The sequence below is a fragment of the Cydia amplana genome, chromosome 7 (assembly GCF_948474715.1).
Source record: "Cydia amplana chromosome 7, ilCydAmpl1.1, whole genome shotgun sequence".
In the NCBI taxonomy this organism is placed as follows: Eukaryota; Metazoa; Arthropoda; class Insecta; order Lepidoptera; family Tortricidae; genus Cydia; species Cydia amplana.
This window is the reverse complement of record NC_086075.1, coordinates 8717062-9005419: the sequence shown is the minus strand read 5'-3', so window position 1 is coordinate 9005419 and position 288358 is coordinate 8717062. Positions and strand designations below refer to the sequence as shown.

At 37.2% G+C, this 288358-nt stretch overlaps 5 protein-coding genes and 1 long non-coding RNA gene across 10 annotated transcripts; 5 read left to right on the top strand and 1 right to left on the bottom strand.

Annotated features, from left to right (window-relative positions):
* Positions 1–7164: 7164 nt before the first annotated feature.
* LOC134649642 (huntingtin-interacting protein K) lies at positions 7165–8416 on the top strand. The gene is made up of 3 exons (XM_063504481.1): positions 7165–7396; positions 7518–7625; positions 8227–8416. Exons 1-3 carry the CDS (start codon positions 7238–7240, stop codon positions 8320–8322), a joined length of 363 nt encoding a protein of 120 aa, XP_063360551.1. The 5' UTR covers positions 7165–7237; the 3' UTR covers positions 8323–8416.
* A 30339-nt stretch (positions 8417–38755) lies between these two features.
* On the top strand, positions 38756–76620 carry LOC134649671 (speckle-type POZ protein). Its single transcript, XM_063504509.1, has 8 exons — positions 38756–39126; positions 49698–49733; positions 59591–59762; positions 63577–63914; positions 69021–69262; positions 73025–73203; positions 75255–75397; positions 76458–76620. Exons 1-8 carry the CDS (start codon positions 39113–39115, stop codon positions 76609–76611), a joined length of 1278 nt encoding a protein of 425 aa, XP_063360579.1. The 5' UTR covers positions 38756–39112; the 3' UTR covers positions 76612–76620.
* A 4948-nt stretch (positions 76621–81568) lies between these two features.
* Positions 81569–87714, top strand: LOC134649449 (origin recognition complex subunit 2). Its single transcript, XM_063504202.1, has 7 exons — positions 81569–81795; positions 82199–82414; positions 82893–82981; positions 83759–83929; positions 84336–84870; positions 85998–86231; positions 87505–87714. The coding sequence occupies exons 1-7, from the start codon at positions 81630–81632 to the stop codon at positions 87699–87701; spliced, it is 1608 nt and encodes a 535-aa protein (XP_063360272.1). The 5' UTR covers positions 81569–81629; the 3' UTR covers positions 87702–87714.
* Positions 87715–90270: 2556 nt separating this feature from the next.
* LOC134649621 (acidic leucine-rich nuclear phosphoprotein 32 family member A) lies at positions 90271–100442 on the bottom strand. Its single transcript, XM_063504453.1, has 6 exons — positions 100265–100442; positions 98274–98650; positions 97331–97416; positions 95048–95128; positions 93459–93560; positions 90271–90432 (listed from the first exon to the last, which is right to left on the bottom strand). The coding sequence occupies exons 1-6, from the start codon at positions 100310–100312 to the stop codon at positions 90353–90355; spliced, it is 774 nt and encodes a 257-aa protein (XP_063360523.1). The 5' UTR covers positions 100313–100442; the 3' UTR covers positions 90271–90352.
* Positions 100443–116100: 15658 nt separating this feature from the next.
* On the top strand, positions 116101–287989 carry LOC134649619 (uncharacterized). Of its 5 annotated transcripts, none has more exons than XM_063504451.1 (7): positions 116101–116294; positions 180049–180140; positions 182604–182763; positions 183157–183259; positions 183736–183886; positions 192947–193076; positions 286823–287039. In XM_063504451.1, the coding sequence occupies exons 2-7, from the start codon at positions 180120–180122 to the stop codon at positions 286906–286908; spliced, it is 651 nt and encodes a 216-aa protein (XP_063360521.1). In that variant the 5' UTR covers positions 116101–116294; positions 180049–180119; the 3' UTR covers positions 286909–287039. The 5 variants fall into 5 exon arrangements, with proteins under 5 accessions (XP_063360521.1, XP_063360519.1, XP_063360520.1 ...); XM_063504449.1 differs by having other exon boundaries at positions 183721–183886; XM_063504450.1 differs by lacking the exon at positions 116101–116294 and adding an exon at positions 116631–116773 and having other exon boundaries at positions 183721–183886.
* LOC134649843 (uncharacterized) lies at positions 121486–124378 on the top strand. Its single transcript, XR_010096993.1, has 2 exons — positions 121486–122335; positions 124060–124378. It is a non-coding gene; the product is annotated as an uncharacterized LOC134649843 (long non-coding RNA).
* Positions 287990–288358: the final 369 nt, after the last annotated feature.

The window sequence follows — 288358 nt, the reverse complement described above, 5'->3', positions numbered from 1 at the left end:
CGACCTGCTTGCTGTTTGCCGACGATTTAAAGCTGGCACTACCAATTGATACCCCTCACAATTCCATTCAATTTCAATCGGATATCGACGCCGTACATATCTGGGCCCAAAATAATAGTCTCACCCTTAATGAGGATAAGTGCTCAGTGATGTCGTACACACGTGCTCGTGAGCCTGATACACATCTAAAATATACCATTGACGCTAAACCACTGAAACATGTAAATGAAGTAAAAGACCTCGGCACATGGTTTGACGTTCGACTTACATTTAACCCTTTAATGCTCAAAAAAAATTTTTATTTTTTTTCGGGTTTCGAGCTCTTAAATGAGTTCCAAGGGGTAATATAAACTACAGAAAAATAATAAAAAAAATATTTTGTATATGATGTTCTAGAAAACATATGCTAAGAATACTTGACATTGCCCAACTTTCAACATTTGACCATTGGCAACCAATGTCCAGTATTCTTGACATTGCGCATGGCTTAGAGAAAATAAATTAATAACAAATTTTTAGTTTTTATATAAAAAGTTATTATTGAGCAACGCCAAAAGAGTAGAAACATTTTATTATTGCTACTAGGCAAGGCATTCATCTCAATTTGCATTGATGAGCACTTCATGTTCATGTTTCCTTTTTTTGAAATACCTACATCGTTCGTATGAGGTGTACACTGGCAAGTGTCCTGTTATTATACTGAACTACAGGTGGAGGCCATGGAACTACTGTTGCTTTTCTGACCACCAACATATCAGCTAAATTAACACCTCCCAATATGAGCGTTGTATAATGTTTTACGGTCTGAGGGTAGTCGACGTTGATCCGGGCTCTTTCAACTACGCGAAGCCTTATAGCTTGTTCTACGAAAATCTGGATATCCAAAGAAGTTCGTAAACCTCATTCGTCAATTTCACGATTGTATGAAAGCGTAGGTTCAACATGAAAACGAACTCTCTGAGGTGATCCAGGTTACAAGCGGAGTGAAGCAGGAATGTGTCACTCTTTGCCATATACTTCTCAGTGGTGATGAGAGAAGCTTTAAAGTGTTGTGGAAATCAAAAAACCACTAAATGTGAGGACTGAGAAAGGTGTCTTTGACATATCAAGGTTCAAGGTAGGGTTGCCAACTATTTTTTGGTAGAATATAGTATTTTCCAGAATAGGGCATCAAAAATATAGTACATTTCAAAAAAATATGGTACTTTTAGATAAAATACTAAACATAAGTGTAACATACGTTTAATCGGAAATATAGTATTATAGCGTACTATATATTTTTCCAAAAGTATATAGTACAGAGAGCCAAAATATAGTACAATACTTAGTACGGTTGGCAACCCTAGTTCAAGGCGAAGTCTAAAGTGTGACAAGTCTCCATATTAGAGATACTCTACCTGCGCTGACGACGTATGCCTTATGTCTGATAGTATGCCAACAATTCGGCCTGGTAATAAGTGCTTCCAATACGCAAATCCTCAAACAAGCACCCCGGGGAGTTGAATCTGATTCAACACCACTTCAAAACCGCTGAATTTAGATGGGAAACCAATAGATGAAGTCTGTCATTTTAAATATCTTGGGAGCACCATACGACATGACAATACTCTGGCTTCAGAAATACCATCTCGCATTGCCAACGCTACTGCCAGTTTCGAGCGACTCACTGATCGTGTGTGGAGGTCCCATGATATCAATCTTGAGACTAAAGGGGCATAGATTACCAGTTCGCCGGACGATATCAGCCTGTCAGTTATACGCAAAAGGTGATAGTTCCGAACAACTGACAGGCTGATATCGTCCGACGAACTGGTAATCTGTGGGCTCCTTTGGATAAACGTCCATAAGGCCCTAATAATCCCAGTCCATCTGTATGGCGCAGAGATATGGTGCCTGATGTGCAAGCCAGATATCAAAAGACTAGACACCTGCCACCTAAGATGTATACTTAGGATTAAATGGCAGGATCGTATTCCAAACTCCGCGTTCCGCGGTTCTGCGTCGTTCCGGGATGTACGGCATGGAGGCACTATTGATGCAGCGTCTGCTCAGGTGGTGTGGGTATGTTCTCCGAATGGACGATCGCCGCTTGCCTAAAGCTATATTCTACTTAGAATTAGCAAAGGGTAAGCACGGCGGCCAATACCTCCGATATAAGGACGTACTCAAGCGTCACCTAAACGCGTGTGCTATCGATCCTGCACGTTTGGGAAGAGCTCGCTGCGAAACGGTCATCTTGGTGGTCTACCACCTTTGAATCCATCAAGTCGTGTATGTTGCATCTTTTCTCATATTATACTTTATCTTCGCAATGTTAAAAATACTTAACAGCCCAACAAGAATGTACTTTATTCAGAGTCGCGCAATGCTAAGAATGCTTAACATGCGTTACACTAAGTACATTTCTAAGAATCTCGCGAAGCTAAGCATTCTTAACACACATAATGGTAGCCCAGTCCTGTGTTAGTTAGGCTTCCATTTTATTCTCCCTCAAGAATACATTGTAATAGTATTTCAATAAATATTATAGGTATAAATATTTTTAAATATTTTACTATACATATAATAAAGCTGAAGAGGGTCGAAAGTCTGTACATAGAAGATATTCGAAAAAAAGTTGGTTGGGGATACTTAGAATCGATAACAGAACACGTTCCAACAGTTTTTATAATTTTTGTCTGTTTGTCTGTTTATCTGTTTGTCTGTTTATCTGTTTATTTGACCGCGCATCACGTGAAAACGGCTGAACGGATTTTGATGCAAACTTTACTAATCTGTCAAGAAAATCCCTGGCCTTATTTTAGGCTAGAAAAATTCAACCCCTAAAAGGGGGGGTGGCCAATACACTCAATTAAGTTATGTTAGCACCTGAATCTTATGGCGCTAACTTAAGAAAGTGGTGCAAACTTTTATTTTTTGTGTATGTACTTTGTAAAAAAAAACAAAAATTTTCTTAGTCAATGTCAAACGTCTTTGCAAATACATATTAAATCACATTTATTGACGGGTCTATCGCGGGTCTATTGACAATAATTAACATTATGTGAAGTGGGTGGTTTGAAAATATGATGTCTACCCTAAACTTTTTCATACACTTTTCGTCCCGACGAAACTACCCGTAGTTGCACAAATCTCTGTTTTGACATTTTGTTGGGACATCAGTTAGCCGCAACCACGACCAGTGAAACCTGTGTCGAAACGTCGGTAAATATAGGTAATAAAATAAATTTCGAGATAGGCCAGTCTATAAATGTGAGTTAATATGTGTTCAAAACGCGAAAGTTTTTAAATTTTAAATAGTAAATGTCAAACAATTTGGGACTTGCATTTTAAACGCGTTACCATACCTTTCCGAAAAAAACTAATTTTTCGCGAAATTCTCGCAACGTATTGAGGTTACAAGGTAGCACGGTCTCAGGAATCTGAGGAAGAATCGGAGACGTTCACGCAGTGCGAAGAACGGTTGACCGCTTAGCGGATTCACACGACAGACGCGCTCGACGGTAAGTACAGTGGTGCATCAGCGGGTACTGGAGAGAGTCGTACGTCTATACTTGCGCATACACATGCGCGGATATTGGCGGAAATCGAAAGTGAACAGGCAGTATATACCTAAATCCATTAACACTGTCTTGAATGAAGGCAACGTCACAACAGACCCTCTGGAGTTCCTAAACTCATTGAGTGCTTCAGGACTCCCAGCACACACATTAACCTACATTAATACTATTGTTCTGTGTTTAAGCACTGACAGCCTGGACGCTTCGGGCCTTCCGCCCTACGCGGAGCTCGGCCTTCGGCCTTCGCACTTAGACACTTATACTTTTGTTCTGTGATTAAGCACTAACATCCAGGACGCTTCGGGCCTTTGGCCCTACGCGGAGCTCGGCCTTCGGCTTTCGCATTAGATATCCACACCAAAATTCAACCATTGCGGCTGTGTCCCTGACAGCCTCTCTCAATTTATTCTATCAAAAAAATTCGCGCTCGCTGCGCTCGCGTTTTTAACTTTTAAGGTTAAGCCTACTTTGATAAAGGTGGCATTCTGGGCACCCTGCCGAGCGACTACTACTACAACTTAACCATTGACATCCTGGACGCTTCGGGCCTTCGACCCTACATGAAGCTCGGCCTTCGGCCTTCGAATTTAGACACTTATACTATTGTACTGTGTTTAAGCACTGACATCCTGGACGATTCCCTGACATAGCCTCTCTAATTTTTTTTCTATCAAAAAAATTCGCGCTCGCTACGCTCGCGTTTTTAATACGATTTTAAAGGTTAAGCCTCATTTGATAAAGGTGGCATTCTGATGGGAACCCTACCGAGCGACTAATACTACGACTTAAGCACTGACATCCTGGAAGCTTCGGGCCTTCGGCCCTACGCGGAGCTCGGCCTTCGGCCCTACGCGGAGCTCGGCCTTCGGCCTTCGCATTTAGACACTGATACAATTGTTCTGTGACTAAGCACTGACATCCAGGACGCTTCGGGCCTTCGACCCTATACGAAGCTCAGCCTTCGGCCTTCGTATTTAGACACTTATACTATTGTTCTGTGCTTAAGCACTGACAGCCTGGACGCTTCGGGCCTTCGGCCCTACATGGAGCTCGGCCTTCGGCTTTCGCATTATTTAGATATCCACACCAACGTTTCACGTAAACCACGATGCTATGTCAGGCTGTGTCCCTGACATAGCATCTCTCAATTTTTTTTCTATCATAAAAATTCCGCGCTCGCTACGCTCGCGTTTTTAATACGATTTTAAGGGTTAAGTCCTACTTTAATAAAGATGGCATTCTGGGCACCCTACCAAGCGACTACGACTTAGGCCAACTTTTTTTAATTTAAGTGTTATTTAATAAATAAGACTTAAATTAAAAACTTATAATTAAACATTTTTTTACACTGTTAAAAGTAATCCCCGGTACATACATATATGTAGATATTTAGTTGTGCATACATAAACATTGTAAATAAAGTGTAAATACTCGGCCTCAAGTTTTTGATATCTATAATATTCTCCTTTCCTCTAATCTTACTTCTAACTAATATAATATTAGACCTAAATTTGAAAGTTTGTTAGGAAGTATGGATTTCTATGTGTATAATTCTTAATTGTTCATGCTCAGAATGATTTGGAGGACAGAATTGGATGATAATTGCCATGGACATGATTTGGATAGGTACAGTCAAGAACGTAAAAATACAAAAGTACTGTACTGTATTGTCCGTTATACACCTACTACTCTGTGTCGTTTAAATCACGTCTAATATTGGAATAAGGGCGAAAAAAAACTATTGGTTTTGGAGTGTAGTTTTGTTTAGTGGTACCTATACCTAATTGTAAAATATTTTATCTGGACTTCAGTCCGCTAATCGTATCCATCTGTCAACTTTACTTCAAGTTCCGCCTCCAGGGGAGAGAAAGAGAAATTAGGGATGAATTAGCTTACTGACACAGACCGAATTCCACGCGGGCGGAGCCGCGGGCACAGCTAGTATTTTATAATTACCTTACGTCCTACGGTCGATTGCTGTCGCGGCACCATCTTGCCCCTAATGGTCAAAATACGTGCCCCTGAGCAATCGTCGAAGATAAGTTAGGCTTCAAACTATCATTATATTTAAAAAAGAATTGAGTTTAAGTGAAAATTACGTTACAATATTTTTTTGAACCTGGTGTATAGTATTCTTGGCATTGCGAATTAAAGGGTTAACCCACATATTACCAAGCTCTGCAATCAAGCTAGAAAGTGTTTAGGATTTGTCATTCGTCAAGCCAAACTGTTTACTAACCAGCACGCTATTAGCGTCCTATACAATGCATATGTGCGCAGCAAATTGGAAACAAATTCCGTTATTTGGAATCCCCATGAGCACCAATATACGCTCCAATTGGAAAAAGTACAAAAATCATTTGTACGCTTTTTGTACCACAAAATGTATGGACGCTACCCGTACCTCTTCCCAACTCTCTTCGTCCTCGGAATGGTAGAGTACACGTCCCTCGAATTTCGAAGACATATGTATTTAGTAAAATACTTTTTGAAACTAATCCGAGGACTAACAATTAATCCGGAGCTACTTGCACTGGTCCCATTTAGGGACCCGCGTACGTGTGGCATGCAGTTGCGCGCGAGGCAACGCGGCCCGTTAGCTGTCCCGCCGGCGCGCACTCTCCTCTCTCTTTCCTCCTCCCCCCTGCACCTAGCTCTGACGCTTATAAACAATATCCTGGTCAGAGATAGCTCCCTGGATGTATTTTTTACCCCAGAATCAAAACTTTTGATAGCATCAAGCCGTTACCTGGAGACACTAGTCACAAAAAGTTCTATTCCATATTAATGCAATTATACTGTGTTATCTACTAGTCTACCTACCAATATATATAACATACACAATATATTATACGATAAGTTTATTAAATTAAATACAGTAAACATCTTAAAACTAAATATGTAACTACGTAAATAAAATTATAATGAAATACATATTATATAATGCTAAGATAAGTTAAGAAGTAATAATATAAATGAAATCTATGTGTTAGCATGTAAGGTTTATCTGTTAATGCTAATATTACATTATAAATAAATGAAATGAAATGAAATGAAACATTTCCCATATAACATTTTAATTTCGCGCCTTTTTCTACTGACAGTGACAAATTAGTATTCCAATATAATTTTTCTAATTTTCTATTTGTTTTGTTATGCTTCATTTATCATTAAAAACGCGCTTAAAATTACTATAGCTGGTCAACCAAATCTTGTCAAGATTTGGTTGACCAGCTATATACGATATGTGGATCGACTGTTTTACTGGTAGCTGAAACACGCTAGCATGCGGGAGCGTTCAGATATCAAATAAACGTCATATTTTTGGATAATAAGATAATTATTTTCATAATGATAAAGCTTTTACTCTGTGATTAACTATATAAATTATTTACTTACTATATTTTATTTACTAACTGCATGATTACTCTACAAAAAAAGCGACAGTACAATTTTCTCTCATAATATATTAATATTTTGGATAGACTGAGTAAATTAATCAGGTTTCCTAACGTACTCTTCTCTAATGGTCATTTTCATTTCATTTTCGCGAGTGGTTCGTCATTTCGACCTGAATGTAATACTAATAAAAACAGAGACCACTTGCGATGATTTGATGTGTTAACCGTAAAAATATTCATAACTTTTCACATATTGTAATTTATCAGTAAAACACAATGGCTGACGAAGAAATAAACGGAGATACAGACGATATTCAACACGACAAAGACAAGACCCAAAAGAAGACTGCGAAACATGATAGTGGAGTTGCAGACCTAGAAAAAGTGACGGATTATGCTGAAGAAAAAGAAATTTCCTCACAGGATATATCTGGCGTGAGTAGAAATCAATATTTGAATATGAGTAAACATTTTTAGGTTATGTCAAGACCAACCTAAAGATTCAACATATTGGTTGCGAATAAGATTCTTAATCGGGTTTTCTTATGCTTTCCAGGCTCTTTCTTTAATCGGCGATAGGAGGAACAAGGAGGCAGCGGAACGTCTTGAAAAAGAGAAAGAACTACAAAAAGTGTCAGTTAAAAAGGATGACATAGAATTAATTGTAAGTGTAAACTGTTTATTATTTATATTACGCTAAAAGCAGGAGAGATGTATGATAAGGTTCAATTCTAAAAATAAATGTAGCAGGAGACTGTTAAGGCTGGCGTCCACTAGACTGCGTCCATTGACGAAGAGCGCGTCAATGGACGCAGTTGCATTAGAAAATATAGGAGGCGAATTATAGCGATTCGATTTGATTCGCCTCGGCGAGTCTAGTGGACGCCAGACTTTATTATTTCATTTGTACAAGTCTAACAAAAACAGCCTTACTGTACTATAGCATGGTAGTTTAGTCAGCCCATTTTCTAGTGAAGAGATTGTATGTAAGTATTTGTATTTTGCATGTGGTAGTGTATGCTTAAATACTGTGTTTAAATTATTAGTATGAACCTAAGTTTATGGTCAATCTCCAGATGTAACATGGTTCCTAAAGCATCTTACAGGGCTATCACATTGTGCCTGAGCAATTTGTTCCTTTAAAATACCTGTTCTTAATATGTAATACAAAAACTCCCGTACTCTGTAATTTGTTGGAGCTACTCGTAGGCCATGCCCTGAAGCCTTAACAAATTAGCTTATCTTACAGTGAATTCCTTTTGCAGGTAAAGGAAATGGAAATCTCCCGGACGCTAGCAGAAAGAACATTACGGGAGCATAGAGGTGATGTGGTGGCGGCTCTAACAACACTTACAAACTAGCACCAATATGGAGAAACTACTGAAAACCAAAACAAGTCATTTTACCATGTTCAATAACTGTTATTGAATGAAAATAGACTTTTCTATCATGCAATTTGATTTTTATTGTAATATAATATTTAGTTTCATGTATGTGGCAATAAACAATTCTTATTCTTACTCTAGAATCTGTAGTAGTATACCACCAGTGTGTGGCATTGAGCCGCACAAGCATTTTTGTACTGAATATGCTTTAATTTATGAACAGCCCCGACTATGTACAGCTGTATACATATACTGAATTGTACAGAAATTTTGTTTTTCTGTTCCTAAAAGTTTATAATGAAACGGAAGAGACAATATTTGTAGAGATTGAATGACCTCTCCATTTCCACCAAGAACAATAATTTATTATTAAAGTTTGTCAAAGGACTTGTCTCATTTCAAACAGGCAGAGAGAATCATACTATCTTTCTCATACACTAGTACTAGCATCCAAAAGAAAGGATGAGTATAGATTTCCTGGTTCTTACTGACAAATTGATTTAACCAACTATAAAATAGAAAGTTCCCCAAAGAGGAAACGCCACCAGCGTGCTAGGCACATTTAGCCGGGTACCTATGGCCTAATAGCATATAATACCCTTTATTTTTATATTTACCTAGTTATAAGTTTGTAAATTTCTGTACCTTTACTATCATCATAAATCATAATTATTATACTTGCCCCATAAATTGGATATTGTGAAAATAGCGCCATCTAGTCAATAGTCCAAAAAATATTTCTTTCCAATGATATCTATTTTTGCCACCTTACTAAAACAGAGGGCGTTACAATATACAAATGTGCATAGAAGGTAGCATCCTATAGAAGTGGTCTACGCGTGCCTCCGTGAGGGACAAAACATATAAATTCGACCAATCATAGCGTCGCACTGCGCCGCTATGATTGGTCGAATTTATTTGTTATGGTGGGCAACAAATGAATTCGACCAATCACGGTGGTCAATTTACGGTGGGGAATAAAACAAGATGTGAGACTGTGACAAGGACAAACAATAATAGCGCTTTCGCTGCTACTCCTACTGAAAGATACATAAGACTATCCCATTCTGTCAGTTATCCCCACCACTCATGCCCAATCCAGTTATACTAGATTCATGCAAATGTGGAAAACCATGGGAAAACCTCAATCTTATGGCCTCTTTAAACGTCACGATAATGTACGGCGACCCTTACCTTCTTCTTACCTTACACCATTTACGTGCGCCGCACCGCACCAAGGTTGCGGTGCGGTGCGATAGTCTATGAAGGCTTTAAAAAAGTATGTTGATGGAAAAAATAATAATAATAATAGATATAGTGTGTCAAAGGACTGTCTTATTTCAAACATACACAGAGAGAGTCATACTATCTTTGTCCTACACTAGTACTAGCACCCAAAAGAAAAGGATGAGTATAGTTTTTTTTGTTTCTATTTACTGACAAATTGGTTTGACCATCTATACTTACAATTCTACTTTGTCTATTACTCGATAAAATTAGTCAGTTCTATCTAGTCTATGCTCATCATAAAGGTGTGCTTGCGCTATTGTCGTAGCTTTTGTTTTTATTTTATAAATTTTGTTAAAAAAATATTGTTTTATCAATTTTTAGCTCTACGTGTTTAATTCATATTTGTGTTCATTTGAAATGTGTCCAGTGTCCGGAATCTAAAACACAGTGATCACAAGTCAAAATCGTAAGTACAATTTGCATATTTTTGAATGTCAATCTAGCGATTTTGTTACGATTATTGTCCTTGGCGTATTATATTTCAAACAGTTACACTTTTATCGTTGTTGTAAGAATGTAATGTGTGGGTTAAAGTACCTAGACAATGGGTCTCTGAAATATCACGGCACTAATCCAATGTGACTTGACAACTGTATCACTCGTCATTCTATTCAGGTCTCATTTTTGATCGCCTTTAACTCACATGATAATGCCACACAATTGATATAATATGTTTATTCTAGAGTGTTTAAATATTACACATATTCCTTCCCAAAAATTCACAATCTTTTGTTGTTCTAGATAGTAGACAGTCTTAAAATAGTTATAGTTTTGTCTTATTATTAGCCATTCAGAACACACTTTATTCAGTTATAAAAACAGCGCTCATGCAATATTCGTAGATAGCTGAATTTAATCTTTAAATGAATCTATAACACCCATATGGGAAGGTACCTTACTATGAAACCTACATATGAAATACCATTTCTTAATACAGATTATATAAACTCATGGGAATGAATAGATCAAATTGTTACTTACCTAGGCTATTGTTATTGTAAACCTTGAGCTTATTTGAAAGAACAGATATCATTGTTGTTGTTGTCTGTCCTAGGGCACCCTGGAGGTGCATAGGGCCTCCACAAGATATCATTATTACCCCATAAAAGTCCCGTAATTTAAAAGTTTGTGGTAATCCTGGTAACATTTAGGTTGTTAACTTTGCAATATTTTCTCCTCCGCTTCACAAAATTTTTGGCTTCCTCTTGCCTAGTTATTCTTGGTTTAGAACTTAAATTAATAGGGTATTTAAAATAAAATATTTTACACCACGGAGGTAATAAAGCACCACACGATTAATAGAGAAACATAGACAGCAGTTATTTTTAGAAACAATCTCTATTTTAAAACCCGTATAAAACTATAAAAAGTAGGTAATTTGATCATGACGTCACATGCTAGTGTTTCATATAAATTCCATAGTAGCAAATCGTTTTTACAGTTCGAAAAAAGAAACTGATTTGACTAGTAGTCAAATACCCTATTTTGATCTTCTGGTAACCTCCTCTACTGTTCACCCCCATATTAATTATCAGCCACCACTAAAAATGAGTGCCAAATATTAGGGAGAGTGCATGGCAGTATGGATAGATGGGAGCTTATCTAGGGTGGCATTTAGATTTTAATAATCTGCAAACAAATAATTATATATTTGTAACAAATTAAATTATATTATTACACATTTTAATGCCAGTTGGAATCATATTTTTAATTATATTTGCTATGTAAGATTTGATATCTGACAGAGTATGAAAATCTTGCCCTATAAAAATTCCCATTTTCCCATGCCAAGCATTGTCATCACAACAAATCATGTTATGTAGAGCACTCGAAATTCATAAATCGGCCCCCTGCTATATTACTTTCATGTTGACTCAAAACTCATCATTATGTAATTTCTGAAACAAAATGTTACCTATTATAATGTTTTGAAATTAAATGGGAATATGGGAAAATTTGACCGCATTCACAGCTCAGTAAGTTAGGAGAGCAGTTAAACCACTTTTCCAAACAGTAACAAGTTAGAGTCATGCCTGAAATTATTTTTTTAAATTTTCCTGTCATTTAAAAATTTGTAGTAACACTAGCAGCTACGAAATGCTCCTGGTACTGAGTTTGTATGGCGAGAACCAGGAATTCCTGGTTTCGGTACTGTATTTGTATAGAAAACCAGTACCGGGAGCACTCCCTATTAGCAGCTGTACCTGCTTAGTGAAATTAGTTCACTATTTGTGTTAATACTTATCACTGGAAATAACACACGTATTACTGGATTGACTGGTGCTGGCAAAAGTAACTCTGCCTGTCTGGTTGTTACCTCTTTACACTTAACTGCTGAACCAATTTAGATAAAATTTGTTATAGAGATCGGTAGTTTGAATCCTGGGCAGGGATATAGGGTTATTTATATCACATAAATCATCATTTTAATGTATGTATATAAACCAAGTTGCAGGCAGACGTAACTAATTTTTATTCCTCACATAATTTTACAATAATCCTAGCCCCAATAAGTCTACACTTTACATAATACACATTATTAACATTTTTTTTTATTATAGTTGCAAACTTTGCTGACATTTTCTTTAGTCTCACTGTTCTCACACAGATGGCGCCTACAGTTTCTAACCAACCATAACCAAAGGCCATCATGCCTGTAGAAGGTTTTTTACAAAAAGTTTACAGTTAGTGTCAAATAGTTAGAGTGACAGCCAAAGTGGCCAAATATATTGTAAACACACCTTTGTTAATATAGAAATAAAGATGTGTTCCCATATATTTCGTCACTTCGGCCATCATTATCTACCTATTTTATGCTGACTGTATATATGCATTTGATTTGATTTCTAAAATATGGCTGCGATGCTTAACGATATTCCACGGTAATTAGTATGACATGACCATGGGCTATGTAAAATAAAATAAAAAAGTTTTTACTTTCGTTCCTTAAAATATGCAATCCATTCCTTCAAAGGAACATACATACGTACAATACCTAGGTCCTTATCTAACAGGGATCGGAACCGGTTTTTTGCAAAAACTTAGAAGTAACCATATTTTTAGAATTATTTTATACTCGACATGTAGGACTCAGTTGTGTTTTTAGGTTACGACTTCGTATTATTAGATTGCCTAATTAGAAATGAAGTAATTAGCAAAGAACGAAAAAATACCGTTTCCGTTCCCATACAAAAAATACCGGTATCTGATCCCTGTTATCTAACATTTGTATTGTATTCCCTACTATTGCGACCGTTTAATAGTGTTGCTATAATAAATTTGGCATGTAACATATTAAAATAAATCCCTGCCAACTCCGCGCGAAACGACGACCTTCTGGATGTTCTTTCAAGGTCATCGGGAAGTGGAAAAACGCTACAGACTTCCAAACAAATAGGTATTGTAGGATTACACCGAACGCCGTGTTAACATTTACCTAACCAGTTTGGTTTTGGCATCGGATGTTATGTTATTTTACAAGGTCTGTTCAGAATACTCGCGATTTAGATACAATATCTAGCAGAGTTTATCAAACAAGTAAATTTTTGATGCATTTGTTTTGTAAATTGGCAAGGACTAACGCCGTTATTCATAAACGTCTGCTAAGTTAATCAGCTGATGATCGTCGTTTGTCCCTTTCTATGGCATAACGACAGATAGGGACAAATGACGATCATCAACTGATTAAGATAGCAGCCGTTTATGAATAACGCCATTAGTAGTTTTCCAAATCTAGGTATGATCAATTAATAGTAGTTTATGCAACAGTGATATAATAAGGGTTCTTAAAATTCAAGGGTCGAAGTTACAAAACGAGACGTAGTAGAGTTTTGTAAAAAAAGACCCGAGAATTTTAAGAACCAATTATGAGCTGTTGCATACATTACTTTTTCTATGACAGCTGCAGCAAAAAAAAAAAAAGAAAAAAAAAAAAAAAGAAAAAAAAAAAAGAGAGTTATTATTAAAAAAAAAGAGATTATTAAAAAAAAAGAGTTATTATTTAAAAAAAATTGAGTTATTATTTTAAAAAAAAGAGTTATTATTTAAAAAAAAAGAGTTATTATTGTAAATGAAAACATACCTCTTTCAATCAAGATGATCGGAACTTGTATCTTTAAAAAAAATAAAGCAGTTGTATTATACTCATAAGATGACTGCTAGCAGTCATCTTATGAGCCTATAGACAAAGCATTCAAATGACATTGCTTTAGATATCACTGTCATTCATTTAATTGACACATTTAAGTGCTGGAGTAGAAAAAAAATAATAAAAACACGCGTAATAGATAAGATGTTTAAAACTGTACCGTCTGTACCTAATTTGAAGAATCAATCAAGGTTGTTACTTACTTCAATTACGAGTAAATTGCAAATGGTTCTGTCCTACCTGTGTTCGCATACTAGTAGGAAGTACTTGTACCGTACCTGACTATGAATAAAATACTTTATTGATTGTAAAATATGTAGTAGGTACGTAAACCCGGATTAGAGTTGCCGTTTTGTTAATAGTGTTTATTGTCAGGTTTCCATATTAAACAAATGTTTCTTCAAAATATTTTTATTTTATTACATGTTGTAAAACAAAATATACAAATAGTTCCACTACTTGATTGTAGGGACGGAAGTAAACAAAAGAATGGAAATAAGGAATAGGAAATAACAAAATTTCAAGTAAACCATCTAAACTCGGAAAGTACAAAAAACCCGGACACTGGTATTTTTTCGGTGGATAACAGTTAAAATTTCTCACGAAATTAAAATACACAAGGTGAATTAATTTTGAAGTGTTTAACATAAAAATGTGTCTTCGAAGAAATATTACTAGTCCCCTAAGACTATGTGTATGTGACAAGACGCCTGGACTGAACCGGAGATCAGTTATTATTCGCCCTATATTTCTGATGAATGCGTAATCCCTAGCCCTATAGGGTAATTTAAATAATTTTGTTACTTTCTCTCATTTAATGGATTTTCATTGACAACTTCTACTACAAAGGATCATTGTAAATTTAAAGCTCGTCCGTCGTTATAATGAAGTACCTACCTGCCTACAATTATTGCCGTAACAATGAAAGTCCTTTTACCTAACTGTTCAAGTTAGAAGTAAGTAGGTACAGTCAGCAGCAATAGTTACTAAGCGGGCGAGGTGTTCAAAATTACCTTGATGCGCTCTTTAAAAATCTCTCCTCTCTCTCTCTCTCTTAACAATAAAGCTCTTATAAAGCTCTTATAATAAGGCTCTTATTCTCTTAACAATAAAGTCGCGTCAAGATCATTTTGAACAACTCGCGCGCTTAGCAACTATTGCTGCTGACTGTACATTTACAAGCCTACGATGTAACCTCGAAAAAGTTAAGTCAATCATCGGATCGATTGTGGGGTCCGTTTAGCATTGAGGTCGATCCGACCTTGGAGGGCTTGAAGGATACTCCTGGGGACTCTCGGAACCTTGAATAATTTCGCCTCAAGGACATAGGGTCCATGATAAATGGAGATCTTCAGTTTCTAGGCCGCGTCGTCTTCCATTACAGTTGCCCTGAATACGCAATTTTCGGGGCATAAGTAATTCGTAAAGTTATTTTCGTTACTGTGTGCGAGAGCTTTCTTGTTAAATATCCGCTTCTTTTTAGGCCGAGAAAAAGCCATTTGCGGTCGCTTTTAAAACTTTATCGACCGAACTTGTTAACATCATTATTCCGCGGCTTTATGCTATCAAAAATATCCCACGCATAATTAAGTTGGATAAGTAGGAACTTGGCGTTTTCCATCTACTTAACTCGAAAATGTGTAGTATACTAGAAAGTTAAATATTTATTTATTTATTATTATTTATTTAAACTTTATTGCACAATACAAGACAGTACAAATGGCGGACTTAATGCCATAAGGAATTCTCTACCAGTCAACCATTGGGCCAAACAGAAACTTACAATTGGTGCGGAAGAGAAAATCAGTACAGAGATATAAAAGTCACTATCTAAATACTAGGTACCTACTTGCTATTATCAATATATACATACATATATACATAGTATAATACACACACGTATATATACTTATATATATTTACATATATACAAATACATACATACGTTCGTTATTGCATTAATTAAATTAAGGCACCTAATTAATGTGTCCATGACCAATGGAAAGTATAGATAAAGTATAGGAAAAACCTGAGCCAGCAATCCCAAGAGCCCTAGGATTTTCTTCAGTGACAGTGACAATTGATCCGCATTTTACTATGGCTGTAGCAGATATGAATATGTTAAATGTTATGGACACGAAAAAAAGTGGTATGAGGGGTGATTTTTCGATAAAATTTATCGTACTGTACTTGGTTAACAACTCCACCATCGCTGTCCAAACACATTGTATATATAATATTATGCACAAGCTCCATGTATTTTTTACACTCCCCGAAATGAAGTTGCGATATGCGATTTGTCTTCCGATAGTTTGTCTTCTACTGATGTATTGACACTTTTAAATAACAAACATACTATTATGTTGAGTGCTAAAAAATACCGTTGATAAAAAAAAAACTTGTATGACGCGTGCCCGGTCATTCATAAGTCCAAATGTACTTGACGCGCCCGCTTTTAAGTACGACATATAAAATGAAATACGTCACATCATTAGCATCGACATGTGAAATTCAATTAAAAGTTACGGTTTATATTAGGCAACGTTAGTGAGTTTGTAACGTACGGACGGGTCAGTATCCCGCGCCAGCGAGGCCGTCGACCTCGGATTGCACTCGCCTGGACGCCTTGCATTGTCGCGCACCCGGTGCATGCTCCCGAATTCACCTCTTTTCACACTTATTTCAATAATAAATTAAAAAATCCAACGTGCGGTAAGGTTAACAAAGTGTCTTTATATGCTGAATATTTTTTTTAAAGAGGTTGCCGGGGGAAAGGGTTTATGAGTTCATAGATACAGCCCATCGAAAAAGTGGCATTTTAACGAAACAAACTTTTTCTACACAGCTGAGTAAAGTATAGGAACTACTGATAAATATGTAAATAAATAACTTCTATCATTTGTTGATTGGAGTAACCTGTCGCACCATAAATAATGTAATGTGTTCAGGAATGCAGAAGTGCCGTTTTGGTAAAATAGTTTGCGAAAACTTCAAAAATAATATACCTATAGGTACCAATGTAGTATCCAGAAATTTTCACATGTCAATTTAATTCTCGCGTGTATGCTTCCATTAATTCATTCTATCAATTCATAGCAGCTTCGTAAATTAAATGGAACTGACTCTTATAAAAATTTAAATCCTTCCTAAGAAGAGCCATCAATACCGTAGCGTTAACTGTTTAATAGGTACCATAAGCCCTGACCGTTAATTAAAATGTCCACTTTTTAGAAGCCCGCTTTTATGCAACTAGGTTGAAGTTAATTGTGAGCTTACATACTTTCATTAAATGCTGATGTTTATTCAACTTTGTTGTACTGTCGACCTTTTATTAGCTTTTATTTATGCTACCTTCACGACTTTTATGTATGTGCCCTTCCAAGTTGATTCTCAATTCTCAATATCTAATCAACTGATCCACTTAACTTGATATTTTTCTTGTTAAGGAAAGTATGTCGACGTATATCCTATTTTCTTAAATTACGGCAAAACGTGACTAATTTAAGATTATTCTAACTTGAATAAACGTGAAAACGTCGTGTAGCAAATCCTTAGGATTTACTCGTAATTGTTTTGTTGATAATATGTACATCCACTGAAGTGCTTTAAAAATAATCACTTTAAAAGAAGACCTAGTTAGCCTAATACGGTAAAAGGCAATTATATTTTCTATTCATTGAATATGTAATGATGACAAAGCGGCTGTCTACACAATTTGGCAGCACGCAATTTTTAAATTTAATTGCGCTTTCACAATAATCGTTAAGCTGCAATTAGCATTCTAGCTAGAAAAGGGCAGTTGTTAATTTGCGTATTACGACAACATTTTGGTACAGTGAAGAAAATTAGCGATATAAATTTAGCCACTACATATTCATTAAGACGAAACAGGAGCTGAGATTTAAATATTTTAGGTAAATATACCCGTCTCCCTAACGGAAGCGGCTCCTAAAACTAGTGCGATAAGGACAAGGCGAAAAATCCTGCGTAAAAATCTCAAAAATCGAGGTTTCGTACTCGATTGTTTCCTCCTCCAAAACTTAACCAATCGTAACCAAATTTGAAATCTAAATGAATATGACATTATCTGTGTTGGACCGTTTTGCTTTTTTGGCTAATTGATATCAGTTTTGAATACCACGCCTCTCATTGCGGCATAGTCAATTAGGCCATTTTTGCCATTTTTGAAGGGCTCTAGCGCCTTAAAAAACAAAAATATCAAAAAAAGCAAAACGGTCTGACACAGATATTGACAATATTAATCTATGTTGAAAAAATCATTGCTCTAGCTTCAAAACCCACGGAGGAAACAGTCGAGTACGTTTGTATGGAGAAATGACCACTCCTGTTGGCTCTTAAAGCTAAACCACGCATATAACTTTGACTGAAATTAGACACTTTAAGTCTTGGATGATTTATTGAATGTTCGTCAACAATGGAATGTTCTAACAAGTACCATAAGCAAGCGAACTCTGTTCAAATTTGTTGGTTACTGTTTAGGTACTGGTTAGGCAACAAACTGTTTAGGTATTTGTATGGTTTCATAACCGAAAGGTAACAAAAGAACAGTAAAGTCAGTAAGTTGAATTCCTAACACATAACAAAAAATAATAATTAAAACAAAAGTAGGCTTATGTATATACAGTAATCTTGAATTTTCCGCCGTTTTTATTTTCAAACCGCACTACCAAATATATGCACTAAAAAAATGCAACAGGTATTAGGTACATATATGGTTACTATTTGAAATCTTTTCAGAATTACATGTTATATTTACTTATATAATGAAACAACCACATGATGAATTATACACAAGATATTTTAAATAGGAGGTCGGTTGGTTAAGCCGATTAATTATAGGTATATACAAGCTCCTGATCAGAGGATCACTGTCAAATATTTTTCGCCTTACCACAAATTTTAATAATGTAACGTTAACATATCTTTGACGTCGACTGTACAAACATATTTAATTTCATAAAATATCTAATCTATGTACATATCTCTGTTTAGCGCGTTATACCATTCCCGTTATTTTGATTGTTTGATAAAAGTATGTCCTCTTGTTGTGTTTAATAATTTAGCGTTAAAAAGGGCTGGGTACTAGACTGGGTGTGTGATATCGCATGATTCATGACGATGACAAGTGTGCAAATCAGGTTATCGATTGGTGGTAGTGTAACAGCAGCGGGCCGGGCGTCGACCCTGCGGCCCGGGCGCACCACTCGCTGGACCATGCGGCAGGATTGCCATAAAAATCATGTATCATGTAATCGCCATTAACTCGCCGCTTAAGCTCTCGTATGTTGCCGGCGTGGCTTGGCGTACTTAATGTACTAGATAACCGTTTTGCGTAGAATGTTGTATGGGTCTCTATTGTTTCCCAAATAGTTTTAAGCCATAATGTATTGTTTGCCCGCATTTTCGTTAGTCATAATTCATTTGGTTCAGAAATGCGTCACTTTTCAGGATTGCCATAAAACAAACCTAACCTAACCTAACCTATCTATAGGATAACCTAACGAAAATCCTGAAATGTTAACGGTTTCAGTTTTATGAAATTATGACTAATGATAATATGACTAATGATAATATGACAAACAATACATTATGACTTAAAACTTTATGGGAAACAACGGGAATGTTGTATATGCGAAGTGTTATTGGTAAGAGTATCGCCGTCGACGGATACGTCTGGGAGGACATAATTAAACCACCTTGATATGAGTTTATATAATATCAAGTTTGGCGTGTAAGTTCAATTGGAACAATTTCCCACATTAATGTATTACATTTAATCTGTCAAAACCTTTGTGACAGAACTTTTGACTAAGTTTGATATTCTATTTAACTAGATTTCTAAGCGCCACTTGCACCATTCCACTAACCCGGGGTTACCCGTTTAAACCTGGAGTTACCATGGTTACCAGTACAATTTGACACTGAGTTAACGGTTTAACCGCTTAACCTCGGGTTAGTGGGATGGTGCAAGTGGGCCTAATGATCTAATGTTAACCTCACACAGTTAACCTCCAATCTAATGTGACAGATTTGGTCCTCAATTTGGTTGTTCCTCATACAAAATAATTTTGAACCAAGTTTATAACAAACCTTTAAAACGATGAACGGTCTGATAGGCTCGAACATAGAAGAGGGGGGGCCAGGTCACGAAATTTAATGTGTGCTACGGTAGCTCTCCGCTCGACCCCGCTCTGTTGCTGCATATCGACGTAAACCTTCACCTAAACCGTATTGCTTCACATCATCTACTCTCCAATATGTACCTTGTGCTAAACGAAATAAAGCTTAAATTCCGAGTGAGTATAAGGGCATTATAGGAGGTTGCGTGAATTATTTGCCCATGTGCCACAGATGTAGGTTAACATCGGACGCGCTCGATACCGGCGATGTCGATGTCGACCTGATCTAGGTTACCTAACCTACATCAGGGAGAGAACGCTATGAAATGTAGCGCATACCAACTAATTCAGTTAAATCCATTTTGTGTTACTATTATAGAAAATTAAATTACACTGAATCTAAAAAATATGGCAGTACACCATATCAGAATCTGGAAGTCATTACCGTTGACTGTCGAGTGTCTTTAGATATTTCTAAGATTAATAATTAAATATTAATGAACTTTTTCATAAAAGTTCACTAAACTACCTATAAGGTACAGTACACTTATATTATGTTTTATGTTTGTATTGTTTGATTTATTGTGCTGTTTAAGATTTTAAATAACAATATACTTAGCTACCTATATAATATACATACATATGTATATGTTAATCCTTCGGCGTGCAAATAGTTATTAGTCCACAGACTTAATGTTAAGTCTACATGCAATAAATGTAAATATAATAAAATCAATAACATGGCATGTGGCATTAGTATAGTAAATATACCTACGTAATCTGTAACAGATAAACATTCCTACGCCTGATAAGGTTTCACCCATTAAGATTAGAAATTCTAGTTTCGAGATTCTTAGAAAATTTTAGCCTATGAATGATCGAGTAGGTACCAATTATCTGCATCAAAGTGTGCAGATCTTTATCGCACCACCAATAGATGATAAATAAACTAGAAACAAATTTGCGGGTCTGGACATCGGATGATGGTAGCATGACGTAGGAAGAAACGGGGTCATTCGAAGCATGATTTTTGGATGATATTAGGGAGGGGGTCAAAAATTATGAACAGGTAGTTTTAGTTTTAACATAAAAAGTTCCCAAATTCACTTAAGGTGATGTTCATAGTGATGAATATTATGATACAATGGGGCTAACGCAGCGTGCATACTGATGAGATCGCTATGTAGATACATACTTACCATCGTGCCAGTGAAATTTGTGAAATCGTTGCGCTCATCTCTGATGCTCGATAAGTATTGTTAGGCAAGCCAACTTTTAATGTCACGATATTTAAAATCCAATTAGCAGAATGCATAATGTTGTCCGACTTTCAATCCGGAGGTGGCGGGTTCAAATCCTGGCTCGTACCAATGAGTTTTTCGTAACTTATGTATGGAATATCATCTGACATTTACCACTAGCTTTTCGGTGAAGAAAAACATCACGCATGAGGTAAGGCCTATGGCTTGCAGTGGGACGTGTAGTCGTGTATAGGGTGAGATATTATTATTATCAGTGATCGTTAATTTTCCAGCAATTTTGGTGCAGCATAGTAAAAATAAAGGATTTTCTTTAATTTTTTTCTAGGGAGAGGATTCGTTAAGGTTAATATATTACTGTTATTAACCCTAATTATCTATTCCACCTAGAGTAGGGCATACAGATGCTTTTAACCAACAATGCTGCACCAAAATTGCTGGTTAATTAACGATCACTGATTATTATTTTATATGTTTCTTCAATTTTTTAATCATTCCGTAGAATATTAGTGTAATGGAATGCACGGGCCAAAGCCAAGTGCATCTCATATTATATTATATTAATTTCCGAGTATATATTTAAAATCCACGAGCGAAACTCCTCGAACATTAATCTTGAAACCTTTCTAATCTATAAGCTTACTGTAACGTCATTCAATTCAAGCTCGCGTGTCACATTATGTCACATACTCTATGTGACTGTTTTGCAAATTGCAACAGAAGCGGCTCACTTTCGTGCGCAGGCAAATGAGAACATGTATGGGTACGAGTATTATTCAATCGCTTGCTAAAATTTGCCGAGTAAAAACAATTTGAGTTTATGAATTGTCAATATAACAGCGACTCGAATTGTCAATATACAATATTGCAAATTCTGAAGACGATCAGTTCCTAAAATAATTCTACTGCAGTTTTAGCGCCACTTTCTTTTTCACTTATGTTCTTTTTTTTTTTACAAAATACAAAGTACAGTGTACTTATAACTAAAGTTTCGCCAAACTGTAAAACAGTTTGTTGGCGATGCGCTCAAATAAACTCAAACTAAAATAATTACAGTACTTAGGTAGGTAGTTACCAGGCAGGTAGGCAGTAGGTAGTTTTAGAAGATCTATTTAGGACACTTGCCTACTTATTACCTACGGTCTGCTCTGCCTGCCTGCCTAAAGAGCTTTAGAAATTTTCATTGGTCGAACAAATATTCAACCGTTTCGTTTCTATAAAAAAACCTTGAAAGATGCAGTTTAATATTTATAGCTTTCGTAAATGTATAAGTCGTAAGAATCTCGCATTAAAACCACTTTATTGTGCTACTCAAGTCGTCGTCAACTCAGGATTTCGCTTCCACACAATTCTCTCCAGGAAACTGCATAAGGCAGTTTTGGCATACATATTAGGGCACCTATATGGAATGCGTTCCGCCACCGTACAAACCCCCAATGCTTACAGAGTGCAGGGGAATCACATGTTCAGACGAACCAATATGACTGTGACCTCAGTACCCACTGCATTTTTTTTGTGGCTTTCCCCTCTTGTGTGTATTGGCAGGAGGGATTTTGTCAATGACGACGTTTTAAGACGTACCACGCACGATAAGAATGTTCGGTGAATAATTTTAATTTGGTGATAGGAATTGTGCTGGGAACCTAAATTAAAAACATTTATTGTTATGGACATACCCCAGTGGGTACAGTCAATTGTCAACCAAAAAGAGCACGTTCGCTTAGCCCACACTCTCCAAGTGACACCAATAAAACCCCTCGCTTCTGTCTCACTACGGCCAATTGTACGCGCCGATTTCAAAACGAAAGTACCGCGCATCTAGGACGGTGAACGTATTTCTCGCAGCGATCTCTTGCAATTTACCAGCCAGTACTTTGTTAGAGAACGCGGCATGGCCAGATTGCTTCTTAGATATTCATAACTTGCAACAGCTAGTTTTGCAAGTTTCTAATGCCGCGGATTTGTTTATATCTCTTTCTTGACTCGCGTGGTGGACGCCCCTAACGCTCGCAGGTCAAAGTGATTGCATTTTTGCAAGGAAAGCTATTTCTCATGGAAACCTCAATTGCTTTTGGCCTTAGATTTCATCATAGGAATTCCTATGATGCCCAGCAGACAATGCAATCCTGACAGTTGTCGTCTTAGAACAATTATAGTTTGACCACATTCGTTTGTTAGTATAGAGTATAGGCAGAGAGATACCACCAAAAATAGGGATGGCTAGAGTGTTTTTATGCTACTGTTAGTTTTACTGACATTACTTGTTTCCCAGACTATAAATTAAAAAAATCTAAAGTAGATAACGCGCCTTTCTGTATTTGCAATTAACTCCTCTAACCAAAACGCAAAATCAATCAATGTAACGTAACGTACCTAAAGATAATTTTAATCGTAATAAAGTGATTTGTGGTTATGAGAAGATTGAGAAGAGTTGGGATTCCTGAGCTCTCGATTATGCTGGTCAAATGGGGCGTGAAATCGTTGAGCAATTTCTCAGCTGCATCTCTACTTCCGAGGCACCATCGCGACTACCGCGAGACTGTGGTGCACTGTTGGGACTTGGAACATACATTAAAATATACTACAACTATTATACTATATAATTCAGATGTACAATTTTAAATGAAAAATAAATAACATCGTTAATTGTTTTTATTTTACCTCTTCGCAGAAATTAGCAGCCTATTTGAGCTTATAGAGTACCTATAGACAATTTCAAGTAAGTAAGGTGCTTTGAGATATATAAACGTTATTAATTATACATATCATATTAAATTGGCTATTCGTTTCACTCAACTACGTTTCTATTCATGTATCTATCTTACATGCAAGCATGCAAATATTTGTTATAGTGAAAAAGGGTACAAGTCTCGGTCAGCGCAGGTGTAAAAGGGTGTAAGCTCCACGTAACACTAATATTATGCCCTTTTACACCTAAGCTGCGCGAGTCTTGAACCCGTTTTCACTAGAGGGCCACAGATATATAGTCACTAAAATATCATAAAAATAAATTAACATACATAAAATGTCAAGGTGCCTATGGTTAACGGTACATCCCTGCTGCTGGTGATATTCGTATTAGCACATGACACTGAAGAAACGTTTGTTCACCGCACGCAATGGCGATTCGGGAACGGGTATGTTTTTAGAGTGACATTTCAGCCGCTTATTATGTAATCTATGTAGGCACCGGGAGCGCCGCAAGTTGGTTATATCATAAGACATCGTAACTTTTGCACACTATCTGTTCTAATAGAAAGTTGCAATCCGCTCGCTTTTCCGATTCTGTTTATTACCCAGGAAACTATCTAACACCGCGATAAATTCTAACTTTCATTCGAAACCTTTCGGTGCACGCTTTTCTATTACTTAAGGTTCTTTGTTATTTAATATGCCTGTACAACGTATATTTATAGCCGCTTGTAAATTTCATCATGATGCATTCGAATTTAGAATTCTGGCCCATAGTTACTACTGACTGTCTTGCGGAAACCATCTACTAGGACATGTCTTTCGATTTGTGTGCTGTTTCCGATGAAAAAATCATTTTGTATGTAAAGTCCTTAATTTGTAAAAAATGGGCCACTTTAAATGATCCAAAACAATATGGGCTGATCATTCTGATACATGGTTGTTTACAGCATTTTCAGGTAGACACAGTAAATGGATTTCATCAGAAGCTTATCCTGGCCTATTTGTGAGCTCGCTCTCATTCTAAATATAACTAATATTAATTACATTTATAGAGTTAATTATATACGTTACCCAAATTACATCAAAAATATCTAGTGAGTCTTTGCACATGGTGATTGTGTGTAACACACAACTTGTGCCACTTTCTACGGAATGGCACATTTTAATAAGAATGGACTGGATTGCCTAATCTATTCTCTACATTGTTCTCACTTCAGCTCGGGTCAGCACGTACTGGGGTGTTATTATAAACACTTTCCGTGCGTTTGACTCTAGCTGACCAGTAAGATGTGTTTGTCAATGGCCTACGTTATTGTGGACCTCGAGGTCAGAATTACACTAGTTCTTCTGAGTAATCGACTCGCCAACGCCCAGCAAGTTATGGGAAACTGTTCGGCCTGAGCTAAACCGTGTGTCCTACGCTTTATGTAACGTGCGTAACACCATTTATTAACATGAGATATCGCCATTCCTGTCAACAATATTATAGATCTAAAGCTTTGTACAAATATGATTCAATATCGTAAATCAACCTCTCGTCACGAGGAGTTAATGAATCTTGGTGATGTACGGGTATTTGTGCGTTCTCTTCAGCCTACTTCGCAAACGACGTTGCGTTATACAGAAATATCGACTCTATAAATATTTGTGTAGAGATTAAATCGTTTTAATTAAACATGTCAAAACTTTTCGACTATGCTGTATTGTATTGTACACTCTACAGCCATCCGATAAAGTATATTGAAGTGCGAACGATGTCAAAATGTAGGATACTCCCGCCTCAAAACCTCATTTTTTCACACACTTATTGGTCAATCGTAATCGCTGCCACTGAATATTCACGACTTCGGCATATTGCTAAAAATACCTTTTGTCACAGACAGTCATCCAACGGACTAACTAATCTGACCATTGTATCCACTGCAATATTATGGTTGAGTAATAAATATTACTCTTCTAGTATAAGCAGTCAGTTTTTGTCATTACATACTTATAGATTTTAGTACATCCAGACACAGCCTTCAAAATCAACAAATTATGATTATTAATATTATTGTGCCTTTTGTACATTTTATTTATTTAAATAAATAAATCAACTGAAGCGCTGGTGGCCTAGCGGTAAGAGCGTGCGACTTGCAATTCGGAGGTCGCGGGTTCGAACCCCGGCTCGTACCAATGAGTTTTTCGGAACTTATGTACGAAATATCATTTGATATTTACCAGTCGCTTTTCGGTGAAGGAAAACATCGTGAGGAAACCGGACTAATCCCAATACGGGCCTAGTTTCCCCTTTGGGTTGGAAGGTCAGATGGCAGTCGCTTTCGTAAAAACTAGTGCCCACGCCAATTACTGGGATTAGTTGCCAAGCGGACCCCAGATTCCCATGAGCCGTGGCAAAATGCCGGGACAACGCGAGGAAGATGATGAAATAAATAAATCAACTACAACTTTTGCGTATTCAGTGACGCTTGTGATACTGCAAAAGTATATTGAAAGAACTGTACTGAAAAAGTAAGTAAAAGGCGAAAGTCGCGTAGAGCTCAATTACGAGTAGAATTACCGCCGTATTCGAACTTCAAGATATTCACAAGAGACGACACGTACTAGATCCATTCTAGATACGTTATAGTTTAGATTTCAACTAGTTCGCTTTTGCAGCGCAATTCGGGCAACCAATGTCACTTTTACTATAGATCGTGTTAGATATCTATTAGATGTGAATTAGATCTCTAAGGCCCATTTGCACCATCCCCCTAACTCGGGGTTAACCGTTTAAGCCGTTAACCCAGTGTCAAATTATACTGGTAACCTTAGTAACTCTAGGTTTAACCGGTTAACCCCGGGTTAGTAAAATGGTGCAAGTGGGCCTAAGTAATATCTTGTGGAAATCGTTCAAGAGTATCTCCAGAATCGCGGAAATGTCAAATTTGACAGGTTAGATCTTAAACATATCGTTATTGTACCTTGGCGATGTCTAAAAGATATCTAATAGATGTCTATTACAAAATCCGAATCGGGCCCTTAGAACGCCACGACGCGCGTTCGCACACAAGAAAGCAAGCATTTGTCGTCTAGTTCTAGTGTTGTTATTGTTCCTGGTTTCTCCATCCTCACGGCACACTATCTCAAATCTTAATCTGTACCTATCTGAGGAAATCATTATTTATAGTGTTTTTTAAACAGCCTGGCTGATGGCTATCTATACAATGGAATGAAATTGACGGTTGGTTAAAATCACATTTTATTTAAATACTACGGGCCAGTTGCACCAACCACATTTGATGATCAACGTCAGCCGGCGCGCCCCGGCGCTTTACGAAGAAACTTATATACATAAAAATTTTGCGAACTCTTTAACGATACTAACAGTTTGGTGCAACCGACACTAAGTATCATTATAAAAATATACCAATGTTATATAATTATAATTCTATTATAATTTATTATAATTATAGATATCAGTTAATAAAACAATGTGCTGTTGGAATAACGATTGGTAGGAATGGTAGATATCTACTCCTGATGCCTGTGTACAGTAGCAATCAGTCATATCGTAGCGGTCACATTGCTAAAAATACCTGAACACTTTAATATCTTGATAATGAAGGCTTTGTTTAGATATTTCTGAACACCTTGGCCGCTCCGATATATCTGATGGCAGACACACATACACACAATTATACCTAAAGGTACCAAAGTCAGCGTCCAATATGTTGTACCAGCCAAATGTCCAAATAGTTCCGTCACACCGTACTTAAATATATGGTGTAACGAACTATTGACCACTTTTGCAGCAATAATATTGATGCTGATTGTACATAACACATTTTTTATTTCGGTCAGGTTCTATCGACAGATAACTGCTGTTTAATTTCTACCCTAGAATGTTATGACTGTAACACATTGTAGTTGACACACGCATCCGTCGGCCTGTAAAAGCAAATAATGTCAAGGCGGCTTATATTGATTCCAAGCTGGTAATGAGCACAAACTCTACCTATTATCGTGACATCAATTTTATAATTACTGATACCTCGACAGATTTTGTTAGCATTTAAACGTATTGTCATTATTGTGTTAAGGTCATTTAGATATGTGTATTGAATGCATCTCGGATATTTTTATCGTAATCGATTAGATATTCGCCGCGTTTATTCAAGTTTGGGTGCAAGAATTAGCAGATTTCCTATCCACATCGATAAGTGATTAACTTTACCGTATCGTAACAGGCCTTCAGCTTTATAATGGCCGTTCATATTGCAACGTAACACTCGAAAATTCTTCAGCGAGAGATTTTTAGAAACCGACGGAGAACACAACAAGAAGACAGCTTGCTAATGAATTGGAACTTGGCCTTTCTAAAGTTTCACTGTTAATGCATCGCCTGGTTGATCACATTCGTTTTGGCAGTTTTAACTGACACAAAATAGCATCGGTTTAACCTTTTTGTCCACAAAAATGTATTTTACAACTACTACTTATGTCAAATCCGGGTAGGTATAACTACTATACTAAACATAGAACGGGCCTAATAGTTTTAGTTATTAATGTAAACGTTCATGTTCGTTATTGTCTAATCTTCGGGAATCTATGTGTTATAGTTTAAATATTATTTTAGACCCGTCCCTTTCAATGTTATATGAGCATTTACATTACAGTACGGTAGCCGGTAGTGACCCTCCCTTCGAAGCAGGAGGTCCCGGGTTCGATCCTGGTAAGGGCATTTATTTGTGTTTATCACAAATATTTGTTACTTAGTAATGGATTTTTTCTACGTATATACTTATATATTACTTATAGATGTCCTTGTAATAATTTATTTACAGTAATACATTTGTGATTGTTTCAGAACATTGACGAACCAGCCGAGAGCGGTAGTGCTGTGTAAGTATTAAACACCATGTTCACTTCACTATTATCTTTGTGAAGTCACCTGAACGGACACGGGATGCAAGCCGCCATGGTGTACTTAGTGCTGTTACGCAAGCCCATGGCACTGTAATGTTGGCTGCGTCATTGCTCAATCAGATGCATCTCGTTTCGTGTTGCGTCGCGTGAGAGTCGAATTTCCCAACCGGCGGTGGAGAGTCGGGTTGCCAGGCTGGTGCAAGTGGATTATCGTACGGAAGATTTAAAATTATCGTTGCAGATGAAAAACCTTTACCAAAAAAATTCTTTCAAAGTCAGCTCAGATGTCACATTGACACAAGAATTTACAATTATACGCATAATTGCGGATTTACTAAGTCGATGTTTACCGTTTTGAAGAAACATTACAATTTTGTGCCGGTGCCAAACGACTTGTTGAAGTTTGTTTTGGAGGGAATTTTAAACATTTTACGCATGAAAATTAACAAAAAAATAAGACTTATTTTGTATTTCTACGTTACTTAGCTAAAAGAATTTTGAGTAGGTATGTATTTCTGAGAAAAAATTGAATACTAGAACTAGACGTCTACGTCGACGACATCACGTAATGTTTGAAAACTATCGTACATCGTACCTTATTCAAAGTTATGATACAGTATGCGATACGCTTCACCTGGCAACCCTGCTGGAGAGCGCGGCGGTTTCCCAATAGAAAGTCCTCCGATGCAGGAAGCAGTGCAGCGCACGTGTAGCGCGCCGGGAGGGGCGCGTGGCCGATGCACTTTCGTGCCGGTGACGTCACACCAGTACCTTTCGACAGCGTCACGCCGCCCGTAAGAGCTCTTATGCAATCGACGCGCTCAACTTTCCAATTTCGACAACGCGCTATTGTGTAGCGCTTTCAAATTTTACTATACCTTCGCCCGTTTGTTGGCGCTTTCTTACGTTTCTCTCCCTCTCTCCGCGCGGCTGAAAAATGCTCTGAATGCGATTCGCAAGCGCAACAACCGCGATGCACTTTCACTGGAGCGTTCCGCCTTTTGTCTTCACTCTTTATGCTACACAACTATTAAAAAAAAACTATTAGCGTATTTATATGCATAACTTTGCATGTATGAATATAGTACTTGTTTAGGTTAGTTAATTTTTACGTTTTCTACTCGCATTGATTGGTTTAGCGGTGAATATTTTGATCAGCCGGTGCAAGTACTTTCACTGCGGTGCAGGTTACTTGTAGGGAGTTTTTGAAAGTTTGTGCTATCTTGTAAAAGCGTGCGTGACGCTCACAGATCACGAACTCTCTAGATGAAGTATGTGAGTTCTCGTGTTCACGATTTATGAAGCACTAACATAGTATTAATGAATAGTATCTAACGATAACAACACAGCGGGTATTTTAATTGCATCCACGTTTACAACTTACGCGCACATAGATCTAAAATTACATTTGGTAATACAGAATAGTGTATGATGCGACCGAGTTGTGCGCGCTTCTGCGGTGACCCCTTGTATCATAAATATCATAACGCAGAGTCTAAATAAGGTAATCTACGTTTTAGCGCTGTTTCACCGGCGCCGGCGCACGCTGGGCCGGGAGCTTTCTCACCCGCGAGAGCGGCGAGAGCCGCCGAGCCGGTACCGAAAAACCTACCGAAATTGATATCCATTACACGATAATTAAACGGTTGGTGTCGCGGCGTCAATAATTGATAGTGCATGAGGTAAAAATATATTTTTTGCAGTGATGCCAGTGTTTGTACAGATTTTTTTATACTGGACATAGTCGATGTATGGTGAATATAGTGATACAGATCCCGTTATTTATTTTGGTCTAACCGTACATCCGTAACCAATGTCCTATGTTTGACACACCGGATCCCTTTGTTTGATAATGATTGAAAGTCATAATGTAATGATACTAATGATTGTCAGATTATCAATAGTCATAATTCTGAAACCGTTAACTTTTCAGAAAATTCCTAAGGTGACCTTAGGACTTTTATATAGAGGTTAGGTTAGGTTTGTTTTATGGCAATTCTGAGAAGTGCCTGATAGAAGCCTGATCATAGGGAAATAAAAAAGATAGATAAATAATAAAATAAAACGACTGTAAGTAGAGTTGTGCCATGGTCAGTCTACGTGGCATTTGCAATAGCAAAGTGCGGAAATGTAAAATTTCTATGAAAATATGACGTTTGTAATGAGTTACTAATCAGTAATGACGCTACACTTTGGTGTCTCCAAATCGGTGCAGAGTTAGCTTAGACGGACTAAATATTTTTGGCATCGCATGTACTATTACATAACAATATGTACACCGTCTTAAGCACACTTAACACAGTTCTTAAATCGGTCTATAGAGGCCCGGCCCTTGTTAAACATGTCCTAAATCATAACGAGGAAATGCTGGTTTGTTTGAATAGCTCGATCCACTTTCATCAACGACCAGAATCCAGCACGCCTAAAGGGTGCTCCACACTCGGCGATCCGTACCAGATTGGCACACGAACAATTGTCGTCATTACACGTCATTCTGGGATCGGAGCTGCGGTTGTAATCGGGGGACGTTGATCAGGGAATGGGAAAATTGATTGGAACTTTTTGCTGGGAAACGTGAAAGGCAGCAGCTTTTTACAGGGCTCAGAAACCGTTTTATTTTTCAAACCGGTTACGTTCATTCACCCGGGAACGAAAAGGATTTCGTTTCCGTTTGCGGTTACCGGTTAAAGAACTGTTCTATTGAGATACTGAATTATGTCAAATTCGTTCGCCTTCCGTTTTTGTGGAACGAAATTAACCGGTTAAATTGAAAATATCGAAGCGAGATAGAAAGCATAAGTATTCCTATCTCTTTCACGTCTGTCAACGAGTTTAACTGAGAGTCTCCGAAAGCCAAGGGTAACCGGACCGGTATTATATCGTTCCTACGAACCATAAAATTCCGTTCCCTCTTCTTACCGGTTAGGAGAGAGAACGTATTTTTTTTAGTTCGCGTACCATCAATTAACCGGTTTTTTAATGAACGAAATAATATAACGGTTTTGGAACGATATTAACAGGTTTTTCAATGTTCCGAGCCCTGGCTTTTTAACATGTTTTTTTCTTAGTCTTATGGCACCTGAAACCTTATGACATTGAATGAACAACCGATTAGATAATATAAACCACAATAACCACAGCAAACATAGTCCAAGTATCGGTAAATCGAATCGGCCAATTAGTTCATGGTCACTGGTCAGAAAGTACTTTGTTTGAATAGTTCGATCCTTTTTTATCAACGATTATCTAAAATCCGCACGTCTAAAGGGCGCTACACACTCCCTAATTGGTGGCACAATAACAGTTGCTCGAAGCCGAATGGTACCTACTGAACAACGATAAGTTTTTGACAAGAATTCCATTTTACATACAAAAATTCGAAATTCAATTTGATAATCCCTATTAGGCCTTGTTGGGATCCAACTTTATTGTGTGTAAACTTGTATGTTAGAAGATATATGCCACCTTCGCAAAAACGTTTAACTATTTACTCCAGTTGTAGTCTACAACGGTTATCTACTATTTAATCTGTCTGTAAATAAAAAAACCAGGATGCATTATTTCTGTAACCACTTCGTATGGTGCCTGGAATACGGCCACATGGCCTGTAACTTTTTTAAAGAGAATGTAACTTTATTCTTTTTAATTAAGATTTAATTTCCAATACGACTACATACGACTTAATGCTCTAATCCGCTTATTTAGTTGGCTTGCCTTTCGTTGGTTGCATAGCCTGCATTCTGCAAACACGGGTAAAGCTTTCCATTAGGCTGGTAACCAGAAATTTGAATGGCAATAAAAATAACAGTAACTTAAGAAAAAATATTGTGTAAGACTACGGCTTCAAAATCTCGCAATGCTGACGAAATGAATCCTTTCTTATAAAAGATTTCAAAATTTCGTAATCATATTGAAATGAAAACAGTTGCCAACAAAAAAAACTGTTTTATTTTATATCACATGCTTTACAAAAGTAACTTATTATTTTATTTGTTTGTTTTGTCAATGAGCATGAATACTCATGATTATAATATGTAAAAAGTTACGCGTCGGTATTATAACACTTATAATACCTAATAAAAATTGCATGCTTTGTTACGTTATCATGGCAAAAGCTAATTTTCCTAAAAAGAAACTACTTACGCAGTTTCTCGCATTTTTAAGATTATTTTAAATTTATTCAATCATTTACACACCGTGACGTGACATACCTATAGATAGATAGACTCATCCTAGTTTGGCACTCAACGCAACGCATCCTGCAATTGTTGATGTTAACATAATACTTCTTGCCTTATAAATTTGTTCTTATTTGCTGATGAGTTAGTTTACAAATAACTATAAGTATTAGTTGGTATTAGGTATGCTTGTTTAAAAGCGTGGGATATTGTCATATTGACATCACATATGTATGTCTTGCATAAAATTGTGTTTGAAATCGTACAGCCATACCATACCTGTTTGAAAGCATTGCTAACAATCGGCCGTCTAATAGATACAATCAATGCTTTACATTGAAATTTCAATTGACCCTTATTTAAAGTAAGTGCTATGGAAAGGAAAGGTCAAATCGCATTGTGAATGAGAAAGTTAATCGTGGAAAGTGGGCGCGAGCGGATCTCGGCGTGCATGTGGCCGTTTCTAAAAACTATCACTGGGCCGTTTTTATGCAGGCCTGGTCATAGTTCATATTTTATATCGCTTGCATGAACATCTTAAAAGTAAGTCATAGGTTGAAGTTGGACTGGATTGGACTACCAAGCCTCCGGTGGCTGAAGAAGTGATAGTATAGCGCTTCATAATGTCGTTGGCTGAATAAGGTGATAGCGTAGCATTTCATCGTGACTCTACATTTCTTGCACAGTAACGAGATTCCCCACATTTTACCTTCCTCCTTTGACACTTTGAATACTGGCAACTAGTGGCCGTTTGTGAAAATTACTTCAGGATCATTTATATTCAGTTAATTATATAAAGACCATATCAGGAACTGCATAAAATACCCTTGATATACGAAAAGTCAATTAAACATATTTTTTATCAATGATTCCGCTGCTCATCTCATAAATGATTATATAGCAATTTTTTACCTGACTTTTAGCGAATAACGATAATATTTCAGGTACCTATTTCATTTACTTATCTATGGCGATGGCGCGGTCAAGCTTGTGCAATGCCAATATAAGTCGGTACAACTTGGAATAGTTAAGACGGACTGTAATTGCTATCACATTGGAATTATATTGTATAATCACAAAAAGAGATTTCTCAAGTTTTTCTATTCACCCTACAAGTAGAGGAGATTCAAAGGTGTTTCCTACAGGGCAATGCTATAACGACATGACAAAGCACAGATGGCTGATTGGTATGACACAGCGTTTCGCATCTCTATACCTGATATTCATTGTATATCGACGACTTTTTTTAAAATACATACCTTTAGAATTGGCAATATTACGGTTTCTTCTTCTTCCTCGCGTTGTCCCGGCATTTTGGCCACGGCTCATGGGAGCCTGGGGTCCGCTTGGCAACTAATCCCAGGAATTGGCGTAGGAACTAGTTTTTACGAAAGCGACTGCCATCTAACCTTCCAACCCAGAGGGTAAACTAGGCCTTATTGGGATTAGTCCGGTTTCCTCACGATGTTTTCCTTCACCGAAAAGCGACTGGTAAATATCAAATGATATTTCGTACATAAGTTCCGAAAAACTCATTGGTACGAGCCGCGGTTTGAACCCGCGACCTCCGGATTGCAAGTCGCACGCTCTTACCGCTAGGCTACCAGCGCTTTCAATATTACGGTTTATGGTTTTAAAATCAATTTCTAATTTAGTTGGAGCCTATTACTCATTAGTATATTATGTATTTGCATTTGTATTTGTATTGTGTGTTCAGAGCTCCATCTGCCTGAAAAGCTGATGCAGCTATCACAATGAAAAGTAGCCTACCTAGCGCACTAATCATTCAATTTCTCTAAACCACAACTACATTCTGCAACACTTAACAAAATACGCCAATTCAACTCATCCATAGAGATTGTAACCTCGCCTGTTGTAAAAGGTGGTTGCATAAAGTCGATTGTCAGACTCTCACTTAAAGACGGACGTTGCTGCAATAACTCTTCTTCGTGCACTTAACAAACTTCAGACTTACAAACTCTAATTCCGATACAGCGATATACCTTCGGCCTCGGATGATATTAAACATGTTAAATGATCTTTGGACCGGGACGGGTTCCTGAATATTTAATGTTAGATGTCAGTTGTTTATGATTCACCCTCAGTCGTTTAAGTGCGCATTTACATATTTTACAAAATTATGTAAAATGGACGTACGGAAAATTGTAACTGAATAAATCATCATTATTTATGAAAAGGGCGTACTTCTGAAAACTGACTGAATATGAAAGGTTAAATCTCATTCGCCCCAAGTCAGAATAATGGCTATGACCAATGACCGTGGGGGTGTATTATTTTAATTTTGTTATGATAAAATTTGCGATTGTTGTGCTGACCCTACAACCCTCCCAAGTTTAAAAAAGTATTTTTATTCCTTCATATAAGGACTTCTTATACAGCCAGAATGTTGCTCCAATCGTTTCATATTCATATCAATTAAAAAATTAGGGACAGAGGTGCAGAGGGTTCGCGGGGGCCTACGCCCCACTGCCCTTGCCGCTGCGACCTGGGTCACATGCGCTTGTGACGCCCGCCGCACCCTAAATGTACCACAATAAACTCTTTGTACTATATAAAGTACCTACCTACTTGTGAGTTCACGCGAAGATGTCCAATAAAACGGCCAAGTGGTTGTTATTTATAATGGTTTTAACGCTGGAATTGCTGTTGAATTATGAAATTAAAATAGTAGTTTATGCAACAGTGATATAATAAGGGTTCTTAAAATTCAAGGGTCGAAGTTACAAAACGAGACGTAGTCGAGTTTTGTAAAAAAAGACCCGAGAATTTTAAGAACCAATTATGAGCTGTTGCATACATTACTTTTTCTATGACAGCTGCAGCAAAAAAAAAAAAAAAAAGTTATTATTAAAAAAAAAGAGTTATTATTAAAAAAAAGAGTTATTATTTAAAAAAATTGAGTTATTATTTAAAAAATAAAAGAGTTATTATTGTGAATGAAAACATACCTCTTTCAATCAAGATGATCGGAACTTGTATCTTTAAAAAAAATAAAGCAGTTGTATTATACTCATAAGATGACTGCTAGCAGTCATCTTATGAGCCTATAGACAAAGCATTCAAATGACATTGCTTTAGATATCACTGTCAGTCATTTAATTGACACATTTAAGTGCTGGAGTAGAAAAAATACTAAAAAGGTCTTTTGAACAAGAAAAGTATTTATTTTATAACAATAAATAATGCTCCGAAAAAAGACCTAATTACACATGCACTTTCTGAAAGTTTTTAAATTAAAGTATGGCATAGTGCTGTGACATGTTTCATTTGAATTCAAACTAAATGTGATCCAATTAAGGTTTAATATATAATAATTCTGCTGAAGCATTCCAACCTTAGGAAAACCCCTTACCTTACCTCCTCAAGCTCCTTCCAGCCCAGACCAGTTGATGCTTTTTCGGTTAAACTTCTAGGAAGAACAGGCTAATTTTAACGTATACTGAAATCTAAACGATGACATTCAGATATCATTCTGATTAACAGTGTACGTTCGATTGGCCTGGAAGGATGTAAAAATATTATTAATTCTTCATCAACAAAGAGGTTGCATATTTATTTTAATTTTCAATTGGGGCAAGAGTATTTATTTTCCGAGTTTATAAACTACATAATACACTAAGTAGAAAACGTAATCTTAAAAATTGTTAGCATTCTCTGGTGAATCATACATAGCTTAATTTGCGAGTTTGGTCAGGCTGGATTTATTTTGCGTACAACCAGCGGTCGCATGCTTTGTCATTGGGCACATATATGCATGAGTAATAGGTGCTCTACAATGCGTCCTATTTTTTGAAGTGACTTATTTTTCAGAATGGAAACAAGGATTAAATTAATATTTTTAATATTACATTTCTTCGGCTAATATTATACCTACATTTAACGCCTTGAAATTTTTATGAAACCATTTTATGTTTATTTAAAAATTGAGTTAATTGACATTAAAACGCGTTTTATTTACCCAGACTACAGTCGTGAATTACTATGATTTCACTGTAATTACATCACGCGGTAGTGGTGCGCACATAAATTTTACTGTGCTTACACTAGGATGCCCAGCACAAGAGAAACCAGAATAGATCTAACGTTGTGTCATTCAATGTTCTCGTAAATTACCAGTTAAATCCCGTGCCAAGTCGCGACTCCAGGTACCAAAACCAGGCTTATCTAACTCCAAATTTAATTTGTACCGGTATAAGTACGAGTAGGTACATGTGCTACCTTAAGGAGTGATAACTAGTTAGGTCTATCTTCTCGCCCAGAAATTACATACTCCGCAACGAATTCAAAGTTATGAATATTTCAGTTAGAGTAGGTATATAAAATATCATGACAAGTAGATAAATTTTAACTACTAATTTCAATTAATATTCTTATTTCAATCCACTCATTGTGTTACCAAATATTTTAAGTATTATTTTAAGTTTGTTTTTTTGTCCGAAGCATGTTGATAGTTTTAGTGTAAGTGCATTTGGAGCGCAATAGCGTCTACATCAAGCAAGAAAATTTTACTAAACTGGATCAAAACGCACAATTCGGTTACATTCTTAAATAGAATAGAGCAGATAAAGCGGGAGGACTCCAAGGCCGAAGGGCGTTTTCTCCTCGCGAGGTTAACCCTGAAGGCTCGGAACAAGGTCGACTGCCTGAGACGTCACATAGGGAGACTCGGTGACTTTGATGTACCCTCGTGGCGCAGCCAATGCACGCGTTATGGGCTGCATGTTTACTTATATCGACCCATTGTTTACTAAAATATATGTAGCTAAAAGTTTATGACACCAATTGTAGGTACCTAAAGATCTCAAAAGGACAGGCTACATAAAGGCCCTCGTTTTTATTCGCTTTTGCTTATTATATCGTATTATGTTTAAAAAGCCTTTGCTGCACATGCGAATGTCATTATTGTTTGTTTACTTATTGAGATCTTTGCGTATTGCTATGTTCATGTATTGTACCTATGTTTATTTTGCAAACATACCTGCTTCAAACCTATATGTGTAATTTGTACCTATTGTGTAGTGTTTACTATCCACACATTAGATGCGTATGTAAGCCGGCATCGGCAACAGCGTGGTAAGCGGGTTTCGCGAGTGGGGTGGCTCAAGGCTCTGCACGGGGGCAACAACTTCTCCCTTCGTGCACTGAACCAACTTGCAACTGAATGCGATGCGCGGTGTCTAACCGAAAATTATATTCAATTTTACTACATACTTGAATTGAGTCAATAAGTTCGCTTCGCGTTTCGCTTTATCACCATTGTATTTATTACCTACATAATTATATACAGGGTGGTCCAAACCTTGACGTCCGCTTTTTTAGCCACCCTGTATGGGAACCCCGGAATTTCATAACAAAAGTTAAAAGTTTAAAAAATCATAACTCGAAAACTACGAAAAATCGGCTAACATACATGGGGTATATTCTGATAGCCCACGACGTGAGGAATCTAAAAAAATTTTTTGAACGTCAAAGTTTGGACCACCCTGTATAATAACCACTTAATTTAGCACAAAACTTAGATCAAAAACATCTACACTTTTCTGTAAAAACTTTACACAGAGTCGTAATCTTATTCAGAGTCTATTTTTATCGGAAAGTATGGATGATTTTGATCCTTCTAAATCCCCATAAATTAGACGGAAACGGGGTCAAGAACGTTTGGTAGTAAAACAGCACCTAATGGTTTGTTGATCATAAACTTTGGAAAAGCTCTACAAGGAGAATTGACGACTGTCGCTCTACATTATCTTCCTATAAACGCGGGGGACGAAATTATGAAAATCGGTGACAATGAAGATGGGAACGGAAAAAGGGTCGGTGTTGCGCAGCTGTCCCGCGGGCGCCGGTCGTCGGGTGCTCCGCCCTCGCTAGAGCGCCTCCACTCTCCGCGCCAGAGGAGTCGCCTCCCCAGTCGCTCGCCACCGCCAGTCGCCCGTCAGTCGTCGAGCTCAACGCACATCTGTCATGCTGTCGCGCGCGACCTCCCAACCATGTGGTGAAGTGTAACTGTCAAACGTGATACAAGTCGTAACTATTACATTTTATAACCAATTTTTAACCATTGCCGTGGTGAATTGTGATCTCGAAGTGGTGCCACCGTTTTGGAAAATTGGATTATACGAACGAATAATGGCCTTAGCCAGGTGAGCTATTTTGGTTGGTGGAGTCAACGCGGAACTAGTTTTATTTGACCATGTTCGTCGAAGGACTTCGTCTTTTCGGTTGGCATAAAGTTTGATTCTGAACATTTCGCAAATAGGTACGAATATATCATACAAAACTATGTGTATTTTCGTTGTTTAGATTTGTTGTCTATTTGAGGTGTGTTTATAATTCTGTTATCGAATGAGTACTTTTTGTGAATGATGGTGTGTTGATTTCATTTATAACATTACAATGGGCGAAAGTTAGTGTGCCCCCGCACACGTATTTAACTTTCCTTGTTGTGTAAGCTGAACTAGCGGTAGAGGGAGCAGCTTAGAAATCGACTCACTTTTACAAACAATTACCATTATCATCAGTTAATGACTGACGTGATTAACATTTTAATTCGTTTTTAACTTGCCTGACATTACTTAACTTGTTATTATTTTGATACGGCGTTGGTACTGGTAGACGCTTATCTCTCCCCTGACATTCGCCCTCGTGTAACGACATCGACGTTTTCTCTTTATTCTTTAGCACCCTCGTTCGTCAAGGTAGGTAACCCTAAATAGTTTACCCCACTGTTACTTCGCCCACTTACATCTGATGTCGATATTGTGTTCATGTTGAATGTTTATTTATTACTTTAAAGTCGTCCTTATCCAGCATATTCACCAACATGTGGAGTTTCTTATTTGTACGTACGTAGTAACTGTTTCGATCTCAATGTCTGATATGAATGATATGATATATTATTAAGATTAAACCAAAACATTTTAACGCTCTTGCCTCTGATGATAATATAAAAAGTAAGGACTCGCATATCCCTGAGCAGGTAGCTCCGGCCGGAAAGCGCTCGTGCCCATGAGGCTTTTTTTAAGTTTTGTACCTTTTGCTTAAGGTTATTTCCTTTGTTGTTATTCACAACCTTCTGAATATCAATCTCAATGACTGACGATTTTGAGAGGAGGCTATTCTTTGTATAAGCTACAGAAACACATTACAAATGCAGTTATGGCCGTATCCCTAAAGGAAAATTTTGCAAGCTTTCTTACCCGCGGTTGGGGATTCGCCTTCCAGGGGTCGTTAGCCTCACACAACACAACGGAAAGTGCAAGAAATATCGTTAAGTCGCGGGGGCTTCCGGCTCGATGCCCCAACGTCTGCAGTCCTATACATATACCACGAAAGTACTTATTCGCTCTTAGAGTCGATACAAATGGACGACGTACACACATAGTTCCATCGAACTCTTGCGGATCGAATGTGTGTAAACAAGAGAAACGCTGCAATTTTATGATCTCTCCGCCTTGCAACTCTCGCCAAGATGAGCTCTAGCGACAGCTACTGACTTACACCGCATTCTTTACAGATATCGCTTGTTTCACTTATCGACCTGTAACGCTTTTCTTTATTTACTTACCTCATTAATTACGAGTTACGATCAAACAAGCCTACTTACTCTCTAAATAATAAAAACTGATAAGTGTGAACTCATTTCACTGGAGTCTCTTCATGCAAATAAGCATCACGGGGCGCCGTCCATTTGCTTCCTATCTTGCTAGAATAAATATGTACAATGAGAGCACCATCACTATTGGAGCCGTTCCTGTAAGTACTTATACTTACTAACTAGGTTAAGCGAGCAACCCCAAGCGCAGGCGGATTATAAAGCAGCATATTTTACGAGAACATTTCGCAAGAGTATTGAATTTATCTGAGGGCAGTGCGAGTTTACAGAGCGAGAGATTGCGGCCAGTCCCGACCGCGTTTTCTGCTCCTGGCTGATCGTTCCCTTTGCTTATCGAGTGGAACGCTGAGGCGAACCAGTGTAACATTCAACTGCAAAACTAAAGAGCGTACTTATACCGGTGAGACTGAACGTTCCACTCGGTATGCGACTGGAATAACACGTACCCCTGTTCACTGACAGCGGAATGCGATAACTAAACTGGGCTTTGGCGCCGTGGCATTTTGTCTAAGATAACTCTCGGTTAAACTGAACTGTCCATTACATAGAACATTTACTGAAATAATGAAAGGCAAATCGTAAAGAATGTAGTCAATGAATTATAAGCTTGTTCTGCCCCTGGCCATAATCCAAGTTCTAATTGTGTCATGAATGTGCTAATGCTTTCAAATAGTTCAAAGGGGACACGTTATAATAATTTATCAATATAAGTTGGTTGATGTTTACTTGACGCATTTCACTGTATTCATAATATTGAGCCCACAGACGTGTAAAGCGAAAAAAACAACGCTACCGATGTGTAAGTTTATTTATATCGCGGTTGCGTTTTTATTTTACAAAACGCTTGTCGCGTGTCCAATCGAAATACTCCCACACTCGCTCCGACGAGAGTTCAATATTAACTTGGAAAATAGAACAAGCCGATGCGACCAACGCAGCTTCGCCGAATACCACCTTAAGCCACTTTCATAAGGTACAGTTTACACTGCATCTATCTATGAAAACAATTCGAAAGTACTCCGTATAACTTAACGTCCTTAAGATTATACCCAATTGTAAATAACTGCATTGTTATTTCTTAGTGTCAATGCAAGATATCTAAGGCGCGCCGAAATGTGCTAGCGTGATTAAGTAGTACATGTTTACTCCCAGCAGTGGCTTTATTATATCGTTTTATATGCCTATTCTTGCAAGGCCAAGGCTATTTAAAACCTCGTCGCTTCTTGTATGTTTAAGCCGGCGATACACTACCGGTACTGATTAAATAATGACGCAAGCGTATTTTTCATGGCAAGCGGTTATCGCGCATTCTCTGAAACGTGCGTACCTTAGTAGGTATGCACGTTTCAGAGAATGCGCGATAACCGCTTGCCATGAAAAATACGCTTCAATCAGCTAGTGCTGATTATCGTGAATCGCTATAAGCTTCTCAAATAACCATTTGCGCATTGCCTTATCGCACAACGTATGTACATATATACGTATCTGCGAAAATAGATAAGGACCCAGGAACTAACCCAGTTTATCTGAATAAAAATCTATAGAAACAATCGTTTGTTTTCCTTGAGAGTAGCAAAGATTATCAGCACAATGTCACGTCCTAAATTACAAATTATTTAACATGATTACATAATTGATTCACGGCCACCGGTCCATCTTACTAATAAATATATTATTCACGTGCGAACACACGTAGGGTTTGCAATCCGGATCCGAAATGTATGCAATTATCCGGATCTGGATCCGGATCCGCGGATCTTCCCATACATTTCGGATCCGTCGTGCAAACCCTAAACACACGGAAAGACTCTCCTATTTCTGCTCGATGCAAAGCTCGTGATCGTTCTCTCTGCTGATCTCGATTATTGTTTCACCAACATCTATGCGTCTTGGTACGGCTCGTTACGCTCGGTCTCGACACCGTTTAGTCTATTCAGTAAATGCCATGGCTGTTTCGAGACACTTATTGTCATTCGAAAGAACTTCGTCGATGCACAAAGGCCAAGGCGATAGGTAATCAAGCATTTTGTTCTAAATATGCGAAAATCCATAAAACGAACCGCTATGTAACAACTATTAGTGGTATGGTTCTGAAAATGCTAGAGTCCTTCTAGTCTAGACTACGTCATTATACATTACGTAGCATCTCGTCAGGGATGTTATTTACAACGCTTACACAACTGATCGTTGCGTGCCAACCAGTGTAGTGTAATCTCCGTTTACGCACAGTTGTTACAGATCTATGAGATCAAGTTGTACTATAGACGAGCTCTCAGTTAAGACAATAGGTTTAGCAGTTTTAGCACATTAGTTAGCGAGCGAGATAGCGGTCAAATCCTTGCTTGAATGATGTGCGCAAGGTTTCTCTATGCAAAGAAAATTTGTACGCCGACACGCTTCTTTAACCATCTAGGAATGTCTTTTGTACAAGGTATTTGGTGGAATAATGCATTTATCTTAATGCCATTTACGCATATTGCAGCGTACGAATCGAGAGAACGTACGTGACCCGGTCTCGTCAGTTTCACCGGGCACTTTCAGCTTGGTAACGACGGCCGGGCCGCGGCGTTGCGACACTCCACCTCCTTTCCACTGAGGATCGTCGGTGTTAAGCCATCAAATTAGTCGCTACGTGCGCCATTCAAAATTTTTAACAACATGGCAAACAATAATTTTTATTATTGGTGGTCGGTAATTTAGTAACACTGAGATGAATATTTTAAAACTAGTACATGCTGTTTTTAAATTAACTAACAACGGTTTTCTTCTATTATTTTGGGAGCTTAAGTGTACAATTCAATTCATAACAACTAGCGGAGAGTTCATTGTGGGTACCTATTATATTATGAATCTCAATATTTTCATAAGACGTTCAAAGCCAGCTCTTGATGACAAATATCAGCGGAAGACCTCATAAATAGACATATAATTCGAAATGATTCCATCGATAACAATAACCATTACAATTGATTCTAATTCGGTCTCTTAGATAGTTTGTACATGAATTCAACCTTTTAAAACACCATCCGCGAGGATTATGTATGTCATTATGTAAACTAATAGTTTTGTTAGCCTTTAGCGTCAATCTTGGATTGATAAGTAGGTAAAGTTATCCGTGGCCGAGTTGTATCGTGGTCGTTACAATAGCGTGAGGCGTTAATTTGCCGAGGGAGCAATTCGGAACGGGGACATTGCGCGTACTCAACGCTTCGCCGCCGGAGAGCGGTTGACCCATTTTGTGCGTAACACGGTATGGTACGAGGAATCGATGTTATAGCAGCCGAATCTCGAGGCTTCCACGGCGCTTCGCTGATTTGTGTCAGGGTCCTCCCCCGCGCGGTCCCTACGCCCTTTGCGCGCCCTCTTTACCTCCCGCCGGTAGCCACCGAGGGCCGACTGACTCGTAAAACTCCAGTACTTATACTTCCACCTTCCCTGATCTCATTTAATCATTCAATGTTATCTCGGTTTACTGTACCGGCTATACATATTAGTTTTTATAGTTTTGTTGTTTACGAGAAAATTATTACAAACGCTCCCTCTGTTGCTACTGAACAGAACTAATGACTGAACTTGATGATAGTTTCTATAACCGTAAGTAGATCACCCAGTTAAACCTGTTACAGCATTTTGTAACTTTTTAATTTATTGCTGTTATTATTGTAATACCTACTAAATTTAATGGGTTTTGACTATCGAGACTGGCCCCCACTACAAACAAAAGTTGTCCACGCTTAAGGTCGATTCATTCACATTCAGAAGTTACTTTCAAGGGTTTTTATTTAGGCCAATCTAATGGGTGACCGATTTTATATTTATTGTTTTTCCGGCTTTTAATTTATTTCATCACAACGCAGGGAAATTAGCTCAATTAATATGGTTATCTAGTCATCCGAACGGAAACTAACCGATGTGTAAAGTCGTTGGATTACAATTCATTACATCGATGAAAAGCAATTTCGTAACTTTGGTTTCACACGGCTAGTCTGTCTAAACAATCCAATACTTCCGCTGCATAATCCGATTTTCACCTAACATTAGAAGGGTGGCGCGGTGGTCGAGCGAAGACCGACCTCCGCTTCGTCACCTTCGCGGCAGCCGGAGCCGGTGGCATTGTCGCCTCGACGCCAATAGGAAGCAACGCGGCCACAGATCGCTATTGGGCTTAGGCCACTTTCAATGCACCATCTTTTACCTTGTGCCCCTTACCGCGCCGCATGACCCGAAACTGAGCGGCCGTAATGCTAAGACGAACGCACGTGTGGCTTCACGACTCACGAGTTCACGCCCACCGAAACTAAACGCCCAAACTTTAATCAAGCTTCATTCCACATCATTTCAAACACTTAAGCCCAGTTTACATGACGGCTAATGAAAACTCTTATTTGTGACATAATTCCTAATTTGCCCTAGCATTCAAGGCACGATTAATAAAGAAATCAGCGTGCCCCAATTTCTTGAAATTATTTCAAACTATGAATCAACGCGTATGAATAACCTACTACTTATTTATGATCGCTCCCTGACAAACAATGATTAACGTATTGTTAAGATTTTGAAAAGTAGAACGGGGGCGTCAAATCCAAGGTCGCGGACGTACATAGCTGAACAAATTTATATTATACCAATTTAACGCTAACTTCAAATATTGAACTCCACCTTGAATATACGAGTACATCATAAATAAACAACCTCGTATATGACATATGTTTGCTTCATCCGACTACAGCAGCCTGCAAAGCTAAATCAATATCAGACCTTTGTCTTACAAAGTTAGGTTCACGCTGGCAAAAATACAGTAAGATGTCTTATTAGAGAGAATTGGATAATGATGTCATATTAGTTAAAACAAAAACATATACAGGTGTCCCAAGAAGTAGTGATATACTGAAGCTGGGAGGTAGAGGACCTAGAGGGCTATCTGAATCATCCCCATGTATGTTCCGCGATTTTTCGTATTTTCGGAGTTATGATTTTTTTTAATTTTTCACCTATCGCCGAGTACGATGAGATTTTTATTTATGGTGACGTGAATTATTGCGGTAGATGCTTGATTTTTTTTGTGTGCTAAGCTGATAGATAGGCCAATTCAGTATGGTAACATTTACTATCGTTAGATCTCTGAATGTTCTTAAAAAAAAATTTAATGCCAAGAAAGATAAAATTACCCAGTATGTTTTATTTTTCTAAGCGCCCTTGAAGTTATGGGTAATTTTATCTTTCTTGGCATTAATTTTTTTTTAAATTCCATTCAAAGATCTAACGATAGTAAATGTTACCACTGAATTGGCCTATCTATCAGCGTAGCACACAAAAAAAATCAAGCATCTACCGCAATAATTCACGTCACCATAAATAAAAATCTCATCGTACTCGGCGATAGGTGAAAAATTAAAAAAAATCATAACTCCGAAAATACGAAAAATCGCGGAACATACATGGGGGTGATTCAGATAGCCCTCTAGGTCCTCTACCTCCCAGCTTCAGTATATCACTACTTCTTGGGACACCCTGTATAGGCCGGGTGGCCGACTTAGAGGTATACAACTTTTTTTTGCCGCCATTTTAATTTGGCGGTAAATATGACAGTTATTGCATGAAAATTAGTTTGTGTAGATACGGCAAATTTATTATGGAGCGTTTTACGACGGAACAACGTGTTTTAATCATTAAAACATTAAAAATAACGTTTCCCGGTCGACTAATTTCGAGAAACGGTGACATTGACTGGCCCCCAAGATCGCCTGATTTAACAGCTCCTGACTTTTTTCTGTGGGGCTATCTAAAGGGACGTGTCTATGCTAGTAGGCCAACGAACCTTCAGCAATTAAAACAAAATATTCGAAACACTGTCGCTGAGATAACGCCAGAAATGTGTGAAAAAGTGATGAAAAACGCGATGAAAAGGGTTCGCATCTGCCATGCTGCTAGAGGTGGACATTTGTCTGACATTATTTTCCATGTGTAATTGCTACATATTATATTTAACAAGCAATACTTAATATTTTTTATGTTTTATAGAATAAAATTTCAAAAATAAAGTATATACCTCTTATTTGGCCACCCGCCACCCTGTATAATTGCATGTTCTAATACATATAACTTATTAGTGTTAGATTAGTACATTACAATATATTAACACAGTTCACATGCGAAGACCGAAAGTGTGCGTTCGCCTCGTTGTGTGCGGCCTCAACCGAGTTTTGTCGATGCTTTCCCGAGTGGCGAACCGGGTCGCGTGCTCGATGTCGCTGCTGGCTCCGCTGCTGCGCTTGCATTGCGTCCTTAGGCTTGCTACACACTTAGCGATACATTTGGCGACCTAGCCCTCTATTTAATTAAGGCTATACTGTACACCACTTAAGTCCGAATCAATCCCTATACGCCGGCCGGACGCCGGCGCCGTCAGACATGCACGACATTCGCGAGCATATTAAGATGTACAGTCGACTACAAAGAGATGTATCCACTTTTTCACGTTACTGCCTTGTAATAAGGTGAAAAAGTGGATACATCTCTTTGTAGTCGACCCTACCAGGTCAACGAAAAATCTAAATGAAATAAGATACACCTACAATAAATCATCATAATTAAGCATCATGTTGCCTTTGAACAAATTGCATGTAGGTAAAGCTCTCATTGATATAGTGAATAAAAGCGACCTTAAACATGGGAATTACAATTACACGATTATTTACCGAGAATTTACGTTTTTAATTCAACAATATCAAAAGGGCACGTTTGTAAGGAAACAGACATTTAAGCGATACGGAACTCGGCAAGCGTTGAAGAATTCAGTCAATAATTCTGGGAGTCTGGGACATACATTACAACATGACAAGTACTACTGTAATTGTAAAATTAAGACGAAACAGGAGCTGAGATTTAAATATTTTAGGTAAATATACCCGTCTCGCTAACGAAAGCGGCTTCTAAAACTAGTGCGATAAGGACAAGGCGAAAAATCTTGCGTAAAAATCTCAAAAATCGAGGAGGAAAAAGTCGAGTACGAATACTCGACTTTTTCCTCCTCCAAAACTTAACCAATCGTAACAAAATTTGGAAATCTAAATGATTATGAAATTATTTGTGTCGGACCGTTTTGCTTTTTTGGCTAATTGATATCAGTTTTGAATACCACGCCTCTTATTGCGGCATAATCAATTAGGTCATTTTGGCCATTTTTGAATGGCTCTAGCGCCTTAAAAAACAAAAATATAAAAAAAAGCAAAACGGTCCGACACAGATATTGACAATATTAATCTGTGTTGAAAAAATCATTGCTCTAGCTTCAAAACCCACGGAGGAAACAGTCGAGTACGTTTGTATGGAGAAATGACCACTCCTGTTGGCTCTTAAGGACTGTATAAATACGAACTACTGTAGTGATATACTACTACGACTGTAGCACATTATAATAGCTATTTCTTTTGTCTCAACTGCAAATGGGTATGACCTTTAGACAATGTGACATAGAATTAAATATAATCGACAGTAACGACCCTCGCCAGTACTCCAGGAAGTAGGGTCATGCAAATTTATATTAGGCTGAAGTCAAGGTCTTGCCAATCGTTTTGGTCGTCACTAGTTAAATATTCATAGGGTAATAAAACTTGAGGCCGAAATGATTTGGCCTTATTCATTAACGGATGACGCTAACATTGAGGATCACAAGCAGAAGAAGTGTGCGTAGACTAGCGCACCTCGCCTACATGAATTTGCAGCAGTTGATATCTGTTTGCATATTAATAGTGAAACAATGTGGAATGCGTTGCAGGGCCTCGGCGGCACAGTTTCTTGTTTGAGTTATAAATCAATCTGTCCCAGTTAGATTAGCGTTTCCACGAGCTGCTTCGATCGCTGTCTTTGCTTTCGAATAGGCGATTGCTTAATGTGATGCCGTTTGATGCAGTGTGGTGTGGTGTATCCATAGATCACTTAACTACTACACTCCGTGTATGAGTTAATACGCGGACACGTATATTGGGCGCTTCGTTCATTTCAATTGCATCTACGTTTACGATTTGAATATTACATATATTAGCAGAAGTACCTATCAGCTACCTATTTATGTTTATTACACGAGCGAAGGGTACAGCTGAGTGGTGTAACTCGCGGCATAGAATTTCACAAATAAAATAGCATATACCTACAGTTTCATGATGCGGAGTCTTGACAGGCAGTCTATGAGTCGGTTTCGGTGCGCCCACCTTGCCGTCACGTGCGTTTGGCCCACTATTGCATAATCGTCTCGCAGTCGCTGACGCTGCTCTTTGTATTTAAAACACGTTAAATAGAGACAGTACCGTTTCCAATTTGTATCAGACATGAGGACATGACTAATCGTACTAGTTAATCATAGTTATGCCTTATGTAGTCATTTCCTAATTAAACTTGAGCAATGTAAATCAGTAATACAATTTGGACAGCCCTAAGTTACGTTAGCATGGTTTATATCTATATTAATATATGTCAGTCAGCAACACATCAGCAGGTGCGTTGTATTTTTTCATGAAATAGTTTTTTTGCCGAGACACCTTGTTCGTGATGTTAGCCAGATGTTATAGTGATTTATGTCAAGCTCTACTACTTCCGACCTTACTCAAAAGATAACATTCGAATTCAAATTTGCTTTGTAGTTAACCTGTTTTGCTTTACAATCAGTATATTCAGTATTATGTAAATAGTACATCCTATTAGTATCATACTTCCGCGTAAGAAAATAATAACCCATATAGGTAGAAGCCAAAATATTCACAAAATATTTTACAATATCTACTCTAGCATAAGAAGATATTTTACACCTTTTACTATTCTTACATTCCAACGCTCGCACTTATTGCACAAATAATGTGTGGGTGTAACATTTTTAACGGGCTAGCGGATCGTATTCAGTTAGTGAATTGGTCCGTCCGTCCTCGGCCTCGCGTTTGCTTCCGCGTAGCAGCTTATCCTCGCTCCGAAGTGCCCATGATACACGAGTAGCTCGCTCCAACCTTGATCCTAGGCCTCCCCGCAACCTTCCCAGCCAGTCGTGTGCCGTCCTTTAATTTGTAGTTACTTATTAACACTTTATCAACCTTTTCGTTTCCTTTCTAGGTATAACCAACAAACTGGACGCTCAGCTTGGTTGAAGTACGTAAACGATTTCAGTTCTTTATTAATTTAATTACAACCTTATCGATTGCGAATTTGATGTCGAAGCCGGCGGTCACTGCAGCTGCAGCGGTCGGGACGCGAGATCTCAGCGCTACACTTCAGCCACAACACTAGTATAACTTATCCTCGCTATACGTAACAACTAATTGTAACCAAGGGTCTCAATCGTACTGGTTTTATCTGACGCGATAGTCCGGTAAGCAATAACGGCCCAGAACACATCAATTCTTTTATACGCCATGATTTTCAGCGCTATACGTCGCTCGATACTGACATTGAGAGCCCCACTCCCTCTATGATTATAAAGTGAAAGATACCAATTTATAGCGCGTCACAGTGGTATGCACAATAAGCCAGGTGTCGCAAACAGCTTTACAACAAAGATCGACTACATATCACTGTTTTAATTCCGCCGCAGTCACAGTGGGATTTCCGTTTACATGTTTGTCGTATTTAGGTAACAAAATTTACCTTATTAAATTATCATCCCTGTTTTAATCGCGATTATTCATATATCGATTAGCTATCAAATACGTATTTGTAATTCATTATTGAATTGGCCCTGTGATATAAAACTTGCCCTAAAGTGGAAAACAATGGAGAATCCATTTGCACGTTCCATTTTTTGCATTACCGCCTGTGTGTGGGTACGATTTTGGATCCATGCCAAGGGTTCAGTGGATCTGGGAGTGATATCCGGTGTCTATTCGAACCCCAGACGGTAAATAAGTACCTACACTACAGTCAAGCTACGAAAATAATTTGGTTTCCATTTACATCTCTACGTAATAGCTAATAGAGCAGTCTGCAAATGCGCAAAATGGGTAATTAGAAAGAAATAATATGAACAAACAGTATTTTCTCCAATATGCTCGGAAATGTTCACCTTATTGTAGCAAAAATAGTACGGGAAGTTCTACGTTACGAACTCTAATTTAAAAAAATAAAACTATCGCTGTAGTGATGGGTAGGACATCAATTTAAAATGAGTTTGTATGAGTACCTCATTTTCTAAAATGAGGTGTTACAATGTCTTACTTCAAATGAGGTGAGGTACTAGCATATTTTCAGCGTCGACTATTCCATTAATTCCAACGGCGACAAAAATATTTCATGTATATAAATATTTATGTATTCATCACTTCCTTTATAAATAAATAAATAGTAACATTTAATTGGAGTGCAATTCTGGAGGTTAAGAATAGAACTTTTAGTAGAAAGATAATTTTAGAATCAAGTAAAATGAATAGAGGAGTGAAGTAAGACATTTTAGCGGTACGAAGTACTGCGACAAATTAACAAAATGAGTGGTACAAATGAGGTGCCTCACGAGTGAGCGACTCAACACTATATCGCTGTCCTGTTCTAGCGGACGGGAATGAAAAAAACACTACAGTAATAACTTATTACTGTAGTGTTTTTTACACTACAGTAATAACTTATTACTGTAGTGTTTTTTACTTTTTAAAAATAAAAAACGCAAACAGCCAATTATTATAGCCGCGAGCCACGTCTACACGACCCGATCAGCTATCATTTCAAGCTATAGGATAGAGTGAGATAGTAAGATAAACGACCTTACTTGTCTCGTTCTTACAAGACCGTTGTGCTAGTGTATGATCGTGAGAATACTGCTTAATAAAATCAAAGATTATTTTTATATTTTTTTAAGGATCTCATCCGTGTATACATAAAGTTTATATAGTTTGTCAAAGGACTTCCTCATTTCAAACATAGACAGAGAGAATCATACTATCTTTGTCTTACACTAGTACTAGCACCCAAAAGAAAAGGATGGATATAGTTTTCCTGGTTCTTACTGACTTACAAATTGGTTTGACCAACTATATTGCACATTTATATTGAATGAACGAATATTGAATGGTACTGAATGGCAGAATAAGTTTGTGCGCTAAACTTTTAAAAATTAATTTTAGAGAGAATTGTTTTTGAAATTTTTGATGTGAAGGTTCGATTTGAGTGATGCTTGATGCTTAAATAATTATTATTTTACCTTATTTCCTCGCATGTTTGGAGAAAAGCACTATATATGCCTCGGCAGGAATAGCAATTCGTGGATTCGTCTTCTTTGTCGGACTCCGCTTCGCGTCGTCCGACAAAATCGAAACTCATCCACGAATTGCCCTTTCCCGGCCTCTGCAATAATGTACTATTACTGACATATTCTCTGTACCACACATTGATTATTTTATCTCTCAATGTCAAACCGATAACGACAATATAGTATCACATTGTTTTCACCTCGCGACTGCCGTATGATTTTTAATCTGTTATATTTATTAACTAAGCGCTTGGTTTATTAAATTATTTCCTATTGACAATAAATTTACCAGATGTATTTATGTGATGGGCATATATTTCCTGTTTTCGCTAAATATATAATTTTCCTATAGTCACCTTGACGCCGATAAATGGTCTCGTAACATATAACTCCAATGGCATTTTTTTCCTATGACGGATGGCCATTGCTTGCATGTCACATTTACAATTGTTCCTCTATTTATTCAGTTTTGTACTTCACTTAATCGTTTCCTCGTTCCATCTTTATCAACTAGCCGTTTATCTCTCTCTTATCGTGATAATTATCGCGTCAACTAGAATTACTTGTGAATACATTATTTGTATGGGCCTTTATGTACCGATGGAATTAATTACAATAAGTTATACACGTGAATGGTAATGATTGTTGTGGCGCGGGTCACCTTGCGCGTCCCCGCGCATCTCGGACGAATAGAGGTGGTTTTTAGTTCCGCGTTCGCTTGCACGTGTTTGCGGGCTATGCGGACTAACACGCCGACACGGACATACCGAGGCAATAGAGTAGGCCTAATAGGCATCTACGTCTGCTTCAATAAATATCATATAAGATTATAAAACTGCAAGTGTTTATGACTCAAGCGTTTAAAATTCATGAATACCGGCAGCATGTTAATTCAACTGTCATTTTCAGGCATTTGGTAGTATTATGTACAGACGTAGACGGTAGACTTTTGGTAGTGCGCATGTTATCGTCAAAATTGTGCACTCTTCATATAGATTTATAACATTATAACTGCCACGGAATGAAACGTCCCAAGTGTCCCAACCAAACCTCATAAAAATGTAAACGTTCAGAAAGGTTTATGATGCCTTTTCCGAGGGTAAACTAAGAGAAATGAGATCGTATTTTGTTTCGAGCTGATCCCCCAACATCGTGGCCATCGTGGGTGTATATCGTTTGCGGCAGGCTGCTCTCTTCTACGTAGCTGTCCCTCTCTGTGCCCGACATTAACATAGAGAGAGGTAGCTATTATAGGAACATAAACTCTCAGCTTTACCTTCCCAACTCGTTTGCATATCTTGCTAAAGGGCGAATCCTGCGTAGTAGCCTCCGTACACTGTTTTGTTAAGCTTTAGTCTTACCATTTAATGGTCTTTATATCAATATCACACAGTATAAATAATAATTATAATAAGGCTTAAGGGGTCTTATCGATGAAGAGCTATTTATTCCGGGCATTTCTGAGTAAATTTGATTGTTTAGGTGATATTGCAAAATATTAATCAAAAACTAAGTACATAGGTGTTAAACCAACATAGTACATATATTATAAAATAAACATACTTGAATGGATTTCTGCAAACATGTAGGTATAAGTGGTTAGTCGATATAAATGACTCTGTAAAATAAACATGTGTCCGTCACGTATTCAAATTAAACAGTTCATAAGAAGAAGGTATCATGACTATCATGAGAGAGACAAATGTTCATTGGTGTTTTAACCTCTTCGCTGCCACGCCAATGAAGTAATAAAGTGTCATCAACGCCATGTCAAAAATTGCACGTAAACCATGAATCTAGTATAACTGGATTGGGCACGAGTGGTGGGGATAACTGACAGAATGGGATAGTCTTATGTATCTTTCAGTAGGAGTAGCAGAGAAAGCACTATTATTGTTTGTCCTTGTCACAGTCTCACATCTTGTTTTGTTCCCCACCATAAATTAGTATGGATGATTGGTCGAATTTATTTGTTGCCCACCATAACAAATACGACACGAGTGGTGGGGATAACTGACAGAACGGGATAGTCTTATGTATCTTTCAGTAGGAGTAGCAGAGAAAGCGCTATTATTGTTTGTCCTTGTCACAGTCTCACATCTTGTTTTGTTCCCTACCATAAATTAGTATGGATGATTGGTCGAATTTATTTGTTGCCCACCATAACAAATAAATTTGACCAATCATAGCATCGCATGCGACGCCATGATTGGTCGAATTTATATGTTTTGTCCCTCACGGAGGCACGTGTAGACCACTTCTATAGGATGCTACCTTCTATGACGTAAACAAATCTAACCAAAACCACGACTTGATATGAAGTCGTGGCGTGTGGGGCACGAAATGTGCATTGTACTGACTTAATATCAAGTCAATGGCGGCGAAAAGGTTAATCCGCGGGAATGTTTGTTTCTCTTAGTCTTACATGAAAACGTGATATTGTTGGTTTTGACATTGAGTGCTTATTGTTACACATTACGAACTTCGAGACGGTGACGATCGCGGCAGCCTTGGTGTATAGTAGGTATGTTTGATTATTCTGCACGTCACACCTACAATTTGCGCTGTTATTAACAACATACCTATATGGAGAGCTCGCCAAAGCCGAACTGCGCCCGCTTATCAGTACGGTATACGACGTATTATTTATGGCTTCAGAATATTTTGTCATGTAAGTACTTAAATTATACAATCTTAAGAATATACTAGAGAATATACGGCTTAAAGTAGGTACAGTGGTGTGCAATGCAATAAAATAGCAGTCAATGAGGAAATGAACAATTAAGGGAAATCTTTGCGAGTAGCTTTAATAAACTGCAAGTATCTAGTGTAAGTGTTAAGGTTAATAACAGATATTTTAATATGATCTATTTAAATAAGGTACTATTCAACTTTTTGAGAATAACACGTTTCATGTTAATGATAAGTGCAAAATTGTTATTTTCATGGATGTGATTTAAAATTAGCAAATCACGATGATCATTATCATTTGTTTTTGTGTCTAAACAGTCACCTCCACTCGGAGTTGAAGGGCCCTAACCGGGTCGTCCGCAGGGCGTCTGAGTCATGCGAGTCGTTGCCGTTAAGAGGGCATTGCTCAGCTGCGCTCCCCTTGGTTCGCCCGCCGCCGCCGCCGGTGCACTCTTTAAAAAACTAACTCACTTCAATGCGGCCAGGACGCTCATTGTTCTACGTCCTTACGAATCGATTGTGTTTCGCGGCCGCCATTATATTATTGATTGCAAATTAATAGCGATGGCCATCGTGTACGAACCTTTTCAGTCAAAGCACACTATAATCTATTGACGACGTGACAAAATACTCATTACATACTCCATCGGCTAAGTTTCAATGCTACAACTAAAGTGGTTAGAATTTTCTGCTTATTCAAACGAATATGTAGTTAGTAGTGAGTGGGTTTAAATTTAGAAGAGGATGGGCGCAGGTCGGATGACATCTATAATAAGATCACGAGAGACCGATGATACGTACCTACCTTCGGCTGAGATTGCCCAAGCTTCCACGGGTTGTTGACTTTACCAAACGCACTCTAAGAATCAGACGCGACTGGAACAATTATAATACTGAAAATACTTCACTAACAGGGTGTGTCTGTAGAAGTATATTTGAAAACAGGAATCCGTTTGTAGTCGAATTTATTGATTAGTTTATAGGCACCTGATGTGTGGAACACTTTTTGAGAATATTGTAAATCTTCCTACATGGAATATAAAAAAATCATCCATCTTCCGAATCAATTCGTTAGCTCAAAATATAACCTAATTGGAAATAATCGTTTTCGTCACTGGTATCGTTTTCATCCATTTTTTGCTCCCGTCGGGGTGGTCCCGCTAGTGGGTGGTCGGCCACAAGAACGGCTACTTTCATCAATTGATTTTTTATACTTACGGATTTACGAATTTGTTACAGCAATTTACAAATCATAATAGTCATTTTATGGTCTCTGGTAACCCGCTATTTATGCGTATAACCGCAGTATTGAGGGCACCTATTTCCTTGATCAACATCTTGCGCAATATCTTATTTCGCAATCATCGCTGAAAGGCAAACAAGACTTATTCTATTCTAGTACATTCAGATAACCGAGTCCAGATAACATCATTTGAAAACGTTTTGCAGTCAGTTGGACACAATGGCGCTATCTAGTGTAGCAGGCTAACAAAGCCAAAGATGATATTGTTAATCACATAATCGCCATAGGTGCGGTTAGCCTGAAACGAATGTAGGTCGGGCCGCTCCATTTGCCACAGTGGCAAACTGTTGATCGTCCTCGGAATGTGCGTGCAATATCTTATCTATCTCTGTGTAATCCGGCGCTGTGCTCCATCCATGCGATATTGTCATCGAGGCAATTTGGGCGGCCTCGCGGGCGTTACGATCTAGTTGCGCGAGGCACCGTAAGCCTCGTTTAACTCTGAACTCAACACTTTTTCGGGGTTAATGGGCCTCACGAAAGGACTGAACATTTGACAGGTCACGCGTTAGCGATTCCGTGGATTTTTAATTGCGCTTCTGCGCATTTATAATCTAGCAATTTGTAAAACATAGCAAAAGTAGTTTATGAAATTTGTTATTCACAAAAATACATCATTCTATTATGTTCTTTATGAAATGCCACTTATATAACATTATACATTAACATTTGCTCTTCAGATCAGCCTTGTTCTGGTTCTGCTTTGTGCATTTGCGTTAAGGTACCGGACGAGATTATGTATGTATATGAATTGAATAGGTATATTTAATATTTTTGAAATGGTACATGCAGCGAACGCATCAATTTGCAGATCTCGCAATACCGCCGCCGCCGCCGCCGCTCAAGACTCGTCTCTCCATCGGCGCTGTCTGTTTCTGGGTCGCAGCGATTAATTCGCTTACCCTACTTTTGTTCACTGCTGTAACACTTTTATATGTTTGACATAATTTTACCGCTCGAACGTGTTACGGAGTAATTGCATTTACTTCATACCTATGATAGGTATATCAACGCTTTTTAGGGTTCCGTAGCCAAATGGCAAAAAACGGAACCCTTATGGATTCGTCATGTCTGTCTGTCTGTCCGTCCGTCCGTATGTCACAGCCACTTTTTTCCGAAACCATAAGAACTATACTGTTGAAACTTGGTAAGTAGATGTATTCTGTGAACCGCATTAAGATTTGCACACAAAAATAGAAAAAAAAAACAATAAATTTTGGGGGTTCCCCATACTTTAGAACTGAAATTCAAAAATTTTTTTCATCAAACCCATACGTGTGGGGTATCTATGGATAGGTCTTCAAAAATGGTATTGAGGTTTCTAATATCATTTTTTTTCTAAACTGAATAGTTTGCGCGAGAGATACTTCCAAAGTGGTAAAATGTGTCCCCCCCCCTGTAACTTCTAAAATAAGAGAATGATAAAACAAAAAAAAATATATGATATACATTACCATGCAAACTTCCACCAAAAATTGGTTTGAACGAGATCTAGTAAGTAGTTTTTTTTAATACGTCATAAATCGTAAACCGCAATTTACCTTTCTTTCAGTGCGGAACCCTTCATGGGCGCCCACTTGGCCGCTTTTTAAATACAAGGTGCAAACAGTGCCAACATCGCAATCAAAAAGGCGTCTTGTCAAAAATCAAAAATTAGACCGCATCAAAGACTATACGTAAATTGAGTATCTTATAAATTCATTGTGGGCACGTTGTGCACATGCACACATTAAACGACAATTCATATTCTCTTATGCAAATTAGCTCATATATTCTTGTTGCACCAATTTTAGGTATGTATGTAGTAATTTTAGATGCGATGGACACTAATTAATTATACTTAGGTGTATTTTAAACAATACAATGATTTGCAGTTTTCCTGTAGGAACATAATTTCTATCGACACCATCCTCAATGTCAGTTTTCAACTGCAATGACGGTTTTTTTTGACAACTCGCCGCTGTCGTGAATATGTAATATAAAGCCACAAATTAGGTAGGTAACTGTACCACATATTTTTATTAGAAACTTGTTATCATGGGGCGGTGATGAAAAATTTATATACCATCCAATATCTACCTAAATTATAAACTCGTTGCAATTCGTTAACCTGTACTCGTTTCAAATACACGTATCCTGATTATTTAACCGGTATAAAATAACTTATTTATATAAATTGCATATTGTTTTGCTTTTCATATCAGTAAAACTAAATTTACTTTCATTATAACTGGAATAGGGCAATCAACAGTCATGTAGATAGAAGCTACTTTCCTTTGCTGCTTGACAAAGAGTGATCGCTTTGTTAAGATGAATGTAAGACGGGCGCAGGATGTGGTCGCCGGTCGAGGTTCCTCGGAACGCATTGTGCCTCCTCGCATCACACACAACAGCGACAGTGGTGCGGCCTGCCACCACGAGCGGATGCGGCGCTGGTCGCGCGGTGATGAAACTGACACAGATTCTAAAACGCGTATTTGGTAATCGAACTCCAACGTGAAAGTCGCACAGGGCAGACTGGCGTACAATACACGTCCCACTTCATACATATCGCTACATTTTTTGACGACACCAAAACCCAAAAGCTTTTTCTCTGTACAGTCATTGTTAACGCACGTATAGGTACCTATCTCGTACCTAAATGTGTTCGCGTCCCAGTTTTGGGGAGCAGACTCGATCGTTGATTGGCTTATATCAAACGTTGCTACATTTTCGCCTTGCATTCAATTCCATGAGAAGTTGCAGATATTGCCTTTCGGCCGCTAGGTCATTCGTTAACTAATAGTTATGTATTACCTTTATATTTATATCGAACACTAAGGTAATTTAATTTCCTTTGTGCGTAAGCGGGTCGTGGTTTGCGGAAAATGACTTTATTTTGCATCACACAATGTATTGCTATCTAAGTAATGTTGTATGTTTCTAATATATTTGAAACATTTTACACCAACATACCTGTAACGTAACACATACCATTTCTGCGTTTCTTGAAGTATTTTTTTATTTCGCATTTTCCAATGAAATCAGTTTCCTCATATATGTAAAAATTTCACAAATCAACCCTAAAATATAAGTACACGTTATCAAATTCAAATATCTTAGATACCGTTGCTGTACGAAATCGTAGGTCAATAGTTATTTGTTTTACAAGGGGGCAAAGTTGTTGTTTAACCGCTCGTGCTTGTCTGGTCCGGGACCTAAAGAAATATTAATAATTGTATAACACAAAACCAATTAGGAACGAAAATTTCATGAATAAAAGCGATTTTCGTACCAAAAACTCTTGAACTGTACAGGAAATGAAAATTTATATATACATTTTTGGTTACTGATGAAGTTAAAGTAACATCACAACGTTTGTGACTCTCCGACAAATATTGATACCCGAGCAAGCGAAAGATACCAAAATTGAACCACAAGCGTAGCGAGTTTTCACCACACCAACCCGAAGTAAATATTAAATGTAAAATATCAAACAAAATCAAACCAAATCAAATCCAAATGAATGTTATTAAATATTTATCATCCAAAATCATCATTTTAAAAGTCAATTCTACCAGCAAATATAAGAAAACAACTCAAAATTTGCCTTTGATTACTTTGCCTCACATGTGAATAAAATGCAACTTTGCTATCAGTTTTTGAAGTGCAAAGTAAGCCTTTCCGAGCTGGTATTGGACATCCTTAGTACCCCATATGTCCTGAATAGTCCCAATGAGGACATTGAATTTGATAACATAATATCAATAAATAATGTGTTATGTATTGTTGTTGCAGGCTCGGCGCGGGCAGCGAGTGCGGCGGTGGAGGGTCGGGCGGCGGCGGCGCGCCCGCTCCGCAGTCGGCGCGCGTGTCCTCGAACGTCGCCGGCGGCATGGCGGTCAGCCGCGTGCCCAGCCCGCTGCACGACGGGAACACGCCCGTCGCCGAGAACTGGTGCTTCACACAGGTAATGTGCTAACATTATAATATAATAATATCATAAAACCTTCACCGTATTCACTTATGTATTTACGATAGGTGTCGTTATTAGGAACCGGCCTTAGCTTGATCCGCGTTCGTAAAAGATAACAAAAACGTTGTTAAACTAAGGTGCATACAAGCCGAGGCCCTAAAATGCGTGGATCTTTAAATGGATACTTATACCCACCGCTCATGATTGTACACCAGACATAGGTAGTAGCAACGTGAACTTCGGGTAAAAACAAAGGCAAAGGCAAACACATTACGTAGATTGTGGCCGAGCCCTTGTTGATTTTTACGTCAGTCCTGTTGTCAGAAAACCGCACTGCGTTCGATTGTATGCAAATGCATGTATGTTAGCAGTTTAGCACTTCATCAGCGACACATTGCCGTTGCGTTGACCATCCAAATTAAGTACTAAATCGATGTCCATATTTTTAATGTTTAACTATTTGATACATTTGATAAGTAATATAAGTATTTATTCAAAGTTACTAGCGTTAACAACAGCTTAGTTTATTTTACCTAATTACTTCGCGGAAACTGTTGTTTTGTAATTACTAAAGCACAGGTATACATAGGTTACCTATGCCACTACATAACTAACATAAAAGCAAACTCGATTACCCATTTACAACACATGCAAGGGTAAAGTTAAAACTAATTAAGCACTTATGTCATAAGCTGAGTGAACCTCGAACGACTATCGAAATAGACTCCCGGTGGGCACATCAAGCGGAGTGATCGTAAAACTTGCTCTACACCCAACGCCGTAAACATACCCGCTGCCGCCGCCGCGCGAACACGACACGGCGATAATATTGTTTGTTGCCCATTATCTTTGAACTTGAAATGTTACCGTACCAACGATGATGTGTAAATCAACAAGGAAATATTATAATAACACTTCCTCCTTCTCGCAAGTAGGTACGTTACGTGTTCAATAATGGAATCTTTATGATGGCTCGCTTACGTTGCGAAAAGACGCAGCGGCTCAACGTGACGATCGACACGAACTTGCAAAATTAAAGCCTTACAATATTACGAAATTCAAGTATTAATAGAGTACTCCAAACGTGATTACTTATAAGTCGTACGACTTTTACGACACGTAAATCAACAATATGCTTGAGTGGAATAACTGCGGAGGACTCAAACGTGCCGACAGAGGCATTTGACGCAAATGTTTGTTCCGGCACACATTCTAGATGCGCGCGGTTCGGCGGTTACGTCGCGCGAACTTAGCGCGTCACTAATGCGTAGGATGAACTAATTTGATTTTCCTGTGAATAGAACTTGCAGTCGATGCAGTGAAACCCGTGCAAGGTATATGTAGCTCTTTGTAATGTTCGGGTCGATGGTTTCAGTTCTCTGGCTAGACGGTGACAACTCTCGAAACAATTGGGACGACCGTTTACTTCCGACGACATAGTTACCGACCTAGTATTACCTTTTTGATGCTTTTTACCCAAAAATCTATTTGATTCGCGAACGATAACGGTGTTCTCCGCATTATGCTCGACGAGGCGGCACGTACACTTATTAAGGTCTTCGCTCTAGCTTGGTTCAATTTCGGCTTCTTGATCATCATTTTGTGGACCGTTATTAACGGAGTTATGTTTTATATATTTTGTACAATGTTTGAACAATAAATGTAACTATCTGATCGTGTGTATTAAAAGTAAGAAACAGTGAAGTTCTTGAGCCACATTTCCAAGTACATTTCATTGTTTCCGTACACATAGTTACGGTAGTCGAGGTTGGATCATCTATGGCTGACCGTTGAGACAATTGCTAGACGCTAGGCTCAATTCATCTCTTTATATCATTTTAATGGTTATCAATTTACGCGTTGTTATCCGAGTGGGTGGCTATTATTGATCGCAAGAAACAATAAGCGCTTCAGTGTATGGCCCTGAAACTCAACCTTAGACCTGGTACACGTTATGTCGGAAGGTTTTATATAACCACAGACACATGTACAGATAATGGCTATTGACTGATGTCAGAACGAATCACCTTGGTACCTGCAGACAGCTCACCACCGATGTAAATATATATATACTTAACGGCTAGCTGAAGCCCTGAAACGTGGTTCGCGGAAGTGACGCGTTGCACACGTGACGCGCTCAAGGAGAAAACTTTTAGCTGGGAAAAGATAACATGTGCTATCTATATACTAATAAATCATATCGACAAGCATAAACTATTATATTTCACGGCCAAATTTTATGATAAATAATAAAATGTTTTCCTTCAAGTTGCGTAACAATTAACGTGTACAAACATTTTCATCGTGTAGTTTTAAAATCTTATGCTTAGGTATACCTATAATATTTATAGCCAAAAAATCTCCGCACTAGGCACTAAGTACATCGAGGGTTCCAAAAAATGATTAAATTAGTGCAAATATAAAAGTACCTATACTATTATGTTAAGTATCCATCAGTAATTTTAGTAATTTTACGGACACTGCTCGGTGTTATCGCCATGCGTTTTTTAAGCAAGTTTCTCATCCAGCTCGATCCCCAGGTATATTTAAGAATAACCTCGAATTTACCTACTAATTATTACATCAGCAACATTACGTAACTTATTAATCTTATTATGACACTTATTCGCCACCATCGCAATGAGATAAGCGTCAGTCAGTAATCGATTAACTTGCTAGGTAGAGGAGAGAAAGCCGGAGACAAAATTTCTAATTTAGACGCCCGTAATTGTTGTCTAAGTTGGAAAGTTACCCGTCGGCATAGGAATTTGGGGCTCGCGTTTTCCAAATGAAACTTACCTATAAAGATAGTTCTACTTTGCCGATGAAAGCGTCTTAGAGAAAAAAGTAGGCAGGTACGTTTAAATGACAGTACGCTAGTTAGGCATGGATACAGATAAAAAGTACGAGACGTCCCTGTTCTCATGTTAGAATAGTAATCTGGCGATAAATCTGTCCACGTCTGCCGTATAAGGCGGCCGGACGAGTTGGAATCTGCAAATGGGCGTTATCTGCGAGTCCGCAAACGCGGGGATGATGCGGGCGGCCTTGGAGCGGGTCGGCGACCGGGCGAAGACCCCAACAGCACCGCAAGCCCGCAAGCAGCCAACGGTCGAGGGCAACGACCACCGCCGGAGCCCGCGACCAATTCTCACCTATTCCTCCTGACCTTCACCTTGCTCCAAGCCTCCGCCCGGATCCGACTGGGCCCCAAGCCACCTTACGAAACGCTCCAAATACCTTTATAAAAGTTTCTGCTCGAGATGTTTTCTGTTAGGTACGCGCCCGATCTTAAAACGAATGACAAGCCTTTATACAGCGAATTTAAGAAGCATTTGACATCTGTATGTGACGTATGTCACACAAATAGTAATAACCTATCTATAACATGATATCAATATCGCTCAAACTCACGGAAAAGCCATCGCATCGCTTGGCTATACTACCGATTTAACCATGTAGTTATGACCGCACGCGCCCGGCATACAAAAGCGATACCGAGTATTCGACGAGACTCGCGAACAAAGGACAATATCCAGCAAATAGTTTTACGATCCATTTTAAATAATTTATTATGTTGATATAGACGGTGAATCTCACTTGGAGGCGTGTTCGATACGTCGACATTGAATCTACCCACCCACATGCTTTTTGTGTGTTTATCAATTGAAAGAGACCTAAATGTTACCAAGCCTCAAAATGCCTATTTTTTCAACTTTTGCAAGTGTAAATAATGAAACACACCTTATATTCGTTTTGATCATATTTGCATAAAGCATACTAATCGTTGCCTTTGTTCTTGTTACAGGTCAAAGTGGTGAAATTCAGTTACATGTGGACAATAAACAATTTCAGTTTTTGTAGAGAAGAGATGGGTGAAGTGTTAAAATCATCGACATTCTCAGCCGGTGCTAGTGATAAGTTAAAGTGGTGTCTCCGTGTTAACCCTAAAGGACTCGACGAAGAGAGCAAAGACTACTTATCGTTATATCTATTATTAGTGTCGTGTAATAAATCAGAAGTCCGAGCAAAGTTCAAGTTTTCAATATTAAACGCGAAACGGGAAGAGACGAAGGCGATGGAGTCACAGCGCGCATACAGATTTGTTCAAGGCAAAGACTGGGGGTTCAAAAAGTTCATTAGAAGGTGAGTCATATCTTAAACTTTTATATGAACACTCTTTTATTCGAGTATTTTCATTTAATTATACTTGTTTTTTTTTAACATTAGAAATAATTCCGTTGAGTAAACATGAGGATTATTATATCAATTATATGGCACTTTATGCAGAATATTAATAATGATTTAATTTCTACTAGCTTGATTATTATTAATTATTTTGGGTACTAGAACATTTTACCTGATTTAGAACTGCATATTTACTTCTGCGGCCTTCATTCTAATCCTAAAAACTTAGGTTACTGTATTTAAATCACGCTTAAATGGAAAAAATGCATGTTATATTTGTCTGTGAGATTTTCATCGGCCCATGAAATGAATAGGTAAATGTCAATCTAGAATCAAAATGCCTATTTATTTTTCATGTGTCTTTTTCACGGGTGCCACGTTTATATTAAACAAATCTCTACCGTTTTAACAACCACTTCAGATTTGATCTCGAAGCATTTTGTGAGATAATCATAATAATGTATGTGATTTAAAAATGTTACCAGATTTTATCAAATCCCACGACCTGACCGCGGAGTAGTGGTACCACGCCAGTTTATATTATTAGACTAAAACTGTTCATATTTATATTGCCTGAGGGGCTACCGCGAAAACCGAAATTCGCAAATTGCGGGGATCTTTCTCTTTTACTCCAATGAAGGCGTAATTAGAGTGACAGAGAAAAATGCCCGCAATTTGCTAACTTCGTTTTTTGCGGTTATGCTCTGAAGAGCGCGGGCGAGTTAAATTGTGTGTCCGCTTGTCCAGTGTAACTGTGATCTCAGACTTCTCCGATATTTGTAGTAACATTAAGGGCCAGTTGCACCAACCACATTTGACAGATTAATCAACGTCAGCCGGCGCGCCCCGGCGCTTTAGAGCGGTTTCGCACTACGTCCGATTCTAATCCGATCCGAACCCGTGAAAATATGGGTCTAGAAAACTCGGACCGAATTCGGATATTCGCTTACGCACTAGTCCTATCCGAACCCGTGAAAATATAATTCGGACCGAATTCGGATATTCGCTTACGCACTATTCCTATCCGAACACGTGAAAATATGTCTAACTCGGACCGAATTCGTATATTGGCTTACGCACTAGTCCTATCCGAATACCCCGCCCGCCCCGCTGCCTCTCTGCTCGTACGCAGCTCGGCTTTAACTCGGACACAGTGCGCGAGCGTTCATACAAATAATACATAGGCTACTTCGGTCCGTCAAACATCTTCTCCGGAATGGAGATTCTAGAATGACGGAAAGAAATCGGACGACGGAGATCGGATGTAGTGCGTAACTTACCATAGAAATAGTTCTACGGCTACAACGGACCATATTTTCACGGGTTCGGATCTGATTCGGATCGGACGTAGTGCGAAACCGCCCTTACTATGAAACTTTCCATACATAAAAATTTAGCGAACTCTTTAACGATACGAACAGTTTGGTGCAACCGACCCTAAGAGGACAGGGGGACGACCGGCTCTCCATATAAAGGTAGTCCCCATTTTCGTCTTTGTATACTGACATTATGGAAAATCTGGGGGCACGGCAGTGCCCCCGCCAAGTCGAGCGCGAAGCAAACACTGCCGTACCATCCTTTACTGGAACCATTTCGCCGCATTTTCAGGCCCCTATTTAAGAACCTCTGGATAAGACCAGAACGCAGAAATTTTTGTCATCCAGTAAGCTGATTTCACATACTTAAAATCCAAAATTTCAAGTCTGTAGGTCATTTAGTTCCGAAGTTAAGCGAAAGCAAAATTTCGCATTTATGACATTCATTCACTCATGATCATCAGAATACTGAAATTTGGTACAGAGTTAGGGTTTAATGGCCTCATAAAGGGTAAACCTAAAAATATTGCAATATCAGTCACGTTTTAAAGATCTAAGAACTGCATAAGTAAGTTTGTAATCCCATATAAATATATGATATTACAAAGTTACTGTTGCAGTTCCTACAAATAGGTAAAGTAAGGTACACTACGATGCACGATGTGAGTATGAATGAAGATATGTTTAGTTATGATATGTGTATACATAGTATGGGTATGAGTACCCGAAAAGAAGGACTGCCTACAAAAAGAGATGAGATCCCATCAAAAATATTACATGTAAAAAGGTGCAAGTCTCGCAACGCTTTTACTACAAAAAAGTTTTGAGATGTAATGTGAAACCAAGTCGGTTATTTTAATCAGTGCCAGGGGGTGTTAAAACCGTATCAATAAGATATCTTTAATTTGTAATACATATAATGACTTGGCAATCGCACATAATGCTTTACTCGTACCGTACTCGTAAATATGTGTAATGCTCAAACTGTAATTAGCGCTGGCGTTATGTTCAATTAGAATTATTTTTAATAGGTGCCGATGATCCTTTTGTCATTATGCAGCCGTGCGATGGCCAAGTCATTATACATATTACAAATTAAAGATATCTTATTGATACGGTTTTAACACCCCCTGGCACTGATTAAAATAACCGACTTGGTTTCACATTACATCTCAAAACTTTTTTGTAGTAAAAGCGTTGCGAGACTTGCACCTTTTTACATGTAATGTTTTTGATGGGATATTTTTATACAATTAAGATAGAGGAGGAGAGTTAGGAGTGAAAAAAATTTTCATACAAAATTTTAAAAGCTTCTAACTTTTAATACTATAAAAATTGAAATAATCAAACGAAGGGACTAGCCAGATTGCAGCTACGAGTATGGTCATACCTACATTAAATTGTGTAATAGTTATTTGTACAACAAGAGATCAAAGTTTGATATTTCTTCGAGTGCTTATTTTGAGTCCCGTGCAAGCGAAAGATTCTATAAATATAATGAATCTAATTTAGAATCTTGAGCGTAGTAAGGGACTCAAAAGCGCACGAGATGTAAATAACTTTGATCTCGTGTAGTACACAACATTTTTCACCTCAGCAGTGAGAACATATTAGAGAACCCGAAAAATGTATTCCTTCTTCATCACTTACATCTATTCACTCATGTTTTCTTAAGATATACCAACAATTAAATTTTCACCTCAGCAGCTCGAACAAGGGTACTTTGCTACTTAAAAACAGTGAGCAAAATCGCATTTTGCTCACTGAGTGAGCAAAATCGCATTTTGCTCATTTTGTCTCACTCAGTGAGCAAAATGCGATTTTGCTCACTGTTTTTAAGTAGCAAAGTACCCTTGTTCGAGCTGCTGAGGTGAAAAAATATTTTCTATTACATATATCAATATGAGGAAAATGGTCGGTCGTCCATTATTGTCTTAATAAACAGGCTTAACCGCATAATATGATTTTATTGAGAGGCGATTTTAGACGTGCATGCAAAATTAAAATGCAAAAATTGTGATTGTGCTAATATTTTCGACCGCTCTTATTTAACTTCGAGCGACCACAATAAAAACGCCATCTGGTTCCGCTTGCTGCGCTCTGTATTAAAGTTCTGTAAACACATCGATGCATGACAAAAGCGTTCATAGATTTGCTGCAAGTGCGAGTAGGAAATGTATGTACTAGGTACTTATCAGTAATCAATGTGTAAACAGGCCAGCGATGGGAATGAATGCTGTGAAACGTGCGTGGAGTGCATCGACGTTGGCACTCGACAGACCATAGCCGGCGCACATTAAACACTCACAGATACCACTTATCTGGCTAGCCCAGTCCGTTTATTAGATGTTGTGACTGTTAAGTACACAAACACTATATTTATTTTGATTATTCCAATAATATTTTTAATGCGCAAATGGTCGTGTTCACTTTTAAAGTTGTTCTAAAGCAACGTATTTCTTGTTGAATACTATTAAAGATAATTCAGACAGAGTATTCAGACGATGCCAGTCACTGACCAGAGTATGGGTATTGGCACCATGTAAATGTAAACAATCGTTGGCGCGAACGAAAAACTGTTCTCATATATCGTGGTCAGTGGAAACTGCCAATGACGTAAACAAACCACTATACCGCCACACTAATAGTACCTACTCAATAACCATATGCCATCTCGTAATCGAGTGTTATTATATTAGTACCTACATATTAATAATGATTAACTAACCATTTGTGTCAAAAAGTACAAGTACAGCGAGATTGGCGCCCTCTTCTAAAGCAGCTTTTATTCGTACATAATATAATATTAAAGTCGATCGTTATATTATTGCGACAAAGCCCACGTGCAGCGGCATGTTTACCGATATGTTCTTTATTACTTGTTAGTTCATTATTATCAGGACTTTATCCAGCCATAAACATCACGATAATAATCATACATTAGAGTACAGATATATATTAAGTATATGACTATATGAGTAAACTAAATGTTTACAAATACATTAATACTACTTTATTGTAAGACATTGTTCTATATGTTACCGATATTTTTGATGTTATATACAGACATACGTACGTAATCAAATAAAAGTGCGATAGCGCTTAACAATTGTGAACTAACTTGGTCTTAGTCACAGTCCTTAAAACCGGACAGCTGAGGGCGTTGACTTCGTAAGTCTTCCGGTTTCACCTATCACTCGAACAAAAACATGGCAATTCAATAGCGATTCACTCCCGCTGCGATACTTTAGTATTTCTTCCATAGAAGGCAGATTAACGAGCAACATAGTCGCGAGTATGTTTAATTCATAACTACCTACTCGTGACGACCATTTCAGTTTTTGCAACTAGCCTGTGAATACTCTCGCTCAGAATTTGACCAATCTATCTTCAATAAGTTTCCATGTCTTACTGGCCTTTCAGGGATATAAAATCTTATTGAGACAAGCCTCGCATACTAGAGTTTCCCGCCAGCGATCCAATACAAAATTGCTTATCGCACAATGCCGCGATCGATTTTGCATACAACCTCTTGAACCGCTGCGCCGCGTGTGAGACATGTCAATATGAGCTTAGTTTCTGTCTCCATGCTGACCTAGTACATAATGGTTATCATTAGATCATTACAGAACTGTCAGAAATTTTTCGATTGTAAATCTATAACATCCTCATTGCCCAATCTTATTCGTACATAAACCTGGGCTAATAACCTAAATTCAAGCCTAACATTTAAAATTCTCAATTCCAGAGATTTCCTACTAGATGAAGCAAATGGACTCCTACCTGAAGACAAGTTAACAATATTCTGCGAAGTGTCAGTAGTCGCGGACAGCATAAACATCAGCGGGCAGAGCAACGTGGTGCAGTTTAAAGTGCCCGAGTGCCGGCTGTCGGACGACCTGGGCGCGCTGTTCGACAACGAGCGGTTCTCTGACGTCACGCTAGCGGTCGGCGGCAGGGAGTTCCAGGCGCATAAAGCGATATTAGCAGGTAATACTCTTACATTAAATATTAAATAATATATTTTAAGTACTAACACACTTCACTTACCATATATGAAATGAATTGACCGTTAACAGCATTAACGATGGTACTGAAATCCTATTCAACTTCTCATTTGTGCTTTATCACTTATCAAAATCAATTTTGTCACGGCCGCGGTACGCAACGCACTTATGTGTACGCTCTAGTGGTTACAATGGCTACATTAAGTTACCTAATTGCATAAAAAGTTGCTCCGGGACTGTAATGTTAAAAATAATTAACCTAAGGTTAAGGTATATTTATCTATCCTCTCGTATATCTTACACACAATTTTCTATAGATAGCAATGCACTGAAAAGAAAAATGAGTTGGACAATTGCTTGGGAATTTGATAAACATCCTAGTAATAGGTACCTATGTTTGTTCATATTGCTCAGTGAGCACTAATAACTCGCAGCGGGTCTATACGATAACAATAATGTCACAAACGCGGTTAGGAGCTCAGAATTTCCGCTCAGTTTTTCCTCTCCTAATATAAATATAGCGCAATTCTGGTTTTGTTGTTTTGAACTATGACGCATTCGGCAATATCCCGAAGGACTCGTACCACATTCTTATCGTTATTTCGTTATTTTCTTTTAATGCTATTGTTTCCTAATTCGGCGATAGTCGAAAAAATGTTTTGCCCGGTTTACAGAATGTATACTATATTTTTAACATTAAGCTTTATTAGAATAAATGTAAAAGTGGAATAATTATTGTCTTCGGTGAGACTTGAACTCACGGCCTCTGGATCGATAATGGATAATGGTAATTTGCCCACTTTTAAATTTATTCTAAGCTTAATAGCATCGTTCGCAGACGTTTCTGCTTGTTAAAAATTAAAATTAGGTTACATTACACATAAATATCTTCTATTCTTATGGTAGTTATGATGTAATGCGGTTTTAGTTATATGTTTACCTTGTGAGTCTTATGACATGAAGGTATACAAATGACTAAGTCTATCTAATAGTTTTCAAACAATAGTAGTTTATGCAACAGTGATATAATAAGGGTTATGAGCTGTTGCATACATTACTTTTTCTATGACAGCTGCAGCAAAAAAAAAAGAGTTATTATTAAAAAAAAAGAGTTATTATTTAAAAAAAATTGAGTTATTATTTAAAAAAAAAAGAGTTATTATTGTAAATGAAAACATACCTCTTTCAATCAAGATGATCGGAACTTGTATCATTAAAAAAAATAAAGCAGTTGTATTATACTCATAAGATGACTGCTAGCAGTCATCTTATGAGCCTATAGACAAATCATTCAAATGACATTGCTTTAGATATCACTGTCAGTCATTTAATTGACACATTTAAGTGCTGGAGTAGAAAAAGTAATTTGAAAGACAGTTTAAACAATAGGTATCTATAGTGTCATTCTATGGAACCTGCTAATTATGTAAACAAAAGTCACTAGTAAATTGACATTAATATGGCGGTTTGTTTACATAGTTACCAAGTTCCATAGAATGACACTTTACAACTCTTTACTTTATCTCGCAAAGTGAAACCGATCAATCAGGGCATCCAGCCTACATTCCAGTCACTAGGGAAAGTTCGAAACGAGAGCAGATTACAGCTGCACCCAAATTAGTAGAAAAAAGTAGGGCGGTACTCACTGCCTGCACTTTTCTAGCCCGCTTCGTCATAAAAGATACTTTTAGATAACAATCACTGTTTTTAAGTGGCACATTCGTCAGTTGTGGACCGCCGGACAATGCGAGAAATATAACAGTACCTGTATATCTAATAACCCCTATTGTAAACATCGGTGGAAAGGGACACCAGAATACAGAATACAGATCTTTATTGATCAGATGTTTCTAAAAAAGCAGATTTTACAGGTCACATTTTATACACTATTTACACAAAATATATGTTGGTAGGTACTTACATATGTTCTTTAAATTACTTATTTACTTTTTACATTGTAAACATTAGGTAATACAATTTTATTTATGATGCAGTAGTCAACGACCTCATCGAGTATTTATAAATTCGTCAATGCTATAGCATGCTTTTTCTATAAGCAGCAGTTTAAGTTTAGCTTTAAATACTTGGTCACTATTTAAGTTATGTATATCTGAGGGTATAGAATTGTAAAAAGTTGGTCCTATGACGCTGAGTGACCGTCGTGATTTGGCGAGTCGGCGCCTCGGGGCAAGTAGCCGGGGACGTCGCTCACTACTAGAACGTTTATAGTTCTGTATGTTTTGCCTAACGTACATACACGCGGCCAGTATACTGTATACACAGGGTAGGGTAAGGATTTTATGTTTCTTAAACAACCGCTTCACGTAAGCCGAAAAGGGTGCGCAAAATACGTATTTTTCATCAAAAATGTACCAATTTTGTTTGGTTAGCAATAAGCGTTACCGACACAAAGTAGGATGATTATTAGAGATGCCCCGAATAGTGGTTTTGGCCGAATACCGAATACCTAATATTCGGCGACCGAATATTCGGCATTAGATGCGAACATTGTGAGTCACAATTATTATAAAAACTGTTCGCCAACAAAGCACAACGTTTGCTAAGATATATTTTTTGTAAAACAGAACGAATGAATGTAGTTAGAGTCAATCAAATCGGACCCATGGTAAAAATAAAATATTTCATAATCAACAAATGCTTAAAAAGGGTCTTCCTATTTAACAACTTTCCAATGATACATTTTAAATATAAATATACCTAATTTTTGATATTTTTTTGTGTAATTTTTCTTTGTAGATAGGGGCAACAGATATTCGGTATTCGGCCGAATAGTAGGCAACATTCGGCCGAATACCGAATATTCGGCAAAGTGGCCGAATACCGAATAGTTGCCGAATATTCGTGGCATCTCTAATGATTATTGATGATTTTCAGCTAAAAAAATTACTTGCTTTACAATCGCCACATAAACAAGCCTATGCATGTGTAATTTACATTTTGCGTTTTCGTTTTAATGGCAAGTTAGGTGTTTAGTTTTTTTTTTACTGCATATTATGTACATTGTGAAATGTATATGGACCAATAAACCAATAAAGAGTGCTCACCTGTATAACTCAATCTAAATTACTGATTGAAAATCTATTTGCCAATTAGTTAGCCGTCGTTACAAATTAGTTAGTTAATTAATAACGTTGTACATGCCGATAGAGCGGAAAAGTTACGTCAGGTATCAGAGAGCTGTAACAGATTAGGAAGAATGTTTATGGCAAACGATTTCTAATGGAAAATTATGTTCTGCAAAGTGCTAAACATTTTTAATTTTCTAAAAAATTTCTAGCTGATTCGTTTTGATAGAATTTCTACACCTAAAAACTATCTAAAGAATCTGTTCGACTTGCATGTCAGCCTTAACCCAAATGTTTTTGCGTTTTCAATTTTATATCCCAAAGTTTACTCTGCACAGATTTTGACGTGAAAAAGTATATTATAAAAGTCCTATTTTAATAGTAATTTGGCGTTAATTATGATCCACACTCTGCCACTACAAATTCTTAGCAGGGTTAAAGTCTATTTTTTTATTCGGTAGACTGAAATGACAGTTCATAGTATGAACATAAAATGTCATTTCATACTATGAAATGTCATTTTAGTCTACCGAATAAAAAAATAGACTTTAGCTTGGTTCTATTACTCTAGTAGAAGTCTGAAGCCCAGAAGTAGGTAGATCGTAAGCCTGACCCATGATTATGTTCCCCTATTAACATACGTTGTCGTACAATTCCAGCGCGGAGTCCTGTGTTCGCGGCCATGTTCGAGCACGAGATGGAAGAGCGCAAGCGCAACCGCGTGGACATCACGGACGTGGACCACGAGGTGCTGCGCGAGATGCTGCGCTTCATCTACACCGGCCGCGCGCCCAACCTGGACAAGATGGCCGACGACCTGCTCGCCGCCGCCGACAAGGTAACATGAGACGTACAACCGCGTGGACATCACGGACGTGGACCACGAGGTGCTGCGCGAGATGCTGCGCTTCATCTACACCGGCCGCGCGCCCAACCTGGACAAGATGGCCGACGACCTGCTCGCCGCCGCCGACAAGGTAACATGAGACGTACAACCGCGTGGACATCACGGACGTGGACCACGAGGTGCTGCGCGAGATGCTGCGCTTCATCTACACCGGCCGCGCGCCCAACCTGGACAAGATGGCCGACGACCTGCTCGCCGCCGCCGACAAGGTAACATGAGACGTACAACCGCGTGGACATCACGGACGTGGACCACGAGGTGCTGCGCGAGATGCTGCGCTTCATCTACACCGGCCGCGCGCCCAACCTGGACAAGATGGCCGACGACCTGCTCGCCGCCGCCGACAAGGTAACATGAGACGTACAACCGCGTGGACATCACGGACGTGGACCACGAGGTGCTGCGCGAGATGCTGCGCTTCATCTACACCGGCCGCGCGCCCAACCTGGACAAGATGGCCGACGACCTGCTCGCCGCCGCCGACAAGGTAACATGAGACGTACAACCGCGTGGACATCACGGACGTGGACCACGAGGTGCTGCGCGAGATGCTGCGCTTCATCTACACCGGCCGCGCGCCCAACCTGGACAAGATGGCCGACGACCTGCTCGCCGCCGCCGACAAGGTAACATGAGACGTACAACCGCGTGGACATCACGGACGTGGACCACGAGGTGCTGCGCGAGATGCTGCGCTTCATCTACACCGGCCGCGCGCCCAACCTGGACAAGATGGCCGACGACCTGCTCGCCGCCGCCGACAAGGTAACATGAGACGTACAACCGCGTGGACATCACGGACGTGGACCACGAGGTGCTGCGCGAGATGCTGCGCTTCATCTACACCGGCCGCGCGCCCAACCTGGACAAGATGGCCGACGACCTGCTCGCCGCCGCCGACAAGGTAACATGAGACGTACAACCGCGTGGACATCACGGACGTGGACCACGAGGTGCTGCGCGAGATGCTGCGCTTCATCTACACCGGCCGCGCGCCCAACCTGGACAAGATGGCCGACGACCTGCTCGCCGCCGCCGACAAGGTAACATGAGACGTACAACCGCGTGGACATCACGGACGTGGACCACGAGGTGCTGCGCGAGATGCTGTTCTGCAGTTTGGAAGATAAGTGCAATAATTACACTGTAATTTTGTTTGGATTAAATAAATAAAAAAAATAAAAAATAACCCCTTAGCTGTGGAAAGGTCACTCGGGCCCGAGCATTTTGAAAGTACAGCAATACAAGGTTAAGGGTGAAATTCTGATGTCAACTATTTACTTTCCACAGCTGAGGGGTTATTTTTTATTTTTTTTATTTATTTAATCCAAACAAAATTACAGTGTAATTATTGCACTTATCTTCCAAACTGCAGAACAGTTTGTCGGCAGAAAAACTAAGTCTACCCTCCACCATATGCGTAATCCACCATATTGTAGAATGCTATAATATGGTGGATTACGCATATGGTGGAGGATAGACTTAGTTTTTCACTCAATGGAGTTTGAAATCTCGTCTGATTAAAAACGTACCTCTGGGGGATTCTATATTTCCTAATCTTAAAGTATGGCTTTGTTAGGGTTCCGTACCCAAAGGGTAAAAACGGGACCCTATTTCTAAGACTCCGCTGTCCGTCCGTCCGTCCGTCTGTCACCAGGCTGTATCTCACGAACCGTGACAGCTAGACAGTTGAAATTTTCACAGATGATGTATTTCTGTTGCCGCTATAACAACAAATACTAAAAACAGAATATAATAAAGATTTAAGTGGGGCTCCCATACAACAAACGTGATTTTTGACCGAAGTTAAGCAACGTCGGGCGGGGTCAGTACTTGGATGGGTGGCCGTTTTTTTGCTTGTTTTGCTCTATTTTTTGTTGATGGTGCGGAACCCTCCGTGCGCGAGTCCGACTCGCACGAGGCCGGTTTTTTTTATTGAACTGGTCCCCGTATCATAATTAACAGATACGTGTCTGTTCCAGTACGCGCTGGAGCGGCTAAAAGTGATGTGCGAGGAAGCGCTGTGCCTCAACCTGTCCGTGGAGACGGCGGCCGACACGCTCATCCTGGCCGACCTGCACTCGGCTGACCAGCTCAAGGCGCAGACCATAGACTTCATCAATACGTTAGTATACTTGATTTATTATTTTATTTGTGTGTGTGTGTGTTTTTTGACGACCGGTCTGGCCTAGTGGGTAGTGACCCTGCCTGTGAAGCCGCGGTCCTGGGTTCGAATCCCAGTAAGGGCATTTATTTGTGTGATGAGCACAGATATTTGTTCCTGAGTCATGGTTGTTTTCTATGTATTTAAGTATTTGTATATTATATTTATCGTTGTCTGAGTACCCACAACACAAGCCTTCTTGAGCTTACTGTGGGGCTTAGTCAATTTGTGTAAAAATGTCCTATAATATTTATTTATTTATTTATTTGTATGTTAGTTATAACATACATACATTTCGTTATAGTATTTTAATTCAAAAGTAGTAAAAATGGAGGGTACGGGCGGGAAAAGAATGAATGAATGAATGAATGAAATAAAAAACAACATGTCTATGGTTCACTTATTTGTAAGAGATGACATTTAAAATAAGTAGTGATTACACGAAGTATCGTAAAAGTGCCGAAAAGATACTGCGTGTATGCACAAATACTTTTTTGGGGAATAGACTAAAGACTTGTCTTGACGACTATAACGTAGGGGTTTAAAGGTGTGTGTACGACCTTTTAAATGACAAATAAAAGTACGGGAGTAGAAAAAAATATTTTTGTGTTATCCTAATGCTCGGATATGGCTTTCGAAGTGCATGTTTGCCATCCAACTTCTGAAACCATAGACTAGGAATCCTCTAGACTGAGCATAGTAACGCTACCCCCTCTGCCACTTATACGGTAGTTTTACTCCATCTTCGAGTCAATCCCGTGCCGTGATTGGTCCGTGTCTTTGAATGGACCAATCACGGTACGGGATTCGCTCACCTCGTCCCCCCGCACCCCCGTATTTTTGGCAACATTGATTTCATGAAATAATTGCTCTAAACTCAGTCTAGAGGATTCCTAGTCTATGTCTGAAACAAACTTCTACCATCCGTAAAAGAATATGTAGTTATGTAAAATCATTACGTACCTAATGAATTCGATACCGTAAAGATACGGCGATGTAACGTGACAATATGATATTGCAGGTCGCACGCGACGGACGTGATGGACACGGCGGGCTGGAAGAACATGATCTCGTCGCACCCGCACCTCATCGCCGAGGCGTTCCGCGCGCTCGCCACGCAGCAGCAGCAGATCCCGCCTATCGGGCCCCCGCGCAAGCGCGTCAAGCAGGCCTAGGCCCGCCTTGCGAGCCCTGCTGCTCGACACCCGTCGGCTCAAGATATCCCTCGGTTGAAAATACGCTCGACGGTTCCCTACGTGCCAATGTTCGGTTCGGCCGGACTGTCCGTTTCGCCTTGAAACTTCTATGCTTGAGAGTTTCACTTTGGGGACGGAGATTTTATGTTAAAATTACATCTTTTGACGACTAGATCTGTCCCTCCTTGTGTGAGAAAACTTTAAAGTATAGAAGCGAAATAAGGCGAGTAGGTCGGTGCGTGGCTTGTTGCGAGCCCTGCTGCTAAACACCCGTCGGCTGAAGATATCCGTCGGTTGAAAATACGCTCGACGGTTCCCTACGTGCCAATGTTCGGTTCGGCCGGACTGTCCGTTTCGCCCTCTTGAAACTTCTACGCTTGAGCATAGAGAAATATATTAAGACAAGAGTGCTCACTCCATACATCAGTTCAGACTATTAATTTCAGTGTCAACATCTAGCATCGAGTAGCGGAACTATCAGTACTGCTGCAGTCTATAGATGTAGCAGTACTGATAGTTCCGCTACTCGATGCTAGATGCTAATAGTCTTTTTGGTACTAAAACTGATGTATGGAGTGAGCACTCTATGTATTTTTTTCTCTATGGCTTGAGTTTCACTTTGGGGTGGGGACGGAGATTTTATGTTAAAATTACATCTTTTGACGACTAGATCTGTCCCTCCTTGTGTGAGAAAACTTTAAAGTATAGAAGCGAAATAAGGCGAGTAGGTCGGTGCGTGGCTGGAAAAAATACGCTGATACGCTTTTGCCCGAGAAAGACTGGCGTCGTCCATTTATCTACGAATATTGAGTTGAGGACGCGTCGTATGGCATTCGACGGACCGTGATCCTGCGTCGAGGCTGTAATATAGTGGCGAGTGCGGTGGACTAGTTGGTGTAGTGGATCCTCGGATCCAGCCTTTTGTTTACTATGATTGATCTCAAGACGATATTCGATCCTAATGTTTTTGTCTCTCGCGGTCGGTTAGTGGCGCCGCTTCATTAATTATTACTTTTAATGTGTAGATTTACGGAGTTTGGACGCTTTTTGCGCGTTGCCGTAGTTCGGATGTAGCGGAGGTTATCGATATGTGTTAAGGCTTCGAGTTATCTTTTTTATGCATGTCGTTTATGTGGAAATTCTCTTGCACTGTTGCGGTTATGTTTTTGTGTAAATTATTGCTATTGTATAACGAATACTAAGCTCATGTCTAGAAAGTATCCAATATCCATGTCATGTAAAGTTAATCATATGATTACGCGAAATTATCGGCTAACAATTATTATTATTTAATGTATTGAATCAAATATTTAATTAAAAGTAGCGACTTTTCAGTTCGGATAATCATAATCAAATTGAATTTATTCAACAAAATAATCTCATTCCCGTGCAAAATATCCTTTACATAAGATTTCTCGGTAGATGTTTAAAAGTAGGAACTTTTGAACGTACCTAATGGTTGCAGTAGAATGGTATTTGAATGCAATAAATCTGTGAAAAGCTCGCGTTGCGTAGGGTTGCCTACAGCGGTGTTTCGGACGGCTTTAATGAACTAGGAATTGTCCGCCTCGGACACCGCTGCGGTAACCCTGCGGGTAGCATTTGTAGAAGCTTAGGTGACTCGAGTGATTGTAAGAAGTCTATTGAAATCGTTGGTATTGTATATAGATGAGCTACGATCCCACCATTAAAGTAAAAATATTTCTAAGTACTAAATTGTAAGTGGTATCACAGGTGAAGCCGTCATTTTTTATTGCATCATAAGAATATTCCAAGCAAATGTTGTGATGTTTCTTAAATTTTCCATAGGTATTACAAACACACACATACACAGGTTTTTTTGTTTTGATTATTTATATATACGGATAATTTAATTTGAGTGAAGTATGTATTAAAAGTATTGTGTAGTTGGTTGCGCTTCGTATCGCGAGTCACCACTGTCGGCGGTACGTCGACTTATCTTGCTCACTTGATTCATCAATATTTGTTGATCCGAAATTACAATCATTCATTAATAACCCCGACCACGTTGTTGTTTAAACATCATCCAAGATTGCTGTGTCAACAGAAGTTATGATACTATATCGCTTCAATCAGTAGTAGTCGCAAACGAAGCAAATGTTACTATAATAATATCTGTTGATACATAGCAATATTTGTGACGTCCCACGGATAAAGGTACCTTATGGCCGTTGGCGCTTACGCTATTATTAACTCCGCTCCGCAGCCGCGCGCTATTATTATTGCGGCGCTATGCGACGTAAGCGCCAAGTGCCATAAGGTACCTTTTGCCGTGGAACGTCACATTTTAACAAGACATTTGTAAGACTTGTGTGAGTTTGATCTACCCAAGTTAGGTAACTTTGTATTGTTAAACATTGTGGCCAATAAATAGTAATACTTAAACATTTTATACCCATGTCCGGAGTTGTTCGTGTAATTAAACTTACCTTTTACATAACAACGGTCAGAATATTAACTGTGATTTTCGACATTGTCAATAAGTTGAGCAAATAAATTAAAAATGATGTAAACATTGTTATTTTCTTCACTTCCCTTGAAATTACATCTCAGACAAAAAACGGCACACTACCCCAGAAACCGGTCGTCTATAGCTGCGTATAAAAATGGTATAAAACAACCCGCCCAGCGGGTTGTCCGGCATCTGAGCAAAGTTCACGAACGCCCACCAGGTGGGTTCCTGGCAGTGATTGTGTTAATATGTTAATATCAACTCGACCGCCCAGTGGCGCCCTCATTTAATTACTATTGTCCAACTCCAGCATGCAGGGGACCTGGGGACCGATTTTTGAAATTCGACGGCTCGATTTCGTGTATTTCGTTCAGTAATATCTCCACTACTAGGCCTGTAAATTCTACTAATAGAATTGAAAACGAATGGTCAATACCAATAGATTCCCAATTTCTATCACTCGTATTTCAAAAATCAGCATTTCGCCGTTTTCCACCGATTTTCGAGTGACGAAATCGAGCGATCGAAATTCAAAAATCGGCCCCCTGGTCTCTGTCCATCTGTTTGGGCTGCGGCCCCTTGGTCGTTTGCCGTCACCCATGCCAGCTACGATGAGCTGTTCCAGATTGTGGCTCTTTTTCCTGGCCGTTTATAACGACGCTCAACGCGCCGTATTTGTGATAAATAAATCTAATACCTTTAAACGAGCAATTCTTGTTTATTTATATATATATTTCGGGGATCTCGGAAACGGCTCTAACGATTTCGATGAAATTTGCTATATAATGGGGGTTTTCGGGGGCGAAAAATCGATCTAGCTAGGTCTTATCTCTGGGAAAACGAGCATTTTGGAGTTTTTATATGTTTTCCGAGCGAAGCTCGGTCACCCAGATATTAAAATATATGATAGGACAATCTTATACAAATCGACCTAGTCCTGCAGTAAGCTGAATAAGGCTTATGTTGTGGCTACTAGACGACGATGACCGATGAGTTAAGGTATGTATAATATATACATATTTATAAATCAATATTTAAATACATACATAACATAAATCAGTAATAAATGTCTGTGATGACCTTGGAGGATATAATCAAACGGAGACGCCATGTCTGTAATTTTCTGTACAAAACAGTCTGCCGATTTTTGCGGGGGAGGGGAACATCAAATGTATGCGTAACGTAAAAATAGCCATGTCAGATAAACGTCAGTCCATACATTGTGTATGACCGTTGGCCGCCTATTTTCGACAGAGGGGAAAGCCTGTTAATGGCTACTCCGTTTAGTTGTATCCTCCAAGGTGATGACTGATGAACACACAAATAAATGCCCTTAACATGATTTGAACCCGGGACCTCCTGCTTCGTCGGGTTTCCAATTCTCTCTCCAATTTCAATCAATCAAATGTAGTGAGATTTATATTCTTTGATCAAATGCCGCATTGTATAAAAAATCGCATGCGAATTGTTGCAACATGTGTAGATGCCTTGACGTTCGAGATTTTATCTTAAAGTATATGTAAAGCATTCTTAAAGCCATAAATGCCATAATAGACTACCGCCCCGCGGAGACAAAATTTCTCGCGCGCACCTTGCCGGCTACACACGTATACTTGGTTAAGCCGATCTTGTCAGTAGAAAAAGGCGGCAAATTTGAAAAACGTAGGAACGAAGGAATATCGTCCCATAGAAAATTTAAATTTCGCGCCTTTTTTACTGACAAGATTTGCTTGACCAGCTATAACTATAAATCGTAGCGATTAATCTGTGCAGTCCGATTTGCGCAGTTTGATCTACCGTGTGTATGACAAATCGTTACGATAATCGACAACGTGTAGCCGGGGTTATTCATAACCATAATTATAGACGGTCAAGCAAATCTTGTCAGTAGAAAAAGGGGCGAAATTCAAATTTTCTATGGGACGATATCCCTTCGCGCCTACATTTTTCCAATTTGCCGCCTTTTTCTACTGACAAGATCGGCTTGACCATCTATATAATGGTCGTTGTTTTTCAAGTGTAGAAGGAATTCTAGTGAGGAACATTTTTCGTTGTAGAATTTAAAATAAAGTCTGTCAAACCATTTCCGTATGTAGAAAAAAGTGACTAACATAAAAAAAAATAGGTGCAAATGTTTATCGTCCCATAGAACATTTTAATTTCGCGCCTCTTTCTTTTGACAAAGTTGTTTCACAGACTATAGTTTCTTTGTGAAAAGAACGAAAGTAACTAAACGCCGCAGCTGTCATAATGCCACGAGAATTTTGACAGTTAAGACATTTGGCTCGGAAGCGCGGTACTTCGTTTGTCTGTACATTTTTGCAAAATAAACTTAATACATATTAATAGTAAAAGGCGTCTGCTGCTTTTCGTTTGCCGATATTTATGCAACGAAGGTATCAGATTTACCAATAGAATCCGATCTTCTACCATATACTTAGTTTAAGAAGTGTTTCTTTTAATTATATTTTTGTTCAGGACGTAAGCATCTACCTTTCTGAATATTCTGCATAAATTAGAACAAATGAGCGATACTCCTGAGACACCTCGAAGGACCGTGAGAAGAAGGAATAAGCCCCAAAAATATGGGGATTTTTTGGAGTTATCTCCACTGAAACGCCAAGTACAAGAATACACTAGTTCGGATGATGACAACGATTTTGAAGATGTGCCCTCGCAAAAACCTACAGGTTGGTGGTCTTATATGATTTGGAATCTGCTCTTCTGTTGATATTTCTAATCATTATTTGAATATTATACTTTATTAATTAATAAAAATATCAAGTGTGTAAAGTATATCTATTTCATATCAGTTTAACTGTGACATTGATTTTTATGTAAAGATTTTGCAGAGCAGTGCTTGGCTGTCGCTTAAAAGCTAAAGCCATCAGGGCTCATATGTTTTGATCTACTATAGACTAGGAAACCCCACCGGAAAATATTTAGTATGGGAAATACTGTAATATACCGGTTTACTGGCAATTTCTATAAAGAAAACCCCGATAATGCATTCCCTACTATAGAGGCTTTTGCGACGGCACCTTGGTTTTGAAATAGGAAAACTTTTAAGGTGTCATAATTTTAATTTTTCAGCTTTATTCACCAATGATGATGTGGAAGGGCAAGATATGTTCAAGTTTAAGTCGCGGCGCACAAAGCACGACTTACAGAATAAAGTCAGAGATCTCCAGAATAATTCCCCTAGATTAGAGTCTCCTTTGAAGACTCCTCGGAAGAATATGCACTTGGACTCTATTAAAAAAGTTACTGAGGCTACACCTAAAGTTGTTAAGGATATTATAAAGAAGAGTAAGTTGAACTTATTGTGCATGTAACCTGTCTCTGTTTTATCTCATACTACTACTAAACTTTAAAAGAGTTAGCTACATGATGCTGGTTACCACATTCACTTTACTTAACATTCTATTGAACTTTCCCATTAAAGGTAAGCTGAGACTTTTCTTCTGTAAATGCAGATCAAAAGAGCAGATAAATTTAATTTGAGGTTTTTAATAGTTCTACATAACCAATTTAAAACCGATCATATGTTTTTTTTTAAGTTACTTTGATGTGTAAATCTGACATATAATAAAGTTATCTCCTAATTTTAAACTATTCTTATTTCCCGGCGGATTTGGCAATAAACTCAAAACATACTATTGGTCAACAAACTCTAATTCCTAAAACACCCTTTTGCATAAAATACAAAACACTAATAACCATATCCATACAGAAAAATATGATAGTCACTAAAAATTTCATCACAAATATTTACTGCATTTTCTAGGGATTGTGAAAGAAGTAGACAGTGGAAGTGATGAAGATGATTTCTCAGGCAGCAGTAGTGATTTTGTACCTGACGAGAGTGAGAATGAGGTAAGCATTTTATCATTTGAAAAAAAAAAAAGATATTCTATAGAATAATTACCTTACACATCCTTATCATCTTTCAAGCAGATATGTCTGCGAGCGAATTTTAATTTTAAAGGAAAATTCGAGAGATTTACTGCTTCAGGCAAGACGTGAACTTGTGACTTTTCAACTTCATCTGAGTTAAGGCGTGTAAACAAAAAGGAAGGAATGGAAATATTCGCACGCTTTTGGTAAGCTTTGGTACCTAAAGGCCTGTAGCAATGAATTTTTCCATTTTTACTTTAATATAAAAATTCATAATCCTTATTCCAATGGAAAGTTAAAAGTGTTAATGCGTTTTTCTGCTCTTGATGGCTTTCTGTAATTTTCTGTTAAAATTTTCTATTTTTAGGGTTCCGTACCCAAAGGGTAAAAACGGGACCCTATTACTAAGACTCCGCTGTCCGTCCGTCCGTCTGTCTGTCACCAGGCTGTATCTCACGAACCGTGATAGCTAGACAGTTGAAATTTTCACAGATGATGTATTTCTGTTGCCACTATAACATCAAACACTAAAAACAGAATAAAATAAAGATTTAAGTGGGGCTCCCATACAACAAACGTGATTTTTGACCGAAGTTAAGCAACGTCGGGCGGGGTCAGTACTTGGATGGGTGACCGTTTTTTGCTTGTTTTGCTCTATTTTTTGTTGATGGTGCGAAACCCTCCGTGCGCGAGTCCGACTCGCACTTGGCCGGTTTTTGTTTATAACTGAATATTTTTTTAATTAAAACTATTCAGGCTTCATCCGCATCATCATCAAGTGCTTCTGAAGAAGAGGAAAACGATGCCCCGGTGGAAACCAAGCCAGCAAGCAAAGTCCAGGGACGGGGCAGGGGCAAGCTGCGGCCCAAAGATTCAGAGTATATCGTCACTCCAGACAATTACTTCCTGATGAATTCAAGCAAAAAGGTAAGGTTTTTTTATAATAAAAATACATCATGCCTTCAATTAAAATAGGTATCTCCAAACGAGGAGGCAGTTAGTTGGCTGATGGAATGACTAGGTATCCTACACGGCTCAATTTGGCCAAATATTTATGTTGCATAATGAAAGAGCAGCGCAGCCATAAAATAAAACGCTAAAACCAACCACAAAACGTAAACACTGACACTTTTAGGAGAAATTTATCAATTTCGGTTGGTACAGCCATGCCTAAAACTTGTAAGCATCCATATTGTCTTGTAAGTGATTCAAAAAAATATTTCAAAAAAAATAGACAAGTCAAAATTGTTTACCCTTTTTCCAAAGCTAAAAATACCCAATTACCCCATGATGCAGAGCTGTCGTGATTTCATTTGTATTTTGTTGCTTTCAGATAGCAACATCAGACCACACTCTGGCAAGATTAAAGAATTTAAATCTAGACGACGACATGGAAAAAGACAATGACTACATTTCTGAAGAACACAAATCTAGAATAACAGAACTCAATCAGTCATACGAACACCTCTTTGATAAATGGATGTATATTTTAAGTGAAGACTTTAACATAGTCCTTTATGGGATCGGGTCAAAGAGATCAGTACTCCACCAGTTTCAAAAAGAAAAACTGTCGGACTATCCATGTATAGTTGTTAACGGATTCTTCCCAAGTCTTACGATTAAAAGCATTTTAGAAACAATTGTAATGGACCTTCTGAAATGTAGCCATGTTCCGTCAAACGTAGGGGATGTAGTTAAATTGATTGAAACACGGTTATCGGATGAGGATATGGAGTTGTTTCTTATAATACATAACATAGACGGGGCAATGCTGCGGAATGCTAAGGCTCAAACTACACTGGCCAGCTTGTGTCAGATCAAAAATGTTCACACTATAACAACTATTGATCATATCAATGCACCACTATGTAAGTAAACGCCGTCCTCTTTACATGCAGTAATCATTAAAAAAAAATACAGTGGGAAAATCTTACACTAATCGACCTATGCCCTGTTTATGAAAAGCTTGTAACTTGTAATAGGTACAAGTGGAAGTTGGGGATTCTAACAAAAGCTGTCAAAAAGTGACATCCGCTTGTATTACAAGTTACAAGCTTTTGATAAACAAGGGCACTAGTCACAGCAAGCTCAATAAGGCCTCTGTGTTGTAAGTAATAAACGAAGCTCAACGTGTAGTTTTGCTGTCTCTTAAGCTTTGGTTTCCTCCGAAAGCGGTGCCGTCATATAGCGGCCGTCTTCATACAAATACTACGACATCCATATTTAGCCGTATTATTTAGTATGGAGACGGCCGCTATATGACGGCACCGCTATCCTAGGAAAACCGATCTTTAGGCCATTTCCTGTCTCCATAGTCCATGATTGGACTGAAACTACTCAAACCCAGTAGATTCCGAAAATAATCTCAGAACTCCATTTTTAGGGTTCCGTACCCAAAGGGTAAAAACGGGACCCTATTACTAAGACTCCGCTGTCCGTCCGTCCGTCCGTCCGTCTGTCACCAGGCTGTATCTCACGAACCGTGATAGCTAGACAGTTGAAATTTTCACAGATGATGTATTTCTGTTGCCGCTATAGCAACAAATACTAAAAACAGAATAAAATAAAGATTTCAGTGGGGCTCCCATACAATAAACATGATTTTTGACCGAAGTTAAGCAACGTCGGGCGGGGTCAGTACTTGGATGGGTGACCGTTTTTTTGCTTGTTTTGCTCTATTTTTTGTTGATGGTGCGGAACCCTCCGTGCGCGAGTCCGACTCGCACTTGGCCGGTTTTTTTTCTACAAGCTCGCTCACAACGCCGGGGTACTCTAAAAGAAAGAGAGTGTATTAACGAAGGGGCATCGATGATGTTATTAATAATTTTATAGAGGATCAAGACATCAATACGTTCGCGCTATATGACGGCACCGCTATCCTAGGAAAACCGATCTTTAGGCCATTTCCTGTCTCCATAGTCCATGATTGGACTGAAACTACTCAAACCCAGTACCAGTAGATTCCTAAAATAATCTCAGAACTCCATTTTTTCAGTATGGGACCACACCAAGCTAAGCAAGTTCCGTTTCACATGGTGGGACGTGACCACTTTCCTCCCGTATTCGGAAGAAACGTCCTATGAAAACTCGCTGATGACGCATCGAAGCGGCGCGCTACAGCTCTCGTCGCTCAAGAGCGTGCACCAATCACTCACCACCAATGCCAAGGGCATCTTCAACATCATCATACAGTATCAGCTGGATAACCATAAGCAGTCGCATTATCAAGGTAATACATTAAATAGTTTCGAGCGAGCGAGGGTTTCAAAGCACGAGGGTTAAACAAAATCACAACAAATTTCACCACACCAACCCGAAGGAAATAAATATGAACTGTAAGATATCAAACATTTTTTTTTCATTATTTTAGTTATTTATTACACAAAAGTTACACCTTTTTTGTTAAGGACACAGCTCCACAAAACTACATTTGTTTGACTAAATGAAGGTCATTAAATCATTTAAAAGTCAATTCTACCAGCAAACATAAGAAAACAACTCATAATGTGCATTTCATTACTTTGCCTCACATGTGAATAAAATGCAACTTTGCTATCAGTTTTTGATCAATCAAGAGAGCCTTTACCAGGTGTGGTGAAAATAAATGAATATTATAGGACAATTTTAAACAGATAGACCTAGTCCAACAGTAAGCTCAATATGGGTTGTGTTGTGGGTACTATAACTCAGGAACAAATATTTGTTTGTGATAAACAATACATTGTATACGTTTTGTTTTATATCTGAAGACCCATATTTAACCTTTTGGACGCCAATGACCGATATATACGCACCGCAGGTCCAACACCAAAGACGTATTAATCGGTCATACACCACAGAGCAACATAGACCTACACGGAGAGAAAAAATATTGTTCGAATTAAAAACCTGATTACTAAAAGACGGGATTATCAAATTCTATTAATTATTACATTTTTTTTCTAGGCGATAGAAAATAGTATAATTTCAAGGAATATAGGTGCATATTCATAAAGTTCAATTTCAGTTTTGACACTTCGGTGACGTGGCGTCTGAGACAGCTTTTGTGTTTGACACGGCGTCGAAATAGTACATTATTGTCGAGGTTCGGAAGTAGCTACTTGCAGGCTGAGGATTCGTTTTAAACGGACGACCTTGGGAGTCCGTTTAATTGAATCCGAAGCCAGCAAGTAGCCTTCCAACCGAGTCATATATAGTGCTTTTCTCAAAAATGGTGCAAGAAATAGAAATATTTTACAGAACTTACAGAAGCAACGTTCTAATTTTCACAGAAAAAAATACAACCATTAAAAAAATTTGCTTGCCGCCTTTAAAAAAAAAAGTAGTGTAACATTGCAGTCCCGAAATCGAGACTGCAATGTTTTTAACTTTTTAATTTTTTGAATGACCATAAACTACGCACTTCGCGACCTATTTTTTAACCGGCAACGTCGACTTTGCCGTCCATTTTTGAGAAAAGGTTAATTTCCAACAGTAAAATTGACTATAATACGTTTTTGCAGGTTTGCCTTTCAGGGAGCTGTATTCGAAATCGCGCGAACAGTTCCTGGTGAGCTCGGACATAGCCCTCCGAGCACAGCTCACGGAGTTCCTGGACCACAAACTCGTGAAAATGAAGCGCACGTGCGACGGCAGCGAAAACTTGCTGATACCTATCGATAATTCCTTGCTTCAGCAGTTTTTGGAGCAGAACAGCTGACGAGAGAGTTTTTGTATGCCTGTTGAAAAGCATGCCATTGTTTTTTGTATTTATTAAATTATTTTTGAATAGTACGTGTTTTATTTACCTAACCCTCAAATACCTACCGGGGAATAAATATCAGTTGTGCACTTTGCTAGTTTAGTAATATGCTTACGAACCGAAATAGTTATTTTCGATACAAGTGCGAAAAAGAGGAAATTCGAAACGAGTGGCGATAAATTAAAACACGACCGAAGGGAGTGTATCGTACGTTTTACAGTACATATGGCCCTTTAAACTTTTGACATACACACGAAAAGTGCTATTTTACGCACTCGTGCGGGCAAATAGGGCCATATGTACTGCAAAATGTTTTACAGTACATATGGTGCTACTTTCCTGCACTAGTGCGTAAATAAGCACTTTTCGTTGTTTCCCTCTCGGTCCCCTCCCTGCGGTCTTAATTTATCGCTACTCGTTTCGAATTTCCTCTTTTCCGCACATGTATCGTAAATAACTATTTTGAATTTACGTTTAAGCAACTATTTACTTTCTTTTCCGGAATCGGAAAGTAAACTAATTTATTTAAAAGAATTAAGTATTTTTTGCCAGTTGAAAATAAAATAGCGATTATCGCTCGGTAAACCTACATCTACGAGTAAAATTGCCGATAGTGAAGTGCACATATGGCGAGACTGCTTTTGAGGAGGCTCTATTACTACTGTAATAGATAATTATTGACATTAATCTTCGAAATAAATTAAAAGTGGAAAAATTCACTGTCTTGGGTGGGACTTGAACCCACGACCACTAGTGATCCAGTGGTCGTGGGTTCAAGTCCCACCCAAGACAGTGAATTTTTCCACTTTTAATTTATTTTGAAGCTTAATAGCATCGTTCGCAGACGTTTCTTCTGCTTAATACAAAAAATTATTGACATTATTGTATAAGAAAAACACGTAATTAAAGTTTAAGTTTTTATTTTACAATCCCAGAAATAAAAATCTTAATAGGATTATACAATATATATCAACAGGCCAAGTTGTAAATTACTTAAACTTAATGACTTACATAATACAATAAAATTATTAACTAAAATTCTCTTCAACATATCTGGCACGTTTATTACGTTGCATCAACCAAACATTTCATATTATCATTGATATTCTAGAGTGCATTAATTGCAATATTAAGATTAAAATGATTGTAGAAAAATACTCTCTGAACTCATTTGGGTGTCAAAGATTTGATTGAATAAATTTACTACGCCCATTGGAATTTTGTGATACTGATAAACGTTTCAGTAATCATTAGTGAGATTGCTACACATTAAAAATCCACATATACAAAGTAACAAAACTTAATATTAAATCATTACAATATAAAGCTACTGAAGAATGCTTCAGCGTCAAAATTTAGGTATCGACGAGACGTTTTGTCAAACATATGGATTTGTTAGAAAAGAAAATCATGTTTATAATGAACTTTAAGGGTGGTCCGTGTCAATGTTGTATGTATGCCAAGGCGATAATCATAAGTGTTGTCATTTGCAACTAGTTTGCCTTTACTGTGTATATTTATTAATTTCATCACTCATTGGCTGCCATAACTCTCAATATCTAGCTTGCGGCTTGTTTCCAACAGCAACTTTGGTCTAAATTATCTTAGTCACAAGAATACGGAAAGAAGCCGCAAGGCTCTAACATTAAATTTAACACTACAATGGATTCCAAGGGCACTAATAATTTACTGTCTTGTTCCTTTACCTTAAATCTAATTTTAATATAATTGATACCAAAACTTTTGAGAGCTATTTTAATTTAATTCTAGTTTCTTGCACTTTCATTTCAATGATTAGACTAAAATTAAGTATGTCAATAGAATAAAAAAATATTACTACATAAACAATTTTATTGAAACATTAACTTGTCAGACAACAAACTACAGATTACACGCAAAAGACATCAACATCGTAATGATAGAAAACATGTTGGTGGCGCTGAGGCGCTTTAACGCACTCACTGCCATGGGGCGTGGCCTAGGAATAAACTTGTATGACGGTGAACGCATATGTGCGTTGGTGGCAGTGGACGTGTTAACACTAAGAAAAGAAGCGAGTGAGCTAGCCAGAGGGTGCTGCTAGAACAGGGGTTCTCAACTTTTTTTGCAAAAATATTTTCATGTCTATTTTTATATTAAGGGTCTCGCTAAGCCGTCTTAAACGCGCTACCGGGTTGGGAACTCCTGCGATATAGTCTCACAACTGCCTAGTCTATGGGGATGACTGTATCTCTGTTGTGACATAGAGAAAAAAATACATAGAGTGCTCACAGTCATCAGTTTTAGTATCAAAAAGACTATTAGCATCTAGCATCGAGTAGCGGAACTATCAGTACTGCTACTTGACAATAGATGTCGCCACCGACCGGAAAGTCTTATGCTGTTGAGATAAGACTTTCCGGTCGGTGCTACATCTATTGTCAAGTAGCAGTACTGATAGTTCCGCTACTCGATGCTAGATGTAGACACTGAAATTAATAGTCTGAACTGATGTATGGAGTGAGCACTCTATGTATTTTTTTCTCTATGGTTGTGATCAAGTTTATTGTCCGATGCATCGGAGGCTGTACACTTACGAACTAGTAAGATAACTCCGCTTAAGGCAACCCTCAATTCTCTTCGTCGTCGTCGTGTTTCCGCTTTTTACCCCGAGTGCTCTCCTCAGGCTCGCCGTCTGCATCCTCCCCGTCTGTACAACATACAACAGCATATTAAGAGCCAACAGGAGCTAAGATTAAAATATTTTAGGTAAATATACCCGTCTCGCTAACGGAAGCGGCTCCTAAAACTAGTGCGATAAGGACAAGGCGAAAAATCCTGCGTAAAAATATCAAAAATCGAGGTTTCGTACTCGACTGTTTCCTCCTCCAAAACTTAACCAAATTTGGAAATCTAAATGATTATGACATTATCTGTGTCGGACCGTTTTGCTTTTTTGACTAATTGATGTCAGTTTTGAATAGCACGCCTCTCATTGCGGCATAGTCAATTAGGCCATTTTGGCCATTTTTGAAGGGCTCTAGCGCCTTAAAAAACAAAAATATCAAAAAAAGCAAAACGGTCCGACACAGATATTGACAATATTAATCTGTGTTGAAAAAATCATTGCTCTAGCTTCAAAACCCACGGAGGAAACAGTCGAGTACGTTTGTATGGAGAAATGACCACTCCTGTTGGCTCTTAACACTACTTTTGTATTAGAAGAGTTAGGGCTCATTTAGACGGCGCGCGAACTCGCATGCGATTTTAGTTACATTGCGGACCATTGAAGTTACAACAATTCAGCCGACCGACCAAATGACGCAATGTAATCAAACTCGCATACGAGTTCTCGCGCCGTCTAAATGAGCCCTTAAGATTAAGATTACTTGTCGCTTAGACATTTTATGTGGTGCTGAAAGTATCAGTCATTCTTGGTTTACAGTCAGCAATTCATATCGTGGTTTGATAATATGGCTGTGTCAAGTGTGTCACTCATGTTTTGACACAGAATAAATAATAGTACTAGGTACAGAAGATTCACTTTCTAAGAGCTGTCTGCCCACTTGGCTAACGTAGTGCTACATACCTAGCTTTGACTTGTGATCCGCGTCAATCTTCTCATCGTTACTATCCTACTCATTTTCCCAGCCCTCGTTCACGCAGCTGTCTGACTACTCGGCCACCTACATACATACCTACTTTCTCCTTTAGCAAGTAGATGTTGATATCAACTTTAGCCAGTCTTCGAGACCACATCAACTCCCAACAATGCAATGCCGTCCTGGAAACGTCGGAGATAATTTTCGAAGCTTGTCCCGCTACATACCTATCTCTGACTTGTGATCCGCGTCAGTATCCTCCTCAGTCTTCTAGCCCTCGTACACGCAGCTGTCCGACTACTCGGCCACCTACATACTCTTTTAGCAAGTAGATGTTGATATCAACTTTAGCCAGTCTTCGAGACCACATCAACTCCCAACAATGCAATGCCGTCCTGGAAACGTCGGAGATAATTTTCGAAGCTTGTCCCGCTACATACCTATCTCTGACTTGTGATCCGCGTCAGTATCCTCCTCAGTCTTCTAGCCCTCGTACACGCAGCTGTCCGACTACTCGGCCACCTACATACTCTTTTAGCAAGTAGATGTTGATATCAACTTTAGCCAGTCTTCGAGACCACATCAACTCCCAACAATGCAATGCCGTCCTGGAAACGTCGGAGATAATTTTCGAAGCTTGTCCCGCTACATACCTATCTCTGACTTGTGATCCGCGTCAGTATCCTCCTCAGTCTTCTAGCCCTCGTACACGCAGCTGTCTGACTACTCGGCCACACTTATTCTTTTAGCAAGTAGATTTTGATATCAACTTTAGCCAGTCTTCGAGACCACATCAACTCCCAACAATGCAATGCCGTCCTGGAAACGTCGGAGATAATTTTCGAAGCTTGTCCCGCTACATACCTATCTCTGACTTGTGATCCGCGTCAGTATCCTCCTCAGTCTTCTAGCCCTCGTACACGCAGCTGTCCGACTACTCGGCCACACTTATTCTTTTAGCAAGTAGATTTTGATATCAACTTTAGCCAGTCTTCGAGACCACATCAACTCCCAACAATGCAATGCCGTCCTGGAAACGTCGGAGATAATTTTCGAAGCTTGTCCCGCTACATACCTATCTCTGACTTGTGATCCGCGTCAGTATCCTCCTCAGTCTTCTAGCCCTCGTACACGCAGCTGTCTGACTACTCGGCCACACTTATTCTTTTAGCAAGTAGATGTTGATATCAACTTTAGCCAGTCTTCGAGACCACATCAACTCCCAACAATGCAATGCCGTCCTGGAAACGTCGGAGGTAATTTTCGAAGCTTGTCCCGCTACATACCTATCTCTGACTTGTGATCCGCGTCAGTATCCTCCTCAGTCTTCTAGCCCTCGTACACGCAGCTGTCTGACTACTCGGCCACACTTATTCTTTTAGCAAGTAGATGTTGATATCAACTTTAGCCAGTCTTCGAGACCACATCAACTCCCAACAATGCAATGCCGTCCTGGAAACGTCGGAGGTAATTTTCGAAGCTTGTCTCGCTACATACCTATCTATGACTTGTGATCCGCGTCAGTATCCTCCTCAGTCTTCTAGCCCTCGTACACGCAGCTGTCTGACTACTCGGCCACACTTATTCTTTTAGCAAGTAGATTTTGATATCAACTTTAGCCAGTCTTCGAGACCACATCAACTCCCAACAATGCAATGCCGTCCTGGAAACGTCGGAGGTAATTTTCGAAGCTTGTCTCGCTACATACCTATCTATGACTTGTGATCCGCGTCAGTATCCTCCTCAGTCTTCTAGCCCTCGTACACGCAGCTGTCCGACTACTCGGCCACCTACTTACTCTTTTAGCAAGTAGATGTTGATATCAACTTTAGCCAGTCTTCGAGACCACAACAACTACCAACAATGCAATGCCGTCCTGGAAACGTCGGAGGTAATTTTCGAAGCTTGTCTCGCTACATACCTATCTATGACTTGTGATCCGCGTCAGTATCCTCCTCAGTCTTCTAGCCCTCGTACACGCAGCTGTCCGACTACTCGGCCACCTACTTACTCTTTTAGCAAGTAGATGTTGATATCAACTTTAGCCGGTCTTCGAGACCACATCAACTCCCAACAATGCAATGCCGTCCTGGAAACGTCGGAGGTAATTTTCGAAGTTTGTCTCGCTACATACCTATCTTTGACTTGTGATCCGCGTCAATCTCCTCGTCATCGTCGTCGTCTTCCTCCTCGTCCTCGGAGCCCTCGTACACGGAGCTGTCAGAGCTCTCCTCCTCTGTAATAGTTACAATTTCAAATAAGTTATACCATAGAGAAAAAAATACATAGAGTGCTCACTCCATACATCAGTTTTCGTACCAAAAAGACTATTAGCATCTAGCATCGAGTAGCGGAACTATCAGTACTGCTACTTGACAATAGATGTAGCCACCAACCGGAAAGTCTTATGCTGTTGAGATAAGACTTTCCAGTCGGTGCTACATCTATTGTCAAGTAGCAGTACTGATAGTTCCGCTACTCGATGCTAGATGTAGACACTGAAATTAATAGTCTGAACTGATGTATGGAGTGAGCACTCTTATGTATTTTTTTCTCTATGGTTTATACAGTCAAAACTAATTTAAATTTTTAACAAGCAGAAACGTCTGCGAACGATCCTATTAAGCTTAGAATAAATTTAAAAGTGAAAAAATTGTCTTGGGTGTTGGTGGAAAGATTTGCTGGCTATGGATGAGGTCTTGATGGCTCAGATGGCAGAGCGCTGGAGTATCGATCCAGAGGCCGTGAGTTCAAGTCTCACCTAACCCAAGACAATAATGTTTCCACTTTTAAAAATAAATTCAGTCAAAACTAGTTTCTGAATAGTTGGTCACATTATTATGAGCCCATATAAATTATGGATTCGATTTAAATAAATAATTAATTAATTAAAAAGTCAGCTTTCTACAATTGATGAATTTTATTATGTCCTTATGTCTGAACTGAACATACTCTAAGGGGCGAATATGAACAACTTTTACTATGAAACCAACCCCAAAAACAGCACAGCAGTTTCTTTTCCGCGAAATTGTTCAGTATGACCTACATATTCACCCCTCAGAGTTGGGTTAGACATAACAAAATCGCCTGTATGCTCATAGCATATGCACTTATGTACACAACCACAGAATAAGTAATAGTATTATCATACAGAACGGACACGCACCGCCCCGCCCCGATTCGGATTACCTCGCCCGCGACATGAATGTGTGCGTAAGTCGCTCTACTGAGAGCATGTCAGGATTCCGTTAGAAACTCAATGACGCGTGTACAGACGTGCCGCGCACACATATAAACGCAAATCATTTTTAGGGTTCCGTACCCAAAGGGTAAAAACGGGACCCTATTACTAAGACTCCGCTGTCCGTCCGTCCGTCTGTCACCAGGCTGTATCTCACGAACCGTGATAGCTAGTCCGTTGAAATTTTCACAGATGATGTATTTCTGTTGCCGCTATAACAACAAATACTAAAAACAGAATAAAATAAAGATTTAAGTGGGGCTCCCATACAACAAACGTGATTTTTGACCGAAGTTAAGCAACGTCGGGCGGGGTCAGTACTTGGATGGGTGACCGTTTTTTTGCTTGTTTTTTGTTGATGGTGCGGAACCCTCCGTGCGCGAGTCCGACTCGCACTTGGCCGGTTTTTTGATGTATGGCGTGTCCGCCCTGTGACACAACGCTCAAGACAGTACAGTATTCAAGGTAGTTACATTACTAACCAAGGTTTTCATTGTAGACTGCGCTTAGTGAGATCTCACCGTCGTCTTCGTCATCATCCTCTTCCTCTTCCACTTCAGACCCTAGAACAAGGACAACCCGTGTTACAGCGTCACTGGATATACAGGGTGGCTCATTTAGATCGGTCAGTATGAAAAAATCTGAAACTATAAGACATACGACGATCTCTTCTTAGGAACCACCATGTCATCGATTATAGTAACAAGAAAAACTGCATTCATACATTACAAAAAATGTATGTAAAATGTATTGAAAAAAATGGTGGTAATTTCGAAAACTTACTAAAATAAATTAAAGGATATGAAAACAATGCATTTTATTCATTTCATACATCATGTTTCATAGTAACATTTACTGCTTAAGACCTATACAATCGATATCTAAATAGAAATAGTGTTACTTTTATTTTTCAAAATGTCCGGGTTCGATTCCCGAGCTGAGTACCCATTTTTTTTTCAATTGTATGAATGCAGTTTTTCTTGTTACTGAAATCGATGACATGGTTCCTAAGAAGAGATCGTCGTATGTCTTTTAGTTTCAGATTTTCCCATACTGACCGATCTGAATGGGCCACCCTGTATACAGAACAAATGTTATAGATTTTTTTATATTCATTTTAGTAATTTGACAACTCTTTGAAGATTGTTATTTGTAATTTTTTACGTAAATATATAATTCCATAGCAGGCAAGCCACGACAATCTAAGATATATAAATATTTATGTCCATAGGTCCTTGTGAGAACCAACATGGCGGTAACTTTTAGCAACTACATTATTTATACTCGTATATTATGCTGGCTATTCACATCACTCTATTAGTTTATTTGCATCTCTTTCCTTGCCTACTAAAGAAAAACGCTAATAATGCGAATAAATCGCAAGCTTTAGAAAAACCATCTGGTAATTGTGACCATGAGAAAACTCACTATTGTACCGTTGCCATAAAATATATCAGATCGGCCAAGGTGCTCACAAACATCTGAGCACGCCTCTATTGTCAAGTGGTTAGAGTGCATTTTCAGATACTTTTGAACACCTCGGCCGCTGCAATATATAGGTACCTACTACAGTTAAAATGTTGTCAGTTACTGTTTAACATAAAGGGCCACTTAATGAACCGCTAAAAAGAAGCATCACCAACATATACATGACATGATGCTTACTTTTGTTAAGATACCCCATGTGAAATAGTAGGCCGTAAATTGTGTACAATACAACAGGAAGAGAGGATCTGCTCTCTGGTGGCCTATCTGAGGGCTCATCGTGAATCACCAGCGGACCCAAATCTATGTCCACATCTGGAAGTCAGTACATTATTGAGATTTGTGTCTTATTGAATACTGAAGTTTGATAATGAGCAAAGCAAATACATGATTAATTTAGCAATTACCTTACAATCACAATGCTACAGATCTAATGGTGGTGAGTATTAGGATGTTTGGTATATTTGATACACTATATTTCAGTTAAGGCTCGAGTTGTGACATATACATAGTAAAGGGTCAAATCACCATGGCTATAATGGTGAGTATTAGGTACCTACATAGTTGAGTCGCTTAGCTTCAAACTGGGGTAAATCAATCAGTCAGATTATGCGATTGTGGTATTAAGAAAAAGTAACAGGGTTAGATATTTGCTGAGTGGGTTGAATAGATTTATCAGTTTGAAGTTAAGCAACAAAGTTGTAACTTCTGAGAGCATGTGTGGAACCAATACATTCCACGACTCTTCTCTTTCCAAACAGACTCTATTAATTTACAGCTACTCACCATAACTATGACAAAGTTATGATTAAGCCTTAAAGTTTGCCAAGCCATGACTTAGCTGGTTTTGATTGGGATTTACCTGGCTGGGATTGCGATCCCTAAATACACAATACTACTTATACTTGTGATAATAATGTTTTAATTACACATGTACAGTCAAGGTTAATACCAACATGGACAGCATGCCAAATATATTATTATTATTATATTATTATATGTGAATGCACAGGCAGCTTAAAGCTGATACGTGCACATCAATGTCCATTTGTGTTTTGTAGTCTACGAAAGTGTTCATCGAGTTTGTTTTTAAAACAAACTTCAAACAATTGTTTTTAAAACAATCTTATTTATATGTACACACTACCTTAATGTAAAGGCATTCTGGCAATAAGGTTGTGTATTATTTAGGCACTTTGTATTGATGTTTGATACCGTGACTGTACTTAGTTGTATTATATAAATATCAAAAATAATATTAATGTAAAAAGTTAACATACCATCCTCCTCACTGTCATTATTCCCATTCATTTCATCCTCTTCCTCTGCATCGCTGTCTTCAGCCTCCCGATCTTCCTTGTCCAGCCTGTAAAAAAAGCTCAATAAACTATCCACATCAAGTTAAACAGAGCTCTTAGGGCCACCCCACATCTAGCGTCTTCCGAGCGTCGGCGTCTCGTCGGCGTCTACAACTCTATGGCCCTGCTCGACGCAACGTCGACGCAACTGCGCACCGACGTCATTTTCCATAGCGCTGACCGACGCCGACGCTCGGAAGACGTTAGATGTGGGGTGGCCCTTAAGGGTGGTGGTATTCCACCTATCATTTTGATTAATGAGCGAGTTTTGAACAAAGAAATTGGACAGGAGGAATACAATACCACCCTTAGTTTGAGGTTTGTGATTGAATCATTGATATCCTCCTATTTTTTTTTTACTGTAACTGATGAATATTGTATTAATGAATTGTAATTGACTAATTATAAGTAATAATTTTTGACATGTAAATTTTCTAATTTTATGAATAAAGAAATATCAATATGCTTTATTACCATCTTCAATAAGTCTCAAACAAATATTATTTATCCGTATTTCGTACTTAGCTTTTTGAAAACTCTCGCTGCGGCAATTTGTCACATACTACCTAAAGATTAAGTAGGTGCAGTGTCTTTTAAAGTAAATTAATTTGAAAACAAGACTATATAATTATGATTATAAACTATATTCATAAACTTACACATATACAAATAAACCTACATAGATGATGCTGCAAATGAGTTGCGAGGAATCATTGCTATCGATATATGCGGGAACATTACAATAAGTAAAATTTTATGAGGAGAAAATTATCTAATAATAAGGTATTTATATGTAGAGGTATTGGAATATGCACTGAATTACTATGTTTATAATACGAAATAATTGTGTGTAATGGAAACTTACCCATCTAAATATTTTAGAGCTGGATGTAAGGCGAAAACCTTGTTCCTGTAGTCCTCAATATTATTAACATCATTGTTAAAGAGGTCTAGGTTCTTAAGATTTTTAAATTCCTCCAAAGGTTTCAGTGTTTCCAAATCCTTGATTTTGTTACCCGAGAAGTTCAGATGTGTAAGTTTTTTGCAGCCGCTGAGGAAATTTAGTCCACTTGATATTCTGTTATCAGAGAGTTCTAACTTCCTCAGTTTGGGAAGTGTGGGGAATCCTTTGAGTGTTGTAAGCCCAACATTGTTAAGGCTTAAAATTTCGAGGTTTGTGTATTCATCTGTGAGACCAACAACATTGGTGCTCCTGCAGTTATCGAGGTTTAATTCCTTGACCTGAAATACATGAAAACTTTTATATTTGAAACGTTCTTTTATTTAAGCGCCATCTAGGAATGTTTAGTTTAAACTAAATAGCTATGTTGGTCAACACTTGCTCCTTCTATTTTGTTAAATGAACATTGAACACTGTATGTAGATATTTTGGGTAATCTAAGATGTCATTTGGATGAATGACAATAGTGATTAGGTCTCATTGTGTAGTAAAAAAAAACCAACAATATAAATTACTAGGCCGTCGGAGACTGCGATTTAATAGCAAGGTTAAAATAAGCAAGCTTGTATGTTGACATTTTCATAATGTGACATATTTACAAGGGCTAACGATTGGAAATAATGTTATGTCTCTAAAATTTAACTATAATTTTACAAAGCTGTCTTCAATTCGTTTAAATTTATACGCAAAGAGATTAGATTACAAGTACTGTTGCTGGCTTTCAACAGTATTGGCAAAGTCAAGTCGAGCCAACCAAACGTCAAAATGGTGTGAGTTGTCAACGCAAATCCACTTGCGTAGTTTGTAAAATTGAACAAACTAGTGATTAAACTACGGAAATGTTGCATCAAATATGAAAGGAATGTGTTTTTAAATTAGTTTCTACAACAATAAGTAAACGGCGTGTTATTACCGCGTGTAAAATCGTTATCGTTTTCTCTTGAAATGGCGGATGACACGAATCATCGCGACGCAATAAAAATGGCCGCTATATTGGTAAGGCGTGCGTCAATATAGAATTGCAGATGTAAAGTATTTAAACGAAATGCATTTTAGAAACACATTACAACAGGCTCTACGTATTTAAAAAAATGTTGTGCCAACATCTCCCATTTGCTTGTCACTGCGGATATAGAATTTTAATAGGTGAAAGGGCGCGAAATTGAGCAGACTAAGTAAATTCAGCTGAACTAGTTCACAGAAAACTTTAATTACACACTACAACGACTCGCGAGGTCGAAAGAAACCGGTGTATCGCAAAATATTATATCATTGTTATCGGATGCTAAAACTCTGGAAATATTACATTGAATGTTGAATGGGATAAAGGTTCATAATTATTGACAGGTCGTAATACTGTAGTATTTTACGGGTTTCATAGTAAATACCAATCTATTTATACTTTATATTATAGTAAGTAAGTAAGTTATAAACGTGGTAATAAGCTCAAGTACATATTTGTAATCTCATAACAAAAAGCTATATCTTTTGCAAGTTTTTCCCAAACTTAACCTCAATATGGAATATTTACATCATGACCGTTTCTAGTGCTTGTGTGCAAACAGAATCGGTGAAATAGACGAACGTCTGATACAAATAAGAAAATCCTGAGATTACAGTCACCGATAAATCGCGAGAATACAGTAATATCAGCAGTATGTTTGATATGTGCACATGAAACGTAACAATCGGTAATGGCTAATTCCTGTATACAATATCGCCATATCCATTATTACGTTATGGATTTACATTATTGAATAGTGAGATTACAATAAAAACCGATAATTTAGTAAATTTACAGACAAAAACGTAATTTACACGCCTTACACATAAAGTATAGACGAAATACGTATCGACAAAACATTCCAATTGATTGAAAAAATGACTTTATTTACCTGTGAAGGGTTTCTTCCTCGTAATTCCAAGGCGACTCTCTTTTCCATCGTAGCTATATTTTAATCAACAATTAGAGCACTTTAAAACCACCTTAACAATTATTTTCAAGATCTAATTCACTAGGCTTGGGTTTCAAAACAGAAGGAAACTATAGATACACGAGTGAGTGACGTTGTGCGCCGCCTGTCGGCGAAATACGGCGTTAGCAACCGGAAACGCAGTCAATGCCGCAGACTTTAAACTATTTTGGATAAAAAATTAAAGTATGATTTAGTTGTAGCGTATGTAAAAAATAATAACTATTTATTTATTCTAGACCTACCACAGTCTGAAATGCAAAAGATGCATATTATGATACAGGAACAGTACGTTTACTTTCTTAGGTTGGCACTAATAGTAGGTTGTATGTCTGATGCACAAATAGCGGGAGTTTTTGAAATGTAGGTGTAGTGTAAGAAAGCCGGTATTGTTTTCCAATGAGAATGATCGATGTAATTAAGGTAAATGTAGACATAGTTATGTATTTTATTGTGTACCTAATATTATTTTTAAGCACGTAAAGGCACGCTTTTAATAATGGAACGAAAATTTAAAGTGGAAATGGAATTAAAATATTTAAGCATGGAGAGTGCTTAAATATTTTAATTACATTTTCCACTTTAAATTTAAACAACAAAAAATGTCCTCATTGATGCTCCCCATTCCTGTATTCCGGTTTTGGAATGAAGAGTCTTTCCTATCCTATACTTATATTCGTCATATCAATTTGTAAGTCCGTCGTAGTAGCTAGTTAAGTACTTATGTCTTTACTCAGAAACCATAATTCTAGGTGTATAATGAAATTTGGCGTAGGTAATAGTTATACAGAGTGATTAGTAATTAAACCTTTAAATGTATTAATTTCAGCAAGTGCTTTTCATAATTCTCTAAATTGATCTTTGATTGAAACGTCATTAAACTTTTGTTATAATTACATTGTATTTCTTAGGTTTATATTTGACACATTTTTAGGGTTCCGTACCTCAAAAGGAAAAAACGGAACCCTTATAGGATCACTCGTGCGTCTGTCTGTCCGTCCGTCTGTCCGTCTGTCACAGCCTATTTGCTCCGGAACTACTGGACCAATTAAGTTGAAATTTGGCACACATATGTAAGTTAGTGACCCAAAGACGGACATGTAACGTAAACAAATGAATTTTAAATATGGAGGCCACTTTTGGGGGGTAAATGAGCAAATTAAAAAATAAAGTTTTTCAAACTATATCGTGTTACATATCAAATTAAAGAGCTCCTTGTAAGAATCTGATTTTTTTTGATAATTTTAAGATAAATAGTTTAGTAGTTATTCAAAAAAATAGGCAAAAAATGACCACCAAAGGGGGGGGGGCTTTATCTCTGAAACTACTGGGTCTAACATTTTGAAAAAAAATAAATACACAAAATAGTTCTTTACCTATAGATGACAGGAAAACCTATTAGAAATGTGCAGTCAAGCGTGAGTCGGACTTAAGTAGGTACTTAGTTTTTGATCCGACTCCTACGGGTTTTTTAAAAACATTTTACTCACTTTTCATTAAAAAAACATATTGTTAAAAATTGTGTAATGTACGGAACCCTTGGAACGCGAGTTCGACTCGCACTTGGCCGGTTTTATTTTTAACCTAAATAATGCCTTGTTCAATGTATGTGATCATTTTTAGGGTTCCGTAGCCAAATGGCAAAAAACGGAACCCTTATGGATTCGTCATGTCTGTCTGTCTGTCTGTTTGTCCGTCTGTCTGTCCGTCCGTATGTCACAGCCACTTTTTTCCGAAACTATAACCTACTGTTGAAACTTGGTAAGTAGATGTATTCTGTGAACCGCATTAAGATTTTTCACACATAAATAGAAAAAAAAAACCATTACATTTTGGGGGTTCCCCATACTTAGAATTAGAACTGAAACTCAAAAAATGTTTTTTCATTAAACCCATACGTGTCGGGTATATGGATAGGTCTTCAAAATGCTATTGAGGTTTCTATTATAATTTTTTTCTAAACTGAATAGTTTGCGCGAGAGACACTTCCAAAGTGGTAAAATGTGTCCCTCCCTGTAACTTCTAAAATAAGAGAATGATAAAACTAAAAAAAATATATGATGTAGGTACATTACCATGCAAACTTCCACCGAAAATTGGTTTGAACGAGATCTAGTAAGTAGTTTTTTTTAATACGTCATAAATCCCCTAAATACGGAACCCTTCATGGGCGAGTCCGACTCGCACTTGGCCGCTTTTTATATCACGTCGGTGGAAACCAAACATACGGTCCGCCTAAAGCGCCCTCCAGACTATGTGCGTGAATCGCGGTGCGAAGCCGCGAACGCGAGTGTGGAGTCGATTTCGTTGTCTGAAAATCGGACTCCACACTCGCGTTCGCGCTTCGCACCGCGATTCACGCACGAGTGTGGGGGGCCCTTAATGGTGAGCGATCACTGCAGCCTGTAACTCCAGGTAAGGGGAGTTACATGCGCTTTGCGACCCTACATGCGCTTTGCGACCCTACGGGAGTATATTTTTACAATTACCTACATTTTTACCAATACCAATGAATGCTGACTCCGGGTTCACGGCGATAAAATAACTGTAGCCTTTTCACGCCTGTAGGTGCTTATCAAAACTACTGGATTAAAATGATGAATACTGGCCACTTATAAAATAAAAATTAAAAAAAGTATAACTGCGGATATCGCATATCTTTTGACGAGCGGGTATAGAAAATGTATAGTGATGTATTCAATTAAAAAAACACCTTGTTCTACCACAGATAAAATTAAGTAAATGCATGTATTTTGTAACTTATTAAAGAGGCTAGCTTTGGTGAAAAATTTAGAGGTATCGCTGACGTGAAAGTAATATTTTTTTTAAAGTAATTGTATTTTTTTTTCTTTTTTGTATGGCAATATATCCTATAATTAATGTCATATAATTGTCTTTACTATATGCACATTATACGTGACGCACGTCAAAATCGGCTGGCTAGAAAAAAATATATTGCAAAACATCATATTTCGTTTTTTTTTTTAACTATAAACTTTTGGGGGCTTAAATTTTGCACTTTACCTACCAATACAAAGCCACATCATCGAAAAAAATTACAAGCCAAAACTCGCTGGGGGCAGATTCACTTAGCTTATCCTGCCATGGCCTTTACAGTGGGCTATAAAAAAATGTTAGTCTGATGTGACATGGACAAACAATAATAGCGCTTACGCTGCTACTCAGGACTACTGAAAGTACATAAGACTATCCCGTTCGGTCATTTCCCCCACCCCTCATGCCAGATCCAGTTAAAATACTAGATTAATGTTCATTTTCACATTAATCCTATAATATTTTTCACATAGCTTGGGTAGGGTGACAGCTGTCAACTCAATACAATTTTGCGTTTTAATTTTATAAATTGTATGAAGAGGATATCTAGCTGTCACCGACTCACCGTACCTTAGCTATGCGAAAAATAATCTGATAACAGGCCGTGAGTCACTATTATCTAATGGATACTGACCTAATGGTACCTTGACATGACTAAATTAAGCGCATAAAATGTCAGTTTACAGTACATATGGGGCTACTTTTCTGCACTAGTGCGGCGCGTAAAATAGCACTTTTCGTGCGTATGTCGAAACTTTAAAGTGCCATATGTACTGTGAAACGTTGTTCGATACACGTGCGAATAGGTAATTCGCAACTCGTGTCGATTTAAAACACTCCCTTCGGTCGTGTTTTAATTTATCGCCACTCGTTTCGAATTTCCTCTTTTTCGCACTTGTATCGAAAATAACTATTTCGTATTAATTATACTCGTATAATGACGGTCAAAGTGGCCAAATATATGGGAACACAAATTTCAATTTACTTATAACAAAGGTTACGATATATTTTGTCACTTTGGCCGTTACTATCATAGATTAGTACCTATAAGTACATGTTATTTATTAGTGTTATTACGTTAATTACTATCTATTTGAAATTCATACTAGATTATAATGATTAGGTATGGATGGCGTCGTGTTTGTAAGTTTGATATACATATCTATATGTATAAAAATATGAATACCTATTTAAATATCTCGATTTATCTTCGTATTCAATAGTACTTATTGAATTAGAATTTATTAGTCGGTAGGCTTTGAATCCGGAGGAATCGGATTCAAACCCCGGCTCGTACCAATGAGCTTTTCGGAACTTATGTACGAATTACTACTTATTTGATATTTACCAGTGTCGCTTTTCGGTGAAGGAAAATATCGTGAGGAAACCGGACTAATCCCAATAAGGCCTAGTTTCCCCTCTGGGTTGGAATTCTTAGCATTAAACGGACTCCAGGCTCTCACGAGACATATGAGCCGTGGCAAAATGCCGGGATAACGCGAGGAAGTTGATGATGATGACTATGATGAGATGATGAGTATCAATTTAATCAAATTTCAAACATTGAAATAGGCGTAGGTACCCTATCGATATAATCTATATATATAAATGCAAGTGTCCTGACTGACTGACTGACTGACTGATTCATCAACGCAGAGCCGAAACTACAAAAGCTAGAAAGTTGAAATTTGCACACTAGGTTGAATTTATAAAGTGTACAAGAGATAAGAAGCGATTTTGAAAAATTCAACCCCTAAGGGGGTTAAAAAGGGGATGAAAGGTTGTATGGGGTGCAAGTTTTATTTTAAGTTAGGAATTTGAATCTTTGTAAAAATGTACTATATTAAAAAACAAGAAAACTAATTTCTGCGTTTTCGAAAATTCATCCCCCAAGGTGGTGAAAAAAGGGTTGAAAGTTTGTATGGAGATCAAATATTTTTGTGAGTGTTGGACTTGAAACTTTGTATATGGGGATATTATTATAAGATGGGAAAAGTAATTTCAGCGTTTTTGAAAATTCATCCCCTAACAGGGTTAAAAAGGGGTTGAAAGTTTGAATCCATTACAAATGCTTTGAAACTTCTTAGAAAGGCATAATAGCCGATTACAAAAAAAGTAATTGCAACGTTTTTGGAAATTCAACCCCTAAGGGGGTTAAAAAGGGGATGAAAGTTCGTCTTGGGATGCAAATTTTATTTTAAGCTAGGAACTTGAAACTTTGCAAAAAGGTATTAAATTAAAATACAAGAAAAGTAATTTTTGAGTTTTTGAAAATTCATCCCCTAAGGTGGTGAAAAAGGGGTTTAAAATTTGTATGGATATCAAACATTTTTTCGAGCGCGGGACTTGATTCTTTGTATTTGGGGATATTATTAGAAGACGGGAAAAGTAATTTCAGCGTTTTTGAAAATTCATCCCCTAACAGGGTTAAAAAGGGGTTGAAAGTTTGAATCCATTACAAATGCTTTGAAACTTCTTAGAAAGGCATAATAGCCGATTACAAAAAAAAAGTAATTGCAACGTTTTTGGAAATTCAACCCCTAAGGGGGTTAAAAATGGAATGAAAGTTCGTCTTGGGGTGCAAATTTTATTTTGATCTAGGAACTTGAAACTTTGCAAAAAGGTGTTAAATTAAAATACAAGAAAACTGATTTCAGCGTTTTTGAAAATTCATCCCCTAAGGTGGTGAAAAAGGGGTTGAAAGTTTGTATGGATATCAAATATTTTTTCGAGCGCGGGACTTAAATCTTTGCATTTGGGGATATTATTAGAAGACAGGAAAAGTAATTTCAGCGTTTTGTAAAATTCATCCCCTAATAGGGTTAAAAAGGGGTTGAAAGTTCGTATAGGGTTCAAATTTTATTTTAAGCTAGGAACTTGAAACTTCGTAAAAAGGTATTAAATTAAAATACAAGAAAACTAATTTCAGCGTTTTTGAAAATTCATCCTGTAAGGTGGTGAAAAAGGGGTTGAAAGTTTGTATTGATATCAAACATTTTTTCGAGCGCGGGACTTGAGTCTTTGTATTTGGGGATATTATTAGAAGACAGGAAAAGTAATTTCAGCGTTTTGTAAAATTCATCCCCTAACAGGGTTGTATTGTATTGTATTGTAGTTCGGGCGATTTTCCGCAACTCGACGTCTTGCGCCTATTTTGCGTGATGGGGATGTGGGCTAGTCCTGCCAGCCCAGCTCCTCGAGGAATCCTATCAAACCTTTGATGTTGAGTAGGACCTCGGGGAGGTCTCTCGGGGATCCGAGATGTTTTGCCCTGTATGGGGCCACTCCGCTGCATTCCAGCACCACGTGAGAGGCTGTTTCTTCTGTCTCCATGCATCCACGGCATAGGGGACTGTCTGTGACACCTGTTGTAAAAAGATGTTTGTTAAAGAGTCCATGACCTGTTATGACACTGGTTACCATACTCAGTCGAACCTTTCCTAGTTGAAGGAGCGCCCTTGTGAGCTTACCGTTGATGCCAGGCATGGCTTGTTTGGCCTGTCTGCATCCAGTCTGGTTTAGCCAGTGTTCTGTGTGTAGTTTCCCCGTACGTGCCAGCAGCATTGAGCGTACCTTACTGAACGGTATCGGGAGAATCGGTTCCGGGCCAATCGCCCCCGCACCCGATCCTAGTCTGGCGAGCTCGTCCGCAGCATCGTTACCTCGGGATCCGCTGTGTCCCTTGATCCATTGTAAGGTGATCTTATTGTTCTGACATACCTCCATTAGTCGTTCGTGGCATTCGTGTATAAGTTTGGATGTGATTATATGGCTTTTTAGGGCCATTAAGACTGCTCTACTGTCGGAGAGTATGCGGATGGAGGATCCTACTACCTTCCTTGCAGCGATGGCAGCCGCCGCGTTTATGATGCCCATGCACTCAGCTTGGAATACCGAGTTATGGGCTCCTAGCGGAGTGGTGATTGACATGTTCAGGTCTTCTGAAAAGGTTCCAGAGCCCGATCCGCTGTCTGTTTTGGACCCATCTGTGAAGATTCTCAGCTCCCGGGGATTGAGTCCTTCGTAGTTGTCGTCCTCATATAATTGTATTTTGTACCTTTTGTCAAAGATGGCTTGTTTGTGAATTCTATCCGTGCCCGCCCTGAGCACTGGAAATTCGTTGTATACCCTATCCAGGCATATTGTGTGAAGTGCTCCTGTGATGTTAGACCATATGTTGAGGGTTCGCAACCTTACCGCTGAGAGACTGGCCTCTTGCTGTATGTGTAGGTGCAGCGGTGGAAGGTTTAGCATGACCTCCATGGCTGCAGTCGGAGTAGACCTCGTGCAGCCAGTGGTGGCCGCACATGCGAGCCTCTGGAGTCTTTGTAGCTTGTCTCGTACGTTGCCTAGGTTTGTTCTCTCTAACAGGGTTAAAAAGGGGTTGAAAATTTGTACGGGTATCAAATTTTATTTTAAGCTAGGAACTTGAAACTTCGTAAAAAGGTATTAAATTAAAATACAAGAAAACTAATTTCAGCGTTTTTGAAAATTCATCCTGTAAGGTGGTGAAAAAGGGGTTGAAAGTTTGTATTGATATCAAACATTTTGTCGAGCGCGGGACTTGAATCTTTGGATTTGGGGATATTATTAGAAGACAGGAAAAGTAGTTTTAGCGTTTTGTAAAATTCATCCCCTTACAGGGTTAAAAAGGGGTTGAAAATTTGTACGGGTTTCAAATCTTATTTTAAGCTATGAACTTGAAACTTCGTAAAAAGGTATTAAATTAAAACTGAAAAAAATAAATTTCAGCGTTTTTGAAAATTCATATCTGAAGGTGGTGAAAAAGTGGTTGAAAGTTTGTATGGAGATCAGATATTTTTGTGAGTGCGGGGCTTGAATTTTTGTACAGAGGCATTTATTAGAATACAAGAAAAGTAATTTCAGCGTTTTTAAAAGTACATCCCTTAAAAGGGTTAAAAAGGGGTTGAAAGTTTTTATGGGGTTCACATTTTATTTTAAGCTAGGAACTCGAGACTTCTTAAAAAGGTATTTTATTAAAAGAGAAGAAAACTTATTTCAGCGTTTTTGAAAATTCATCTCTCAAAGTGGTGAAAAAGGGTAAAAAGTTTGTATGGTGATCAAACATTTTTGTGAGTGCGGGGCTTGAATCTTTGTAAAATGGCATTTTATTAAAATACGAGAAAAGTAAATTCAGCGTTTTTAAAATTCATCTCTTAAAGGGTCGAAAGGGGGTTGAAAGTTTGTAAAGTTGCAAACAAACTTGAAACTTCGTAAAAAGGTATTTCATCAAAAGAGAAGAAAACTAATTTCAGAGTTTTTGATAATTCATCCCCATGGTGGTGAAAAAGGGGTTGAAGATTTGTATGGAGGTCAAACATTCATTTGAGTGCGGGACTTGAATCGTTGTAAACTTTGTATATGGGCATATTATTAAAATACAAGAAAAGTAATTTCAGCGTTTTTAAAAATTCATCCCCTATAATGGTTAAAAAGGGGTTGAAAGTTTGTATAGGGTTCAAATTTTTTTTAAAGCTAGGAACTTCAAACTTCGTAAATAGGTAGTTAAGTAGTAGGTTTTATTAAATAGAGGACATGAAAATCTTCTGGTTGAGAGGGATTATATCGAGAACAATTTTATTCAGTTAGGGGCTTGAAGCTTCGTAGGTTGTGAAAGACAAGTATCATGCGTTGTAATATTAATAATTAACAAATGATTAACCGTCCTACTGCGATCTTTTGCTGCATAATGTTCTAAGCTAATGTAGAATATATAACCACCAATATACAAATCCACGCGTACGAAGTCGCGGGCAACAGCTAGTAAAGTAATAAACTTACAAACCAAATCTATGTTAAAAGAATTGAAATCTACAACTTTTGGTCCTGGTTATATTTGCTTTGTCAACTAAACGGCAAATGGTGGCCACATTTCTCCGTTTAGTTAGGTGATAAAGTAGGTAATATAAAACTATATAACATAGATAAAAATTTGGGAATTAGTAGGACAGCAATATGAATACACCTACTGATTTATACAGAAATTAATTGGTTTATTAGAAAATACAATTCCTCTAATGCGGGCGCCACTGGACGGTCGTCCCAGTCTTATGACTAACTGATGAACATACTACCGCACCTCACCAAGGTCGCGGCGCGGTGCGGTAATCTGTTACGACTATAAAGTCAGTAAGCGGTAGTATGTGGCTTTTAGCATCACCAGCACCACAAACTACTAAGAAGATACTACGAGCGTCACGGTTTGTATTGAAATATGTACGAGGGGCGTTCAAAATATTCTCGGTATTGATATCTTACGACCTCTTCCAAAATTTCTTTCGTTACTGGCCGCTAAGGTTTATTCATTGACATTAAAAAAAAGTATAATTCGAACCGAGATGGTCTTTTGTTTTTCTGCAATTGCTGAACAAACATGAACATCATGTGCGAATTGACAATGTTAACTAAATTAGAACATCGATGCGTGATAAAATTCTTGACAAAACAGGGTAAAAATCAAAAAACCATAAAAGAGGAAATGGATTGTGTTTACCGTGAGTCTGCTCCTTCTTTATCTACCATTCAAAAGTGGTCAAGCGAGTTTAAACGCGGAAGGAAGAGTATTGAAGATGACCCTAGACCTGGCCGGCCTGTAGTAGCTACTTCACAAGAAAATATTGATAAAGTGGAAAAACTTATATTGGAAGATGGTCGAGTGAAGGTAAAATCTATAGCACAAGTAACCAATCTCTCTATTGGTACCGTACATGATATTATACATGACCATCTTAATATGTCAAAAGTAAGTGCAAGATGGGTTCCGCGAATGCTGACTCGGCTTCAAAAAGACATGCGTGTAGCTTGTTGTTCCGATTTTATTGACCTGTGCGGTGAAAATCCTGATGAGGTGCTGCAAAGAATAGTTACTGGATATGAAACCTGGGTTCATGAGAGTCCATGCAGTGGCACATTAAGGGTTCAGCTCATCCCAAGAAGTTCAAGGTCATCCCTTCAGCTGGCAAGGTCATGGCCACGATATTTTGGGATTGTGAAGGAGTGTGACTAATCGATTATAAAGAAAAAGGTGTAAATATCACAGGACAGTACTACGCTAACATTCTACGTCAATTAAAGGATGTAATTAAAGAAAAGAGGCGAGGAAAGTTAACCAAAGGTATTCTGCTTCTGCATGACAACGCCCCCGTCCATACTGCTCATATTGCCAAGGCAGCTATTGTTGAATGTGGGTTTAAAACTGTTACTCACCCACCGTATAGTCCGGACTTAGCCCTCAGCGACTTCTTTTTGCTCCCCAATCTTAAAAAGGATCTGCGTGGAAATAAATTTTCTGACGATGAAGCATTGAAGGCGGCAGTGGAGGAGCATTTTTACACGAAAGATAAAAAATATTTTTACGAGGGATTAAAAAAAATAATTGATCGATCTTTTAAGTGTATGAACATAGGGGGGGAGTATATTGAAAAATAAAAATATCAAACTTTTCGTACTTGTTTGTTTTCATTCTCATACCGAGAATATTTTGAACACCCCTCGTATAACCAAAATTTAACTGGTACCAAACTTGCCTCTTTTTGATTTAATTTAATATAACAAAAATTAAAATGGGTTAATCGCGTATTTTATATTTTAAGTCAAAAAACGCTCTAAACTCGGCGCGGAGAGCGGCGGCCCGCGTATTCTCGGTACGGAGTGATATGAAATATATCGAGCGTTTTTCGACTTACGTGATACGTGATACGTGAGTGACCCGTTTTAATAAATACATACCTACATACATACATGGGGTAAGTAGAGACCACGGATTTCCATTTGCTAATGATTTGCTACGATCCTGACATACCTACCTCTTTCGCTTCCGTTACTTTCATAACATTCCTCATACACGCTCGCCGGTTTAGGGTGGTCTTGACCTGGCCTTTCTTCAGGATTTCCCCGATCTGATCAGAGAAAGTCCGCCGAGGTCTGCCCCTTCCAACTTCCGTTTTAATATATATTTAATTTACCTATGTATGTGTCTCACGGAAGTTTTGTTGTTAAAATTGAATATTAAAATATTAAAAAGAATAGTGAATGGCCCTGAAATTAATTTTACGTCACCCTAGGCCCGTAAGTGGGACTTACTCCCCGCGCGGGGAGAAAATCTCACTTCCTGGCCAAAGCAAGACGTAAAACTTTAGACAAACCACGGGCGGTAATTCGTAAAGCCCCAGATCGCATATTTATGGCCCTCACTTTCGGTTCGGGCCACAAACACCTGCGATCTGGAGCATTCACGAATTCACCTCCCTAGGTATGTAATGTACTATTGTCTATCAGTGGTAACTAGGTACTGATAAATATAATTCCCTTTAGAGCAATGTGTAGAGTCTGTGCGGAAAGAGAAGAGTGTATTGGATTATGATTGAATGTATTGGATTCCATACATTTCACGAGTCTTCTCTTTCCTCACAGACTCTATTGTGTAGGTAGGTACTTAATGTGTACAGTGAGCTTTATGCAGCATAGTAGAGTCAGACCGAGAAAAGTCTGCAGCGATTTTGATAGCCCACGCAGTGCAAGTGTCATTTTAAACGTCAAACTTCTATAAATTTATGACGTGTAAATAACACTTGCACTGCGTGGGCTATCAAAATCGCTGCAGACTTACATACTACATACTAGAACAAATTAAATTATTTTTAGAAAATATTTTAATTTGTTATTATTTCGAGTAGTCACACTACTATATAAATTATAAACTGAAATAAATGTCATATAGGTACTAAGAAAAAATGACCCAAGCCTCTAGTGCCCCAGGCTGGAATCGAACCAACGTCCTCTACTCCTCTGCTATCGCGGCAGGTGCCTGTTCGCTGCAGACCAGTGCCGGATTTAGACATTTGCCGCCCGTAGGCTAATGCAGATTGGCCGCCCCTATCCACCTCGCTTATAGCTTTTTAAAGTGCTTTCCAATCAGAGGCCTTTAATTTTATAGTACAACACACCATATAGCCATATTAAAATGCATATAAGGTGACGTCACTATTCTGGATACAGATTTATATAGGCCGTTTTTGTCATTCAATGTCGATGCGACCTCGTTATACCTATTTGCCTGATCTGATCGGCCATCGGTGGGTACCGCTGGGTTTTGGCCACCGAGTGTCAAGGTGCGGCATTGGCAGTCATGCTGGATATAGCTAAGGCGTTCGGTCGGGTCTGGCATCGAGGTCTGCTCGAAGGACTATGCTATACAAATGGATCGCTAGCTTTTTTGTCCGGTAGACGCATATGAGCCGTAGGAGACGGAAGCTGCTCCGATAGTGTGGACATTACCGCTGACGTTCCGCTACGTTCTGTGCTAGCCCCAACGCTGTTACTTATTGCTGCATATCAATGATATATACTCATTGCTATGCAGACGACAGTACTAGGGATGCGTATTACACTGGCCGTGCTAATATCCCTGGTTTTGTGGTGCTAAAAAGTCATGAAAAGCTTGAGAGCACTCGATCCTGAGTTTCGGCATGGGATCGGAAAAATTTAGTGAGATTCAACACCACGAAGACACAAGAATCGCTGACCATCCCAAACTCACAAGCGATAAGCACGTAAGTAGATATAAAAAGTGTAAAGAGGGGGATGGGTCACAAAGAATATACCAAAATGAAAACGCGAGCGTAGCGAGCGCGAAATTTTTTCGGTAAAAATAACGCTATTTGATAGAAAATACATTTTAGGATTCCGTACTTCAAAAGGAAAAAAACTGAACCCATATAGGATCACTTTGTTGTCCGTCCGGCCGTCTGTCTGTCTCAATATAAAGGGTCTTGACATGATAGAGGGCGGCAAAATCGACAAATAATGCTTGTTATTTAAATTATAAAAAAAAATAGGGGACCGGCATATTTCTGGTAGACCCTATCTGGAAAGCAAATAAAATACTTTTTTTTTACCCAAAATAGCCGCCCCCTAAAATCGGCCTACTCAGCCTAGTGGTAAATCCGGCACTGCTGCAGACTTTTCTTGGTTTAACTCTAATATCTGGGAGACCGATCTTTGCTCGGAAAACATACAAAATCTCAATAATTAGCGTTTTCCCAGAGATAACACCTAGCTAGATCGATTTTTCGCCCCCGAAAACCCCCATATACCAAATTTCATCGAAATCGTTAGAGCCGTTTCCGAGATCCCCGAAATATATATACATATAAATAAATAAATATGCAAGAATTGCTCGTTCAAAGGTATTAGATAGATATCTGGGAGACCGAGCTTTGCTCGGAAAACATATAAAATCTCAAAAATTTGCGTTTTCCCAAAGATAAGACCTAGCTAGATCGATTTTTCGCCCCCGAAAACCCCCATATACCAAATTTCATCGAAATCGTTAGAGCTGTTTCCGAGATCCCCGAAATATATATATAATATAATATATACATATATATATATATATATAAATAAATAAATACAAGAATTGCTCGTTTAAAGGTATAAGATAGATAGATAGATATATTATTAGATTAGATAGATAGATTGAAGTTTCATTCATAGACAAATTATTTTTTGTCTTTTAAAAGAAGATAATCATTACGTCATTACGTTGTTTCGTGATTCAGATTATTGTAGTGACTGAAGAGATTTTTTATAAATGTTATAAAATTCTAATTTTTAGTGATGACCGAGACCGAGTCATGTAAGTTTTAATGGGCGGAATTTTTATGAATACTCTTTATTTACTGTGATAATCAAATGTTCAAGGCGAAAAGTAAAATATCTGCCTTCTTAGCTAATTTTAATTTTTGGTGGACATTCAAAACAATGGGAAGAAAAGATTTTCGGCGATGCTTTGTGTGTATCCGTAATGTTCTGGTGTTGCTGATAGTTCTTGCATTGATAGCCGTGTATGAAATAAAATCTCATGGACATAAGGAGCTATCAAACATTATTCGATCAAGCAAAATGGAGTACCTATTTATTCCCGATAAGGTATCAACCAGAATATTGAATATATCCGAAATAAAAGCAATCGTTCTAGATCGTAATAAAAAGGAAACTATAATTAATGAAGATATGTACGGTACGGTTAAACAAGACACCGTCATTCTAGTGATTTTTGTGCAAAAATCTACGATAAATTTGAAGTTTATGATCATGTCGCTATCACAAGTAAGAGGAATACAGGAAACACTTATAGTATTCTCTCATTCACGTTACGATGAAAATGTTGACAATTTAATTCAGGCAATCGACTTTTGCCGCGTCATGCAAATCTATTTTCCATATTCGTTGCAACTATATCCGAACGAATTCCCTGGTTATACGCCAGGTGATTGCGCTCATGACCAGAGCTTGAGCAAAGCAGAACGTTTGAATTGCACTGGAGTTTGGAGCCCGGATATGCACGGTCGGTTCCGCAACCCAGACTTCGCTGAGAAAAAACACTACTGGTGGTGGACTGCCAACCACGTATTTGAGGACTTAAAGACTATTGGCAACCATGACGGTGTTGTCGTATTTATAGAAAATGATTACATTTTCATAGATGATTTTCTCTACATGACTCTCCTTATGAAAAAGATTGCAAGCACAATACCTGGATGTGAATTCTTGTCACTGGCGGCTACTGAACCATCTAATGATGATCAGACCACGGTAGAAGTAATGGCTTGGGATCCTAACCTTCATTCGGGTGTCTTAGCGTTCGATCTCTCCGCGTGGAATAGCATTGTATCCCATTATGACTTATTTTGTGATATAGACGATTATTCGTGGGCCGAATCTTTGTCCTACTTGTCTTTGAATCGCATAGACGGCGACAAGTACAGAGTGATGTCGAGTAAGTTTCCCCGAGCGTATAAATCCGACAAGTGCATAGTCTTTGGAGCATTCATAGAGTGTGACGTCCAGACAGGCGTTCATCAGATTTATAATTTGCAAGACCGGGTCAGCAGCCATTTGTTCCCGACGTATCTCGAGATGTTCGTGGATATTGAGTTTGAGGATCTGTTCACGAGCTTCGATTACGCGGACGTAAACGGTGGTTGGAGCGATCCGAGAGACAAAGAGTTTTGCAGAAATCTGACCGTTTTTAAGATCAAGAAGGAGATAATGCGAATGCATCACCAGTTTGACGGTGTTCTGGAATAAATTTTTATTTTTGATTGGGCAGTTTTATTGATTGTCCGTTAATGAGCTCGGCCACGGTGAGAGCGGTGTTGAAGTGCTAAGCTAAGCATGACAAAGTATGACGAGGGTTAAAGAGACGCGGCTTCATTAAAATCTGATGAATGTACGAGTGCCTTTGAAAGATGCGACATAAGTAATAAGTAGTAGATAGAACATATTAGTGAATTCAGCTTGATGCTAACGAAACTTCAAAGTGATTAACGATTACTTTGATTGCAGGTTTTTTTATAAGAACGTCATGCTTAGGTAGGTTGCGTCAGTTGAATACCTAAATAGTAAGTACTATTCATAAATTAACCCTCCTTGGACAGTCGGGTAAAAGCTATGAGTTAGGTAGGTAGTTTTTGAAGTATAAAAAGAGATGACACATTTCAAATGTATAAATATGGTTAAGTCTATCTAGAGATAGGTACCTATGCCTCCTTTATCTCCAAGTCCTCATTTATAAATACAACCAACTTTATTTGTGGACTTAATTTAAACTTAGTTTTATCTTACACTTACTCCTGTCAGAACAGAACCACAAAAAACTCAACTATATTTTTAAACCATGAAACTGTTCAACTTTATTTTTCCTAGGTTTTATTCTGAAGGAAAGTACAACAGCAAGTTTATTTTAAACTTAGAGTGGCATTTGCTATTTATAAAACAGAGAAAAATGCGGGGAAAGCTTTTCCCCTCGAAGGCACACTGCTATTGAGGTGTTTAAGCCATGTATAAAAGACGTTGCGTGTGCATAGGTCGGGAGATGGACATGGTTTCAACAGTCAGCCTAGGAGCTGATTAGTTGACAATGCACAATTATTAAAGTCTGAGACAAAGAGGATGACAGTGTGGGAAGGCGCGTGGCGGCCGGCGCGGGGGGCGACTTGCGCGCGCACCCTCGCCCGGCCGCGAGCAACGAGCAACAGTCTGCTCGCGTGAAGCTCGCGGCACGCCAGACGACCACGCGTAACCATGACCCATGGTAAGCACTATACCATCATAAACCTCACGATAACCCCGCGAACGCCTAAACGCGCTCAGACCCACCCGTATTGTTGACATAAACGCGGTGCCATCGCACTTTTCTGTGATGATTCCGAACTTATTTTCATTATTTATTTACGCTGCGCTAGAGATACGGAAAGGACTAATTCGATGTTAATACATGATTTAAATTCTCCATGTCGGATGATAATTAATTTATGAAAAAAAAAAATTTCAATGACGTCAATTAGGTACAATTTCGGTACTAAATGATACTTTTCATTGGTGTGTAAGTTTATCATAAGTTTTCACTATATGAATGAGAATAGATCATTTAAAAATAATGTTACTTATAAATCTAAATATTCGGAATCAATGTGAATTTTAACTTAAGGCTAAAATCATCGGCTACGGATTTGAAATCGCTGCATGAGCATCTGCGTGGCGAAATAATTATCAGTTGCAATACAATGTTTGGTGAGTACTTAATTAATTAATTTAATTAGTATAATACTTAATTGTTAGAAGAGGTCAGATGTACGGTTTGATGGTCTGATTTCTTACGTCACTTATAGATTGTAGGTTTAAGTAGAATTAATGTATTAAAATATTTTAAAGATTTCAGGTTTGGCAGCGTTAATTAATAAAGCCTTATTAAGTTAGTCTTTGATATTATATTTCAGTTAGGACGAGTCATAGGTACCGCTTTACCCACGCTTGCCTAGGAATAATGATTAATGTCTGGGTAGAGCTAATGAAAACGTAGCGTTGAATCCGAAAACCTCAGTATATCCCGAACAAGCTTGTTGGGATCAATCTCTGTTACGTTAGGGCAGCTAAAATGATAATTATGATACATTAGCATTAGTTCAGTACAGATTGGCGATACATGGCTTTTTAGAAATTATGGGGCTACTAGGAACTATACGAATTACGAGTTGTAGGTATAGTCAGGATCAAAAGTAAGGGATCTGGCGCGTGAAAAGTATTAATTACTCTTAAATAGCTGAACAAAAAGTAAGTCTCTGAATGTAGAATAATTAGACGGTGGTGTGAAAGATACTGATATCTCTATTTGGAAAATAATTCCAGGGTGGTACATACTATTGGAACGTTGCTTCATAATTAAATACCTACTTAAAAATTTAAGATGTTTACCTCCCATGTAGGTATTTTTAAACGAACATTGTCCCAAAATCACGCAGTTCTTCTCAACTATTAACCTATCAATATGCTCCCACAGAGTTGCTATATCCTTTGTCTACGAGAGTAAAACAGAGCATTGTGTTTTGATTGCCGCAGTACTTTTATTCCACAGCCTGATAGGGTGCGATGGTTATTCAAACAGAATCACTCTACCGCAGCACACCCGCACCTGTATCTCACTAGTGATGTGCCAGGTCTAAAATTTATCCTGACAATTTTATTACGTCAGACTGCTCTCACCAGTCTCACACAATGACAAAGTGTCATAAATGTATTTTTTTATGAAAACATGACGTTTTAATGCAATTTTCACAGTTTGTTCTGAAGGTGCAGAGGTGGTCGCTATTCGCCGACTTTCGCTCTTTGCCGACTATTAAATTTTTTATACTTTTAACTATCGCTTTGCCGACGTTTTGATTTTTCATATTGTTACTTCGCATTTAGTCGACCTTCTTGCTAGAGTGTGTTCAGATATTTTTGCACTTTGGCCGCTTCGATGTATCTGATAGTGTAGGTATTCATTTCCTGTCGCCATCAGATAATTATATATTATGCTCAAAAATAAGTTCTTGCCCTATGACGGACTTTTTGCAATGGATTTTATATGCCAGTTTTCACCACATTGCCTTTAAGTACTTAAATACTCTATTTATATCCTTGGAGGATATAATCAAACGGAGACGCCATGTCTGTAATTTTCTGTACAAAACAGTCTGCCGATTTTTGCGGGGGAGGGGAACGTCAAATGTATGCGTAACGTAAAAATAGCCATGTCAGATAAACGTCAGTCCATACATTGTGTATGACCGTTGGCCGCCTATTTTCGACAGAGGGGAAAGCCTGTTAATGGCTACTCCGTTTAGTTGTATCCTCCAAGTTTATATCAAATATCAGTTAAAATATTATGATAATTTTAATATTCCAGTAAAAAACAACCTTAGCACAGATTATATTATAATCGGTACCTTAGTAAAAATTTTAGGTTACCTATGTGTAAAATGCTAACAAATCTGTCATGTTTGTAACAATATTTGCCATTTTTATTGAAATATTTACATACGAATATTGGAAGACAAATAAAAGCTGAGTGTCTCTAAGGCACCACATCACTATACTGAACGACAATTTTAGCGCATTGCGTTTATTTTGCGACGAAATTGCTATTTGCTTTTACTGAAATAAAAATAAATTGTTACCTTTCCATCGAAACATAAAAGAAAAGTCGAGTCTCGCAATACTCGCACCTGAACATTGTTTTGACGTGGAAGTAGCCATTGTAACTCTAGTTTTAAATAAGGATCCATAGAGTCGTTAAAGCATTAACACAGACTTAGCTCTAGCTCTAGACATAGCATAGTCGCGTTACCCCCTCTGCCACACATACGGTAGCGTTACTTCATCTTCGAGTCAATCCCGTGCCGTGATCGGTCCGTGTCTTTGAACGGACCAATCACGGCACGGAATTCGCTCACCTCGTCCCCCCGCACCCCCGTATTTTTGGCAGCATCGGTTTCATGAAAGAATTGGCCTAAGCTCAGTCTAGAGGTTGGATTGTCAGTGAGCATTAATGACGATTATATTTTATGGCAAGCACTGAATGAATGTAGGCATTACTCATATATTTTCCTCACACCAGCTCGTAAAGGTTCTCTTTATTCTTCAAAAACTGATAAGAATGTTGTTATTCACAACAGTGGCAAAGTAATTTGAAGCAAGTTTAAAGATAAAGATAAAGATAAAAGATAGTTTATTCAAGTAGGCATAATTACAATGCGCTTATGAACGTCAAATAAAGCTAGGTAGACCGGCTCCAACCCTACACCTCTGCCCCGAGAAGATTTAAATCCCCCCTCAATTGGAGGAGGGTATCCCATTATGGGACCGGCAACAAACTCGGCGGGACACATCTTTTCAAAAATAATTACATCTTATAATTAACATGCATTACGAGAAAATAAGGAAAAAAAAATACAATTTAAATTACTATAGAATTCATGCAATTATACACATAAGGTGTAATAGAAATTGAGATGATTGATTGATTGTTTTTTGAGTTGTTTACGCATGGCTGGTGGAATGGACTTTTAAGTTATGATTTTGAATGATAGATCTTTTGATTTGTAATATTAAATAAATACATTTTAACAGTTATGAATTGAAACCCTCGCAATGCTCAAGAGTCACGAATTGAAATAGAATTGAACCACGAGCGTAGCGAGCGAGCGTTGCTACGCTCGTGGTTCAATTTTAGAATCTATCGCTTTCTCAGGAGTTAAACAACAACTTTGCCCCCTTGTAAAATAAATATTTAGCTATTGTCTGAGGCATATTGTTACTTACTAACTAGATATCTGGTGAGATTAGAGCCAGTTGCTGATTAGTTTATTTAAGTAAATAAGAAATAATATATTATTACATTGATTTGAAAAGCATACCATTTCAGCTTTGAAGTAAACTAATCACCTAACAAAAACGGCGTGGTCTGACAGAAGCCCAAAAGTTTCTACTGTCCCTCAAAATGTTTAACAAAGCGGCCGTATCGATTTCCGTTAATCAAGCGAAATTCATGGCCGTAACTTACGGATTCATATCCAACTGATAAAAGCCAACACACTTTGATGTCAGTCTATTGTAACCTCAATTTGTTTTGTAAATATCTTCTCTATTTTACGCCAAGCGTTTTCGGGTATTACTTAGAACGTAATGGAATTTATTGACTAAATAAACACTAGGTACTCTTTTAGCTTATTTACTTAAGCGATCAAAGCTATATATTTGTAATTCAGCACAGGTAAAAGATACGATTAAAGCTTACAAAGCATCTTACTGGCCCTTGCTAATAATAGCTTCTTATCTTCTGTCTTTTATCGCATAAATTCGATTTGATCTTTAGCTGTGATCAGCTAAATAAACCCTGACTAAAGAGTTTTGTAAATATGTACAAAGAAATTTTTAGTAGGTAGCCATACACCAATGTCTTTATTTTTAATCCTTTAAGTGAATTTTAAAATTATCATCTACATCTATGATTGTTATCTGTGTATCTCGCCTGCAGTTATATAATAATGATATTGATATCAAAAACAGATTAAAATGTGATTTTAAGGCTTGAATAGACCCCTAGAGCTATGTAATCAATAGTATTGCTCTGCACCCTATCTAAAATCCTGCTAATTTATTGTAGATTTAAATAACGATCACTGAGCGAAGCCGCGGATGGACAGACAGACGGACGGACTTGGCGAAACTATAAAAGTTCCTAGTCAATTACGGAACCCTAAAAAAACTTTGCAGGGTTTCGTCGGAAACGGCTACGCACTTACCGTTGCTTGATAAACAAAGTGTTACAAGATAATGAAGAGGTACGGAGGTCCATTCTAAAATTATTTACATGTGTAGGTAATAACAAACCTATATGCCTCTCATAACTTGTCGCTTATACTTTTACGTTGGCGCGACCGAGAGTTATGTTCTAAAAGATGAATAAAAAAGTCTTAAAGCCAAATCTCATAACAAAATTGATGGCGCCACCTATGCAAACCTTTGACAGTGGCTACCTCTTTGAGGCCCAAAGCGTGTTTATGAATTTATTTACCATGACTGTATTTGCGTGTAAACAAAACAGATGATGTAATACTACTTTAAACAAATCTACTCTGATATTACCGGGAACAGCGCGAAATTCCCGAAATGGAGCTAATTCCCGCAGTACATCACTAATGAGAGCATTCACCCGTTGAGACGTTATAATTAACTACTATTGCTGGGATTAGCTCGCTTTGAAATCTGACCGGGCCTCTTAGATTAAGTACGTGCCTTTAGCCAAGAGTTTCCTACATTGTAGACACTTTCTTTTGTTTTCAGCGTACTCTACTTATGCATTTTGATATTGATATTGATATTGATATTGATATTTATTGAAAACAAATTTTACAGCATTACAGCTAACACCAATGCACTGTAAAATTAAGTATTAAAATTAAGTAAGTAATAATAAAGCGATTAATAAGCTACCTATTGCATGTTTAATTCGCAAAAACGTAAAATATCTTTAAAAAGTTTACGACTTTGGTCGGCAAACAAGTCGCAGTCAGGTGCAAAAGATAAAAGATTATTAAGGAGTGTCCGGGAACGGACAATTGGAGAGTACTGGTGTGCAGTCGTGTGAAAGGTTCCATTATCTAGGAGGCGATGGCCACGACAACGTAGGTAGTTGTCGGGAACAAACAAGGTAGTCGTTTTCGCCACCAAGTCTAAGCAGTCTGACTCTCCCCTTAATATTTTAGATATAGCAGACATTAGATTAACATTACGCCTTATCTCGAGGGAGTTAAAGCGTAGCATACCGAGTAAAAATTTGGTTGGGTATAAAAAGGGGTAATACCCGTAAGTTTTTTTATACAAGAAGCGGAGAAAAGCTTTCTGTACCTTTTCTAAAAGCAAGGTGTAGGATTTTTCATGCGGGTTCCAGATTAAAGAGCCCGATTCAATTTTAGTTCTAACTAATGTAATGTATAATAGCTGAACTACTTTGGGATCATTAAAGTTTTTTGAATTACGGATGATGAAGCCCAGTTTTTTATAACAATCTTTAGCGAGAGATGTTATATGCTCGTTAAAAGTAAGTTTAGAGTCAAACATTATGCCAAGATCTTTAACTGTGTTAACCCGAGTGAGTGGAATATGGTCTAGCAAATAATCATTATGAAATGGAGAGTGAGCACGGCTAAAAGTCATTACGCTGCACTTAGATAGATTAAAGAGTAATTTGTTTTTCTTACTCCAGTGGAGCAGTGCATCAATATCTTGCTGTAGTAGGTCACAGTCGGTGGAGTTATTTATGCAACGAATTAGCTTCAGATCGTCAGCGTAGAGTAATGTGCATTTTATTTGATTGATTAAACTAACTTAGTAGAAGTACAGGTGGGTTAATCAACTTTTTCTTGTCACACGTTGCTATGGTTACGGTCACCTGAGTCACTCTTAAAATTCTAGGTTTTTCGTATTTAAATGAACCAAACTTGCATTTTATGGTAGTTATAAGACCTTTCCATAATGGGACATCTACTGAGCATGTTAGTAGAACATGGTACAGCAGTTCTTCTAACAATCTATGTTACAATTGTCTCCTCGCTGATGGGACAGAACAACAACAAGAAATAGTTGATACAAATACACCAATGTCTTTATTTTTAATCCTTTAAGTGAATTTTAAAATTATCATCTACATCTATGATTGTTATCTGTGTATCTCGCCTGCAGTTATATAATAATGATATTGATATCAAAAACAGATTAAAATGTGATTTTAAGGCTTGAATAGACCCCTAGAGCTATGTAATCAATAGTATTGCTCTGCACCCTATCTAAAATCCTGCTAATTTATTGTAGATTTAAATAACGATCACTGAGCGAAGCCGCGGATGGACAGACAGACGGACGGACTTGGCGAAACTATAAAAGTTCCTAGTCAATTACGGAACCCTAAAAAAACTTTGCAGGGTTTCGTCGGAAACGGCTACGCACTTACCGTTGCTTGATAAACAAAGTGTTACAAGATAATGAAGAGGTACGGAGGTCCATTCTAAAATTATTTACATGTGTAGGTAATAACATACCTATATGCCTCTCATAACTTGTCGCTTATACTTTTACGTTGGCGCGACCGAGAGTTATGTTCTAAAAGATGAATAAAAAAGTCTTAAAGCCAAATCTCATAACAAAATTGATGGCGCCACCTATGCAAACCTTTGACAGTGGCTACCTCTTTGAGGCCCAAAGCGTGTTTATGAATTTATTTACCATGACTGTATTTGCGTGTAAACAAAACAGATGATGTAATACTACTTTAAACAAATCTACTCTGATATTACCGGGAACAGCGCGAAATTCCCGAAATGGAGCTAATTCCCGCAGTACATCACTAATGAGAGCATTCACCCGTTGAGACGTTATAATTAACTACTATTGCTGGGATTAGCTCGCTTTGAAATCTGACCGGGCCTCTTAGATTAAGTACGTGCCTTTAGCCAAGAGTTTCCTACATTGTAGACACTTTCTTTTGTTTTCAGCGTACTCTACTTATGCATTTTGATATTGATATTGATATTGATATTGATATTTATTGAAAACAAATTTTACAGCATTACAGCTAACACCAATGCACTGTAAAATTAAGTATTAAAATTAAGTAAGTAATAATAAAGCGATTAATAAGCTACCTATTGCATGTTTAATTCGCAAAAACGTAAAATATCTTTAAAAAGTTTACGACTTTGGTCGGCAAACAAGTCGCAGTCAGGTGCAAAAGATAAAAGATTATTAAGGAGTGTCCGGGAACGGACAATTGGAGAGTACTGGTGTGCAGTCGTGTGAAAGGTTCCATTATCTAGGAGGCGATGGCCACGACAACGTAGGTAGTTGTCGGGAACAAACAAGGTAGTCGTTTTCGCCACCAAGTCTAAGCAGTCTGACTCTCCCCTTAATATTTTAGATATAGCAGACATTAGATTAACATTACGCCTTATCTCGAGGGAGTTAAAGCGTAGCATACCGAGTAAAAATTTGGTTGGGTATAAAAAGGGGTAATACCCGTAAGTTTTTTTATACAAGAAGCGGAGAAAAGCTTTCTGTACCTTTTCTAAAAGCAAGGTGTAGGATTTTTCATGCGGGTTCCAGATTAAAGAGCCCGATTCAATTTTAGTTCTAACTAATGTAATGTATAATAGCTGAACTACTTTGGGATCATTAAAGTTTTTTGAATTACGGATGATGAAGCCCAGTTTTTTATAACAATCTTTAGCGAGAGATGTTATATGCTCGTTAAAAGTAAGTTTAGAGTCAAACATTATGCCAAGATCTTTAACTGTGTTAACCCGAGTGAGTGGAATATGGTCTAGCAAATAATCATTATGAAATGGAGAGTGAGCACGGCTAAAAGTCATTACGCTGCACTTAGATAGATTAAAGAGTAATTTGTTTTTCTTACTCCAGTGGAGCAGTGCATCAATATCTTGCTGTAGTAGGTCACAGTCGGTGGAGTTATTTATGCAACGAATTAGCTTCAGATCGTCAGCGTAGAGTAATGTGCATTTTATTTGATTGATTAAACTAACTTAGTAGAAGTACAGGTGGGTTAATCAACTTTTTCTTGTCACACGTTGCTATGGTTACGGTCACCTGAGTCACTCTTAAAATTCTAGGTTTTTCGTATTTAAATGAACCAAACTTGCATTTTATGGTAGTTATAAGACCTTTCCATAATGGGACATCTACTGAGCATGTTAGTAGAACATGGTACAGCAGTTCTTCTAACAATCTATGTTACAATTGTCTCCTCGCTGATGGGACAGAACAACAACAAGAAATAGTTGATACAAACATAACTAATTACATTAATTTAGATTTGTTTTCGAGGCCATTTAGTTTTAAACTTAAATTGATTTAATACCTTTAAGTTTAAATTTAAACTGTCCCGAAAGAGTTATATCTCTTTTTCTAAAATATGGTATCGGCGTATCGCAATCTGTACGATGTCGCTACCATGGTATTAAAAAAGGTAGATATATTGTACTAAGTTCGCACAAAGTGGATTATCCGAGCTTATGGTGAGATCGCCGTTATCAACGGCTATCGCATAGGTATCATCAAGCGGGGCCGGGCGTTGTACTTAGTTCTACCAGTATTACTGGAGCCTTGAGATCTGCATGGTTGTCATAGTAAGTCTGCATGGTTGTCATTATCATAGTAGGTAAGTTTTTTGTCAAAAATTTCATAATTGATAAAAGCATTTATCGTTGATTGTACTTTTCTTTCAACAGGCAACAATACCTGCTAATAGAAATAATTGTAACAAGCCCAAACACAATTAAGTTGCGTTGTTACATATACATACGTAGCTAAAAGATCATATATTACAAGGTAAATAAAAGCTTGTACTTAATATATGATGTAGTTATATTTCGTACATAGAGTTATACTGGTATTAGGTAAATCTTACGTCACATTCGGCAGAAAACACGAGCCTTGGCACAACTGTAGCTTTTTCATATAGCGGGCTGGTGTGACTCTTAAGAGTGTTGCTGTTAGTACTACTACGGTTATTAAGGTCACTTGTACAGTAGTTTGCTTGTAAATGCTCGTCTCCGCCCGATAGGTAACTGGAGTATTGTTCCCAGTGTTTGCGCCTGCCGATGATTCAGTTTCGCTTTATCTAATAAACGCTTCGGGCGTGAGCGGACACTCTTTTTTGGGATAGATTGTTCATTTAAATTAAACTGGTTAGCTTTTTGCAAATGCTCGTCTCCGCTCGATAGGAATGGGAACGTAACGTTCTGAGAGTTTGCAGAACTGCTGATGGAACCATTTCGCCTTATCTAACGCGTCGCCGAGTCTGTGGCCGAGTCGCTGGCACGCGTCGGGCGTGAGAGTGACTCGGCCATAGTTTTGTCAAAAATAAGGCAATATTCGGTTTTGCTGTAGCTTCAGGATTTTAAAAGGCTAAGACTGAACGCATCGAAGACATTGTAAATAATGCTGCCGATGTCTACAATAATATTATTGCTCCCACGTTCGAGAATTTCTGTTTTTCCCTAATGAGGAGGACATTTACTAAAAATTTCGAGCACGACACCGAATCAGTCTCTTTATGTTTTAACCCATACGATAAACCCAAAATGAAGAATGAGGTATTAGCAGTTTATAGTCAAGAGCGATAGAAACTTTCTTTTGGATTCTCGTAATTTCGATCAATAAAAATGATTAAGTATTTCAAGAATAATTTAAGAAGTACTTTGACTGCTTCCTTTTGATTGCCATATTTATGTTGTTTTTTTTTGGTTTATTAGTTAACCAGGGAGGAAAAAAACGCAGGTTTGTATAGAGAAAAGACTATCCATTTTCCTTTTTTCGTGATGTAGTTGACGTTTTGCAGTTTATTAATTTTATTCCTTTAATTGTTATACACCGCGGGATTTAATAACCCAAAAAATTTAAACCGTTATTTTTGACGACAGTACGAGTATGAAGTAATAATTTACTGATTGTCACGCAAGATAAAATCTTAAAAATTTGATTGACTCATTTTGTCATTAGTAAATGACAAATGTCATTTAAGTGACATCAATTTCAAACTATCAGCCAGTTATCGTGAAGGTAAATAGTTTGCACTCTCGCGATTGAGAAAAGAACAAAATTTCGGTAGCGAAACCTTTTAGTAGGATAGATACCAAACTGGCTAATAAGAGTAATAAGTAATAACCATGCAGTGCGTCTGCGTGTAAAATTAGTTGGTGGCTACGTCACGCATTAGGGTGTGTTAGAATTGAGATTTTTTAACTTGTGATTTGTTTTAAATAATTAATATCTCTTAAATTATGGGTTTTTGGACTATATGCTATATAACTTTATATACTCTAATTAGGCTCTAAAATCGTTGGTTTAAATCTTTCGGGTTATTAACGCCCACGGTGTATGACAAAAGATGTAAGCAACTCCGATCATAGATTGTCTATTAAAAACATGTCTGTGGACGGAGTGATCCGGTGGAAGGCAAACGCAATTCCATTAAAGTAATGCGGAAATAACGTTTTCACCTCAGCAGCTCGAACAAGGGTACTTTGCTACTTAAAAACAGTGAGCAAAATCGCATTTTGCTCACTGAGTGAGACAAAATGAGCAAAATGCGATTTTGCTCACTGTTTTTAAGTAGCAAAGTACCCTTGTTCGAGCTGCTGAGGTGAAAATTTAATTGTTGGTATATCTTAAGAAAACATGAGTGAATAGAGGTAAGTGATGAAGAAGGAATACATTTTTCGGGTTCTCTAATATGTTCTCACTGCTGAGGTGAAAAATGTTGTGTACTACACGAGATCATGGTTTAAACTTACATTATCCGGGAACAACCTCTGCTCTTGTTAATAAAAATATAGTATTTATGTGCACAAAAATTTATAACTATCTCCCTAACGAATTGAAGGAATTGGACTTACCACAATTCAAATCAAAATTATTTAGATGGTGTTTAGAAAAAATGTACTACAGCAATTCGGAACACTTTGCCATTTCGCAATGAAGCAATAATGTAAATATAGATATAATAAGTTCTGTAAATATAGTTGTAAGGTTATTTAATTTGTATGTCTGTAATAGGCTGAAAATGGAGACACTAACTATAGAATAAGATCATTTATGTATACCCATTTCTTTACAAATAAATATATTTCATTTCATTTCATTTCATCAAAGTTATTTACATCTCGTGCGCTTTTGAGTTCCTTACTACGCTCAAGATTCTAAATTAGATTCACTCGCTACGCTCGTGAATCTATTATAGAATCTTTCGCTTGCACGGGACTCAAAATAAGCACTCGAAGAAATATCAAACTTTGATCACTTGTTGTACAAATAACTATTGTACAACAAGAGATCAAAGTTTGATATTTCTTCGAGTGCTTATTTTGAGTCCCGTGCAAGCGAAAGATTCTATAATAGATTCACGAGCGTAGCGAGTGAATCTAATTTAGAATCTTGAGCGTAGTAAGGGACTCAAAAGCGCACGAGATGTAAATAACTTTGATCTCGTGTAGTACACAACATTTTTCACCTGAGCACAGTGAGAACATACCTATTAGACAACTTGAAAAATGTAATCCTTGTTCATCACTTAATATCTGCACTCATGTTTTCTTAAGATATACAAACAATTAAGTTTAATTACCGCAATGGAACACAAAAACAAAACGTAATAATAAATTCCATTAAAATAATATAGAAATAACAAACATTAACTGACACTTCAAACTTTTTTTTGTAAAAAAAATCTTTGTAAGATACGGTCCGAATTGCGGATACGTACTATTTGTCAACTATGGTAGAAATTCTTAAAAGTAAAATAATTAATTTTGCGTGATGATCTGCGTATTTTTTGAGTTCGTTATTTTAATTGTACAATAAAATACCTAAAATATAGTATTTTATCAGTTTTTATCAAATCTTAAACTTTATTTTTATTTATTAATTATTAAGAATTCATACTCGTACGTGGTTTGGAACGATGCGGTCTGAAGTTTTTCGGGGGTCTATTATAAACCGTGAATATACTGTTGAATGTCGTTTTAACTTTTTTTTGTCTGTTTCTTTTTGCTAACAGTGTGAAAGGGACAGAGATAATAGAACCCAAGTATTTCGAAGTTTTATTAGACCCCGCATGTTGAAATGACATTTGACTATAAAGGTCACTTGAATGTCATTTTGTCTCACTCAGTGAGCAAAATCGCATTTTGCTCACTGTTTTTAAGAATCAAAGTACCCTTGTTCGAGCTGCTGAGGTGAAAATAACTATTGTTTCCGCTGTCGCTGATTACACGATGCGCCGTAAGATGCTGGGAGTCTTAAGAAAAGGCAATATACTGGGTGTAAAAGCTTTTTAAACGTAATCACAGTTTGTTGTAGTAGCTAAGTGGCCTAGTTTTCCGTCTTGATATATTTTTATAAGCTTATTTAGTCTCTCCTCTGTAAGTAATAAGCCTAGTTTTCCTTCAGTCAAATGATGTCCTTTATATACATTATAACCAGAGTAACTAGATCAGTCATGTTTGGGGTTCCGAAGAATCCGAAGTCAACAAGGAACCCTTATAGTTTCTCCATTTCCGTCGGTCCGTCTATCCGTCCGTAGAAAACTGCTTTTTGGCATTGGTATATACACAGAACAAACGGGCCAACAAAGTGGTAAAACAAATTATATGCAAAATGCGACTGGAAAAATAAACTATACTGTTATGGAAAATCCATAACACCACAACTTGTACCTAACGATCGCGTCAGCTGAAGAAAAAAATGTATATTTTTAAAGGACAAAGTGTGTATATGGGTAGGTACTAAACATACTACTGCTATATTTCGCTGCTGTTGTATTTCGCGTTAGACCCGTCTATAAATGTGAGTTAATATACTACTGCTTAAATTACAATATTTACATTTGGCTTTGCCGCGAGCAACTGAGGAATCGTACCGCACATACGAGTAGGAATGAAGTATGTACCTAAGCTGATACACGTAATACATATGTACTACTGTAATGAACACCGTACTAAATGTATGGTACAATTCAAAGTATCAGGTACTTACAATTCAGTTCAGTTTAAATTATTTTAATCGGATTTATATTGGTATTAAGGCGGGAAATGCGGGTTGATATAATTTGAAGCTTAACACATGGGAATCTGTTATTTTCGCAATTGGTATAAATATGCGAAAGTTTTTATAGAGCGCTTTTAGGTCCGTATTCTGCTGCGCGGGTAAAGCCCGATTTAATTTAATAAGGTCTCATAAGACATGAGCGTTGAGTCTTTGACGCGCTTAATGGGCCATTTTATTTAAAGTTGTCCGTTACACTTTTTTTTTTCAAAATTGGGATTTTTTATGTTATTTTTACTCAGAATCATGAGCTCTTTTGATCCTAATAGGAGAAAAAAAGTGTCCCAAGATTTCCATACATTTTTCGATTTTTACATTCAGAAACCGCCGTACAAAGTCTATGAAAAATGGTACCTAACGGAATGGGAAAAAAACCTTGGGGCACTTTTTTTTCTCCTATTAGGATAGAAAAAGAACTCGTGATTCTGAGTAGAAATAACACAGAAATTCACAAATTAAAAAAAAAATAAGTGTAGGGGACAACTTTAAATAAAATGGCCCTTATAATCCTGTAGCGCCAGATGTGAAATGTGAATGGCGCCTGGACAACTTTCACACCGTGCAAAAAAATATAGTAAAGTCTATTTCTATAGGTACCTATCATTTCTGTATGCTCCCCTTCCACAGATTTGAGCGAACACACAGAAAGAATAATATAAGGCCATAAGTGTGATGAAAAGTAGCAAGCATGTGAGCTTATTCCAAAACGAGTTTGTAGCGCTCCTTCTTCATTCTTATTTCCTGTTACCACAAATGTTGATATAAATTGAATTGCCGTCTATTATATTACACGGATAGGCAGGAAATTGTTTGACTCATAAAAAGAGACATTTTAATAAATTACGCGGCGATAAATTAAGCCTTTGGCCTCCCAAAGTCATTACTGAAAGGGGAAACAATTGATTTTAAGGATGTCTCCGGTGACGAAGAAAAAATTAAGTAGTGAGAGACCCGGGGCTTCATATTCGAGGAAAGTGTTTTCTTTATTTATAAATCGTATGCCTATACGGCGCTTTTATAATGTTGTCGGGTTTTTTTTTAATTTGTCACACAGCTCTGCTTTGAATATGACAACGAACTTCATTACGTTTAATTAGTAAGGAATCGGGATGTTTAAAAATACCTGTGATACGTCTGTTAACCTTATATACGTTCATAAATAGGTATCATATAAAGCATAACTTCAACCTCATGATTGCGGCTGCTACAAACGCTCTGTTAATTTTACATTAATTTCCACAGCTGTTTGCTAAAGCAATGTACAAAGTTAACTGTAGGTAGATAGTTAAGCTGCTCGCGGGAACGTTTATTGAAAATGTATTGCACATTAAAATTAAGTACCTACCTACTCAAGGGACAAAAACTATCCAAGTAATTGTAGTAATCGTAATTGGGCCATTTTATTTATAATTTGTACACTAAACTTTTTTCAGAATTTTGAAATTTTTATGTTATTTCTATTCAGAATCTCGAGCTTTTTCGATCTTAATTAATAGGAAAATAAAGTGTCCCAAAATGTCCATACATTTTTCGATCTTTCCATTCCGTTACCGCCATACAAAGCCTATGAAAAGTGGTAACGGAATGGAAAAAAACTTGGGACACTTTTTTCTCCTATAATGATCGAAATAGCTTGTGATTCTCAATAGAAATAACATACTTGAATTCTAAAATCTGAAAAAAAAAAGTGCATTGTACAACTTAAATAAAATGGACCCAACTACTACTAACCGAAACTAATTTCTTTCATGATAAAAAAGCTCTCGAATCCCTGTACTTACGCAATTAATAATAGATCAGTGTATCGTAATCTACATAATTTTCATCTCATAAATAAATAATAAGACAGGCTTGTTTGGAATAGCTATGAAATGAATAGCCTTCGCGTGGAAGCTAAACTGTCGGCAATATTCCATTCAGCGGGTAATTAGGCATGTTAGGCCAAGTAGAATATTTCTTTCTACATATAGCTGTATCCATACGAGCTGGGAAACGGAAAACCGACCGATTGATCAGGAAAATAATTGGCATCATCTCGCGTCTAGCGTCCAACTCCACACGTACACAATTCATATCACCAATTTGCATTCCATAGATACTAGCTTCGAAAATAGGCATTTTTGTGTCCGCACCTGCTGATTTGATCGGGGAACCAAATTGGCGTTTGCGTCCGCACAGCCTGATTCGATCGGACAATTTCATCAGATTGGCGAAAAATTGTCTCGTCTGGACTCCACTTATTTTAACATTTCTTTGATATTGTTTTAACTAACTGTATGTCATCATCAAATTTGTCAAATATGCATGCGCTACGATGAAGTTGAGGTAGCTTGATTTGGAAGATCTCTATCGCTATGTATGTAGGTATAACATTTAATTACTTATTTATTTATAAGGTACAGAGCAAGCTCTATGCTATTAGCTATTAATATATTAAATCGAAAATGTATTGTTAGCGCTAAATACGGGCTGAGATAAACGCAAATGATATCAAGTATTTCATCCCTTTTGTTCCATTCTACCACAAACAGAATTTCACATTTGCGGGCGGGGAATATGTGGCTAGAGCTTAGTTAACTTTTCCCATACGAACAAAAGAAATAAAGAATGTTATTTCAAACCAAGTATAACTCCGCTCGCTACCTTTTCACGAGTATTTATCTACGTTCCGTTAAAATATAAGCACCTGAAAAATATTCGGAAAGAAGCTATAAAAATCCCAACATCGCAGTTTATTCGGTAGTAAAACGGGTTTGCTCCTTAGGGAAAGTCGCAGCTAAGATTCAGAATCCTGAAAATACTTGTTATCTTTTATTTCTCTCGGGCAAAGATAAGTTAGTAAAAAAGACAGTAATTTGCAATAAATAGCTGTGTTATGGTTGTTGTAAATGGCACCTCGAAATAACAAGAGTGATAAAACAGATAGTGTGCAGGTCTTCTTACTAGCTCCGTGACAAAACAAATACCTAGGTATAATTGAAAATGAATGTGGTACTTCAACATTATAGCCAAGTACTAACCAACTGATCATAAACCGCTCTTTCACCACGTTAGTTCCACTCACATGGTGGCAAGTCTACCGGAGTAGGTAAACCTACACTTAGCAGAAAAAACCGGCCTAGTGCGAGTCGGACTCGCGCACGGAGGGTTCCGCACCATCAACAAAAAATAGACCAACAAGCAAAAAACAAGCAAAAAAACGGTCACCCATCCAAGTACTGACCCCGCCCGACGTTGCTTAACTTCGGTCAAAAATCACGTTTGTTGTATGGGAGTCCCACTTAAATCTTTATTTTATTCTGTTTTTAGTATTTGTTGTTATCGCGGCAACAGAAATACATCATCTGTGAAAATTTCAACTGTCTAGCTATCACGGTTCGCGAGATACAGCCTGGTGACAGACGGACGGACGGACGGACGGACAGCGGAGTCTTAGTAATAGGGTCCCGTTTTTACTCTTTGGGTACGGAACACTAAAAACTTCGTCTAAAGACTTTAAAGTTTTGACGACGGTGATGATTTTTATATGAGTTTGACCATTTAACTGGTCTTTTTCTAAGATGAAACGAAAATAAAGCGTTATTAACGCTTCGGATTCTCAAATAGAATAACTGTCAGAGCCCGAGCGTTCCATTTCTCGTTAGACAGGATGATTTATTGTTCGGATGACCATTTTCTATTTGACGTTGTATGAGTGGATCCACTACTTTATCCATTCACTGCAAAGGAAATGAAATTTCTATAAAAAATAACATTTTAGGAGATACATAAGCTTTATTATCGGCTGTATTGCACTTTTATTTATACAGAATTTTAGATACTTATTAACACACCAAGATGATTTTTACGAACCTACACTTGTTCTGTATAAAATTGTACACTTAAGGACTGTAATTTTCTGTTTTACCCGGAAAACAAACATGCTCGACTTGGCGGGGGCACTGCCGTGCCCCCAGATAATCATTAGTGGACCTCGGACACTGACAACACATTTGGGTGAAATGAATTCCGAATGAACTATCTAACGTTGAACTATGTTGAATAGGGATGATGACACATGTTGAATTTTATTATAGAATCTATTAAAATAGATAGCAAACGAGCAATTTATCACAATAATGTGGATATTAAAATAAAATATTGAAAAATTACAAAAATACAGGACTTGAAAGTTTCAAAATTTAAGTTTTTTTTAACTTCCTAAAACGATAAAAGGTACCCCATTCGATTCCTTAAATTTCATCCAAACAAATATTGTATAGCAACTATATACATAAACGCAATATTTCACCGACAAACATTTTCTTGTTTTGCCCATACTACAAGATGGGCTCCCAGAGACCTTGACGTCACGTTCCCTTCTCGTTTTGTATAGGACGTTTCGCGAGTGAAGTGCGACTGTCGGACTTTGACTACAATTTCTGACTTTTGTGTTACTTTAATGCAATGCCATAAATGAAAATTAGTCATGTAGCCTATTCATAGAGGTACGCTAAACAGACCTGAAACTCAGGTTATAAATTATAATCGAATCATCAGACCAAATAGCGAGCTAGCCAAGTAAATATGCTCACATAATCAAGTTTGTGGGTGAAGTAAATGAATCCGTTTAATTGTGAGCCCAAGGCCTCGCGACCCTTCTTAGGCTAATTTAGTTAATTAACTCTGTAAACGGCTGCTTAGTCTTTATTACATCTGCCATCACACTTTCACAGGTAAATTGTGGGCAAATATTATTATGTTAGTTTTACTATCTATGTATCCAAAATGTTACCTATTTTATTTTATTGTAACTATTAAGTGTACTTCAAACACAATCTTGTATTGTTGATGAATAAATATGATATGATATAACATGTATTTGGTTACTGGATGTCAGATCATTAGACACGAGTCGAATTGATTTTTTCTTATTATTTATTTTGGAAGTATTTAAATCATGTTACAAAAAGATAGTAAAACTGTAAAAATGTTTCAGTTACGAAGTGTATCAATCGTCATCTCTCTTTTTAATAATACACTGAAAAATAATAAATACATTAATAATAATACACTTAATATTGAATTTACTTGCAAGATGCAACTGACTACAATGCTACAATGTAATTTTCATCTATTTTAACGTACTTAATTAATTACAATTGTACCCACCCAATTCAGAAATATTTAAGTGTGTATTTAAAATTGTTTTTTCTCGTTTCAGAAGAAAGTTAATTTTTATTGTTATTTACATAAAGAACCGGCAATATATACCTGCCGAGTAAATTTTAAAAAATGTCACGTGATTCTGTAGATTCATGCTTGATGTCCTTCGGTTTTTTCTTGTCCGTTCGACGTAAACTTGATTAATGGGGAACTTTCATGTCATTTTTCCCTTCCGTAATACCCGATACAAGATTATTTGCTTTAGCTGCATGCGGCCATTTATATATGGTAACGAGGTTGTTGAAAAAAAAATTTTTATCTACAGGGTGCTTCCTGTAACAGGAGCAATAAATTAAACTAAAGGCTGTACTCCTCAAACTGACCAACATTCGTTCAGCAACTTTTAAAAATTATGAATCCTTTAGACTTCCTCTTTTTCATACAAAATAAATATTGCCTTCATTGTACGCTGACATTAGTGTGTTTGACGTTGCTTGTCATGCTTTAAACATAACAAAATTTGCAATGCATTGCGTCTTAGAATAAACTTTAAAGTGTAATAAAAATCAAAACATGAGTTATGTTCAAAAGTTGCTGAACAAATTTTGGTCAGTTTGAGGAGTACAGCCTACAGTTTAATTTATTGTTCCTGTTACCGGAAGCATCCTGTATATGATGTGACTTGTGAGTGATCGTCAAGATTGTATAATAACAAAATTAAATTCAGAATCGGCCTCTTGTTTCAATATACATATGTCACTGTCAATAGGCTACTTATGCTACACATCGTCGTAGTAACTTTTTCTGCATCTAATGTATCATCAAAAAACACAACTTATTCTACCAGTCTTGTTTTAAATAGACCCTGACCTGCTACGAATTGAAAAATGCCCGATTTATATTTTATTTCAAACGCTATTTACCCAATTCCATTCGTATCTATCTGGTGTTAATTTTGACCTATTTTTTGTTTTATTGATTCAAGCAGTGATTGGAATCGCCAATGAAAGGGATCATATTCGTATTGTAGCATTCATAACCTAGTTAACCTGGAAAATTTTAATGTGAAATGTAAATTGTGGTGTGGATATACATAATAGATTTGATAAGAATGACAAGTAGGTTTCATTCTGGTGGAATAAACAATGTGACGTGAAAGGGAAACATATAACATGACTTATCCCAATCAGGCCTTATTTCCCATTTGTTTTGGAGGGCTTAAGCAAGCGTAAAAATGTGTCCCTGCGCCAATAGGTATTTATTATAGCTAATCCGAGCAAACCTTGAGTTTCTTTAGAGTGCAACCGGGAAAGACTCGCGGCAGATGACGAGGAGAGGAGTACTTATGTGTAGTATTTTTATGAGCAATCTAAATATTAGCTGGGAAACTCCACAAACTCGTATTATGTAAACATCGTAAACAGAGGAGCCGTTATTTTTCCTTGTAGACAAACACGAGATACTGTCTTGAGTAATGACTACTTTGTTTATAGCATTCATTGGCGAAATTCCTTGCTAGGTGATATATATGTCTGCGCAGTGTATAGTTAGATAAAGTAACAGTAATCTTTCTCCAAAGATTAAGTGGAGTAAAGTGTTTACTATAAGAAACTATAGTGGAATTCAATCTAGTAAGTATTTATTTTATTTTTGGCACAAAACAAATCCGTCACACAGAACCACACTTTGTAACAATCCACACCATGGCCAACTATAATTAGCTACTTTCTCATCAAGAGTTGTAGAGGCAGACAGAGGTTTTCTTTTTTATATAATATAGAATACTGTTTGTTAATCTACTTAGTGTGGTTCAAGGAAGAAAGGTTTTTATTATACTTACCATCATAGATATAGGTATGTACATAGGATAGACGTTTACAACATTAATGATGCTCCGTAATCGCCTGCTCTAAGGTCCCACGCTTTTCTCAGAGCGGGAGACATGCCCTCGATCAGTAGATATCGAATAACAAGGTTATTTTTCAAAGGATAACAGAAACATTTAAACAAAAGAAAATCGAATTACGGATATGTATACGTGACTGTTATCATAACCTCAATAGAGTTTTAGGTGCCAGCACCAATAGAACTTCGTAATGGTATTAAGAAATTATGAGTACCTACACTCTAAAAAATGAAGACCAACTAAGAGCAGTTTTCTCTTAGTTGACGTTAAGTTAATTATAACAATAACGATCTTATATAAATCAAAGAAAGCTGATTACTTAAAACAATAAGTGTATCTGTGATTGAACTAATAAAGTAGGTATGTTATTAATCCTAACAATTGTATACTTTGCATCTATCATTAACTTGTTGGCATAATTATGTAACGTAGGTTGATTCAATCCTTAACAAATTAATTAAAACAGATAAATGTGTTAATAGTTATGAACATTTTAATAGTTTATGTGATAATTTTCTCTTTGTTGATTTACATAAGACTTGGTATTTTAATCAACTAAACATATAATATTTAGAACAACGAAGATAAAACATTCAATCCCATTATGGTCAAGTTATCGTATTAATTACGAAACTAATATTCCATTCTATTAAGAATTATTTGTTAAATAGATTTTCTTCATAATTAAATTAAATAATCAGTTAATCCGTTCAATCAAGAGATAAGTAGGGGGGCGCCGGTGCACCCGCGTTCCTCCCCGCCCGCGCCCCTGCGGCGTCTGAGAACGTGCAAGCCGGACTAGTCTCAACCTCAACGTTCAACATTCAACTACTTAGTCATTCAAGTACGCGTCAACGAAATAAACTTTACTTGTGCCTTTATTTCACGGCAAGCCTGGAACAGTGAACGTGTTACCTTTGCTTTGTGTACCTAATGTATAATAGTGTATGTGCAACATGGAGCAAGTGCTAATCTAACCTAACCCCTTAACTGACAGCAGTTCAAATGCGTTACGCATACCACCCGGCGCGGGGACGGGCCGGGATGGTTATGTGGGAATCCCTGTTGTGGACTAATGAGACCCCAGGTCTACCCAGTAAAACCCCTGTTGGCCGCCTCAAGGCTTTAAGGCGAGGTACGGGAAATGATCGGGACCATGCTTCCGAAACCCCGTCAGCGGCTGTCCGAACTGCGGACTCGACTTCGGAGGAACTGTTTCCCTTTACTTCTCTAAGAGTGCGCCATTTTTTGCGCATTGGCCATCCCAGGGACCCTCGTGTAGGCGATAGACGTCCCCGAGCCTGCCGCCAACGGGTACCCATAAGGGGAAAATCGACGGTTGTACGCCAAACGGTCATTATATTTGTAGCCCGTTTTAAATGTTAATTATAATATATATGTAAAGTATGTAAAAGAAAGTTCGATTTTTAAATGTAAAACGTTTAGTTTTCTAAATGTTTAGATGAATAAATAACATCTTATTATATATATTTTTTGTTTTATTCATTTACCCCCTTTTCATAAAACTTTACTTTGTTAAATTTGAATCTCAATTGTTTAATCAGTTCAACTATGAAGCTTGTTGTTTGTTGTTGTGTTTTATTGTACTAGTACAATTGATGAAGAATGGTATATTGTACTAGACAAGCTTCATAGTTGAACTGATTAAACAATTGAGATTCAAATTTAACAATTTCTTAGTTCTGGCTAATAAGATGCATAAGTCGATGCAATCATGTTCTTAGTTGAACTTATTAGGGTCAAATAGTTGATACAGTAATTCTTCATGTTAACATTGATTTACATCTTAGTTGAAATGATTAAACAATTGAGATTCAAATTTAACAATATCTTAGTTCAGGCTAATAAGGTGCATTAGTCGATGTAATCATGTTCTTAGTTGAACTTATTTGGGTCAAATAGTTAATACAGTAATTCTTCATGTTAATATTGACCTACATCTTAGTTAAACTGACTTGTTTGTATTAGTTAGTACAGTAACTTATCATGATAATAATTATCAAGCCCTTAGTAATTGATCTTGCTAGGATCAATTAGTTAGCATAGTTATTTTTCGTGTAAATATTGAACAAGATCTTAATTGGTTCAGTTACATAGATATAGTAATAGCAATCAGAATTACCTTATTTGATGTGTCTAAGTTCTTGTTAGGCTCGTATGGAATCAAGATGCTTGATTACGACTGTCAAGATATTGATAGGGCCAACCAAATTTTTTTTAGAGTGTATGTTACAACAACATTCACAATGTAAGATAATTATAATATTATCAAAAGTATCTTCAACGATATCTCTGGTTTCGAAAACATTGATCACGTGAATCACGTTCCACTATTACGCACGTGTAGATCTCGCATTGTATAAACCGATCGTAAAAAATCTCGCCTTTAAAAACATCTTTATTCTGCGTTAATTCCAATTTAAACCCTGAAATAAAACCATTAAGTACGGCTAATATAATTCAGTTGCCCAGTTAATGACCAGAGAACCATTTAAGTTGCGAACGGACATAAAATTATTGAGTGAGAAAATCGAAAAGTCGTTCCAATCGCGTTCGGGGCGGGAAGATTTTTTTAATTAAAAGTTGTAAAGTAGGTACTTAAGTTGTGTCGATTGCTTTTAAAACCAAGTGTCCTGTGAGTAGGCACGTGCCTGAACTTTTCGTGTGCCTACATTGTAAACAACCTTTGTTCGTATTTTTTGCGAGAAGCTATAAGAAATGTTTTTTAAAATCGTAGGTATATCATAATCATAATGAATCGTCGCAAATTTAAGCCGCTGACTTTATTTGACCTAATAGTTTCTATACCAATGTGTTAGTCCTTCCTCATTCGAGTAAAATAAATATTGCTCGAATAAGAAAGAATTGAAGAAGAAAGGATCGTTTTCGAGTTCATAATGTCCTCCTAATCTTATCGCTTTCCCGGTTGCATTCTAAATGGACCTGTATTTTATTTATTTTTGCTAGCATTAGTTTTTATGCAAGCGATTATTTGTTTTAATGTTTATTTGGGCACAAACGGACTTAGTATTTTGACTTTGTTTCGAGTATGTATGTATATACGAAGTATGGTTGTTTTATGGCTATTTCTTCCTTGTAGCTAGCTGGTTTTTAAGCTTTTCCTTTAAATGTATAAATGTTAAGATAAAACTGCAACTAGGATTAAGGAGCTTTGCAGCCTCGGGCTACGCAGATTAAACCTATTTTCTACGGTATACCGTTATAACGTTATCGTTATGGTCCCGGTACTGTAACTTCTGGTTACCGCACGCTGCGCGCTGGGTAACCTTTATCGGGAAGGTTTATTTGTGTAGGCGAGTTCATTGTTATGAGCTTAAGCAAATAATTGTTGTAATATGTACCTACTAATGTTCCTCGCAACTGAACGTTATGACCTTAATACTTTTTTGTCTACCATTTGAGTTAGGTGGTAAGTATACGTATAAGTACTCGTACTTATGGAACATTGTTTTTTCGTATTCAAATCTTTGCCTTTGCAATTACTTATTATTGAGAGGTATTGTAATTCACGATGAAAAAGCACTACTTAATGACTTACGTAACTAACAATCTGTACGCCAGTGGTCCCTACGTACCGTACTTACCTACTAGTCCTTTTTTTTTCAAAGGGTGAATATAAATATTTTGATAAATGATGCTCAACCAAACTGCTTGTATTACTGAAAATAGATATACATATAACTATTATAGGTATGGCTAGTGTGAACCCTAGATTTATCTTTCCACTGAAATGGAGCCATTTAGTAGTGTAGCCGGAAAATCCCAAGTTTTTGAGTTCGACCATTTGGTACAGCGTGGGTGATGATGCAGATAAGCTAATAATGGCAAAAAAGGGTATTGTCATTTAGGCCCCGTTTTATCTTCCGTCTTTGCTAGGTTTATATTAGTATACCCATGGTAAACTAACAATCTTGGACCGAAATCTGACACTCATCAACTATAGCTATAATTCATTTTTAAGCAGCCATCCAGATTGGATGAGACGTTTACAACTCTAGTATATTTTTGATCGATCTTAAAAAATTGAAGTCGTTAGTCATTATTCTTTTAAATTTTTCATCAATATTGTTCGGAAAAATATTTTCCCTCCCTAAGATGGAACAAGTACCAAATTTTTTATTTAATTTTAATACTCGTAAGTAAGTCCGATGTTGTAATTATACATGGATGTAAAGTTTTTCTTAAGTAGATGGTAACTTGGAATCCATTTTATAAAGCAAGAAATGATAATTCTACATAGGTAGTCTAATTGATCAAATGCACCGTGTCAATCGCATTGATATTGTCATTTTAAATCTGTAAAATTGGCGTTTATAGCCTTATAAAGTAGATAGTCCCTGGTTAACACATTATGTCCGTACGTATCTCATATGAGCCGAATTAAGTCGAGCATGAAAGTTACAGATGTCCCGGGAGTACGTAAGGGCATTGGTCCGATTTTCTTTTCTTATTCGTCTTGATTTAGCTGCTTTCATCTTTCCGTATTTCATCTTCATGAACGAAATAAACAAACGTAATACACTGGCAATTAACATTACTTTTGAATTGGGATTATAAAAGCTTTCGTGTGAATGTAATGCATTTGTTATTGTATCTTTTTATGAACAAATTAATTTGGTAAACAAACGATGTTATGATGTACCTAATGGGTTTATATACGTATGTCTCGTATGAATTATGATGCCATGCAAATCTTTTTTTGCAACATGACTTGTATGTTGATCTACAGGCAGTCACCTATTGACATTCTTCACCATGCATAGTCCATGAATGATGACTAAGTCCAGCATTGGAATCTACGTCCACCATAGTACATATTCAAAAGATATGAAAATGTCTTCTAAAGATAATAAAAAGATTTAAAACTTAGTATTTTTTGCCAGTCTGTTTAACTTGTAATTTTACCCATCAGTTTGTTAGTTCCTCTTTGATTTCAGTGCACGAGCTGCACAGTTTTAGTAGCTACGAGAATGTAATAGACATAACACATCGCTTTGTGAGTCTGTGGGCATCCAGGGGCTAGTTCAAAGAGCTCGCAATATCGCCTCGAACTATCTCATCTGCCCGGGTATTCTGTGCTCGGAAGCATGTAGGTTATTTGCATCTTTGTCGTGTATCTTTGTAAAATTTGCGTATCAACAATTTTATTGCACAAAATTATTTATTTCAGATTTTTTACCTAAGTAAGTATATGCTCATGGGCGTAATTCTCAACTGTATGGACAGTATGGACTGTATGGACTGTGGGACAGTAGAAAGTTCTACTTTGTTTTTCAGTCTCATAGGTACATGATATTTTCAATTTTAAAGTTACTAGCCCAGATGCTAAGACGGTAGATGCATTATTTAATACATAGGTACTTTCTACATGAAAGATAGTTCTGTTTCGTTCTTAAGTTTTGAGCAAGCATTAAAAGTTTACTTTTCAAGCTAAACTAACTATGTTACTTTTAGCTTGTACTAACATTTGTGACAAGTTTCAACACAGCACATTTTGTTCCAAACCTTTTGCATTAATTCATTCCAGTATGTACCTACCTGAATATTTCCCGCGCATTTATCTTGTAGATAATAAATGCCATCGGCGACAGCGGGTGAAATGAAACGTGCCGCCTAAATTCCATAACAGACGGTCGAATTGCGATCGGACCGGACAACGTATTTATTATATAAAAAACTGTTGCTATAAATAATTGTTTTTAGTGTCAGCTCGGTTGGATGCCAAGCTCAATAAACATTGGCTCCAAACTATTTCTCTACGATACACTATCTGTCTGAACATATTAATATGCCTTATTTTTTGCTAAGATACCGCTAATAGCAAGTCAATTTTAAGTATGGTTTTTAATTATTTCTTGTTTGCCTATGCTCTTATCTTCACCAGGATTAAGAAGCAGACGAGAAAAGCTTCACAAAGCAGATGTTGTTATATGAACCACGGCGGTCCAGCCAGATCTTACCGTCTGTTACGGGTTTAAATACAGACAAGCCGGGATAATCCAACCCTGTTTAACTTGCAGTGCCACTCGTTGCTATTAAACATGAATCTAACACTGATTTAAACTTTCATGATTTTTACACATTATTAAATTATACAACGGGACTTAATAGCGTATCTAAGTTTTAAGATTTACCTCCGACGTTTCGAGGACGGCGTTGTCCCCGTGGTCTCGGAGAAGACTGGCTTAAGTTGACATCAGCATCGTCTAACCGCGCGAGTTTTTCGAACTACCCGCACTTGGTCTTGTTTATCCGCTTGAACGTTTTGTGCACTAGGGATGTCACTCTGTCGACACACAACACTAACGATATTCGATTTATCGACTGTTGATATTCGTTTACGCTTACATTTACTAATGACTGGATTCCATGTGGATGAGATCTTGAAACCCTCGTCCCGATTGAAATTACTATGTTTTTTGATTTCAATGGCTTCCCGTATTTTCCTGCTGTAAACAAGACCAAGTGCGGGTAGTTCGAAAAACTCGCGCGGTTAGACGATGCTGATGTCAACTTAAGCCAGTCTTCTCCGAGACCACGGGGACAACGCCGTCCTCGAAACGTCGGAGGTAAATCTTAAAACTTAGATACGTGATTAAGTCCCGTTGTATAATTTAATAACATGAATCTAGTATTAAACTGGATTGGGCATGAGTGGTGGGGATAACTGACAGAACGGGATAGTCTTATGTATCTTTCAGTAGGAGTAGCAGCGAAAGCGCTATTATTGTTTGTCCTTGTCACAGTCTCACATTTTTTTTTATTCCCCACCATAAATTAGTATGGATTATGGTGGGCAACAAATAAATTCGACCAATCATAGCGTCGCATTGCGTATGTTTTGTCCCTCACGGAGGCACGCGTAGACCACTTCTATAGGATGCTACCTTCTATGGTATTAAATAATAATGGGATAATTTACCAGGAGTTTGTGATGGGTTTTCAATTGTGACAACCTTTAATTGCATTAATATTGAGATATGTACCTAATCATTAAAGTTACCATTGACAATCAGTATAATCTGTACATCTGATATTTTCTTAGTAAGCATAGACGTTTATAGATCGCATAATATGCATTAAACGTAGGTAGGTATGTATGTATTTGACACGTTAACATGATTGAGCAGCCCCTAAAACCCTCTCAGAAACAAGAAAAACAACGCAATCGCAAGAAAGGCAATCGCAATTCTTTCTCGCTAAATAATGATTCGGATCTTTCGTGAAAGTTCCGACAAAGCGAACGATATTATACGGTTTCTGTCAAGGTAGGGGCTCCTAATAGGCTATAAAAGTAAAAGAGCAGATGGTATAAAAGTTCAGCGATAACGCAACGTTTAAGATTATTGAATGAATCCAAACCTGCGTTAGGTTGCCGTCGCTCTCACTGCCTCGTAAAGTACAGACTGCTCAATATTGGCTAGACGACGACGTTCTACGTATGAACATAGCTCAGGTAAAGCAGAAGCTTAAAAGTGCTTACATTACTGCCGACCGCATTGTTAATCAACGACGATGAGCAGGATAATTGACATTTCCTGCAGCAATGCATTCAGCAGCAATGCTGCGCACAAAATGATGTTGTTATTTACGTACCTACCGTTACGTACTCCATTGCTTTTGTTGATCTTACGCGTTACATGTAGATATGTGTAGGTACGTATAACTCGCCTGGCTGTAAAAATTATCCTAGCTTCGGATTTTTTGTTGTATTCTGAAGCTAAATTATAGAATGTGACGTAACCACGTCGAAATATTTTCATAATCAAAATCATTTATTCAATGCGTACCTATGGTATTTTACAAAGGTGTTTGAAGTCTAATCACAACAAAACATGGACCCTACCTAGGGTATAGTGTAGCCGTTTACATATTACAGCCAACAAGACGAGATAAATTTGGTAAATAATAATAGACTTAAAAATAATCTTCCGGAAGGGCCTCCTGTTAACTGCTTACATACATTTGTAAAATAAACCTCTGTCAGTACAGTATTTCCAACGAGTATGTCTCGATGTCCTGTTCTTCAATGTAGGTACCAAGTATACGTAGGTAGATACGACCCATGAAGGTTTTGAATTTCTTTACCTAGTCCATAAACAAAGTACCGTCTATTCTTCAATTTTCAATTTTGCTGACTAGCAGCAGGTAGATAGGTACTTATCTTATCTTCATTTTGCAACCTTCTTGTTTTTCGCTTACGCTCGTTAGTTGAATTTACGACCGCTGTTGACCGCGAGCTTGCATAAGCAGGTACAGTCGACGTCAAAAAAATATATATACACTTTGCCCCTTTGTAAATTATCAGTTTGTTAAGTTGATATTGTGAATGATACAACTTGACGATCGTTAACGCTGATTGAAGCCATTTTGATGTCATGTCATTAGGTATTTGGCTCGCACTTATTATGTGCACGAAATGCACTGTGAGTCGTTACAAAGTCGTATCATAACAACATCGAAATTTTAACAAATAGTTAAAACAGAATCGCCCTTTTTGACGTCGACTGTACCTATTCAGCTTCGATCTTCTTACAAAAAACGTTATACAAACCTGTTTTTTTAGATATTTGAAGGAGGTATTCTCGACACTCAAGATTAATTTCGTGATAGCGGGATTCTTAGCTTGTTATAGAATCTTAATTCAATTCTCACGTACCGTTGGAAATTCTCTTCGGTGTATTAGAATGTCTATGTAAATTAAATTTGTGTTCTTATAAATATTTTAACTGAACTAATCAGTTAATTTTCAATAATTTATAATACTAAGTATACTAATTAACTCACTATACTCGGACTAACTACACGAGTTTTATATTGATAAACTACAGAGTTGGAAGGGGCAGACCTCGGACTTTCTCTGATCAGATCGGGGAAATCCTGAAGAAAGGCCAGGTCAAGAGTCCCTAAACCGGCGATCGTGTATGAGGAATTTTACGAAAGTAACGGAAGCGAAAGAGGTATGTCAGGATCGTAGCAAATAGAAATCCGTGCCTACCCCTCCAGGAAATAGGCGTGATTATATGTATGTATGTAAACTACAGAGCTATTCAGTAACCTGTAAAGTACATATATCAAAAATATGTAGCATTTAATCATCGTACAAATAGCAAATAAAATTTCATCCTCACTACAGAGCCATGCAACGTACAGTATATTTACAGGGTGTATTTACCCCGCACGTATCGTGTTCGGCCGGCGGGTTCCGGCGCGGCGCGGCCGAGTTAGCGACAGGAAGAGATCTCCGGGAATCCAGCACATTGTCACGCGTTGCTAGCTACTACCATTTATCTACGTACACGTGTGACTCGACTCGTTGTTTCATCTTAGAGCTGGAACAAACTAGAATAGCCATGGAAGTCTAACTTGAAACCAAATATGATCCCACGGGAATATAATAATTTACAGTGTCTTTTACCGCTTTTTTCAAAATATTTTAGTAGACAAGTTTTGAAACATTAAACCTATATAATAAAAAATCGCAGAGGACAGTATGGATGTTTAGCTCCTCGCCCAACGAATCCGCATAGCGATCCAATAAGGGAAACCCAGCCAGCCTTATGGGAACGGAAGGGTTCCCATAAGGGTGGCTGGGCTGCTGCATGGGTTCCCCTAGCTAGGCAGGTCGGACCTGGGTGATCTAGCTGCTTAATATAAACATATTGGGCTGAATCACTCATGTTTATTGACATAAACTGCTTTTTAGTCACATAAAAAAATTACGGATTTAAACTTCAAAATGGTGATACATACCTACTTTCAAAATTTGTGATTATGGCTAATCGTTAAAGACTGGTATATTATGTATTTTAAAGTACATAATCCATCATAGGTACTATTACAAATATGTATTACAATATCATTTCCTTTTATTGATCTTGGCTACGAGCTGCGTAGTACTTGCTACGAATGTAGAAGTAGAATTTACGACTCGCAGCGCGTAGTTATCTTTTTTACTCGGAGCGTATTTTATATTCAGTTGTATTTATATGTAGATGATGTAGTTCTATAACTCCTAGTAGATTGGTATTAATTACTGTTCTATACAATTTAGTTGGGGTAAATTAATTGTGATGACTGTATCATACAGGACCAAGATAACTCTGCATGGCATTTGCAATGAAAAAGTGTGGCTATGTCATCATCAAATTTATATGAAAATATGACGTTTATAAAGACACCTCCTCACTTTGTTCAGTTCAAATCGGCGCATAGACTAAAACTATATTAATCCACACTATTTTATTCTACTTAAGTAGTATCATCTAGACGGAGTTTAGAGCAATTATTTCATGAAACCGTTGCTGCCAAACATACGGGGGTGCGGGGGGACGAGGTGAGCGAATCCCGTGCCGTGATTGGTCCGTTCAAAGACACGGACCAATCACGGCACGGGATTGACTCGAAGATGGAGTAAAACTATCGTATAAGTGGCAGAGGGGGTAGCGTTACTATGCTCAGTCTAGAGGATGTCTTGTCTGTGAGTATCAGTATATTAAGTAACTCATGTCATTAAGGGCCCGATTCGGATTTTGAAATAGACATCTAATAGATATCTTTTAGACATGCGATAACGATATTTTTAAGATCTAACCTGTCAAATTTGACATTTCCGCGATTCTGGAGATAAGTACTCTTGAACGATTTCCACAAGATATGACTTAGAGATCCAATTCACATCTAATAGATATCTAACACTATCTAACGTAAAAGTGACATTGGTTGTCCGAATTGCGCTGCAAAAGAGAACTAGTTGAAATCTAAACTATAACGTATCTAGAATGCATCTAGTACGTGTCGTCTCTTGTGAATATCTTGAAGTTCGAATACGGCAGAATGTCTCGTAGTTCGGGCAGCGCGGATACGATGTGCGGATAATGGCTTTTACTCGGGCCGAGACGTACCTTCTGTGTGTGATCTGCGAGACATTCAGATTTCAGAAACCTGTTATTGTGTTATTCTCACATTGCCTCTCGCTCGCACCAATATAAGATGCACACACGAATGATGATAAAAAGAGATCATGTTGATATGAATGTATAAGTTCGAATCGGCGTCTAAGCTTTGATACATCTGAAGAGTTTCTCGCTCTATTCATGCTTGTATTGATACGAAACTGTAGCTGTATTTACTTACTCTACGCTACTTGCTATAGGTATAGATTCATTCTATATTATTATTATTATTTTGGAAAGGAACATCGGTACTTATAGGTTTGTTAACTTGATGGCAGTGAACTTATGAATACTCGAGCAATGTTGAATAATATTCTGTAAACTACAATGTATAGGTACCTATCGTTGGAGTCAGGGACTCACAATAAAAATCAATCTAAAACCTTACAATTAGAATTTTAACTAAAACTACTTTTGGGGACATAATAACACCTATCTTATCCTATAATGTTCATTAAGTTTTCTGTTGTTGACTTGTAAACACTTCCATTTTTACCCTACTAGTAGACGGAACGGAACCGTTATTATGCCTTTAGGGTTAGGCAGTTGTTTGTCTTAGTTTGAATACGGTTTATTTTCAACTTAATCTGATATTTCGTGTTGTTTGATCTTAGAAAATCTAAGGGGTAAGATACGAATACTTAATATATATTTTTTATATTTACTAATTTTTTTTTCTGTTCTGTTCTGACATTGATTAACCTAATCAAGTAGCCCTCAATGTGGGTTGATAACTACTTCAGACGTAAGGGCTACTAAGGTTATTGATTGTACCTATAAATAGGTAAGTAATTGGTATTTTCGTAAGGAATTGAGTAGATTTAGATCTAGAAAATAGAATAGAATGAGGCCTAGAGTCTATTTTAAATGACCTATTACTTAATTGCGTACTGTCAAAAACAATGCAACGTCGTTTTGTTGTGTCTCTAAACATTTCTTGCAAAAGAAAAATTAAATCTCGGGTCCGTAAACATTATCGTTTTTAATTACTTAATGAACTAAATGGTAAAATATAGCTCTTTTAATTGATTATGAATAAAACGCTATTAATTGTAACGCGAAATTTATGAAATGAATCAAATAAAAATGCTACGTGAAACATATACGTCTATCTATATTTTCTTTTAGTAAAATTATGTATATCGATATCTATTTGTATTACAAATTACAAAAGTTTAGGTACAATGCTAATTGTTTGCGTTTCCGAAGTTGTGACTTTTTAAACTTTTAATTAGAAACAAAACACCCGAGTCCCATTTTACAACGTGTAGATAACACGTATACACGTGTTGTATTAAAAGTAACTCATATGAATGAATTATACTATCCTTATTTTGCAAGAAATACTATGGCTACGTGTCGTTATAGAAATGCCTATATTTTAGTGACCGTATTCCCCAAAAAATACAGTCATTATACCACTTTGCTGTGCAAAATAAAATATAAAACAGACGATAAGTGTTATGCTTTTTTATTTTTATGCCTGTTCAATGTTTGAACAATTATATTATGCCAAATCTGTTATGCGAAATTGCGAATTCATATTATGACAATGAATGTTAGGCGTATTGCCGCGTCAAACACAAAAGCTGTCTCGCAGACGCCTCGTCACCGAAGTGTCAAAACTGAAATTGAACTTTATGCATATGCACCTAGGTCTATGTTGCTCTGTGGTCTGTGACCGATTAATACGCCTTTGGCGTTGGACCTGCGGTGCGTATATATCGGTCATTGGCGTCCAAGAGGTTAAGGGGCACCCGTCTGAATAGGTACCTACTAACAAGTGTTATTTGGTTAGTAACCAAGTTGGACGGGGTTGTTTACGTAACTAGAAGCGGGTTCAGCGAAGTTTTATATTATAGGCCAGGCGGTGCCATGATTCTCATTCGACTTGTTTTTTGTTTCGTAAATGTGCTAATATTTCTCCGTTTGTCAATAGGAATCCATTACCTATGGTTATTTATTTTGGGAACACCCAAATACTCCGAAATATGTTTTTCCGACTTTCATAACCTCGATTTTCATAATCCTGATTTTTTATATGTCCGAAATATCGAAATTACGACTTTGAAAACCACGAAAGAAGAAAATCTTATTACCTTTATCTTATTATCTTTATTACCGAAAACTTAAAAAAAAACGGAAATATTTTTTCCGAATTTGTCTATTCCGAAAAAATGATTGACCGATCGGAAAAAAGTAATTCGGTATTCAGAAATTCGATCTTTTGAAAACTCGGAATAATGAAATTCGTGATTTGCAAAATAAGATTTAAACGCACTTACACTTAAAAGTCTATATGTATAAATAACGAAAATCCGATTCGGAGCACCCCACTATCCACGTGGTCTTGTCTGTCCTACCCCTAGAGTGTATGTAAAAAGCCGGAGGCGCGGAGGGGAAACAGCCCGCGCCCGCCGTGGCAAAGCGCAGAGCACAACGCGAGCTGTAGCGGCTGAGGCTGGCCGAAGCTGCGGAGGCGAGCAGTTGTGCCTGCGCTTTGCTACGCAAGGGCGAAGGGGCTGCTTTGCCCGTAGCGCCGGAGCAGATGCGGAACACGACTCGATAAATTCGGAATTTTAAAAATGGGGATAGTTAAAATAGGAATCACGTCAAATCGGAATCAAAAATTTCGGAATAATGACAATTCGGAATTCGTGATTTCAAATATCGAAAATGTTAAATTCGGTGTTTATCACTATCGGAAATTTTATATTCGGAATTATGTGGTTCGGAATTTAAAAAAATCGGCTTTTTTGCTATTCGGAAATATACACCTTCGTGATTTTCATCCTTCGTAATTACGATAGTCGGAATTTTGATGGATCGAGCATTTAAAAATCGGAATAATAAAGTTCGATATTCTAAAATTCGGCATTAAATATTTCGGAATTATGTAGTGTACCCATTTATTTTATGTGAATCGAATTAGGAAAAATATGTTGAGTGATGCGGAGAAAATTACTATTTTTTTTTATAATGTAGAAGGCAAACGAGCGTAAGTGTTGTCTACAACCGTTCTACATTATTTAATACGTCAAGGTTTAGCATGCTCCTCGTTATGTACCCATGATAAATTGGACGTAGTTGACGAAAAAGCGTTGGAGTACTAGGAATACCAAATTAAATAGTATTAAACCTATAACAATTATTAGGCCTATAACAAGGTAATAATCCTATTCTATGTAACAAGTTATAGTACTAAGCGAAGGAGGATGTCGTCTCAGTGACAGTGGCCGTGGGCGTTTGTTTCCGTCCAATTTATTTTGGAGCGCTTTCCATTCTTCACCCTTATTAGGGACAAATGAAAAGTTATGAATCTTTAAGTTACGTATATCTAATGTGATTGATATGAGGAATATACAAAACAATAAGGTACGGTGAACAAATGCCAGTACAGCATTTATTTTTGTTTTCACTGAGAGATTAACTTTTTCGATTCGTTTGCGATAACTTAAATGTATTTTTCTACTCCCGTACCTTTATTTATCATTTAATAGGTCGTACACACGCCTTTAAACCCCTATGTTATAGTTGTCAAGACAAGTCTTTAGTCTATTCCCCAAAAAAGTATTTGTGCATACACGCAGTATCTTTTTGGTACTTTTACGATACTTCGTGTAATCACCACTTAAAAAATATTGTATGAAATACATGCAGCATGTTCAGCCCTGTTTCAGAGCTTTATGTGTTTGTAAAGTGGGTTGGACAAATTAACGCTGCTTTGGACGTTACGTTGAACGATGGGAGCCCGATTCTCATTTACCAATTTGTTATGGTTTCGATGTTGTTAATAACATTGTTATGATACGAACTTGACACGACTCACATTACAGTGTATCTCATGCACACTAGCATATTTAAGCGCGAGTGAGATGTCTAATCACACGATTTCCAGTGCATTCCACTCGCACCAATCTGAGCTATCGTCAAAGTCGTATCAAAACAAATTGTTTAATCACAATCGGCGCCCGGCTGCTTTACGTACCGTGTTTTATGTACCGTGAGTTGTAATGAGAGTGAAGATGTTACACTTGTTTCTATCCGAATGATTTTCATTTTAACATCAAACATGAAACATCAACATTTATTCAGCAAATAGGCCACAAGGGCACTTTTACACGTCAACATGGAATTTACATACAGCAAAAAAAAACACATCAACAATTATAAAATACAACTAAGCCGCAAATATCAAATCAAACTAAAGTATTACATTGAGATGTATAAAGTCTCTAAGTGTCATCATAACTAAAAGATTACAATATAAGTAATCAAATTATCCTTAGAGATGTTATAGGTCTCCAAGAGTCAAAATCCTGTATAATACCTAATTAAAACATTCATTAAGAAAGAAAATGATAATAAAAATAAAATAGCATACGAGAACCGAAAGAGGTGTGTCCATTTAATGTTGTTTAACGTAATTATATGTAATTATGAATGTAACTGTTATTGTAAATATGAATTCCAACTTCAATAAGTACCTATGGTTATCTTAGGTATTTACTTATAATTTGTTATATAGGTATATAAAAAAAAACAATAATCATTATTGCACACTTCAATAAAACAAAACGTTTGATGCGAATAATAAACTTAGAAGCTTATCGATTTTTATACCTAAGTTATAAAATTGTTTTTATTGACAACCGACTCAGTTAAGCTTCAATTTAACTGTGATTTGATTATCAGTGCTTTTAGATATTTTTTTACCAGAAAGCGTGTGCTTTTCATGTTCAAATACATTTTCATCCAATTCCAATCCTTCATTTGCTTTTTTGAAAATATACCCTCGAAACAACAGTAAGTACCTATTTTTAACATTTTTCGTCTCAATCTGAATTGTTCTCCAAATGTGTTGTAAATGAAGGCAAGGCATCACCCTGAGCCCAAGGGGCCTCTTAAGGCGGCCCTCAGCCTGGTTCTGTATTCCTCTCTTATAGCAAGCGCGAGTGATTGTTCGTCTTTAGAACCAGTGTAAATAGAACCACGATAACTGTATCAAATACATAATTATAATATGTATATTTAATGAGAAACACACGAGCGTTTATACTGCACTGGGTACATGGAGACAATCAGGCTACAATATTATCAGAATAGATCCGATAGGACGCGCTAAAAGTATCTGCTTCTCATATACTCAGTATCTGTAATACACTGTGTGGCCCAAAAATACGCTGAGTTTATTTTTATTTTTCTTAAACACATTTACAAAATCTTATACAAAATGTCATTTAAAAATTAAAATTACAATCAATTAACTAAAATAAAATGTTATTTTTAAAACATAGTACTCTAGTTTACTTACGATAAATTGAAACAGGTCCAAAGGGAGTGTTTTAAATCGACACGAGTTGCGCATTACCTTTTGGCACGTGTATTGTACTCGTACAACGTTTTACAGTAAATGTGGCCCTTTAAATGTTTGACATAGGCACGTCAATACGTGAAGACGTTACACAAGGACAATTCCTTAAAGGATAACTCACGTTAGACCGGGCCGTGTCCGGGCCGGACTTCCGGCGCTTACTTTTCTATGACAATGACAGGTGATCACGTGATGCTTTCTATAGAAAACGAAGCTCCGGAAGCTTCGGCCCGGACACGGCCCGGTCTAACGTGAGCCATCCTTAATCCCGCCCTAGGGCGGTAAAGCGGCACTTTTTTACTGTAAAATATTTTTTTCGTAACTTTGGATAATTTTAAGGTGTCATTAAGAACTTATTAAAGAATTTGTAAGGAACCCTCTCTAAGTTACTCCAACATTCATGAGGGGTGCTCGGCAGCAACTTTGTAACTTGAAAGTTTGACACCAAACAAGCTAAATTGAAGACTTTATAGGTCCTATTTTTATCATACTTCTCTGACCTGCGTTTAAGGCGAAATATGTGTAGGTCGATCTGTGGCATTCTTTATTTTATTTTCTATCAAGCGAACTTTATGTAAATACTAACTTTTGCCTGCGACTTCGTCTGCGTTGTGTTAGTAATTTGGGTAGCTTATTTTTGATCCTATCTGCTTTTTATCGATTCCTCGTACAAACTTCAACCCCCCTTTTCATCCCCTTAAAGGATGATTTCTGGGATAAAAACTACCCTATGTCCTTCCCCGGGACCCAAACTATCTCTATACCAAATTTCAACTAAATCGGTTCAGCGGTGTAAGCGTGAAGAGGTAACAGACAGACAGACATACTTTCGCATTTATAGTATTAGTATTGATAAATGTAGTTATTCATAATCAATTACTTAATAATTTCAATAGAAAAAAACTGAAATTGCGACATTACTAAATATTTAAATTTAAACGATTCTTGCCTTCAGATCATCCTAATCGTGTAAGAATTTATGTTGCCGAAAAAATAAGAATATTCTTTCCATCACTTCATCAAAGTCGGTATTTGAGGCAATAATTTGATGTATCTAAAACAAACTAAATTTGTTGGATTTTAGCACCATTTTTGACTTGTTTATTTGATACATAACATAATCAATTATGGTTCAAATCTGACAAGTATTCCATCATTCTTCGCGCGCATAAATTAGAATATATTTTAGCACGCATTAATATTCAGTTTTACAAAAGAATACTATACATATAAAAATGCTAATTTTGTAATGCCTTTGTTACGTAAAAGTCAATACCTATAATGACATAATGACTACATTCTATTTCTAGGTGACTTTAAAAGGTCAGTTGTCAGTTATGATGACTTTAATTGTAATAGCGCGATTAGGCAGGGTAGGTTGGTGTAACAATACCCACGCGTGCTATAAGAGTACGTATTGAAAGCTACGAGTGAAATGGTTATCTATTTGAAGCTGACTGTAGTTCACGGCGTCGGAATTTGCGAGGAAAATATTCAAAATGTGGCAAAACTTAAAAGCTCGGGGAGGTTAGTTTTGATAGCCATTGCTTTTATTTTTTGATATTTTTAAAGTATAATCATATACATACTAAATAATTTATCTATCTTGACCCCAAAGGCTGCCTGTTTTGGTAAAGATACAACTGTTTGTACGACCAGCGGAAATCGCTTAATTTACAAAATTTACAAGTACGTAGCCAGCAATTCGCATTTGAAACCACCATGACGAGGAGTATTCAGATTTTGTAAATGTGACATTTATAAATATGATATAAGTAATTCTCACCCTTTACACATAGAGTCTTATTCTATTAACGCTTAGCTTACTTGTTTTATTCATGCCGGTCCGGATGACGCAAGCAGAGTCCCTCTTATAGTTAGGGAAGGCGGATAATCTGCCATACTACGTCTGGCGATAACTTAATGGACACTTATGTGCCCTTTATTTGCAAATTATTACGGATACGGCATTCGCAATAGTTAATTATATTCTTACGCTCGTAAGGTGTAAATAAGTGCCAACCTAATAAAATCTTGTGATTCTCATCCATTTTGAGTGGTTAGGTTGACTTAGCACTTGTTTTTAGTATGCGTCGGAATGGGTTGTTTCATGCTCTTGTTGATTTTAGAGCGTATTTTTTATATCTAAACTTTAATAAGCACTTATACTCGGGCGAGTCAGCTTTGTCAGTAAAAAAGCCGGAAAATTTAAAAAATGTAGGCGCGATGGTTCGATTTCCCATACAAATTTTTGCTTTACTACTGATGATGTTGGCATGCCTGAGTAATACTATCAATACAATTTGTCCCGATTTTCCTCACATTTTGTATATCTTGTAGCGCTACATTCATCTTGTAGCGCTACGCCGTAGTTCGTATAGTGGGCTCGGGGAACCTTGAGTCCTATGACAGTTCATGTTAGTGACGGGTCGTGTCGATATATCGTAACTTTTTTTATAGGCAAAGGCGGGACTTGCGTTCAGCCACATCGGTAAACATGTTTTTAAAAATATAATCTGCATTTCTAATGCTTGGCATGTTGTTGTTTTTGTAATGATTTAAGTTTTTTGGCATAAATTAAGTAAAAAAACGAAAGTTTGCGAAAAATAAAAATGCAAACATTTCATTTTCTTGTCATAATTTATTATCGCAGACAACTTAAATGATTATAAATCTGACACTAAGAGCGTAGGTACTATGTTAATGTATTTTGTACACTCGTTTCTATTTTCGACATTTGTTTATCGATATTTTCCGCACTAGTCGATATCTTCCAAACGAAGTATGTTTTGCAGGACGTAAACGTAAAGTCTGATTGAGATAATTTCTTGTAAATGTTAATAATTATTATAATTCCAACGGAATATTATTGTAATGGCATATATCTACCTAAAATTAATAAATGTCATTTTTAGACACCGCCAATTCGATTTTAATATAACGGTGACGCCAGTACAAGGTTGTGTTGTGGGAATAACTGTCAGTGTCATAGGACTCAAGGTTCCCCGAGCCCATTATAGTGCGGCAAAGACCACATGAAGCGGACATACTTCCTAAAGGCTGGACGACCATAATATTTACGACATTATGTCGTGATTGCTAAATGGGTTAATGGGTCATGGATGCCATTCGGTGACAATGATCTAAGCATGACTAATGGTTTATTTAATCGGTTTTATGGCATTGTACAGTACAATGTACATAACATTTGCCTTAATGACTATGTATGTACTCGTATAGTAAAAAATCCTATAAACATTCAGTGAAATATTTATGTATAAGTGCATAGGATTTGTGGGTGTATTGTATCAAACCAGGAATGGTAATTATGTAATGGCCTTTAACACCTTATAAAACAAAGTCCCCCGCCGCGTCTGTATGTCTGTATGTTCGCGACAAACTCAAAAACATACGGTTTTCACCTATCAATAGAGTGATTTTTGAAGAAGGTTTAGTTGTATAATTTGAGAACCCGAGCGAAGGCGGGGCGGGTGTGCCTTTAATTTCATATGCAGCGATTTAGATTTGAATACGTAAGTTAAACCGTATGATTTAAGGACTGATTGCTTACAGAAGACAGTCTTACTATAAATATTTATAAAGTTTCTAAAATAGAAATAGAAAATATTTATTGGGCGTAAAAACATACATTAGGTACAACAGCAAATTAAATAAAGAAACGTACCCCAAATACACAGAGCGGATCCTATAGCAATATTTAAAATTAGAGAATATTATTCCTACTTACATATTCTGTTATTTGGAAATCTCTTCTCAAACAAGCCCACAAAATAAAATGCCTTCTAAATTCCGTGGCATGGAGATATTTGTTCGTATAACGCAACGCGAAAGGCTCTGATATTACACGTCGATACATTAAATGCCACTTATGTTACGCAGGCGGGATCTGAAAGCTTTTCCCATCTGTTACGTCTTTGTTTCATGACAAAGGACGTTATCCTCTTATATGCATTTTAGCTCAAGGAACTTATATGGCATTGGCCATGACCCTTATTAATTTTTGAGGACAGCTAAATGTGCGAGTTTGTGGCGCAATCACATTAAAACTAAATTAGAATTGAATTTGTGTTGTTAAATTCGATCCCAAAATGCATACAGGATGAAATTGTTATGTTTGACCATACGCTGAGGGTCATACTGAACAACTTTTACTATGGGGCCAACCCTACCTAAAATATTGTTCAGAGGGGCGACTTCTGAATTTCGAGCGTTCGATTTCGCCACTCAAAAATCAGTGGAAAACGGTGAAATGATATTATTAAAATACGAGCGATAGAAATTGGAAATCTAATGGTCACACTCGTTTTCAATTCCATTAGTAGAATTGAAATGCCTAGTAGTGGAGATATTATTAAAGGGAAAACACGAAATCGAGTGCTCGAAATTCAGAAAGCAGCCCCCAGTTCATCCCTGAATTCATATTCACCCCTCAGCGTATGGTCAAACATAACAATTTCATCCCGTATATGCCCACAAATCGCTGCCCACAAATTGCGACGTTGTTTTTAAATGTGTTACTTAATACTTTACGGGCAGAAAGGGGAAAAGGATAATGATGTTTTTGTTGACTTTGCACAAACGGGTCTTGCGGAAAATAAAAGTATATAAAGGATAACTGACACGTGTCTGTTATCCTTTATATATTTTAATATATGTATGTATGTATGTATGTATGTATATACTTTATTGCACATGGAAATAAAAACACGAGAAACATAGTTACAGAGTAAATTAAATACAACAAAGGCGAACTTATCCCTGTATGGGATCTCTTCCAGTTAACCTTTGAGGAAGGATTTTTTAATTGTTATATGAATCCGACAATGGCGAAATATCTGGGCTTGCGTTGTGGTTAATACTGAAATTAAAATATTGATCTGCAACATTAAAATGCTAGTGCGTCGCGCTTGCTGGTTTTGTGTCGGTATACGCCATACGTCAAATTTCCATTTGGAAAGTGACCTTCCGGCCTAAATCACCAGAGACCGCCGCTCCAGTTTCTGACACATTTTGACCTGTCATGTACGAACATCTGATGAAACTGCCTGTGCTAAGCTATGTGGTACATATTTGTTTGTAAAATTAGAAAAGTCATCAAAAGCTTTGCATCGAAAGTTATGAAATGTACTTACTTACTCGTATATATATAAATGAGGCATTCTGACCGAATAATTTGTCATCAGTAGGTAGATATACAAACCACGCAGTGACAATAAGGCAATATGTCAGATAATTATGCCTTTTGATATTCAAGCGATCAATTTGCGTCTCATTTTCACGGCTAATAACCTATCGTCAGTATAATGCTCTCAATAAAATATACCTACTTATCATCTCGTCTCTCGTTCCACGCAAAATAGTTATTTCGTGAAAGGCCATCAATCAAAGCCTCCACAACGCCGGATATTGACAATCGGCATACGTAAACAGAGTTTTTGTGCCATCAGCCATCAGTGCATCAATAATTCAAGGGCTATCAATTTTATTGATGTGTTTCACATAATAGGTTTGACAAACAATAGTACGCCTAAGATACCTTATACTTTTGAACTAATTTATATGCCTGTATGTATATCGCGGGCTTGTATGTATATAAGGTACAAATAGCGGACTTAATGCCTCATGGCAATAACAAATAACAACTTCATGCAATAACTTTTAAGTAAATATTAATTTATCAATCTGTAGGTAGTAGTACATACTATCGTTTCGTTACCCCGCATGATGAGAATCTCGTGAAAGCCGAATAGGACAAGTCAAAAGGGGCCCACTGATTACCAGTCCGCCGTTCAGCTGGCCTGTCAGTTGTTCGGAACTGTCAAATTTTTGTTCTAACTGATAGGCCGATATCGTCCGGCGGACTGTTAATCAGTGGGCTCCTTTATAGAGTATCTAGACTTGGCTCACGAGATAACCATGTTGGATGTTGATTCGACGATCATTGTCCAGATAGTCGTTTCAGCGAATGCGAAGGTCTCATGCCCCATCTACAATTCTACATCCAACCTTTCCATATAATCTTGACGTGATCTTGACCGCTGATTAACCTTTTGGACGCCAATGACCGATATATACGCACCGCAGGTCCAACGCCAAAGACGTAAATCGGTCATAGACCACAGAGCAACATAGACCCAGGTGCATATGCATAAAGTTCAATTTCAGTTTTGACACTTCGATGACGTGGCGTCTGAGAGTCAGCTTTTGTGTTTGACATGGCTTCGAAAAGGTTAACGGTCTAACATACACTCGAATTTCGAAGATTTTTCTTAAACAGACATCTCACATTTTAGCACAGAATTTATTATGATAAGAATAGCGTATACACCATAATTAACTGAACATTAACTTCGTACATTGAAAAATCACTAACCCATCCGGGCTTCCATTTGTACATCTTACCCACATCTCGAAAGTAAATCTACACAAGACAGATATAGGAGACTCGAAGGGATCTTCCATGTTAATATTAAATGTAAATAGTAGAGTGGACGAGTTTTGCTTGCAGAAAACGGCCGTTCGTGCTTACATTTGGTTTGTCTGAGATTTAATTTATTGTTTACTGATGTAAATCCACAGGGATTTAGAAAAGCTTGAAATTCGCTTTTTGTTCACAATTATCGTAGATTTATCAAGGAAAGTTCAATAAAAAATACCTTAAAAACAATCATTTTTGTATGAATTGTTTGATAGACATGTTTCGAACCGTACCGCACCGTAATAATAAAATAAACAGTTTCCCATATATCTATGACTGAAGAGAAGAGAAAGGCTAGGTACCTACGTCTATTAGGTACAGGTATTATACGAATGCCTTCGTCAATCGTTGGACGTATGCTGAGCCCATATGGCCAGTAGTGGGACTTAGCATTACCACTGAAAAGTGCGTACTACCCGTGACATTCAACATAGAAAGGACACGATAAAAACAGAAATATCTTACATCATATCTACATTCGGCAGTAAAAAAGTCTGGGAGTTTTTATGCCTGGACTAAATCTGAATCGTAACGAGCCGATGAGACGGCTGTAAAGTGGATTATATGGATCATTTCCGTTGGCCATTACCCCAGCTTGTTAAACTATAGGCACATAATAACTAATAGTAATCGAATTTCAGTCACGAACTCAAACAAACTTGGTGTTACACTAACGTTCTAGAGCTACTTTGGGAACGATAGACTGATATTGTGTTTTGTTTTGTTAAGGCTCCCTTGTTAACTACTACTACATAATATATGTAGTATGCAGAGTACGGTGTCAAACTTTAAGCTTATAATTTATTGTAATTTTTATGGCTGCACGAGCTATTCTGTAATTGAATTAATTAAACAAACAAACAAGGTAATAACGCTAATGTTAAAACGAAAATAAAGAGCAACAGAAAAATTAAAAGACATATGCTATGATGTAAGTTATTATGCAAAGCAAAGTAAACACTACACGGTTAATGTGTATGCTTAAATGTTTTTTGACCATCATTCGTTAAAAAGTTTCTAGCAACTACGTCGAGCAAATAACCCCAACTTAACATTTTTAAGTCTCAGTCAGTGCTAAGTTCGGCAGCGTAAACCCGCATAGTTTGCCTACTGCCGCCTGTTTCTACTTTAAATACCAACTTGTGGCATGAATGTTGGATGCGAAACAAATCTTGTCAGAGAAAAGTAAACAGTAAAGGTGTTCAATTGACATATTACTCGTAGTGGTGTGTCTCCTATCTTTGATGTTTGCCACTTATCTTAGGATGCTCTCACACCTAAAAATAAAACCATATCGTTATACATACCTATATATGCGGCACACATGTATTTCGTATGCCATGTTGTCAGTAGCTACAATGATAACGATGAGGTAAGTCGTATGCAACTTTGTATAATCTCACTGATACGGTTGCTGGTTTTATATTTTACATAGGAGTTACATAGGAAAATTTCTCAGCCTTTATTTTGCCCTCAACTTCCCTCCAGAGATTGAGAATCTTACTACATATATTCAGTCTACAATCGCATACATGAGCGCTTCTGTACGTTGCCTATTATTTATTTGATCATCCTCCGAATGCGTATTAGATGATGATTACTGATCAAAAGTTTTGCATATGAAGTCCTATGACGAGACTTTGTGTGTATAGAAATGGTCGTGATACACATTGTTGGTATCTGACCTCGGTCCCCTTGACTTAGAGGCCGCCTTAGAAATGCATAACAATTTAATTGAACTTTGACATTCTTTATTCTGTATTTGTCTCTGAATCTTACCAAGTTTTCCCTATCGACTAATTAGGCGACTCTAGCTCACGAAACTGGTCTCGAAAAGCGAAACTTACTACATTTATTATTTAACGCCTATCCTGGAGAATGTTATTGCCTGGGCGATTGATTCCTGAGCCGTTGTTTGAACATTTAGATTGGTTCGTTAAATTATAAGGGTTTTCACTGTTTACTGTGGGAGGTTTGTTTAAAATATAGGTAAAACTGACAGAATTATTTTGGGTGATCGAAGTTTAATATAAAACGAAGAGCAAAGGAAAAGGGATTAATGCTATAGCAAAAATTGAGCAGAATTTATAATTACGCAGTGTTTATTTTTTCAAATATTGAAATAAAAAAATGTTTTATTATAATTTAAAACGAACGGACATAAGGATAACAGATTATATTTTTGGCAAAATGTTGATGAATTTAAAACGCGCGTGCGATTCAAACTTTAAAAACTTCTTGATTTGATATATTCGATATTTATTATTCGTTATTATCGGTACGCTCTAGATGGTCTGCGACTTCTGCGAGCAATTAATAAATTATTATCATATTAGGTTGGATTTTTGAAGCTTTGGCGGTTCAAACAGATGTATGCATGGTACACACGTAGGTATATATCGCCGGGTAGAGCAAATGGTTGTTTTTCGGAAAACGCCCGCTTCCAATCTGGTCTAAAACAAACGAAGGCATGTGACGTGTGTGCGCTAAAACAATTGAACGACATGTGACACGTCTGACAGAGCTGGGTTGCTACTCTGCTATTGCTACCTATATATTGCTTGTCGATTGTAGGTGATCAACAATTTTCTCTATTATAGTTTAGATATTTAAATTTTTAATTGTTGTAAATTATAACAATACAATTTAGTCCGACTTAACCCATCTTTCTCGTTTACTGGTAAATAAACTCCATGCATTGTGACATCACATTTTCAGCTCCAGGTGTGTCATATGCGCGTTGCCAACCCATTTCAAATCTGCATAAAATAATGTCATGAGATTAACCAGTTCTGTAGACTGTTGCTTTTTCTACGTAGGCAATCGAAATATAACTTTCCGCGGCAGCCACCTAACCTCTATCTCCGCGGTTAAAACGTCGTATGTCACGTTATTTGGTTACATAGAAATGTTGCTGCCTTCCTATACCTATAAAACTATAGTCAATTTAACCGTATAAAGATGTTTTAGGCGTTCGTGTGTCCCAAACGTTGTCAAGTACAGACAACACCAAAATGTTGAAAACGTTTTGTGAAATAATTTTCTGTCACCACAATTCGGTTTAGAGCCACGAAATATTAAATTATAAAATGTTACCTCAGTATATAATACTAAATGATAGAAATAATGGACCGTGAGGTATATCTTCGCCCTTTAATATTAACAAAGCAAAGCCACATTGTGACATCGAAAGAAAAAGTCATGTGTGGAAATGTATCGAACATCAAACGTTAACGCGGATAACATGGAAAGCTCTTGTACAGGAATGTGGTATTTATTTCAAATCGGGAGATCATTGTATAGTAACAAAACTAAAAAATACTTTTTAGTGACAAACAATCATAATTTTAAAATAAAGAACATTTAATAATCTAGATAAGTAGGTATTCTAAATGCGCCACTTCTGAACATCTACATCTGCCGCATGTAGATTATTCGAGTACTATGAGTAATGGTGCATCCATCTTACCTGCCAACGCTCTCAGGATACTGCCATTACCACTCAGTCTCCGCATTAGTGACGGCTGGTCTGATAAATATAATTGCGAAAAAGTAACCTGGCCGAGCGCTGCAAACATTTTGACAATGATGTGATACTTACTCGTAGGTAGGATGTTTTCATTTGTAATATTTTCCATCTATTGTAAAACATTAAAGTGGTACTTGTGGACGTAGAGATCCAGTAGTGAGAGACAAAAAAAAATTAAGTAAGTAGCTACATTACTTTCATTAATATACATAATTGTCATTAAATCGTCTATTGAGTCGTTGATTATCGGATGCCGTGTGTACAGTAAAAACAAATGATTATGGGTACCACGAAAATATTCCTGTCTTGTATTGTTTTTGACCAATCAGTCACAATTTTATTTAACACCTTCTATACAAACCAAATGCAAAAAAAAAGTAGAGCCGTTTTAACTATGTCTCTTATTTTGATTGTGTGATATTTATATAATATACCTACGTGAAATTAAATACACCACTCGTTTAGCACAAAAAAATCCACTGCATAATATTTGGGGATAAGAATCAAGATGACGAAAAATAGAAATATAACTTAAGCCACGACGCCATTAATACGTATTCGTATAAATTTAAGAGCTTCATCCACTAAAAGCGGCTCCTAGATACCTTGCATCGCATTTTGTGCAATGTAAATTTGGCGAGCCCATTTACTCCGTGTACGCCATGTGTCACCTGTTACAGCGCTCTCATTTCGCTGCAAGTAGTCATTTCCATGCAAATTACATTTCACAATTACTTTTCCGGCTACAGTTTTGTTGTTTCTCAGTACAGTTTCGAAGGTATGAAAAGCAGTTTTAGGGCATATTCTTATGTTATCCATTTTCAAAATACCTACTCAAGATTTTGTAGTTAATATGTACCTACTTAGCTAGAATTAAATAAAAATTAATAAAAGACTTTTACTTTAATCTGTGCTCCTTAACATTTATTATTAACTTAAAGATCAGGAACTTACCCATTGACTTTGAAAAGTGCTATCTATTGCCAACATTTTTGTAGGAAATTAATATCTGCCTAAAATAACATTGAAGCCATTGAAGGTTTCATCTATTGGTGAACTTATGTTTATGCTTGTAATGGCGATACTTTTTGGAAGATAAAACATAATATATTTAAGTAGTTGACATTGTAATCATTAGGTAATTGTTTTTCTTATTTCTCAGAATTTCGGTAACCTGTTCCTTCATACATGTAAAAGCAATTTAACCATAATACGTATTATGCTCCAAACGCTCCTCGAAAGTGAGCTGAAAGCACGCTGCGCTGTAACACATGATGCACACCAGGGATGTAACGGATGTGGTTTTATCGGAACCGAAAACGGAAACAGATGTTTTCAATTTAGTTTATCGGTAACGGAACCAGAATCGAACCTGAGTGATAGAGTCCGTGGTGTAGGTCGTTTTAATTTCAATGACACGAATAATACAAACAACAAATTAGTGCAGTACGTGGCAAGCGGGCCGATGAGCGAATGACAGGTATAAACCTGTTTGTTTTTGATGTACGCCACTCATGTCCCGCCGCCGCGCTAAGCATTGACATCCGATATACTTCCGTCAAAAGTAACGGAACCAGAACAGAAACGGATGTGTAATACCAAACGGAAGTTCCGACTTAATGGAAACAGAAACGGAGCTCCGTAACATCCCTGATGCACACGCGGCGCTCATTCCGCTGCAAGCGCAGAGCGCAGCCATTCCCCATGCAAATGAAACCTCGCGAAATAACTTTCGCAGCGAGAAACACTAGTGTTTGTAAATTGGATGAGACCACACAAACATAAACGGATACCTGCAATGCAGCAAATTTTACAGACCTACGCATCCTGTTGAAATATTTCATAAGCCGGCTCGAGCGAGCAGCCTGCGTTTCAGGTTTTTACAGCATTCCCGCTTAGTAACTCGTTACTGTGTGGGATCACGGGTTCTGTACCTACATTAACATCGCCTTTGCGTGGTTATTCGTGACATTGTTAAACAGCATTTTGTCAAATAACGTTACATTATAAAACGAAATTATGTGTTATACCTATGCTTAAATGAACAGGTGGGTTAAGTAAATGCAAGAAAATAGAGTAGCTGTTATTTAAATACAGTTTTAAGTTCAAATGTTAGTTAGAGTCTGTGCGGAAAGAGAAGAGTCGTTGGAATGTAAAGGAGCCCATACATTCCACGACTCTTCTCTTTCCGCAAAAACTACCAGCTATATGTTTTAACACAACATTTTATGTGTGGAGAACATAAACAGAAAGAAAACACCCTTTCATTACTTTACTGAAAACATTTATCTCGGAAATACCTACGGAGGAAAAATGGTTACTACAAACAATTATGGCAACATATATTTTCAAAGACACCTTGTTTGTTTTCAACATACCTATTCAGATTTATATATTATCATCCTCGTCTTTATATATAATAGAATACAACATCATGAGTGGTTTAAAGCTGTATCATGCATGATACAGCTTTAAACCACTCTTTATTTCTTTTTGCCCTTATTGTTGTGCACAAAATGGCCGGATAATCTTGCTCTCCGTCGTAATGCGAGTGGGTGGAATTAAAAATTCAGCTCGTTTTCAGACAAACAACGTGCCAGTTTTAAAGAAAAAAAAAATGGTTTACATATTTTATGCCTTAAAGATCGGGCGTGGCCTTAAAGATTAAAAGTTCATTCTAATTTACGAAGAGCGCTAGTCGTTTGAAAAACCTGCGTTGAATCTTTCAGACTGATCCTTTGTAAGTATGTAATTTCGTCCGCTTTTAAGGCAGGAAAGCGAAGGAAGTATTCGAAAGTAGGTTGCAATAAAAGCGACGTCGATGTCTCGACGGGAGCGTCGCTCTCTTGTAACCATCGTGCTGAAATTTAGAATTCGTAAAGTTGGGATAGGATATAGTGTCGATGTAGCCTAGATAGCTCTGCGACTTAGGATAATATTACATATTTTAGAAAAAGATATTCAACATATGGATGTGGCTCCATCAGCCTGTACCTATTCTTGAACGCACTGACGTTACTCAGTATCGGTTGATGCGTTTAGTTTTTGCTTACGATCTCATTTTAACATTCATATAGGTACCTATATTATATTGGGATTACTTTTAGATCCTTATACTATGTAACGAGACACATATAAAAGATCTTGTAAAAACATTTTTGTGTAAGTAGGTAAATAAACTACCCATTAAGAGTCACCTGTTTTTAATGATTACCAATAGGTGTCCCGGTTTTTTCACAAAGCCCGTAATTTTCGATAAATAATGTCATAGAAACACTTTAACATAAATAAAGAAGTGACTTGTAAACGAATTTAGAAACTTACATAAAACCGGTTTATACCAACGTAACAGCTTGGTAACTTGTGTTTATCTACAACCGTATTTAGTCATATTATTCAGTCCATGTTAAATTATTCAAATCTTATCAAGTCCGTAGTTGTACACTTGCAATTATAACTAGACATCTACTATGAGTAGCTAATTAATTAAAGCATGTATTCGTTGTTAGCATTTTCAATTAGAATACATACCCGAAATTTAAAGTAACGTGCGTTATACTGACACTCGCGCGACAAGTTTCAGAGAGCCTAGGTCTCCATTTTTAAGCACTAATAGTATTATGTAGTCAGCACGCAAGTTGAAATGTAAATTTACTATAACGATTATACCCGTATAGGTAGTTAACTAAACTGTATAAAATATGCGATGGATCAGGTTGGACCTTTTCAGTACCTACTTTTCAGGACCTATTAGAAAAACTGACCTCAACTCTCCTAAATTTATAAATATGGAAGCATTTCAATGCAACCAATACAAGCAATGTAATTGCTGTTTTGATCCTATACAGACAATTACACCCAGTTTGTAAACCTAGGAAGGTTTACAAACTCAACAAACTGAGTGTAATTGTCTCTAGTAATAGGTGACAGTTTTGAATGATTCACGGTGAACAAGATGCATGTAACTGCGTCGAAATATCGGGAGCTCGAAAACAATACAAAAGGTAATCACGGTATCCCGGTCGATAAGTCTTCCTATAGGTGCGTGCCTATAGAGGCAATTACCTACACCCAGTTTCGTAATTTACCTTCCTATAGGTGCTTAGAATCTATTGGAAGTCTATAGAACGTTGTGGGTAGTCACAAATTCGAACCACCCACCACACTTTATATTAACTATCCGCACTATGAACGATCACCTACTGATATTGAATCTGTTATCGCGGGCCGGATCCGTGAAATCACGTCGGATTGCGCAAGTTAGTTGTTTCCAATCTCTCCGGAAAGTTCGGAACACATGCTGCCGATCAATGGCGTTCGTGTCGCCGATATACCGATATGTGCTTGTAAGTAATACGGGTGTATCGAATATTCCGTATATTGCTTACAGATTTTTGAATAGTATAAATATACTTATAAAAACATATAAATACATACTTATAAAAATTAAACATTTGTACTTTTTGTTGTCTAGTTACTTTTATTAAGACACAAGTGTCTATTTTTGTTTGTTCTTCTCTTTAATAATTATTATGAACTTGCAGTTATGTGTATGGTATCTACCAGCAAACATGGACTCGTACTCGTTGCACATATATACGTTTAATTAAACAGACACACACAAAATAGGGTTCTTACATTACTGATATAAGTCTAATGTAAATGGCGCTTTTTATTTTTTGTGAACAAACCCATAAAGGTAGAATTTCGGAACGTTCGGAACAGAGAGACCGCCGAACATGTCAATCAATGTGTATTTGATATGTTCTGCCACGTCGCATACGGGCGCGAGCGGTGGGACATGGGTGGAAGTGGAACTCGGTTGTTACACGTTTTTAACCGATTCCGATATCAAAATAGACGAGGATCGAAACAAGTAAAGATGGCCAAGCAAATCTTGTCAGTAAAACCAGGCGCGAAATTCCAATTTTCTGTGGGACGATATTCCTTTCGCACCTAAATTTTTCAAATTTGCCGCCTTTTTCTACTGACAAGATCTGCTTGACCAGCTATACCTATTGGGAATGGCTATTTTTGTATGTGCTTATATGTTCATTGACAGGTCAGTAATAAAAATTAAATTATGAAAGTATGTTATTTAAGTTTACAGTTTTTACCATGAGAAATACGAGTTTAATACTATTTCTTTATAAAAACAAGATATAAATTTAAAAGTGGAAAAATTACTGTCTTGGGTGAGACTTGAACTCACGGTCTCTGGATCGATACTCCAGCGCTCTGCCATCTGAGCCACCAAGACCTCATCCATAGCCAGCAAATCTTTCCACCATGTTGCGTTTTATTCATATTATGTTTCACTGTCGGATCTTAATGATGTTTATCTATACTTTAAGGATGTTTATACTGAAGCAAGTTGAATTTGAAAGTTATATTTTTGTCGATATTTCAAATTTGGTATTTGAGGTCAAATGATCCCTTTTCGTAGGCGTAAAATGATCCCTGGAATCATTTTACCCCCTAAGTAATTTACTATGAGCATTTCCTGTACAGGCCATAACATATCATGTCGCGAATTTATGTGCGCAAAGCCACTTACTTCCGAAAAAATGACCTTAGGAAGAAATGCTAAGGGCTCTTAATGCGATTAAATTATGGATTGCCTTTTAAAATAGCAAGCAAAATCTGTGCCCCTGACGGCGTTAAAGATAAGGCCAAAATAGAACAAAAAAATAGTACTCATCTTCTGAAAATAAAGAAACGCTGGAATCGACTGACTTAAATGATTAAGACGAAAAAATCTTGATATTACAAAGGAATCATCTGTGATCATTTTAACTCTACCCTAGGGATCGTTTTATACATACCTATGTATAAAATGATCCTTTACTAAACCTTTAGAAAACATAACATAATTATTTTTATAAATATATAAAAAACACGAGAAATAAGTATGCAGTTACTTAGTTAAGTAAATGGACTATTCATAAAGACCTAAATCTTGTGTTTTTGTCTCCAACTGTGAACACAGTAAAGTTTCTCCCTTAAGGGGATCGTTATACCCACATCTCCCCTACTCACAAGGTCACAAAAATCCTTTTTGGCGCGAACATTCATCGTTTAAATTTTAAATATTTTTTCTCAGCGTTGCATTTCACGAAAATAACATAGCTATGCTATTTTCATGAAATAAAAATACAAGTTGGATATCAAAGCCATACGAACATAATTACGATATTTTTTTTATCGAATCCCATTGATATTTTATCAATACGCCGGCTGAGAATACGTTTGTGCCATATCCATTTTTGAGCAAAATCGTTTTTTAATGATTTCTAAAATAACAAAAAATATGGTATAATTGACCCTAATCGATTTTTGGATTTTTCAAAAATGTTGTGCCATATCCGCATTTTATTATAGGATAATTACACTCTGTTAACAGAAAATAATCACAAAAGTGTGACATATCCAAAACTTTCGTGTCATATCATACATTGTACGTTTAACATTTACTCACCAAAACGGATATGGCAATAATAAAAGTGCTTTTATTTCATGATTACCACTATATTCACAATATTTGTATTGTATATAAATATAAATAGTAAACATATGTGCCTAAATGATAAATAATTTCAATATTTCCTACATGTAAAACTTTTCGAGAAAAAATTTCTTTTGCTTCTTTTCGCTCTCCTGTAAACCAATGTAAGTGGCGTATGGCACAAACGTATTCTCACCCAGCGAATAGCGCATATTTTTCTAGTTATGCACTAAATTTGAGCGAGTTACCGAGTCTCCCTAAGTAGAGACTGCTATCTGCCCGCGCTCGAGTGCTGGATAATGAAGTGGCTCGGACGCCGGACGGTTCGGTTCCGATGCGGTCGCAATGGGACCTGACGAGAATGATCAGTGGTCTCGGATTGACCAGTGGGATTTGACCTCGGTCTGAAATTAGAGATGCCCCGAATAGTGGTTTTGGCCGAATACCGAATACCGAATATTCGGCCACTCTCTCGGCTGAATACCGAATATTCGGCGACCGAATATTCGGCATGAGATGCGAACATTGTGAGTTACAATTATTATGAAAACTGGCCACCAAAGCACAACGTTTGCTAAGATATATTTTTTGTAAGACAGAACTAATGAATGTAGTTAGAGTCAATCAAATCAGACCCATGATAAAAATAAAATATTTCATAATCAACAAATGCTTAAAAAAGGGTCTTCCTATTTAACAACTTTCCAATAATAGATTTTAAATATTAAATGTACCTCATTATTGGTAGTTTTTTTTGTGTAAATTTTCTTTTAAGGTAGGGGCAACAGATATTCGGTATTCGGCCGAATAGTAGGCAACATTCTGCCGAATAACGAATATTCGGCAAAGTGGCCGAATAGGCCGAATACCGAAAAGTTGCCGAATATTCGTGGCATCTCTAGAAATCACTATTAAGAGTAGAGTTGATAAAATCTTGAGTCATATAAATAAGTAAGTAAGAAGAGAGCTGAGGTCCTCTCGCCAATATCGAAAAAATCGGAAAACGTTACTTCCTCTCTATCGCTCTTGCATATTAGAGCGATAGGGAGGCAGATACCTAAAGTAATTTCGAATTGATTTTATCGCGGCAGGGTTCTTTGAACCAGAACGCTGTTTTTGAGATTTTGTGCGTAAAAATCTACAAGTCTAAGTATTGAGTTGTAAGTCTTGCTCTTTTTCAAGTTATTTTGACGCGGGAACAATAGGCATTGCTCAAAGTGTGACGCTGGCCGACCGCCATACATTTGTTGTTAACAGAAGGATACGGGTTGACGATAACTACGAATAAGCATTTTCACCGTGTCCGATCGATATCAGACACGACTACAAAGAATCAAACAGTAAAACGCGCCTTTTTACATTTTTTAGCTTTATAAGTTACATTTTAAAAGAAAGCTTTAAATGCAAAAATAAAAATACTTAATGCCATAGGGCATTTTCTAGCAGCTGTTTTTCAACAAAGGCCGCCCAAAATCCGACATCAGACAGAACACGCGATCAGTTGGACAGTGTGAAAACGCTTTAACTCGTCGAGCGATATCCAATGCTCGGTAACTTTAAACGTTTAAAATTGTTATGGACCAGTCATACTTTTACATATAAGCCTGAATAAAAATAATATTTTCCAAACTGCTATCACATCACGTTACTTTTCCGTATAGACCCACCCGTGCTCGGCAAACAATAGGAATGACAGTTCGGTTTACCACTCGCCAGCTTGGAGGATACAACTAAACGGAGTAGCCATTAACAGGCTTTCCCCTCTGTCGAAAATAGGCGGCCAACGGTCATACACAATGTATGGACTGACGTTTATCTGACATGGCTATTTTTACGTTACGCATACATTTGACGTTCCCCTCCCCCGCAAAAATCGGCAGACTGTTTTGTACAGAAAATTACAGACATGGCGTCTCCGTTTGATTATATCCTCCAAGCTCGCCAGTCACTCTGTGCGTGCCGATATTCGGCCGATACCGTTGTGTCATATCTACCCCATAAACCCCAAAATCAAAGGCTATTTGCTATTTGTATGTGGTTTTATGTGTACGTTTTTGGACAGCCAGTATTTATTGTTTCTGTTTGTGGCGAGATGTTATGATATTGGCCAAGGCAATAAATGTTATTTTTCACACCACCTATTCGGAAAAGAGCTTTTTCTTTCCTGCTAGGAGGGATCAAAGCGACACTTTTCCTCCCTGCTATTTTTACAATTTTTAGCTTAAATAATCTGTTTAAGCATCAGATTGTGGCAACACTAAGATTTTTTTATTTTCCTCATAGTTGATGTGAAAAGCAGTATGTGTCACACGGTATCAAAATTATTTCGACTTGGGCGTTAACACTTGAATCCCTCATTACGCTCAGGATTCAATGTACGCCCTTGACGGAAATATATCATTTTGATCCCTTGTAACACAAACTACTGTTGTGGAAATGTTTCAAATGTTATTGATTACTCAGGTCTCTGATTTAGCTAGGAAACATCTTAAAGAATTCTTGGTTTATTTTAGATCTCGTTAACTTTATCAACATCATTATCAGGGGTCGGACAAAAAGTGCGGATGACGTAAAAATGACGTAATCTTGCACACAGGATGATGTTTGAGTTTGTATTTAAACTTCCGTGTGACATGTAGTAACAAAGTAGTATTAATGAAGTAACAAAGTAATCGTAAATAAATCCATGGAATTAATAATACAGGTGGTAGGGTGATGTAGTGAATAAAATAAATTTCACGAAACTTGCCACAATATTCGAGTAAAGATGACATTTTAGAGCGTTTTCTTATACATTAGTAAATATAAATTTTAGCTAAATATAATCGTGAAGATACAATAGCTAAACAATAACGAAGTCAATTTATTGTTCATCTGATTGACAATGTGTCAGTCAAAAACGTACTTACTCATTTCAAGTGGCGATATCGTTTAATAAAGAGGTTGATAAATGATAAGTGATAATTGTTTATGAAAATCAAAAATACTATTTGAAATCATCCTATAAGTGGTTTGACGTCATCCGCACTTTTTGTCCGACCCCTGATCATTATGAATGAAGTGTCTAGATTTGACGCGGCGTGTATTGAAAGATTTACTTTTAAAAAGTAATTCAATTAGGTAACACGTTAAAAATAAAATTTATTCAAATGAAAACCTCGTGTCGGAAACTCGAGGGAACAAAGAAACTTTGTAACTGACAAAAAAAGTAGGCGGGTATTATTCTGAAACGTATAAAAATAGCCTATTCCTAACAATCAATCGACGTTCTACTGAATAAATCACTTTGGCATTTTGTTCTTGACATGCAAAGTATTACGAAGTGAAAACCGACCTAAAACTGAAAGGCTGGTCCGTATTTCGTAGATTACCTCCGCAAGATTGATTCTCATTGCAGCACGTTCACCTTGTCAGGAGACCGACCATTATCATCCTACACGATTTTATAATTGTGACGTCCAGGCGCCGTTGTGTACTGGGTGACCAAATGAAACAACTGTTATCGCTTGTGCACTCCGCAGCCACGCGCACGCCATGACACTTCCCTATGGAGTGAAGCTAGCGGGTAGTTGCGTCGTACTGTTTATTGTGTAACCGTCACATCTCTCCCTTTTTATAACAATTTATTTATTTTACTTTATATATTAACCATGCATGACCATGCAACAATAAATCAGTTTATCTTATTATCTTATACTCGCTACGTTGATTTATTTTTCCAATCTAGGTATACTACCACCGGTTCGGAAAAGTTAACCTCAGACCCGAGAAGAACCGGCGTAAGAAACTCGGCGAAGTGTGGATCCATTTTACAACTGTTAAATAATAAATATTTTCCAACACTAGCAAGCTTTTAAACCTGTAAAACTATTATTTGATTATTCCTAATTGTTACCGACTTTTAATTTACTTTAAGTCATGTTATGCTTGCCACATAAAACTTATAATTTGATTTGTTACAAATATTTCTTGCGATACCCTACCAGGGTCCATGTGCCTGTATGTTACTATGTAGTTTACTCGTATGTAATATAAATATGTACATTGGATGCAAAATAAAGATCTCTATCTCTATTTTACTTTTACAATTTCTTATGTGTCAGTCCCTCTCCTTCTCCTATTTGCAGTTTTGAGTCTAAGTCCTTTTATTAACTTGAATATAATTCAAAGAATTATTTTAAAAGCCTTAATTACTACATTTTCCTTTTGATGCTTACACATTTACAGGTATTAACATTAGCATACAATATAATATTTTACTAAATTAATACCTATTTCATGATTTAGGTACAATAAAATTGTAAACTTGCCAAGCGTCTTGGACATTAGTTACTTACTGGCAATAACTGATTGACTCAGTTTTACTTGTCTTGTATGATGTTAATATATATGATGCAATTTATAATACTTATAGATAATCCAATGTCAAATAAAGTAGCAATGTTACTCTATTCATAGTAGAGGTACCACGTCAAGTATATTTAGTTTTACTTGTGAATAGGTTAAGCAAACAATAATCTATATAAATATATTTATATATAATTAATTTGTTAGGTACCTACTAAGATTTACCTGCCTATTTGACCATTGTTATTATCTAATCATAATCATATCTAATTATCGTACTTTAATTATATGTAATACTTGGATAATATAATATTGACATCAATTAATCCAAATATTTATTTTATTCATTCTATTACTCAAAAAGTAACACAGCAAATATAATATCGAATGTAATATTAATCTAGCAACTTTTGCGAAGAATCATAATTACAATTTATGTTATGAAAATAACGTAATTCCTTCTTACTAATCGGAAGCTGATTTTTCAACTAGTAAGCCGGTAAGTATTATTTCCACAACAATTACTGTCAGACCATCACATAAATATTAATATTTGTATACACTTTTTCTTCGGTTTATTTCAATTACTTGCAACAGTTGCAACATATTTTATAAACCTGAAACATACACACCTTGTATGTCTGTTTCGTATGTCCTGTCATTGGTAAGTATGTCATTTAACTTCAATAAACATCTTACAACGAACCAATGGAACTCCATTATCTTAACCATGATCCCATGAAATACAGAGTAAGTAGGTACACAAGAATACACTGTTCGAATGTTTACTTTACCATTTTAGCGTTACGTTTAACGGTTCTGTTTGATATGACCTAGGGTTTTGGTCTTTTGGGTCTTAGTGTAGATTAGTACCATATATGTGTGCTCTTGGGTAGATCCATGAAGTGGCTCTAGATGCAACTTTAATCTACTAGTTTTACTAAATTAGTTAGTCTCAACTAATTAAACATCAATCAGGCACTGTCATTGAGGGCGATCAAGATCACGGTTAATTCGAATACTTATTGTTTTTATTTTCTAATGTATACCTACTCAGACACACTATTTACTTATTTGATTGTTTCTGTTTTGTTTTAATGTATCGGTTCTGAGACTATGTATAATTTTCAATGTATGTATTGTCTCTACCGCATACCTAAGCGTTTTGGCATCCTTAATTATTGTAGTTTTATGCATGTGACTGAAATAGGGAAATATATGTTCCAGTAAATTGCCTTTTTAATTACACCTAATTATAATTAGTCATCACATCACACATATCACTCATCTTAATCTGAGTAGGTGTACCTACTACCTAGGTACTTAAAAGGTACTTCGTCATCTACCTGTCAACCGACAAAAGTCGTATGTCTATTTACAAGGCATTAGGTTAACCGCTGTTCACTAGAGTTTTGCTGTTAGTACCTAAGTCATGTTTGCCTTGGGTATAGTTTCGTAGTATAGTTAGTAAGCTGTGCTTCCTCACTGTGCAAGGCTCCACGCATCGCCACTCCCGTTTTTACAGCATTGACTTTAGGTACTACATGACATGATGTATTATGACAGGGCCAGCGCATCTATTTACGTACCTTTTGTACTTGGGTTTGTGATTGAGCTTTGTCCTGATTATTATTCAATAGAATCATGTATTCCGGCTTTAAAATAGATTGGGATTGGAATTTATAATATGAAATCTGGGTCATATACGATTTTGAAGGAATTGTATATCCTCATCTATTTATAGATTTTATTTGGGCAGTTTAGGCATGCCTCTGTGTTCCACAGTTTCCACGGCTGCGCAAAATGCATTATTATCCTGGTCACCTGCTTGTTTCTCTTAAACTATAATTTAACGCGTCCTCTAACTGTTCCAACAGAATGGCTACAACAATCTTTAATCGGAATACCGTCTATTAAGTCGTCGTATACTTTATATACTTGCTTTGTTCGTTTTTATTTAAGCTGATACATTGAGTACTTACCTATACGAACATCTGCAAAATGCCGTAAATTTATGATACGGGTACAAGTTAGAGGAAGGTTAAATTGTAGTACTTTACAGGAAATATTTTTTCACATATATTTGTAAAATTGAAAATCTACCTGAATCTATATTAGTAGGTATGCCTATTCCCGAGGCCATCCATCTATACCTACGCCTTAAGTGAACTGGAACAGTAGGCAGAGGCACCAATTATATAATTTTCGCTACTTATTATATAATTTTGAATTAAATAAATACATAGCAGGTTACTCTACTAACATTATGTCAGTTTATTACTATTTTGCCTCCCTATTAAGTCTAATGGTGGTATCTGGGACATTTTGGATGACCTATGACAAGATCCTATCGTTAGTACCAACCAACTCTATATCGCGTCTACTAGACTTGTTACTAGGTACATTTGACCCTTTTGGCTTGTTAGTACTGGGTAGTTGAACATAATACTAATTATAACTTGTTTATATCGTAGGTAAGCGTTATGATTTCGCTGTATCATTTATTTTATTTTGCTAGTACCAGTGGAACATTCAACCTACTACTTATTTATTTTGCCAGTACCAGTTGAACGTTTCAATTCAACCTACTAATTATTTGTTTTGCTAGTACCAATTGAACAATTTCAACCTACTACTTATTTGTTTTGCTAGTACCAGTTGAACATATCAACCTACTACTTATTTGTTTTGCTAGTACCAGTTGAACACTTCAACCTACTACTTATTTGTGTTGCTAGTACTAGTTGAACGTTCCATCCTACTAATTATTTGTTTTGCGTCATTAGTAGTTAATTATACCAACTGCAGCATAGATGTGATGTACAGTTTACTTCTTGTAATTTATTTTTCTTGTTAGTCCGACTCCGACTTACTACTCAATTCATTTGATGCTGAGTTTACGTGTCTACTCCTACAGTAAAACAATAACAAAGCCCTCGGCATTCATCAGTCTAAGTACATATCTATAGTTCTTGACTCACTTGACATCGTAACGGTCCTTGATAATTTTACTGATCCGTTACCTTACCTTACCTTACCTTACCTATGTATATATAAATACATGTTAAGTCGACACCAAGTTAGGTAACAGCGATTCATACCATTTCAATTGATTATAAGTATTATAACAGGTTATTTTAATCTAGTGTTGAGTCGCTCACTCGTGAGGCACCTCATTTGTACCACTCATTTTGTTAATTTGTCGCAGTACTTCGTACCGCAAAAATGTCTTACTTCACTCCTCTATTAATTTTACTTGATTCTAAAATTATCTTTCTCCTAAAAGTTCTATTCTTAACCTCCAGAATTGCACTCCAATTAAATGTTACTATTTATTTATTTATAAAGGAAGTGATGAATACATAAGTATGTACATACATTAAATATTTTTGTCGCCGTTGGAATTAATGGAATAGTCGACGCTGAAAATATGCTAGTACCTCACCTCATTTGAAGTAAGACATTGTAACACCTCATTTTAGAAAATGAGGTACTCATACAAACTCATTTTAAATTGATGTCCTACCCATCACAATTTTAATCGAACAATATTTCTTTTAGGACATAAGGTCCCCAAAAATGTATACAACTATACCGACTTAATATGCAGGTTTCTCAATAGGTTTCCTTATGTAAAAATATCTTAGTAATTACACAACTAAGTAGGTAGGTATATTTTAAGTATGAACGGCAAATACACAACAACTCATAATAATCGTGATTTCCGCGAAGATAGTTTGATTATTTACCCTTTATATCATATGAATTCTAATATACGATTTTGAGTCAGAAAATAAACCATGTACCAACTGTATTTGTAACACGCAAACCATCAGCATATTCGTTTCTGTCACTTCATGGAAAAATTAATACACCGGTGCCACATCATTCTAATAATGCAACATGAGTACATTATTTTTTGTAGGATTTTCCCAATTATTGATCTATCTTGCATTGATTGCACTTTTGGATTTACAATTGGTAACCAGGCTCACGAACAGTAGCTACTGTCAAAGAGTTAGTGTAATAAGCAAGCGCATATTTCTTCTTTGCTTGGTAAACATTCCTCCCGAGCTACCTACCATCAATTACTCACTAAATAGTTGTAAAGTTAACTATTGTTCTTATGTAAACAGTCGACAAAATCAACTGTGCATATACATCATTGTTTTTATTAACATTGATTGTAAACAAAACTATAAAATTAGGTATTTATATTTATTATTATTGGGGTGGTATCGGGCCTTTGAGTGTCACGTCGACCACGTATTGATCTATGGTGACGGCCCTTTAAAGTTCATTACTAATGCCCGTTGCATCCAGAAAATTACAGATGCTTTGGGCCGTAACGTTCTGTACCTCATAGGGTAATACATGTCGCCCTAAGTAGGTATAAAATTAGGTATAGGTACAAGATCTACCTTTTTACAGTTTTGCACTAATATTTAAATTCTGCACTAGTTTCTTTAATACTCCTCTGACGTGAGTTTGGAATTTCATAACCTAGTTACGTAACAAAGTCGTTGCAATTTTAATATTTCCGTATTATGTACAACCGTACGTCACTCGTTACACCGAATATCACCTCGCCCAAACTTTTGTATTGCCTGAATACAATCGGGAGCTCGGGAGCAAATGGACAACTACGGTAGCTATTAGGTTAGGATTTCCATACCTTAGGTATTTTGTTTTTTTTCCGCCACCGTTACCTTTCCTTTTCGTAATTTTTTTTTTTGGTGATGTTTTATCCTCGTCGCCATCTGTGACGTCCAGGCGCCGTTGTGTACTGGGTGACCAAATGAAACAACTGTTATCGCTTGTGCACTCCGCAGCCACGCGCACGCCATGACACTTCCCTATGGAGTGAAGCTAGCGGGTAGTTGCGTCGTACTGTTTATTGTGTAACCGTCACAATAATAACTACTAAATAGCGACCCGCCAGGCTTCGCACGGGTACTTCAACAAATTTACACAAAACCATTACAAATTATACACCAAAACCTTCCTCAAGAATCACTCTATTAATAGGTGAAAACCGCATGAAAATCCGTAGAGTAGTTTTTAAGTTTATCGCGAACATACAGACAGACATACGCGACAGGGGACTTTGTTTTACAATATGTATTGATGTACTTCAACGGGTCATGTTTGTGGAACTATTTTTGTTTACAAGCGGTGAACTGTGGTATTTTCCTTTTTTTAGTCATAAAACGTCAAAACCATACTCATGAGGCGCTGTATGTTGTAGATTACGTTGGCCGATTAGTCCTACTTAACGAAAAGATACTTGGAGATTAACGTGCTTAACGTGTCGTATCGTGCATTGGCTTGGCATGATGACGAGCAGTAACTTTTCTAAATTCGTAGGATCGTGCGCTTTCTATAGAGAAGCAATCAGTGGTTGATCCGTATTCAAGTTCCCATTCAGCGGTGGCGTGCGCAATGTGTCTACATCAAGTGGCATTTTATGTGGAACTAGATCGCCCTCAAAGGCTTAGCCGGTAAATGTATAATGTGTCGAGGCTTTAGCCCTGTTTTAATGCTGGATTGCAAGTTAGATGCAACTTTTTAATGTTATAACCCATTAAGTACTTTAGCGCTAATGACGACACATTGTCGTTACGCGTCTACGAAGCGTTTGCTATCAGATAGCAGACGCTTCGTAGACGCGTAACGATGTGTGGTGCGTAGATTCTACGCACCGGGAAAACTCTTATCTTATCTAGAACTTAACGCAGCTCACCGGGAGAAAAATGTTTAGGTTTAGAAAGAAAGTTAAGTTTCCTTATAGTCCTCGGGATATGGTTGGTGAAATGCAATTTAACCATCTGCGTCGTGTGTTTGTATACTCCAATTATACATAATGTTTCTTGCCAGCAAGTAATATGCTCAAATGGGCATATCGTCTACTTTGCCTTTGTGATACTTCAGATTTTCGGTAGCGTCGCCTCCTCCAAATTGTTTGGTCCACGAAATACAGTGTGAGGACGGGAGGTTATGTTGATTCTGATGGGCACCAAATGTAACGCAGGTATCTGTTTATTTCCAGAAGCGGGGTGGCGCAAGGTAGCAGCCGGGACGACGCGATGATCGGCCACATGCGCCGGCCGCGCGCTCACCATGCGACAGCCCTCGACCGAAGTAAGTAATTAAGTATACATATGTGACGTTCCACGGCAAAAAGTACCTTATGGCAGTTGGCGCTTACGTCGCATAGCGCCGCAATAATAATAGCGCGCGGCGGCGCAGTGGCGTTAATAATAGCGTAAGCGCCAACGGCCATAAGGTACCTTTATCCGTGGGATGTCACATATACTATAAGTAATAGGGATGATGACACATGTTGAGTTTTATAACAAAATCTAGTAAACTAGATAGCAAACGAGCAATTTATCACAATAATGTGGATATTAAAATAAAATATTGAAAATTTACAAAAATACAGGACCTGAAAGTTTTAAAATTTAATAATAATAATAATAGTTCTTTATTTACAGGTAAAAACCCATTTCAAAACCCATTTAAGTTTTTTTTAACTTCCAAAAACGATAAAAGTAAGGGTACCTACCATTCGATTCCTTACATTTCATCCAAAAAAATATTGTATAGCAACTATAAACATTTAAACGCAATATTTCACCGACAAAAACGCAATTTTCTAGTTTTGTCCATACTACAAGATGGGCTCCCAGAGACCTTGACGTCACGTTCCCTTGCCGTTTTGTATAGGGCGTTTCGCGAGTGAAGTGCGACTGTCGGCCTTTGACTACAATTTCTGACTTTTGTGTTACTTTAATGCAATGGGTCCCATATAGACATTTGATCCTAAAAACAAACCCGATCGATTGATACCATAAATGAAAATTAGTCATGTAGCCTATTATTAGGGAACATACGCGTCCACCTTAGTGTGTAAACGGACCAGCGTGCAAACTAAGTGGGTGCTCGAGCGGGGCAAACAGCGTCTATTAAACAAATGCAAAGATGTGGGCAGTCTCAGTGCTCATTGCTCAAATCCCTTGGAAGCTCGAAGCTACGCTGCGGATAGATATACTTATGGGAAATGCTAAAAGAGATCCAGAAACCCTCAATAGGTACATAACACAAAAAATACTTAGGTAGGTACTACGTACAGCAGATGATTCTCAGTGTCTAACGACCGATGTTTGACAGCGGAAGGTCGTTTTCTAATCGTAGTCACGTTGACACATGACGCATTGGCTCTCTCTCTCTCGCTCTTTCTCTCTAGCTAGTCTGTCAATTGTAGCAATTATTCGGCGAGCAGAGCGCATCCGAAAAATTAAGTGACATACCTCTGTCAGTACTGGTGGCCTAGCGGTAAGAGCGTGCGACTTGCAATCCGGAGGTCGCGGGTTCGAACCCCGGCTCGTACCAATGAGTTTTTCGGAACTTGGGGCCGATTTTTGAATTTCGACCGCTCGATTTCGTGTATTGCGTTCAATAATATCTCCATTACTAGGCATTTAAATTCTACGAATAGAATTGAAAACGAGTGGTCAATACCACTAGATTCCTAATGTCTATCGCTCGTATTTCAAAAATTAACATTTCGCCGTTTTCCACCAATATTCGAGTGATGAAATCGAGCGGTCGAAATTCAAAAATCGGCGCCCTTATGTACGAAATATCATTTGATATTTACCAGTCGCTTTTCGGTGAAGGAAAACATCGTGAGGAAACCGGACTAATCCCAATACGGGCCTAGTTTACCCTCTGGGTTGGAAGGTCAGATGGCAGTCGCTTTCGTAAAAACTAGTGCCCACGCCAATTACTGGGATTAGTTGCCAAGCGGACCCCAGGCTCCCATGAGCCGTGGCAAAATGCCGGGACAACGCGAGGAAGATGATGACCTCTGTCAGTACTATACCATACCAAATACTAAAAGTTGGTGAGGGTTTTCGAATCTTACAGGGTTTTCTTTTTCCATATATATTTTATATATGTACTAAGAAGCACAACAGCTTGTTGCTGTAAACAAGACACCGTGTGGGCGACTCCTAACATTTCCGCAGTGAGCAAACTTTTAATTGCTCCAAACAAACTTGGTATACATAGTTAGTAGTTAACGCATCATTAGAGATAAGGAGTTCGAGCTCTGGCTTAGGGGAGTAATCAGAGCGCTAGACTCCAACTTGGATAATAATCCGTGTTAGTTTATGTACGTAGACACAAAATTGGTTTAACTTTTTTATCCGACCGCCGACTAGAAGAGCATTACAATTTTTGAAATTTGTTCCTAGGAGCTTTTATTTCTTATTCATCTTATCGTTTTACTCGACTTTCGCTCTCGGAATATCGTCTAGTCAAAGATTTACGGACGAGTTTCGCAGGTACAAAACTCGAGGTTGAAATAATTTTAGTACTTACTTGACTTTAAAATAACCTAATAAATCTTTCTGGTTTATCCCATCGGTTGAGTTCCTTAACATATTAAGTCCGCCATGTGTACTACTAACTATGCGATGACATATAAAGTATTAAACGGTCGGGTTAAAACCGACTACTTGTATCCAATCAACTCTCGAAGAAATACTGCATGTTGCTCCTTTCTCATAAAATTTACCTTGTTCCATAACGTTCCAGACGGTTGACAAAGCAGTATGCACGGAGGAGACGGGCGCGGCGCGGCTCGAGGCGGTGCTGGTGGCCCTGGTGGAGCGCAAGGCGCGTGCCCTGCACAATGAGCAGGCGCGGCGCCGCCTGCGGCATCCGCTGCTGCTGCTGCTGCGGGACCATGTGGACGGTCAGTACCTTGTAGTCTAGACATACGACAGAGAATACTATATCTGTCACTATAACTATATGGTAGTATGCACGGAGGAGATAGGCGCGGCGCGGCTCGAGGCGGTGCTGGTGGCCCTGGTGGAGCGCAAGCCGCGCGCCCTGCACAATGAGCAGGAGCAGGAGCATGCGTTGCACGCTTAGCAGGCTGCTGCTGCTGCAGGACCATGAAGTCGGTAAGAGATTAGACTCTTGCGTAGACATTCGTGCATTTCCGAGATACTAGAGCCCATATACACTCCGTCCAAATTCTCTCACATGTTTCCTTACTCGTTTCACAAGAGTCGGACATTGCTTCTGACCTGCGTATCCGTAATAAGCTAATAAGTAATAACAGTAATGTTTGGTGTTTCAGAAGAGGCGTCGATGGTGGGTAGCCCGGGCGACATGCTGCCTTCCCACTGGTGCGAGCACGAGCACCGCAAGCATAAGAACCTCAAGCTGCACATGCACCCCGAGTATGTATCTACATCATCTACAGCCGGGCTAGCACATGATTGGCGCGATAGTATCTCGCGGCGAGATAGACTAACCGTCCCTCTTTTATTAAAATAGTTCGAAAAAGATGGGTACAGTCTATCTCGTCGCGAGATATCGTCGCGCCAATCATGTGCTAGGGGTGCTAATTATAACTATAATTAGCCCAGTTCAGCCCAGTTGCGTGACATCATAGCTATAAATACTTATTTAGCAACAAAAACTACGACCAGATAATATACATATATGTTACGTAAAATGTTCATGCCAAGTTTCATGCATAATTTACAAGCATGCATATGAGAGCTTAACTTCGATTCTATAGCAGCGGGTTCGTGTCACTCTTAATAATCGGTTCTGTGAATTCCGTGTTTACCGCGCATTAAACTTCGTTTAGTACGTAGCAATGTATGATTGAGAATCCCATTCTAACATGAAACAGTGTAATGTTCGACAGTGATCTGGACAGTCCGGAGGCGCTCGAGCTGGAGCGGCGACGGCGTCGGCGTAAACGGCGACAGCGCGCCGCCGCCGCCGCCGCCGCGCAGCCGAGAAAGCACCGCACGCTGCTGGTCTCCGCCATCGACGAACAGGCTAAAGTTATACACGTAAGTGAGAGATATATATGTATACCAGTCCTGGACAGTCTGGAGGTTTTCGACCTGAAATGGTGACGGCGATGGTGCATGCGGTGAAATCGCGCCACCGCTGTCGCGCAAGCACCGCACGCTGCTGGAATCCATGATCAACGAGCAGACCAAATTTATACGCGTACGAGGTAGCTATATGTATGTATTCCGAAGGTGTTCGAGCTGGAATGGAAGGAATGGCGACGGCAGTGACGCAAGGGCGGATGTTGTGCTGCCAGACGAGCACCGTATCACGCTCTTCCTTTCTGTCCTCGATCCATCATCATGTCAGCCTTTTATCGCCCACTGCTGAGCATATGCCTCTCTTCGAGTACGCCACCTATCCCGGTCCTGAGCCAATCTCATCCAGAAGTGACCCGCAATCTTCCGAATATCGTCCACCCACGAGCCAACGGACGCCAGTCCTCGATTAGCCTCGCAAAGTAGTAACCCATGTAGGAACACGTGTGTTTTTAGAGCTGGAAACCTGAAGGCGTTGGAGGCCGCGGTGATGCCGTACGAGCACCGGACCCGAGGGTCTACCGCGAACCACGTTCGACGTGTTGCCTCTCTGTCGCACTTGTAAATTCGTACGTAAGTGTGACAGGGAGGCAACACGTCGAACGTGGTTCGCGGTAGGCGCTCCGGCTCGTCTCCACCACCAACAAGCAATCTAGTTATACCTACAACTTTTAGCCTACAAGTACCTAAGTGGCGGTCTACCTAAGTGCCAAACTGGTAGCAATGCGATCATCTACACGAACATTAGTCACAGTGAAGCTCTTATGTTTATTCCAGGCACTTCCATCTTTGACCTACTTACTTCATCTACTTGCCCGGTACGGGGCTGCATTGATAGCAAAAACTTCACGCTTCGAAAAATTCAAAGAACTTGTTGAGTGGCTTACATGCCAAGCCGGTATTCGAGTTTTTAGAACTTAGTAGCGACCTCTGTAGTAAATTAATGGAAAGTTTATAATTTCTGTACCGACCATAGAGAAAAAATACATAGAGTGCTCACTCCATACATCAGTTCAGACTATTAATTTCAGTGTCTACATCTAGCATCGAGTAGCAGAACTATCAGTACTGCTACTTGACAATAGATGTAGCACCGACCGGAAAGTCTTATCTCAACAGCATAAGACTTTCCGGTCGGTGGCGACATCTATTGTCAAGTAGCAGTACTGATAGTTCCGCTACTCGATGCTAGATGCTAATAGTCTTTTTGGTACTAAAACTGATGTATGGAGTGAGCACTCTATGTATTTTTTTCTCTATGGTACCGACATAATATTTATTACAACACATTTTTAAAGGCGCCATCTCACGGAAAATGCATGACTTGGGTATAAATTTAGTGAACTCTGAGTGGCTTTAGTTCTAAGCATTTTAACCAGATGGCGCTCACAAAGCTTATATACCTTACTAACATATGCTAACGTCTGCCCAGTTTGCGTGAATAACACTAGAGGTCATTGCTTGTTTGATCATCAAACAAGCAATGACTTTGATGTGCTTCTTAATAGTAGTTTATGCAACAGTGATATAATAAGGGTTCTTAAAATTCAAGGGTCGAAGTTACAAAACGAGACGTAGTCGAGTTTTGTAAAAAAAGACCCGAGAATTTTAAGAACCAATTATGAGCTGTTGCATACATTACTTTTTCTATGACAGCTGCAGCAAAAAAAAAGAGTTATTATTAAAAAAAAGAGTTATTATTTAAAAAAAATTGAGTTATTATTTAAAAAAAAAAAGAGTTATTATTGTAAATGAAAACATACCTCTTTCAATCAAGATGATCGGAACTTGTATCTTTAAAAAAAATAAAGCAGTTGTATTATACTCATAAGATGACTGCTAGCAGTCATCTTATGAGCCTATAGACAAATCATTCAAATGACATTGCTTTAGATATCACTGTCAGTCATTTAATTGACACATTTAAGTGCTGGAGTAGAAAAAATAAGTTAATATACGTTGTGTAAGTGTACTATCAATTGCTATCAAAGAGAATTGATACTATGGTAATTTAATAAAAATTAACAACTGACTTTGAGTTTTGACTTTGACTCGGTTAGTAGTTAGTTTATACCAACATTATATAATTCATATATAGTCTGGCCAGTCAGTAGTAGCAAACAATATTTTAGCAACTTTCACAGTATTATAAGAGGATATTATAATTGCGATACTGAAACCAAGCTGGCATTACGACGAAAGGGGTCGATCGCTTCTCCATACAAACGTAGACCCCATTTTCCTCTGTGGATATTGACATATAGAAAAAGATTACGACGACGAAGATACGATTTTTCAAAAACTCTGGTGGCTGAACCTACTGCACCTTAACACATTCAGTGCCAGCGCAAGCTACGCGCTACGAGCGTAGCCGATAACACGGGAAAAACCGTATCTAGCGAAAAGCGCCTACGAACAGTGAACCCCCCTAGCGAGTGGCTGGCAGTTAAAATCCTTGCTTTTTAGGGTTCCGTACCCAAAGGGTAAAAACGGGACCCTATTACTAAGACTCCGCTGTCCGTCCGTCCATCCGTCCGTCTGTTACCAGGCTGTATCTCACGAACCGTGATAGCTACACAGTTGAAATTTTCATAGGTGATGTATTTCTGTTGCCGCTATAACAACAAATACTAAAAATAAAATAAAATAAATATTTAAGGGGGCTCTCATACAACAAAAACGATTTTTTTGCTCTATTTTTTGTTGATGGTGCGGAACCCTCCGTGCGCGAGTCCGACTCGCACTTGGCCGATTGTTTTACCAATTCCGTGTTTGAAATATAGTTCGCTAAGATTGTGAAATTTCAATAAGATTGTTATTCAGTTTTTCGCTCGGGTTGAGTATTTTATAAGAGCGTGGAGCACTGAATAAACAAATAAAATATTAACTAATTAAAATGTTGGTCGGAAAATGCAGCTGCTTGCTTTGCAACTTATTCGGATTCCGTAGCCAAAATGACAAAAACTTAAGAGTCTTAAGACGACCGTGGACGACCGCTTCTCAAATAGGCTTCTAGTTTCTACTTAGGAGAAGGCAAACACTCTTGCATAGAGATACAAAAGTACTTTTAATGCAAATCTCGAGAGATGTAATCAAAAATAATCACACTAAAACTGTTCTTTACTCATAAAACGATTAAAAACAACTCACACAGCATAACCCTAACTGACATTTATATTGCAATTCAACCTAAACCTCTACAAAATTAATTTAATTATCGTAAACGCTGTCTATTAAACAAACTGGTGTAAAGACAAAGTTTAAACGCAATCTGCTTTGAAGTGTAAAGTTCACGCAAACTTTTGAGGGGTTAATTTTGAACTCCAACACGCAAGGGCGTGTCAGTATTATTTTAGAAAAGTTAGTAGGACGAGGGTTAAGGCTGGAAATTTGATATGGTTTTAGGGAAAACCTTCGATTTAATATAACATTTTGGATTCGATATTTCCATATTACTTCGATACACTGCAATATCTGTTATTGATGATTGTTTGAGAAACTTCATAAACTAAATTACCAACTATGTAAATTGCGCTCCATATTACCTACACCTACTAACTTACTCGCTTAACCTCCCATAATATAATAGCTTGTCAGTTTCGTCATCATCATGACTGGTGTGTAATAGCGATGTTTACTGCAAACTAATCTTCAAAGTACTCGTAGGTTATTACTGTTATTAGTATGGAGCACAGAACAAGTTAGAATGGCGATGCGAGCAGGGTACGTGTCGCCGCCGCTTTTGAGCAAACGCTCGCATGCTACTCGCCCGTGCTGACCGAAAAACGAAGTAAACATGCCTTTTGCGCCACAATAACCTTCAGATTAAGAAGCCAGACATCAAATCTGTCTAAAGGAGGCGTATCCATTCACCAGGCACACAAGTTTTTACTACCGTTGCGCGAGTGTTAGTAAATGTGGAGAGGAACGAGCGGCGACACCGGTTCCGATACTAACTGCGCGCGATAGCCATTCTAACCTCTTTAATATGTTCTGTGGTATGGAGCTATCTCGCAGTAAGCCAAACATTGTGTACTTCCTACTTAATATCATTACATAGTATAAAACAAAGTTGCTTTCCTGTCTGTCTGTCTGTATGTATGCATAGACCTTTAAAATTACGCAACGGATTTTGTTAACCCTTCGCTACGGGTCGCTAGTTACTTATATAAAATATCACGGGAATATGTCAAAAAATATCGAAAGCAATACTTAAGGCACGGTGTATACGAATTAGAAGTACAAGGGTCATTATTTGATTTGGTGTAAATTGGCATGTCCACGGTAAAAATTTGAAAAATCTTTAATTTAGGTATTTGTTTGGCCATAATCAAGTGTTTAGGATGCAAGGATTTTGAAAAACGTTATGGTCCCTTTCTGTGAAACTTATCTCCGAAGAAATGGACCTCGAAATTTTAGAAGTGCCATGGTGATGACATTTTATGTGATTAGTATGACGTTTGTACATGGTAATGACAAATTATTATTTTTACCTTATAAATATTAATACATATTTTCTCACTTTAAGTAAAATATTATAGTATATGAATAAAATACAAGCAAATAAAAATAAGTCTCCTTCGGCAGATTCTCTTAAAAGAGAAGATAAACAATAAAACAGCGTTCCATGTCATTACCGTGGAGAAATAGTCATTACCGTGGTCGAAATATCTACGGTATTCCATGGTAATGACTACCACGGTGATGACAAAAGCTAACATTTTGTCTCATAACCCTAAACATAGATAATGTTCCAGAACATTCTTCCTATTACGTCATAACAGTTCGAATAAGTCATCGTATCAAATAGGATTCATATTAAAATAATTTCCACTTACCGAGAAATAAGACACACAGAACCTGACTATTTTTTTGAACGGCTCCACGGTAATCTACTTATTATTTGAAAATAAAATATATGCGGGCACAAATGTTGAAGTGTGTTCCCACTGTCGATTACTAGGCGACGAAGGGCGCGCGGGGGCAGCGGCAGGATCTCAACACTGCTTTCTATTGGACAGCTATATGATGTGCAAGTAGCATCCACGGAATGACGGTACCGCGAGGGCCGCTAATGTTCGATGTTGCCATTTAGTTCTGGACGACACAATTTAATTTAATAATGAATGTACTAACTAATATAGTTTTAGGCACTGAGTAAATACTAGCCATAAATTGACATTTAAGTTGACTTTTAGCTCATGTTTTGATGAAATCTGATCAGGCGACACGCGTTGGTAGTGACATTTTGACCCTTTGGAGCCTTAAAAAACATAGATCTTCTAAAGATAGCGGGAAATGGAACACGGCATGTATAAATATTTTTTTATTTACTACTTATAAGTATAAGACACGGTAAAGATCCAACTTCGTTTTGTACCGAAAAACGCCGGCGACATGCGATTTACACCAAATCAAATAATGACCTACAAGCTATGTTCTTGTTTAACTGATTATTACAAGCTAATGCGAATATTTAGTTTCCCTTGTCTGTCTGTAATCTAATTTATTTATATGTATAATAATATAATCTTTATACTTAATTGTTAATTTTGTCAAATTTCGAACCAGTCGAATATGTAAAAGGCATGACTAATTTTCAGACAGTTGAGCATTTTTCCTAAAACCCATTAATAAAATAAAAAGAAATCAATATGAGCTCTGACTTGCGTTATAGGCCTATGTTTGTCGCGGTCACAGGATGATATAGTACACGTTTATATTGGTTAAGAATTTCGACGTAGTTTCTAAGAATGACGGGTTCCGTGGGTTAATTGAGCTGAAATTTGCGTGAGCCCCGTGGGCGTACTTAAGAAAGTCAGGTGACATGTAGAGTAAGGCAAGGCTGGGAACCGGTTTTTTCTTCATACATAAAATACCGGTATTATTACATTCTTTTTCGTTCTTTGGTTTACTATTTCATTTTTAATGGGACAATCTAATAATACGAAGTTGTTACATGATTCAATCCTACGTAAAGAGCATAAAATAATTAAAAATATTGGGATATTTTGGGTTAAAAAAAACCGGTTCCGTTTAAAAAAAAACCCTGGAGTGAGGTGTGTGAGATGTATTATTATGGAGTTAAGTAGTTAATAAATTTTAAAGTTAAGACTCTTCAAACTTTGGAACATTGAGGCTAAACTCGATCATTTAATATGTTGAGTTTGAAATGAATACCGTCCTGAAAACCGTATATGAAGAACGTTTTTGCTTAACAAAAACTTTTACAACATATTAGGTATGTAAAACCGTGTGTAAAATCGAAACTCACGTGAGCGCGACGGCCAAGTTCGCAATAAATGTTACCCTTAAAAGGGTACCTATAAATTGATTCCTCTCGAGAGGAGGTCGGGCGCGCTGTAATAGCTTAATGCAGTTTTGAGGTTCACTTATGATGCTGAGCGTCAGAATCTATTGGTCGTATGTAGGTACGAAGGCATTTCATCCGTTCCGTGGGTAATAAATGTAAGACATTGAAATTATTATAAAAGGTTTAGATCAGTTAATGTGGATAGGCGTGGCGTGAACATTTTTATTATTATAAATGTTTCATTTTTACAGGTTATATATATAGGTTACTTTTATAGGTTGTAGGTTTATCAGTAGGAATGTCTTTTTCTATAATTTATAACCACAAGTAGACTTACGCACAGAGCTGTGTCCCTTTCAGAAAAGAGTTACGTGTCCGTCTACAAGTATAATACCTATTGTGAACAATTCGAGCGTTTATTCTTCGGTCGATTTAAATAGTAATATTCTTACGATACAAACGTATGACTGCCGTATTCGAACTTCAAGATATTCACAATTTAAGAGACGACGCGTACTAGATCCATTCTAGATACGTTATAGTTTAGATTTCAACTAGTTCTCTTTTGCAGCGCAATTCGGGCAACCAATGTCACTTTTACAATAGATCGTGTTAGATATCTATTAGATGTGAATTCGATCTCTAAGTAATATCTTGTGGAAATCGTTCAAGAGTATCTCCAGAATCGCGGAAATGTCAAATTTGACAGGTTAGATCTTAAACATATCGTTGTCGTATCTTGGTGATGTCTAATAGACATCTAATAGATGTCTAGTTCCTAAATCCGAATCGGGCCCTGAGATGCGTAAAGCGTTTAATCGTTTTTCGAGTTTTTGTAAATTTTTCTATGTTTACACATGCCGGTCAAGTTGCAAGGTGACCAATAACAATTTAAAAAGCTTAATTTTTACTACTGCAATTCTATGACGTGCATTTCCGGAGCGTAACTCATTTCAGTCATATCACACTGAAGACTTTCTAATGATTGTTCAATCATGTTGAATCAGTGTTGAATCATGTCAGAACTCTGAGGCGAAATAAGTCCCCTCAACGCTTCTAACTTTCTATAACTGATTTTATTGTTTAACTTACGAGGTGTGAATACTCTGAAGCATCAATATGGGAACATTTAATGGGTTATTAATTACACACTGTAATATAGGAATCATGTGATCCACATAAAAGGTCACGACCCCCAACACTGAGGAGAACGAAGCAAGGAGGAGGAGGAATATAGAGACGGTTAACAAAATGTGTTAGTAAAGGATTATGCTAAATCTTGTGCTGCTATGCATAAATGATAGAGCTGTCTTAAGTTATAAATTATGATAATCGTTTATTACAAATGTATAAATGACAGGCGATTTTCTTATTTTCTGTTAAGAATGAAAACCCTTTTGAAAGAAACCAAGGGGTAGCCACAAATCGAAACAAAATACTTCCGTATAATTATATTAGTACCTATGGAAAAAGTAAAAATCAGTCCCATCATCCAAGTTTAAAATACTCTAGGTACCAGCAGAAGTAGTTCAGATGGACAAAAATTTTGTTGGCTTGGTTACAAAAAATAAATCCTTCACCAAATGATGTCTGAGCTTTCACTTAAAATGTCACCCCACTTACCGGTTCACGAATAAAATGTTCCTCTTTAAAACGTCATCGAATATCGTGGCTGGTGTTAAAAGTGTTAAAACTGTCCGTTCCCTTGTGGAAGTATTACGAACATCGCATTAACCGTGTCTGAGCGGGATTTGAGTGATTGTTAAAAAAAGGTAGGTACTTACGGTTTTTACTTTCAGGCGTGTTTACGAGTGGGTTAAACACTTAATATTAATAAGACACACATAATATTAATAAATAAAAGGTGGTTACACATTTAGTATTAGTAATCCATGACGACAGTTTCCAGTGAATTAGGAGAAATGCACGTTCCGAATGCTTGTATGAAAGTTTTAAGCAGTTTATTTTACGATGACTTGGCTCCCTTATTTTTGTTACTTATTAAAAATCGTTTAAGAGTTTTATGAAATCCTAGCAACTTTGTGAAAATGAACATAACAATATTGTAAGCTGATATAAATATATTAAAATTCTACTATCTATTTACAATCAACATATTATATAGTTCAAATGGAACAAGAATGTTACTTCTTAGCTAAATTCTTAGACAAATTTATGCTTAACACTCAACAATTACATGATATTATACATCTGATTAAGAATAGTATTAAGATTTTTCTGCAAATATACGCTAAATAAACAATTAATTACCCGTCCTAATTGTATTAACTTTTCTCTACAGTTTTATTAGAATCTCAACCTTATTTATATTTCTCGCTCGCCTTGACGATAGTGCACCATCATTATTGTGCCATCGATTGGATCAATTCGATTAATAAAGAGTCGTGGAATGTATCTGGCCCAATACATTCCACGACTCTTCTCTTCCCGAACAGACTCTTGACTTGCCAATCGATTCTAATCCCTATTGTTGACGTAACTGGTGACCGAAGAGCTGGCGGCTACCTCGCACAACGTATCAGCATTGCGATACAGCGAGGAAATGTCGCCTGCATCCTTGGTACAATGCCTCAAGGGCCTATTTTATATTTAAGCTAGTTTTTAATTTCTTTTAGTAATACACTGTATATATCTTGTTTGTAAATAAATGATTTTTGGGATATCCCTATTGTTTGTTCGTTCAGGTCCTTGACCCCGACGAGCTTCCCCGGCGGGCGCGCTACACCATCATGGTGACCGCGTGCCTCCTGCTCTTCCTCTGTCTGCTGTTAGTCGGCGTCACCTTGCGGATGGCGCCTCTCATTGATGATATGGGTAAGTACATCATTTAGGTGCTGCCACAAGGTACAGAGGTGCTTAATTACAACCAACATTACTGATATGCCATCGCAAACTTGCGAATAATCAAAATATCGGAAACTTCTCATATTTTTGCGTTTCCAGTGAAATTTTCCTCAAATTTCCAAGACTATTTTTAAATTATTAGATTCCTGTAACCACCATCAAGATTACTACGTACCTGATGCTGTTCTTATTCTAAGCGTAAATATCAAAACTTATTGAAACTATTAGACAAGTCTTTCAAAAATCAATAAAATAGAATTCATAACTATAACAATATATACCTACTCGTTGCGGTATCTTTGATTCGGCATATCATACGTAAATATTATATGATTTCTATTATTACAAGTGATTAATTCGCCATACAGTTTAACAAAAAAACCTTTGGCTAACTGAACTGAATTAACAGGATTCATCTGTCTACGAATAACGCTCGAAACCTTTAGTCTAGTCACGGATCACACACACTAGATGGCACACCCCTGGCGTGGTGCAATCGCTTATTTCATTTTCGTCCAAACATTACTAACTGCGCGCGCGTATATTATAATATAAGCATCAATAAAACAGACATAAACATAGGTTATTATTGTGTTGAGCGATTTTATTGGAAATGAGTACCCATCTCAATTATTCCGGTTGTAATTTTTTACCATGCATTGGTTCATGGACATTTTATAAAGAAGTAAACGTAAATAAACATCGTGATAGCCATTTCCAAGTATGTATTTACATAAGCTTCATAGTGGAAAGTCTTTGGGAGGTTGTCTATTAGTTAAACTCACTGGAAATGGGGAAACGGTTTGTTATGTTCCCTCTTTTCAAATACCCTCGTATATTGTATGCGGGACTTTTATAATAAGAATATTATGTAGGCAATAATCGTGTGTCCTTTTTTCCTATGTGTTCCTATTCCTTTTATTACGTATATTCTATTTGTGGGTACCAGAGTCAACAGTTAAGGGTCAATGGTAAATATTAACTCTTTTTGCCTTTAATATGTCCCTAGCTATATAACTACGTACTTGCGTCTTATGCCTTTTTATTGAGACGTGTTTTATTGACACTAGTGGATTAAATATATACATACAGGGTGATTCAGGAGACGTGAGCAGGATCAAGCCTACGGATACCGTAAGTTATAAGCAACGTGTTTCGTACCAGTATTTGTGACATTAACTTAAATATATTTTAACCTGTTTAAAAAAGAAGTTTTAATTTATTTACGACATTAATGGTCACCCTCTTTGTTTTATCCATAACAAGTGCCAAATTGAATGTCATCGGAGTCTGGTTACTTTTGAAAAATCGTATCCCACTCAAGTGTGACATTTTATTTTCTTCATACTCAAAGTGCTGTCATAACGGTTAAAAAGGTTTTATCTTTGTTAATTAAATTTTGTAGGGTATCCATGATTGTAGATAATTAAATTTGTCCTTACCAAAAAGTATAACAACAGTAAAAAAGCATGATTGTTTTACTTAAATATTGTGGTGAACGATTCTTTTACATTTACTGATTGTGTAGGCTTAGTCCTGCTCACGTCTCATGAATCACCCTGTATAGATACGCAATTTAAATGAATATTATCGTAACTCTTTTATACTTGATTTAAAATACTAAAAGTATTGATAAGTTTTGCAAAACTGCATGTCAATTTTTATTTTTCTGTAAAACGGCACACGACTCTTTACGTAAAACACCCTTAATAGATGAAAGTAACAACTGTCATAATTAAAGTATAGGTAAAGTAAAAATTATATATACACAAAGATTTAGGAAGAAACAAAACAGTTGCCATATGTTCGCATACCGCGAGCATTTCTTGAAACAAATTGAATCTTCCCTCTGATTTGTTTCAATAAAGTGTCCATTTATTTTTGTGACGGAAGCGATTTTATTTGAAATTGAGTACTCCTACTACTGCGATTGTACTTTTTATCATCATTTAATGGCCATTTTATGACCACCTACTCGTAAAGAGATAACTGCGCGGCAAGAGCTTTTCTCAACGGTAGATGAAGCTGTTAGAAAAATAATATAAAGTTTTACACGCGACCAGTAATACTGTTTTATGCCGCAATTACCTGACTTTAATTTACTTTATTTAAGCAATAAAAACACGGCTTATGGTGGCTGTTTGAAAATTGTCGCCTACGCTACCTATCTTGATTACAATAGAATAATATTAAGCATAATAAGTATTCAAGAGCCAGCCTCTTGTCGGTGGTTTAGGTAATCGCCACGCTTCCCTGTGGTATCATTGTGGCACTTGGCAGCAATATTTCTAATTTGACTGAGATTTCCTCCGTATAATTTTCAGCAGCACGAGTTGAACAAGAACTTTGCCGCTTTGTTAAACAAGTCACTATTACGCAATTGAATCAAATCGATTATCTTCTAGAATATAGATATTTTGCAGAAGTCCAATGAAATAAACCTGTATTTTTTAAGGAATAAGGAGCATAACATTACGAGTTAGTAGTTGAATACATAGTTATTTTTCAGAGCATCATTTATGGATGTTTCAAATTTTTCTATCGAATCGTCATTTAATAAAAAGGCGAATATTAAATATCGTGTTAGTACCGACATTTTTCATCCGTTAAAAAAGTTAAGCCGAGGTTTTTAAATATTTTTTTTTAAATAATTGGAATTCTGTGGGCTGTTTGACTATGTATCTAAGTACGAGTACTTATGTGTAAACCTATAACGTTACGAGGTGTGTCGTGTAATATATCCAAACATTACAACGTCAGAAGAATTTATAAAACTCTGCGAATTTTTCGCATTTCGCATCAATTAAAAGGTAAAATTTATAAGCTAAGTATCTACCTAATAACTTTATAATACATAATTTGCGACTACCTATTATTTACTTACAAATAGATAAACAAAACGCTCTGTGTTTAAGAGGAAAGGGGATGAGCGAAATAAAAAGAAAGGGGCATAGCTATAATCCATATAAGTACATTAAATTTTATGATAATATTTTTTATAAATATAACCCAGGGAGAAAAACGTGGACTACGAAGAAGCGGTCGTCTACTATTGTCTTAATCAGGCCACGGCTGATTTGCTATTAAGCAGATTACAAAACTTTTGACGAAATTAAACGTCGGTGTCGGTTTCCTATTGTTTTATACACCCTTTACGCTATATTGAAGTTAAATTAACGCTCAGAAGCAAATAAGGATTTTAAACTCTCAGCTTCTAAAGACAATCGAATTAATTATCCTTTTCATTTCTGGAAATGTAAACAAAGAACTTAGATATTTTATTTGGATTATAACCTAATGATTTGTATAAATACTCGTACCTATGTGTAAGTTAAATACTCTTTCGTCGTAATGCCTCCGTCCGTTAAAAATTATTTGAATTTGAAACTGGTTGGTTCATTATTCAATGTGATAATGATATATTGAAATTACATTACATATGCATAAGTTAGGTTAATAACACCTGCTCGCTGCTAATCAAATCTGATCTCTTTGTCATATAGGAATTGAATTAAACTCGAATTAAATGGCTTGTTCCTGAATGCGGGCTGTGAATGCTATGATCGAGATTATTTTGAATTTGAATAGGTACTGTGGAAATCTGAAATTCATGATCACAATTATTATGCCTTATGATAAATCGGTACATAATGTATAATTGGAAATTAAACGAACTTACCTGTAAGTGAAGTTCATTTCAATTATATTAGCTGCACAAACTTCGAAATGATAATTTTAACTTGTAGTACGCGCTTTATCATGTAGCCTGTTCCATGAATGTTACAGAGAGGCAAAGCCAAAATTAAAAATATGTATCTGATTTATGAACGTAACTCCTACGTTGAACGGTTCCCGCGCTGTCAGCTGTCAAATGTCATTTAGTTTAGAGTAACAAGCCAAGACATAACACTTTCACTGCCAGTAGCCCGCTAGGGTTCTCTATTCTTAGGTACTTATCGCTACAAAGCGGAAAAAACATATGGTATCCGCTATGCTTGTAGCTCACGCTGGCAGTGAATATGCCAATTGATGGAATAACTTGGCCCCCAATTCAGCAAAGCCAATATTACCATAACTTTGACAGGGATTATAGGTAGGTACACGAATCCCTGGTTGTCTCAGGACAACGTGGGTACTGGGTGGGATGGGTTATCATTTCGAAGTTTGTGCAGCTAATATAATTGAAATGAACTTCACTTACAGGTAAGTTCGTTTAATTTCCAATTATTATTACGCTGCACAAACTTCTTCAATGATAATTTTAACTTGTAGATGTTTAGAGATAAGTATTCAAAGTTTGATTTGGCTTTGTATGGGAACAATGAAATCATTGATTAATGATTAACAATGATTTATTATTTAATTTTAAATTAGGTACCTTTTTAGTTATCATTAACTGATTTCAGAATATATGTAGGTATATTTAGTTTACAACATTATTTAGAGATCTAGTGATATCATTTCATCAAACTGTCTATCGTATAGTACCTATAGATAGTTGAAACAAAAATAATTTGATCCTTATTTATTAATAGCACACATCTGCGAAGAAATTCAAAGGTGTATGTGAAGTCCCCAATCCGCATTGGGCTAGCGTGGGGACTATAGCCCGAGCCCTCTCGCGAATGAGAGGAGGCCTGTGCCCAGCAGTGGGACGTATAAAGGCTGAATTATTATTTTTTATATTATTATTTATTAATAGGTACTTAAGTATTTTCATTTATACCACCAAATACCACATAAAACCTAATTATTATAGGAATATCAAAGAAATCAAAGGATAGCATGAGATGCAATTATTGGCGAATACAACAACTATAAGCAACTCTTGGCAGTATGTTGCTGGTTACACCTTTAAGTAACACTTATTTTCTCATTTATCATAGTAAGGATTTACCAAAATTATTGGATGGAACCATGATTATGAAATTGAGAAAAAAAAACATTACAAGAATCACTCCATCTTGATGTTTTTCTTCCACCAATATTAACTCCTAAACGATTTACGGTTGACACAACACATAACAGGTTAAATAGGTGGTGAAAATAAAAATAGAACAATACAAATCTTTAAGAGTTGACTTAAGTAATCCCTCTACAAATCGTTTGGGAAGTGATTTTTTCATGATTTTGAGGGCAATAAATAATCACTAACAAGTTAATAACTACCATCACGAATATTATTGTTCGTTATTTATATACAGGTAATCAATGTTTTACACCTCATTCAATTTAAAATTAGTGTTTTCCCTGAAAAATTAATGCTATGGATAGCAAGGGTTGCTGAAATTTATCAATCAGAATAACAGTAAAGTTTGATATTTTATCAAGGACAGGGTTTGCACGTTGTGTACAATCACAACAGCTAATAAAAGTGTTAAAATAATTTTTTACTTTTTCTTAATCCTGTAATGAATGATTTTCATTAGTTGGTGACACTGTTAATAAATAATTTAAGACCGATTAAGGGTACTAGGACACACTTTATGGTTGAGTTTGGTGTAATCGAAAAAACGTTCTTCATAAAGTGTTCAATGCTATCATTTGAGGAGAGCCTATTCCCCAATAAAAGCACAAGAGCAGATTTACAATTATTTACACATCTATACCTAGCTCCCTCATTACATAAGTAATGCTATTAAAACGGCAAGCACTTCTGAAACAGATGCCATAAAATAATTAATGTAATTAATTTTTACATAACATACACCATAATTTAAAGTGTGTGTGTGTTTGACGGTGTTGGGCGCAAGGGATTACACCGTACTGTACTCCTTTCTCCTCTTCCTCTTCTCCTTCAGTGATGACTGGTGGCACTTCCTGGATAACACTGGGGTAACCAGGATAATACGCTGTTGAAACTTGAAACCAGTTAATAAAATATGTTTTATAAATGAGAGCTGGGGCGCAAGTCCATACAATTATATGTACATATGCATATAAATATTTTGTAAACTGAGTAGTTACAATGACCGAGCCTTGATGCCTTCTACTTTCCCTAAATTTTAATACCTTAGATTTCGTTTCAGTTGGAAGGAAAACATAGATAAAATATTTTTTGCAAAAGCATCTACTTATGTAGAAAAAACATCTGGGTTACTTCACCAGGATGTTTGTATAATAACCAATAACTCGGTAGGTATATGGATTTCCAAAATGTTGTAAGAAATTTCAAATTTAATTTTCGTTAAATCTGAAATCTTACATTATTTTCTCTCAATCAGCTTATGACACTTAAAGCACATATAGCATTTAAGTAGAATATTGTAATGTCTCTTTTCACACCACTGCTAACGTTCCTAGACATACAAATACTGTATTTCATTTTACCGGTTTATAAATAATTGCGATAGCTGTGTTGTCTTCTCTCAGATGTATCTCAGTGTGGTAAACCGGAAAAGAGGGTCTTTAAATATAAACAAGACCACCATAATAGCCTGAACAAAATTAATGTACCTAATGCATTCTATTAGGCTCATTTAATAATTTCCACACGGGTGTAAGTATTACTGTAAGTACTTAAATATCTGCAAAAAATATATATTTATAACCCTTTATTTTAATTAGCCACCAAATTATGTCACGTTAGGTGATATATTGGCATTGTATTTCTTTAAAATATACGAAATTCAGTATAGGTACTTTTATCTATTCAGCTCTTTAAATACACACATAACCATATTCATTAGCCAAACTTGTAGCTATAGGTACAACAACCCATTTATATGAGCAAAGTTCATTAAAACTAATAAGGACTTTATCTGTTGTTTGAGTTTGTATTTGTCCTTATTGGCTAAAGAAATAATTCTAGTATTACCCAGCTTTCTGAGGTAAGTACTAAGGATCTAGTTTCATTTGATTATAGCTCCATATAGGTAATGGTATCAAGACTAATTAAGTGTATCTTGTATATGTATGCACCTACATAGTATAAAAAACATTTTTAATAATGAGCTTCAACAATAGATATATAATCTAAACAATTGCTCATTATGTGACCTAGTCTAATTGTCTAATAAAAGGACTTATGTCATTACTTAATTAGTTTCATAACAGTTCCAATTCCCTGTTGACTTAAACTGCTTAGTTGCAATATATTTACTTCTTAAATATATAGGTATCTGTATTTATTTCTCTTAGGATTTGGTAGAGAAAATATTAAAGTCAATATTAAACTGTATAAGGTGTACATTATTTTATAAGAACATCATAGGCATATACACACAGTATATAGTTTTCTAGTATTTGACTATCAATTTCACAGAGTTGATCATATTTCGGAATATCTGTTGGGACAGACAAAAAATTTAATTTTGTATGACAAAATCCTTGTAAATATGATGTCACTGCAATTAAAGAAGTGTATTTAAATAAACCACAGCTTTTGAGAATTTGTTCTAAATGAACACAGGCTGTTGTAATGTCACTTGAGTGCGACCACTGACTGCAGAGAGGAAAATGTTGCTCCGCCTCCTTATCGCTGCTTTTGACCAGGGTTTTTGTATGTTGTAATGTTAAATGAATACTCTATCATATGAAACAAATACAAGTAACAGCAAAACATACATTGGAAAATATGATTGATAATTGAGCCCTTGAAGTTGAAATACCAGGCCGTAAGCCATTAGTTTATCTGCTAGATTTTCTTATAATATCACTTGTCGACAGCATGTTGTAAAGTAATCTCTAATGCCATTTATTGTGCTTTAGTATTTACAGGACCGCTGCTTTAGCGAAGATTCTCAGTGATAATAATCACACAAAAGAAAGTCAAGTCACTTAAAAGCGACAGCCGGTTGCAGCACAAAATTGATTGAGAGCTAAATCATCACAGTTAGCAAACAAATACTTAGCCTTGTTCCTCACCGACAAGCATCTCACCAGCCGCAGTTCAAGTCGCTGGGCTCATCTTCGAAGCACCAATAAAATTTTACAGCGCAGATTATTTATGCATAATCTTGTTTGGGTCATACTGGTTTTGTAATGTTCTTAATTATACATCTGAAAACAAACAACAAGGTTGTCCTATTAGGATTTTTCCATATCCAAATTTCTGGTGCCTCCGTGCTGAAATAAGAATAAATCTTTTAATTCACCTACTTGAAGATGAGTACATATCAAGAGACGGCCTAATTTTGCATACCACATTGATTAACTCATGGGGCCACAAAACCCAGTTCTAGCAAGACTTGTGGCCTTAAGTCCACTGCCATTGGCAGGTAGGATATGAGCCATATCTCAGTGCTGTTAGTAAGGCATAAGTGACAACACCACAATGTCCCAAATATACTGGCATTGAATGCACCTAGTATTAGTATGTGAAAGATTGCCAAGTCCAAATATCATCAGAGATACCTAGGTTAGTACTCCAAAAAGCTTAGTATAGCCATTTTGCAAACAGATGCACCTAGAATAGTGCTCCAGAATGCAGTGCACAGCTCAGTCACCATGTGCAGTTAGCAGACAGACACACCTATAATAGTGGCCCAGAATGCACAGTGCACAGCACAACCACCGTGTGCAGTTAGCAGACAGATGCACCTAGAATAGTGCTCCAGAATGCACAGTGCACAGCACAACCACCGTGTGCGGTTAGCAGACAGATGCACCTAGAATAGTGCTCCAGATTGCACAGTGCACAGCACAACCACCGTGTGCAGTTAGCAGACAGATGCACCTAGAATAGTGCTCCAGAATGCAGTGCACAGCTCAGTCACCATGTGCAGTTAGCGGACAGATATACACCTAGCTAGAATAGAGGTAGCACAAACGTCGAAAATCATGAACAAATAAGCACTTGTTATTGGTCCACTGTATTTCTTACTTTGCGTTTATTTCGCTTTCGGAATTTTAGATATGAATTAACATTCGGTCGCTGGCGAGCGAGGAGGGCACAGATTGCTTTTAAACGCCACGCGAAAATCGCTTTTTTCTCTACGCCGCTGGCGGAGATGGAGATGATGATGCAGACCTAAAATAAAAAGTAGGTACCTACGTCCATGGCCTGCTAGATTCTTATTTTGGTATGCAACATGTCCGGGTGGATAGTCATGCTATCCACGAAACGACGCGACGCCGCCTTTGACCTTGGTCGCGAAAGTAGCATTTTCTTCTTCAATCTTCTTGTATTTTCTTCCAATTTTGTAATTGGTCGGACTGTCGTACACTAATATTTTATTTTTTCACATATTTAATATATATTTACTATTATTTTCTGTAAAAAAGTTATATTTTATTAAGCCCTAATGGTCTAGGCTAACATGAATAAACACAATGACATTTGACAGCTGACAGCGCGGGAACCGTTCAACGTAGGAGTTACGTTCATAAATCAGATACATATTTTTAATTTTGGCTTTGCCTCTCTGTAACATTCATGGAACAGGCTACATGATAAAGCGCGTACTACAAGTTAAAATTATCATTGAAGAAGTTTGTGCAGCGTAATAATAATAATTGTGATCATGGAAGCGTTATGTGGGTTAAGAATAACAACGGATAAAAAGACATCAACAGTGCGCACATAAAGTTTTGATCATCGTTACGCAATGCTTTAAGGTTGTTTAGGGTTTTTTTATGTTACTATTTCATGCAATTAAAACTATCTAAAATGTATATTAACAGAATAGAAAATGTTAAAACTAAAAAAGTTGAACCGTTACAATGCGGTCATTGCGTTCAAACTTTTCTAGGTAGGTAAGTATATTATGTTACCAATGATATTATATAACCATAGATAGGTTATACTCATACTCGAGGGACATAAGTACTTCCATATTTATTTCTGTACCTACGAAGAAATCTGTTATTTTTGATTAATTTTCTCATTCCATCCATCTTTGTCACACTCGTTGTTAAACATAATCTCGTCTCTTTCTCTTTCGGTGTGCGAGAGCTCGTTAGCACGTGCACATTTCTCACTTGTCCAGCCGCGACTAAAGGCAACTTGTACAATTTGTCACAAGGTAAGCGCTTCAATTTTGGAACGCCTATACCCTATCTTGAGTTACAAATCATTGTATGTTACCTCTTAAATCTTCTCAAGTCATATAGTGACTCTGAAAAATTCGGTTACACATTAACGATAATATCTTAGACAAGATTATACTTACATCGAAACGAAAAGGTTTTTATCGCGGTTTGTCCAGTGAACAGTGAATTTCCAAAACTCGGCCATCGAAACCCGTGATCGGATTAGCAGCCCTGCGGTCGTGAAGGTTCGGCCGACACCACAACTTACCCAGTAAACATCGGCTACAAAATATTGTTTAGTATTTTTACTGGTTTTTATTTAACTTTAGGGCTCTTTTAGACGGTGCGAGAACTCGCATGCGAGTTTAATTACATTGCGTCATTTAATAGGTCCGCTGAATTGATGTAAACTCAACGGTCCGCAATGTAACCAAAATCGAATGTTACGAGATCGCGCGCCGTCTAAATGAGCCCTTACTCTTTATTGGACACCCCAAAAGGACACAGTTTCAGAAAAACACAATTAATTAAAGGCATAACAGGCGGTCTTATCGTTCAAAACCCATCTCTTCCAGACAACCTTTGAGTAGCGAAATCAGATAATTTTAATCAAAAAGGTATAAAGGTATAGGTAGGGCTTGCAAAATCGTTTATGAAACCTACACACAAATATACCTACACACACCTTCATGTTATAGGTATTTTTTTGTCGAAAATCGTAATATAACTTCTTGGTTTCCAATTATATATGTTCACATCACACCAGGACGTTGATTTTGTTTGACCAATTTGATATATTATGGTTTTCATCTCATTTTGAAACGACCTTGAATCATTTTATCAGGCATTTCATGCGCAACAATGAGTGAGACCGAAATGCCTTATGATGATATGAGAAGACTTTTGATTGCATTTCGTCAGCACCATTATTAAATTGTACAACGGGACTTAATCGCGTATTATCTAAATTTTTAAGATTTACCTCCGACGTTTCGAGGACGGCGTTGTCCCCGTGGTCTCGGAGAAGACTGGCTTACGTTGACATCAGCATCTTCTAACCGCGCGAGTTTTTCGAACTACCCGCACTTGGTCTTGTTTATCCGCTTGAACGTTTTGCGCACTAGGGATGTCACTCTGTCGACACACAACACTAACGATATTCGTTTACGCTTACATTTACTAATGACTGGATTCCATGTGGATGAGATGTTGAAACCCTCGTCCCGATTGAAATTACTATATCTCTGTTATATCTGTTACATCTGTTTCTATTTTGTGTTTGTGCTCACGAATAAAATTATTTCTATTCTATTCTATTCTATTCTTGGAGGATATAATCAAACGGAGACGCCATGTCTGTAATTTTCTGTACAAAACAGTCTGCCGATTTTTGCGGGGGAGGGGAACGTCAAATGTATGCGTAACGTAAAATTAGCCATGTCAGATAAACGTCAGTCCATACATTGTGTATGACCGTTGGCCGCCTATTTTCGACACAGGGGAAAGCCTGTTAATGGCTACTCCGTTTAGTTGTATCCTCCAAGATTCTATTCTATGTTTTTTTTTATTTCAATGGCTTCCCGTACTTTCCTGCTGTAGAAATGACGATCCGTGGACAGGATTTTAGGGTTATGCAGCTCAATCCAGTGGTTTGGTCCTGACTCCAGTAAATGCTCAGCCACGGCCAACCACGGGGACAACGCAGTCCTCGAAACGTCGGAGGTAAATCTTAAAAATTTAGATACGCGATTAAGTCCCGTTGTACAATTAATAATGTGTAAAAATCGTGAAAGTTTAAATCAGTGTCGTCAGCACCAGTCAGCGTGAGCGTGGTCATGGTCGTTAAAATAAGATGAAACCCATATCAAAATTGTTATCTACAAAATCAAATTGTAATAACAGAATTAGCATGTAGTGCGTCTTTGTCAAATGCATGTCTCACATCACATGCCTTATTATCCAAGTGCACACATGCTATGGTAATTAAAATGGCATATACACTTGATCAATGGCTAAGTAATACCGATAGCTGGAAGCGTTAGAGAACACTATTACATTACATTAGTACACGCCATTTAATACATATGTAGCTACACTCCAGTAATAATTAATCATGCCAAATGAAAATTCATAATGTCTTCATATCCGTGAAGGATTCAGACTACGCTAGTATTACTTCAACAGTATTGCAGCGCGACAATACTGGCAACTGCATTGCTGTCGGAAATGTCTAAAATACGGGCGGCAACATCGGTTTTGACATTTACGGAACCAATACTGATGTAGTCTGATCTGAATCAGAAGGGCTATGTTGGCTGTCTCTTTATCATTTGTTACCATGCCTGTCACGTTCTAACAAGTATGTAAGTGCGAAAGTGACGCATGACATGACAGGTGATACAAATAAAAACACGACCATGATGCAGAACGGTTTGTTAAGGAAAACTTAAATGTCAAACACCAACTCCAGGCCCCTATTTCACCACGATGACAGGTGCGACAATTGTCGACATCACTGTTACTGACGTCACAGGCCTCCATAGACTACGGTAACCGCTTACCATCGGACGGGCGGTGTGCTTGTTTTCCACCAACATATTAATAAAAATAAACCTCCATTATATCGCCAATAAATAAGTACTTATTTTACGAAGCTAATGACAATTGTCACAAGAAACACGACAATTGTCACAAAATTCCGACACAGAACTCATTTCCTGTCAAGAATTACAGAAAGTTCTATTAAATCGTGTGACAATCGTCATCATCATCATCATCATCATCATCATAAAATTCGAAAGAGAAATACCTGTTTTTTGCCGATATAATAAAGTTTTTTTACATAATGCAATGATGGTGGCAAACAGGAATACGGCCCGCCTGATGGTAAGCGGTAACCGTAGCCAATGGATGCCTGTGACGTCAGCAACATATTGTCAAATGTCACATTTGTCGAATTGTCGCACCTTTCGCCGTAGTGAAATAGGGGCCTGTAACCATGCTGATAGCCTATGGAGGAAGTGAAACGGGTAGGTAATATAACTTTGTGAGGCCATCACTGACACGCGTCTAAACTTAAATGCAGTTTCTGTAGCACATGACATGTTTTAACGGTAATACCCAAACTCAAAACTGGATTGTATCTACAGAACTCGAGAAACTACTTTTAAGTACATTGTATATATAAACGTTATATTGTATATAAACGTTCTAGGGCATAATTAATGGAACTGTTTTAAAACCTGGGATACCTATATCCATATCCAATCCACACTTCACTTCCGCTCTAACTGATTCATTTAGTGCCACTTGCACCAACCCACTAACGCGGGGTTAAAAACGGGTCACTCACGTATTTAAAGTCGACTGACCCGTTTTTAATATATTTAATTTGTAGATAAGTACCTACATACTTGCATAAAATATGACCCGAGCATTACTTTTTGTACCAACCACCTTTTATACATATTACATTATAATACAAGATCCAAGTTTCACTTTTGCTACCATTCTGTTACGTTCAAGTAATTTGATGGAGCGTTCTTCAGTTATTTCTCGGATATGAGTCCATAGTGCGGGTTGATGCAAAGCTCCCTACACTTTATTAAATTTTCAATCTCAAAGTTAAATTATGTGAAAGTAGATGTACGAGTACGTAAACATAGCGCTCGTCTGTAAAGGTTTCTTGTTATTTGCTTTGGTAATTTTAATTTCGATTAATAAGTTTCTTCGGAGGTCGTTTGGTTAACAATGGTCCGACTAGAACTGTTATTTTGAAGTCTACTGAGTAAATGCTAGTTTATTTATGCCACGTTTATGTTAAAAACTTTCAATTTTACATTGCGCGTTTCTGTAAACAGATGCTTTCTTAAAACTTAAATTATCGTACAACCCTACTTGAAATTCAAAACATATTTCGACTTTTACGACGGCTATTTTTATATAACTAACTTTGCTACTTTAAAAACTTCTCTGGAAATGATTTTTTTAGTAACTAGTGACTTAGTTACTTCTATGTAAAGTGGTACCTTCAACTGATTTGCACATACCTAGTTCATTATCATACAGTCAATGTCAACATTAAAGTCCAATCTCATACATATACTTGTTCAATAAATTAATTAAAACAATATAACGGCAATCTGAGTCTGAATCAACTGATGTGAGATCAAAATAATAAGTCCATAATTATCTCTTATAAAACTCAGACACCAACAAATATGTCGTTGACTACGCATCTTAATCAAAACTCCCATCCCCTTTGCTAGTCAGTCTAGGTTTAACTCTCAAATTGATTTTATAGCACAAGTCAAGTTATATGAAGTTACCTATATAATCTTACCTATTTATACTGTCGACTTGATTACAAGTTTGACTTTGTCAACAGCAACTAATAGGGATTAATGCTTGATATTAAACTAGCGAATGTATCGCAAAATGAGTTATTAAAGCCACTATAGTGATGGTAAATTGTTGGGAAGTCGGCTGTGTATAATCACGTCCCATTCAGAGCGGGTTAGCTCTCGGTCGAGTTACTGGAACGCAGAGTTCTATGCGACATTCATGCGATCTGCATTTTGAATTCTAGTAGGTAGGTATGACTATGCATCATGGACGGTAATTATGTATTTACTACCGTCATTGTCATTATAAGCTCTGAATGCATATTATTGTGATTTCTGTTTGATGAGGAATGACAATACTTACTTATAAACGAGTAGGCGACTCAAAAGATAATGTCAAAGGATTTGAAAATAGATTCCCTGAATAAAATTACAAGTACTTATCATTTGTATGTATGAGTTTTTATTATTCATCTGATACCTCCGGCATTGACAGGACGAGTAAAGCATACCAAACCAAGTTCTTATATAAAGTAAAGACGTATTTCATAAACTTTAGACTTTTATTTCTACAAGAATGTAGAAAACATCAGAATAGCAGAGTTATCAGTAATTTTAAAGTTTAGCACTTACAAATAGCGCAAGTAGAAGAGATTCCTTTGTAACATTTTTATTTGTGTTTGCGCTCGTTTCCTGCGTAGTGGATTTTTATGTTATACGAGCGTATGTGAGCTTTATCTTGTAAATAAATCTCGTTAGCGCTGCAAATTGCGTTGCTTTTCATAGACGACAAATATTAAATCATATGTTAGTATTTTTTATGTTGGTTCTAACCTACCTACTGTTTTATTCACTAATACATATAATTGAAAATACTATAATGTTGTAAGTTTGACGTGACATTAATTGAGACTCTTTACGCGAAATATGATATTGTGCGAAAGTTGTATGCTATGAATATCTAGATCCTATGAATGAATTAATGAATAACCTATGACCCCAACGGATCCAATATCCCATAAAATACGGGGACTTTTTTTGGTACACGAAACAATATTTTGGAATTTAACATTTTAAACCCAATGAAATAATGTAACCATTGGCTAAGTAATATAAGTCCCTATAATCAGCCCGCCAGTTACACAAAGAGAAATTGCTGAATTATATATAATCCAAACGTAACCTAAGGGTACTTCCACATGACAGGTGTTCAGAGCGCGTCAAAGCGCGTGTGTACAACTTCATGGAGTTAATTCATAAATAATCATTTGTAGCCTTTCAAACACTGACGCGCGTTTTAACACGTTCAGTGTCCCGTGCCCCACTGCCGTATTCGAACTTCGAGATATTCACAAGAGACGACACGTACTAGATCCATTCTAGATATGTTATAGTTTAATATCAACTAAGCTTAGAATAAATTTAAAAGTGGAAAAATTACTGTCTTGGGTGAGACTTGAACTCACGGCCTCTGGATCGATACTCCAGCGCTCTGCCATCTGAGCCACCAAGACCTCATCCATAGCCAGCAAATCTTTCCACCATATTGGGTCAAGGGGACCAGAGCGACATCTACCGTAAGAGCGTTACACTTCTTGAACGGTTACCGGAGTTCCAAGTCATATTGGAAAATCATACTATTTATTTTTTTGGTGGAAAGATTTGCTAGCTATGGATGAGGTCTTGGTGGCTCAGATGGCAGAGCGCTGGAGTATCGATCCAGAGGCCGTGAGTTCAAGTCTCACCCAAGACAGTAATTTTTCCACTTTTAAAATTTATTCTAAGCTTAATAGCATCGATCGCAGACGTTTCTGCTTGTTAAAAAAAAAATTATAATATCAACTAGTTCTCTTTTGCAGCGGAATTCGGGCAACTAATGTCACTTTTACTTTATAGATAGAGTTAGATATCTATTAGATGTGAATTGGATCTCTAAGTCATGTCTTGTGGAAATCGTTCAAGAGTATCTCCAGAATCGCGGAAATGTCAAATTTGACAGGTTAGATCTTAAACATTATCGTTATCGTATCTTGGTGATGTCTAAACGATATCTAATAGATGTCTATTTCAAAATCCGAATCGGGTCCCCACATATGGGTCACGGCAAGCCTCTATTAAAAGGCCGTAAGGTTGTCAGTTAAGCGACACGCATGAAAGTTGCACTAACGTACCCAAAGGCCGATTCTGATGTAACAATTTGTTATTGATGTCGTTAAGCATCTCACGCATATCAATGAATGTTCCGTTCTCACGTTAAAAATAAAATTAAAGTGCCTAATTCGAAACTTGAATCCTGTCTATCCTAAAAATACCTATCGAATAAAAACTTTATAATAGCTGTAAACCTAGCGACGACGAGTTTTATTATTAATGGGCAGAGAGATTAAGAATTGTCTAAGCACTAAAGACTACCAAGATAATTACGGCCGTGTTTGCCGACGCAAAGGGAAGGCCAAAGCTTTAGGCACTCATCACAATTATCTGCATCCTGTAAAGAAGCTCTAAATCACAGATCACTGGCCGAGTAGATGGAGCAGGAAGACGATTTGCGCTAGATTCGCAACTTATTAACTCTTTGAATGCCACGCCTATCACGCGCTCCGTGAACGTGCGAAGGTGAACGTGAAAGTTGATATAGGGCTATAGCCGCGCGCGTTAGTTGACGTCTTTGGCGGTCAAAGGGTTAAAAATGTTTAGTTTCTAATGCGGCTCCTATCCGTTGACTGTTCAAGTTAGGACATTAGTGCCACGGTTAAACATCGGTTATAAACAGCGACAAATTTGCAAAACATATCTAAGCATGCACTCTAACGCTTTGAAAATAGAGACGTCAATCCAATATACGAGTATAGATGGCTAATTATTCTACACTATTCAAACTAGTATAACAGCATCCGTTTATGGTCACTGCGATTCTTCGTATATCCTTTATAATGCGTAGTCTAAGAATGTAGTCCGTACTCTAAATATAGCCAGGTACCCAGGATGAGTGACGTTATCGCCCCCGCTGACTTGCAGGGCCCGACGTGAACCATAATTTATCTGCCTCACAACATCAGTTTGGAGAAATTTTAATTACTTCAATTCACTCGGCCTTTTTTTTCGCTTTCGATTGAAAAGATGAGTGGTGCGTTCGCTTCGGCCTCTAATTTGCTCAAATGAATAAACACTGAAACATTTCTGTGATTCAGAAGGCCGAGCTCTTTCTGTAGAGATTTTCTTGAGAGGTATTTCAATTTTTGCTATCTTTTTTATATTTTTGATTGATATTATGTACTCGTATTGAATCACGCTTGCACCAATATAGTATGGCCGAAATACACGGTTGAATCATGGTTAAATAAGATGAAATTGTCAGAAATTTGTTAGTGTTTTCAATTAATAATGCATTTGAACTTTAGATCAATTCGTACTCACAGTCCGATGTCAAATTGAAATCATTTTATTATCATTCATCTATGCGTCTCGCTTTCGCCAATATGTGTACGAGCAAGATAAGTGAAATGCATGATATCAGAGTGTAAGTTCGAATTTGCTTCCAAGTTTAATAGTTGGCTTGAAGCGTAAAATAAAGGTATAATGACTCTAAGGCCCATTTGCACCATTCCACTAGCCCGGGGTTAACAGGTTAAACCTGGAGTTACCATGGTTACAAGTACAATTTGACACTAGGTTAACGGTTAAGGCGTTTAACCCCGGGTTAGTATGATGGCGCAAGTGGGCCTTAATGGCAAAGCTTGAGTGTGATTGAAGACGACTGACAATGGCACCATTATTAGAGGTCTCGATCGGGTCACGCTGAATGCCTGCGCGGGACATTGACATTTCTTCTGTTGTCCGGAACAATGGTGAGACAAACAAACTGGGATAACTTTGAGGTTATCTTTTCAGGGCACAAGCCAAGGCAAAGTAACGTTTCTGTCGTTATGCAAATACGGTTCTTAAGTATAGTAAAACGATGTTATAAGCAGATATTCTTAACATAACTGCCGATATTGATGGTTTACTCGTTTGGCAGAGTCCGACTGAGCTAACTTTGCACCGACTGATAACAGTGTGGACTGTCATGGGAGTTGAAAATACGCAAAAATAACTTTTTGAAATATTAATCAAAACTAGATTGACAAACTGCTACTTTAATTCAGAGCACGGCGAAACCTGTCAAAAAGCATTTCGTTTAGTATTCAACCCTTGACATCTCCGGAATATATGTAACCAACGGTATATATGTAATGTATGGAATATGTGTATATGTAACATTACGCTAATATTTTATAGGTAAATGAACTCATACCTACTTAAATGCTAAGTATTGGAGCCTGTTAAGGTTTGAAACATTTAAAATTTTACAATGTTTTGCGTTTAATAATAGGCACCATTTTATTATTTCGTTGGTCCAGTTATTTAAATACAAAAAAGTCGAAGTAGGTATTTCAGATTCCCAGACATCTCTTAGACTAAATTTAAATATAGACCAAGACCCTTAGTCTAAATTTAAATTTAGTTGTTATCACAAGACTTCAATGAAAACGATCTTTACCTTTTGCCTTCTATTTGCCCTTTTTCTCGGAATTCCTTTCTTAAATCTCAAATACAATGAGCGGATTTTAACCAGCCCCCGCACAATACTACCTACTCGTACAAGGCTGAAAAAGTAAAAGCTCTATTCAAGTGGACGGTTCCAATATTTATTCGGGGCTTACCTACCCCAAGAAATGAGGAATGTTTTCGAATCCATATTTCAACCATATTTAACATCATTGACATCATATTTACTATAGTTTGTCAAAGGATTATCTCATTTCAAACATATTTAGACAGAGATAATTATACTATATTTGTCTTACACTAGTACTAGTATCTAGTATCCAAAAGAAAAGGATGAGTATAGTTCCTGGTTCTTACTGACTGACAAATTGGTTTGACCAACTATATCTGATGATATGATTATCATCGACAGTTTTCTTCTCTAAAATTAAAACTGTGCAAATGTTTTTTCTAGAAGATTTACTATCATTCGTCTATCTATATTGTTTGGTCCACAGGTCGGTAAATGAGCCTCGCGAAGCGCAAGTAGTAGTGCAGCTTATTATGTACATATAAAATTGCGGCCCTTCGAGTTTCCCAAAGTGAATATTTAGACACACCTTATCAGTATTGTGATTCTTTCAAGCATGCATCGGCACCGGGCACTGAAGAATACTGATGATTCTCACTGCGAATAGCTTGACTTATATTCTCAACATTCTCAACCTTAAGTTTATACTTATAACGAGCCACGGTAAGCTTTCCAGTGTATAGGTACTACAAAAATAACCACACTGGCGTCGTCGGCAGCGTCTTTTCAAGCTTGGCTCTAGAGAATTGGCAATATTAAAGGCACACTCACAGAACATATTAAAGAGGTTAGAATGGCTATCGCGCGCAGTTAGTATCGGAACCGGTGTCGCTGCTCGTTCCTCTCCACAATTACTAACACTCGCGCAACGGTAGTAAAAACTTGTGTGCGTGGTGAATGGATACGCCTCCTTTAGACAGATTTGATGTCTGGCTTCTTAATCTGAAGGTTATTGTAGCGCAAAAGGCATGTTTACTTCGTTTTTCGGTCAGCGCGGGCGAGTAGCATGCGAGCGTTTGCTCAAAACCGGCGGCGACACGTACCCTGCTCGCATAGCCATTCTAACTTGTTCTGTGGGCACACTGTTACTCGTACCACCAGCGTTCGTTTAATGAATGTTAAAGGCGAAACAGTCGTAGGCGCGCGGTTCCATTTTTGATAGGATCAAGCCAAAGTTATGAGCTGAATTAGAAATAGCTCTGGCAGTGAGTAGGTAGATACGCTGCTATATGTATAAGTTTGCTTATTTTGTGAAGAATAAGATACTCATGCTGGCACACAATGTGATTTTATCTTTGTTCACCAAATTATATTACTTTGGGTCTGATAATATAAATATTTATCTGCCATTAACTAATGCTCTCATCTCATTATTACTTGAGGGGAAAAAGAGGATAGAGTTAGACCAAGAAAAGTCTGTAGCGATTTTGATAGCCCACGCAGTGCAAGTGTTATTTACATGTCATAAATTCATAGAAGTTTGACGTTTAAAATGACACTTGCACTGCGTGGGCTATCAAAATCACTGCAGACTTTTCTCGGTCTGACTCTACTTCTCTTTATGCCATACCATTTACATATTTTAAATTCTCTCCATTTTATCTGACGTCTGAAAATTCAACCGGATTTAGTTTTTTTGACAATATCTCTCGCTCTGAACGATTAACTTTGTCAAACCATTTTCAACCAAAAATCAGATCACAGCCAAAATGTGTAGCGTTGCATATTGTCGTAAGAATTCCTAGGGAAGGCTACATCGCTCGCGTAGCACCGCCAGCGAGCTACGCTGCTACGGCGTAGCAACGTAGGCAGAATGTGCGGTATGGCTACAGTATACTCCAATCAAAACGATTTCGCTTGGATTTTTTCTTAAATCGTTAAGTCAAACTGGAATTTTTTTACAATTACGGATGTAGGTCACCAAATGTGTAACAGTGGGAGGTATTTAGGTATTAAGTTCTACCGTGGGAGTACATTTAGACAATGTGGAAGCCTATTCAAACATTCATTTTGATGGGCGTTTTCTAAAATAAATATTGAAAACCCGATTCTCACAGATCCTGGTGTTTTTGGGTTCTTTCAACTCAGAATCACTAGCATATGCAATCCTGATGATAAAAAAACTTGTCCCAAAAATTTGTATGAAAATTGTACATTCCACTACGTCACGTCACGTCCAAGTGAAAAAATTTCTCATAATAAAACGTGACGTAATGGAATTTTTTTTATGATATAGGAGGCAAACGAGCAGACGGATCACCTGATGGTAAGCGATTACCGCCGCCCATGGACACCCGCAACACCAGAAGGGTTGCAAGCGCGTTGCCGGCCTTTAAGATGGGAGTACGCTCTTTTCTTGACATTTTTTTAATGGAAGGATGGAGAATGCTATCGATTCTGAGTAGAATGAGCCCAAGAATGTCCAGATTTGAAAGAATCAGGTTTTCGATATTTATTTTAGAAAACGCCCTGATATGAAAATAATGTCGTGTTGTTAAAGGCCGAGCCACACCGGCTGCGTGTGCAGCACACTGCGTAGCGTGCGCTGCGTGACGTGCGCAGCACCCCTGTCACACCGGGTGACGCGCACGTCACGCAGCGCACGCCACGCAGTGTGCTGCACACGCCACGCAGGTGCACGCTGCAGCTCAGTCATGCGTGCAGTAAAATAAAATACTCCTGCGACAGTACCTACATTAGGGTTGCCAGATCGAAAGGCGCTATTATCGGGAAAAAATATAAATTTTTCGGGATTGTGGGCCTTAAGTCGGGAAAAAAACCATTCAAATTAAATTAATTGTATTAAAAACAACGATATTTTACATTATTGGCACTACGTCAGCTGCTCTGCCCAATCTCGCTACGCGCGCCTTGCGCGCGCGCTGACGGGCTCGACGCGGGTCGCTTGCTCGCTCGACGACAGTTCGGAACTTGAAATTATTGTTTTATAACGTGAAGCTGTTTTTCGGGACAATTTTCACTTTGTCGGGAATCGTGAACACATGCTAAAAATCGGGAGAATCCCGCCGAATTCCGACCATCTGGCAACCCTAACCTACATCATGTGACTCCCGTTGCAAATGGAAGCAGCTCACCTAATGCCGCCATTGCAATTATTACACATATAACATGCCTGGTTAATACCTAACATCGATTTGTTCCCACAGGCCAAATTATTTATATAAGACGTATTTTTTTGTAATCTTTGTGCTATGTTGTAAATATACATTCGTATTGACGAAAGATTTTAATTAGTTTTTCTTTTATCACTGAATCCATATTAAAAACCAGCACGCGCACCGACCGAGTTGTAAATAAATACAAGCGAGCTGCGCGTGTACACGCACAGCACCTATGCAGCACCGAGCTGTGCGTGTCCGAACCTGCTCGGTTCGCCCTCTCATAGGGATCGCAGTTAAACACAACGTCATCACTGCACGCAACGAAGCGACGTTGCCGCTCCGCTGCGTGGACGCGTGCACGCAGTACGCAGGCGGTTTGAAGGCCGAGCCACACCGGCTGCGTGTGCAGCACACTGCGTAGCGTGCGCTGCGTGACGTGCGCAGCACCCCTGTCACACCGGGTGACGCGCACGTCACGCAGCGCACGCCACGCAGTGTGCTGCACACGCCACGCAGGTGCACGCTGCAGCTCAGTCATGCGTGCAGTAAAATAAAATACTCCTGCGACAGTACCTACATTAGGGTTGCCAGATCGAAAGGCGCTATTATCGGGAAAAAATATAAATTTTTCGGGATTGTGGGCCTTAAGTCGGGAAAAAAACCATTCAAATTAAATTAATTGTATTAAAAACAACGATATTTTACATTATTGGCACTACGTCAGCTGCTCTGCCCAATCTCGCTACGCGCGCCTTGCGCGCGCGCTGACGGGCTCGACGCGGGTCGCTTGCTCGCTCGACGACAGTTCGGAACTTGAAATTATTGTTTTATAACGTGAAGCTGTTTTTCGGGACAATTTTCACTTTGTCGGGAATCGTGAACACATGCTAAAAATCGGGAGAATCCCGCCGAATTCCGACCATCTGGCAACCCTAACCTACATCATGTGACTCCCGTTGCAAATGGAAGCAGCTCACCTAATGCCGCCATTGCAATTATTACACATATAACATGCCTGGTTAATACCTAACATCGATTTGTTCCCACAGGCCAAATTATTTATATAAGACGTATTTTTTTGTAATCTTTGTGCTATGTTGTAAATATACATTCGTATTGACGAAAGATTTTAATTAGTTTTTCTTTTATCACTGAATCCATATTAAAAACCAGCACGCGCACCGACCGAGTTGTAAATAAATACAAGCGAGCTGCGCGTGTACACGCACAGCACCTATGCAGCACCGAGCTGTGCGTGTCCGAACCTGCTCGGTTCGCCCTCTCATAGGGATCGCAGTTAAACACAACGTCATCACTGCACGCAACGAAGCGACGTTGCCGCTCCGCTGCGTGGACGCGTGCACGCAGTACGCAGGCGGTTTGACTCGTCGGAGCTGCGTTGCGTGCAAGTCACGTGTACGCGCACGTCACGCACACGTCACGCAAGCGGTGTGTCCTCTCTTATGTGTTTTCGTATTCTACAACGCAGCGGGACGCGTACGTGTACGTGCACGTCACGCACACGCATCCGGTGTGGCTTGGCCTTGACTCGTCGGAGCTGCGTTGCGTGCAAGTCACGTGTACGCGCACGTCACGCACACGTCACGCAAGCGGTGTGTCCTCTCTTATGTGTTTTCGTATTCTACAACGCAGCGGGACGCGTACGTGTACGTGCACGTCACGCACACGCATCCGGTGTGGCTTGGCCTTAAATTCGCGCGTGCGTGCATCGCTCCATACTTTGATTATTAAATTGTAAAAAAAAACTAGTACTAATACCTAATGTTAATTTTTACTTCTAATTTCAGAAATTAAAACGACTGCAAGGTTGGTTGTTTAAAATATTGAGTCACCTAAGTACACCCTTTCAACTCTAGAAACGTACGAGTATTAATTCGTATATAATTCGAAATTACACAAATTTCGAATTATCTACGCTAGACCACAACATGATTTAACAGTTATCGTTATGTGCGGCGAAATGTGCAATTGGAGCTCCTGTGTTGCAGAATCAAAGTGGACATCATTTTGTTACGGTTGTCCTACTAATAAATAGTAAATTTAAACAATTATTATATTAATTTTTAGTAGGGTATTACTTATTAGTTACGTTTGTGATAGATTAGAACTACCTAATTGTTTGGCCTTATTTATTACTTAAAGCTAAATTAGAAGACTTTCAAACTAATTACTTTGAAATAATTACCAAGTACGGGTAATTCCGAAGGTTAGGCTTATTTATATACCTACGCATTAATAAAGAATATATTATTTGTATTAGTGTTTTAAAAAGTTGAGCCAAATAATTATATCAATTAATCAAAACTATTATTAACTCTTACTATTAAAGTCGATGTTTTTTCAAAATTCAGTTGTTTAAATTAGACATTCGTTTTATTCGTAATGGAAAACCTCTACTTATTAGACTAGAAGATTGCGGTTATCAATAGCAGTGACAGGTTAGAAGGGGGTGCATTTATCCCATGTTATTGGAGCTTATTGCAGTAGGGTATAGGTACCTTCTCGTCTCAACATTGTGGCGCCACATGCGTTATGACACTTATGACGCGTCCTCATATAAGTCGACTAATAGTTTTGCTAGGACATCCAGTTAAAAGTTCAAAACTGTACGTCTGTACGTGCGTCGCGATTTATTTTAATGTCAGTAGGGTTAAGATGGTCGGCTCTTTGGCATTTGTCACCATGCCTGTCACGTTCTAACAAATATGTACACGTAAGTGCGAAAAAATGCGACCATGATACCGCTGCAGCTCTACAGTTCGTCTAAGCTAATTCTGCACCAACTTTAACACAACGTGGTGTGGGGATGTCATAATAAACGTCATATTTTCAAGGCGTAAAATATGTAATTACAGACTTATCAGTATCACCATTTCGAAACATAAGTTTAGTACCTATAAGGTGCAAACAAATATTGTCTATAGAGCTTAATAATTCGGGAATCTAAATATCTAATGTAAAATTTCCAAAGAAAGTTTCTCCCTAAGATTTTTTTGTTGCTTTCGTATATTGGTTTTCTACAATATAGACGTAGTCCGGCACTCTGACAACACCTACTTGTTTTAGTCACTTTTCGACACTTAGAAAATACAGAAGTCGGTACCAAATCTAGCCATCTTTTGCTAGTTTCCTGTCCTTTTAAAATGACATTTAGCGTTCTTGTCACGTATCGCGCGGTTGCCGACGTGCTGTCGGCGACGACGCGGCGGCGTGACGACCGGCTAATGGCTCCTCTCCACGATGGTCCTGCGCCGGCCACTCCAAGGGACGCAGCCATGCGGTAGAATGAGATAGCAATATCACTTGCTCCCTCTAACGCATAAATGCGTCCCTTGGAGTGTGTAGTGTAGAGGAGCCATCACGAGGTCCGGCGACTTGACGGCACCCACTCGTTTCGCTTAATCGCGTCCAAGTGCTCATTATGGGTCCTTCAAGCTTGCATAGAAAATGTAACCTTGCGAATGAAGTGCCAATATGTGAGGGTTTAGTTCGCCGCTATACGGCCCGATTCGAACTTTAAGATACGTCAATTAATAGATCTAGAAACGATATGGATTAGATATGTCAATGTCAAATATGACGTTTCTTTAAACAAAAATGTCACTTTTGACACTGACACATCTAATCCATATCGTTTCTAGATCTATTAATTGACGTATCTCAAAGTTCGAATCGGGCAGTTAGTCAGACAACCTAACTATTACCAACGTCATAAAAATTGTGAGCTGCGCTCAGGGTACAGGGTGGTTTAAAAAAAATTGTTTGCTGCACTGTTTCTTCATATTTTTCCCCCTTTTTGTTCACTCCCAATTGTTGTACCAACTAATAGGGATATTGTCTGTATTTAAAATAAATTATTTGACACAATGCACGAAATAAAGCACCAGATAATTATTAGAACAACGTAGACAGCAGTTATTTTATGACACAATTTCTATTTAATAACACAAATAGAACTAAAAAAAGTAGGTGACTTGCGTGACTTCACTATTGCAGTTTTCATATCAATTCCATAGGGCCCAAGCCCCAAAGATAGTAAGTATAATTGGCTAATCGTTTTGACGATTCAAAAAATAAACTGATTTGTTGACTAGTAGGAGAGTAAGTACCCTTTTGTATTGCCAACCTAAAATTTTATCTCATCAGCACCTCACTGGCTGCAATTCAAGGGCTAGCTTAATGGGGGCTAATGACACGAACGAAAGGACAAAAAACCAAAGACAATGCCGCTGTGTCCTTACACTCACTTAAATTTTGTTTCACGGTTGTTTCCTCATCCAAAATTAAATACCCAGAAAGTTTCTAAGAAACATTCCTTTTTCGTTACCAGATTTCCTTATACATTTGGTAACAAAAAAAGAATGTTTCTTAGAAACTTGCTGGGACATTTTGGAAAATGTGGTGGAAGTTGTTCAGCTTCATGTACTTTACCAGCATACCAATTTTTATAGAAATCTAAGATGTGATCGAAGATCGAAATGTACAAACTTTTTGAGAATTGCTCACCTATGTATTGTTCAAATAAGCTGTGATATTCAAAGCATAGTGGATACGGCGTGTGATTTTTCATATTATTATACCTATTCAAAACAAAATTTATCATATTTTTTCAAAAATGTTCGTAAACAATGCGGTTAGCCGTCGCGACCGAATCTGATTGCCTAGAACCGCAAATCTTCATCTCCGGCCTGGTTCCGATCTGTTAATTTACCTGGACATAGCGGACATTCCATAATTCAGATGTCAACACCAAGGCTCAGATAACTGAATTGCTTCATGCTCCAATGAAATTTATGACTATAATTACTCCTACTACGTTTATTTATAACATAAAATATTATTGCGTAATATATCAGTGTCCTCTAATTATAGTTCGCTGCCGGGAATAATATTTATATTTCTTGTCTGGAATTATCGTTGTGACAAACAGTTATCATATTATAATTATATTGACTGTGCAATAATATACTACTTTTTTATAGAAAAGTTTAATTTCTTTCAAATCACATTAAAAACAACACGGTAAAACAAGCTTTTTTGATTTCAATTATTTGAACACGTTCACTGTCCCAACTGTTAACTGTCAACCTTACGGCCTTTTAATACAGGCTTGCTGTGACCCATATGTGGGGCACGGGACAGTGAACGTGTTAAAGTGAATGTGGATTTCTTGTATTTTCTATATTCATAGTAAGTAAGCTTTTCATAAAGAGAGCTGATTTGACTGGTTAAGAAACTATTATATTGACTTCAAAGCTAATAATTCCTCGAGACTAGTAACTGCAGAATTAACAAATATTAGACAAAAAATATGGGTTGTATATAGATGTAAATAAGTTACCAAAATGCATGTTGAGTTAATGTATCTCCATTTTGTTTTGTGCATGCTGACAATTGAACGAATGTATTTTATTAATTTTATTATTTTAACCTTGACATATAGCTTCATTTAATATTATTTGTCATTGTTGTTCTTTTATGCGAACTTTCCAAATGCTAATGATAATTCTTGATGGATAGTTTGATTGTATGATTTATAAGCTTGATAATTAGTGTTTAAGGCTGTAATATTTGTATGCCGTGATTCGGCTGAATTATGTCGTGACTTATAATAGTATTTTATGCAACCGTTGTTTAAGAGGGGTCAAAAAAGGCGAGTGGCGTGAGTAACAATTTGAGGCGAAGCCGAAAATTGTTAATAAAGACGCCACGAGTATTTTTTGACTCAGTTAAACAACGTTGCATACAATAATTTTTCTACGACCAAGCACTTTGAAAAAAAAATTGTAAATTTAACAAATATTTTTCATTCAACAAAAATAATACTTTAAACAAGTGGAATCATATAGGACATATATGTAGGTAAACAAATCAAACCCGGCCACCGCGCCCCGCGCCCCACGGCCGGTTGGTCAGCGACACCTTCTTGTAACTCATGAGGGCCTGGTACTTGCTCTTAGTTAAATTACAATTTTGGATAGTTTTTTTCCTCGTTTTTGGCCAACCGCGCCCCGCGCCCCACGGCCGGTTGGCCAGCGACACCTTCTTGTAACTCATGAGGCCCTGGTACTTGCTCTTAGGTAAATTACAATTTTGGTTATTTTTTTTCCGATTTTGGCCACAGTAGCCTATGGAGACTAACAAGCAACGCTAAGCGGTGTTCGTAGCCTATGGACTTTGCTATATTACGGGTGTCACATGCGCGTTTCTGACTTCTGAAGCAATTTTATTGTTTCTACTATAGAACCTAATGAATATTTTGTAAATTGGCAGCAATGCACTTAGTACTCATCTGTCAGAGATGACAATTAAAATTAGGTTGGCAACAATGTATTCCATACAATATTTTTTAAGTGGTGATTACACGAAGTATCGTAAAAGTGCCAAAAAGATATTGCGTGTATGCACAAATACTTTTTTGGGGAATAGACTAAAGACTTGTCTTGACAACTATACCATAGGGGTTTAAAGGTGTGTGTACAACCTTTTAAATGACAAATAAAGGTACGGGAGTAGAAAAAAACTATTTAACATCTGTCAATTACCATAATTCACACAAATACACGATATCTTATCTTATCTTATCTTAATAATACCTACTGTAGGCATAAAAAGGTACTGGCTAGAAACCGATCGATGAAGTTTCGATTAACTAAATTTACATATCATATCAGACTCACATGTGAGTCACATGTAAAGCGTCTTAATATCCTGACTCCTCACAACTAAATAATTAAGCATCTGGTTTCTCCATCAATAATACATCGATAATCCGTGATCTAGTGTTTGTTGGTGTTTAATATCGTGGCGCCCAGGGCTGTCATTCCAAATGCCTAACAAGTAAGGGCGAGCCGCAGGCTCAAGGGACCCACTGATTAACAGTCCGCCGGACCATATCGGCCTGTCAGTTAGAACAAAAAGTTGACAGTTCCGAACAACTGACAGGCCGATATCGTCCGACGGACTGGTAATCAGCCCCTTCAGACCAAGTACATTAGGTATGATAGAGTATTTTACGGCCGTAAAACCACCCAACTATGGACCTAAATTAACTTGAATATCTTTGTTTAGTTGTGACAAATATAATTTGAAAGACGCAGTTCTGAGTACCGATATTTAAAAAAAATAAGTGAAATGACCCACATATTTAAATCTAAGAAGAACGTTGGTTTTGCCCTAGGTACTTAATTTGGTATTGAAACTGTTGGACCATTAGTTGTAGTATCGGATTGTAGTTGGGTGGTTTATATTGAAACAGTTAAATAATATCACAACAGATTATACAATTATTTTTGTAGCTAAATTAAGTTTGCTAGACTCAAAAGGGTAGCGCCATTATCTGACAGCTTGTCATCAGTAGGCGCACAGCAGATAATCTTATCAGCATCAAACGCGTGTGAACTAAGTCAAGACGTTGTTGTTGTTGTATACAGAAATGTGTTTGTTGACTATCCAGAGACAAAACTACTTATAACGTAGGTACCTAGGAGATAGGAGAAAGCCTATTAGGGCTGTCTCGATTACAAAGTAATAAAATAAGAATTCTAGAAGCCTATTTACTTAATACCAAAAGATTTAATTAAAGTCACGTAAAAAATAAGTAATATACTCAATTCTATGTTAAATATATGCTTTCAGAATAATTAAGTTGTACAGTATCTAATATCAGGTGAACGTGAGATCTATAGAAAGAAGAAATGTCACTGTTGACAGCTGATAGATCATATACATTATCCACAGTTTTATAACAAGAAATTATTATCTGAATATTTCACACTACTAGGTACATACAATAAATAATATATAAATTAAAAAATGCAATAGATAGTATACTACTTAAAGAAAAAAGTTACCAAGCCCTGTTGTGGCCGAGGCCAGAATCTCTTTCGGAATGTCTTCAGCTTACGCGGCTAACGTGCTGACCACTAAACCACACAGCGAAATTCTCTAGTAAATGCAGTATATAAAAGACTAGGCGCCTTTGGCCTGATATTAGCTCTACCTGCATGATCAAACCGTCTAGCATGAGTTGCGTTCTCGCGCGCGAGTAGGCCATACTTGAAGTCGCGCAAGATGTATGGAGTCGGTAGTCAGCCCTAGTAGCACGGTAGCATTTTTATCGTTTATCACCATGCCTGTCACTTTCTAACAAGTATGTAAGTGCGAAAGTGACGGGCATAGTGATAGTCGATAAAAATGGAACCGTGCTGAGCCCGCTGTCAGGTCACGATATTCTGGTTTACTGAGACCTCGACTCGGGAACACGCAGACTGTATCCAGGGCAAAGGGGTACGTCGCCAGCTGGACACGCCCTCATGAATAAAACATGTCCTAACGTGTCTCTCACAAGGACCTGTTGAGAGCTCAGCCGATGACGGCAGCTGCTTTATATTTTTGATGAATAAAGTGGAAATGGGTGTAGTTAGACCTCTGTCATGTTTAGTCTCAATATTGTTGGAATTATATAGCATGGATACTGTAGATCAAATAATTCTTTTGTGAGGAGGCCTACGCTCACAGTGTTGTCTTGTTCGATTTTAGATCGCTCAATCGGTAGGTACTTCAAGTAATGTACCTACCTACCTATTTATATTCAGTGAATTTATAATTGAGGGAACTTAGGTCATTCTATAATACTATTAAGAGTTAATATGAAATCGAGTTCCTAGTTCAATAACAAAGTATAGTCGAACAAAATTAAAGTTTTTTTCGAATTGTAAAACTCATTATGGTACATTTTTCCAGTCACACAGGATTGCAAATATCCCTAGCAGAAAAACGCGATGAAAAACAGTAGCAACAGCAATTTAACTTTCAGATGAAGTACGGCTACCATCAGTTTGTCACTGACATAAACGCCGTCGCCGTCGTTTGCACTAATATGAGAGTACGAGCGAGATGCATAGAAAGTAAATTACGTTGGTTCTCGATAGCGTAAATGTCAGTTTTGACACTGTCAGTGACTCATGGTACGGGCTCTGTTCATCTAACCCGTGCCGGTATGGGCACAGTGTACTAAGAACAGTAGTGAATCTAAGGCCGCTCGGCAAGTTATTTACCTACTCTTGCGTTGGCGCTTAGGGTCGTCACTTTTATTTTTAGTTAAATATTATTTGCGTATTATGAGTAGCACTAGGTTTCTATTTATATAATATAATGAAATGTTCTATCAATTCATAAATGAGGTATAAATTAAGGCCGGTAAGAGCAGGCAAATGCGAGCGTACTCGAATGCGCGCGATCACAGTCGCGGTACGGCCCACACTGCCGCCAGGCCGCCACCGTATTCCCCCGTATATTATGCGAATGTGTGCGTGGCAGCGCGTGCGTACACGGCGCCCGGCGCGCACGCACACATTCAAGCCGGCAGCGGCACATTTATATGAAGATTCACTACTGTTCTTGTACTGTGGTATGGGTAAATATTTTGGAACACGTGCAAGCAAGGGGCGCGGGCGTGCGTCTGGCCCTAGAGTGCCATTCAAATTTCGAAAATCTGATCTTGATTTGACATTACTGTTTTGTATTAAGTTAAATGGCTCATTTTTCTTTAACTAAATTAATAAGTACTTAAGTAAAGATTTATAAATTGTTACACTTCAAAGTGTTTACAGGTCTTGAGGTTTCAATAAACTGATTCGCCGGAATCATATTACGCGCTCGCGTCGTGAGCGAAATTCCAGCTTTAAATATCCTGTAGTGAGGCCACACAGCTGACCACAGCTGACACAAAATACATTTAATATTATTATGATTCATTGATTATGAGATATGATTTTCCACATGATTGAACTCAGACAAAGGATGTAAATTAGTATATAAGGCCAACAGTTTTCTATTAAAGCGTTCATTCTTTACTCCACTCTTTGTGTTGTGATTATACTCCTGAACGCCCCACACTTCAATCCGTTCTTGATTTGACATTCATTTAAAATTATATCACTCGCACTTCTCTATATGTATAGTATAAAACAAAGTCGCTCCGTCTGTCTATATTATTCTCTGTCTTCTATCTTTTTAACTTCGCAAAGGAGTTATCACCAATAGCAATGAAGTCATTGAAGAGGAAGGTTCAAATGTATATAAATTGAATGAAATATGACAATTATTAGTACCTTAATTTCAACCGTGCGAAGCCGTGGCGTGTCGCTAGTAATATAAATATCGCAGGATTGAATTCCACGAATGAATAACCAAAGAACATGCCTGCGTTGTTGTAGTTAGGCGGGTTAGTCAAAAGAACTCTGTATAAGTATTATGAACGAGATGCACTGTAATATCCAATCAAAATCAGATTAAAAAAAATCATTTGCCGCTCTTGGACAGAGTGGACAGTCAGCAGATTTTAATAGGGCGGGCTGAAATCGCCCGTAATATATTCTAAGTCCGTACCAACAAAATAAAATACGTTACTTCGCTACTCGTGGCGTAACAGAAAACATATTTTATATGTGGTAATTGATAATGGCAGTTAACAACATGATCTACTTAAATACACGAAATTTCTGATGAAATTTATGCAGGTATCGATTGACCTAATACTTCCTAAGTTTAACCTCGGCCTGCCTAATGTTCTCATTAAAGAATATTTGTAGTTTCGGCCTAGAAAATCCATAAGTTTCTTTACAATGCTTTTAATCGACGAAGTACGAGTAAAGGGACACAAACTAGTAAAATAGGCAAGGCAAGTTCTATTAACGATAGCAACTTCTTTAAAAATCTGCACTTGGGTTTTAAAACTATGTAAGATTTCAGTTTCTTTAAGTTACTGGAGTTCCGCTAAAGGTCATGTGAATGAGTTGTAACAGTTTATTTTGGTAGTCACTCAGTGGACGTAAAGGTATTTTTGAATCACGTGTCTGACCGGCGGCAGACGGTTTTGGGGATGACTGAATGTTTCGCGCTAATAATAGAATATAAAAATAATACAAAGTCTGCCTTTAGACTAAATTAATCTAAATTTATACTCGGATAACGTCTAACCGGTATTAATATCGGTGAGCCGTTGTAATATTTTACTGTAACTTTATATGAATTAACCGATATTTAGTTAGTATTTGGCCGTAATTATGTACCTACTTGTATGTAATAACTTGCGTATTTTGGATCACCCAATTTATAAAAAAAACATTACATTAGTTTATTTAAAAAAATACCTGATGTGATTGCTAATTTGAAATAGCGTCGCGTAGGGCTTACCATATAGAGCTTAGTTAGACACTTAAAAGATTTCAGCTCATATTATTATATTCCATAGGATAGGTAACACCACAACAGCAACCGCGTTAAAGCCGCAGAAATTACCTACCTAATGTTTCAATTTAGCGACAATGGTAAAAAATATTCCGTCTCAAAACTAAACTTAGATTCGCACAACTACAACTCGAATTGGCCCGTTAATTACTAGGATACTGAATTTTCGTACGAGTCCCTTAGTCGCTGTTCATGACAGGATAGTTTACACCACATGCATCGCCCAAACATAAGTATTCCCTTACGGCGCTCGGCCACGACATTACGCGACTGGCGACAACCATAGGTAGGTAGGGAACAAAAGGTCCAATCGCTGTGTCTCGCTCCAACCTATGGTTATCGCTGCCGCCGTTGCAAGTCGCTCAATGTCGTGGCTGAACCGTTAGTTCCGTTACCGAACATATGTATTCCCTTAGTTACATTACCCATATACCGGCCATATACAGTTTTCTGCCTTTCGCGTACAATTGCGTTTTATTCATTTGCTTCCGCTAATAGATACGAGTTATATATGCCAGTTAGGTTTACTTCAACATCGTTGTCTCGGGCCTATTAAGCTTTGTAGTTCGCGTCGTGTTTCTGGCACTCCGTTTAATTGGAGAGACGTCTCTATAGATTGCGCCATGGAACGCTCTCGCTTCTCTGCGTTTCAAGAGCGGCTGGTTGACAAAAATCTTGGTTTTGTAAAGAATACGATATTCTAGCATCCTTTATGAAGTGAACTCCGTAGTTATTTTACAGATTTTTGCAATACATTTTTAAAAATGTGGGGTTTATTACGTCGCAAAGTTAAACCTCTGTACCAACAAAGTAGTTTTCAAACTTCTGAGTACTCCTAAAATGTGTTTACGTAATTCTACAAACGTAGCAGTTTGTTATGGTTAGATGTAATTGAAAAGTAGTTAGTAGGAAACTTATGAACTATATACCTAAGTAGGTATATAGTTCATAAGTTTCCTACTAACTACTTTTCAATTACATCTAGTTAGCACCACTTGGTGCTGTTGATTTGGCATTGTAATTGATTATTTTAAAATTATGACTAAATTAAACTAGCTATGATTCATGAAAATTCTGATGTCAAATAGTCCCCCTTTATGGGATCAGCTTTGTCATAAAATTTGGAAGTTCCTTTGTAACGGAGCCTGTTTACGCGCATTTGTCACTGCGGTTATGATGAATGTATAAATTTATGTAATATAAACGCGCGTAGGATAACTTTTTTAACTTCAGTTTTTTACTGAAAACAAGTTGTGATAAACTGATAACCTTGGACATCTAGATTAGATTGAGCGTTTTTATTTAAATATGGAAGTCTAGCGAACCAAACTTTAACCTACTATGGTTTAGTTTTTAGTTGGAGTCTGCCCTTGCAAATATAATCTAGGCCGTATATATATCCGCGTGGCTTGTCATGGCATTTGCTTTTGTAATAAACGTATAATATGTAATTGAATATATAAATTACAATTTTGCGCTAGCTCTCTCTTGTGAGTCCGGTTCAATATTCGCCGGTTTTAGCTCTTCTGCATACTGCAGAAGCTAGCAGAGATTACAGGGCTTAAATATCGGTTGTTCACATAAGTAGGTATGATCACAGTTTGCAAATGCCGTTAAACAGCAAATAATAAACTATAAAAGCTTTTATATTTCCAAACCATATTATAGTCGGATTATTCTTATTTGCATTATTTGACACATGTCACTCACAACAGCAATACAACGTAAAATGTCTTGCACATCGAAATCACAAAGGAAGACAATTGCACTGCGAACGTTTACGTTGTACGTCTTTTTTTTTTAATCTAGGGTTAGCCGGACACCACCGTTATGAATCGGTAGTCGTCTAAGTAAATTAATATAAATTTTTCATTTTAGGTCGCAACAAAGCATTATTAAATGTATTATATTTTCTTATTATTATTTATTAACCATATAATTCTAGCTTTATATAAATCTCAAACAAATTGACAATTCGACACCTCAGTCTAGGTGCCATCCAATCGTAATCGCTTGCTGTGACAATCGATTTGGGTTAGTTACATCTCTATAAATGTCAGTCATAATATGTCAAATTATGCAAATAGGAGTAATTCGACTTTAGTAAATATTTTCTAATGGAGTGAATGTAGGTAATATTGTTACGTGGTCCTATCAGAATGTTATAAGTTTTGTCAGCTCTCATGTAAATTTCCCGGGAAAAAACTAAATAGTTCTACACAACACACAGCGGGTACACAAATTAAAGAAAAGTCTTAATGTGTTTCATTCTCATGCTGAAAAACTACATTTAACAGAATATCAAAAAGGGCTGATTTAGACGGCGCGCGAACTCGCATGCGATTTTAGTTACATTGCGGACTGTTGGTTACGTCCAATTCAACCGACCGATCAAAACCCGCAATGTAATGAAACTCGCATGCGAGTTCTCGCATCGTCTAAATGAGCTCTAATGAAAAAAGTTGCCTCAAAGCGTCTGTTTGCTTTAAAGTTGTTGAGCAAAAATGTGTTTATCCGCAGTTTAATAACGTGACGTCAGCACCTAAGTGCCGGCAACTAATTGCAATCGTAACTTGATATTTATTATTAAAAAAAACCGGCCAACTGCAAGTCGGACTCGCGTTCCAAGGGTTCCGTACATTAAGTCCGAGTAGTCCGACTCACGCTTGCTAAAAACGGCCGAGTTGCGGCGTTTTCTTATTGGTTTTAGTGACACATGGTTCCCCCAGAACTTTATTTGAGACGTTAATAAATGCTATAAGTTTGAGACATAAAAATACGATTACTAAAATCAGTGGACTTAGGTTTAACCTACTTAACTATATTTCTAGTATCATCTGTAGTTATTTTTGAAAAGATGTGTCCCGCCGAGTTTGTTGCCGGTCCCATATTGGGATACCCTCCTCCAATTGAGGGGGGATTTAAATCTTCTCGGGGCAGAGGTGTAGGGTTGGAGCCGGTCTACCTATAGCTTTATTTGACGTTCATAAGCGCATTGTAATTATGCCTACTTGAATAAACTATCTTTTATGTTTTATCTTTATCTTGATCTTACAAAATCTTAAGAATTGAGAATTTCTGACTTATATAAAATTGAAATATTTACCTACTAAGTTACTTTGTAACTAGTTTTTTTTTTCAGATTACGAGAAAACGTAGCTAAGAACTTGTAGATAGCTACGGTTTGTCGTTGACGCTGTTTGCACCGGTGTACTTTGTACCGGTGTACTTATTATGTAACTTATGACAGCTAACACTGCCTAATAAATCGTTGCTTTTGATAAAAGTAATTGTGTTTAATTCCGCAGAAATATGTAGAATCGAACTCAAAATCAGAAATCTTACGCGTGCATAATTTAACAGGAACAATAATATTTAATGTTCCTATTTTAATGGGGTTTAAATTTACGGTCATTAAGTTTTATTATTAACGCAGTGGCGACATTTATGAAATATTTCATTGACGCTTAAATATATATAGAGAGAATTGCTGAATAGCAATCATTTTTGGTTACGTCTCTATTGTCCTCCATTTTTAGGATTTATCTTATTTAATGTATTATATCACCACGACTAATTATGAACCTGAAATATGTAACTACGGGGATCGTGATGCAACATGCAAGGATTAAAGCAAAATAAGAATATTGTACTTAGGTATGTCTTATGTAGTCGCTATATATGGTGTTTTGAGGATCTATCTACTACTACTACTATCTACGTAAATGTCGAAACAGGAATAAAAGGTTTTAATTTAAAAAGGTAGTACATATTTAGTTTGTAAGTAAAACTAAAAAGAGGACGTATCACAAAAGTCGTCCCCTTCGCAACAAAAGTAACGTTTGATCAAGATGAATCGCCCGACCTTGCCTCCTATTACCAACAAATTGAAATCGCACCGTAAACTTAAAAGCTATTTGTGGTATTCGGGCTTAAGTGAGCAGTGATTTAATGAAATACCTCGCGCGAGATTGCCGTGTTTTATTGCAACTATCGGGTCTGTTTTACGCGGATATCGATAAAGGAATGTATACATACGTAGCTTCCGCTGTAAAAATAATGGAATATTTTACCCGACTAATGAACAAGGGAGTGTAATGTTTTTCAAGAGTGTGTACTTAATTACCTTTTTTACCTTTTACTAAACTTGGACATATTTAAATATGTTCTTCGCTTCTATATAATACTTGTCGCATACATTTTTAACGACGGCGTTGTTCGTAAAAGTTAAATACCTATTTAAGTTTCATTAAAAATGTTGCCTTTAGCGGGCAAGGCTAAAAAAAATCCTCAATTCAAGCCTCATCGCCAATCTGTAGCACAAAAAATTATGTACAAGAAAAAAATACAAAAAGACGATGTTATACTCGTACCACCCGGTCTTTTTTGAGACCCTTGCCCTATAAAGGGTTAAATAAAAAAATGCTTTACGTAAACTTAACATTGATGGATGATGGAACATTCTGCTTACTATGAATTTGTTGTCTTCTAAACTAATAAATTATACATTTTAATGAAAGTAGATTCAACATTTTCGAACAATCAATTAGTTGAAATATTCATAGCTAGCCATTTCCGATTACTTGAAATATTTCTAAGAGTTGAACGCATTCTTCGGAATCTCTCGGGAGTCAGATGGACATACTTTCGTGTTTTCATGAAACTTTGAATCTTCGAAAAGATTTGAAAAGAATTTTAAGCATTAGTCTTCAAACGACAGAGCCATGAATATATGCTCGGTTTTGGAACTATTCGGGCTATTCCATTTTAATGTACGTGGATTTCTGAACATATATTATGACAATTTGATTAGGTAGGTACCTACGAGGAGATACTTAATATGGTATAGCTCGGATTAAGCTAAAGATGAGTATTTTACACATGGATGTTGTGATCATTTGGTTACTAAGTAAAATATTTTTTGTTGTGTCCACTTATTAAACGTGGAATATTACTTTTATATATGTATTAAAAAAAGGGTTTATTCATAAAACTTTATAAGCCTAGTTAATGTAATTAGTTTTATCTACAAGTATATAAGTTAAAATGACAGAGTAAGGCACACGATTAATAGCTAATTAAGGCTTGTAGTGCGTTTATAAATAACGCCATTAGTTTTTACAAGTTGTGTTTATTAAATATAATTTAAAGAAAATTCATATTCTCTTAAACTTAAACGCCTAAAATTATTGTCTACTCCAAAACGATTTAAATAGAACTTCTTAAGTAAAATAGACTAGGTATAAATTAACGAAAATCATTATTGAGTTTGTTTCTTCGTATTTAGTTTCAGCGAACTTGTATATTTATTGGAGAAACAGCGGATCCTTGCCGTGACGCGTTAGCTACTGCCCCATAAGGTCAAATGAAAGTAAACGGACCTCTTTATTGCCTTCAAAGTGACCGGTTTATGTAAAAACAAACTGAGATTTATCCTTATCGAAAAACAAGCGCGAAAAGCTTTTAGGTCTCCTACCTATCCTTGCGTTATGCTTTTAATGTAATTTATTTCTTTGTCGAAGTTGTATATCGTCGGTATACTTCCAAGACAAAATGGTCAAAAATGAGTTATATATACAGTTTTGTTCAAATTTTAATGTTTTATATATATATATGTGGTATTTTTTAATTTATTGTTATTATTTAGAAAGTTAGAGAGTGTTAAAACAGACAAGAAATAAAATATAATGTGCACTTAAAAAATAATAAGGGTATTTAAAACTACATTTTTCATAAAACTGGTCACGTAAAATATAATAAGAATTCACTTATAATTGTTTACCTGTAAATAATAACACGTTGCATGTCATTTATTACTTTTTATTGCTACGTTACTTTTTATAATTTGCTTATAATGGCGCGTAAAAAGATATTTTTTATCTTTCTCATTATTTTCTGTCATTCATATTCATTTTTTATATAATTTTACGTAATACACAAAAGTTAGTTTACATTTTGTGTACCTACAGGCAAAACATGATAACTAACACATCCCATTTTATTGTCGGCCAATATTTTACATTTTCCGAATTTAAAATATCAATTTTACCAATTTAAGGCAATAATAACATCCCAAAAATTTCATGTGTAGAACTAAATTAGTAAAAAATCGTTTCTAAATTCCCATATTTGAGGGTCAAAGTTTCAACTCGTGTTTTCTCGAAACTATGTTTCAGTTAGTTATCATGTTTTAGAAGTATACCGACGATATGGTGAATTTAGATGCCCTGTCTTGATTTGTTTTACTGATCATTAACAAGGTACGTTATTTTGTTTACCTATAGATATTTCGTGTTTAATTTCATCTGATTTTGGAAATAGTTAATTGTTTTCATGGATCTACTACTCAGTATTAAAAGCTTCACATAGCTCCACTTAGTTGCTTAATCCATTATACTTACAGATACTGTTTAAATTTTTACGAGAATCACTTCAAAGAATGATGAATAAGCTGCGTAAAGTGAATCAGGCCACTTAATTCTGTGTTTGTACAATTTGGAATAAGGATCTAATCAGAGAGGGCAAACACTGACTCCATCAATGATTGGATGAACGTGCAAGTATCCAAGTATTAAGGGAAATTGGAATCGGCATAACGATCGCTTTGTTGCCAATATTTTGTGGCAATAATAACTATTAATATATGAGATTAGCTATGTCACGGATAGACACGATGGTGAAAATTTCGGAATCAAATTAGATGCTCGTGCTCTTGATCAAACACTTTGTAATATTGCGAAAATTGTTATAATATTTTCTTGTAAAAACTACACTTTATAGTTTTTCTGTAAAACTTATTTATTACCGGTACATAGTGTGAACTGTGAAGGTACTATTGAATTTCTTTTAATGAAATGTTGTCACAACGTGAATATTTTACTTTAAAACCCAAAAGAAAGTGAAAAACAAATCTAATTAGAAATGTTTAAGTAACGCTACGTCTTACGTAGGCGAACAACGCGCGAACGCGGCGCGCCGCGCCGCGCCGCTTCGCGTCTAAATCGCTCACGTACGAGTAGGACACACCTATACGTATCAACGGTTTGTTTCATCCTCGCCGCGCCGAATTCGCGCGTTGTTCGCCTACGTAAGCCGTAGCGTAACATGATATTGCATATCGCATTGCTATTTTTTTTTTTTATGTATTTTGACTTTGTTCTCTAAAATACTAGTTATATCATTATTATAAAATGTCATAATAAATGATGCATAACAACATTAACAACCAACTCATTATTACTTAACAAATAGAAACAAGAGTTATTTTTCCTTACATAAGCCATTGCTTTCCAGCAAGTTTTACGACGCAACAAGTTTGCGTGATATAGAGCGATTAAGGCAGGTAAAGGGTTAAATTTGAGTTTCTTACTAACTCGAGTTAACCTCTATTTTAACAGGTCTATATTGTTTGATGAAACTTGAGAGACCACAGGGCGCTTTAAATGGATGGAACTTGCACTTGTTTATATGCTAATGCAGCACGATACAAGCACATATTGGCATGGTGTGCCCTTTGTGATACCGCGACTATATCGACGGCGCTAGGGGCTATTTGAAGTTTTGAACCAGAAAAATAGTCGAACGTTGCTAACTTTATCGCCGTCAGTCGGGCAGCTGCCTAAACCTTAAAATAAACGCTTTGGAACGGTAAAATACTTATACTTGTACAATATGGTGTAGGTGTAGTACCTAATTTAGATTTAAAGTTTTCAACTTCTGTAACTAACCCGAGTGATAAATATTTGAACAAGATCCGTAGCTCAAGTTTAGCTCTTAGTTTAGAACTAGATTGAGGTTGAGGTCTATTTGTGCAAGGCCTCTAATAGTCAAGTAGGTACATAACATTCATTGGAATCGCGATGACTTATCTACAAATCTTACAATTATCAGTTCAAGGAAGTTATCTTCTACGTTGAGTCAGAGAACAAAATCTCTAATTTGTATTAGGGGGTTATTTTATTTACCTAAGCAAAATAGCATATCATAGTGCTTTTTATTTATTAAAGGAGAAATTCTGCTCCATTATTGTCTTGGCGATCTCTATAATTGCAAGAAAGTAGCGTCAACAACTAGACTGTCTTGCGGAGAACGGAACCCTAAAACGGTTCGGCGGTTAATGCACCGTATGATAAGTCCCTGGAGCCCATAACCAAGTAGTAAGTCTTACCGCTTTTAGGGTTACCAGAAGTTAGGTTTTTCTTTGGACATGTCCGGATTTTTTATATAATAAAGGAGGTAAACGAGAGACCTCTAAACGTAGATACATAATATAAATTCAAATTAAGCTTCTTCAGCGGCGATTAATAATAAATAAGTTAGTTAAAAATACAGACATATTTTGTTATATTAAAGATAAAATTATCTTTAATTAGTAAACAAATATGCCACATATTTATATAGTAGACTAAACATAATGACTAAACTATCTAAATAAATTAATATTAACAGAGCTGGCAGCTTCCTCGCTCAACGCATAAGCATTGCAATTCAGCGGGGAAATGCTGCCAGCAGCCTCGGCACCGTGCAACAGGGGCTAACATTAGATATAGACTTTTGGTTTTATAGGATTTTTATTCAAGTTAAAGATAAAATGGCACTCGCTATATCGTACATTGGTAATGACAACTTCCCAAAAACAATTTTCAAATTACTTATATATTTTCATTAAGATTCCAGAATCCAGTCCCAAATCTCCACAATTGATTCTTCTTCTAAATATTGTAATATCTCGTTATCTGTTGTCCGTTATTTTGAGTCGATTTGTAAGTAGGCCAGAGGTCTCTATGTAGCCGGTGAGCAGGTGTGGGTACATTTTAAGAGTTCGCAATTTACATAATTGGATTCTGGAGAGCTTCCTTGTAAAAATCTACGGTGTATCACACTGAGCTCGGGTAACTGTGATGTTTTTATATCCAATATGAATAATTATTGTAGCTAATCACTGTTGTTAAATGTTACATGTTACAATATTTCAATAGACCTTCCTATCTAATGCAACGTACCAAGCTTCGAGACAAATCTACCCGCAAACGGAAATATGTATTTAAAAAGTTTTATTTACCTATGTATTCTTACTAGTAAGTAAGAGTGCACACTTTATTGACATTTTCTTACATGAGTGGCTTGATTACAAGGTCAACGATGTTACAGAAAAGTCAACTGCGAGTCATTTTCGTGCACCGACTCGAGGGTTCCGAATATATAATCTTTGTATTTTTTTTGCATAAACCATATCCTATTGTTTTTGTCATTGAGTCTGACGGTAAATTAGTAAATAAATACCGCGTTTATTTATTAATTTTACTGTTAAAAAGAATTTAATCAAAGGGACCAATCTACAAATATTTTTACTTGATATAACACTATATCGATATCGGTGCTTTGTTCATACTCTTTATTGTTTAAGATGCAACAAATAGAAATAATGTCGTCTTATATTTTTAAATCTACCCGCAACAGCAGTATTTAGCGGAAAAAAAAATTGTTTGTATTTTATGGTTGGATACACAGACGGTATAGATTTAGTAATCGCGTGCCTTCGAGTCACATACGGAACCCTAAAGATCACCAAAATAACAGCCCACATTAAATTAGAAAACGCCACGAATGATGCTCACCAGATTACCGCCTCGCCTGCGGTAGTGTTATAAATCTAAATGTAAACAAACACTGTTGCTTTTTATTTAAACAAAGTTTCGGGTTGTGAACACAATTGTACAACAATTTAAAAATGTTTAGCTCTTAACTGTTATATTACTCACGCATACCGCAAAGTTTGCTTTCGCTTCAGTTTTTCTCTCTCCAAAGTTCGCCGAGGTTGCAGAACAGAAGTAGGCTCGGTGTTTTAATGCTCTTTTTATACTAGAACGGAATGAGTGTTCTGACCTTATGCATTATTCAACTGCGAGGAATCCAATAACTGTCACTGTTCTAACAGTGGTTGTTGAAAAAGGGTGTTCGGGTCATTGAGGGGAGGTAAATTTGTTTCGAGTAGAACTACCGTCATTAACTAGGGGATTTTGTAGGTAGCGGAAAACATAATATCTGACGTCGCAGTGGTCGCAGGAAATAAAGCTAGCTCAGTGTGCAGCTTTGGTTTTATTCATTCCTTTATACCAATTGTTTGGGATTGTAACACTTCTTGCTAAAGTAGTAAAAGTATGTCAACATTAAAATAAAGTAAGGTACATATATTATTGATGGTTACTCGGGTAGAATTGCACCAACTTTCAACATTCTTTTGAAATTTAATTTGCATTACCACTACGATACCTAATTTATAAATTAGGTATCGCTATTGCTATAGCTATTGACTATAGTCAATAATATTGATTGGCATACTTTAACTATTGGATAGTTATGTGGCCTTTGAGCTCTTAAATTAATGGTTTCAATTCACTTACTATTCATAAGTGCTTGTTGCTAGACCTAGATGAATAAAGTATATTTTGACTTTGACTTAATCATTCAAAATACTGCTTCTTTTATGTAATCACTGACCTGTGATATGTACCGTTATCGTTTTAGTCGTGCAAGTATCTATTGATTTTAAGAAAATGCTTTAAGTCTACCGACTATTCAAGTCCCTAGTTACCTATTTAACCACCGCTTGATAATTTTTTCTACTCGTCTCTAATAAGCTTCAACACTCAAAACTGACCAAATTGTAGTTTTGCAATTCAGAATATCAATGTTTTGCGGTATAAAACTCTTTATATATGTACTTATTTTACAAGCTTTCACGCTCTCTTTATCTCTTACAGCCAGCGTAAATAAAATGTATAAATAGCGTAAACCAAAAATATGTTCATTCATTGAATATAAACTGCTCGCTGAGTTACGATGTTTGAGCTTCTATCGATACATTCCGTTTGAATGAGTTGAAACTGGGACATTTATTTTATTCTAGGTTTCGTTGCGTTTTGTCGTTGACGATTCAGACAACAAACATTCAAAAATGTTGCCACTTTTGCACCGTTACAGAATATTTTCATTATAATTGATCCTAAATATACATCTATGATGAAATGGTTTTATGGACATGTACAGAGACACGGCATTTTTATTTTTATCTCACTCAACTCTACATTTCTGATATCGTAAAAATTGAGTGAACGGTTTACGTTTTCCCGATTCTCGATATTGTGTACCAATTTAATCAAAATTTACGTCTGCAAAGCTACAATCAAAACTTGTTCATTGTAAAAGGCGCGAATGCTTAAGTCGTTCATAAAGGAAGATTATGCGCCGTGTATTTATAACACCGTCGGGATAACGCGATTACGGGATGTCAGCCTTGATAATTTATAATTACTGTTGGGGTGCCATGATTTACTTACGTAGGAATACCTATTGTGTTGTTGTAAATTATAACATAACTTGATGGTTTTATTGCAAAATAAAATTCGTATAATTTGCGTGCATACTGCATACTAATAATGCCTAATCTAATAGTTAGAGATATTACCTAATACGTATAGATATGTCCGTTTACATCTGTCTGGCAGATGGTAGATGTATTTGACGGACAAATCTGTCAATGTATCTCTGGTACAGTACAGATATGACTATGGTCTGGTCTATATACACTTTTATATGGAGCGAAATATGTCAAGCGAATTTAAACGTAAAAAACTTGAGTGACCCATTGTAATACATTAAATATGTCTCAGTCTCACTAAGCAAGAATTAGTGGCTCTTTCACTGACTAATATCACCGCTGTAGCTTAACAACTTGACAACGAAAATCCCATTATATCCCACGCGAGATTGATAGCCATAGCTTGTTATAAACGTACATTAAGGCCCATAATTAAGTGAAGTAAAGGTACAGCCAAAAGTTTTCCAAGTCCTACTTTTCCGCTGTCAAGTGTATTGGTAAACTGAGTTGAGTTCCACACGTCAAAGGTTCGGAACAGAGCTTTGTATCTTATCTCTGGGTCCGATAGCGTAGCATTGTGTTGTTGGGTATTGTACGTCAGTTGCGTTTCAATCGCGGCCCGTCGGCGGAGACACTGAATACCTACTTAGGACTGTTGTGTGTCATCTATCACGGAACATTAATTTAAACCTAACTGTATTGCCAGGGTATGTTGCTTAGGTAAGTAGTCTCACAGTATCAGGGCGGCTATTTTGAATGTATTGTAATGAAATTCTAAAATTCAGCAGGTTTTTTTAAAGATTCAGAAATGAACACTATTGTGAAATCTACTCTGATCGATTGCGTATAGCTTATGATTTACTACATTAATTGCACTTCAAGTTCATTGATATATATATGTGTTTATATATTTCGAACAAAGCCTGATTCGGGTGAATACGCTGAGGGTAACTCATGGAATTTCGCCGCCACTGCTTGCATGTAAATTGCGCATTTATCTGGTTATTCACCACACAAGTTTATAATTTTAGTGGACTTAGTACCGCAAATAACCTTTTCAGAGTTGCGTGTGAAATAGTACTGGTAAGTAATGCTTATGTAACCGTAATTATTATGCCATAAACTTTAAAATGCTAATGATATAGCGCTTAGGGTACGTAAAAACTTATTCAAACTTTTGCACTTTGACGTCGAGGTTTGCATGATTTTATAAAAAGTCAATCTAAATAAGTTATACATACAACAGACTGATAAAACTTTCTATAAAATATTAGGTGATAAAACTGTTGATAATTTCGCACCGTAGGTAATAGGTCACGGAATGGAGTGCAGGCAACAGTTGTCGTAGTCGCACTCCGTGTGCCCATACCTACCCGTAGCGTGTCGAGGCGCCGTATTGAATAGTGTCGATGTAGCGGCCCCGCGACAACTTCTCGACTATCTGTTTCGTTTCCCGGCTCCGAGACAATTTAACTTGACAACGTGGACTCCGCAACAAAAGCCGCCTCGCCCCATTTACCGCTGAGCTCCACTCTCTACGAGAACTCCAGATATTAAACGCTCTCCTAACGATATTAACGTTACATAATTTTCATTCCACCACAAAGCCACCTTAATGCTTTATATTACACCTTTTTCATTCAAGCATCAGCACTATAGAGCACGGAAAAGTGGGTCACGAAGTCGCATGCCTGTTTACTTGATGCCGTACAGTAATAAAATGTCTCGCTAAAGGGTGAAATGATTACATTCCTTTTCGGAGTTTGGATTGGTAAATCACGTGATTGCATAAACATTTGCTCAGAGTTAGGCGCTGAATGAGTCCGAACTCGAGCGACGGCGAGCAAACATTTCGGAATCGGCCACTTCCATTTCGAGACATCACTTTTCACGTTACCGTAGTGATGTATGGGAATATTTGCAAGCGTTCTTTGTGCGATCGAGAACGAGTGTAAACACGAGTGCGCGGCTCAGCGGCGGCGGCGGCGTCGAGATCAGGCGGGGAGGGTCGCGTCACTCGCGCGGCCGCCGCCGCGCGCTCCGCCCGCACGATGTCGGTGCGCGTAGACCATCGTGACCGAGACAGATTCTCGAGGCATTCTTCGCGCGCTTCCGTAGATTTAGCCTTTCCGAGTAGCTCAGCACGCGATCACTCATTTCGGTCAGTGCATTCAGCCCGGGTACCGCGGGCCGCTAGCGATGATTTAATGGTGCCCGTGCGCACGCTGCGCTCAGCATCATGCCGCGTGGCTCCAGGAGCGCCCCACCGGCTGCGCCGGCACCACTCTTCGGCTGCCGAATGCGATCGGGCACGCCGCTCGCGCCGGCACACGCTGGAGTTGCCGCACAGCCGCGGGCCGTCGGTCCGCAGCCGGTCGCCGGAGCCGCAGCCGCCGCCGCCCGAGCCGGAGGTGCCGCCCGAGGATGCCGGCAAGGAGGCGCGCCGGCGGCGCGTAGTGGCCGCCGTCGCCGCGTCCTTCTTCGCGCTGGCAGTGGCGTCGGTCCTCGTGGTGGTGGTCACGCTGACCCACAGCTCTGTACTCCGCGCTCACAACCAAACGGCCAAGTACTACACGTTCTCCGTGCCGCCGCACCATCCTCTCAGTGAGCCCCGTTCATGTTGCCCCACCGTCGCCCATCCCGCTTCGCATGCGACTGTCTCCGACCCTGAGTGCCAGGGGCTGCGAACGTCGCCGGGTGCCTGCGCCACACCGCCACGACATGCGGTACATATTGTGCAGTTCATACACGAATAACTCTCGGGCTCAAACAAATGCTAAGCGTTCACCTGGCTCTCATTAAACACCACCATGATGCTACACGGATCCGATTTTAAAACACATTTGGAACGAATTGAGGTTAGAGTTAGAAGGCTTACGAAAAGTTTCGGGATCATGGTTTACATGGGAGTGTAGATTAAAATCCGAGCGGTAACGCTGAGCCTTTGTCAAATTAAGCCTCAGTAAACTGACTACACATGTACGCACGTTCGCAACCCCCCTTCTGCATGATTAGTTAAAGTAGATGTCAAGTGTTTGTGATGGTAACTGTTAATTACTTATAAGACTAACACTAATACGTACGCCTATTACGTAACCTCGGTATACTGGTGTTATTAATTTATAGGTTACCGGGTGTCTACTCATTTATCTTTAGTTAGGGCGAGGTCTGTTCCGATACACCCTGTCCACGTAGTATTCTCCGAAGCCAGACCATACTTACACAATTGATAACCTATTGGCCATTAGTCCTAACATACATCAAATTTGCCAACATATAGCATGTCACACATTATTACATTTCTTAAAATATTACTTTTGTATATTTTACTCCATTCAAAAACTATGCCCGTAGTACTACGCCGTAGCCCGTAGCATTGATATCCCGGTATGTATCAAAACTCTTGAAACGTGACGACAATATTTTGTAATTAACGCATTGGTTAGGTAACTTACTAAAGACCATTTTATAACTACCATTTTGCCACTGCTGCACATTTTATCCGTCTGGATATTTATATTTTCATTCTTCAAATCCTAAAGTCAAAGAAGCCACTTTATACCGCGAATTCCCATTAAGTAAAGAGGTAAATTAGAAGTTTAAATAATATACGTAATTGTATCAGGTATAGCAATCTATTAAGCAAACATCATCTCCCTAAATGTATAAACAAATAATACACCCAAGACTTGAAATCAACAGACTCTTGGGTCCAAAGTAGCAGTTGAGGATGCAATCGGGATAAGCGCTAAGATGCGAGAATTAAAATAATTTCATTCGATTTAATCCTAATGCGCGTCCTAAATCAGGTATATATACAGGGTGCTTCCTGTAACAGGAGCAATAAATTAAAGCAAAGGCTGTACTCCTCAAACTGACCAACGTTTGTTCAGCAACTTTTAAAAATTATGAATCCTTTAGACTTCCTCTTTTTCATACAAAATAAATATTGCCTTCAATGTACGCTGACATCAGTGTGTTTGACGTTGCTTATCACGCTTTAAACATAACAAAATTTGCAATACATTGCGTCTTAGAATAAACTTTAAAGTGAAATAAAAATCAAAACATGGGTTATTTTGAAAAGTTGCTGAACAAATGTTGGTCAGTTTGAGGAGTACAGCCTACGGTTTAATTTATTGCTCCTGTTACAGAAAGCACCCTGTATATCTTTACATACTCGTACGAGTAAGTACGGCTCGTAATGCACATCTGAGTAAACTCGCCCATCCCGGCGCCGTAAGTAACATATCTTGCGTACTTAAATCACTCGTTAAATATATCAGCGCGTTTATCCCGCGTTTATATGCATTCAAAGGTTTTATTTACAGTAAGTACCGCGTAAGCTAAGCACCCATCAGGCGGTCTAGCATGAGTTACGTTCTCGCGCGCGACTCCATACTTGAAGTCGCGCAAGATGTATGGAGTCGCGTGGAATCTATGGAGGAAATATTTGGGTTGTTGACGCGAACGCGGCCGAGTGGAACTCTCAAGCGAACCAATTATTAGTAGAAAAAGTATAGGTAGCTAAGTGGGCATGGCATTAAAAATCATCTGAAAACTCTTTTATTCTCTTTACAATTAAGTTGTATGCATATGATATTGAACATCTCGCCCGCTTAGGAACTTCCAATTCATTATGATAGACTCATTTCCGATCCTTTTAACTTAGGTATGTTATAAAATCAAATTATGTTATTATTAGAGATGCCCCGAATAGTGGTTTTGGCCGAATACCGAATATTCGGCGACCGAATATTCGGCATGAGATGCGAACATTGTGAGTTACAATTATTATGAAAACTGGCCAACAAAGCACAACGTTTGCTAAGATATATTTTTTGTAAGACAGAACTAATGAATGTAGTTAGAGTCAATCAAATCAGACCCATGATAAAAATAAAATATTTCGTAATCAACAAATGCTTAAAAAAGGGTCTTCCTGTTTAACAACTTTCCAATAATAATACATTTTAAATATTAAATGTACCTAATTTTTGTTTTTTTTTTGTGTAAATTTTCTTTTAAGGTAGGGGCAACAGATATTCGGTTTTCGGCCGAATAGTAAGCAACATTCGGCAGAATACCGAATATTCGGCAAAGTGGCCGAATAGGCCGAATACCGAATAGTTGCCGAATATTCGTGGCATCTCTACCTATTATGTCTTAGGCGTGTTAGGTATCATGACAGATCAAGAACATTTGTGCTATTGCCATACTCATGCCAAGCGATTAGAACTACTCCCCAGGCGACTAAAAACACTTCTCTTTGCCGGACGACCAATAATAAACCTGAAAGGGCTCATACATCAGTTTATGTAGGTATATCCCAAACATGAAAAAGTTTGGACATAAACGTCGATATTCAGCATTAAAGTAGTATACTCGTATATAAGTTAGTAGTGATAAAATAATATTATACAGACATTCAAATTTTTTATACTTGTAAATTAGAGTGGCCCTTGTTTTAAATTTTTTTTGTAACCCTAAGTAGTAGGGAAATCACTTTTCTGTAAACAAAAATCAGGCATATTTTTTGATAACATAATGAGCCCCTTGAGGAGGGTGCGCCGTTGAAATTAATATTTGGACTGTAAATAGACCGACAGCATTTTGGAAGAAATTATATATAACGGGTTTGAAATAGGTATTATTAATTCTCGGTCCATAATGAAATAAAACAGTAATTGCAAGTTTCTAGAAAATTACTGAAGAAATAAAGCCCGCAACGAATTGCAGTCGTATATTATTTGTAAGACCCGCTTATAAGACTTCGCGCCAATAGAAAATGTTTCGTGCTAAATGTAGAAATTTATTTTTAACCCTTAAATGCATGATTTTTTTCTTTTTACCGAAATTAATATATGTATCACATAATTGATTGCCGTTTCTAGGAAATATATCATCGATTTTCACTGCGAAATCAGTGTTATAAGTTGCATAGGCTAAATCATATTTTTGGAAATATATAGCTATATTAGTAAAGGGCATAGGAAAAATCTTAACTGCCATCAGAAAGGTATACTATTTATGATGTTCCTATGATAGATTTTGTAAATATAAAATAATTACAAACCCCGAAAAATCTGCCCAAAATCACATACTAAAAATCATCAACTTCCAGGTTTTTCCAAGTTTTCCGACATTTCGTCTATACAAATGTAACTTTTATAAATTAAAATACTGCGTAAATTAATGTAATAATTCGGACAATTTATTAGTTTTACTATTGAAATAATATACAGGAACAAATAAAATTTGTTTAACCCTTAATCTGTGAGCTGTCTAATGCTTTGTAGACATTTGGCAACTATGCATTTAAGGGTTAAATGTTTTAATCCGTTTGCTTTCCTAGCCATTTAATTCGCTTGTTTCCTTCTATAGAATCGTCAAATCCATACTATAATATTTTTTTTTTTTTTTTTTTTTTTGTTAGCCTGGTTTAGTGTCCCACTGCTGGGCAAAGGCCTCCCCTCCCTTCCTCCACTCAACCCTGTCGTTTGCATTTTCCCGCCAATCCGGATGAAATGCGTCCAAGTCGTCCCGCCATCTCCTCTTTGGTCTGCCTGAACCCCGGCCTACACCATCGATGGTGTTCCGTGGGTCCCACTCGGTAACCATTTTGGCCCACCTTTCAGGGTGCATGCGGCAGACATGTCCCGCCCAGTCCCACTATAATATTATAAATGCGAAAGTCTGTCTATCTGTCTGTTATCTCTTCACGCTTAAAAGGTAAAAGGTTTACTTTAAATTTGGCATAGATATAGTTTGAGTCCCAGGGAAGGACATAGGATAATGTTTATGTCGAAGTCATCCCTAAAGAGGTTGTAAATGGTAGTGGAAATGAGAAAATTAATGAATGACCTGTTAATTAATTGGTGTAAGCAATTAAGCATATTATGCTCAAAATTATTGGCATTAGATTTTATACAGGCGCTATACTTACTCTAACTGCTGGAACTAATTCCACGCAGAGGAAGTTGCAGGCAAAATAAACTCTATAAATTCTACCAAGATATATTATATTATGAACATTACTTGGCGCTAACCACAGACCACAAGATTTGACCAAACATAATTTGCGTATAATCGAGTTTTGTAGCTATTGAAAGAGAGATAACAAACTAAAGAATATAACTTAAATAACGTGAGTTATTGGATTGAGATACATAATTTGTGACATTAGGTTCTTAGTACCCCTAAAGTAAATAATATGTATAATAAGAGACGTGCCTTTTCTGCAAAAGGGGAGAGAAACCGTTTTCTCATTAGTTTTGATGTCGCGCAAATCGCAACATTCTTGAGAAAGTAAGATATTAATAACGTCGCATACAAACTAATATTATTTTGTTTACATTTATACGTATTTCTCAAGGTAAATACTAACATGGTTAAAGAAAATAACTTTTTTAGTTTCTCAAAACTCGGTTTTAGGTGCTCTTGCAACAGCAAACATGAAGAACATAAAGATTATTAATTAAAATTCATATTTAATGTAATCATAATCATTTATTTGCGCATAAAAAGGGTTTTACATAGAGGTGTTATAAAGTTACATTTCCAAGCCATGTAGAAATGTAAAACAAAAACTTTATACACCCGACCCAACTTGATCAATCAAACGGAATGCGTATTTAATTAATGCAAACTCTACACGATTGCACTCCTCGATTGATTTCATAATAAGATAATTTTTTGACCTAATTATTGATAAACTATTATCAGCGTGCGATCCCATACCCGTCCGTAAATAGACAGGTCTCGGAACTCCAACCCATCTGGTTGGAGCGAGTGTTCAAATGCTGAAAGATGATATTAGCTGCTTCATTAAGTTTTAGTAAAATATACACATACGAGTATTATAGGCTGTTTATAACAATGATAAATAGGTAATATACATTTTCGAAAACATAAATGTACCTATGTGAAATCCATAAACCACATTGACTCGGCTGGGAATAAAGCGTAGGGCGTTCTTTCTCATTGGAACGAAAAAGTTTTTATAGTTACAAAAAGTTCGGATTTGTTTGATCTGGCCGATTAAGGACGATTAGAGCTAGCGATACCACAGAATATGTGGGAGTAGGTACACGAGTGGGAGGCTGATTCTATTTTAATAATCTAATATGTTTTTTTATCTAATTTCGATTCGACCATTCGACTTGCGCCATCCAGGGTTAGCCACTAACTCGGGTTTAACCGGCTAGGCCCTGAGTTACCAGTACAATTTAACCCTGTGCTAACGGTTAGTTTCGAGTTAGTGGCTAACCCTGGATGGTGCAACTGGTCCTAAGTCAGTAAGGAATCATCTCATAAAGCATTTTGCTTGGATTTATTGTCGTGTTATCATCTCACGCATGACAAACAGTTCAAGCTTATGAGATGATTCCTGATTACATTTCATCAGCATCCATCAGCCTGAGCCGCTAACGCTAACAGCTCACGGCCAACGTCTTATCAGAATAATATAAAACCATATGTATCAAAATAATATCAAAACAGAATCGGCCTGAGGGACGAATTCCACGCTTGCTGCGAACCTTCTTCGACCCCCGGTCACGCACCGATGTTGTCTGATCCGGGTCGCTATTCCACATTGTTTTTCGATAGTTTGAGATACCGAAAACGTGATATTATCCCTACCGTTTCTTATTATAACACGTGAATTACAACGTCTACAACTATCTTACTTAATTTGTCAAATTGTATAAAAGTAGTCATGTACAGCCCATTAATTGTCTATTATAGAGTTATTAGCCAATTAGCCAAGACCATCTTTCCCCTCCCCCCCTCCATTGCACTCGTAGCTGAAAGTCTTACGTAATCCTTCGTGAAAGTAGAATGACAAAATTTTTCATAATCGAATACCTTTAAACGAGCAATTCTTGTATATTTATTTATTGTATGAATAAGATTTATTTCGAATAATTCGATTAACAAATTGATTAATCATACAAATTAAAAACCTAAGTGTTAGATCTAGGGCGTAAAGGAAACTATGAGAAGTCCATACGAAGATATACATATATTGTCGATAGAATAAGCACTGATACAAATTTAGTCTAGTCAGTAGTAAGGTTGAAAGAATGTGACGGCATCACGCACGCGAACAAAAGCTGTTATATTATTCAAACATTTAAACTTGTTCCACGTGCGTTTATGCAGTTACCTGTAAACAAGATTCTTTCGGTTTACGAAGACACTTTCCAACACTAAGAATGAGTAAAACTAACTTAACAAATAAAATATTGGGTAATCTCACTCTGATTGTCCCCGGAGCAAATGTGCCAAAAATACTGGCGGCATTACCCCGCTGAATGGCCAGTAATATCTATTGAACAAGGAAAAGAACCAGAGCGAGGGTCGCAGCCCCTATCCCTTAATTGTCGCCCTATATCCTTAATAAAGGCTTTGGCCTCGGCACACCAAGGCCCCGCCGTCTCGACGGCAACCGGGACAAAATCGTACACTTGTTCAAGATTCGCGTACTTGCTGTGCTTGAACCTTGCAGCACTTTCAGCCGCTGCACCTGCCTTGTTCACCATGCGCGCGAGATGAGTGGGTGCAAAAGTACTCACACACGTGGCATCCCAAAGCAAGCTGCGGCCCTTCGCCCAAGGAACAAGTGTAAGACCATCCGGTCTCTTACCGTCCAAACGACTTAGGCCCTGGGGCTCCATGATACGTATGGGACGTTCGCCGACACCATTTATTTATTTATATATATATATTTTGGGGATCTCGGAAACGGCTCTAACGATTTCGATGTTACGATGAAATTTGCTATATGGGAGTTTTCGGGGGCGAAAAATCGATCTAGCTGGGTCTTATATCTGGAAAAACGCTAATTTTCGGGTTTTTATATGTTTTTCGAGCAAAGCTCGGTCTCCCAGATATTATTTATTATTCCAATTGTTTGTTTTCAATGTCTCCAATATTTTTCTCGCGAACGTTGAAAATAAAAGCGTCAAGCGCCAACATTAAGGAAAAAGGCACTTTTCAAATCGTACCGATTCATTTGTCGTCTGCAGAGAGAAGGCCGCTGGACCACAAGCTAATTTTCCATTATGACTAACGTTTCCGCGCCCATGTTCGTTTGGGCATTTAGTGGAGACTGCTCAGCTATTATACGAATATTATTTGTGGGGTCAGGTAAGGGAAGTAAATTGATATGTTCAGAATATTACAGAACATGTAATTACTTAACTTTAAAACAAAACATGACTTCACTGCTCTCATTTTCGGCTGCAAAAATGTTCTAGATTTCTGACTGTGTAAAATATTTTTTGTAGTTCGTGTTTATAAATAGGTAAGCACCAATGGTACCATGAACACACATTTATTACACCACAGAGTTTATTCTCGTATTTGCTATTGTAGTATTGAGATTGCATAGAAGCAATATTGGTCACAAACACTCGTTCACGCTGGAGCAAAGTCAAATATGTGCGGACTGAATTTAAAATGTATTCGAAGTGGATTTGTGGTATTGAGTGCATACCAAAGCCAAGGTTGATTTTCGGTGAAAGATTTCGTAGGATTCCCCGCAAGTCTTGATTACTTGCTTGTGAGTAGATACAGTCTTAACAGGATTTAGGGCACGTGTAACCGTCGCCGTGTACTCGTACTGAACTTTACTTCTTGTAAACTTTGTAGAAGGATTCCGGGGCTTCTACAAATTCGCCTTGAGTACCTACTGCAGTCGTGATACGCGTTCTTCTTTTGTAAACAACTTCGTACAGTTGTGTAATAAAAAATGTAATTTATTCATTAGACTATAACGTGTTTTTATGTCGTATGTTAATGTAAAAGATGTATTTATATGCTAATTTATATATTAAATTGCGCATGCTATAGGTATGTGTATTCTTGTAAGTAGATAAATAGCCTACCTGTGTTGCTGTACTATAAGTACCTATTTAATTTTACAGTTAGAAACAAAGTACAATACTTTCGTATTATTTTGAACTCAAGCCTTGCAATAACATTAAATAGTTAACACCCAGGCTAGAAATCGATGACAGGGTTGAAAGGGATTACTGACGGGAGTTGTGACCAACAGTAAAACACGCATCAGTAGACCGCAGTAAACTCCGCGACCGTCACACAACTATCGACAAACATACATTTGCGGCCCAAAACATACGTCGATCATACAATACAGGGTGATTCATGAGACGTGAGCAAGACTAAGCCTACACAATCAGTAAATGTAAAAGAATCGTTCACCGCAATATTTAAGTAAAACAATAACGCTTTTTTTTGTTGTTATACTTTTTGGTAAGGATAAATTTAATTATCTACAATCATGGATACCCTACAACATTTAATTAACAAAGATAAAACCTTTTTAACCGTTATGACAGCACTTTGAGTATGAAGAAAATAAAATGTCACACTTGAGTGTGATACGATTTTTCAAAAGTAACCAGACTCCGAAGACACTCAATTTGGCACTTTGTTATGGACAAAACAAAGAGGGTGACCATAAATGTCGTAAATAAATTAAAACTTTTTTTTATAGATTATAAAATAAATTAAAGTTAATCTCACAAATACTGGTACGAAACAGTTGTTTATAACTTACTGTATGCGTAGGCTTGATCCTGCTCACGTCTCCTGAATCACCCTGCATTATAAACACTCCGGTTTCAGACAATACGATCCACCGTCAGAGATATTTTTGTCAGCGAAAATCGACAGACACGGATGTGGTCAGCTTTATTATTTACGTACCCTACTATAAACATACGTACTGACGCAAGATCATTTTCAGCAGTCCTATAAATGGAAATGGTGTGCACCATTGTGTCTGAAGTCATTTTCTGTCATTTTGATTTCTTGAAGATAATTAAATTTAGCATTTTGTAACGCAGTTCATTTACAAAAGTAGCAAAATTCCCAGGAATAGGCACTTATTCATTTTTTTATTATTATTTAGTAGTAAGTATGGTACATTGTTGAACATGCTAGAAAGTGACAAATTGGTGGACGAGTTAATTCTTTACACGATGAGTTTCTGGACCTATAAATTATAACAAAATAAAAAATATTATTTCCTGTGTATAGTGTTTAAAGTTTGTCTGCCTTGCCTGTGTCTTTGTTTCGTAAATATTCCTGGAGTAAAAAAAAAATATTTTCGTGACACAACTAGGGGTTCAGGAATACCTATCTAATTCCGTGGCCGCGAAACAGCCGATGGGTCAGTCGATTGTGCGACGCTTGCTGGCGATTTCTAATAAAGTTATGTCGACGTCAATAAATCTTGAAACCGATTCCAAAGACCAAGAGGCCAATTCAAACTTTGAGGCATCAAGAAGATATTTAAAAGATGTCAGTCGCGCGTGTATTTCGCTCGCACTTTTCCGTTCATGTATTGGCGCGAGACGACGCACGCCCGACTGACATCATTTTGATGTCACAATGTAAGCTTGAATTGGCTTCCAACACGTATCCTATCTCCTAAGTTAAATGAAGTTGAATTCGCACGCTGCCAGTATTTTGTAATTCCGAGTGTGTTCCACGGAGTCGGAAATGAGGGAAAGTGGATAAAATTAGCACGCTTCTTTCAATACGCTTTTAATATACGAAGTAACTTTTGAGTTGTGGGTATTTGAATTTCTTGTCATAATTGATTTAGCAAAAAATATTGTAACAGAAGTGCGATTCTGTTTTGTTTATACAGCGAAATGTCCAATGATATCGAAATTGTCGTGAAATATCACGTTTAGTTTCTGGGTCACTTCTAACTTATTATACTTTATGCCATTCAAATAGCAAAATAGGACAGTTGGTGACATTTATTACCTCTGTTAATAATATTCATCGTTTATCAACTAAACAAGTTATTAGACTTCAGAACCGCAGTATTAAACCTAAATACGTAACTATTTGCAATACGATCTACTATTATTGCTAATTGGCATTATTTGCTTCACGCCACCCACTCATTAATAGATTACATACGAGTATACTTAATCATTGTAAACTGAAGCCTCTAACGTAAAATATTATATTACTCGCTAATATAATATATACTAAGTAGGAGCGAGTAGCGCTGGCGGGTGATGTCTAGCCCCATTATTGAAAAAACTTTACAAGCCTCTTTAAGTTAATTTAAGTTTCATCAATTTCTTACAAATACGTAAGTCAAAATGACAGACTAGAACACACGATAATTTGCTATTAGAAACTTGTAACGTTTATGAATAATACCATAAGTTAAAAATATTTCCAATGAAGATATCGTACATCTCAAGTACCTAAGCATGTAAACAACTAGAATCAAAGTCAAAATACCATCAGACGAGGACGTCTGATGGTATTTTGACTTTTAATATGGCTTAATATAGGAATATTAAGCCATATTCCAATAATAACTGAAGTGTTTGGGCACTTTGAGTGCTGCAATTTACGAGGATTCCGTCGGTCGCCTGAGCGTCGCGCGTGTTGGCGAAATGTCCACATACTTACATGTCTCGCTTTTGCACTACTCACTGTCTCAATCACAGAACCAGTAGAATGGCGATGCGAGCAGGGTACGTGTCGCCGCCGGTTATGAGCAAACGCTCGCATGCTAGTACTCGCCCGCGCTGACCGAAAAACGTAAACATGCCTTTTGCGCCACAATAACGTTCAGATTAAGAAGCCAGACATCAAATCGGTCTAAAGGAGGCGTATCCATTCACCAGGTACACAAGTTTTTACTACCGTTGCGCGAGAAATGTGGAAATGTGGAGAGGAACGAGCGGCGACACCGGTTCCGATACTAACTGCGCGCGATAGCCGTTCTAACCTCTTTAATATGTTCTGTGGTCTCAATTGTGTATGAATGAAGAATGCGAGAAGGGAGTATGAGTACGAGTATAAATGGGAGAGAAAGACGAACAAACTTTAAAGAATAAAGGTTTTGAATTTGATAGTAGAAAGCGTTTTTGTTTGACGTTGACGATTTAATTGAAATGGTGCAATATGTTAGCCCAACCAATTATTTGTGCATTATAATTGAAACAAATATAAAAAAAAAAACATAGATGGCGTTGTGCGTTAATGAATCAAGCTAAAGAAAATGTTAACATAACGTCGTATCAGGAGCTAAAGAGTTCAGTTGGATATCAGGATAAAACTGAATGAATTGGCGAATATTTTATCGACAAGAGCAAGGTTTTGTGTTAACGATGGCCCCGAACATATATATTTCTAAAGAGCTTTTGCAAATACAAACTAATCAAAAATCCGCAATAGGCTTCAGTTTGGTCACGTACATTGCAGCGAAACAAGTGGATCTAATGGTTCACATTTCACCCCACTGGCCCAGATAGGACGGGCACACGAACTTACTGACACACGTAGCGTCCCATTAGAGGTACCGACCCTAACCTTCTGCCATGGAAACAATGTCAGCCCTTACCTTGCAAAATTTTGATAATAACATAACCGTCTTTACTAATTCAGGATAAGGTTCATACTTAAACATAAGAGAATATGTCGATAAATTGTAAAAGGTCGGTTTGCACAGGTTCACATGAGATGGCTGTGCATATTTAGAATTTAACGGTTCGTGCCGTGTAGTTCAAACTTCATCTTTACATGCCTTGTTCCAATATCAAACTTGCAGCTGTTGCTCGATGTTTCTGTATGAACTTCTACGTTGTTTAGGCTTTCTTGTTCAATAGGGTATTTGACTGTATTTAAAATAAATTATTTTAAACCATGCATGAAATAAAGCATCAGAAGATTAATGAGAAACGTTGTTAGCAGTATTTTTAGACACAATTTCTGTTTTAAAACCCGTATAAAACTATAAAGTGTCGGTAATTTGATTGCGACGTCACATGCTAATAATTAGTGACGTTTCATATTCTATAGTAGTAAATTCTACGAATCTACGTGTACATTTTACGAAAATAAATAATTTTAATTTTAATTTAATTTTTTTTTAATTTTAATTTTAATTTTTAATTTAATTTAATTTAATTCTATACTAGCAGGACGTTTTGTTTGACAGTTCGAAAAAAGAAACTGATTTGACTAGTAGTCAAATAAACGTTTCTGTATTAATCTTCTGGTGCTTTATTATACATGAAAATGTATGGTGTACCGCGACCGCGAAAAATGGAAATCCCTTCTTAGAGCCCTATGTCCCTGATGAGGGATAACAGGACACCATCATCATCATCATAGTCAAATACCCTATGGCCTATTGCAGTGCTCTTTTTTATGACTTTCTCTTCTAGATTTTACAACGTTATTTGTAATTACAGTACGGACATGATGGTTGCACTTTTAGTCTATGTGTCATCGTATTCTGTGTTGTATAACTGTAACATGTACAATTGTACAGGTATGTTAGAAGTGCCGGCTATGGTGACAGAAGATAAAAGTGTAACCATTTTAAGCCCGTAACAAAGTTTTCAATAACATGTAAAATATTCATTACTCTCAGAAGTTTTATGGATTCTGTGTCCTCCGTAATTCACAGCTCATTAATTATTTCTTAGTAGATTACCGTGAAAATATATTATGGTTTATGAATAAAATGAAATAAATGGATTAATTATCGTGCAAATAATTTTGATTTTAGCTCTCATGTTCAAGCTTCATGGATGATGATGAATTAAATATAATATCGAATTAAAAGGAAGTTTTAATAACCCTTTTGATTTATAATAATTGTTATATTATAGAGGAATGTAACTTACATATGAAACGAATCTACCACCCCGTACGGCGTACCTAAATAAAATAATATCCTTAATATAAGAGAAAATGGATTTCCAAGACACAGTAGTAACTAAAAAAATATTTAATGCACTTATTAATTTTCAATTACCATTATGTTATCACGACACCTTATAAAACAAAGTCCCCCGCCGCGTCTGTCTGTTTGTATGTACGAGTAGGTACGGTAGGGATAAGTGTTTCGAGTTGCTAAAAACCTCGGCAGTCCGTTGTTCTTCACTGGCTGTTTCGAAAGCGGAGCTTTTTTTAATAAACTTTTAAGCATTGTTTAAAATGAAACACTGGGCAAATTTTTTGCTTAAAGAGACGTTAATTAGAGATTAACAACTTTTGTATTCCTCGAAAATTTAGTTGTGTTTTAGGATAAGCGTCTATTGTTCGAACTTAGAAATACCGAAAACATATTGAGATATATTACCCTCTAGGTATGTTAAATATTGCATCTTTTTTCTTTATTTACCTATGTACCGGCTCTAGGGTGTTCACTTTTGCATGGAGAAAAAAATTGTGATATTTTTCCTGACATTCATAATCATAATCATAATCATTTATTTCTTGAATGTGGTACAATAAAGATGTAAAAAAAGAAACACATCCTGCCTGAATAGGCATAGAAATATTGAATACCTACTACCAGTGAACGCACACCATTGCACACATTGCTCACCAATCGAGTCTCCCCACTCTAAAAACTATCTATTTCAATTTTTATAATAATCAATTAACGTTTAAAGGTTGCACAAATTGAAAATATGGAGGGACCCCATACATTGCGTGAAAATTAACTAAGTATTTTTTTTAATAACAAAATATAATGAACTGATACTAAAATCTAATGAAAAAACTGAATGTTGCGTCTAAAACACGATAAAACCACTTTTCCTTTGGAAACAGGTGGAAAAACTGAAAAATCTTAATTAGAACATTTATCGAGTAACCAAAATCCATGTTAACTACTAATTTTAAAATCTATATATATAAATGCACGTGTCCTGACTGATTGACTGACTGACTGACTGACTGACTGACTCATCAACGCAGAGCCGAAACTACAAACGCTAGAAAGTTGAAATTTGGACACTAGGTTGCATTTATAAAATGTATAAGAGCTAAGAAGCGATTTTGAGAAATTCAACCTCTAAGGGGGTTAAAAAGGGGATGAAAGTTTGTATGGGGTTCAAGTTTTATTTTGAGCTAGGAAATTGAAACTTCGTAAAAAGATATATTATTAAAATACACGAAAACTAATTTCAGCGTTTTTGAAAATTCATCCCCTAAGGTGGTGAAAAAGGGGTTGAAAGTTTGTATGGATATCAAACATTTTTTTGAGTGCGAGACTTGAAACTTTGTGTATGGAAATATTATTAAAATACAGGAAAAGTAATTTCAGCGTTTTTAAATTTTCATCCCCTAACAGGGTTAAAAAGGGGTTGAAAGTTTGAATCCATTACAAATGCATTGAAATTTCTAAGAAAGGCATAATAGCCGATTTCAAAAAAAACTTATTGCGACGTTTTTGGAAATTCAACCCCTAAGGGGGTTAAAAAGGGGATGAAAATTCGTCTTGGGGTGCATATTTTATTTCAAGCTAGGAACTTGAAACTTTGTAAAAAGGTATTATATTAAAATGGAAGATAACTAATTTCAGCGTTTTTGAAAATTCATCCCCCAAGGTGGTGAAAAAGGGGTTGAAAGTTGGTATGAACATCAAATATTTTTTTGAGTGCGGGACTTGAATCTTTGTATAAGGGCATATTATAAGAATACAAGAAAAGTAATTTCAGCGTTTTTAAAAATTCATCCCTTAAAAGGGTCAAATAGGGGTTGAAAGTTTGTATGGAGATCAAATATTTTTTTGAGTGCGGGACTTGAATCTTTGCATAAAGGCATATTATTCGAAAATAAGAAAAGTAAATTCAGCGTTTTTGAAAATTCATCCCCCAAGGTGGTGAAAAAGGGGTTGAAAGTTTGTATTAAGACCAAATATTTTTATGACTGTGGGACTTGAATCTTTGTATAAGGGCATATTATTAGAATACAAGAAAAATAATTTCAGCGTTTTCAAAAATTTATCCCCTAACAGGGTTAAAAAGGGGTTGAGAGTTTGAATCCATTACAAATGCTTTGAAACTTCTTAGTAAGGCATAATAGCCGATTACAAAAAAAAGTAATTGAGACGTTTTTGAAAATTCAACTACTAAGGGAGTTAAAAATGGGATGAAAGTTTGTCTTGGCGTGCAATTAAAAGACCAGAAAACTGATTTCAGCGTTTTTATCAATTCATCCCCCAAGATGGTGAAAAAGGGGTTGAAAGTTTGTATGGAGATAAAATATTTTTGCGAGTGCGGGATTTGAATCTTTGTATAAGGGCATATTATTAGAATACAAAAAATGATATTTCAGCGTTTTAACAATTCATCCCTTTAAAGGGTTGAAAAAGGGTTGAAAGTTTGTATAGGGTTCAAATTGTCTTTTAAGTTAGAAATTTCTAACTTCGTAAAAAGTTATTTCATTAAAAGAGAAGAAACAACAACAAGAAAAGTGATTTCAGCGTTTTTAATAATTTATCCCCTAAAAGGGTTAAAAAGGGGTTCAAATTTTATTTAATTCTAGGAACTTAAAACTTTGTTAAAAGGTATTATATTAAAAGAGAAGAAAACTGATTTCAGAGTTTTTGTGAATTCATCCCCCAAGGTGGTGAAAAAGGGGTTGAAAGTTTATGTGAAGGTCAAACATTTTTTTTTGAGTGCGTGACTTGAATCTTTGTATAAAGGCATATTATTAAAATACAAGAATGTCCTAAGCTAATGTAGAATAAAATAACCACCAACATACAAATCCACGCGTACGAAGTCGCGGGCAACAGCTAGTTGATTTATATGTAGAAGGTTCAGTATCACACTACTCACCGCTTTGATGGTAGCCGCTTAAACCATTTTCTACCCTCCGATGTAGAGTCGTTGGTTATTTGAGAAAACTTTGTTGATGTTGTGCAACCTCTAAATATTCACCGATTTTTTTTTTTGGTATATAAAACATATTTTTTATTCAGGAAGAACCAGAATTCGAGCAAAGTCAGATGAAAATCGAAAATTCGGAAAAATGAAACACCCTAACCGGCTCGAACCAATGATTTTCTGTGAACTTAGTTACGTGCGCAATATCGCTTGATATTTACCCGTCGCTTCCCGGTAAAAGAAACATCGTGAGAAAATTTGCATAAATCTGCAAAGAAATTCAATAGGTGAAGTTCTCAAGCGAGAGATGAGGCCTGTCCCTACTGTAAGAATGAAAGAATGAGTTGTTACATGTTACACTTTTGAAACTTTATTTGACTTGTAATGTTGCGGCCTTTTATATTTGTATATTTAGTAAAACAAACTCCATAATTGTGATAATAAGCTAAAAAAAATAGAAAATCAATGATGGAATTCAACCAACCAACTTACACTAAACCAATTGAAATTAGTCTGTTGACCAGATCATATCATTAATTTACCCTTAGAGTAAAAGTGATTCATGTAACACATTCAATTGTAAAGCGATCTTCTAAAATTTCTAAATGAAGTAAATTTGTAAAAGCAACCTTGACCTAATTACTTAGGTGTTCTGTTTAACATTTACGTAATCTTGGCGTATAACCTAAATGTTCATCTTAAAGCATGGCGAGACAATAAAATGTATAAAATTAATTTATCTCTTGCATTAGAAACATAATTGCCAGCTATTAATATCATTTATATACCAGTGTAAAAATGTTGCAAAAGCGCGGTTTTCAGAGAATGTCGTCTCAAATATGTCCTTTGCCTGTTTACCTACATAATACCTGGGAGACGAGCGGTTTACCTTTTTCAGGTCTCTATATAACAAGAAAAGTCAAAGGACGAACTGGATTAAAATATCTACTCAATGCGATACCGTAGGCACGGCCCTTGAGATTAATTTTCTCCTTAAGACGAAACAGGAGCTGAGATTTAAATATTTTAGGTAAATATACCCGTCTCGCTAACGGAAGCGGCTCCTAAAACTAGTTCGATAAGGACAAGGCGAAAAATCCTGCGTAAAAATCTCAAAAATCGAGGTTTCGTACTCGACTGTTTCCTCGTCAAAAACTTAACCCATCGTAACCAAATTTGGAAATCTAAATCATTATGAAATTATCTGTGTCGGACCGTTTTGCTTTTTTGGCTAATTGATATCAGTTTTGAATCCCACGCCTCTCATTGCGGCATAGTCAATTAGGCCATTTTGGCCATTTTTGAAGGGCTCTAGCGCCTTGAAAAACAAAAACATCAAAAAAATCAAAACTGTCCAACACAGATAATGATAATAATAATCTGTGTTGAAAAAATCATTGCGCTAGCTTCAAAACCCACGGAGGAAACAGTCGAATACGTTTGTATGGAGAAATGACCACTCCTGTTGGCTCTTAAGTCGCAATCTTAAGAATTCCAAGTCATCTTTGAACCATTGAACTTGGCTATCGATAAGTACCCACGAAGGACAAGACGTTGAAGTTTATAAAATAACATCCGGGAAAATAGCGAGCATTTCCAAAAAAAGGTAAGAAATGAGCACTATGATAAACGATACTGGGATAAAAGGCAAGCCTCAGCTGTAGGCCTAGCACATGATTGGCGCGACAGTATCTCGCGGCGAGATAAACTACCCGTCTTTTTACTGTCGCGCCAATCATGTGCTAGCCCGGCTGGAGAAGATAAAAGGAGGATATATTACAGATTTATTACACTTTTAGTTTCCGCGTACTAAGAAGAGATTAAGAAAGCAGTAAAAACTCCGAGATAATATAGTTATTTGTACTTAAACCGATAGTGCTTTACTTAACTGATGTAAAACAAGGTTTTTTCCAGAGCTTAGATTCCTTGTTTATAACAGGCAGTAAAAGTAATATGTTAAAGCGGTTGTAAATGGCGCTCATTTTAAACCTAGTCGCCTTATCCATTAGGACTAGCCGAGCAGAGAGAGGTCGTAGCGCAATTTGGATTTAACGAGGCGGTAATGGAGAAGTCCCACTGTGGACTCGGGTCTGTGATGACCAATAAAGGCGACTTTTTGACCCAAATGTGGAAGAAATGACTAACAGCCTCTGCATTATTTATTTGACTCAAGTTTTTTTCTTTGTTTAACACTGAGTAATGTGATCATATTGTATAGTCGGCAATACTATTCTCTATTATCTATTATTGCATACAAACTCCTATGCTGGAGAGGGTCACTTTTCTCTACAGCCGACTGTACTTTCAGATTATGTCGACATTTTAAACAAGAAAGCCGGTGTAATTTCGTTACAAAGGTACGTTTTTCCCGTGTACACAAAAATTGGTGGTAAAATTAATAGGTACATTATTAGTTTACATCTGCAGACCGGGAGCCTAGCCAAGATGATAATCGTTGACAGAAAACGCCCAGACTTTTCGTAGCAATTGTCATCCTGATACATTTCTTCTTTCGGCGTTTGCCGATGTAGGATTCTCGTCTTGGATTGTATTGGTTTATAATTCGACATACCGCCGGCTGAGAATACGTTTGTGCCATACGCCACTTACATTGGTTTACAGGAGAGCGAAAAGAAGCAAAAAAAATTTTCTCGAAAAGTTTTACATTTAGGAAATATTGAACTTATTTATCATTTATTTAGGCACATATGTTTACTCTTACTATACAAATATTGTGAATATAGTGGTAATCATGAAATAAAAGCACTTTTATTATTGCCATATCCGATTTTGATGAGTAATTATTAAACGTACAATGTATGATATGACACAAAAGTTTTGGATATGTCACCCTTTTGTGATAATTTTCTGTTAACAGAGTGTAAATCCTATAGTAAAAAGCGAATATGGCACAACATTTTTGAAAAATATGTTTTTCCAAAAACCGATTAGTGTCAATTATAGCATATTTTTTGTTATTTTAGAAATCATTAAAAAACGATTTTGCTCAAAAATGGATATGGCACAAACGTATTCTCAGCCGGCGATACGCAGCTGCCAACGCTTTTCTCTTACCTGTTCAGATCCAGGCGTCGGGGTGAATCTGGAATACCACGTTGTTTGTAAATTTTATCGGATAGTACTTTAAAATTGTAAATACTTTGTTACTTATTTGCAACAACGTTGCATCTTTCGGACTAGCCACAATTCTGTGCTGTCTCAACAAGGAGAGCGGGCACTAGCGCCCTAGTGCACTCGAGCGCTCATAAATAGCAGAGGAATATGGAACTTTTTTAATTTCACGCTTGATTCGGAGCTCGTCTCTGTGATCGCCTACATGCCGCGAACTCGCGTTAACTGCCAATTGAATGATGGATTATAACAGAGAAAAATTCTAACATTATTCGTGTGTTACGTAGGTAATATCTGGGAGCATACAAAAACTCAAAAATGCGCGTTTTCCCAGAGATAAGACCTAGCTAGATCGATTTTTCGCCCCCGAAAACTCCCATATAGTAGATTTCATCGAAATCGTTAGAGCCGTTTCCGAGATCCCCGAAATATATATATAAATAAACATATAAATAAATAAATAAGCAAGAATTGCTCGTTTATAGGTATTAGATAGATTAGATTGGATAGATAGATCAGATACGTGAACGGCATTTTCCGTAATATAGGGATTAAGGGACCACCAGGAAATTTAAAATTAGCATTCTCTATTCCGCACGCAAATACATAATACGATATTATTGTACATCCCGTAAGTTTGTCTATCTGACCTGACTAGAGTTTTCCACTTAGCCACTCGAACATTAGCTGGAAGACATCCCTTATTTATAGGGATAAGTTCGCGTTTGTACTTCCATTACTGTAATTTATTTTTGTAACCCTGTGTTGTGTACAATAAAGTGGTACTACTACTACTACTGCTACCACTAATACGAATCAAAAATATGCGTGGTACCGGGTTCCATTCAGAATCGTTTTGGAAAAAGTAGGTACATAGAATTGTGGTTTTGAAAAACACATCCAAAATATTTTTACCGAAACCTGGGGAATCCATAAACTCGGTTCTAAATGTATTTTAAACAAAATTATTTTTTATCTACTACCTATTCAATGGTGTGTGATCTCGCTTACGCGCCGCGCCAGCTATGCATTCGAATTATTTTTTTGAGCGCCAAGTATAAACGATCAAAGGAAAATCGATTTAATAATCAGTGACTATAGATGTGACCAAGTGTCCTTAATTTACAAAAGTATGTTGATGTATTGAAATCGTTTTAATGGCAAGGCTTATCGTAAATATGCAAGTCCGTATTGGCAATGGCACCGAGGAATTTACTCCACTTAAATCATGGTCCAACCATCATGGGCACCAGACGACTCATTTCCTGTAAACAACTTTTCAACTCAAAGCGAATCTTTCATTTCAGTCCAGTAATTACTACATTTCATGTTACTAGTGCAAGAGAAAATTATAGTGCGAAAGCTGAACATTTCAGCAGTGAATTTTGCTAATAATGTTCTTATGATAAGGTCCACGTTATGTTTTATTTATACTAACTATTAGTTTCTGGTGGCCGAAGCGAGTATAATTATTGTTGTAGTTATTTATACGAGTAAGTAAGATACCTTCTTCTTATCGTGTGAAGGGATCATAACTAAATAATATTTTGCCAATCAGAAGTGCCAATATGCCACATATGCTATCTAGAGAGACGCCCCCTGCCGGGCCATCATTGACAATAATATCCGTCAATATAGAGGGAATATCAGCTGAAAAGTAAGATACCTACTTGGTATGGGTTATTTTTTATAGACAAAATTAAATAATGTCGAATTCAAGTTAAACTAAAATGTACGTCTAGTTTTAACTGAAAGTACTGGAGTTTTAATGGACTTTTAATCTTAACCCAAAAGAGAAACTTATCGTACAAAAGGCGGCCATAATGCCAAAAGCATTCTCTACCAGTCAACCTTAAGGCAATTATAAGAATAATATAAGACCGACTCTTTCTTGGTAAAACTAACTTGCGTTTTCTATACGTCCATGATGGTCGTTTGTTATTCCTGTACCTGTACATTAGCTTATTAGTGGCTTAAGGTGACAGTCCATTTCCAACTGCAGCTGCACTACTGTTCATTTTACTGTAGAAATTGACAGTAACAGCGACGCGTTCAGTACCCGTAGTGCAGCTGCGGTCAGAAATGGAATGTTACCCTTATTAGCACAAATGGCGCACCGGTATTTCAATTTCAAATTGTTTATTTTAGGATAAAAACTCATAATTACATCACAAATAAGTATAAAATAAAATAACTTAAATTAAAAATAGTCCAAATAATAATCATAATTATAATATTTTTACTTTCTAGTGCATGTATGTATAAAATATATAAATATGTAAAAAAAGATGTCAGTAGCGTTGCATTTTATAACTGCCTCAAATAGCTTCATGTGAACTAGAGGTTTTAAAATACAAATAATAAAATATAATAAAAATAACATTAAAATTTGCATGTAAGTAGGTAGTTTATTGAGTGTTATTTAATATCCTTCTTATTTCAGAATGAGAAAACGTATGTAAGAAAGATATGCGGCAAAGCGAATTCGTAGCCGTATGTTTTCGTAACAAGACTTTATTAGTGAATTTCATCGACACCCATTTACTTAGAGTTATAGAGTTGAGCATAGTGTTGCTTGTTAGAGCAGTTTACACTTATTGCCCGTTTTCTGTCCGAGACGAAATTTGCGGGGTTTATTTTATCGCCGTAGTGTGGTTAAATTATCGTTCACTTGTTCATCAACCTTGGGTATCTCAACCGTGTTCTTTCAGATTATTTTGTTTAAGCCAAATAAGTTAAAAACCCGCGAGGAAGATGAGATTAGACTTGGATATTTCTAGTATTACTACAAGAATTGCTCGAAATGTGTTGTTGTAATATCTATATATATGTATACATTTGATTATAGCCTATCATTTATTTGTGTTTAAATTTATTTCTAAACGTTTCTTAATATTTACCTCCCAACCATCATCATCATCATTGGCCTTAAAGTCTATTACAGACTATTGAAACAGTGTCAGGTAGGGCGACAACGTTTTTCGTGGCTATGTAAGCCAATACGGGAGCGGCAAACACGACCACAGGCCTGGCAGGTGTAATGTACCCGTGGTAGCGTATAAAATCATCAGGTTGAAAGCTTCGGTCGTTCAAATTATTTGTTTACGTTGACAAATTTCAACGGTTTAAATAATCACGCCATTTTACGTTAATCGTCTTATGGCGACATAGCTTTGAAATCTGACATCAAAAGCCGGCTTAACAGCGACAAGTAGAGAAATGCCCAGCCAGTCGAACAACGCGTGAATTAACGCATTTCGAGGAACGACGTGCAAAAATCTCGTATCTCATTTCATTTTTCGTTTTAAAACACGACCTTATCGTATTCTGGTAAGGTCCCATTTCTTCAACAGAACACTACTTCGACTAGTCAGCAGGTTATAATTAGCCCCGCCAAGCTCAATTTTACTACGAATTCTTCGACTGGGTAAATACCTACTGAAAATTCTATAACACTCCGTATAAATAAAAAAGTTAGTCTAACATTTGACGGAATCGGGGAATTATACTCTCCTTTATTAAATAACTTTTGTTTGGACACCTTCCGCAATATTCGTAATTGGATTTGAAATACTTTTTTGTATATTTATCTTTCTGTGATGTTTAGTACATATTTCCGGTGAATATGAATTATATTTGAGTAAAATAGCTGAGAAATAACAATAAGAAAGATGACAAAATTATGTTCTGTTAGACTTCAAACCTCTTTGATAAAATAAAGGAAATTGGAGAATTTTTTAGTCAAACTTTGTAAATTGTTATCCCACCAAAAACATTTTCATGTAAAATGTTGCCAAGACGAAATCATAAGGTTCCCATTGACAAAAAGTTATCAGATATCCTGTAGAGCCAAGCTTCTAACTCTACAGGCCCTACCTTCACAGACTCTACAGCTTAGTCAAAATATGTGGCTTGACCGCTTCGTCACATGGGCGTAAGGTGAAATATGTATTCACTATTCATTATTTTTTATCATAAAATAGTTCTTGTAATAATGAAACGGCCAAGCCACATATTTTGACTAAGGTGTAGAGTGTGAAGGTACGGCCTGTAGAGTTAGAAGCTTGGCTCTACAGGATATCTGATAACTTTTTGTCAGTGCGAGCCTTATGGTTTCGTCTTGGCAACATTTTACATGAAAATGTTTTTGGTGGGATTTCACATCTTTTTGTAAGTTGCTTATGACAATCTTCTGATTTAAAGGGTTGCGGGTGATTTACTATTAAAAATCCTGAAATACGTACTTGGGGGGCATCTTTTATATCTTTTATATACATCTGCTTTTTTACTGATTCCCCAGACAAACTTCAAACCCCTTTTTTCCCTAACGCCTTTTTCCACCCCTTTTCACCCTGGGGTGATTTTGGGGTTGAAACTATTTTATATCCTTCCCCATAACAATAACTATCTACATACCAAATTTCAACTAAATCGGTTCCGCGGTTATCGATTTCCCATACAAAATTCCACCCCGCTTTTCACTAGAGGCTAATAATTTCAAGTTTTTGAATTTTTTTGTTGTTTGTGGACACACGTATCTCACATACCAAGTTTCAGCTTCCTTGGACTTCAGGAAGTACCCTAGAGGTTTTGATGATCAACAGTGAGTGAATGAGTCAGTGACGAAATCGGGGTTTTTTAGGCATTAATAAAATCCAAAGTATAAGAGCTACGCAATTAAAATTTTTTATGCTTAATAAGTCCACTATTGACATCATATCCCGAGAGTTTTGTTTATCTGGTATAATCCAAACCCAAGTTAAGAGGGTTCAAAAAAACGACGAAGCGCTTCGAGAAAAGGTAGGTAGTGCCCTTGCACTTCGCTTTGCTCGTCTTGGCGGGGGCACTACCGTGCCCCCAGATTAAGACATGTCGTATACCATAGTTCCTGTACTTACTAAATTCTAAATTATATTTTCCTCCGAGTCCGCTATGATATAGAAATGGGTTCAAATTGACATAGTATACCAACTGTAGGCAGTTTTTTGTTTTATAAGTTGACGAATTTACGGACAGAGGCTAGTGAAAATACTTACATATATAGAAAATACACATACAGAGGTACATATATAATCGTATCGGCACTTATTAGTAAGTAGGGACTTCAGTTCTGATACTTCTGATTAACCGCTCCTCAAGCGATAGGTACAAAACAACTACCTACTCGTATTTTCAAGACTGCCACAAAACAATAGTCTCTCGTGGATTCAGTTGTGATTACATTTCTACCCCCCCCCCCCCCCCCCCCTCCCTTTTGTTCATTGTACAATATTGGATTCCCACAGCAATTCTTTTCTCACAAAAGTGCCTATATACAATATACCATCGTTCGTTATTCCTAGTAAATGTACTAGCTAATTTAAAACATGGGTTTGTAAATATTATTTACTTAAACTACTTCTAAGTGAAAATGTTTATCATATTTTAACATCGATGTTTGTATCTAGAGCATAATATGTTGTGAATGTTGACTTTGTCTTTATTGGCATACAACATGTAGGCACAGATTATATTTATCATGTAGGTATACTCATATGCGTCAAGGCTATGCTCTTATGTCACACATATTTATTTGTATATTTTGTATAGGAAAATATTCCCGAGGACTGTTTCCCGCACAAATAAATGGAGAAATATTTCACAACAAACACAACTAAGCGAATTACTAACCTTGACTTCTGATATCTTTCATCGTTTATCCAGGAAAACTATACTAACTATCCAAATAGGACACAATGATATTATATAACCATAGATAGGTTATACTCATACTTGAGGAGCACAAAAACTACTTCCATATTTATTTCTGTGACTACGAAGAAATCTGTTATTTTTGATTAATTTTCTCATTCCATCCATCTTTGTCACACTCGTTGTTAAACATTAGGTCGTTTCTTTCTCTTTCGGTGTGCGGGAGCTCGTTAGCACGTGCACATTTCTCGCTTGTTCAGGCGCGACTAAAGGCAACTTGTCCAATTTGTCACAAGGTAAGCGCTTCAATTTTGGAACGCCTATAACCTATCTTGAGTTATAAATCATTGATAGGACATAAATTATTACGTAAACGCAAAGAATTTTATGTTTTGTAAGGAAGCTTTCAAATAGTAGTTTTTATACATTGTTAACACGCAGAAATACATTATGTTATGTTATAAAAAGGTATTGCAATTTGCAATTATTATATGCAACTACATAGCTAGTAAGAGTAAGGTGTAAAATCAGCGGTTTTAGTCATGAAAATTCTTCCCCACTAGAATATTCAGCAACCTATTTTGTCGTCACTTTATGAATGCTTGCTAAATGAGAGTACCGCGTATGCTATACGTGTGTGTAGACTAGCGAGGCCTCGCCGAGTGGCTGGAATCCGCAACAAGTGTCCCCTTCAAACGAGCAGCTGCGATGCGATGGGGTAAGTGCTCGGCCAATATTACCTACCCAAAAACATCCGAACGTACTGCTACTATAAAAATGTATTGAACAGTGTCTGAATTCTTAGATATACCATAGAGAAATATAGTAAGACAAGAGTGCTCACTCCATACATCAGTTCAGACTATTAATTTCAGTGTCTACATCTAGCATCGAGTAGCGGAACTATCAGTACTGCTACTTGACAATAGATGTAGCACCGGCCGGAAAGTCTTATCTCAACAGCATAAGACTTTCCGGTCGGTGCTACATCTATTGTCAAGTAGCAGTATACTGATAGTTCCGCTACTCGATGCTAGATGCTAATAGTCTTTTTGGTACTAAAACTGATGTATGGATGGAGTGAGCACTCTATGTATTTTTTTCTCTATGGAGATACTTAGGTAACGTGAAAGTTTGCATTTACGGGTGTTTGTTACCCAATCATGCAAGATCAAGTATAACAGATTACAGATGGACATGATCTAGCATACTTTAAACAGACCATAATGGCTATATTGCATAAAAGGTATTTTGGTCATAAATAGGTGTACAGTGTATACCCATTTATTAGATATAAGTACTTACCTTTGTTTTATTATCCGAAATTTGAGACGTTATTTAATCTATTCAGAATGTATTTATAGTATTTCTCACTTTGATATTTTGATTAGTTATGAATATTAATTATATTTCATTTAGGGGTGAATACATATAAATGCAATTCAATTAATTTTAGACGTAAATAGGCCGTTATTTTTGTTCCTTCTATAGACAATATTGGGCTAGTCGAGACGAGTTACGATCTTAATTTTGTTTACGGACTATAAGCTTTGCTGTTGTGATTGTGAGCTGTCTAATTAAAATCTACATATTGGTAAATTTGGTACAAAATTTACAACAATTACATGTTTTTCACATAAAAACCTAACGTTTTTTTTTGTGCTGCTCGAAAAAAATGTAGAAGCGAAAAGATCGCGTTTTCTGCAGTAAACTTAATTATTATGTATGATCATTTATAAAATCATGATTATATTTTCTATTACCTTACGAGCCAGAGGGCCTAGCCAAGATGACACTCATTTACACTACGTACCAATCGAGAAGTAAACATGTATTAGGATATTTAGGATAGATGCGGCGTAAAATCACGTGATAATTTCTAAGCATTATTTAAATTCTGACTAGCGTTTTCTACAAACGCAGCGCGCAGGTACTAACATAAGTAGGTACCTACATCTTGTAGCAATAAGTAGGTGCCTAGGTACTTTTGTACTTAGTTGTGAATTACCAGACGCAAAGGCACTAAACAAAATAGCGTTCGTGCTCCGGTGCTACTAAAGTATTTGCGTGTCTCCTGACACTGGATGTTTTATTCCAAGAATTGTCGTACTGCTACTAATAAAATTACCGTCAAAATAGCAGACACTGAAAACTATATAACCTTAGAAAATATCCAAAAGAAACGACACAACTATTGTCTGCCAAACCTATTTTTTCATTAGCAGTAGGATAAAAAAACTGTACACGTCCCTTTGTATGGGGTGGAAAGTAAGTAGTAATACTAGTGTAAAAATAATTTTAATAGAAAAAAACGAGATTACAAAACAGTTTGATATCAAAAAATCAAAATCAAAATTATTTATTTGGTATCTAGGTGGATTTATACAACAATTTGTGATGGAAACCTCCTGTTAAGTATAGCAATACTTGTGTTAGGAGGTACCGCTCCCTCCAAACGGAGTGTTTCAGATTTAATATCAGATACATATTATTTTATTTGGTACATAGTTGTTATTTTTACAATAACTACAGATAAAAGATATGCTATAGATAAAGATAATACCCCGTTACGTTATGTTTATGTCCAACTACTTAAACAATAATCTGAGTTACTGGACACGCAAATCACGAAATATTTCCAGTCAAATCCGTACAAAATATGACTTTTGCAATGAATCATCCTTCTGATTTTCTTTTTGTCATCCCCGAATACAGAAATGATTTATACATTTAGGTATATACGAGTGTGACACAAATGACCCCGATAACAAAAAGCTTCCCGACCCGAGAAGTAATTATATATGTTTGGTTCGGAAACCTTTACTTTCGGATCTATATTTTTTTTCTTTTTGCCACTTATATACAATACATAACTACATAGTAAATATACCCCTAAAGGGTAAGGGTACTAACTTTACGCACAAACATATTATTATATTTATAACTGTAACTATGTGATAACAATTATTACAACATACTCAAATTAGTGTACTTATATATTATTTATTATCACATCGTTACCGTTATTATCACACATGTAACAGTTTTGTTATATACTACCTGTAATTAAATACAAAGAAGCACTTAAGCTATGAAAAAAATCGAATAATGTCAAATAGAAATCAAATGAATTCTGTTGGCGCTACCAGTCGCACTTTGCCTATTAATAAATATTTATTAGCAAATACATCAATGCATTAGACAGTAAAACATTACCCTTTCTCTTTCATCGGTCAGGCAAGTAACTATAATAAAGAGTAGAATCGAATCTTTGTAAAAAAACTGTAGGAAAAATTACATATTGTAAAAGTAAATTGTAAAACGTGTTAAGCCTGTGACAATTTTACCAAAAATATAATAATAAAACGTGCTCATTTTTTATCCATCTATATTATACATACCTATTTACGACCTCGATTGAAATCTCTGCCGGTGCTTCTTTTATTTATGAGAAAAAATGCGTCGTAACATTCATTCGTCTTACATTTGGATCGTAAAAATCACGCTTGATAGACAAGTAATTTCTCCCCTTAAAAGACAAATCACAGGTGCTTTTTTTTAAAAAATGTATGTTTCCAAAGACAAATTGATTACGAAAGTAAAGTAACAATGTTGGAGTAAGTAATAAGTATCTATAGTAATGTATGTCGTCGCTTTTTCATGTTTGTATTTTTTATGTTGTATTTTATTTTTAATAAGGTAATTTAAAAACACAGAACATAAATGCACATTATTGTGCTACAAATACGAAGCAACTTTAACTGCAAACAGTCCAATAAACTAACTAGTAGTCCGGTTGCGGTCGCCAAGTCTCACGAGATAATAAATTTATTTATTTATTTAATCTTTATTGCACATAAGAGAACACACTGTACAAAAGGCGAACTTAATGCCATAAGGCATTCTCTACCAGTCAACCTTTAGGCAAAGCAGATAAGTTGTAGGCGGTGCAAAAAATATGTGGTATAGATGAAACAATTACGTACCTGTACGAACACAATACAATCATAAGAAATACACAGACATAAACATATATAAATATATACACACATATATATATACATACATATACATACATATACATACACATACATATGAATTCAGATGAAATTTATCGTCCAATATTGTGAGCAACAAACTGGCCAGACATAGTTACCTTAATAAGCCACGCATACCTTTACATACTACTAAGTTACGGTCTATTGCTGAATTATTGAGACTAGGTATCTATCGGGCTATTTCTGTAAGTGAATTTCACTTCTAGAGTTTTGCCCTCTCGGGTCAAACGTCAGTATTCTTTTATGATAGTCAGAAAAGAAAGATAAGTCGAACAACTTTGATCAAACTAGAATCCGAAACGCTTCATTTAGTGTTTGTTCCTTACAGAAAACCGCAGCCAAATAACACTTGACATAGTGTAAAAAAATAATTGATTTCTTACTGGAACATCAATATTTATTTATATCAGGCAAGGCAGGTACGCATTAAGGGTCACATTCCTTATAGGTTAGGTTAGTTAGGCTTTAAAATAAACTATCATGCTTGTTTAATACAGCTAAACTATAAACATAATTACCAATCACTCGGTCAAGCTCCGGCTATTAGGTTACCTACTTGAGTCACATTGAATTCGTTATTTACTCGTTCATATTTAACGATCTCTTCAACATTCTTAAGAGAGGTTGGGTCCAGTTGCTAGAATATTTACTACACCACTACGACGACTTCTACTTCATTGTGAAACCCATCTGACCAAGCTTTAAAAAACCTCGTCACACCGCGACTTTAAAGTATCTATACCACGACCCTTTGACATACATAAGCTGAAAAATATTTTGTAAGTGTTATACAAACCATTTCCTGTAAAAATACCTCAGTTGTTTGCAAAATGGACCCAAGAGGTTTGAAAGCCAAAGTGACTTGGGAACGTGGCGCGAAAATCGGGCAAGAAATAATGTACTTAATTTTAATCAAATTGGCACGCAAAATTATTACTTAATGCTATTAGGTACTAAAGTACCCATTTCTCATTAAGGAACTCCAGTCTATTTCAAGTTAAGTGAATCATAAATTGCAGTAGGTATTGTATCACGCGACTAATTAGGATACATCACATAAATGTTCTCCTGCAATGTAGGCATGTTACAAAATAAAGTGTGCTGAAATATGACATGCGATAAAAAATATGATGCAAGGACATCCTTATCCCGTTTCCATTATTATTAGGTAATAATCCATATAAATATACCAGTTCGACGTCGTTTTTGGATTGGCCACTTTATGGGCTAAACTCCGTCCCTCGAGCCCTGTCAAGCACCTTTCAAGTTAACAGGATGATTTTGTTATCTCTGACCAAACTCTGAGGGGTGAAATAGGTAGGTCATACTGAACAAATTTTACTATGGGGCCAACCCCGAAATCACGAAAAAAAACTGCCGTGTGATTTCGGTGAATCAGAGGCAGTTGTCTATAGAACAGCAGATTTTTTTTCCGCGATTTCGAGGTTAGCCCCATAGTTAAAGTTGTTCAGTAGACTTACATATTAACCCCTCAGAGTTCAGTCAGAAACAAAATCATTCTGTATGAACAAGGTCGGTAATTATTGTTATCGGTATCAAGTTCCCAACCTATTTGTAAACAGCAGCGACTAAAACTAGATCTTTAAATATCTATTGTACTCTCCTATTATTATCAAAATAGGGGAGCGGGGGGCTTGTTGTAACAGTTTTAGGAAAAAGGCCTGTATTGTCTAAAATATGTATAATTTTATGATTCTGAGTATGAGGGTTTGTAAAGTATTTATCTAAGCACTAATTCCGATTACACAATAATTTTAAATGTTTACGCATCTTTTACACCAGACACTTTTTGAAAAACTATGAGTTGTTACAACTTACCCCGTAATTGGGGCTTGTTGTAACAGTATTAGGAAAAAGGCCTGTATTGTCTAAAATATGTATAATTTTATGATTCTGAGTATGAGGGTTTGTAATCTAAGCACTAATTCCGATTACAAAATAATTTTAAATGTTTAGGCATAGTTTACACCAAACACTTTTTGAAAAACTGGGAGTTGTTACAACTTACCCCGTAATTATTTTCAATACCTGGTCGAAACAGAGCTCGTATGCACATCCACTAGCTTCGATGTCTGGCGGGGCAATGGCGGTGTTTACGTTATTCCTCGAGTTATAAGAAAGTCATTCATTGAGCGTTACTACTTACCCCTGTTAAATTAAGCCCCCGGCTCCCCTAATAACCAATATGTGGCTGACCGAGAACGATTTCTTGAACCGTTTGAACCTAGATACCAGTTATTGTTTCTCACTAAGAATTTGGCATTTATCATTTAATTTTAATAACTTTTTAAAAAATCGTGAAAAATTACCGTCACCCAAAATCGTGTCACCAAGAATTTAAACGGACTCTTCTGAAACAAACTTACAAACTTCTTTGGAAACATCGCGTATACTTTGGTTCGTAAACTTTCCGCTGAGTGGTCAAGAATTTCTAAACAATTTTAGGAGTTTGTGTTGATGAAGAAAACAATAATCTTCAAATTGAAGCAAGGATAAGTGAAACAAAGTCTTGTACCTGAATTACTTTGTATTTTTCATTATTTTAATATCATTACATATATAATTACCATTCTGATATTGAGGATTGAACGTGTTGCAATATTTCTATCTATTTATGAAAAACAAACTGAATAAAATACCATCATGATTACCCAACAAACAAAATATCCTTATACAATTAAATCTATAAGGGCTAAACACTCATAGTTGTTTTAAAATAGCATTAATTATGTCAAGGTACCTTTTAACGGCTCATTATAAGAAGATTTGGCTAATATTACCTTTATTTTTATAATTTGGCCATGTACACGTTAATAAATCCAATTAATATGGCTACAATAAGGGTTCAAAATGTTTCGTTCTTATAGAATATAGAGGCACATTATAAGAAGATTTGGCTAATACTACTATATAAGAAGATTCCGATTTCGAAAGCAAACCACATTTTTGTCCGAATCTATTCAGAGTCTGTTTGATTCTTGTTTCAATCTTCCACTCGACGTATATCAAAATGAACTCCGCACAAGTAGGCCAAACTTCGTGCTGTGATTTTATCTAACTGCTAACCGGGCCCTTTTGTGACTCGTTTCGCATTTACATTATATAGAAACTTGTGAATAAAATAGCGAGAATTCTTCGGCAGCGGTATTAAAATGTTGATAACCTGAGATTTTGCGTGGGTTGGTAAAAGATTGTGAGTATTTTAATTTTTATACATGAAAGTCAAACTAAGAAATACTGTTACACATTAGAAATACAGTTTTCACAGTTTTAAAAGTATTGTCGATCCCAAAATATGTACAATTAGTACATCTTTGATCGTTGGGCATATCCGCTCTGGTAAAACTATACAGACGTTGTGTCTTGCAGACTTGACTCTGATTTCTACTTTAATGTGAACTTTAAATTCAGGTGGAGATTTTGCAGTTTCTACTTACATCGGGTTTCGTTGTTCGAGGAAGCGCAATTTCCGCAAAAAGTTCCTCTTGCGATGCAATACCGTTGTAAACGGGATATTTTTCACTAAAAACTGAAACTTCCGTGTCAGTAGGTATTATTAGTCGATAATAATTTTCCCATAAGGAAAAAATACCTATCTACTTGCATAAAAGAGCATTTCTCAAAAAGTTTGTACATTTCGATCACATCTTAGATTTCTATAAAAATTGGTATGCTGGTAAAGTACATGAAGCTGAACAATTTCCACCATATTTCCCAAAATGTCCCAGAAAGTTTGTATGAAATATTATTTTTTTGTTACCAGATTTCCTTGCACAGCTTCATGTACTTTACCAGCATCAGGCGTGTCTCACTCCGCGATTTCGTCGCTTTGCTACAGGTAGCTAAAAGTACATCCGTTCGGCCCCAATTTTGGGGAAAGCCATAAGCCGCGCGTGGCGCTGTCGCCACCTAGCGGCCATATCTGTGCTGATCGTAACAGACGCGTTTTGTTAGAGAGTGAGTCTTCTGTACTTAGTACTATTATTTATTCTGTGCCAGCATACCAATTTTTATAGAAATAGGTGTGATCGAAATGTACAAACTTTTTGAGAAATGCTCAAATGATGCTTTTAAATGAATTCGGTACTAACAAGAATCAGCGTCTTTTGCATTCACTGAAGATGCAGTTGCATAAGGCGCTGGTGCGTTCCCAGCCCAGGGCATTGGATGTCTTAATCGCTTTTTCTTTTGTGTATAATTTATATAGTAGTGTGACAAAACTATCGATTTTTTTCCTAGCTGTAATTTAGTAGTCACATACCTATTTCAATACCTAATATGCCAACTCGTATTGAAACGCTTTGGCCCAGCATCCTAATGAATCGCCACTTATTAATTACATAATATCTTATGACGCACTTCAATATAATATTCGGTATCTATCTATACATATAATAAAGCTGAAGAGGGTCGAAAGTCTGTACATGGAAGATATTCGAAAAAAAGTTGGTTGGGGATACTTAGAATCGATAACAGAACACGTTCTAACAGTTTTTAGAATTTTTGTCTGTTTGTCTGTTTATCTGTTTATCTGTTTGTCTGTTTATTTGACCGCGCATCACGTGAAAACGGCTGAACGGATTTTGATGCAAACTTTACTAATCTGTCAAGAAACTGCCTGGCCCTATTTTAGGCTAGAAAAATTCAACCCCTAAAAGGGGGGGTGGCCACTACACTCAATTAAGTTATGTTTGCACCTGAATCTTATGGCGCTAACTTAAGAAAGTGGTGCACACTTTTTTTTGTGAATGTACTTTGTAAAAAAAACAACATTTTTCTTAGTCAATGTCAAACGTCTTTGCAAATACATATTAAATCACATTTATAGACGGGTCTATCGCGGGTTTATTGACAATAATTAACATTATATGAAGTGGGTGGTTTGAAAATATGATGTCTACCCCAAACTTTTTCATACACTTTTCGTCGGGTAGTTGCACAAATCTCTGTTTTGAAATTTTGTTGGGACATCAGTTAGCCGCGACCATGACCAGTGAAACCTGTGTCGAAACGTCGGTAAATAAAGGTAATAAAATAAATTTCGAGATAGGCCCGTCTATAAATGTGAGTTAATATGTGTTCGAAACGCGAAAGTTTTTAAATAGGTATTAAGTAATTGTAAATGTCAAACAATTTGGGACTTGCATTTTAAACGCGTTACCATACCTATCCGAAAAAAACGAATTTTTCGCGAAATTCTCGCAACGTATTGAGGTTACAAGGTAGCACGGTCTCAGGAATCTGAGGAAGAATCGGAGACGTTCACGCAGTGCGAAGAACGGTTGACCGCTCAGCGGATTCGCACGACAGACGCGCTCGACGGTAAGTACTGCGGTGCATCAGCGGGTACTGGAGAGCCCAGCACACACATTAACCTACATTAATACTATTGTTCTGTGTTTAAGCACTGACAGCCTGGACGCTTCGGGCCTTCCTCCCTACGCGGAGCTCGGCCTTCGGCCTTCGCACTTAGACAGTTATACTATTGTTCTGTGATTAAGCACTGACATCCAGGACGCTTCGGGCCTTCGGCCCTACGCGGAGCTCGGCCTTCGGCTTTCGCATTAGATATCCACACCAAAATTCAACCATTGCGGCGGTGTCCCTGACATAGCCTCTCTCAATTTTTTCCATCAAAAAAATTCGCGCTCGCTACGCTCGCGTTTTTAACTTTTAAGGTTAAGCCTACTTTGATAAAGGTGGCATTCTGGGCATCCTACCGAGCGACTACTACTACGACTGACACTTCGGGCCTTCGGCTCCAAGCGGAGCTCGGCCTTCGGCTTTCGCATTTAGACACTGATACCATTGTTCTGTGATTAAGCACTGACATCCTGGACGCTTCGGGCCTTCGGCCCTACATGGAGCTCGGCCTTCGGCTTTCGCATTAGATATCCACACCAAAATTTCACGTAAACCACTCCGACTATGTCCCTGACATAGCCTCACTAATTTTTTTTCTATCAAAAAAAATTCGCGCTCGCTACGCTCGCGTTTTTAATACAATTTTAAAGGTTAAGCCTAATCTGATAAAGATGGCATTCTGGGCACCCTACCGAGCGACTACTACTACGACTTAAGCACTGACATCCTGGACGCTTCGGGCCTTTGGCCCTACGCGGAGCTCGGCCTTCGGCTTTCGCATTAGATATCCACACCAAAATTTCACGTAAACCACTGCGGCTATGTCCCTGACATAGCCTCTCTAATTTTTTTTCTATCAAAAAAAATTCGCGCTCGCTACGCTCGCGTTTTTAATACGATTTTAAAGGTTAAGCCTAATTTGATAAAGGTGGCATTCTGGGCACCCTATCGAGCGACTACTACTACGACTTAAACACTTACATCCTGGACGCTTCGGGCCTTTGGCCCTACGCGGAGCTCGGCCTTCGGCCTTCGCATCTAGACACTGATACTATTGTTCTGTGCTTAAGTACTGACAGCCTGGACGCTTCGGGCCTTCGGGCCTTTTAAGGGTTAGGTCCTACTTTAATAAAGATGGCATTCTGGGCACCCTACCAAGCGACTACGACTTAGGCCAATTTATAATTACATTTTTTTACACTGTTAAAAGTAATCCCCGGTACATACATATATGTAGATATTTAGTTGTGCATACATAAACATAACTGTAAATAAAGTGTAAATACTCGGCCTCAAGTTTTTGATATTTATAATATTCTCCTTTCCTGTAATCTTACTTCTAACTAATATAATATTAGACCTAAATTCGAAAGTTTGTTAGGAAGTATGGATTTCTATGTGTATAAATCTTAATTTTTCATGCTCAGAATGATTTGACTGGAGGACAGAATTGGATGATATTTGCTATGGACATGTTTTGGATAGGTACACTCAAGAACGTAAAAATACAAAAGTAGTACTGTATTGTCCGTTATACACCTTGTTTTTTTTTTTAAGAGGGGAAATGCTTTAATCATACCACCCGGCGCGGGGACGGGCCGGGATGGTTATGTGGGACTCCCTGTTGTGAGCTAATGATACCCCAGGTTTACCCACTAAAACCCCTGTTGCCGCCTCGCTGCTATAAGGCGAGGTCCCAGGAACGCCGAAGTACTCTTCCGCAACCTCGCCAGCGGCCGTCCGGACTCGGACCCGACTCTTGGGGAAATCACCCCTTCACCTCATTGGGCGCGTTGGCTACACATCGCGCCCGCCCACGCAGGGGTCCGTTATACACCTACTATAACTCTGTGTCGTTTAAATCACGTCTAATATTGGAATAAGGGCGAAAAAAACTATTGGTTTTGGAGTGTAGTTTTGTTTAGTGGTAAGTACCTACCTAATTGTAAAATATTTTATCTGGACTTCAGTCCGCTAATCGTATCCATCTGTCAACTTTACTTCAAGTTCCGCCTCCAGGGGAGAGAAAGAGAAATTAGGGATGAATTAGCTTACTGACACAGACCGAATTCCACGCGGGCGGAGCCGCGGGCACAGCTAGTCTCTAATATAACATTAAATATCCCTATTACTATAACCACTTTACGGATAGTGTATCAGTCAGAAGTCAATACCTATTGCCTTGGCTTGAGTTCCAATTCCAATGAACAAATAGTCTGTTTGCTGATATCCATGAGAAGTACCGGCCACGATCAGCTGTTTACACTTCTTGAGGCGTATTCATATTTTACAAAATACGATACAACCACTTCACTTCACTAGGTTCGTTTTCTTCTCTCACTCTCACTGGGCGTAACAAGCGTGAGCGAGATAGATGTGCGTGCTCGGGACCGCGGATATCATGTTTTTGAATGTTAATTTGTTATAAGTTTTAACAAAAAAGTAATCGATGAGTTCCCTCAAAATTAAAATTGCACGTTTTTAGAAGCAATTTTCATCTTTTAGCTTTTGTGCATACATTTTTACAAAAATTTAAAGTGCACTAATGGATTGGTGCAAGAGGGATCCCTGAAAATGTTATCATTTTGGTATAATATTGTAAAAATCTGAAGGCGCCTCCTTTATCCGGCAACTATGTTCAGCAGATCGTTAATCTTTCATCCGCAGACCGCTACATTTTATTTAAATGTACCTTCCTAAAGACTACAAGTACAACAACATTTAAATGGATAGGTAATAAATTGTTCAAAGTTAGACAGTGCATATATTCCTGAATAATGCTACTTCGCATTCCTAGGTGTATGTTGGATCATTGCTGAAGTTTAGTATGATAGCAATATTGAAATTATTATATACAACATGAGCAATATGAGCACAGTAGGTAATTATATTGTGAGACACATACAACGTCGATTGCTAAACTGTTTAAGAGTATGTACCTATCAAGATTCGACCTATAACCTAGAGTAAGTACCTATGTTTTTACAGTTTAAGGTTGTTTTGATATCTCTGCGTGTAATGGATTCTTACGTAGTTTCATTAAAAAAAAGTATTTCAATAAAACTCAGACAAGAGTGATTAGCTGTCTATTTATTTACCTAAGGTACCTGAAGGCCCAGTAAGGCCAGGCAGGTTTGGTAAGGCCCAGTGCCTAACAAAGCCCACTTTTCAAATATTAGATTCTTTTTACAAAAACGGTTACAGTTAATATTAAATATTGCCAAGTCCAAGATTCAACATTCTTATAATTTACAATTTTATTTTGTATCTAGAAATAAATAAGGTGGGCCTTAGCTAATGGAGCGCTTTAACTTGTCAATTTATTTTACTCCTGAATTTGGTTGAACTGCTGGAAAAGAAAAGTTCATACCGATTATGGTCAAGGCAAATCCTCAAGGAGGCCGGCACTTAAACTCTTAAGTAATCTCAAACAGATTGGCAACATTTACATTTTACTTTGTTTCTCGCTTCAGATAAAACACTCGTGGGAACTGGAAGTTTAATACTAGGTATAATAAATATTTTGGAGCCTCGGAAATATTTACAGTTGTTAATCGTCAGTATACTTTCAAGTAAATTTGTTTCGTTCAGTTGTCATTAATGTGCTACAAAATCTATCAGCTATACCAATATTACTCCTGAAAGTGGTATAAGTTCAGAAGGTTTCCAATCTATTTTGCGGTTACAATATTGCATAACTAAGATTTTTATTTACTTTTAGCGGGTAAATAGACAATAAAAGAGAAATAACTATCATATACTTAGTAATAAACTAAGAGCAAGAATTATATTAATGACCACCAAAAAATACTTTCATACCCTAGGCTCTCTTACCAAAAAAATATACTAAATACCAAACATATAAAGTCTAAAATTACACTAGTTCTAGCTATTTTAGTCACGACTGTACTTCAAATTGTATTCAAACATCAATCATTATCGATATAAAACAATCTCTGAAAGAAAACAAATTCCGCAGATATTACTTTTTAGGAAGGAAGAAATGTTAATGCACAATAATGGAGCTGGAGCAGTGGTAGCGCTAAACAGGCCCTCGTTGCAGCAAAAATGAAAATGGACGAAACAGGAGAAGCGAAGTTCTTTGAAGTGTGAATACAATTTTCTGCCACGTTTAGGTATACATAGACAACCCTTTGTAGTGTGTCAAAAGGGTTCATGCTCTTGGCGTCATTGTTACTAAATATTTTTGGGTAAAAACTAATGTTAATTTTACAGTTTTTACGATATATTCACTTGCAACGCACGCATTTATGTATGTATCTTACTTATCTTTATTTAGGACGGCCAAGATATGAACTAGTTATTGATATCTGATTTAACTGAAATTTAGCATAGGTATGAGGATGAGCACCGAAGGCCTTGGGAAGTCTGTAATACAAAATCCTTTTTTAATTTATTTAACACCTTAAATAATGCTTTAAGTTTGTATTCTGGTGTTTGAATCTTGGTACAATAAAAGAAAATGCGTGTATTGTACAAAGTTTACTCTCGTTATAAACAGTCAACGGATGACTTCAATGTGTTTGTACCTAAACCAAGAAAATAGTCTAGTCCACATCAGTTACCTGATACACTTATTTATAAATAATGACGTAGGATACAGACTTCGGACGTAGGATACGGACTTCGGACGTAGGATACTCAATCACTATTAGACTAACGAACCGGACCTAATGTAATTTGACAGTATATTCGAGCTCTAATGAAGAAAACCTACGTTCCATCTCATAGATTCAAAGCATAGGTTACACATAAGTTCACATAACATGTACTATGTGCACGTTTTATAGTAAAAATACACTTCACATTTCTTTCACGTCGGTTTAGTTTTAGCAGAATATTAAGTTGTCAATCTTCTACAAATTTCGCATAGGTACCTCTAAATTACCTAGGTCCCATCATCATCGTCTACATACACGCTAGCCAAAGCGGCACAAGCTAATTAATACTAGGTACATATAAGCTTTTGCATATGCTATGTAATTCGGGTAAGTAAATATATTATGAGCTTCGATATCAGATAATAGGATATTGAATGGATACGTAACGTAAAATGTAGAATCCGGAGGAAGCCGTAGTAAAGAGATAACCAAAGGGTTAGTAGGAAGCTCAATCCTTGCGAATGAGGTATGTAGGGATTCACAGATATATATTATAGATACCTATAGGTATATTGATTGATAGGTATTTTGTAATCCAGAACGGAGAAAACTGAAAAACGTTAGAAAAAATGATTTATGAGTCTTGCATATTTATGTAATAATCAATTCTAAGGATTAACGTAGAAAATGTTAATAAAAAGGGAGACTATTTTTGTTACATATAAAACAAGGATGACAAGGTAATCCCGTTAAATGTATCCCTAGAAACGTCATTTTACTCATAATTATGGTCTTGAGTTTAATAATCTTAATAAATTTCTATTTAGCACACTCAAAAAACATATATTTTAGGTAAATACTCAAAGTAATATTAAACTTTGCTTCGCAAAATTCATGCATTACTTTATAATTAAAATTAAATACCAAACAACCTCATTAGGGGATGAAACAGCACGGTAGTGAAAAGTACAAAGAACCCACAGTGTATAAACAAACAAGGTCCTAATCCAAACATCCTTTTGCACCAGGTGGCAAACCACTATGGAAGAAATGTTCAAAGGTAAAAAGAGGTCATAATTGGAAGCTCCACTTCGGTAATCGGCGCGGACTCGCTTGGACTGCGGCCAAGCAATCACATACCCTAGGATTGCTTACACTTGAAACTGTTGACTAAGTTTTTAGACTGCTCAACTTTCAAGCGGAACCAGTACCAGCGTATAGGTTTAATCAACTGGCTGGGATGCAGGAAAGTTTAGTTAACGTAGCAGGTCGGTAGGCTATTTGAAAGTATTAAATATGAGTATAATCTTATTAGTTTTCTTTTAAAATTAAATATATACTAAGAATGATATTTTTTATTATGTTTCTGGGGATATAGTTGGACAGTTATTGCAGTTTTAAAACCATAACTTTAGCTTAGTCGATAGCTACTATTATTTAGGTAAGTAGTTAATTGAATTGAACCAGTAGGTACGTTGCCTATTTAACTAATTTCATTCGAAATATCCAGTCGATCATGCGACACCCAAATATGTAAAATTATTTGTTAACTTTTCCCCTGCAGATATTAAAAATTTTAGTTTTGCCTTTGAGAATTCGATCACTTTATTTTATAAAAAAAACAACGGGTTGCACTCCGGGAGTGCCGGCAGAAGTGAAAACTTTTTTCCCCATCACAAAAAGTGCACAGTGCCGCTAAAGAAGTTTTCACTTCAAAAACATTAGAATTGTATGTACCTGATAATCAATCTGATTTCCAGTGTGCTGTAAGTTTCATTCCCCTTTTATTTTCTCATTCCCTTGCCGTTTGGTTTCGCTGCCTTTTTTTCATTTCCTTCACATTTTCTTCCATTCCCTTTCGTAGGTAAGTATTATAAGTATTTGTAAATATATAGGTCATTTAAAAGTGTAAGACATAATTTAAAGTCAGTTTGTTCACAAAGGACGTATCCTCGGGTTAGCGGGTCGCGTTGAAAAGTATCACTTTCCACATTAGCGAGAAACCCGTACGTACACCCGCCGACGTTGCAGTTTGTTCCAATTTATGTTCTATTCATAGAACGCGAACATACCGCGACTAAAACTTTTTTTCACGTTTCTCTTTGCTTATGGTTTATAAAGCATTCTGCTACATAAAGATGTTTTAATACATAAACATGAGTATTTAAATGATATTAAGAAATTGTTTATTCAGTGTAGAAAGCACACCTATCAAAATAACTATAGAATGTATAGATTTATTCTATTTGAACAGACTTTATTGTTTTTGTGCTAATAATTGTCAATATTTCAATTCATATTTGCTGTTATTTATAAAAAATAATCTACGAGTTTGAAATGGAATTAAATGAGCTTTATAAGTAATTATAATAGATTTCAGTTAACTTAAAACTTAGGTTTTATTACAGATACTTAAACTTACTTGCTACTTATATGTACATTCCTTTTTTAACAGCTTTTTATCCTCACAATTGCCAGTACAAATGTAACAATCTACGCACCACTCAATATAAAAATTAATCAACGTGCAACGTCACGAGCCATATTAATGGTAGTTTTTTCCTATTCACTCGTTTGTGACCCTTGCAATTGCATCTGCCTTTGTTTTATAGTAGGAGGAACAACGAATACCTACACACTCGTTACAAATACGAATAGAGTACGTACTTACGTATTACGAGTAGGTATATGCGCACGGTGAGATTAATACAGTTTTAGGCGGATGCTGTATTTTTGTAACCAGGGTCTAATTTCGGACATAAAAATAATTAATGTACAGTCGCCATTAAATATATCGGAGCGGCCAAGGTGTTCATAATATCTGGACACGCACTCTAACGCCTTGACAATAGAGTCGTGTTCAGATATTTGTGAGCACCTTAGCCGCTCCGAACTCCGATAGGTATATCTGATAGCGACTGTACGATACAGCATTTTTTGAATGTCCTTTATGTGCAGTTCTGTTACCGTTGCAGACATCTTTTATGTATGAAAAATCTTTGAAATAACCAATGTATAAGTATGGGCAAGCCTTTACAAATATTTCAGGAAGTATTAAAATGTGACGAGGCGTAGCGCTATGCGAGAGTGTAAACGCTAAGTAGCACTCGCACGCGTATGTAAACGTGGAGTAAAAATCCTATACATATAAAGGTAAAATAAATGTTAAGTGATGTTTAACGTAGCGTAGCAGTATCTGACGTAGCGTTCATCCAAAGAAGATTAATTAATCGGAAAATATTGCGTCTATTATGCTCGAGCTCACCCAATGTTTACAATAAAACAAACATAAAACAAAAGAAACTCTTTATACTACCTCATTTTCAATACTTAGGAAGGTTTAATTATCGAAACATTTTATACACAGCAATCTTTACATCAGGTTTATAATTTGCTAGGTACTTTTGTGAAGTAAAATGAAGCTACGAGTTACCGCTAGAATTCAAAATAATCTGATATCGTATCTCCATAAGTTTGTAAATTAAAAAAAAAACACGCGTATAAAATAGCCAGCATGAGTGACCGTGTGTGTATTACTAATAGCACCTATCAGAAAGAGTTTGGAAAGCAGCCAGTGCGCCTGTTTGGAAACAGCTTTCGTGTAGTGCACTCCGGCTTGAGAGCAACTGACCGTGAGGTAATGGACAGGACAGTTCATTTCTAAACTGGTCAGTGGTCACCCTACATATACCGGCCGATATGTAAGCTAAAAGATCTCAAGAATCTTTGAAATAAATATTATGTGTGGTATGTTACTAAGTATGTCCTTAACAATCAATACAAAGTAATTATATTTAGAGATCAGCACTAATTGATTGATTAGTACCCAAAGAAAGAAAATGTAGCAGGTATACATATAAAGTAGTCGATAGTCGACTTGGGAAAATTACATCCACCTTGTTGACTCTCGATTGCCAAGTCGCTTTGCAAATGCACGTTCCATATGTATATAAAGAAAGTCTAATCAGCGATTTTGTGGGGCCAACGCGGTCCGTTCTAGTTCGTTAACAGTCTCTTATCGAGCGTGACACGTTTAGAGTGGCGACAACCTTTTGCGAGTACTGCGAGTGATAAATTACACGGCGTGTTTGACCCGACTCAAACATGGTATTGACGCGACCAATAAATCTTTGCCGAGACAACATGGCTTCATACCTATGGATACGTTCCTAATAGCACCCAATGTGAAATCGAGATCGGTTTAGTCGATTAGCGCTCGACGACCCCTGAGTGTCGATAGCTCCGAAGGGCTTCGTTAACAAGTTTCTACAACCCTATCAGTACCCGGCGAACTATCGGGCCATTGCGGGGGCTTAACGGTTAAGTACCTAACGGAAACGTTGACCATTGTTTTTTTATCGGTCAGCGCTGGTATTTGTGGCTCCCATGCCACAATTTACGCTAAAAGCTTTCCGTCCAAACCTATTTGGTGCTACCCTGTATCGCAAATGTGTTTAAGCTCAGAAGCAACGTGTCTCCTTTTAACACTCACGAATATTATTAGGTACCTATATCCGAAAAGCTTATCGTACAAATATCTTCTTATATTTTTATGTTGTCAACAAAGTTATCTGATATGGATGGAATAGGTACATTTGATATATTTCCAATAAAACGTATCAGTGTAAATCATTTTAACGCATAAAATAAAGGTGCGAGAAGGGAGCTCATTTATTACTCGTGTTATAAAAATGTCAGATAAAGGGACACTCGATAATGTTAAATATTCTTGTTAGAGTCAACCGTTTGGAAGGAAAACTGAAATTTTAATATTTTCTGGCCGATTCGCCGCCAAATGCCGTGCCGTGACAACTTCTGATTAGTAAAAAAACTCGCAATGCAATAAAATAAATTGTTAAATTTGAACTCTTAAGGAACCATGAAATCAATTATGATCTAATAAATTTAAAAAAAGTTTACATCCAAACGATAATTGGAACTGGTACAATATGCAAAAAGAAAATTGGACTTATTTATTTCGGGAATAGTTTAAGCAAGTAGCGTACTACCTGGCTGATTTTGTTTATATTGGACCTCTACCCGTATCTACGACTCGTATGTACAACGAGCCGTATAATTACAAAGACATACAGTATATTCATGCACTTTTGGGGATCGTACAGCGATTACACAAAAAAAAACTTTGTCGGCTGCCAAAAGAATGACATACTATCAAACTATTTATATATGATCTCTGAATGACAAACACAGAATTCACTATTCTTATCTACCGTATGCATCTAAAAAATGTGGATCATAAACCGGGAGGGTTCAGCAAGGCTACCGGAAAATAGCCAGGTCGTAAACATTTGATCCCTAATTTATTCTTTTTGAATGACCCTTAAATGATTAACCACTCGACTTGACTAATCTCATATTTTTTATGAAAAAGCCCATGAACTAACGACATTATTTCCACGTAATAAAAAACATTCCACAGACAAAATATAACGAACACGTTATTTACGAGTATACCAGTATTTTTAAAACGATCAACGACAGTTAGTTTGATCTAAATCTCGGGAAAATGAAAGGATTCCATTATCCCGTCGGGAGAGTTTTGGGGCCGCAAAGAGATTTTATTTAATTTTTATTCATCGGATTATATAAAATGGAAGCCACCAGCCATGAAATTGTATTCTTCTCATTACGAATCTAAAACCCGTTTGAGCATGCAAATAAAGTCTGGAACAATTTTCAATTTGACCAGTAACTAGTTTCGTAATTTCTTTCCGAGTACGTAGGTACGAATAGGTGCAATATTATTATTATTGAATTAGAATTTTAATTTATTGAATTTTAATTCAGTGTTTTTGATCAAGTTTTTCAATATTTTTTTAAACATAATTTTTTTGTCGTTTCGTGAAAAAATTATTGAGATTTTTCTCAAAAACGCACCGTAAAAAATATTTTGTGTTACATATTTCCACTAAAAATCGGGAAAATTTTGATTAGACGCCATTTTTTACAGTTTTGTGAAGCTTTCTCCCATAAGTAGGCATATTAACTTTAAATTTTTGGGTTATTTACGTAAATTACCAACCGAGCGTGTAAATTTAATATCATCCGTTACTCAGTTCAGACTGAGATCTTTAGAGAACATGAAAAATTGAATTGTCCATTCCTTTCCGGTTGAAACGTTGTTAGATTCCCGGCTCTGCGGCGAGACCCGGCTATTTGCCGAGCACTCAGCCCGTGACGATGAATCCGCGATCATAATTCCTTGAGAATGATGCATTTTCAACGATGTCTTGTTACTGGTCTTACGTGGACAGCTATCTTCAGACATCTTAAATGTTGTAGCATTTTCGTTGTAGGTAAGTTGAGATAAAAGAAATCGTTAAATACAATTTCAACGGAAATGGTTACCTAATTAAGGTAAATTTGAACATGTATAATGAAAAAAAAAAAAAACATTGTGAAGAACGTAAAGTTAGGGTTTCTTCTTTTCGTAATGGGTATATTTTCTTTGCCGATTCAGCTACTTACTGTACAGCTGGTAAAATAACAACCAAAGAATCTTTAATTCGGTTAAGCGTCTTTTGTAGAGTTCTAATGACATCATCACTGGCCAGGCAGAGTCCCGGCTCATTCCACTTTATTTGTTTAGGATAAATTATGTCGTTTTAGGTGCCATCGCTTTGGAAACTTTTACGCCTTTAATGCCTTTCGGTGTAGGTAGTGAATTCACCACGTGTACTTATGTGATCAGTACATCGGTACTTAAAATAAACTTTAAGGTCTTTATGGAACTTATTCCAGCGTTTACCACTTATATACAAAAGTCTACATTTTTTTAAATACATTTTCCATAATTATAAGAAGTTACATATAATTATGGAGTGTAAGCTAAATAAATTATTATACTAATGCAGTACTTACAAATTTAAATTAATTACAAAATTACAGTGCACTAATTTTCACGCTCGAATGCCACTAACAGAATAATACATTAATTATTTGTATAACTCAGCCCTATATAAGTATATATGGTACCTATTGCATTATAAGTACGCACCCGACTCCACTCTCTCCTAAAATAATGTGTTAGATATCCTAATTGTTCCGAAATAACACGGTAAGTAAACTAGATTCCAAGCAATAGGCTACCCACCCAAGTTTAAACCCTTCACCAAAATTAGGACCCATGTAGACACCCAGAGGAAGTGTCTCCCTAAAGAATGTCTTAGATATCCTAATCGTTTCAAAATATATGACGGTAAGTTTCTAAACTAGATTCCAAGCAATAGGCGATCCACCCAATGTTAGGACCTCCACCAAAATTAGGACCCATGTAGACACCCAGATAAAGTGTCCATGACATGTTCCCCAGCCCCTCTCGAGTGTGGCTCCCAGCAAACTCCCGCCCCTAATGTCACTCGTGTGTATAATGGTTAAGCCTCTCATCTCGTTGTTCGCAGTACGCCAGGAGAACGAGCGTATGATGCACGACGTCCTCCTGCTCCCGCCTGGAAATCGCACCCAGTTGTCGGGGGCATTGCGCTGACGCCGCGCTACTCGCCGAAGCCGCGGCTGGACAATGTGCGGCCCGCCGCCGCCCCTCCAGAGGAATCCGAACCTGATCAGGCCGACGCTGACACTGACGCTCCCGAGGCCCACGCCGAGGCCCTCGTCGGCTCCCTTAGCCCGCCAACCCTTAGAGAAAATAGCAGCGCTTCGGTGAGCCAAGGCCTAGCGGGCCTCTCGTGAGTCCCGACCCCGGTCTCCGGTCTCCGCTTCGGCCTGCTCCAGACCCGTGTCTGTTCTAGTGTTGAAACGAATTGTGAACGCACAAAACTGCCAGTGGCAACCAAATGCGCCGAGCTGTGACACGAATGTGAACAGAGAGAATTATATGTTATTCGACTTAAGCATACACGTTAGTTACTTGTTCGTGAATTGAAAGTGATGGAAGATGTAGGTAGATAATGTGAAATTGTGAATAAATTAGTAAAGAATGCAATGTTGTTTGTTGAATTGTATCAGGATAGGATTTAAAAGACAATGTCAATAATCTACGATAAAATAAATCGCAGATTGTCTAAAATATTGGATGTTAGTATATTTTGTGCCAGAGGGAGAAATTTAATTTGAAGAGAAACTGCTTTATTAGTAAAAGAAGGAAAGGTGTGATGCGAATAATTAAATAAAAAAATAATTATACGTTATTCTATTTTGGGAATGTGACGATGAGTTAAGTGAACAATTTCACCCTCGTCAAATGTTCCTGCCACTTCCACAGTGTTTTTGAAACAACGCCAGTTTTGTTAGATACACGTAATTATTGAATGTTAAAGGCCTGCGTAACCTGCTGACGAGGACTGTCTCGAGAAACGACCATTACTCAAAGGTAAGCGGATCAATGGGATCAATTACTGTAATTATTAAACTTTTCAACAGATTAAATTTCTTTCTTAGGCAGTACTTATTTTAAGGATACTGAACATTGAACGATCCCTATTTACGACAAAATGTTACAAATAAAAAAAGAGTCGTAATGCCCTGTATGTATAGCGATAAATATTTTAATATTATTACTATATAACTATACCTATACAAGATAGTTGTTACCCTGTCGTTAATAGGGAAGGACTATACTAAATAATTAAAGATATATTATATTGTTATTTAATTATCAGAGATCGGAAATCTCGTGGCTGTTTGAATTGTCATTAGGGACTTCTCACTGTTTTAGTGCTAACAAATATTCTTTATAAAATAAGTAACATCTTTTTTTTTTATATTATCTGCTTTAATTACTTATATACTTACATTAACTATTATAACTTTTTAATATTTTGCGTTCTATATTGAATCGATATATGCGTATCGGAAGTCGATGAATGAGAACGCTATGACAGTTCAAAAATATACCGATCTCTATTAATTATGCAAATCATATACCTGAATCTTCGTCACAGCACCAGCTCAATAATTATTTATATTCGATGATATTT

Coding starts and splice junctions, on each gene's coding strand:
- LOC134649671 (XM_063504509.1), top strand. Junction 69,263..73,024: donor GCATAAAGCGATATTAGCAG/GTAATACTCTTA, acceptor GTACAATTCCAG/CGCGGAGTCCTGTGTTCGCG. Junction 75,398..76,457: donor ACCATAGACTTCATCAATAC/GTTAGTATACTT, acceptor ATGATATTGCAG/GTCGCACGCGACGGACGTGA.
- LOC134649621 (XM_063504453.1), bottom strand. CDS start 100,312: ATGGAAAAGAGAGTCGCCTTGGAATTACGAGGAAGAAACCCTTCACAG. Junction 97,417..98,273: donor GCTCTAAAATATTTAGATGG/GTAAGTTTCCAT, acceptor CTTTTTTTACAG/GCTGGACAAGGAAGATCGGG. Junction 95,129..97,330: donor TAATGACAGTGAGGAGGATG/GTATGTTAACTT, acceptor TCCTTGTTCTAG/GGTCTGAAGTGGAAGAGGAA.
- LOC134649449 (XM_063504202.1), top strand. CDS start 81,630: ATGAGCGATACTCCTGAGACACCTCGAAGGACCGTGAGAAGAAGGAAT. Junction 82,415..82,892: donor TAAGGATATTATAAAGAAGA/GTAAGTTGAACT, acceptor TGCATTTTCTAG/GGATTGTGAAAGAAGTAGAC. Junction 82,982..83,758: donor CTGACGAGAGTGAGAATGAG/GTAAGCATTTTA, acceptor AAAACTATTCAG/GCTTCATCCGCATCATCATC.
- LOC134649619 (XM_063504448.1), top strand. CDS start 239,867: ATGTCGGTGCGCGTAGACCATCGTGACCGAGACAGATTCTCGAGGCAT. Junction 240,382..286,822: donor GCTCACAACCAAACGGCCAA/GTACTACACGTT, acceptor CGTTGTTCGCAG/TACGCCAGGAGAACGAGCGT.
- LOC134649642 (XM_063504481.1), top strand. CDS start 7,238: ATGGCTGACGAAGAAATAAACGGAGATACAGACGATATTCAACACGAC. Junction 7,397..7,517: donor CCTCACAGGATATATCTGGC/GTGAGTAGAAAT, acceptor TATGCTTTCCAG/GCTCTTTCTTTAATCGGCGA. Junction 7,626..8,226: donor AGGATGACATAGAATTAATT/GTAAGTGTAAAC, acceptor TTCCTTTTGCAG/GTAAAGGAAATGGAAATCTC.